General features: G+C 40.1%; 1 protein-coding gene, 1 long non-coding RNA gene and 2 other non-coding genes across 12 annotated transcripts in view; 3 read left to right on the forward strand and 1 right to left on the reverse strand.

Moving 5' to 3' along the window:
• Window positions 1-1,283, forward strand: part of LOC120585481 (uncharacterized) — a 73,007-nt gene extending 71,724 nt beyond the window's left edge. The window contains exon 4 of the long non-coding RNA XR_005648339.1: window positions 1,167-1,283. This is a non-coding gene — a long non-coding RNA (uncharacterized LOC120585481). The remainder of the gene's footprint in view (window positions 1-1,166) is intronic.
• A 1,415-nt stretch (window positions 1,284-2,698) lies between these two features.
• Window positions 2,699-147,885, reverse strand: EYA1 (EYA transcriptional coactivator and phosphatase 1). 9 transcript variants are annotated; one of them, XM_039841852.1, is made up of 18 exons: window positions 145,907-146,094; window positions 140,724-140,773; window positions 139,043-139,170; window positions 119,621-119,698; window positions 110,256-110,325; window positions 109,803-109,945; window positions 106,055-106,177; window positions 93,360-93,442; window positions 92,758-92,944; window positions 67,724-67,863; window positions 66,293-66,376; window positions 47,124-47,213; window positions 24,108-24,166; window positions 23,837-23,997; window positions 23,111-23,225; window positions 22,861-22,982; window positions 18,944-19,044; window positions 2,699-3,293 (listed from the first exon to the last, which is right to left on the reverse strand). In XM_039841852.1, exons 3-18 carry the CDS (start codon window positions 139,164-139,166, stop codon window positions 3,213-3,215), a joined length of 1,761 nt encoding a protein of 586 aa, XP_039697786.1. In that variant the 5' UTR covers window positions 139,167-139,170; window positions 140,724-140,773; window positions 145,907-146,094; the 3' UTR covers window positions 2,699-3,212. The 9 variants fall into 9 exon arrangements, with proteins under 9 accessions (XP_039697786.1, XP_039697784.1, XP_039697785.1 ...); XM_039841850.1 differs by having other exon boundaries at window positions 106,055-106,192; XM_039841851.1 differs by having other exon boundaries at window positions 109,803-109,948.
• A 39,137-nt stretch (window positions 147,886-187,022) lies between these two features.
• On the forward strand, window positions 187,023-187,141 carry LOC120585635 (5S ribosomal RNA). The gene has a single exon (XR_005648466.1). It is a non-coding gene; the product is annotated as a 5S ribosomal RNA (ribosomal RNA).
• An 8,456-nt stretch (window positions 187,142-195,597) lies between these two features.
• Window positions 195,598-195,716, forward strand: LOC120585620 (5S ribosomal RNA). The gene has a single exon (XR_005648460.1). It is a non-coding gene; the product is annotated as a 5S ribosomal RNA (ribosomal RNA).
• The last annotated feature ends 26,964 nt before the right edge of the window (window positions 195,717-222,680 follow it).

The following is a 222,680-nucleotide window of genomic DNA, read 5'->3' on the forward strand; positions in this document are numbered from 1 at the left end:
CGTAGCAGTTGGTCTCAGTTCAACATCTCGGCTCTCTCCATCCTTTCCAGGAAGCTTATGCCCTGTCACTTACCCACATCACCTGTTTGAATTTTCCATAAGGAATGTTTCTAACTCATTCATTCGGTAATTCATTTCCCGTCTGGTCTCACCTGGTCCAGTGTCAGCACAAGCCTTAGGAGCAGCGACCGGCTGCCTCAGCACCTAGGACCATGTCCCCCATGGCAGGGAACCAGTGAGTCTTTATGGAAGGGAATAAAATAATAGGAATTTCCAGTCAGACTATAGACATCGGGAGGAGGAGCTCACGGCGCGTGTCATGACGGGGAAGAATGCTCTGCGAGGGAGAAGGTGCTGGCGCGGGGCGTGGTTCGGTGGATTGAGGGGGGAGGGTCACGGCTGACAGCGGCTCAGTGCAGAGCAGAGGTGAGGCAGGGATGCTCACAGGTTGCTCGGTCCATGAAAGGGCCCGGTTAATGTGTACTGAAGGCTCGTTCAGAACAGTAGTGAGAGGGAACGTCGGAAAGAACATAGACTCACTTTGGAAGCTCCAGAATGCTGGCTAGAGACATCGGGGCTCTAACCTGCGGTTAAAGAGGCCTAAACATTCCGGCTGGGGGGTGTCATGTGAAAAGCGGTGCTTTAGAAAATTCATCTTTTGAGGGTATGCCTTCCATTTTGCCTGTTTTCCAAACTTTCTTCGCCTGAGATCTAAAAATCCCTTCAGTCTTTAAAGACTTTCCCCAAGCTTTTTTCATTCTCAGGGGGTCTGAGCATGCTTAGACACTATTACTCCAGCTTGGCCCACTGTGTGAATAAAAATGGAATATCATAGGCCTGATAGGTGGGTCAGACAACTGCATGTTAGTGTCACGTGTTTGTATGAATGTTGTGTGTCTAAAATAAAATCCCAGGAGGAAGCAAGTTGTGTCGTTTTATAGCTGGCTGCCATTAGTTGGGCCAAATTTTAGAGGTCTACATTGTGGGCATTCTTTATAGATAGAACTGCCTAACATTGCTGTCCCTCGGATACTTAAGTGGCTAAATCTATGCTCTGCCATCCAAGATACTTAATGTTGAGTTCTGTTCTATAGTAGATAAATTTGAGTGAGAATCTAGTTTATGTAGTTTCGAGGAAGAGCTTTTCCATTCGTCTGTTCTTACAGGGATCAACGAAACAGCTGTTAGGCTTCTACATTCGTCCATGAAAGATCTGAAAAGGCCATCACTGCAACTGCTTTGTGCCACTCCCTTCCGCTGAACTCAGCATTTTGATGCAACCAAGGTCCTGCTTATCAGGCAGATAGCAAAGAGGTAAGAAAATACTGACATTCGAGGAGCTTACAGTACTTCACAAATCAGTTTTATTAATTTAAACACAAAATTAATGAAGGAAAATTCTGTACACAATTGTGGACACAACACACTTTTATACAGTAAGGCCAAGATAAACTTTTCAATCTGCAGAGTACAAAAACGTAAAATGGAAAAGGCTAAAAAATCATCAACTTCTGTTTGCTTCAAGCAAAAAAAAAAAAATTGTTAAACAATTTGGAGAATTCACAACTAATTCTAGCAGCAACATGAAACTTCAGAAAAGGAATAGAGTAGCTCTTTAGCTACTTTGGATCAAAGCTGGTGTTTTTCTCCCCAATATTAAAGAGAATTCATCCAAAAAGTAATTTCATGACAGTGGAAGTCTTTATGGATAAATGAGTACCCACACTGATGACTCTCTGAGAAACTGTTTACTTCCCATATTTATGCTTGTCATGTGATACATGACATAGGTGGAGAGTGAAGTTATTTCCTTGGTGATGATGACTGAGTCATGTCCACTGCCGGCAATGAACTTCCCTGGGAGGGTGGGGGGAGAGTGTGCAGGAAAACAGCCGTGAATGTGGGGAGTCATGCAAAGTTTCGCTGATCCCAGATATGTGGCGATGTCCTCTATTTAAACAAGAAAATGCGGACACTATAATCTGAGCACATGAAAGCTTTGCTAGTCTCCAATTCATGAACCATTTTATTAATAAAATATATCATCTGCATTCTTTGTGGGAAGAAGCATTTGAATAATCATTTTTTTCCCAAGTAGTTACATATAATACATTAATGTTGAAAATGAAAAAGTGAGGATGTAAGAGGACTTTCATTTCACATGATTTAAGACACTGCTGTATTATTTCCCCGAGGCCTTTCTAACAGCATAAAAAAAAGAACTGATGTAAAAATTTCGGAAAACAAAATCCTATTAACACTTGACATCCATGCTTTTGGTCTTGACAACATTATTATCTAAAAAAAAAACAACCCCCATTATCTACATATTTATACCCAGTATACTTTGATAAGGCACTGCACCTGAGTTTGTGCACAGAATGCCTCATACTTCACTATCAAGGCATTGCTACCTTTCGATATCATTTTCTAAACAATATGTAAAAGAATCATCCATTATTACAAATTTACACCAAAAATTCTTTCTGTACACGATTGTCTCAGTGATGTACATATTATACGTTTAAATTAGTCATAAACTACTTTGCAATGTGCTAAAATTCAAAGTACTTGCTGTGTCACGAGGCAAAGGCCTTTAATCGCTTATTTCTTAACGCTATTGTCTCTTCAGTTATTTGATGCCAAAAAAAAGTCTGTTTGAATTAGATGGTACTTGGATTATACCTCAATAAAGCTGTTTTTTTTTTCTTTAAAAAAAAAAAAAAGTCTTCATAAATAAGTACAGATGTACAGATTACCCTGGGTATGAGACACCGAAAAGTAAACCTTCTTTCCAGGAGAATTCCCCCACTGGTTTTCAGGGAACACACTTCAGTCTCTGTTGTGCAATCAGGTCTGCTGTATTGGAGAAGCCGCTGACGTCACACTGACGATGCTAACAATCTGGGCGTTTGCAGGTCCTTCTTCACAGGTTTGAACCATGTAGTTAACGTGGCAAAGACACATGCTGTGCTAGAACATTCTCATGGCTTATTTTCATTGGATTCACAGTACTAGAGTCAACAGCTGTTCTGAAGGAAGAGACGTGGTCCTTCGTTTACCGCGACGGCAGAGGTGGAGGCCGACGGCAGCTGCGCGTCGAGATGTCGAGACCGGTGAGTTCGCTAGTGCGGCGCCGACACGAGCTCAGGCCTGCTGGATTTGTTCCTGGTCACCCAGCAGCTGTGCAGCTCGAAAGTGCTACGTGGCGGTCACAGGTACTCCAGTTCCAAGGCGTGATGTAGGGCCATGAGGTCCGAGTGGCTGGAGATCCTCCAGAAGGGCATGGCGTGCTGGGAGGGGCAGACACATGGTGAGGACAGAGCGAGCTCCCGGCGCCCGCCCCGGCCCCGCCTTCGAAACCCCCTGCAATGCTCATCCCTGTTCTCGGGGCTGCCAGCTAAGATCTCAGTGTCACCTCTGTTTAAAACAAAAACGCAAACTCGGTCCTCCCCTAAGAATACCAGACTGCATTGAAAAATGTAATCTGGAGTCTGTTTCTTTTAAGAAGTTGACGGATATTTCCTAAGTAGACCTACACCGGGTAGGTCTTCTACACGAAGAATGCCAATTCTAAGCTCTAGAATACAGTAGCTGTGACTGAAACTTTGTCAAAAACAGTTGCCTTTCGAAGTATGTATATCCGGTGGATTTTTAATGCCGAAAGTCTAAGCGGTTTTCCTTAGCTGGTAGTATTTTACAGCTTTCAAAACTGAAGTTGCTTCTTACATAAGGAAAAAAATTATTTTCACTTATTTCCATCAGGCGTTCTTTGTGTCAACCTTAAAATGGCTTTACTTTACCATGTGGGAGAATTTTACATGAACATCTGAGGTGTTTTGTTTTATCTAAAAGGGAACGTTTGTGAATTACCTGAATTAATCAGATACAAACAAACAAAAAAACCAGGTTGCTTCATCCATTTAGGAAGAAAACATGATTATAAACTTTAACTGCTCAAAAGCACTGCAGTAAGTACTTACGTATTAGCAAAAGCTTTTTCTTAAGTAAGATAATTATCTTTCAGAGGGAACATTCTATGTAGCGCCTAGAAAGACAGTTTTCATTTTTTGCAAACATACAATGTGAAGGCCTGAGTATAATTTGCGATTATAGTTCTAAGGAATTGTTAAAAAAATTCAGACTAATAGAATTTGATATGGAAACTGGAATTGAGTTTTGGGGGGATTCTCTGTAGGTAACGATGGAAGCTACTCACTATTTTGGTATCAGTCACACAGCTGTTACATTCTGGGAATGCAAACTTTTAAGTCCCTTATTAACCGCATCTTTGTCTCAAGTAATCCGCTAAAAGCATATATCATAGTCTGTGTCACCCTTTGATGACAGAATAGTCTAGAACCCAGTACTAGAAATCTGATTAATTTTCAAATTTTTAGGATGATTCACTTGGCCACCTATCAAAACAGACTGTCCTACTTGCATCCAGCTGTTCGAGAGGGAATCTTTTGGACCTGCAGGCATGGTGTAGAAGACGCCCTGGCCCGCCCTGTTGGCCTGTGAGTGAGTAGTAGGAATGCACACTGATGAGTGGTCACCTTTGTGCGATGGCAGGAGTGGGAGGGGCTGTTCCTGATAAGAGGTGACAGCTAGGCTGGGCATGGAAGGGTGACCCTTCAGAAAGCACTCTAGTGGTGGTGTGTGTTTGGGGGCAGAGAATACAGGAGAGATTCAGCGTTAGGATACTGGCTGTGAGAGAAATACATGGTTAGTGACATGACTGGATGCAGGACCCAAACGAGTAAGTATGAACACTATTTTACTAGAGAAAAGAAAAACAAAAAACAGAAGAAACACTCTTGAGTAACAGCTGGTAAGGAGTAAACCTAAGAGTCATAGCAGGTTGGGTCTGTATCTGAAGCCCACATGCTATGATGCCTCCTGTTCTCCGTGGCCTTTTTTATTCAGCAGTGTGAATTATCAGCTCCATAGCACAGCTTCACACACACCCTCGCTTCCATTCTCTTTGGTAAGGGGCACCGAAAGATTCGACTGTGATACACAGCTCAGTCTTGAAAAATGTTTGATCGATTACAATAAAGATTCCCTTTTAATCTAATTAGAAATCTGTGTATTATAAAATTCTTAAAATGTAGAATAGTATAAAGAAATACCAATCGCCTCTAGTATTTCACACAGTACAGGGATACTTCATTTCATTGTGCTTCACAGATGTTGCATTTTTTACAAATTGAAGGCGAGACTGTCCACCAGTAAGATCAGAATACTTGCTTTACCGCGATGGCCCAGAACCAAGCCCAGTGTCCCCATGGCACATCTGCTCACTTTACTATTACTCTCCAGCTCATTTTGACACATTTTTAAGGAAAATCGTTATTTTAAAAGTTTGCAAGTATTCAACTGTACAGTGTGTTTTTACATTTAACCATCTACTTGGTATCTATTTTAATGTTCCTTGTTTATTGCTAATTAGGTTTTTCTTAACTTTTGTATTTTCTTTAATTGGCTAGATTCGTTGCCCCTCCCCAAAGCTGTCCAGAAACTTTCAGGACAGCTATCTTCAAAAATATAAATTCTTTTGCATGCCAATTATCTGATTAAATTTAAGCATGATTCCCACGGACAATTCAAATGGAAAGCTACTGGTATACTCAGGAGTACGTATTGCAGAATGTGACGAGTGGCTGAGGAAAGGGAACTGAAAACCATCCAGCTAATTCTCTGGTACATGGTTAAGGTGTAAACTGAGCATTTAATTCCATTGTACACTCAGGATCCATGCAGTGCTCTGTGTCTTACCTTTAAGGTGTAGGAGGTGATGTCAGCCTCGCACGCATTTAATCTAAACTGCTGCCCTTTTAGACCGTACTCAAAACATGTAATAGAAGGTGAGATTATCCGAAGGTCTCTGAATGGCCTTGTTTGCTGCCACTGAAATACTGGTGACTTTAGCCTTCCTATAGAGTCTTAACAAGCAGCGCCCTGAGGTGAGTTCAAGTGACGAAATAGGCCTGTGGTACATTACAGACGACTCATCCAAATGCAGTGATGATGGGGTAATTCACTGGAGCAAAAGTGTAAAAGGCTCTACAGTGATAACTGGCAAACCTTAGGTGTCTGTGAAGGAACACAGGCAGGCCCTGGGAACACTTCCCAGACGCGAGGACAGCAGTTCCATTCTCACAAAAATTAGCGTTTCTTCTCTAAGAAATGTACATTTACTATTAGTGATTATAAGACTGAATCTAGGGGGCTCAATTTCATTAACAAATAATTAGAATTAACATTGCAAAATATTTTCTCTAACTAGGAACATACTGATGTGAAGATTTTATGGATATATAAGAGCTTCCCAGGATAATGAGAAACAAGGTAAATAGCTTTTTTCCCCCTGCATTATTGTTTAGCCTGGAACACATATTTCTCATGCGAAGTCAGAGAGCTATGGGAGGAAGAGCAGGCTCTAGAATGAGGAGACTGTTATACTCTCAAATCTGATGTTACGTGGCTTTGAGTTATGATATTGTCTCCTTGGAGCTCCAGTTTGTCTATGACATTATTAGTCTATTACCTATATAAGCAGTGTAGCTACAGAAGATGTTTAATATATAATACATACATGATACGTGCCCTCCCTGACAAGAACCAACAGGTAGGACATATCTGCTAAAACTGTTTCATTACAGTGTAAGGCAGTGTAGGATTAAGAATCAAAATGACTTAGCCAGAGCAATTGGGCAAGAAATAAAAGGCATCGTAATTGGAAAAGAAGTAAAACTGTCCATTTTCAGAGACAGGATTTTCTATGTAGAAAATCCTAATAAATTTAGTAAAGTTGGAGAATGCAAAATTGACCTACAAAAATCAGAAATATTTCTAACATTATCTGAAAAAGAAATTTACAACAGCTTCAAAGAATATAAAATACTTGGACACAAATTTAACCAAGGAAGTGAAAGATCTCTACACTGAAAACTACAAGATATTGATAAAAGAAATTAGACACAAATAAATGGAAAAGTATGTGTTTATGGATTAGAATATCATTAAAATGTTGATACTACCCAAATACATTTATAGGTTCTGTATCAATCCCTATCAAGATTCCAAGGACATTTTTTATGTAAGTAGAAAAAAAAAATCTTAAAATTTATATGGAATCACAAATGGCCAAAGTAATCCTGAGAAAGAACAAAGGCATTACATTTCCTGATTTCAAGCTATATTATAAAGCTATGGAGGTCAAAACAGTATTGTATGGGCATAAAAACAAACATATAGACCAGTGGAATAGAATTGAGTGCCCAGAAATAAACCAATGCATAGATAGTCAACTAATATTTGACAAGCGAGCCAAGAATACTCAATGGAGAAAAGACACAATAAATGGTGCCAGGAAAATTATCATTTCACATTTAGAAGAATGAAACTAGGCCCTTATCTTGCATCTTCACAAAAATTAAGTTGAAATGGATTAAAGACTGGAAACTACAGATCTCCTAGAAGAAACCATAAGAAAAAAGCTCCTTGACATGGGTCTTGGCAATGAGTTTTTGGATATGACACCTAAAGCAACAAAATAAACAAGTAGACTGCATCAAACTAAAAAGCTTCTGCAACCTGCAGAATGGAAAAACATATTTGCAAACTAATCTGATAACGGGTTAATATCTAAAATATGTAATCAACTCAATAGCAAGACAACACTGCAGTGCAATTAAAAAATGGGCAAAGAGGACACGCATCAGATGATTAGTGGCCAACACCACTAATCATCAGAGAAATGCAAATCAAAACCACCATAAGCTGTCACCTCATGCCTGTCACAAAGAGAAGTGATAAATGCTGGTGAGATCACAAACTGGTGCAGCCACCATGGAAAACAGTGCAAAAATTAAAAATAGAACTACTACCCCATGACCCAGCATTTCCACTTCTGAGTATCCAAAGGAATTGGGAACACCATAATGAAGAGAGAGTTGCACCGCCATATTCTTAGCAGCCTTATTTACAACAGCGAAGACATGGAAACGACCTACGTGTCCATTGTCAGATGAATGGATAAAGAAGTTGTGGATTATATATGCAACCTGTTGTATATGTATTCTGCTATGACATTGTAGAATATTATTCTGCCATTTGTGACAACATGGACCTTGGGGGCACTACGCTAAATAAGTCAGACACGAAAGGACAAATATTGTATGGTTCTCTTATAAGTGGAATCTAAAAAAAAAAAGACCCTCCCAAACTCAAACCAAGTATGTGGTTACCAGGTGAGGGGAACTGGGTGAAGGTGGTCAAAATATACCAGCTTCCAGCTGTAAGCTCTCTGACTACTGGGGCCACAATGTACGACGTGATGGCTGACTCAAAATCTAGTAGTAGATCCTAAGAGTTCTCATCACAAGGAAAAAAATTTTTTTTGTATCTACATGAAGTGATAGATGTTAACTTAGTGGGATAATGATTTCACAGTATACACAAGTGAAGTCGTTCTGCTGTATACCTTAAGCTTATACAGTGCTGTATGTCAGTTATATCTCAACAAGACAAAAAAATCAAAATGAAAAATCCAGAGAGAGGAGTGCTGAATTGTAAGCCAGAGGGGCTAAGTTGAGCCTGCACTGAATTTGAAGAATGGGCAAAGCTGGTTAGGTAGATGGGACTCCCAGTCAGGAGACTAGGTATGTGACAAGTCTAGCAGGTAGAACGCACAGAGCATTTAGTGTGGAGATGGTGGGGCTGGAATGGTGTGTTCATAATAAAAACTAATAAGAAAGGAAATGTTCCCAGAGAGATGCTCCTGGAATGGCTAGCTAGAAAGGAATAAGCTGTTTGGCGCGACGCTTAGGGAAGGATGGATTGGAGGAGTGGCTGGCAGCAGAGAAAGTGGGCAGGACAGTGGAAATGGAGTGGGCGTAAGGGACAGGAGACACTGTGGAGAGAGGATCCACGTGATTCAATAGTGGGTTGGAGGTAGAGAACACCAAAGCATATTTGAGTGGGTGAACGGAGTCGGGAAAGCTTAATGCATCTGCTGGTATTCAGCTGGAATGACGGGATGATACCTCACGGAGGAGACACTCCATCAGGTAGCGAGCCATGAGACTGAAAACAGAGCTCATCACAAATCGTAACAGAAGTGACAGGTGAAACTGTGATGCGCATGCATTGTTTAGGTGTACAGTGAGAGAAGTGGGTACTGAGGCCTGAATCTTGGGAAGCAGCACGTTTTGGAGTCATCGGGACAAAATGTTCCCCGAACAATGGGAAAACAGCGCCGCCTCCCTCCGCGGCTCTGGCCCGCATGGGCAGCGTCCCGATGCCACCCGTCCTTCCTCCTCGCCTGGTGTTCTGCATCAAGTCACACACAAAACCAACACCACAGAAGGCAGGGTGCATGGACACTCGGCTGTAGACTGAATTTTGCTGGATTAGTAAAATGTTCCAAAAACTTAAGAGCAAATAACTTCTGGTCCTGCTATTGCATTTCTAGGAACTTATCTCATAGATTCACTTGTCTATGAACAAACCACCTAAGTGTTCGGACCCAAGGGACTCGTTAACTTATCACACATCATGGAACGCCTGATGCAGAGCTCCACATTTTGATGGGGAACAGCTGCCAGGACATAGTGTGAAGTGGAAAACAAGGTATAGTTACCATTTATATGAAAAAAAAAAATCTGCTTTCATATGCATATATTACCTCTAAAATATTTGGATATGAAAGTACAGATACTTTCCAAATTGTAAATACAGAGATCTCAAGAGATAGATTATTCTAAGAACTAAATATGAAACTTACTGCCTAACATTGCTCTCTTATTATTTGTACACCTGCTTTGCCTCTAGGGAGAAGTGAGGTTTTTAAGCACGGAATGAAATACAGTTCAAGACCTGGCATATAGTATATGCTTCTTAAGTACTAAATGAATATAATGACCTTAGAATAATAAAATTCACTGTAGTCAGTGATAGTTTTCGCTGTGTCTCACAAACAAAAGCGAAATCTTAAGATCTATAAAGCAGCAAGAGAAAAACTATGAGCTGATTTTTCAGCAGAAACTTTGTAGACCAGAAGGGAGGGGCATGATATATTCAAAGTGATGATGGGGGAAACCTACATAAAAGAATATTCTACCTGGCAAGGTTATAATTCAGAATTGAAGAGGAGAGTGTTTCCTAGACAAGCAAAAACTGAAAGAGTTCGACAGTTTAACCAGCATAACAAGAAATGTTAAAGGGACTAAGGCCAAACGAGAAATAAGAAAATACAGTAATGGATTAAGCACTTATAAATCTAGTATGAAGGACAAAAGTAGTAAAATCATTTATCTAGCAACAATAATTAAGGGATAGACACACAAAGATAAAATGTGAGAAGGGAATAAACATGTAGTGCTTAGAATGTGTTCAAACTTAAGTGACTGTAAACTTAAAATAGACTATTACATACATAGGTTGTTAACTATAAATCTCATGGTGACCAAAAAACAAAGGAATCCACACATAACATTGAAGAAACTTATCAGATCACCAGGGAAAAGAGCAAGAGAAGAAGAAAGGAACAGAGAACTACAAAAACAACCAGAAAATGGTTAACAAAATGGAAATAACTACATACCTATCAATAATTACTTTCAATGTAAATGGACAAAATGCTCCAATCAGAAAACATAAGATGGTCGAATGGATTTAAAAAACACGACCAATACATACGCTTCCTATAAGAGACTCACTTCAAATCGAAAGACACGCACAGACTGAAAATAAAGGATTGGAAAAAATATAAATATCATGCAAATGGAAACAAAAAGCAAATTGGGATAGCAAAATTTAAAACGAAGACTAACACTTTTGTGGGCACTGCATAATGATAAAGGGATCAATCCAACAAGAGGGGATGTAACACTTGTAAACATCTCTGCACCCAGCACAAGAGCAACTAAATACATCATGCAAATACTGACATAAAGGGAGAGATTGACAGTATTACAATAATAGTAGGGGACTGTGACATCCTACTTTCATCAATGGATAGATCATCCAGATAGAAAATCGACAAGGAAACACTGGCCTTAAGTGACACAGAACATTCCATGCAAAACAACAGAATACACATTCTTTTCAAGTGAACACAGAATATTCTCCAGGATAGATCACATTAGGCCAGAAAACGAGTCTCAAACTTAAGAAGACTGAAATCATATCAAGCATTTTTTTGACCACAACAGTATGAAACTAGAAATCAACTACAGGAAGAAAACAAACATGTGGAGGCTAAATAACGTGCTACTAAACAACAGATGTTCAATGAAGAGATCGAAGAGAAAATTTTTAAAAATTACCTCAAGATAAGTAAAAATAGAAACCTAGTGTTCCTAAGCCTGAAGGTGAGAGTGACACAGGCTTACTCCAAGGATCAAGAAAAATCTCAGACAAATCTGACACCTAACGGGACTGGGAAAACGAAAGCCAAAGTTAGTAGGTGGAAAGAAAAAGATCACAGTGGAAATAAATGAAACAGAGACTTAAACAGTAAAAATATCGATGAAACTAAGAGCTGGTTCTTGGAAATGATGAAAAGAGAGGGCCCAAATAGAATCAGAAATGAAAAAGACAGCACAAAAATTCAAAGGATCATAAGGGAATACTAAAAACAATTACATGCCAACAAAGTGTACAAATTCCTAGAAACATTCAGCCTACCAAGATGAACAAATCTATTACCAGTATCGAAAATAAATCACTAATGAAAAACTTCCAACAAACAAAAGTCCAGGACCAGACGGTATCACAGGGAAATTCTACCAAATATTTAAAAAAGTTAATACCTATCCCTCTCAAACTGTTCTAAAAAATTGAAGGGGAAGGAACTCGTATAAACTCATCAATGAGGCCAGCATTACCCTGATTCCAACACCAGACATTACAAAAAAATAAAAAATAAAAAATTATAGGCCAACATCCCTGCTGAACATAGATGTAAAAATTCTCTACAAAATATTAGCAAACAAAATTCAACAGTATGTTAAAAGGATCATCTACCATGAGCAAGTGGGATTTATTTTAGGGACACAAGCATGGTTCGATATGTGCAAATCAACTGATGTGATACACATCAACAAAATGAAGGATAAAAATCCTACGATCATCTCAGATAGATGCAATGAAAAAGCATTTGACAAAATTCAACATCTATTTATGATAAAGACTCTCGACAAAGTGGGTATAGAGGGAACGTACCTCAAGGCCACACATAAGAAGTCCACGGCTAATATTCTACCCAACTGTGAAGAGCGAAACATTTCCTCTGAGATCAGGAACAAGACAAAGCGACTGCTCTTGCCACTTTTATTCAACATGTGTTGCAAGTCCTGGCCACAGCAATCACAGAAGAGAGAAAAGGCGTCCAAAGTGGAAAGAGGAAGTAAAACAGTAAAGTTACAATATACAAAATTAATATACAGAAATCTGTGGCATTCCTACACACGAAGAATGAACTATCAAAGAGAAATCAAGAAAACAATTTAATTTACAATTGCATCAGAAAATGCCTAGGAGCTGAAAGCCTGTATTCTGAAAAAAATTGAAGATGGCATAGATGGAAGGATATACTGTGCTTGTGGATCGGGAGAATTAATATCGTGAAAATGTCTGTCCTACCCAAAGCAATCTACAGATTCAGTGCAATCCCTTTCAAAATACCAATGACATTTTTCACAGAACTAAAGTCAACCTAAAATTTATATGGAACCACAAAAGACTCCAAATAGCTAAAGCCATCTTTAAAAAGAAAGTTGGAGATAACACTACCTGATTTCAAACTATACTACAAAGCCTCTAGTAATCAAAAAAATATAGTAGTGGTAGAAAAACAGACACATAAATCAGTGGAACAGAATAGAGAGCCCAGAAATTATAGAGAACCCATGTGTATGTGGTCAGTTAATCTACAACAGAAGAGGCAAGAATATACAATAAGCAAAAGGCATCTCTTCAACAAATGTTTGGAAAACTGGACAGCTACATGCAAAAATATGGAACTAGACCACTTTCTTATACCATACCAAAAAAAAAAAAAAAAAAACTCAAAATGGATTTAAGACTTAAATGTAAGACCAGAAACCTTAAAACTCCTAGAAGAAAACATACTGAAAAGCTTATGACAGCGAAGGTAACCATCAGCCAAACAAAAGGACAACCCACTGACGGGAGAAAATATTCACGAATATCTGATAAGAAGTTAGCGTCCAAAATACATAAAGAACTTACACAAACAACTCAACATCAGAAAAACCCAATCTGGTTAAGAAATGGGCAGAGGACCTGAATAGACATTTGTCCACAGTAGATACACAGATGGCCAAAAGACACATGAAAAGATGGTCAGCATCACTGATCGCCAGGGAACATGCAAATCAAAACCACAGTGAGGTTTCACTTCACACCTGTCAGATTGGCTAGTATCAAAACAGACAGACAAAAAAACAACCAAATAACAAGTGTTGGTGAGGATGTGGAGAAAAAGAGAACCCTCGTGCACTGCGGGTGGGACTGCAAACTGGTGCGGCCACTGTGGAAAACAGTATGGCGCTTCCTCAAATGACCCAGCAATCCCTCTGCTGGGTATCTACCCGAAGAAAATGAAAGCACTTATTTGAAAAGATGTGTGCACCTCTATGTTCACCACAGTGTTATTCACAACAGCCAAAATATGGAAGCAGCCTAAGTGCCCATCAGTAGGTGAACAGATAAAGAAAATGTGTGTGTACACACACACACACACACACACACACACTCTCTCTCTCTCTCTGCCCCCCACCCCGGGAATATTACTCAGCCATAAAAAAGAATGAAGTCTTGCCATTTGCATCAACATGGATAGACCTAGAGGGTATTATGCTAAAATAAGTTGGATAGAGAAAGACAAATACCATATGTTTTCACTTAGGTGTGTAATCTAAAAAAACAAAAACAAATGAATAAACAAAACAGAAACAGACGCATAGATACAAGGAACAAACTGATGGCTGCCAGAGGGGAGGAAGGGGCAGAGGGGATGGTCAGTCGTGTGGATGTAACGTACAGCATAGGGAATGAGTCAGTAGTGTGCTAGTAATTTTGTATGGCGACAGATACTAGATTTATCACAATGTGGTCACTTCACAAGGTATAGAAATGTTGAATCACTGTGTTATACACCTGAAGCTCATATAATACTGTATGTCAACTATAATTAAAAAAAGAAAAAATTAAGTCATTGCATTAAAAAAATCTTGGCATATCGTATGTGCTTATTAACTACTAAATGAATGTAATGGCTTTAGAATAAAATTCACTATAGTCAGTAATCCCCATCTCATTTAAATAAAACTAAAAGCGAAACATTGCATTAAAATGTTTGTGTGCTTTTTTGTTTGTTTGTTTGTTACAAAAGCAGCCCTTATTTTTCTCCTGAATAAGCTTAGATTTGAGCTTTAAGTCCTCAGCCTCATTGTGGATTTTTGCAGGTTTTCTAGCGCACATTTAAAATGGACATTTTTAAAATGAAACCATTGTCATTATGCAGAATAATGATTGCTTGCCACTTTCGCCCTGGTGCTATTTTAAGTCATTCTCTGACAAGTTTAGTGTGGAGTTATAAAACAAGGCCACTCACAGTCTAGAAATGAAAACCGCTTTCAGTGGGCAAGAGACTATTACGTACATTTTAATTTTTTAAAAAATCATACGTATATCTAATCGTTTTCGCTTGAGGTATGTTGTATTAGGGAAACAAAGCTGTTTATGGTCACCAAGAAGGCCTGGAAGATTTTGACAAGAAACGACATGGCAAAGAAAGTCATAGATGGCTTCCCACGGTCACTGTACGGGTCTTCCAGGAACGAAGGTGCTAGCGGCAGACCCTCGCAAGAGATTTTTATAGAATGATGTTCTTCTTTTAAATAAACGAAGGCATTTCTAACCTTTTCTTTTTGAAGGGGTGTTTTTAATTGGTAAACATTACAGAATTCGATGAAATACTGGTGAAAGCCCTGGAGCTGCACGGGCAAAGGGAACGGGATGGCAGAGCAGGCGTCAGTCGTCCCTAACAGAACAGGCGACTGGTAGGACAGTCAGTGGTTTTCATGCTGGCATTAAACGAGGAACTACATACCTATAGCAGAAGAATCATCATTTAGGGAGATGAAAGACATCTTCACAGGGAAAAGAGAGTGTCGTACTAGATTTTTTAAAGGACATAGGAAACTAAGGAAGACAAGCTCCATGGCTAAAGTCAGTTCAGAAGCAATGCAAAAATGTTTTGATTTTATAAAATGTTTTAGTGCTCAAACTAGCAGAACATCACGGGTTCACTATTTAATCATCTAAAAGCCTCATGAACTAAATTATGTATCAGAATTTATTTTTAAAATGTTAATCATGAATGTAAAATTAAGGGAAAGAAGATACCAAATGGTTATATCTAGCTCCTAAAAGGAAAGAAACAGACACTACACACTTTAATAACAATTCTTTTTTGTAAGTCGAATCATATTTAAGATATATCAATAACGTTTATAACTTGAAGGAATTTTGTCCTAAATCTCACAGACACAACTGGCTTCAAACAATAGTTTGGCCACTTTCTAGCTGTGTGAACTTGGCCAAATTATTTACCTTCCTGTGCCTCAGTTTTCTCATCTATAAATTGGGTCTGAGGACTTCTTCCTCAACAACTTATTGTGAGGCTTTAATGAGATAATGAACAAGACGTGCCTAAAAAAGGGTCTGGGACATTATAACTGATCGTAATCTTGTTCCTTTCCATTATGATTATTAATCCATCTGTAGCATGGATAACCATCTCTATTTCTTTAGCTTGAATTTTTATAATTTTTAAAATGGAATAATGATGAATTTTAGTCTTTCCCTCCAAATTAAATATTTGCCCTAAGTTAAGTACTAAATATTCTCTATTTCTGTGCAGAACTCCACTTTAAAGATTATCTATCATGAATTATTAGGCCCTTGTCTCCTATCTCATGTACAAAGTGCTGCTATTTAAATATGAACTGACCTAAAAGGACTAGACAGAATATAAGACAGAAATGGTCAGCTTGTCACTCTGGATGACAGATTAATGATATCTGAATTGTACGCGAGCTTGTTTAGGACTCTGAACCTTCTGGAAAATCTGTACACTTTACATTCACACATAAACAGTCTTTCAACTTCTGGCCACAGTTTTGTCAGAGTTCCCACACTGGTAGGTTTTCAAAGGGCAAGAAGTTGGTTCATAACAGATTCTACTGGACTCTTTATCACATACGCACGTCCCAGTAAATCAAAACAGAAAGCTGAAGCTAGGAGCACTCATGCTCAGTCAAAAAATCCACGGAGGATGTCCTTTGCAGGCAGCTGCCTAGTTTTTTTTGTTTTTGTTTTTGTTTTTGTTTTTGCTGTAGGTTGGGGTGTGTGGGTCCCAAATAAAAACTATCACATACAAAAATAAATAGTAGAAACAATTTAAAGTTTCTTCAAAGAGCACAAATACTCATCATAGTCCTATTACTACTTTCCATTCCAACATCAAACCAAGAATTCCTTTACTTTTTCCATGTTGCATTCTTCCATGGCGCACGTCTAAGAAACATACTGCTCAGACGGGTTTAGGAATGGACTTGCCCACAGAAACCTCGATGGGGCCCAAAGAATTTCACTTGTGTTCCTCACATTTTAAGTCATCACCTTCATAAGCATCCTTCTGCTTACCACAAGCTCAACGGCCACATTTTGGCAACCGTCTCCTGAAATTAAGACTTTTTTGGTAAATACGAGAGAGAGAGAAGGACCAGCCTGGAAGGCAGATTCACGCCTTCGGCACTGAGCCATTTTGGCATGAAATGCTGCTCTTCAGTTCCACGCTGCTTGGAGGTGCAAATCACTCCCATGTCCCTCCAGCCCCTAGGAGGTCCTGCCCGGGAATGGCGAAGGGGTTCCAGAAGCGTTCCCAGGAAAAAGACTTGAATCTGGACTCCCACCAAACATTCTCTAACTCTCCAGGCAGGGCTGAGTTTTGGATATTCTAAATTTAGTCAGGGAAAGACTTCATTTTATGAAGACAGCCCAAAGGGCTGACAGATGTACCTGATGACAATGGTGGTTGGCCATTGGTGAAGTTGGAATGTCAGAACTAGTGCTTAAGTGACAAATACTGCTTAGCATCAAGGTCCCCTGGAGCTGAGGTGTGTGTGGGTTCCCACCACTACTGACCACACTCGGGAGCATAGACTCCCGGGCACACTGTGTTTCTGTAGGTGTAAGTGAAATAATCTATTATTTAAAGAACTGAGGTCAGCTTCTAAGTTTTTACTGGAATTCACAGGCACTGAAGGTGAATTAGGTCATCTTTAGACTCTAAGAAGGCTGACCCTGTGTCATGCTTATGCTGCATCTACATTCTGATGACTTTATATACCATTTTTGGCATTTACTAGAATGTTCCAGAAGAACTGAGTTGTTGCATCTTTTATGGAAACGTATAGTGATTTCTATGAGTGAGTATGTGGGGAAGGGAAAATTGTCCTATTGGTCAATCTCATAAAATATTTAATGCTCTTCAATTTAAGAAATATTTAGAGTACGACTGTGCCAAGATTTAGGGCATCATAAAATATTTCAAAGACAGAGTCTCAAATGAAAAAACAAGCAAAATAAGCTCCCAACCTTTCTGCAGCTCACACTTTACTGCCGAAAACAGGCACATACACAAATAAAAACAATGGCTACCATTTCCTGCACACTTTATACGTATCAGCCTCTCTTTTATGGGTTTTACATATCTCAATTAAATCAAATCTTTAAAATATCCCAATGAACGAGGTGCTGCTATTATCCTCACTTACAGGTAAGGAAAGAGAAAGAGTTAAGTAACTTGTTCGAAGTCACAGAACTACTAAGTGGTGGAGTTATAATTCGATCCCAGCCTGTCTGGCTCAAGCATCCAAGCCCTTTACAACAACTTCTCCAATTAAAGTGTAAATAAGTGCCACTATAACTGAGCTCTTAAAAGCAGGAGAAATAGAAAAGGTGGCATATGAACTGGATTTTGAAATGTAAGTAAGATAAAAACAGTAGGACATTGGAGAAAAAGGTCATTCTCAGCAGAGGCGACCTCAGAGAAGAAGTGGCAGGCGTGGCCACAGGAAGGCAAGCGACTCGTGTGACCGACTGCAGGATGAGGAGTGGAGTGGAAAAGATTGGAAAGGCAGCTAGTTACTGGATTGCGAAGACCCAGGCTGTGGTCCCCCTCCTTCCTCCTCTCTAAACTGCAATAAAATACATCAATGAGAAAGCTTTTGCAAAGGGCAAGGACAGAATTATACTTGAAGGGATGCAGAAGAATATAAAGAAGGATGATGGGCAAACTGGGACTCAGGCCACCCATAGTTGGGTCCACTCCCTTCCCCCTTTCCCAGTGTCTCGGGGCAAGGTGGCGACCTCATGATCAAAAGAAGGCACTGTACTCTAGGGCTGCAAATAGTTTTGCAAGCCGGCTCTGACCGACTGGTAGAGCCTCCCTGAAATGATGTTTGGAAGGGTCTTAGGTTGCATCCAGGCTCACGTGACAAGGTTGCAATCACACGGCAGTGTCCACCGTGGGTGCAGAAAGGGGCGTGAGCGCAGTGCGTGTGCTGCCTGTTCTGGGGGGTGGCTCCAGCACCCGCCTTCTTTCCTGCTCCCCCACAACAGACCGAAGTCCTCATCCTACGAAGATCCGCCGATCACGACCCCTGAGCTTACGTACGCCGCCCTTCGAAAGGATCTCTTCGTGTCTCACTCTACATGGCCCCTTCTCAGGGCTTAGGGTTCTGAGCACATCCACGACCTGTCTCACAGGAACAGAGCTTGTGTGAACCATCTGGTGAGCAGGATTTCGAGGACGAGACGCGCCAGCGAGAGCTCTTACCTTTTTGGCTGCTTGCTCCTCCTCCACGCCGTCGCCTATGACCACATATACCACTTTCCTTCCGAACCTTTGAATTATCCTCTCAAAACAGCTCTCCTTTCCTGGTGAACAAAAATAAATTAGAAAAAATGTAAAGTCTTTTAAAGTCTTTGAAAAAATGTAAACTCGGTGCGGTGGCACTTGAACTTTTTATAGAAAGTGCTTTTCTTTTTCATACTTCTGACTCAACGCTCGCCTACTTGTGTGAACTAGAAAAGCACTTTTATGTGCCATTTAGGCGGCACGTGCAACAGTGCGATGATTTGAAGACTGTGAATTAATTACCCAAGTGGAGTCCCATCCCTTGGAAACTGACCATTTTAGTACTCTTTGCCCAGGGATTCACTTATCAAAAAAGCAGGTTAGTCAATCACAGTATAGCACTTGGGGGAAAAAGTGCTGTCTTGCAGTAGTACTTTTCCCCCTATAAGCTGAGATTAAACAAAGATATGCAATTCTGGCAACATATTTTAATTTGATTTTTAAAATGTTTCATGATATATCAAACTCTGAAAATAATGTCTGATTCAAAGGCTACTGAGAAGGATAAACGAAATGGAGAAATCGAACACTGGGATGAGATTATCCCTTCCTTTTTAGGTTGGGATTCTATTTGACTTAAAGACCATCAAAGCCTAATGTGTTTACCTGAAATATTCCTGTGAACCTGTTTCTGAAATCAACATCAGGTAATTTGGGGCGCTGCAGGGAGCTCACGCTTGCCTTACCCAGGCATTGAATGTTCAATAAAGTGCTTTCCTAGAGGAAAAGCGGGTAAAGGTAACAGAATCCCTTTATCTATCTATTATCTTTCCCATGTCAAGACTTGGTCTGGGCTCCCATGGTGGCTACGCTGTCAGCACATCCCTGGGTTAATGCAGCCATTGTCGCTTGGAGGAGAAGCTGGCGTTCCACGTCCTGGGCTGCCAACAGGGTCATTTTAATGGACAATGGGGCAGTTTATAGTTTTCAAATGTGAATGGCTGAGCGAGGGCTGCATCTCTTTCAAATAAGGATCAGATACACACACGAACAAATTGCTTGTTTGCTTAAACAAATGTCTGCTTTATATTTGTATTTTGCACTAAAATCTCTAGTTTGCATCTGACAGAACAAAATAGGGCCAGCCTTATTCAAAGGATGTAATTTCAATGCTTATTTAGTTGCCCACTAAACTGTGAAATATTAAAACACTTTCAGAAACAAATACAAAGTATAGTTTTCACTGCAAAAATATACAACCCCAAACTTGGATGTCATGAGACTTTTTTTTCCCTTAGAGGGAAATGTTAATGTGTTTTTGTAAGGTTTCCCTTTCATGGAAAACGGAAGGTAAACTCGATGTTTTTTTAAGGTGAAGCTGTGGTGGATAACATCTCACCTGTACACTATCTCCTATAGGCTTCATTGTAAATTTTGGGTCAAGAGACATTTTGCACAATAAAGATTAAAAACTTGAAGCTGACTTTTAGAAGCTGATTTGAAGTCTTATTTGAAGTTTTCATTTTGATAAATCCATTTTGTTGAAAGGACATCATAGCTCTGCTACATGAGATACCAGTCATTTCCTCCTACGACTCTGCCTTTTTGCCTAAAAGGAAAATTCCTAAGTTTTCTGCGTTGATCCCCAAATTATATCTCATTGTATGGCAAAATGAGCACTAAGTATAGGAGTTTAAATCTTTACTTTTCTTATTAAAAATATAGAAAAGTATCCTACCATTGGTTGTGAGATAATTTCTAACACCACATATTTTTTAATTCTAATTTTTATTCTGTGCTGAAAAAAAACTGAAGTCAAATATTACAAACAAAATGCCCATTAAAAAATACTGGATTGCTAGTGTGATTTCCTATCATCCTAATATTTTCATTTCTTTGGGATGAAAGTTCAGTGTGCATGATGTGCAATCTACTCGCTCTGTCCTTCTGGGAAGTTAGGCACTGTCCCCTCTGTCCTATGTGGTTCTTTGGAATTTGTTCTGACTCTCATGTGCCGATAAAGCTTTCCCTGAGACCCTTGTTTACAAAACAAAATGCAGCTCTCTCTATAGAGGATAAACACCTGACTCGGTGTAAACTGATAAAAATTTTCATTTTATCAGGCTGCTAGGAATTCTATTTGATACATTCCTTTTTTTTTTTTTTTTATAAGAGTTTTCCTGGATTCTGTGTTTGGCCCTTCTCAGGAGTCATCAGTCATTCTCAAACTCCAACAATTTCAACTTCACAGAGCTATCTGAACATCCCACAGGCTCTTCAAATTCAACATTGATAAGAACAAACCCTTATCTTTCCAATCAAACCTGATTTCCCCATCAGTTAATAGTGTCACCACCGACCCAGTTGCCTAAAAGAAACCTCTGTGCCAGCCTTCTTCACAATAAACAAATTCATACCTTTCATTCAACAAACCTTCCTGAGCACCTACTATGTGCTGGGCATTATAGCTACAATGATGAACGAGACAGACAGACCCAACTATCAAGGGTGTTATTGGCTGGTGGGGAAGTGAGATTGAACAAATAATTATATAAGTAGTTTTTTAGTGATGATTTAGTAAGTGCTTTGAGGAAGTATAAAAGTGTAGTCAGATGGAGAGTTAGATCTACAGGGATTCCATTTTTGCCCCTTTTTCTTCAGAGATGGGCAGCCAAAAATAGCCTTCTTCCCTGCTACCAGGATACTCCTCCCCCCGCCCACAGAACTTGCTAAAATAACATCAGGGTGACACACAAGGCCACTTATGCCAGACTCAACTCTGTCTCTCCAGCTTCAGCTTTCCGTGAGCACTGCACATTGGTAACCAGAACCACGCACAGGTCCCTCAGAAGGCAATGTTTTCTCTGTCCCTTGGCTCTCATTAGCCCGGCTGCCTAGTAAACGAGGAATGACCCTTCTATACCCAGCTCAGATGTCACCTCTTCCCTTTAGCTGTCACTGACACTTGCCCCCCACCTCCTCCCGGGTGGAAGTGAATGCTTCCTCCTTGAAGTGCATTCAGGCACTTAGTGGTAGGACACCGTAGGGTGGCTGGACCTTGGAATCAAAGAGACCTCGTTTGTACCTATTCGCTCAAACAATTAAGTCTCTAAGCTTTAGTTTCCTCATTTGGAAAATGGAAAGGTTGTGAAGATTGATCTTTAATATGTAAAATGCATAATATTATTCTAGGCATCTCATAAATATTCGATAGATGCTCACTTATACATTTATATTACAGTTATTTAGATGTCTGCTTCCCCTGCTGGAGAGTGAATTCTCTAAGAACAAGAGCTATGCCTTCTTTTTACCCCACTTTTCTTCTTTCTTAGTTTAGTTCTAACTAAATTTCACATTAGTCTCCTTTTTCCAGCTATGTTGCCTTCTTGCGAGAACTTAATTTTTTTGTATCCCCATAACAAAAATGGGAAGTTAATTGTTTATACACGTTGAATCAAAATAAAGCAAAAAAAAAAAAAAAGGCAAAAAAACAGCCCAGTTGCAGCAACAATTTAAAGAAACAGTTATTAGAGGTTTCATTTCTACTTTGTATATCTCTACACTACTATTTGTTTTGGCTTATAAGCTATTTTTGTTGAGGTTGCCTAAGAAAAAATAAGATGATCCAGAATTGATGCTAAGTTGACCACAGCTAAAATGCATAGGTCTTAATGTTAGCCGGTAAAGTGAAAATTTCCGAATAAAAATGTGGATTATGATTTCTATACCCCTTGATGTCTAAAGCCAATTTCGACACTAAAATTGGTTAAATTATTCTTCTCGTTTTCTGATATCCAGCATTCTGAAAACGAGAAAGCCTAATTTACTGCCTTTCATTTGCACCAGCCTGAAGGAGAAGAGTCAATCGCAAAACGATGGAAACAAAAGCAGCTCACCTATTTTAGTTGCACTGTAAATGTTTTCTATGGGAAATACGATTCCTAGTCCATAGAGCAGGACTTTTGCCAATGCCGGGATGAGCTGAGTAGTTGTTACTAAAATATTCACACAGTTTGTCCTAAGAGAATGGAAAGATAAAAAAAAAAAAAAAAAAAGACTGTTGAAAAATAAATCTCCAAAACGAATAAGCACGAGCAAAGCTCACTGTCCGGCAAAGGCACCGTGAAGCGACTCGGGGGCGCGTACCGCGAGTGGATGAGCGTGAGCGCCTTCAGGGCCAGCGTCAGCCAGGAGTCCGTCAGGGCTTCGATCTCGGCCCTCAGCTGCAGCCAGGCTTCCCTCTTGGCCGGACCGAGCAGGCCTGTGGGTTCAAACGCACACGAACGACTGCCTTAACAACGTGTCTGTTCCACTCTGTGAATAACAAACATGTAGTGCTACTACCACTACCCCTCTGTCGTACGCCCCGTCACTTGTCACACGTTAGCATCCGTTCGACGAATCTCTACTTAGCACTAGGAAGCGTCTATCGAGTGTGCGTTCCTAGCATCCCCTCTTCTGGTTAAAGGCAGCCCTTCGTCATCGAGCCAATACATTCCCTTCTGTGCTAAAGCCGTTTTGAACGACACTAAAGAGATCCAAACTCATACAAGCGTCCGCCTGGTAGAAGGAGCTGGACAAGCCATCTAGCCATTTGGGCCAGGGCTGTGGATCCCTTGTTACTGGACGTCAGGGAGCCCAAGAAACTTACTCCGGGTCCCGCCACTCCGGTTAGGTTACGGAGCCAGGACTAGACGAGTCTCCCCGGGGCAGCAGCTCTAGGCTAATATTTTTATCATTGAATCACAGCAGAATAATCACTGATTCAACAAAACTGTTCGAAAAAAGCTACTATGTCCAAAAAAGTGGGCGGTACTCTGAGAACTTCAGATCATCTTCATTACCCCAGGGAGATATGGGTGAGTCACTTGCCTCCGACATTGTTTTTGTAGGTATTGTAGATCTCCTTCACTCGTCTGTAGCGGAAAGCCAGCTTCCTCATCCAGTCCACACCGCCCCGCACGCCGGTTGCTAAGCATAAGTTAGCGCTGGTAGCTGCAGCTGGAAAGCCATCTGTTCCAAAGTTATACGTGCTATTTAGATGCAAGAAAAGCCCAAAGTTAACCACACAGAGTTCATCTAAATTAGTTGAGCAATTAAACTATAAAATGGAGACAGTCACTGTACACTTCTGTGTGCTCACCTTAGGTCCTGACCATTATCATCTGAAGAGACGTCATCTATATGAACTTGGTCACATTCCTAAAATGCAATTAAAATGATACACGTCAATTTTCAAAAGGCATTTACTTTTTTTTTTTTTTAAACCGCTATTTAAAAAACATGGCTATTTAAAAAACCCCGAAACTAATTGGACTGTTTTCCAACTATGCCAATCAGTAGGTGGCAGTCTTGTTAAATTGACATCTTTACCTACTTCAGGTCCTCTTTCAACGTAAGAAACCAGCAATGTCATTAAGAACTACTGTTATCCAGCTTCAGAAAACACATTTTTGTGTTTAGAAAGGAAAGTGATTGAAAACAATTAGCATATGTGTTCCATAAACCTCAGGTACCTGAAGACATGCTGCTCAAAGCTGGTTCAGTGGATGCCTACGCATAACCGAAACCAGACATTTCGGTAAATGTAACATGCTAGAAAAATTAAACCCGATGCCAACTGCCAATGAAATTATGACCTCTGATTGCTGTGAGCCACACACCAACACAGCCTGAGGCCACTGTGCTGAGCCCAGACGAAAAATCTGTTACTGGTTTGCCATTGATTTGAGAGATGTGAGTCTCTCTGTCTCTCTGTCTCTCTCTTTCGCTCATGCTGTGTGTGTGTGTGTGTGTGTGTGTGTGTCTGTGTGTAGGATGAGGAAAAAGGCATTAGAGACTTCAAAACCTAAATAAAAAAAATCAAATCATGCAGTGTTTATTATTTTTTACTTTAATTCTTTCCCTATTATTACATATTCATTTTAAGTACTGGACTTATGAATTTGTCATAGAACACTGTTATTTGAGCAGACCTGATTTTCATCAGGTGTAAACTGTTTGGAAGAGGCAGCCGTCGTTGTGGGTTAAAGCCATACTAGACCGAGTTCACGTTCATGCACCTGTTAGCCCCTGAGCACCCTGTATCTAAATGCCGTGTCCCTGGCCCCCGGCAGAGTTGTGGCACGGGCGGATCTCACAGAACTGAGTAAAGCAGAACTGAGCAGACATCTGTCGCACAACGGAAGGCACATCCACTTGGAGACAGACATGGTCGCCAGTCCAGAAACAGGAAACGCACACTTGGCATGCTTTAACATCTGTCACGACTCCTCCTTGGAGTCAGGCTCCAAAGACCCCGGAGGTCTTTCTTATACTTATTTCCATTAAAAAGTTTTAGTTAGAAAATACTATTAAAAGACATTTCCAAGTACACATCCCACATTCTAAAAGGTCCTCCTGACTAAAGCGTTGGTCGTATTTCCCGTATAGTTCATTTTATAAAATCTAGCCTCCGCCTATAGTGCTTCACGTTCAGTTTGTAGCAAAGATGACGTCCGTAAAGCACCACAGGACTAGGTGTATTTTATGTTGCCGGCTCCTTCTGAACAAATTCTTTTCTCTCCCTGGATTTGTGAGGAAGGGAGCGGGAGACTAAAGTGGAGAGAAACTCAAACCAGCTGTTGCTTAACAGAATCAAAATCCTGACCCCCTCCAACCTCTTCTCTAAAGCACGTCTATTCCAGGCGACCCTCTCCCAGCAAGCAGCGAGTTCTGAGGAGGAAAAGACTTTGACCTTGTAACCCTGCCCACTCCCCTGAGGTCCATAACCTCAGATAAGAAAAAGGGAAAAGTCAGTCCGGGAGGCCTTGCCTGTGGACTCTGCATTTCACGTTTTAAGAACAGGTCGTTCCTGGCGAGCGTGTCTGGGGATGTCTCAGTTACTCATTCAGTCGTCCTACAGAAGTTGAACGCTAGTCGAGTTTTTCCGACAACGTGCTTACTTATGTCTGGGTTTACGGAGTTACTAAATCATGAGTAGGAGTTTCTGAATTTAGTCAGAGATACAATTTTTATGTTGTTGGTAAATGATTCTTTTAGGGGGCCTGGTTAGTGTTAAAAAAAAGGTGTACCTCAAAAAACCTCCCCCAAACAATCAAAACCAAAAAGCCACAGCGTTTTTTTTGTTTGTTTGTTTGTTTTTTGCGGGGTGGGGGATGGGGCAGGGGCGGGGTGGATCTTGGGAGGAAGAACAGTTGACTAAAGGAAAAAGGGAAGTTAAAGAATTTAATCCGGAGAGTCGATCCTACCTTTATGAAGTTTACAAGGCGGGGGGGGGGGGGGGGGGGGGGGCGGCGGCGGCGTGGGAATTCTTTGGAAAAGTAGGATGTTAAGAGGCTTTTCTTAAACGAATCAGTTGTAAATGCCCGTTAAGGCTGCGGGGTCAGTTACCTAACTGATGGCCAATGGCCTTAATGACTCCATTGTTGCCGCTGTCCTCCCACATCCTGTGTTTGTTTTGTCCTGCTAGCTCCATTTGAGACTTTCTGTCCCCAGGCTGATGCCCTCACTCCAAGTCTAGTTCAGTGTCTTGCTCAGTGCTAATTAAGTGTCAACGGCTTCAAGGTTCTTTCTGCAGATACAAAACTCACTTCACAGTGATCTGATTAAAGCAAAGTCGGGTGTGGTGGCAACAAGGAAATCCTCCTCCTCTATCTGGAGAACTTCTGTAGAATGATTATAATGACAATAGGCAAAAAATCAAAAGCATTTTTAAAGGGTCTAATTAGCACCTCTGGAACTTTAAAAAAGCCATGAATATGTGTGTAAAGTGTGTTTTGGAATTGTTGCTCACTTAACAATAAAAAAAATACATACTGCACAAATTTTGAATCGATGAGATATGTGCTGAAGGTTCATTACCTATAAGTCTTTGCATGAGTTTACAAATAACGGTATAAATGTGTTGGGAAAACGTTTTTGGGAAATAAGCTGCGTGTGTTCTTAAAAATTTTTAATGAGAAACTGATATTACTGTCTTGATGCTGTCCTACTAACAATTTAATTTCTCAAAAAATGGAGACTGTGAAGATACTGAAATATTTCACAGCAGAGCTGAGTCGTGTGTGAACGTGTGCCAGGTGCATCCATTCAGATGAGAAACCGCAGGTCCTTACATTCTGACAGCCTGAAATTCTGTCTCCTCCACAGGGATGGAGGCTCCCCTCCCTGACTCTGAAGAAGGCATCTCGCTTTTTGTCTGTCTGAAAAGTCTAATTTTAGGTTTTCATTTTTGCTTTCTGGACTTGGTTGTTTTTTAGTTGCCACATTTGTTTTAAACCCAGCAAATCAGATAACTGGTCGGCGGGTGGCAGGGAGCAGAAGGGGCTTGACCCACTGGAACCACCGCCAAGCTTCAAGGAAGAATGTACAGACGCAGAAGACGAGAATGGAAGCGTCTTCATCTCTTCAGATGCCACACACAGTCCTAAAAACCCTACTTGGTGCTTGATACACAATGCAGAACATACTAAATTCCATGGGAAAATAAGTTCCGATTCCAAAGATTGACTATGCTGAAAATGTACTCTTGAAATAAACTTTCAAAAATTACATGATAGGGTTTTACGGAGTTCAAGTCATTCTAGAACCTGAGTCCGAGGACAGCACTCACACGTAAGGGCCACCACCCTCAACCAGGTAAGTGTGTTTCATGCATTAATCTGTCCTGTGGAGGCTTGAGATGCCGAAGGGACCCCTAACATGTTTGGGTGTCTGGCCTGGGGCCCCACTTGGGATAGAAGAAGTAACTCCTTTGGATTTGCTGGCAGATTTTGCACTCAACACCCATCTGAGCTAGACAATGGGTGCCTTTGCTTAGAAAGGTGGTCCTTCACGAGTCTGAATGAATTTATTTATTAAGGGGCTGCTCTGTTCTAGGTGCTTTTCTAGATGCTAAGGATACACCGTTGAACAAAGATCCTCCCCATTTTGGAACTAAGATTCTAGTGGGACAGACACCCAAACAAGAAAATATGCACAATGTACAATATGTCAGATAGTGGTAACTGCTAAGGAGAAAAAATATAGCAGGCGAGGGAAATAATCAGTGCTACGTGGGCGGTGGGCGTCTAGGGAAAGAGCCTTGCAGGCCAAGGAAAGAGCAAGTGCAAAGGCCCTGAGGCAAGCAAGCCTCACAGGTGGCAGGAGGGGGGAGGAGCAAGGAGAGGAGTCAGGAGCGGGGAGGGGGGAGTTCTGTAGGGGTGACAGGTGACAGCGAGGAGCTGGCTTTGGAGGTTGGATCAAGTTATGAGTCCTTGCCCTCAAGGTACTTAAGAGTTCAGCGGGGAAGACAGAAGTTAATAACTAAATATACAGGTGACAAATGACAGTTGTGCTAAATGCTGCAGAGCCCAAAGGGACATCATCTTGCTGAATGGCTCAACTCTATTTAGTCCAAGAGGGTAGCAGAGGTCTGAAAAACTAAAAGTACATTTTGCTAGATCAAAGAGGGACGGCAGGGCCCACCATTTATCCTGGTTGCTTTTGTGGTGCAAGCAGTCGGAGAGAACCGGCAGACGACTAGACTAGAGGTGGTTCACACTCACCGAGGCCATGGCGACAGCAGAGCTTTGTGGTCCCCGAATGCCAATCTGGACCTCTGCTCCTGATGGCTGTGGAGTCGGGGAAGGTGGCACTTACTGGGCCAGCCATCCTTCCCTCTAAAAGATACCCCGACTCCGAGCCGCAAAGGAACTCTGTGAGAGAGGTGGCTCTTGAGGACAGAGTCCTTTGCCCCTCAAATCACAGGTACGAGACCTGGGCTCGGGGCTGGATCGGGCTCAAAGGCAAGAAGAGAGTTATTTTCTGTTAACTGCCTTCCAAAGCGGATGTCAAAAATCAGCAACTTTTTTTTTTTTTTGCAAGAAGGCTCCATGCCAAGTCACTAGTAGAGGAATATACACTTAACACTGTTGTTTAAACATTTTCCCAAACACCCCCATGGCACGAACTGGCAAAGCTGCGACGGATCCCTCACTCGGAAAAATGTGTCGCTGAAGCGTTCAGCCCGCTGCTCCCATCCTGAGGTTGGGCCCTCCCTGTCCGGAAGTCTCAAAGCACCTGATACTCCACACGCACTGGCCCTTGATGTCCTCTGATGAGCACAGTCCTCCTTCTCCCAAGACATGGCGAGCCACTTCGGTCAGAGTCCTTTCTGACACACGGCTTCTCCCTCAGACAGACCCCACTTTTCTGTTAAATTATGTTACTAATTTGTGATGAAAACAAAATCATATTAAATGTTATAACCCATTTTACAGGTGAAAAATGAAGACGCAGGAAAGTTAAATAACGTAAGTACCAAGACACTGGGTCTGACCCCGATTCACTGTTTCTTTCTGGGCTCCCCCTGTTTCGCGGTGTGACAACTGCCCGCTCCGTGGGGTGGCCTCGACCTAGATCCTTCGTGGCTTTTCAGTTGACGAGCCTAGGGGACTCTGGCTGCAATGGGTGTCGGCCCCTCCACGGGCCGCAGTCCTCCCTGTGCCTGGAGTTGGGTGCGAGCCCCTCGTCCTCCAGCACGAGCCCGACCTTCGCCTCGCCACCGGCCTTATGGCCCCTTCAGGGGTGCATGGTCCGGAAGGGGAGCCCCCGTGGTAAGGGGGTCTTTGCCAGGGGTGGCAGGTACAGAGAGCCACCGCAGGTGCTGAGAGCGTAGGAATTAGCATGACTTTGTTGCAGTGGGTCCAGGTAGGAGGTTGGAGGCTCGGGAACGAGGCCTCGGCCACAGCCACAGTCGCGGCAGAGGAGCTGAAGGAGGGTGAACGGCCCCACCAGGGAGGCGCCGGCCCGAGCCCTGCGCCGCCTGCAAACCTCATTCTCCGTGACAGCCTCCTACAATCATGTTTCAGATAAACGCCACAAACCCAACGACCGGGGTTTACCCTCCCCCGCCGCACGGCCTGTTCCACGGCCTGCGCTTCACGGAGGAGCAAAGCAAAAGCATCGCGCTCCGCTGACGACCGGCCCCACCCGCAGACCGCCGAGCGCTCGCGGGGCTGGACTGGCAGATGCCCCCGCGGGTGGCTGGGCAGGACGGCCACGCGTGTCACGGCTGCAGGCCGCTCTGCTGCTGGGGGCAGGAAGAGAGCCGCACGGGCGCCTTCGCAGGCGTGCGGCCGGGCAAGCTCGCTTTCGGGACTCTGGGCGTACTGCTGTTCTGCCTTTTTGGTCCCTTCTGTCGTTATTCTTGGCACTGCCGCTCAAGCCGACCTTTGTCTGATCCATCGTCATCTCTGGCCGTCCCGGGCTGGGCCACAGACACATTCTTCTGCACCAAACGTAGGAATAACTTTGATTTCGTATAGGGGCTCATATGCAAAATATTAAGTTATGGCAGAATTTTTCTGCAAATATTTATTCTGTTTTGATATTGTAGTGGCTGTACTTTTCCCTCAAGACTTTCGCTTGTGCCATAATTATATAAAAATATACCCTAACGTTCAAGTTAGTTTAGGAAAATTAATAAAAAGAATTAAGACAGTTACAATGGGTCTTACTATCTGCGCCAAGCACAGTGACGTAACAGCCAGCATGTTGAGGCGCTGTACCTCTGAACGCGACACTAGAAATATAAACTCCAAGAAAACTGGAAGTCTTTGAGTAAACAGACTCTAAGCGGACCTCGAGGCTGGCTGCACGTTACGAGAGAGAACAATATGAAAATGTTACGAACACGCCTTGGGAGCAGTTGAGTTACCCAGGCCCACATTCTGCTGAGCGAGGCTATATTTGCTCCATTTTCCAAATTTACCACGAGAAAGTTAACACCGTACTGCCAACTAATTGTTTCAATACTTTCCTTTACAAAGTCGAAATGGAAGGAAAAAGGAGTCAGTAGAGAATGAGCTATTTTCTTTGTGTCTCTAAATCAGTGTGTCTATTGAGACCAGCTGGAGTTGGCAAGGCAGGGTTGGGTTCTGCCCGCTCCTATCTGTCATCAAGCAATTATAGGCCTTGCTCTGACCGCCCCACTGAATAATATAGATACTTGCTCGACACCTTAGACATCTACAAGTTACTGGAAAATTTTCCTCAACGACAAAAAAAAAAAAAAAATTCTTAATTATGCAGAATACAGGAGTATTTCTAGTACTGTTGAGACAAAGTCACACGGATTGTCCGGGCTGTGACAAGTGATCAGCAGTGCTTTAAAAAGAAAAAGGGGGGAAAAAAGACACCCCCTTGTGGATCTGCCCGCATTACCCTCTTTTATTCACAGAAAATCTATACTGGACAGGTGGCATTACAGAGTGACCAGTATTTGAGTGACATGTTTGAAGGGGGAGTGATTTCCATAACAGCTTTTGGAAATAACTCCTGACTCCCTAGATATTTTTATAACTTCTTTGGAAAAATAAGGTAAAATGGGTCATCCCGAGAGACCGTCTGTGATTCAGAAGTTCTGTGTAGGGGGAGATGGGGAGTCAAGAAACAAGCCATTTGATGGGAAAAGATATGAAGAATTTTGCTTCGAATTCACTGACAGATTCAATACATCAGCCTCTGTGGTTAAGAAATTCTGTCCATGAGTTAGTACATTTGCAGAAACCATATTTTTACTTGCATATTTCTCTCTGCAAAACAGAGACTGTTCCATCAACGCGCTGACTGACGTAGAATAATATCATTACAATATGCGTCCTAAAGATGCGTCTCAGCCCTCACTGCACTTGCAAGCAGACGGAGTGAGGAGCTTATGTCCTGCCCTGCCCTCCCCTCATGCCCAGCACTACGGACTGGCGGCAAGCCCGCAGCGCAGGCCCCGTGCAAAGGCCGGGGGTGCGGTTCACAGCCCCTCGACTGCGGTGCTCGGCTGGGCCGGCAGGACCGTCATGCCTACCTGGGGCACACCTTGTGACCTTCGATGGCCTCTGGCTCCCCGCCACAGTGCTTCCTCGCAGAAGAAAAGAGTGTAGAGTCTCCCCTGGCTCAGGCCCCGGAGATGAGGGCAAAAGGGAGTTTTTGAAATTAGCCTCATTCGTTCTGTTTGACAATTCGGGGCAGTTCAAGTTAACGAATTAAAACACACCTGGACCATTTCACTTTAACTTCCCACTCTAAACTACCTACTCTGCATAGCAATGGCGCTGACACGGATCATAAGTCCTTACTTGTGGACCCCTGTTTTGATAAGGATAGGATGACACAACTATAGAGGACCACAGGCAGAAAATTTTCAAATCTCGGAAACTTATAAGGGGAGTTTTAACATTTATGTTTGAGATTTGGTAATAAGATGAAACTTGTGGAGACACACACTGCTTTTAATTATTATTTTTTACTTACAAAGCAGTATTTTAATATATTTAATGTTACAATACGCTGTAGGGATCATCTAAATGAGAGAGAGATTTTACTAGAGTTATGTTTATACGGGGAAAACATTGGTACTTGTATTCAAAACCCAAGATCTGAATAACAGCAGTTTCAACAAAGGCAAGATATTAGCTATTTCAATCTGATTCTGTTTAGATGAATATTCGTAAAATCTTTAGAGAATAAAATCTTTATGAAAGTACCTGAAGATGGCCTATTCAGGCAAAAGATAGAACGAACTGCTTGAGCTATGTATTCATCTAGGCACGAAGTTACGGTAAATATTTAAAAACACTAAATAAAACTTTTATAGACTCTTAAGCTTATTACTAATAATTAAAATGGAAAACGTGTTCTAAAATTTTTAGTATTTTCTTATAATAGTAATTCCTTTTAAAATGTGCTCATCGAAAATAAGATGTCAGGATAATGCCACTTTAGCCTGTTGCTCAGATAATTCCGAAGGCATTACGTGAAGCTAGCTCCTTCTAGTGAGCGGTGCTCGGTCACTAAGTATGATGTCACGTGGACTCTGCTTGGGGAGCCTTCTTTCTCACGATGAATACCTTCTTACCACATGATTATGCTAAATATTTTTGTCTTTATCCACACTCTCAACCTTGGGGTGAAGAAAAGAAAGTCTTACTAAAGAAAGCCAGAGACAACTGAAAATAAGCTTTTAAAACAAAATGAGCTTATTCAAAATGGTTCAATGCTGTGTTTCTAACAGAAACGGGTTAATTTAATTGAAAATTATGGCCTATATTACACTAGACCTAATGATATCAACACATAATTTTCTTGCCTTTAAAAAAAAGTATACAGTGAATACCTGATATCTAATGCTACAAGATCCATCTTCTAGTAAGTTATGATTTACGCAATAACACGATCCATTTCAGTGTGTTCTCCATCCCTACCCCATGCTATTACACCCAAACGCATGGCTTCATTTATGATTCTGCTAACATAAGAAGACGTGGCCTTTTACGAATTTGTATAGGAACAAGTGAAGATGCTACACACCTTGGAATATGAATAAGGGTCAGGCATTAGTGTTTGATAACACGTCAAACTGTAGTATACAATTGAATCATAAAGATACTATGCATATTTTTAATTGTATCATGTAATTTAAAGTATTAAGATAAAATATTAAAGACCGACCTAATGATAAAATAATTCAGAACCTTAAAGAAAAAGAAAACTCAGTGCACATCAAACATGTCATTCTTCTGGATGTTGAGTGAGGACTGCTCTTAAGAAGAAGCCTTTGATTTACTGCTGAAGTGATTTGTTTGCCATGGGTTTGCTCATCACTTTGTGAACATAATTTGTCACTGACAACAGTGCTTTTTGTAACTCCTGTCACCTTTCTTTTAGATCTGTTATTCCCGCTGAGAGTATTTGCTAAGGAAGAATTTTTCATAGTGACATCAGCTTTTGTCTTGCTGTGAATAATCAGTCTCATAAAAATCATTCTTTGTATTGCAAACTTGCTTCCAGAAACCTGGAAAATACCCAAACCAGGAAAACTTTTAACCTTTTCTGCATTCACTTTCCTGTAACCCTCACTGCTACTTGAAGAAAATGAATCACATGCTAATTTATTCATGAACTGTTTAACTATAAGTTTCGATTTACACAGAATAGCCCTGTTTTGATCATATATAAAACAATGAACGAAAGCTGTAATATTGAATGGATATTTTAAGAAGTTTCTTTAAAATATATGCAACAAATGAAATTCCCAATTTATCACCATTCCGTGTCTACTGATTCTTCTTTATTTAACCACAAACCGTAGGTCGATACAATTTTCAAAGAAATATTTGAATTTACTTGGCTTTTCAACTGATTCTTTTTTCAGGGGTGGGGAGTGAAGATCAATTTATCAATCTTAGTTAACAGCCAGACGACTTTATAATGGTAAGAAATACTCCATTTTGTATAAAAGAATGTGTGGCTCAGAAGAACATCCTTAGTTAATCAATTAATAAAAATTCTCCATTTCCTCTGCCATATGATTATTACTGACTCCGGAGAGAAAAGTATGCGGAACCGGACATAGGCACTCAAAAAAAAAAGGTTCTCCGTGAGCTGCAGGAAGGTCCCATCACCACCTCCCCACCACTGTCAGACCTTCCTGGGGAGGGGAGGGCCTCTGAGGGGCACTTGGTTACTTAGAAAGTTCTCTTCTCTTCCAAGTGTCAGTGGGTCTGAAACTCCACTGCTTGAAATCATTCCTTTTGAATCTTTTTATAAGACAAAGACTTAAGGCAATGGGAAATTAGTTAAGCTCTATTACTTTGATGTGAACTGTCCCGTCTGATAAATTTCCTCCCACTGGGGGTCAGGGGAGTGTGCCCCAAACCACTGGGCGTCAACAGAGGACGGGGAGGAGTGAGTGGCTGAAAAGAAAACGAAGGGAAAGATTTTGTCCACACTTAGACTCCCTATAAAACCCACCCTTTTCTCATGATTTAATTTTTAAAGCAACAAATAATCATGTTTAGGTTATTTACATATTATTCGGAAAAATACTATATTATATGCCATTGATACAACATTACTATTATATATGTTATGTAGTAACTGTGGCAATAACTCTAGAAAACAAATAGGACATACATTCTGTATTCTTTAATGACTGACTGCCTATTTATATACCGGGCACCAAGCACACAAAAAATAAATGAGATGCAGATGCTTTATAAACGTGGGGAAGAGACGGAGAGAGAGGGTACAGGTGAGTGTCCCTATAATTTTCTCTCCGTGAAGGAACTGAAATGCTTACAAAGCTGAGACCGGAAAGTGGAATTCTTCCCGCTTCCTGTCCTTCCGACACCCCCTATGCATCGCCTTTGGGTTCATTTTTCTCAAAGTGGGTTTTGCTCTCCCAGGAAATACAGCATAAGCTTCTTGGTGGGGGGGAGGGGAGCGGGCAGATAATATATTTCACTTCTGTTTCTGTCTCTTTTAACCAGAAAGTATTCAACAGATGCTTTTGAAAAATTAGAAGCGCTTAATAGATTCCAATGCGATAGAACATTCAAGGACCTCTGTTACGAGCCTGAACCTTGCCTGTCCAATGTCACGTCTGTCTGTCTGTCCCACACATCCACTGCAGTTGGCATGCTCCTGCCAGACCAGCCGGCCCAGCCCCCGCTTTTACCATTTGTTTGTCTTTGGCTCGCTGGAGTGCCTTCTCTGTCTCCTGTCAAAGCGATGTCCTCTGCTACACTGTCATTGGTTTCTTCACTTTTTCAACCCCGGATGTTCTGTAAACCACTGTCTGATAACAGGGGCGACAATCATTGAGAGCCTACTATGTGTCAGGCACGGTGCCCCGTGTATTACATGTTATTTCCGATCCTCCCTAAAACTCTACATTTGATGGCTGAAGAAAATGAAGACATATCATGACTGCTGTATATTTCGCCAGATAATGAATTCTTTGTATGTATCTTTTTCTCCCTTTTAATTTTCTAAATAGAATTCTATTTCTGTCTATTTTCTATGTGGACCAAGTATGTAGATGATACTGAATGAAATCTTCCAGATTATCTGATGGACAGAATTATGAAAGAATTGGTGACTCAATCCGAAGTTAATTGATAATGTTGCTACATTATGTCACTGAAGTGTGAAACAGCAGTTTTGTGAAAACAAATTTATTTTGTCTGATTGTAAAATGATACATACTAATGAAGAAAATTCATGCAGAATAGAAAAGTACATAAAAGAAACTTCTATTCCCTCCCTCGGAAGTAATCACGCTTAACGTCCTTCGTCATCCTCCCTGTCCTGGGACTGAGCGACTGAATTATCCAGTTTCTCATGCCCGCACGGAGCCCATGCGTTAGCAGGGGACACACACCACAGAAGTGGGTGCACCAGACACAGTAGATTTATAGCTACTTTCCCCTCCGCTCATTATGATGTAATAAAGATCTTTTTATATCAATGAATCACCCACACTACCTGTTACGTTGCTGTATACGATTCTGTTTTATGCACGTTTCAGAGTTCATTCAACCAAGCAGTGGCTGATGGTTCCCGGTATTTTCTTGGACTGTTAACTTTAGTGGAGCGACAGCTGTCAATCTTCTCTAGGATTTTACTCTGAGCATCTAAAATAATGCTTGGAGCACACGGCACAGGCATTGTTCAACAAATACTGAAGTGAATGATCCTTGTCCTGAACCTGCCTGGACACGTCCCTGAAGCGCACTGATCCCCTGAGGCTGTATCAGACTCCCCTCACTGATACTTTTCATCCCTCAGACCATCACACACCTTCTGCTCGGAACCTTCTTCCCTAAAGCCCGCCCCACACAGCTCTGCTGATTCCTGCTGACCCTTCGATGGCCGTCTCTGTGTCCCTCGCATTCTTCTGAGGGCCCTGACTGACGCTGAGCTCACGTGATTCTAAGTTCCTCGAGGACAGGATCGTCACCTTGTTTGCCATCGTCCCTGACAACGGTTTTACAACATTCATTTGATTCTTACCTCAACTTAAACACAAAGAGTTAAATTTTCTCCAGGATCCTGAGAAAGCCCGTGCCAGTTCCCACAAGGCCTTGGCCACGTGAGGAATGGCTTCTGCTTGCGCTCATTTGAATAGGTATGTGATTATCAGTAGAATGAATTGTTCGCTTCCGTCATTTAGAATTTATATAATTCTTATATTTTAAAAAAGTAAATACTACTACTTTAAAAAGAGAAAATGTTCTTATTTCACTATAGCTCTAAATGATCTTATCACATACATGCTAACTTTTAACTTTTCAAGCTACTTATTTTTTGCTTAGTAGAAACATCTTAGCTACGAGTCCAGTGGGATTGCATGAATATGTGTTTAAAACGAAGAATTCCCACCAACTGCAAAGGATGACATCTCAGACGTGAGAGCTCCCTTTGACTTTCTGACAAGAGGCCAACACCGGAAGATAATCCCAGTCGATTATTTTCAGAGAGGCAAACAAACTTACAAAATAACGTTGATCGAAACAGCATCTTCCCCCTCCCCGGCCCGGCCCGGCCCGGCCCTCCACCTGCCTCACAAAGGAGCACCACACAATTAGCAGCACGAATCGGCAGGGTTCAGAAAGCACTTCCTCAGAAATGCAGCTAGCACACGGGACTGCACTGAGCCAGACAGAGGCCCTATTGTAGCTGCACGGAAACGGGAGAAGTCTCCAGGGACGGCGACTCAAACACATTTTGGGGAAGTCGAAGTTACCGGCTTTATCTTGCACTAGTCAATTAAAAAGAAATTCCTTTCTCTACTAAGCAAACTTCCTACGAAGGTAACTGAGTAAAATCTGGCTTTGCAAAGTAGTGACTCTCTCCCAGACTGAAGATTAGTGAGCACCTGTCAAAATCAAGAATCTAAATGAAAGGTTTGTCATATGTAACACCAACAGGTCAATTTCACGGCATTTTAAATAAACGAACGGCCATCAGCCAAGGACGTGAAAGGTGAAGTGGCATTTTCAGTCTGTTTCGTGAGGCCCGCCATGTGGCAGACACAGGGCGGGGTCTCCAGGCTCGCTGTCCCCAAGTTGCTCAGGGCCTTGTGCCGCCTCTGAAGCTGGTGAGGGTAGGCTGTGTGAAGGTCACATGCTGGTCAGAGTGAGGACTGGACTCGGCCTGCTCCAGCTCTGAAGTGTCCAGTCCGTCCTCAGAGCACACCGCCCCCCAGCAGCTTCACCCACAGAAGGGAGAGACTACGCAAAACCAGGACACGGGCCAAAGGGCAGGCAGTCGGCCATTTGTCCGGGTGACCGTGTCGGCTTTGCGTGAGTCGTTCAATTTTTTGAATCAGGAATCTTCTATGTATTCTTAGATTCTGTGTTTCCAAACGAAAATTTCAGAGAGACCCGTGCTCTGAGATCACTTTTCTTTTTCATGCAATACATTCTTCCTGGGAATCGCAACCAATTTCACGGGCGATGACTTCGAGCTCACTTCTTTCGAGCTCACTTCTCTTTTCTGAGCTCCAGACTTACACTCACAACTGCCCGCTGGAGCCCACCTGTGTATCCAGCAGACACTCAACATCTTTCTTCAAAAGCCAGCTAATTCCCCCACCCCCACTGCTGTTTACCCCCCTTACCTTACTGCTCGAGCCAGAAACTCTGCCTCTTGCTTCGCTACTCCTACGTTGAATGCATTCCCCACCCTTTCTTAATGGCTTTCCCATCTGGCCCCGCACCCTGTCCCCACAAGCAAGCCCTGCTCACCCAGATCACCGGCATCTCTGACTTCGCGAGACGGTTCGTCTCTGCGATCGTGCCAACCATTCTTTAAGGACCGCCCTTGACCTTCCGCATGAACGTCGACTTCCTCTGTCTCCTGTCAAAGCGATGTCCTCTGCTACACTGTAACTGGGTTCTTCTTTTTCAACCCCAGAGGTACGTTCTGTAAACCGCCGTCTGATAATAGTGGCGACAATTACTGAGGGCCGACTATGTGTCGGGCATGGCGCCTGGTGGGTTACACGTTGCAAAGCCTTTCACGACCCGGCTCCAGTCTCGGGTGTAGTCCCGAGCTGCTCGGTGTGCTCTGCGCGTCACAGCTGCTCAGCCCCATTCCCGAGTGTCACGCTCTCTCACACCGAAGTTCCCTTCCGTGGAAACTCACGGCTCTGCCACGTCTCCCCGCTCTGGGGCGGCCACCCCGCCTTTGCAGCACAGGCCTCGGGATCTCCATCGCCGCGGCGACCATCCTGGCTGCAAGTGCTCTGGCTCCTGCGGGGTGGGAAACGCCTTTCATCTCTCCTCCCCGACGCCTGCCAGTGTCCAGAGCGGAGCGAGCATGAGGAGACGGTACAGCACGGTCGCTTTTTCTCTGTGACGTCGGGGCCGCTAGGCTGATGTTTCCGTCTGTTCTACAACAGGTATTTAAAACAGCACGTGGGTCCTGCCTCTCTAATTTACCCACCTCCCTCCCACGTTCGGTTTGCTTGCAAAAGCCGTTGCTGGGCTCTGCCTCGCTGCCCCAGCGTGTGACCGTGTCAAGACTCATCACCAAGACGGGCGACTTTTAAATATATTTACCTCCAGTTATTTTTTTAATGTGACATGCTAAAATCGGGATCCTATTGCATGATTCATTTTGTAGATTGCTTATTATTAAACTTTAAGTTATATCAAGGTGGCTTTGAAAAAATATATGTCCCTCCGGTTTTTTTAATGTGCCACAATTTTTAAAAAGATTAATACACTTTTTTTTAGAGAAGTATTAGGTTCATAGCAAAATTGGGCAAAAGGCACAGAGGTGTGTCCACGCTCTGCCTGCACACACGCACGGTCTCCACTCCATCTCACGCGGAGCGGGCGCTGTTGTTATAACCAATGAACCCGACTGACACGTCCCCATCACCCAAAGTCCACGGTTCACATTAGTGCTGTCTCTCGGTGCTGTATATGCTATGGGTTTTGACAAACGTGTAATTACGTGTATTCACCATGCTGTACCCTACAGAGTAGCTTCACTGCCCTAGAAACCCTCTGTGCTCCACCTACTCATCCCTCCCTCCTCCCGACCCCTGGCAACCACTGTCTCCACAGTTTTACCTTTTCCAGAATGTCAAATACTTTGCATCACACAGTATGCAGCCTTTTCAGACAACGTGTCATAAATTTTAACATTAAAGTTACACTGTATCGGATAGCCTATTTTTTAAACTTGAAATGGACCATAAAATTTTCTCTCTGTTTAATAAAGTCTTAAAACATTTTTCCATGAGGATGCACTGTGGTTTATTTCATTAATTTACTTTTTGATATTTAAAATAGTTCTGTAATGTAGCGGTAAAAAAAAACTCTACGTTAGAGATATAGCATGGGGTTGAGCGGACTTACAGAAAGTGTTGGACATGAGTTAGAATCTGTCAGTCGGTAGATGTGTGACAGACAAATTTTGTTTTAACTGCTCTAAGCTTCATTTGGCTCCTCTATAAAATGGAAATCATAATGGTGTTTCTATTGTAGAAATATCAGGTTATTAAGTGGAATGATGTATGTTATATGGAGCATTAGGACAAGTATTCAATGAATGCTTATTACCACTGCATCGATTATTTATCTACGACTCTCTCAGAATATAAGCTAAAAGTAGAAGTAGGATCAGGACATAAGGTTCTGAATACGTATTACCAAACTGCTTTTCTGAAAACTTGTCTCGATTTTATCCTTGTCAGGAGTGCATACAAGTGTTCATCTTACTGTCCTGTAGACCATATTAATGATTTTAAATCTTTGCCAATTTAATGGGCAAGAAGCTCAATACTTACTCTCTGACACTTCTGAATATTAGAAATGAAATCCAACACTTCATTTTGTCATGTATCCTGGGAATTTGAATGCTTTTCTCTTGTGAACTGTCTGTTCATGTCCTTTGCTCATTTCTTCTACTGAGCTAGTTCATGTTTTCCTTAATGAGCTGTAACAATATCAATTCATTTTATTGGTGAAGATCGTTTTGTTTTTTAATATTATCTATGGCTTTTAAAAATTATATTTGTTTTCTTCCATGATTACAAAGGAAATAAGTATATGTCATAGTTTGGAACTTGCAGAAAAGTACAAAGAAAATAATAAAACCTCAAATCCCAGACAGAATTAATGTTAAAATTCTAGAATGTATCTTTCCATATATTTTTTGTTCTTCCATTTATTTATAATTCTACATGTATTTCCTGGGTGCCTTATATGGGCCAGACACTGTGCCAGAGAAACAGCAGTGAATATATTATATACAGGATATATTATTTTTTAACAGAATTGAGAGCAAACTTTATGTGTGTATACTCCTCAAAGTATTACTTTTTAAAAATTAACTTTTACTAAAACAGTACATGCTACAGCTTAATGAACTTCTACAAATAGGACACACTCATGTAACCAGCACCCAAGTTAAGAAAACAAATGATCAGAATTCCATAATTTGGAAATATTTGTTATTATAAATACTTTATCTCTGATTAGTATAAATTTCTAGATTTATAATTAGTGCAAATGGCATCATCCTTTTTTAAGGCTCCTGATCTTTATTGCCAAATGGCTATCCCAAAACTAATTTCAGTAACAACGCAATATCTCCTTTCGGTCTACCTATATTTTCTCATTGAGTTTTACTTTTTCATACTTTAACTTACCTATTTCAGCATATAAATTGAATAACCCATCCTTTCACTGTTAATTTGGTTTCATTTGACACATACGACATTTTTCTACAAGTTGAGTCTGCGTCTGAGCTATCTCTTCTGGACTGACATAACCCAATGTCAAAGTTAGGCCAAAATGTCTTCATAATATTGTAGAATTATAAAGTATTTAATATTTGGTTGAGCTGGATGTTTACTATTACTCCTCTTTGTCAAAAACTTTCTATGTATTTTTGCATATTTATCTTTTCAAATGAATTGTAGAATAATTTTTTCATATTACAAAAAAGAAACTCACTTATTCAAACCTTCCTTTATAGTTCTCAGTAAGATGCCATAGTTTTATTCATAGATTTCTTAAAACTACTTTTTATATAGGTCATCTTTTATCTTTTCTGATCGTTTTGTTTTTGTCTTGTAGTTGCTATTTTAAAATTATTATTTAATTAAAATTTCTACATGAATGGCTATATTAGAAGGCTATTAATTTTTTAATTTAATTCTGTAACCTTTCCGAAGCCTATTATAAATTCTAAGACTATCCCAGGAGATTCTCTTCAGTTTTCTATGTATGTCAAGTCTTCTACAAAGAACAGTAATTTTAATCTCTTTCATTTCATTAATTATAATTGATTACTTATTATACCGCCCCATACTCCTAGAATGACAGTGCCTACACAGGGCATTCTTACTTTGTTTCCATTCGTGTGACAATTTGCCTCTATTATTTTATTGTTAAGAACAATGGTGGCTGTTGTACTAGGTAAATACCTTTTATGTTAAACAGCTATCTGACTCAATTTTCTGATGAACATGAGAGTTAAGGAAGTCTTTGAATATATTTTTATATTTCTATATTTTACTTTAGATAAAATAAAAATAACAGAATCGTACAAAATGAAGAAATAAGAACACTTAAAATTATTAGTAATAATAAAGGATAAAATATGAGCATTGATCCTTATTGGCCATGAGTTATAATATATTTAAATTCAATACACATTTATTATGTCTAATCATCATCTGTTCCTTGAAAAATTTATTTTGTGACCTAAACTGAGGGTTTTGATATTTTTGTTAACTAAGGAAATGGACAAGGTCCGGAAACCACCTTAAAACATAAGGTGACAAAGTCGGTTCTTGCCCTCATGGGGACAGGAAACAGAAATCGCTATTCGAACAGATTAAAATTCAACCTAACGAATACTCATTTAATGGTCAACATGTGTCAGGCAATACTCTGGGTGTTACAGAGGATGCTACTGGGATTTCAAAAAATGTGATCTTTTATATTTGCTAAATTTATCAAGAGAAAATAAGTTAACAAGAGCCTGTGGACAGAGCTGAAAATGACAAGCGGCTTATACGTGTGTGTATCTATGGGTGCATTTATGTCTGGAATGTCATTATGGATGTGGCTTCCCCCCCTCACGTGGCCAGTCTTGGCTGATGGCGGGGACTGAAAGCAGAAAGCAGCACAAGCTCTTCCTGAAGGGTCTTCTCTGCCAGCATCCACGAGACCCTTCCTCAAGAAGACCCTTCCAGCAGCTGGACCCTGGGCATCAGAGTTCTTTCATGTTTATTTATAGAGACTAAAGCATTTTCTAGGCAAATTACATTTCTCAACTCAAAAACACCAACTTCTGAAGCAGTTTAAAACGTTCACACTCTGGAACGCGTCAGCGTTAGGTCAGCATGGAACACGTCACTGGGAACGGACGCTACTTAGCGGTGGTGTGACTGATATTTTAAAGAGAGATTTTTTTTTTTTTCCTGGCTAAAAATAAATTTATAAACAAGATATATTGAAATAATGAACAGATGGTAACCTAAGTTTTAGAGTAAGACAATATTATCACAAGTTTAAAGACTGAATTAAACCGAGGGGCAAACGAATGTCTTTGCTTTAGAAGAAAAGCATTCCAGCTTACTTCCTCTACGTTATGGCCTTAGAGACTGTCCTCCTTTCTTTGGCCTTTGACTTTTCAAACTCAGGCTCTACTGAGGCCAGTACCTTCTGTCTCAGGCCTTTTCTTAATAGAAACGATGAAAACAAGGAGCTGTAAGAGCAGGTGCTTAAAAAGCAGACCTGGGACAGGAGTCTACGTAAGAAAGGGCGGAGTCCTCACGCTGTAAATCCTGACGCCAAAGAATCCTCTGCTCTGTCCCAACCAACCAGCGTGCGAGGCACAACACGCTGGGAGAGTGAAGGAGAGGGTTCCCACGCAGCTTCACAGCGGGCTGGGTGAATGCGGTGCACACGGCACCTTCGTGTGCCTACGTCTCACAGAGGACAAGAGGGGTGTTCCTGCTCCTTCACGGCCCTGATCCCTACAGGAAGGAGTGTGGCCTGAGAGCAGATTCCCGAGGGCCACCATGTCAATCAAACTGGTAAAGATGGCAATCACAACGCCAGTAAAATGGCATTAACACCAGACGGAAAGAGAAAATTCAACATCAGTTTACAGTTTATTTTTATTTGGACTTAATATCCACCTCGATGAAATATTTTCCTTTAACTGTGGAAAAATCTAGCAGGAGAACTGGCCAACGGCAAGTTAAATCGAAACATTTATCGTATCCTGAAGGCCTTTCCTCACTGTTTGCAGACTGCCTTTCAATAAAAATCCAACAGCAAGAACTTTCTCCATTCGGTCAGAAAGAGTCATACTTTACTAAAGAAGCTGAAAAAAACTCCAGTTCCATACCGTCATTTACAAAAAATGATTTCTACATAAGCATCATCGCGTTGCACACAGAGACCTTTCGGGAACATGACAGGGAGGGCGTTAGGCCCAGAAAGAGAAAAGCCAGAAGTAGACTAGAGAACTAATGCCCAAGCCTTGCTCTCTACTGGGATAAAATATTCTTCCCTTTGAAAATTATGTCTCTGTCACTCATGTTCCTTAGCATGTCAAACATTATTATTGGTTCAAAAAACCCCAAGTTTCTCCCTTTTATTTTTTTTTTCTGCAGTGTTAACAAAATTAATTTAAATTGTGATTGCTTTTATTAAAAGTTGTCACTAAGGGAGATGACAAACACGATTTCTAAAACTAAAAAGTTATTTTTTTATTTATTAAAGTTTAATTAAGATATTTTAACATGAAGATCATATCCTCGATTTCCTAAAGATTATCCTGATAACCGTTTCAAGCACATACTTTGATAACACGAGAACCGGTCCTGGCAGCCCCTCGCATAGTGTGTATTTCTTTGTTTAGCATCTCTCATAAGCCGAAGCTGTGAAATACCAAATTACGCAGAGGGGCAACTGGCAAAGAAGTTAAGATTTTAAAAGAAAATGAGGCCAAATGTCAACACGAACAGTTCAGAAATCACACTTGAAGCTAACTAATAGGCTGTTAATCTCCTTGAAGTTACTTGTACCAGAGGTCTTAAAAAGCTGAAAACATGTAATTTAAATATTCGTGTTCCCTACCACAGTGCACTGCTAACTGGAGTGTGAAATCAGGCATTACCACATCGTTTCAGCCTGATGAGATAATTTTGGTTTTCTAGGAGTATTATGCCAACACATTTATTTTTGTCAGGAAATAATTTTACTTTTTATTTTGAAAGAAACAAATATTTGCGATGACCAGTCCAGGTCTGCCGAATTACAAAAATATAAAATGAAAGACTAAAATAAGTATAAAAACCAATTCGTTTTTAAAATATGCAAATTTCAAGCAAGTAAATAATTTCCAAGAACAGAGGCTAAATGAATCTTTCCTTCATACTTTTGCTGGTACCTTCATATTATTCTAAACTAAAATGACTTAAAAATCAACTTTTGTAAGGTTATAAGCTTAAATAATTTTTCCACTAAATGTGTTTTTATATTTGTTGAATTATACCTTCATTCTTTTTCCTTTACTTCTCATAATAGTCCGCATGCCAAGAACAGAATCTGATATTTCAACAACTGTGTCGACCTCTAGTTTTGTTTTGTTTTTTTTTTTAATTTGGGCTTAGAGAAAAACAATATCCCCTCCATCCCTAAACCAGAACTTTTAATATATACTTTTATTTTAGACATTCTCTAGATACAGTTTAGCATGAATAATGTCAGTAAACAAATAAAGATCTGGCTGTATTATCAAAACTGAGTTTTTCAGCTTATATTACTTTGTCTAACTTCTCACTTTTCGTCACAGATTTGGCACTCTATAGACAAGCTATGGCATTTTTTAAAAGGCAGAGTTTATAAACAATAGCAAATTACTGCTAATTTCTTCTTGATGGGTGCTATTAACACCTATTAACATCAATAAGAGGAACAAGGTTGTACTCCAGACAAAATATCAGCCTAGCCTGTATCATTAGAAACAAATGCAAACGTTGGGAGGGATTTGAACTTACTAGGAAAATATGAATTTTTTTTGTGCTTTCTCTTATAAAGTGAGTCACAACCATAAATCAGAAACAGCTTTTGAAAATAAGTATGATTATTAAGCTTTTCTAAAGGCAATTTTGAACTTGTCACTCGGAATATTTCTACCTTAAAAAGTACTAATGCCTTACATGTAATTTCCTTAAGAAAAGCAAACACTTTAAATGCAAAAATATATATATATATATATTTTACCCTAAGTGTAAAAATAAATATTTCAGTAAGGAATGGAAAAAAAATATATAAAGCACATTTAAATAATTCCATTGCACTGTAAGTCGCCAATTCGTCTGTGAGTAGTTTCATTGCAGATGAAAAGAAATCAAAACACAGGACAGATGTTGAACAAACCACATTTAAGTTCTGTCACATACTGGCATTTTTCAAATGATTTTGGCTCATCTATTAAATAAGGTGCATTTTGCTTGATTTTTAAAGGGAAACATCAGGAAATATTTAAAGGCCAATTGCTGCCAATTAACTTTGATCAGTAAAAGTTCTGTTTGAATCTTTCAGATTCTTCTCCTGTCTGAAATAACATACATTTATAAAATCTAGCAAAACAACAACTTGATGACTAATGCCTGTTAGCAGCCCTACCACAACCTTGCTTAACAGCAGGATTTAAATAAACAACTGTCTCTATTAAGAAGGGAACGAAATGTAGTCGTGTTTTCTCAGAATGGAGAGACAAAAAACAATATTCTTTATTCTTAAACTTCTGCTCACCGAGATCATGTCTGCATAACACATCTAACTAGTCATCTTACACAAGTTCCCCCACCTTGCCCAAATTATAATAAAATCATCAGCAGTTTGACATGAGAAATCCTGGTACCCAAGGAGAGGCCTGACTAAATTGTCATCCAAAAACTGGGCCGGCCGGAAAGGAAAGCAACCAACCCAATACAGTGACAGTCTGACGCGGACAGCATATGCGAGTCTCACAAATTCTGTTGGATTCTAAAGGCAATCTATCTCAACGGTGATTATGTATCTGAGAAATCCGTAGCTTCTGCTCATCAACACAGCTGAATATTTGCGATTCTTGACATCAAATTTTAATCACGTGGAATCTAACTTTGAAATACGACAGCCCAAGTAAAGCAAAGCAAACACCATGAAGGCAAAATTCACCACCACACAATCGACAATTACTTTATCTCATTGTTCCAATTACGTATTAAAAATAACATCTCATTATTATGAGACCAATCACCTATTCTCAGACACGCAACATGAAGTGTGTATAAAATAACTGAACTTACTTCTAAGTCATTGAAAAATAGATGTGTGTCTGCCAAGTTGAAAATCATTTCTTCCATGCGCAGTCCAAGGGAAACTGAAGTAGGTGGATCCTAAAATAAGAATTTTACAGGTCAAGAACATATATACCTTGGGTTACATAAAATATAGTGTCACATTAAGAGGGAGTCCGTGTCAGGAAAGGCCCAAAGCGACCCACTGGGCAGCTTGGGCTCCAGATGCTTTTGGTGTGCATGATTTATTCTGCAGCAAACTTCAGTGACTAATTTTATTTAAAAAGTGCCCCAAATGTTGTTGGTACTTTGCATAAGAAGTAACTTGCTTCTTAAAGTATTACAGAAATATAAAATCTAGAGTTATTTAGATATGTAAAATTGAGGAAATTCAGTTTTACATGTCTGTTTCAGGAGCAAAAATTTAGTGAATCAAGACAGCATTGTTTATTTTATACCACAATCCATTAAGAGTGTCTAAAACCATCGTCGCGAATATCAGAAACTAGATACATATGGATTGATTTCAGAAGGGCAGTAAGTACTAATTTTATTGCAGATGATAACTATCCTTATTTTTTATTTATTCAGACTGCCTGCCAATTTTTAGAATACTCAAAGTAGGAAGTGATGGCCATTCTGACCACCTGGCACCATGCCCAGCTCAGGGAGCTGATCTTGACATTCATGTGACACTATCCAGTCATCGAACTGCCAGTACTGTACACAGAGGGGGAGAACCAGCATTCTGAGGTGTCCAGTGACTTCTACTCAACACTTCACACAACCCACATCCTGATGACAGTTACTGGCACTGAGATGAACGTGGAGAATATGAATATATTTGCAGGGTTTTATGGTGTTACTGTATTCGTAATGTAGCAAACCAAGGAAACAACATGATTCGTGGTGGATATTCTGCATAATTAGTGAAGAAGGAAAACATTTCTGTAGAGAAAGTATTCCAGGATGTAATGCGAGTTCTTGAAAGTTTTGCTGGCATTCTAGCAACACCACCAACTTACACAGGTATGGCATTTAAAATTTCCCCAAGAACAGTACTTTCTGATACACTATTTTATTATCACAGCAAACTTCTGGAAGAAGTACACAATCTAGTGGTATCATCATTTAATTAGGAAAATAGTAACTAGAGGAATTATGCCTTCACATAGGCCCCCGCCCCCCCATCTGGCTGGGGTGTACTCTGCGTATCACCTGCTTTGAGTTTTATAGGCAAGAACATAAAACCCAGAGAAAATACGATTCTTGCTATCAAATACTGGCTGACATAAACCTCTCTATTGTTTTCATTCCGAAGCTCAAGACTTGCCTGTGTCTTACTCTCTACTCTCCATGGATCCACAGTCTATCATGCCCTTTAGTATCGACCTCAAGCGCCACCTCCACGGGCTCAGAAGTCGTGCCAGACGAGCCCATGGCCGAAGCCCAGGTTCCTCCACTTGCTCTCTCACTTCGGTGTCCTCCCTCCCTGAGCCTCGCTCTGCTCATCTAATAAACCAGATGGCTCGAGGGCAAACATGTTGTTTTCATAGAATGAACGGAATTTTAAAATTCTTTTAGGAGTACTTTTATGCCTTAATTCGGCACAAGGACGCGTCTTTGTACACCTCAGGGAACAGCGCCTGGGATGCAGCGATGGGAAGGGAGACTCAGTGTGCCTGCCACGGGCCAATCAGCTGTGGCCAGAGAGGTGCCGTCAACCCCAGCAGCCCCACCCGCACCGCTACCCCACGGACGCCCTGCCAGCATAAGCCAGGGTCTACCTTTCAAAGATGCCAGACGAGGCACAGAAGAGGGTTTGGGAAAACATGGCAGGATGGCATCGCTGGTCTTAAGTCCTCTCCCGCTTAGACCTTCTTTGCCAGCGGACCGACCGTGGAAAGGAGGCAGAGAACACGGCATTGCCGAAAGTCGGGGGTTGGGGGCGGGGAGGGGTAGGTTGGCAACAGGTTTAGCAAACACCCCAAGGTTTATAAGAGGGCAGAGAGGAAATAAAGACGCAGAGGCGAATGAGCGCGCAAGAGCCGCGCGGGACGGATGGATGAAAACACTTCCCTTAACTTGCGCGCGCGATGATTCATGTTCCTTGGCTTTGTCAAACTGTCCCTGTCCAATGCCATCTAAACTCTGTGGAACCTCACAGGGTGAGAAGAATTAAAAACAGTTTACAAATAAGTAAAGAAAAACTCATTGAATCTTGTTTTTATAGGAAATTGCTCACTCACTTGGATTCTAAACATCAGCAAGGGTGCTGGGAAAAGCAAATGCTCAAATACACTCTAGAGCAGAATGAACCAGTGCGGTGAGTTCAAACAGCTGTTTCTAAGACAAAACACCTGACTAAGGTGTTTACTCCCTCTAGTTCAGGCCCATAAAAATACACCGACTTGTCTCATAACCAGGTCAATGAATCTTTTCATGTGGCAAGGCAGAAGAGACTCATCGCATTTATTTAACTGCCAATCCTGGAATTTATGTACCGTGGAATTGTTACTTTTGAAAAAGTATTCTTTCTCCTTGATATGGTTGCTTATTTATGCCACCATCAAAAGAATTACTCCATTGTTTGTTAATATATAGCATACTTTAACTTTTCTTCATAAATTAGTGTAATGGCTTGCTAGTCGGAATACTAATAAATTTTAAAGGCTTGTTCAGTCTTGCGGTCAAATACAACACAGATGTTGGCCTTATTTACCTTTTAATGTTCTTCTCTTTTGTTATTAGCTTTCATGCCTTAACAGTTTTTATACCTGCCACTCTGCAGTATTGTCATGAAACATTTACTACACTAAAAGAGCAGTCTAAGAGTTAACTGAAATGAGAGAATTTTAGAATATGATGGGGCTCTAGTTGAGAAAGCAGTGTTTCTCAAACTTTTTCTTAACCACAACCACAGTGAAAAATACATTTTGCGTATACCTAAAATTTACTGGATTTCATTAATCAATGTCACCATAAAAAAAAATAAAAAATAAACCTTAAAAAAAATACATTGTGCACCATGATCTAGTAATACACCTACCTGCCAATCTACCCGCCCCCACTCCCCCCATACATACACACATACACACACACACAGCTAAAATAATGTAATTCTGGCAAAAGAGTTTTCTTATCATGGGGGGCATACTCTGATATTTTCCATTTCATAGCCCACTAAAGTGTCACAATCTACGGTTTAAAAAGCAGAGCTCTAGAGGACATCTACTTTTGATTTGAGAGAGAGAAACACTGAGCGTCCGTGGTGTGGTGATTTGCTTGTGATAACAAAGCTGGCAGGGTGCAAAGTCACGTCACCCTGTGTTTCACGTAAGAGGAAACCAGCGGCACAGCAGATAGATGATCGTGTCCACAGATTTGCTTACACATTCTAGCAACTGGAGTTCTCATATTGCGGTTAGATTTCATTTTTGTTATAATCTTTTAATGACTTTCACATTTTTTAAATATGTCCGATACAAGTCCAATATGATAAAAGCTAACATTGAACGGTTAATAAGTTAGTCATAGAATGATGGCTTATTTTGGCATATTTAGAAAAAGAGAGAAAAAACATTTTTTAGACCAAAACTGAGACATGAAAATCACCATGTCTTTGGTTTAATCTTACTCTTTTCTCGTGCTTTGCAGTAACGAGTTCCAGAACTGCAGTCATGAAACGGTTGCTTTTAAAACACCATGTTTTGTTGCTTTTGAAAAATTATAGAACTTTGCCTCCACTTCAAAGAAACATCTCTTTTTAAGTAAACCTTTTTGCCAGATAGCCATTCTTTTCTGACCTTGACCCCTCTGTGGCACTTGCCGCCGCTGTCTAATATCCTTTTGACATTTCTGCTTCCTTGGTGCCTATCACCTTATCAAACTTTTCTGGGCATCTTCTTAGAACGATTGCCCATCACCTGTCCCTTAAATGATATTGGTCCTTAGGACTGTTTTCAGCTACTTCTCACTCTATCGACACTGCCTCACAGACCCCAATACACCCATGACTTCACCCACCACTCCACTCCCCGCTATTAAAATCAGATCTCAACTGTATGTCCACCTATCAGTTACCTATGGGTCATATCTACTTGGATGCCCCAAGAGCACCTGGCACTCAGCGTGCTACAAGTTGGATTCATCATATTTCCCCTGGAACCCTCCCGTTTTCCTTCTTTGGAGAATGGCATCCTCCAAAAGAAGGAAACCGTGGCATTCTTCTAAACAGACTCTTTTGACCCCCACACCAAATCTAATTTATTTTTCCCTCAGCCATGCGTCTCTTGTGTAGATATCCACAACAGGCTCCCTCTCAGGCTTCCACCCAGGTACTCACCATGCTCATCCCATTGTCCTCTCTCTTTTAGGGAACATCCAGGCACTTCGACAAGAACCAAAGGCCCATAAACGTCTGACTCTTGCTTCTCTCGCTTACCTCTCAAAGGATGACCATTTTGTAAGCTTTTTAACTTTTTTTTTTTTTAATCATGAAATCTTCTTCGAAAGATGTCTAGGCAGAGGCTTAATGTAAAAGTGAAGCAGCTCTGACGGAAGTTTCCACCAAAGATCTTAAAGAAAACTAGGGCCCATGGTCAGCCTGCACTGATTGTCACATTCACATCCTGAGGTCTCTGACCAGCCCTGCACAGTGCTTTGCCCCCCGGCCCGGCATCAGCCCAGGGTCTCCGCCATGACTCTCCCCAGCCAGGCTCATCGGCTGCTGGGTACCACAGCTGTCTATACTGCTTGTCTATCCCTATATCCGCATCTCCACACGACCTTGGGACCTAGCACAAGGCCAGGTGCACGGGCTTTCCCAAAGTCAGGTGGAGGCACAAATGAATGAAAAACAATAAACAGAGTATTTCAAGTAATTCCAATGAAGAAAAAATAAAATATTAATTCTGATCTTTTATTAGTTGTTAGTGTTCAGTGTTGGGAAAAAAAAAGGCCTAGATACCTAGCTTAGGAGAAACAAACAGACATTTGAATCCTGACATCATTCTATCTATAAAATATAGTCTTAAACATGTTCATTAGTAATGCCTGATTAATTTGTGCCTGGTTAAAGAACAGTGCATTCTTAGAATAACTGCTCCCAATACCTTCCTTATCTACTTAATGAAGTGGATAATGTTAGCATAATATCAGCATACAATATTTTATTGGTTTAAACTCAACAGTGGCATGCATTACAACATTCTGCAAAATATATTCTTCTGTGCTCTGCAATTTAGGTCTCTAGTAAAAACTGAATAGTACAGTGAAGAGGCTGAAAAAAAGAAAATACAATTGCTTTGTCATTCTTCTTGCTTAATGAAGAAACAGGACGGATTTACTACAGCTCTTAGGCTCAGGGAATTCTATCAGTGGAGACCTGCTCGAGCTGCTCCTTAACCCAGACAGACCAAACAGCATCTAGCACCACACCATGCCACACACACATGAATAAAATGCAAACCCTCTCCTAAATTATTCTGACATAATACTGAATGGCAAATGTCTTCTTCAATAAAGTGAAAGAACTTGCTGCAATGCTAGGCCGCCCATGGCTGTTGTGGGTTAAGCAAAAGACTATTATTTCTACTGAGCAGAAAGCAACTCTACGGAGAAAAAAATTAAACAATGATGATGTCTGCTCAGGGAGACCCAGGCCTAAAACAATCATTTTACTTTCAATCTTTAGCAAATGATCTTTAATTCTCCCACTGCCTCAAGATCTTTTTCTCTCGCGTCTGGAACACGGACCTGCTCAGCAAGACCAAAGTTGCGACCGTCCTGTACTGATGTCGCGAGAACCGTCCTCGGCCCACTGCCATTCTTTTCATCTTTTCTGTTTTTCAGCCTTATCCCTACTATTATTCCAGAACTTCGTGTCATGAAAATGTTTAAAAAGAAATTCTAGACAAAAGCAGTGCATAGAAATGCTGAAATACCATTAAATTCAGCCTCCTATGTCCATCAGTGTTGAATTCATGTGTTGAAAATCTATAATCTGGTTTGAAGTAAATGAAAGAAAAGGGTGTCTATAAATACATGTGGGTGTCAGAACACTGGAAATATGGCCTCTTGTTGCCCTGTTTTGTTTCATAGATGACATAGGACATTCGGTAAACATTAAGGGTCAGGACAAATGCACTTTTCAGTAAGCACGGTCCACAGCAATTCAGAATGTGATTTTGCCAAGACTCGGCCACGGGATGAAGACACTGTTGCTCCTGCAGGCCTGTTCTGTTAGCTTCACACTTCAGTTTAGTGATTCCCTCAGGACGACAAGGGATGAAACTGCCTCGTACAGAGCTTGCGACGAAGCCTGCTTGCTCGTCTCTCCCCTGAACCAGGTCTAATGCTAGTCCCAACACGAGGCATTCGCGGGCCCCGCTTCTGCCACTTGGCACAGAAATTTAAAAAGTTTCTTCTAAGGTAACTGTGCTCATAACTTGCAAAGAACTCTTGCATGAGGGGCAGGACACCAAAAATGCGCACTCTCATAATGGTCATACTTCAGGCTTCACTTAGATAAATTACACTACATCTAAAAACTTCTGTGCACCAAAGGACCAAATTAATAGGGTGAAAAGGTAACCTAAGAAATGGGAGAAAACATTTACAACTCATATATTTGACAAGAGGTTAATAGGCAGGATACACAGAGAACTCTTATGACTCAACAACAACAACAGAAACCTAATTCAAAAATGGGCAAAGGACTTGAATGGATATTTTTCCAAAGAAGATATACAAATGGTAAACGAGCACCTGAGATGGTCAATATCACTAATCATTAGGAAATGCAAATCAAAATCACAGTGATACCACCTGATACCCACTACGATGGCTACTATAAAAACAAAACAAAACAAAACAAAACAGAAAATAAGTGTTGATGAAGCTATAGAGAAATGGAGCACTCTGCAGGTGAGAATGTAAAATGGTGCAGATGCTGCAGAACGCAGTATGGCTGTTCCCAGAAAACTTAGGCGTAGAATCGCTTACTACATGATGCTACGATTCTACCTCTCGGTATGTACCCTATATAAAAGCAAGGTCTCAAAGGGATATTTGTACAGCCATGTTCATAGCAGCCTTATTCACAAGAGCTAGAAGGTGGCGGCAACCCAAGTGTCCACTGACAAATGTGGCACACCCTCACAATGGAGCCTTAAAAAGGAAGGAAGCTGACACACGCCACAACGCGAACGAACCTTGAAGAGATTCTGCTAAGTGAAATCAGTTACTCTTAAAAAGACAAATACTGTGTGAGTTTTTACTTTTTACGAGGTATTTAGAGTTGTCAAAATCACAGGACGGAAAGCAGAGTGGTGGTCGCCAGGTGCTGTGGGGCGCTGTTCAATAGACTGTCAGTTTTGCCAGATGCAGAGTTCTGGGATCGGTTACACAACCATGTGAAGGTACTTAATGCTGCTGAACTGCGCACTTCAAATTTGCTAAGAAGGTAAAGTTTACATTATGTGTATTTTACCATGGCCTCGTGTGGTAAGGGTATAGATACAAGATAACCTTGGACTTGATTAAAGCTGGGAAGGGTTAATCTGGGTTTCATTATATTATCCCATCTACTTTCATATATGTTTACAAGCTTCTGTAATTAATTCTTTTTTAAATATATAAAAAATATCCACCAAGATCTTTCGGTGGTAAAACTATGAATTAAAAATACTTCTTTTGAAAATTTAAAGCACACTCAAATCATGCTCCTAAAATGCCAAATTTTTAAAGTCAAACTTGTAAAAGCCATGCAAATTTCCTCAGCATAGCACTATTTGTTGAAAAGAAGGTGTTAGGACTTGATTGGTAAACTGTACCTGGACTTAAGTGAAACTTAGAATATACACAAGAAAGTATGTCAGACACAGCTCTTTGCCTGTATGAATTCTACTGATTTTTATCATATGGACATTCTTTTCCAGAAAACCAAAAAGAACTCCTGCATTTATAACTGAAGCCGTAGGACCCACGTCTCATGCGGTTAGGAAGAGCGATGTCGCACTGCAATGTCCATCAGCTGTAAGGGAGAACAGTCCCAGCGTAACTGCTGAGGGGCAAGAACCCTAGAAGCATCTCACTTAGGGCCCCCGGCCTTTATTTTTCGGTGGTACAGCCCTTGTGGATCCTAAATTTTCACTGATCCACACTGCCAGCGTTATCATTTGATATCCTACTATGAGCTATTTCGTACTGGTTCAATGATTGTAGCTCCTAGAGAATGCTTGCTATGAATAATACAAGGAGGCTGTTTTCTTTTGAACATTGTTTTTCCTTTGGAGGTTCTGCCATTTCACCCTTGGTGGATTTACAGCGGCACTAGTTCAGAATAGTTTTGCCCCAGTAAAGGGCACTGTTGAAGATTCATTCATTCCCTACCGACAGCCTCCTGTATTAATTTATAAACCCCCTGAAGGCGGGAATTATGGCCAGGCGCCCACTACACTACCATGTATGTATTCAATAAATTATGAAAGACTGACTTTCTGAATGACTTGCTAGTGTCAGGCCGGGAAACACGGTGACTCAGGCGGGAAAGGAGTGTAAAGCCAGGCGTGTGTCTCGGGTACCACAGTCTGTATGACACGGGAGGCTGTGTGTGCAGCTTGAGAAGAGTGCTGCTCGGCGGTATGGCTTTCTGAATTCATGGATGTTTTTTCTCATCATCACTTTGACTACATGACTACATGCCAGAGGTCAAGGTACTGAGAACCATCTACTGTTTCTATCATGACAAATCCTCTTGACGGAGTCTTAAATTTGGGGTAGTCCTGACAGGGGGACCACAAGATGTTAGCATGGGACCTCACTCAACAGGGACACCGCAGTGAATTGCTCCAGGTCCCTGTTGAGAAGGAGCAGTGAGTAACTTCTCACCTGCCTTGTGCTTTATTCCAGTGGCCAGGCTGAAGTTCATGCTGTCCAGATTATTTTGCTGCCCATTTAGGATGAGAAATATTATAGTGACATCTGCATCGCTGACTCCAGTATTTGTAGATGACATTTGATCTTAACTATCTTTCAAGTAAGCACTGCAAAAACTGTTCTGAAGGACGATATACATCACTCCCAATTCTCACTTCCTGGTTTCGAATAGCAATTTAACCTAATGGTACCCACGCTCCCAATGGAGGTTGATTCAAAAATGATTTTCTTAACCCATTTTCATTTAATTTCTCAAAAATTCTACTTTGGCTCTGAGTGTTCATGGTCCTTTGAGCCTCAAAATAGAAAGTTTAAGGAAAACATGTTTATCTCTTCTAGGGTTTTTAGATCCTATAAAAATAAAATGCCTTCTCCTTTCTCTAGAAATCTTAAAGCTAACCATTCATCTAACCATAAAAATCTCTCTCCCTTTTCTGTAACTGTTTAAAAAGATATGTCCCAAGATTTTTTAGCTTTGATTGAATACCGCAAATGCCAAATATTACTTTAGATCTTGTGTAGTCCGAAAAGAACTGTAAGTCATTTCAGTTTTACTAGAAGAACAACTAAAAATAGCACCAAATGCTAACAAGGAAGCAATATCTCTTTATTGCTTAGATAAACCAGTAAAGCATTTAAGGAAAAAAATGTTCTATTTTTAATGTAGCTCTGGTTCCTATTTACACACCCTCACACGTTTTGCCCTTTCATTTTTTTTTAACTGTTTTTTCCTAAACTGAAAAGCAAAAATTTTAACAGTTAAACAAACCAAGCGAACACATCAGGCAATGTAAATTTGTCCAATTTAAATTCTTTAAGTTGAGCCTTTTAAGAAACATTTTAATATCCAAGTCATTGTTCTAATTTTTGATAGCCACGGCATTCTGAAATTGGTAACTGGGTTCCACAAAGCACCCCTGGTGTCGGGGTTTATTTTCCTGGAAGATCCCCCCAAATTAATTTTGCTTTTACATTTCTACCTATTACTATTTTCAGCTTGTAAGTATGTTTTAACTATATGATAAATGTCTTTTGCCTCTCTAGTTGAATATGTACCTCATTACATCGACGAGATCAAATCCACACAAACTCCTGGCAATCGCCCTTCGACTTTGGATCAAAGGGTAGCCTATCGTGTTTTAAAAACTGCCATTTAGAGAATTAATCTTAGGCGAGAAAGAGTTGCTAGCAGATGGTCTGACTATTCCAGAAAGTGAGACTAGTTCCTCAGGATACGAACTTACATTTTGAATTTACGGAATAAAAGGTAAGGCTTCTAAGTTCCAGCTGCACTGAACCTGCGTGGGCAGCTAAGCCTCCACTGAGCGGAGCTAAGGTGCCTGGGTGAGGTGTGACTAACGTGGAGCAGGTTTATGAGGATTTGTTGGTCAATGTGAAAATCCTGTCAAGTATGCAACAAACCTTTGGGCGGTTATCGATCAAATAAAAGGGGAAAATACCCATTTTAGACCCCTTAAACAGCTCCTTATTTAGAATGCTAATATTACAGCCACACGCAGGACCTGAACGTCCTTTTAAGTAAATTCTCCCCATTCCAGATCTTTTGTTTTGGGGAAAACAAAGCTGAAAAACAAGAATGGGCACTCTGAGTACAGGAGTGGCTTATTTTCAAGGCCCCATGCTGGCTGCTCACAAGGAAAGGATTAAAGATAAGATTAGAAAAGTAGCTCCCTTATCTGCGAGAAGAAAAAAAAAATGCTAAAATGTTATTTCTTTTAAAAAATATTACTAGAAATGTTATGGAAATGATATGTACAACCTATGAGACCCAAAGGTTCCACTGATGACCTCCCACTCGGCTAGTTATCAATGCCATCAATGAAGTATTAACTTTTGCAATCTTATAAAGCCCTGTCGCTGAACAGCTGGCATGAAATGCCAAGGTTTAGGAGCTGGGTGTAGTTCTAATGCCAATTAAGAAATAATCTGGATTACCCTGAGAGGGCGTATACAAATGAAATCTAAAACACGGTTGAACTACAGTCTGAATGATTAAAAAAATAAAATCAAACCCAAACCTGTGGTGGGGCTGATCGGGTCATTTTACTGATTAGATATGTGACACTTGACCGCTTCAATTTTCTCCTTAAGAGATTCCCTTTCCACATCGCGAAAACAATAGCCAAGTGAAGAATCAGAGAAAGAAGCTCACCATTCCAAAGATTAGTTTTGATTGTGGAAAAAACCCAATGAACCCCAAACATGGGTCGACTGCCAGGAAGCGGGGTACAAAGGAGGAGGAGGAAGAAGCAAACCTGGGCAGACCTGGCCAAACTGGTCTTCACGTGTGGGGACCCACACAGGGCCAACGAAAAGGCTAAACAGCCGAATCCCATCAAAGGGCCTACCTAGGTTTCTCTCGCAACCGCTCTCCCGCCTCTCTCCTGCCCAGGGTTACTTTACGGCCGTTTCCAGGGTTATTATTTCCTAGCGGGAGCACTACAATAATCTCCTTTGCTATCAGATTAATCTTTCAAGTTGTACACTTCCAGCGTGTCACTGTGCTGTGTTAATATTGCTCATGGCACCCCCAGGCCTGCTGCACTAAATCCTGGCACTCGGCGTTCGAGCAGCCCTCCTCTGGGGCGACAGGCCAATCAGAAAGATTAGATTCTTCCTGTGGTCAGTTAAGAGATTTGTGTCCTTGAGCTAATCACTTAATTGTTCTGAGCCATAGGTTTCTCATTGGAGAAAAAGAAGGAACTAATTGGATAATAAATGGGAGATAGTGTGAACCGTAAAAGCTGGACAAAGATGCAGTGTTTTTATTACATTTCGACACATTTTCTGCTGCTCGTCTTCTGTGAGTCTGGTCCTCTGAACATACTTTATAGACATGCAGCCTTTTTTCCCGTCATTTCTCTGCGTGGTTATTCTGTTTCGACCTCTCCCCCTCTGCTACCTGGAAAAACACAATATTTACTATTGGCCACTACCTCCTGTGAGCTCCCAAAGCAAGCCACACCAGCTTATTCAGAGCGCCTCTGAATATTCCTCCAGGTGCTTTTACATTGCTCTCCCAACAGCCCTGTGTCTTAAAGATGGGAAGACTAAGACAGGACAAGTGAGACTCAGATGTCACATGCTTCTCCCGAGGCTACAGAGCCAGGAGGGCCAGAGCCAGCGGAGACAGGCCGGTGTGGTGGCTGGGGAGCTGTGACGACTCACAGCCATTCACTACATTTCCGTTAACACGTATGCGTTGGAAAAATAAAGTTTAATCCAATAAGGCTGCAGGAACATGCATTTCAGTTACGTAGAGCAAGTCCTTGAATCACATTTTGTTACAACATTGATGAGAAAAAAGGCTGATTCCAGTAGGGGCCACTGTGTGGAGTTGCGCACTCTCCCCATGTCTGTGGCTTTTCTCCAGGTTCCTCTCACGTCCCAGAGATGGGACGGGGCGAGAATGGACGTGTCTACACTGCCCCAGTCTAAGTGTGTGTGGCTGTGAGTGACCCTGGGATGGAAAGGTGTCTAGGGTGGGTCCTGCCTGGCATCCTGGGCTGCCAGGACAGGCTCCAGACACCTGCGACCCTGAACTGGAAAAGCAGGTTGGAAAATTATCTTATTTGGCTTTTATTGACCTTTCGTAAATGTCTGTATAATTGGAATTTATTCCGAGGTTCCATGTTAGAAGTCTTTGGGTCTTTATTTAGAAGTCTGCTGATGTTTTTGTGACCAGAAATATGCTGTGGAACTTAATTCTTATTTCTATCAATTAGCCTGGGGTCAAACTGGTTTCATTACATGTTGTTTCACTGAATGTCACAGTTTCCAAGAACCTATTGATGGCATTACGTGAGGACTTACTGTGCCAGTCGGAAGGCGCGGGCAGCTAGACGGAAAGAGAGGCTAAGAGCAAAGAGAAGGTGTGAAGAAGCCGCTTCTGGCTGGAAATCCCCTGAGAGTCAACAACACTGTGTTTCTGTTTTGAGAGCTTAGACTCCATGTAATTCCGCAGATTCCAAAAGTTATACTTGGAACCGCAGATCATCTCACCATCCTGATCTAACTTGGCGTTGATATACAGAACGAGAAAACCAAACCAGGGATCTAACCTTTGGGGTTGAACTGGCGACTCATCACTCTTCATCACGCCTGTCACATAGCCTTTGGGCACTGGGATGGCCCGAGCCACGAGGAGGGCTGAAAAGCAAGCTTTGGGTCGCACTCGTTTGTCAAATAGTTCTTAACTGAGAAGTGTGGCTCCCTCTGCTACCTGTCCTCCACAGTCCATTCTGTTTCCTCCTGCGCACGTAGCAAGGTCACAGCTGCCTGCCTCCCCTGCCCTGGGCTGTGTTAGCAGAGGTGTGCGCCCCTCCTAAGCTTCCCATTCATGCCCGCCCTGCTTTCTCTCTCTGGGCTAGAAAGTGGATGACAACGATCACAGAAGCCTCAGAAGCTACATGGTGAGATGGCACAACCTCATCTGTCCAAACCTTGCAACCTGGAAGATGCACTTGAGACCATTAAATAAGAGATAAGTTTCTGTGTTTAAGCAACGGCACGTTGGGCCTATTTGTTCCAGCTGTTTCACTTACCCTAATAAATCCATGTGCTGACATGCGCTTCAGGGGGGCCCCAGATGCTGACACGTGGTGCCCGCACTGAGCTTACAGTCTAGTCGCACAATGTGGCTGTCACTGAATCGTCCTGGTGCCCTGAAGGCAGTGAAACTAATCAACACAACAGCCTGAGGCAGAGCTGGGGCAGGCAAACTTGTTCTCTAAAGGGACAGACAATATATATTTTAGGCTTTGCAGACCATATGCAATCTCTGAAATAAATTCTTCTTTTTTTTAAAATAACTATTTAAAAAAAATTTAAATAACATTCTTAGCTTGAAGGCCCTACAAAAGCAGGCCATGAACCAGATCTGGCCTACAGGATGCAGTCTGTTGATTTCTGACTTAGACCCCTAGTCTAGATTTTTAAAAACCAAAGGAAGAATAATATTTCATGGCATGAAAATTACATGAAATTCAAATTTGGGAACTATAAATAAAGTTTTATTGGGATACAGCCACATTTATTTGTTTACATATTGTCTGTGGTGGCTTTAGTTGAGTGGTTATGACAGGCAGCTGGCCACACACAGCCTGAAATATTTACTATCTGACTTTTCACAGAAGAGCCTTGCCCAGCCTGTGGTCTGGAGGTCGCACAAGACAGATCATTGTGTTTAAGTGACCAGACCCTCTACCGTCCGAGGAGGACACTGGGTGCCTGGCTGCTTTGGCGCCATGCCAAGAGTTGAGCATCTTCACTAGCCGCCGTGGAAGAAAGTCACCCCTCAAAGGATTCTGGAGTTTAGTGATGCCCCATGAAACAGGGTAAGAGCAGCGATCTTTACTGGCTAACTGGAGTGTTCAGATAAAATGGGCTGAAGGGCTTTCAAAAATGGGCTTTCAAATTTTTCTTCCATCAGTGTGCTGAATAACCACAGTATCATACTCGCTAGAGAGGTTTTGTTGATCTGAAGTCACTAAGACGATTGGGATCCTCGTAGAAGCCTGGTGCATTATAAAACAAATGCTCAGACAGCAGATACAAGGCCAACAAGTGGCGAGATCAATGTGCTGTTCTCAGTGGTGGGTTACTGCTATTAATAAGACACGGTGCTGAGCCCTAAATTCACGACACAACTTAAATCTTTCTTTTTCCCTCAGAATTAAGTTGTATCAATTAAAACTGAGATATAATTGATACAACTTAATTCTTAAGACAATTCTGCAAGTCAAGTAGCCAGTTTTATAGGTGGGGAAACTGAGGGACAGTAGGAATAAACAATTTGCCCAAGATTAAAAAAAAAACAAACAAAACCCTGAAATGTCAGAGCTTTGATTTGAGTCTAGAGCTACCTGAATTTAAATCTGATGCTGCATCACACTATAAGGTGTATCACATATTGACACTTAATTTGAAGAAACTACCACATATTACTCACTGGCCACTAAGCCAGATTCGATCTGACTGTCAACTACATTAAACTATAATTACTATCTGTTTTATGCCAGTCATGGGGCTCAGTGTTTTTCGCATTTGGTCTCTAACCTTTGCCAAGCCTCAGTTTTCCTCATCTATAAAATGGACTTAGTAGTAGCGATTTCAGAGCCTTAATGTTGAATTAAATGAATGCTGGGGGCATAGGAAATTCTTAATAAGTAGGACCTACAATGAAAAATGCTAAGCTTTATGTTGTCTTAAGTGCTCATGTTTAGGTTTTTACGTAAAATGAGGAGTGCGCTTTTCAGGCCGATTCTAGCCCAATCTGTATGAACGGCAATAACGGGAAGGTGCCGGAACAATAAAGCCGTGGGCAGAGATATCTGGGGAGGCCCCCACAAGAGGGGGGTCATGCCTGGGGTGTCAGCACAACACTTATTCAAAACACATTTGGGGTGTGTGCTTTGACATAACAACTGGATTCTACTGTTTGATTTAAAGGGAGTATTCAATGAAAATAATCGAGACTCGTTTTCTTCAGTGAAATCAGGGAATTTGGACTGAGTTTAAAAGCAACTTCTAAAAATGAATCCAAGAAAGCGGGGACAGATATCGTTAACCACCACCGAATTTTCGGTACCACTCTGGACTTTATTTTCCCGCTAGCAGGCTGTCTCTCTTCTCATCCCTAGCGAAGCCTGCACTGGACCTAGCACCCTCTTGTAGTCCCTTTCACCACTGTTACGAAACAGCTCTTCCTCCTAACGCCCCACATGCCTGCTTCCCAGAGCTAGGATTACACGGAAGGTGGGATGTTCTCAAACTCTTTTTTGTACGTACTGCTGTAACATGCCCTAATTTTGCATTATATCAACCAGATCCTGTATCCCCTTACTGAATGGCCTACTCATTGAGTTGCCTAAGCTACTGTGACTAAGCTACTTCTCAAATATCTGGTTCCCATAGAGACCGAACAGCTCTCACATTGTCAGGCATTCGCTTCTTTCGATGCCTGCAGAGTATGGCCCAGGCTTACACGCTTCCCTTGGCAACGCTCGGGAACAGCAGGAAGCCGCGCTCCCACGAAGCAGGCCTGGTCGCGAGCTGCCCACGGCTCCGCGGGCCTCGGCGGAACGAAAGGGATGCAGATGCTCTGCCCGCCCTGGTGAGCAGCACAGGCAGCAGGAATCCTCGCTGGACCACAGATTTTTATAAGGCAGGATTATCAGATTTGGGAGCAAATTCTGCCCGATGAAGAGAACATTAAGCGAGCGTTCCCGCATGCTTCAGGCTACGATTCAGTGTCCTCGGCAGTGTCTCTAGAACCTGTCTGGACAGTGAGACGACAGGCTGACCGTGAGGGTCCAGCACAAAGGAGGTGCTCCGTGAACACGAGGGAAGCACCAAGTCCAGAGGGTCTAAAGAGCCTGTTGTCTGAGCTGTGTGCCGGCGACTCTACCGGTGACATCTCCAGCCCTGACCACGGCCCCGTGTCCTGGGTTTGCCTTCTAACTGCCCCCTTGCCTAGTCCAACTACACGTCTAACAGGCATCTCAACCTCGTCACACGCCAAACTCCATTTCCCCTCCAAGTCAGCTCCTCCCACTCTCCGCATTCTCATTTCGACTATTCTCGCAGTTGCTCAAGACGAAAACCTGGGAACGACCTTTGCGTTCTTCTCTATGACGTGCTGCCCACCAGCCCAACCCGGATAATTTCCAAATCCAATTTCTCTGCTTGCAACGGAATCTAGAATCCGATCAGCTCTCTCCATTTCCACTGCTAGCACGTCGGACCACTGCTAAAACCCGCTCCCTCTTCTCCCATTCCTCCTCCTCTACTATTAATTCTCCGCGTACAGCCAAAGTTATCTAAAAATCTCAATCAGATCTTTTCCCGTCCTCCCGTGAAGTCCTTGAATGACTTCCTATGGCGTGTGGCCAACTCTCCTCCTGTGGCGGGGAGGCCCTGTGTCCCTGCCTCCCTGCCCTCACCTCTCTCGACTCGGCGTCTCCATCACTAAGCTGGGTCACACCGGCCTCTCCCCCTCAAGCACCAAGCCCTCTCCTGCTTCTGCACTTGCCGCTTCCTCTGCTTAGAACGCTCTTTCTCTTGATGATCATCACACAAACTGCCAGACTCTTCCAGTCTTTCTGACCTCAGGCTCAAAGTCTCGCTCAGGCAGACCTTCCCTAACTAGGTTTTCTGAATGTGCTTCTCCCTGACCACCACCAGCTCATAAATGAAGGGTAAGCTTACATTTCAATATCTCAAATCACCCACACTTAAAGAATCTACAAGTCTGGCTTTTGTGAATGATATGAGTTGAGACTTTTTATCACATGCTGTAGTATGAGAAAACTAAACAAATGAACAAACAAAATACCGTTTGATGAAGCCCCAAAATACTAATGGTTGACACTTTTGGTACTGGTAATGTTTTATTTAGATATTCTTGAGAATCTGAATGAAAAAATTCTAGAGAGCCAGTGGTTTCTAGGTTAGGTATGAATTCTACATGTAAATTAATAATTTATGGTCAAAGATTGACGGGAGGTCGGTAGGTCATGGGATGTTCACCTCACTCTCCGCTGGCCCCTCTCAATGGCTACAAAGGACTGATCAAGACAATACTCTCTGCATCAAGTTGGCTTTTAGTCAGCAAACTTTTAAAGACCTGAGATTTTCTGGATGGTTTTCGAATGCTGGTTTTCTAAGTGCGTGCTCTTTCCAGTGCTTTTGTGCCAGTTCCAGAGCCAGCTTTCTTTCTTACAAGTTAGTTATGGGAACATTATAATGGTTCAGTTAAGAAGATGTTCGAGATTCTTCCTATGAGCTACATGTTGATATTTGTTTTAATCTTTAATTAGTTTTTAAAGTAGTTTTTGTAAAATTAGGAACATCACTATTCCTAGTGATAAAAATATAAGTATACGATCGATATAAAATACAAAAAAAAACAACACAGCTAATATTTATTGTCCTTATTGCGCTGAACACTCAGTTGGAGACTTCCTTTGAATGACTGATTTTATGGCTTAATTTTCATAATCTGATTTTTGTTAATTGTCTTCTTCTCACAGGAAATGTGTTTAACAATAAAATGGGACATGTTGTGTTTTACAGATACCTTGTTTCTGAACAGAAATCCAAATGTTGGAATATTCTTACTCTTACGAATGCGCATTTTTGCAGCTTTTCGATTAGCCGTATCTTTATGGTTATGAGAAGGGAGCTGCACTAAGAAGCTTGACTGATAATTCCCCTACTTCCCCCTCCAGACCACACCCACGCAGCTGGCACTCGATTATGTTTATTGAAATAAATATTAAGATGAAGACTTGAATAAAATCTGTAATGACAGCATGCAATCAACTGTAAATTGCGATAAACACCTGGAGCCACCAGACATAAGAAGTTAGTTCCTAAGGCTTCAAATCAATAGCTTCAAGAACCTAAGACTTTAATATTATTTCTTTAAAGAGTAAAAAATAATGAGAAACCTATTCATGGAATAATTTCAGAACTTACCTACAACCATTTTAAATAACGTGATTTCTGTGTGGGAAAGGTTCACGAATCAAGCAATATAGCAAAAAGAATTTTCAAGGTATCGGGAAACCCAAATGTAGAACATTGAAACTGAAGGTCTACTTGTGAAAGGTGTTCTATAATATTATTTTTTATCTACGACACCACGATAAATATTTTAACAACTCAAACATAAATGCATTGGTCCCGTTGTCATCCGAGGCCCAATTTTACATATCCTTCACAAAAATAGAGCCCCACAGCAAAGGGACTTAGAAAGACATAACAGGTGCTTTGAAAATAAGATATTAACACCACTAATCACTGAAGATGATAACAAGTGAAATATTTGCTCCATTGAATCTGTTGTAAATAGAAAGAATAAAAGGTCATGGCAAATAAAATAATACAACCCAAAAGATCTTTCTATGTCATCTGTACGACTTAATATTTCATCCTAGAATAGCATCCAGTTACTTTTATTCATTGGGGTCTGAAATAAGGATGAATTTAATTGCAAAAAGTTTAATCTCATTTTTAAGGACCTAAAAAAAAAAAATCTTTTGTTCATTTACATGTTTTTGCTTAACATAGATATTTGACTATATCAATAAATCAAGTTATTTTCCTTTTTCTATTTCAAATTCCTTACTTAAAGTCACATCACATTCCCTGGACACAAAAACCAATTCTAGGCCTATTTACTGTAAGGAGAAAACACTCGCGGTGGCACTCACCCTCCCGTATCTGTTGGCGTAGGACCCGGTAAGCAAGGAGTGAAAAACGATGATGGTCTCATCCAAGTCCCAGATGAACACTCTCTGCAAAGGAAGAGCCACATCAACACATTGTTCCCTGGGTTGAGAAATCTGTTATTCAGCTAACTTCAACGTGAATAGGTGGTCTTGAAGCGGTAGATGAAAGAAAAGTCTGAATGTACTATATTTTTAAAAATAAAACTATTTTAAAGACTCTCTCCAGATATAACTTTTCTCCAGATATAACCTCAGATATGATACGAGAGAATAATTATATTAGTAACATAATCAATATAAATATAGGAAAGAAATAATATACGTCCTTTCTGCTTCTGGAGTAGATTATCAGTCTCAGATCTGAAGAAATAAAAAAATGAGCTAAAACTCATCTGCTTCTAACTTCTGAGACAGAGGAGCAATAGGTCAAAAATTATTCACTTTATCTTCTCCTTATCTCTGTTCTCTGCTCATTAAGAAGTGTTAAAATAGCTAATCTTATGGTTTATTTTTATTGAGCCAAGTATTAAACAAAACTGCACACAAAAACCGAACTTACATCCTCTATTCATCTTTTGTTACTTATCGGGCTGTTATCAAATGGATGGGTTACATGCTGTTTTCAGATTACAGACAGTTAACAGTTTAAGCAGACACGTCACACCCGCTCTTGACACACTCTTGGGTATTTGGAGTAGGATTTGAAGAACTCATTTCAAGAAGGTCTTTGAGATACCGCAGAAGGCCTCAAGCCTGCTTTTTCTTCTTCCCATCCCCACTCACACCAGTACGTGTTCATACACATAGGTTCTACTGAAATTTTTCATGTTTTCAGCCAAAATAATCATGTTTTCCACCATCGGATTTCATTTTGGTGAAAAATAAATAAATAAATAACTTAATTGCGGCGGACTCAGGGCTATGAAATCTTCCACCCTCATAGGTTTTGTTTAACCCCTCCTGCTTTTGAACTTCGCCAAAACATGTCTCATAGATGACCATCTCAGTTTAGGACATCCTGGGTTTTCCTTTCTTGACATACATAAGTGTGTTTTTAATTTTAAAGTGGGTTTTATTAAGCATTTTTAGTACGATACTTAGTTGAAATGGCAATGATTCAGAGCAGTATAATTTTGTTCAAGCAGAATTACATAATTTACTCTATTTCCTCAGGGAGAAATAAACAGATGCTTTACCATATAGTTAAACAGAAAAGAAAACAGAAATAATTACTTTACTTATAACGTGTATGGAAGAGAAAAAATAATGCTTTATTTATAGTTGATATGGAAAAGAAAGCAGTAATAGCATCTGGACACCTTGATCACTGCTGTTTATACACTGCAGGTATATAGATCACCACTTAGCTACTAAGATGCCTTGTTATTTACTCGGGTGTTGGCAATGACAAACCTCAAGATCAGAATCCGGGGGAGGTGAAGGATTATTGTTTCTTCGGCCTCGTCCACGTGACTTCCCATCTGAACCTCGACGCAATCGATCAGAGTCCGACTCTTTAATGGGTGTTGACGGGCTGTGGATGGTGCTGTACTCTGTAGAAACACAGGAAGAACTTTCATATCTCGGCTCTAGCACCGTGGTGCCACAATTCACCTTGTTTTAATTCATGGGGAAGTCTGAAGAGCAGAATACATTTCATTCTGCTCAAATTCTACATTATCTTTTACTTGCATTGGTACATAATTTATGAGCTGTTTGATGCTAAGACCTGTTTTGAAAGAATGTGTGATCAGAAATGGCTAAAATTTAATTGAAGGTGGGAGGCAACAGGCCGTGCTAAGTTGCCTAAATTTTCTCGGTGGTTTTCTAAGACTGGACAGTGCTCCCCCATCCCCACTTCTGCCGCTGTTTCTGTCTTTCCACCAGCGGTGCCTGGCCACACTGAGCAGTTCACACATTGCCTTACCAGCCACTCTCACACCTACAAAAAGGCTTCTGGTTCATGGAAAGAAATGGAAAGGAAAATCAGCCCCGGTGTAGGGAACACTGAATCACCAAATTTTTCTTTGAAAATTAAAAAAAAATCTCCATTTTTCTTCCTCATTTTATGTGAGAACAAGGGAATGGACAAGATAAAAACAACAGAGCTCTATGGGCAATACCCATACTCCGTACAGCACGCACCACAGGTTCTTTCTGTCTCAGTCTCTCTGAACCAAACAATCCCAAACCAGGCAGCACATTAAAATTACTCACCTGGGTAACTCAGAGAAACCACAGAAATGATCCTATAGAAACCACAAAATAAAGACCAAGCCCCGGCCACCTCTGAGGAATGGCCGGGCAGTGGCTGTGGAGTTGGGGGGAAGATTCTTATTCAATGTCCAGAATGAACAAAAACCCATTTACTCTCACTCCTTAGATGTATTTTTTCTTAGTCCAACCAGATCACTCATCAGACAATTTCTACCTCCCCAGAGCCCAGAGGTGCCAGTGTGCTGGCTCTCCCCAAAACTCTTTGCTAGATTTCTCTACTAGACATAGGTTGGAACTTCTCAATCTAATAGGAGGAATGATTATTTTTACTGAGACATTGTTGATGTTACATTATTTCACTAAATAGAAAACTATGGGGAACAGGTGAAGACCTAGTAGCTTCTATTACTGTACTATCAGCCCCGACCTCTGCCAACAGGCAGATTCATGTGTCAAATCACGTGGTCTCAGTATCACCTCTGTGTTTAAGCCTTAGGAGTCAGAGAGGATAGGAATGGGCTTTCACAGAGTAAATTCCATTTCTAAATTACACGAAACAGCCCTATATACCTCGTTTAACTTTAAAACCTAAATAGATACCTATCGCTTTCAGATGGGACGTTTGCATGTTCTCTGTCATAGCAAACAAGACAGCGAACTTCCTCCTCTAAATCAGTCATGTGATCCTCGTACCCAGAAACCACTTTGATGACTTAGAAGCCTATCTGTTAATTAGTGGCAGAAAGTCCCAAACAACTCCACCCAATGGGTCCGTTCGTGGAGTCGTGTGGGGTGCACTTAGCTACCGCATCTTGTAGGACTGTGAGAATGCCGTGATGGCTGGCCAAAGTCCAGCATTCTCAAAATCGACATTAGATCCTTTTTCTTGCAGAGGCAGATAACTGCAGGATCCTCTCCTTGGGTTATTCCAAACCAAGCATCTCTCCCCCATGTTCTACAGAGAATTAGGAGCTCCAAATAAATATACCTCTTAAGGAATTCAGTGGATTCAAAGTTGTGTTTTGAAGAAAAAGTCTTGACCTTTTTCTTTAAACATTCTACACGTTTTCATGGAGAACTCGGCCACCTTTTGAGACAGAACACACGCCAATCTCTTCGACAGTTTCAAAACAGAGCACGGACTTTGTAACTGGCACAGCTGGCATCTAAATTGACCTGTACTTCAGGTACTTGACTGCAAAGTCTCTCTTGAATTGTGAGCTCTCCAGCTTTTGGAGGTTCATATTTGAGAGAAGTTAAAGGACATCAGGTAATGTATATCTTATCACATTATGTCTTTTGCCTTGACTTCCAGATAGCTTAGAGTTAACTTTATCCTCAAAGTTTATTTTACCTAAGTTTTTTTTAGCCTAGATTTCCTCCTATTGTTATCTATTCCTTTATTTCTTCATGTTTACTTCTTTATCCCTGTGTTTAAAACCCAATTAAATCTTTAAAAGTATATTCCATCTCGATTTTTTTGGTAATAAAAAGAGCATAATTAAATTGATACTCATTTCTATAGCCCCAGCCCTCAAATGAATTCACTGAATAAAGTATATAGGTAGATTTTTAAATCATCTTAAGTTTTTCCAGGTGGATAAAAAAAAAATCCTAAAAGATGAACAATCTGATACTTTTAAATATTAAAGCACACAATTTACAGGCCTCAACTTCTTAGAAGATGAAATTTAAATGACGTAAGCTAGTTTTAGAAAAAGCTCTCCTTCTTTGTTCTATGAGGTGTAATTAAATATATTCATTCACTCTAACCAGCTTTCCTGACTAACTTCTTCCTCCTACTAGTGCAAAACAGCTCAACAAATAATCTTCTAATCCAGTGACATCTCACGTTTCATTAAAATCCTCTCCAAATTGTTCAGCTTTACCCCCACTGAGATAATGGATGTGAAAGCGCCCAGCAGAGCATTCATTTCATTCGATGAACACTGATTGCATGCCCACACTATTCCCGGCACCGAACTAGCAGCGTGGAGCATAATGACGGACCAGAGACATCGCTCCTACCTTCCTGGAGCTTAAAATTCAGAGGAAGGCACTGATTCGTGACAAAAATGAGGGATTACAAAACAATATGGAAAGCGTTATTACATGGGAAGGGTGGAATAAGAGGGGACCCCAGAGGAAGTCCACATAACTCAGATTTACAGGGTTCTGGAAGCTTCCTGAAGAGGGAGGACAAACTCACCAGTATAAAGGGAATCTACGTGTGCTCCAGGCAGGCACGTGAGCATAGAGGAAGGTGCAGAGAGTGAGCTGAAGAACTGGGGGAGAAAAAAAATCGATCTGACCTGAATATATAGAGGAAGAGTAGAGAGGAGGCCGGGGGGCAGGGAAAGAATTCTGCGAGGGGTGATGTAATCACATTTCTATTTAGATAGAGGACTCTGGTGCCAGTGTGGCCCGGGTACTGGGCACGAGTGAACACTGAGAAAGGGAGACCAGCCAGGAGGATAATTCAGTAATCCACGTAGGGATATCTGTGGCCCAGATGCAGGTAGTGGGGACAGGGAGAGTCACAGATTTGAAGTGTCCTGAGGAGGCAAAATCAGTAACTAATAGGATAAGGAAGGAGGAGCAAGTCAAGGATGATGCTCAGGCCAGTGGTTTGGCAACTAGGCAGATTATAATACAAATTATGGGATTTAGGGAGAAGAAAGGATTACAGGGAACAGTGCAGGTGAGGATTCGGGTTCAGCTTGAGACGTATTTGAACTTAAAGAGTCTGTAGCATTCTGGTCCAGCCAGCTGTTAGACTCTCCTGAAGCTCAGGCAAGAAATGTGGGCTTGGAGTTCTGGTTGAGACGGTGGGGTAGGTGAATGATGTGCCTGCCTCCTCTCACGACCACATCGAAATTACAACTAATCCACAGAAAAACCACCAATCAGAATTGTCCGAAATCTAGCTGAACAGAAGTCCTATCGCTCAGGCTGTAAAGACGAAGGCACGTTGAGACTGAATAAAAAACAAACAAACAAACGTGGACTTGGTTTAGGTTTGGATATTGACACCATATATTATATAATTAAAGAAATGGGTGCAATTAAAAACATGCAGCGTGTGGAGAAGGGATGGGCAGAGGAAGATGGGTGGGGAGTCAGGGCATCGCAGAGGAAAGAGCACGTCAGGAGGGACAGAGGGTGATGGATAACTTCAGCGAGAGCTAAGGCAAAATGAAGACTGAATCCCAGGGTACTTCAGAGCCAAAGAGGCCTTTGGCTCACCTAGCAAAAGCACAGACTTGAGAATTATTGGAGAGGTAGATTGGTGGGATAAAAATGAGATGGCAAAAGGTAGAAGAGAAAGCAGGGGTTTAAGCTCCTAAAATGTTACTGATGACCCTATAATGGCAACTCCCAAACAGTAGTTTTTAGCCCCCGATCATACGGGACCTCTCGGTGGCCATGACTATTTGATCCTTTAAACCGCATACACATTAGAATAGCCTGACTTTCCTTTTTTCTGCTTCTCACCCTACCACTCACACTATTTCTTCTCAGTGTCTTTGGAGGCCTCTTCCTCTGCCTGAAGCTTAACCATGAGTGTTCTCTACACGAGTGATACCACAGCGCTGACCTGAGGCGAAAGGCGTGTGCCTCCGGTGTTAACTAATGCAATGTTTCCTTCATTCAAAGTCTTGCTAAGATTAAAAGAAAAAAGTCAGCTAAACAGTGTGCCTAGTGACACAGCTGATTACATTTTGAAGCAAATCCCTTATGTTATCAGGGACCAGCAAAGAACAATTAGTGGACAGGCAGCCGGTGGCTGGACTCTGTTTTGAATATCAGTGCACTAGAGTTTTCTCTATGGTCCTCTTATCTCGCTGTAAGCTCTCAGTGGTTGGTGGTACCCGTATGAAGAATTTCAATGATAACCTTCAGGTTAATGATTCTAAAGCTTTACCTCCTGATCTCTTGACCTGAATATCCCATTGTTCGCTCCACTTCTCTCTGTGAATATCCCAGGGACAGCAAAACTAAAGTCCCAAACTGAATCCTCCTTCTCTGTTACCGGGTCTGATTAATGGGCCACATCTACCCAGCTTTCCAAGCCAGATCTAATCGAGATTAAGTTCTGTGGCTTTCATCTCCTTAGTGCTTTTGTTCTAAATTCAGGCTCTCATCATCCCTTGCCTCTATTCTTGTGCCAGGCTATTTCCAAGCTTGCTACCCACGGCCCTTCGACTACCGTCTGCATCCTGTGACACAGAGTTTACAAGCCCTTTAAAGTTCCAAACTCCCAATACGGAACAGAAAAGCCAGTCTGAATTTTAGGAAACTGAACTATGGACTCAACCGCCGCGTTTCAAATCTCGAATTCACGACTTATTAAAAGGATGGCTTTGTGCAAGTTATTTACCTTTTCTATGACTCAAGTTCATTATCTATGAAATGAGAATAAACACAATAAAACTAACATACAATACGGGTACTTAGAACTGTGCATGGCACCAGCACTCGGTGTTAGCCACCCTGAAAAAGGAAAAGTCCCACTGAGTCGCCCTCTGACCTTATCTGACTGCTGTTGCACCTTCATCGTCTGCACTTCGGATGGACACTCTTCACCCTCTCAGCTCTCTGAAAGTGCCATGCTGTTTCACGTCTACTTCCTGCTACCATTTTCTTAGAATGCCACTTTTCAACTCCTCTTCTGACCCATCTGTGACATTCCATAGAAAATCTCTGAAGATCAGAACTCAAAGGGAGTTGTATTGATGATATTAGATAGTATTAGTGTGTATTTATTAAATTGTGTGTGTTATTGTAAATGCATTATTGTTATTGTGCGTGTGTGTGTGTGCGTGTGTGTGTGTATTCTCCATTTACATCTTGGTCCCTCCTTTGTAATTACATTAATCTCTATTATACGGTTAGACAATTTTTACAATCATTTATGTCCGCAGGGAATAATATATGATATCAATTCTTTTGAGCAAATATCCACCCCTCCTTTTGGAGGGCAGAATCGCTGGTATTCACTTCCTATCTTGAGGGCACAGTAAGCAGCTAGAGCACAGTAGACATTTAAAACACATCAATGATTAAAAGGAGGGTTTCTCAAGCACAGCTCTTACTCTATTAAATCTACAAAGATTATCTAATTATTTCTGTTAGCTTGTCAAAATATTTTTCAAATGGGAAATGGCTGTAATTATTTTCAAAGCTTACTTAAAAGCTAATGTTTATATATTCAATCATAAAATATTAAAATCTACAAAATGTCATTAAAATTCTACATTTGTACATACTGCTAAAGCGTTCCATAGATCCTTCAATATTAAAAAGGAAAACAGAGAGCTGGAACTCTGGAGACTCCACTCTTGGCTCCGGATCCCCTGAGCTCAGAAGCCCTGTTTGGGCCCACGGGAGTTTACCGCCATAATTCTTGGTCCTCGGTCTCCTAGTCTGTCACGTTGAGAGCACAGCCTAGATTATTTAGCTTTCGAGTTCTATTATGGATGCACAACACTGATCAAACCTTCCTAGCTGTTCTTTTTATCTGAGTCCCCCATGGCAACAAATAGAATTTAATTATTGATGATCATGTCTCCTGCTCACTAAATTCAGATAATCTTTATAAGGACTTCCCCCAACGGCTCTGCACTTCCTTTTGTAATCAATATTGCCTCGGCAATCGGTTCAGGGGCCAGTCCGAGATAGCAGCTGCCCTGGCCTCCCCCAACGCCGCCGACCGCACACACAGGTGGTCAGAGCTTCCGCTCGGCGAGGAGTCTGGTTACTCCCTCCTGTTTCAGGGGAGGAGCCTCTCACCTCAGTCAGAAAGGGTAAAGAGCCCTACCAAAGCATGGGGCAGCGGGGAGGGAGGAGGGCCCCGCATTCAGCTTCCTTCTCAGGTGCATCCCCAAGAGAGTAAAGAGCGAGGAATAACGCCCTGCGACCCAGCCCGCAAATGCGAATGCTCGTCCCTGAGTCCCCAACCAGGGGGCTTCGTGCTGGGCAGCAGGACTGCATTACACCAGAAGCATCTGGGGAGGAAAGCGCAATTTAAGGAAACGTCAGCAAAATCTGAGGAACTATCAGACTTGGAAAAGCGTCTGCAAATCTGAAAAAGGGGTTAAAACTTTTATGTACAGTTGGCCCTTGAACCACACACGTTTGAATTGCGTGGTGCGTTTATACGTGGATTTTTCTTCCCAATAAATAGTGTTAATGTATTTTCTCTTCCTGATGATTCTCTTAAACATTTTCTTTTCTCTACTTTTATTGTGAAGAAACAGTATTATATAATATGCACAACATACAAAATATGTATTAATCTACTATTGTCAGTAAGATATCCAGTCAACCATAGGCTATTCACAGTGAAGTCTGGGGGGGTGGGGTGGGGTCAAAAGTTATAGGTGGATTTTTGACTTCATGGGAGGTCAGCACCCCGAATTCCTATGTTGTTTTAAGAATCAACTGTATTAGTAAAGGAATATCAAAAACTGGCAAAGAATTTGGCTATTTCATAGGAGAAAATATAATTTTCAAGCACAAGCACAAGATACAAGCATCTTCGAGATTTTATAATTACATTCCTTAAAGTAATTGTGTGTTTTATGGAACTCCGTGGTGACTGTGAGAGTCAAGTGAGTGACTGTCACCTGATTTGTCTGGGTGATAATCACTTCTTCAAAACTGTTACAAACATTAAACGTTAAACTTATGTGGTAAAAATAGTAAGTGAAACATGTTGCTGAACTAAATGGAGAACAAGGTCCAAAACGAAGTATTAATTCTTTCTTTGGAATTGATAATAAGTAGAAAAGGAATTCAATAAGGTACTTTTTAAAAGGTCCTATCCCCGGTGGTCAGGGAGCTGAGCCATCATGATATCAAAATGTATCTACCCTGAACATGCCGACGAGGCAAGAAAAGAATAAGATTCCGTTTTCCTCACAAACGCAGTCGCCTGACACGCAAGGTAAAGATTCTCCTCGGGTGGACCGGGCAGCAGATACGAAGGTCTTGGGAGCGATTCTGCGTGCTCATCCCTAATGGCTCGGTGCGGGCACAAAGAACGAGACTGCTGTAAGACGGGCACTGTTCCAGGTGTGTGGCCTTGGGGACACTTGTCACTGGTCTTGTAACTGACTGAATTCAGAGGGCACGATCACAAATTACACTAGCAGGTAAGCACACCAGGGACGCTGGATAATGAGCTAAGCTGTGTATCTGAGGAAAGAAACATCCAACCTCCCCCGCGGCCCAATGTCGGGTCAGGCTGGTTACTGTACAGGAAGCTTACGGAGCTGGGTGGAAAGGGTAGATGGAAAAGGGCCCCAACACTTAGATCCTCCTTGTCTTACAGGTGGTGGCCTCCGACAACTGCATGTGACAAATGTTCCTTCCAGGTGCTCCCCCACCCCAGTCCCAACAACATTTTGGAAAATGGAGTCCTCTCCTGCAAGGCAATGAGGGGGAAGGGCTGCCGGGGTCCAGCCTCTATAGCCGGAGAGCTTCAGAGTTCAAACTGAAATTCCTCTTCTCAACACTCTAAAGAATTCCAGTGGTGGCTTAAAACTCATGCTTGAATTCTCACGTGACAGAATGCAAGACCGTAGACGCCAAATGCCCACACAGAGAATGTCTGCTCACGCACATGTCAGTTCTGCTAACCTGCTTCCCGCCCCACCCCCACAAAAGGGAACCACGCTGGAAGACTTCCTTTATAAGGTCTTCTTGTAGTGTTTTTTAAAAACAATCTTTGACACGAATCAATTTAAAGCAGCTACAAAATAGGTCATTCTCTCCTTGCGCTGAATCTAATTGCTTTACTACTAGGATTTGGGGAATGAATGGGAAGGGTTTTACGTCTTTTTTTTTTTTTTAACGGTCATTAATGCCATGTCCGTACTGACGATGAACTCAGATACTGTTGAATGTCACTCTCCCCCGCTCTCTCCTTCACACCACTGCTATTTGCTGAACTGACTCAGGAGACACCATCAGTGAATTCTGTGGTCCTAAAGGTTTCCAAATAGCTCGGATACATTTTGCTCACTTTCTTAGGTCATTCCTGCACCTCCGTCTCTGTTCATCTGTGAAGATGGCAGCCTCTGTTTGGATCCAACCTTTCACTCTTATGCTTCTCACAGAGAGGTAAACATGTGATGCTTTCTTCTCAGGGAGCTGTATCTCCAGCCACTGCCCCTCCCCTGCGGACCACTGCTGAGCAGATTCAACCAGTGCCTGTGGCCAGGGCCAGCTTCATGAACATGTGACCTACGCAGCCACACAGGGCCTCGTGCTCACACGGGCCCTGCGTTTCGTCTAACGCTCTGCTGTGCTGTCTGGAAATTCTTCATGAACAAGGGGCCCATGTTTTCATCTTGCACTGGGGCCTGCCAATTATACAGCTGGTCCTGCCTGTATCATCATAAACAAACCCCCGAGCCACCGAAACATGGGCTACGTGGTAAGACAGAGCACCTACAGGGGACGGGGTGGGGGTAGGCGAAAAAAGACAGAGCACTTACTACGTGCCAGGCAATGTGCTAAAGCACCGACGACCCAGCCAAGGACAACAGTTCCTGTCCTCGTAGCAGCTCAGTGTCACCTGTATTTATTACATACCGAGGTGTCACAAGCAATAGCAGGAGACAGCTTGCCACTCTGTCAAGACCAACTCTGCTTCCCAGTCACCAGCAAGAAACCTGGCTTCTCATTCACTGAATCAACAGAAGCGCCCACTCTCCACGCACTGGGCCTGGACAACCCACTCTCCAGGACCTTTCGGGGTCAGTCTGCCTTCCCTCATTATGACGGACGGGCCTTCTGTGCTCCTAAGGCCAACCCCTCGTCCAGGCACGAGATCGGGGGCCCCTCTTCCCTCCAGCAGCCAGTGTACTATTTCTTCTGGACCAGCTGCTGTGTATACAGGTTAGATGTATTTCCTGCCTCAGACATACCCCCGACATCTCTCGTTTCTGCTCCGCTTCTCTATTACCTTGGAGTATACAGCAAAAGTAACTAAAAGAACTGTGAACGTTTGCTGCCTCAACTTCCTCTCCCTCCACTCTCTTTCGAACCCACCCCAATCATGCTATTTTCTCCCAAACTCCACCAACACTCCGTCCAGATCACCAATGCCCCCGCCACTCTGTCGAATCCCACAGTCAAACCGCGATTTCCATTTTCCTCAAACTTTCACCTGCGTTACATGCGGCCCATCACTTTCTTTCTGCAACACTTACTTGCCTTGGCCCCTGGAGGCCTCCTTCTCCGCTGCAAGGCCCCATGCTTGGTGCTCGGCCCTCCCCACTTCTGCACTGACACTTGCTGGCCTGGTCAGCTGATCCAGGCACGCCAATTTACATGGTATTTGTGATGATGCACAAATTTAGGTCCTAAACTACCCTATGAACGAACATCAGACTTATTTACTCAACAATTTACTTGCCGTCTTCCCCTTGGATTTCTAATAGGCATCTCAAATTTCACCTGTGCTAAACATGACCCTGGTGTCTTCAACATCACCTTCTCTTTCTGTTTTTCCAATATCAATAAATGGCAAACACACTTTACCAGGTGTTTGGGCCCAAAACCTTGGTGTCACCCATGATTCCTCTCTTCTTATCCCTCACACCCAATCTAATGACAAATCCCAGTAGCTTTACTTTCTCATCTCTCTCAGATTTGACCACTTTCACCCCTCGACTCCTGGCATCTGAGCCTTCCACGCCTAGCACTCCACCCCGACCGCCCAGCCCAGGTACCTGTCACCTGGACCATGGAAATCATCTTCTACGTGATCACCTAGTTCCTCTTTTGCCTGACGTAGCTTATTCTCTGCCTGACAACCAGATAGAGTCTTTTTTCAGTATAATGACATCTTGTCACTTTTCCGCTTAAACATTTCTTCCCTCACTCAAAATCAAATCCCAGGTCCTCCCCATGCCCACAGCGTGCTGGATCAGGCCTCGGTCACTCCCTTTCCTCACGCCCGGCCCTCCCCTCACCCATCCCCTCTCTCCTCCCAATGTGCTCCAACCACACGGCCTCCATGCGCTGAGTCCACCACGCAGTCCCACCTCTAGGCCTTGGTGACTGCTGTTCCCTCTCCCTGAGCACTCCTTCCCCAGACATCAAGGTGGCTCTCCCCTGACCAATTCTGGGTCTCTGCTAAAATGTCACCCTGCCAGACTGCTCTTCTGAAATAGCTTCCTCGACCCGACTCCATCCTCTCTACGCATCGTTTCATGCCTCTGGGCACTTCGACCAGCCGCATCTTACATTTACTTGTCATCTGTGTCCTCCGGGAGAAATGTAAGTTCCCTGAGGACAGGGACTTTGTTCTGTTCGCTGCAGAGTCCCCATGTCTAGAATGGTGCCTGGAACATAACAGGGCCTCAGGAAATATTGGTGGTTGAGTGAGCTAACGACCTGGCATGTGACATCCCTGCTTCGCCAAATGCGCACGATCACCGATAACTCCCTTGTAAAAATTCCATTTAACCACTCTCTTCAGGAATGTGTCACAGGAAAGTACTTATCATTGCGCCTTCGTGCCCACTCAGACAGAGGCTGACAGGAGAACACAGACACACTGCTTTCTCCTTCTACCGTCTGCATTCAGTTTACTTCATAGAGGGCAGGACGGTAGGCCTTCGCCTTCAAAGCAAGAGCAAAGTGAGGCTATGTTAGGGCTGGGACACAGAGGGGTGGAGAAAACGGGGCTTCCTCTCGGCTCTGGGGCTATTTATACCCAAGGTATGTTCAGGGACGTAGTTCTGTCCCCATTTAACAGAAGAAAAACTGAAGTTAATAAAAATGAAGGGCTCCCAGCTACCACAGACCACGGCCAGGCCTCAAGCCCAGGCCTTCTGGCTCTGAAGCCTCCCACTCCACTGCCACCTCCTGCCTCGCACACCTGACTGGGCTGGACCTAGCTCAGCGACAGCATCACCTTCTGCAGGAAGTTTGGGGCCAGAGGGAAGGGGCTGCCGAGGACCAAGCCTTAGCTGCCTGGATGGCTGAACCTGCACTGACTCCTGCAACATGACCTCCTTTCCTTTCAGTGTTTGGCTAATAATCCACCCACGGAGGGAGTGGATCTTGCAATTTGGTCCCTCTCCACACCCTCCTAACTTACAGGACATGGGAAACTGAGCTCAAATTTTATCACAGTGGACAGCACAGCCTACCAAGTTAGACAGTAGGATCTGCATATATTTCAGGATGAGCTTGTAATTTATATAGTTATCTGGACATTACCTGAACCTGAGTTTCTTCACTAGCAAAACGAAAATGGCGCCATTCTGACGATTACATAACACATGGTAACGTATTTCGTACAAACGCACAGAGTCATGTGAAATGAACTGTTTAAAGTCACCTCTCTGGGCTCAGTTACTTTATTCATAATGATCATAAAGTGATCTTCCAGCCCCAAAATGCTTTCGTCCTTTAGTGAAACTGAAATGTAGTTTAAGTGTGTTCTGATGGGATCACACCCCATCGTTAAGCCCATTTAAAAGGTCTGTTTCTCTAGCCCTGAATGAATATTCCTTCTTATCCTCTGTCTCTTACTCATGTGCGTCTTTCAATGGTGAAAATTAATTTCACCTCCTTGGTTAGTTTTTCCTCCAAACACTTTCCATAAGAAATCTCCGTTCCTGCATTCTCCCTGAGCACTTTGCTGCTGCTTCCAGCATTACATTAAAAAACGAAACAAAACAAACAAAACAAAACTCAGCTTTTATTAAATTTGGCTGTTCAAACAGTATAATGCTCCTTGAGGACAGGGAATAACGCTTTTGCTCTCTGTGTCTCCACAAAAATCAACAGTGCTTTCTAAGTGAGAGATGCTCGGCGAAGCCCTGACAAAACGTTGGCAAGTATCATCAGACCCATTTACACACAGCAGAAGAAAACGTACTTTTTGCCCTTCCTGCAGCTGGGGAACGGGGTAATGCGATTTAATAGCACAATGAAGGAATAAATCTCAAGAGATGTGTGCTTCCTCGGAAACCTCGATCAGTAGCAAACCTGAGTCAAGGGAGACAATTAGGTGACAAACGTACTGAAACAGACATTTAGGGAAAACACTGCAGGAGAAACTGGAAAATGCTCCATTAAAAGAAAGTTCTTAAAACGCTTAAAGGGAGAACATTTAAAACGCCAGGGAGGAGAAATAAGCTGCAGAAGCTGGAAACGATGTCAGTGGTAGAGAAAATGAATTCTTACACTTAGGAGGCGTTTTACAATTGCCAATGTGCTTTTTTTATTCAAATTAGCTGAACTGCAACTAATAACAAGCTTATCAATTAGGGCAGGTTTGGGACCTGGGGCAGAGAGAGGAAACTATGGAGAACTGTGTGCTTTTGGGAGCCTAGAATTATCAGAAACTTGAAGAGGTTTCTGTGCACAGATGAACCAAAATGGCAATGCTTATGAACTTGTAGTTATAATTAATTGTGATGTCATTGGAAAAATAAGTGCTTCTTGAGCATGGAGTATTTGGAAATACCTCCGCTGGACCTTATTCTTGTTGAATAAAACATCTGAATTCTTAATTTTATTGTCTGAACAATTTACATCCTGCCATTCTCCAAAAAGGGTTTGAGAGAACCCACCAACTTTCAAGAGAACCCACCAACTATATACGCAACGACTACATAGCGATCTTTTTCAAAAAATGAATGAGGACAGGAGACCTGGGGTGGGAAAGGTAAAATAAAGCTGTGGGCGGGAAAGGTCTGCACGGGCAAAGGCATCCGCAATTCTACGATGCACACGATGGGGCGTATACAGTGAGACAAAGCGAGTTCTCTGCAGAAACACAGGTGTTTCTAGTTCAGAGATAAGGAAGAAATGCCTCATGCGACTGCTGAATGCAAGGATGGCATGTGAGGCCAGGCATATAGCCTCACGGTAAATAAAACAGCAAGTTTCACCAAGTTCTTACTTCTAAGGCTGATTATAACCGACTCCATACTTATTTCAAGGGTAAAACTGAAAATAGAAGAGGAGGGCTATCTATTATGTATCCTCTGGCAGCTGATAGATGCAAATTTCTCCTTGAGTTTAAGCAGTAGTGAGGTTGGTTATAGTAACGAGTCACTTACAGAGGAGCTATATATTTGGGTGCTGGGCGGGAGACCCAGGGCTTTACTAAGTTAGCTATTCTGAGAAAAGAAATGACATTTCTTATAAAAATTAAAAGGTCCAGTCAGGGAAGATTCCCATGTGGAAAGCCACATTCCTGAGAGAAGGCCCGTGACACTCCTCAAAAAGCTACTTGGGATCCATGTAGACCTAAGAAGTAAGGGGCCATTGTGACATAGAGTATGACCACAACAATTTTAAATTGGGAGATTTAAGTGAGAGCTAACTATATTGTCAAAAAAAAGAGAGAGACCTCAGAATGGCCTTGAACAAATTATTAAATTATATTAGATTCACAGTGAATATTACCTCACCAAAAGATGACTCTTAAAAGAACTGACAACTTTATCAGCCATAATAAACCAAAGACAAATAAACTTGTTGACGAGTCTTACAGAGTTAACCAGAAGGCAGAGATGCATAAATATTAACTGAATTTCAGAGAACTGCTTTCATTTCTCTCTGAATGCCATAACTGTGACTTCTGTTCCACACAGCCAGTAACTGAAATCTCTCAGGTAAATTAATTCCTCAGTCGAGATCTAGTAACTAAATGAACAGTTTTCTCATCCCTGGAGTATGGCCATTAGCCACTCTCCAGCACTCTAGGGACAACCTCGTAGAAACTTCTATCATCCTTCTCGCACACTTCAAGCTCTGGTTTAAATCCCCATGGTCATTCCACGTGAAGGAAATTGGTGACTTCCCTTCGGGGCTTTAGAATCTTCAAGGGAGACCACACTGGCCTCCTGAGGCTGGGAATCCTGTCTTTCTTGTCACCTCTATACCCCCGGCACCAAGCACAGTGCCTGGCTCATGGTGAGCATTTATAAATATCTGCTGAACGCATGAATGGAAGAGATGAACATTTGAAGGCTGGGATGTATCAGTCACGTTGCTGGCCACTTACATAATCTGAGTCTCACATTCCTTCTATGCACAAGGGTGGTATTATCCACGTTTTATAGAAAACATACACCAAACAGCTCAGTGCCCTGCCCAGCATATATGAGAGAACCCAGGTTAGTTAGCCCAGCGCCAAGTCCCTGGCTGCCACTTCAGTTTCTCTCAGTCGTACTTTAGGGAAGGGTGGTACCCGAGAGACTTGTGTAGAGATTCTGGACATCCCTCTCCATCTTCAGGAGACAGTCATGCTCTCCAGGGCAGTGTGGGGTGGGAAAGGCCACACCACGTCATGCTGTCTCCTGAGGCTGCCGCTCCAGCAAGCCATCAAGAGATGCCATTGATGACAGCGACAGACTGGGCTGCTTTGGGAAAACCTAATCTTTCTGGATTCCTTATTTATAACTGGTAAAGCACAGGTGTTAGGCAAAAGAATTCATGAGGTCACACTCCCGTCTAAGCTTCTCCTCTTCCTAGTTGCTTCACGCTAAACTTACTCGAGTGGATTTGCAGATATAAAAGAGTTGTCAATTTATAAATCAGCTATGTTCTAAATACTTTTAAACCAGTTGTTTGAAACTCTGAGTTTTCTCACACAAACAATGGTGGAAATTATTTCCAAACTAATCCATAATTATCAAGTCCCTCGATAATCCAGGCAGATACTGTACATATGCGATGTAAAACATTAGAACATTGTACTCAAACGGTTACATAAGTGAAAAACCTTAAAACTCGTCTTGAATAGCAGTACTGAGGAAAATGCAACTTTAATTTTATGAAGAGGTACTTGGTGAAGTTTCCAAAGGGGTCATATAAATATTTTCAAAAGTGTTAGTTGACCGTACTGGATTAAGATGGCTACTTTCACTTTAAAATGAATGGCTTCCCTTTTCCTTGATACAAGAATATCATTGTCTCTACACTTAGTCATTAACTATCAACTCATCAAGTATGAGCTATAAGTGGAGAAATAAAGAAACAAACGGGAGAAAAAAAAATGCGTTGGCAAGGCAGAGAATTAATTCCTTGGTGGGGACGGGGAGGGATGTGGCAAAGAGATATTGTGGAAAACTGTTCCCTCAGCAGGCCGGTGACAGATGATGATTAAACAGGGAAAAGGAGAAGTCGGGACAAGAAAGTAGAAGATGAGAAAGTGTGCAATTGGTTACTGGATTATCCAAAACATCCACAAACTGATCTTATAATTCAGGGAATATTTCCAGTACAGATGACCTTAAATATACTACATATCACTTCTCTATAATTTCAGATCTACATTATGTTAGCAGCAAATAGAGCTCAAACATTTAACGGATATTTAACTGGATACCTCCTAGCATAGGCCTTTGCTGGGTGCTCTGAACGATTCAAGAAAATGGATGCCAGATAGCTACTACATTCTGCAACTCTGTTTACGTTTTCATTTTTCTGCTGGTTTGAAACGTCGCACACAGTCATTTCAAGAAGCAGCCTGCTTTCCTGATTAAGAACTCAAGTTCGGAGCTGAGCTTCTGGAGGTTAAATCCTGGTGCCATCACTGGCCTCCCCTCAGCTTCCCCACCTGTGAAATGGTGACAACGCTGCCTGTCTCACGGCACATAGTAAGCACTCGAAAAAATATCAGCCTCTATTTTGCTTGTATATAAAATCCACAACAAAAATACTTATTGAATTTTTCTCTACATACTGCTAAATGAAAAAAGTAAGGTAAAGAATAGTATATATGATATTCTACTTTAAAGAAAAAAATAACAAGTATACATACTTGAATGTGAAAAAAAAAAGTGGCCAGGACAGGTTCTAGGTATATGTTCATATAAGCCAAAAAACTCTGCTGAAAGAAACCAGGTACAGAAGGTCAAGGGGATTTTATTCTTCTCTGTAAACCCTATGTACTTGAATAATTTTGTCCTATGTTCATATGTTATCACCCAGTAAATTTGAAAAAAATTCCTTAAACGTATTTTGGCTCTCAAGCCATTAATTCATCAATCTTACCTTTACTTAAAAGTCGGTCCGGGGAGAGGGGAGAAGTAAGTGGGAGTTAAAAGGGTCAAATATTTGGTGACGGAAGGAAATCTGACTTTGGGTGGTGAACACACAATGCAATATATGTATGACATACTGTTGAACTGGACACTTAAAACTTATTTGATTTATTAATCAATGTTACTCCAGTAATTTTTAATAAAAAAAAAAAAGTCAATCCAAAAATCATCCTCTAAGCCATCCAATTCCAATGAAATGGGATGGAGGGGTGGCAAACACAGGTAATTTTGTTCTCTTCCCAACCATTTCCAATTAAAAAAATCGAATCAGTGAATGCTGACATCCTCCAACTTAAGGGACTTTGTTACATTGATTTCTGTTGGTTCCATGAGATGCTTAATACTTTACAGAAACAATGACTCAATTAGCTATAAAAAGAAAATAAATGTTTAGGAGGGTTAGTAAACTAGTTTAATTAGCTCAATGACATATGCTTTTTTATTTGGTTATTTATAAATAAATCATATGTTATGTATAAGAGTTACGAATCCAAGCGTATTAAATTGATGCTATAAGGCATGATTTCTGGTCAACTAACTGAAAAAAATTACTCAAACCCGTAATGAGGTACAAAATGGGTAAATGCTAAAATACTTAATTTTTACTTCTTGGAAACAGTTCAAAATTCAAATGTAAGAAAACTAATTTTTATTTAATTCCCGACAACATAAAACAAAGAGTGAACCTTATTTTCAAAGATTTTATAATCTCATTAACACTGTATATCTCCTGGAGGGGGAAAAAAAAACAGGAAGGAAAACAAATACCATCAAGACAAACCAACTTAGCCATCCCAAACAAACATCTGTTTTGTTTTCTCACATCTTAATAGCCTGGCTGGCTATTTTAGATACAAATATTTGTTTTGCTAACAAATGTTTCCAAAATGTGAGTGAAAATCGTTTCACTGAAATAGTTTATTTTTGAGCTGAACAAATTGCAAACTTCTCCAAGATTCATGAGGCAACTGTGAAAATGAGAAAATACAGCCTAAAAATTTTCAAAACTGCTCACTCGGCAAAATGCAGGACTCAAGGTACACGCTATTGCCGACCTCAAGATCATTCCTACAGGCATGCTAGGTGGTAGAGATGTGGCCCAAATTCCTTGCATTTATAGGGAAGACGGCGGCAGTTTAGTTTTTCATCCTGTCACACTAAATTCCTGTGAGAGCTCAGAGTTCTCCTGCAACTCTGCACAAGAATGTTCCCCCTGTTTTTCAGGCGCTTTGCTCTACTTTTGGGTGCCTTGGCAAGGATCAAAGAAGCAGAGGGAACAAATGGTTTCCCATGCATATTGAATTCCCTTTCTACTGCTTTTTCCTCTGTCACTTGAAATTCAATATTGGCAAGATTCCCGTACATCACCTTAACCAGTAAATCGTCTACACGCAGTCAGAGCATGAAAAGGTAGATTTTCAACATCGAGTTTTTTCTAAGAAATTCAAATGCACAAATCCTTTAAAAATTAACTTTTGTATGGCATCTGTACTAAAACTCATTCCTAATAGCTTTTGTTTCATATGAACCCGAACTGTTTTATTTGTCATTTACTTTTTTCTGTCTCTTATTGCTTTGTATTGTTTTAAAAAAATCTTATAGATGAATAGTCCTTTCATAAGAATTTGGCCTCAAAATTCTTGATTAACTTAATAATACCTAACATTTATTGACTTTTAAGAGCTATGTGCCTAGTTTTCTTCAACTGTCAAGTATAGCGAGTAGCATCTACCTCGTGGGTATGAGACTGCAAGTAATGCAACATAAAGCTCGAAAAAAATACATAGTATTTTTACTATGTATTATTATGATAGCTGTCATAATTACTATGTTCTAAGTGATTTTGGATGAAGAAATATGTTTTCTGGCCAAATTATTTAAATACAGCATACGCATTGGATTACAAATGAGCGTTCATATTTTGATTATACATACGAGTCATACGATAAAAAATATTTTTAAAAAATGGCTTAAGTACTCTTGAGAAGTGTCAATTAAAAATTCCTTCATGACAATTACTCTCAAGTGATTATTTTTATTACTTTTTGAAAAAAAATGTATTCAGTTATGTTGGTGATAAATATACCTTAAGATTTTAGGGTTCGATACAAGGAAATAACACACTCTTTACACATCAGTGGTTAAGACATACTGATGTGTGAGTTTAGATATTAGTACAAAAGGAAAACATCCTAAAATGTCTTTTTCTTTTTTTACCTTTATGTTTTTAAACATAGAAGTAAATCATTAACATTATAAAGAATTGTTTTTTGTAAATTTTTAATTTAAAAGAAATTTTTCTTTTGAAATTTGAAAGAAATTTAAAATAAAATCCATCATTTTAAAAATTAAAGTAATAATATATTTAATTTTGATAGTCTCTTAAATTTGAATACGAAGAAAGAATGGACTCTGACCAAAATTTTCTTTCACAGATAGTGGAAATTGAACGTACCATAGAACACCCTTTTCTCAGAAACGAAACACAACCTTTAATAATACGAAGCCATTTAATTGGAAATTATGAATAACACTGTGCCCACAAATTTTACAGACTTGATGATATGGACCATTCCCTGAAAGACAATCTACTAAAACTCACACAAGGAGAAATAGAGACAATCTGAATAAGCCTAATCTATTAAAGAAATTGAATCAATAATTAACTTTCCAAAACAGAAAGCACTAGACTTACATGAGTTCATTGGTGAATTCTACCAAATATTTAGAGGACAAATAATACTGATTTTGTACAATCTATTCTATGAAGTCAGCACTCCTCTAAATACTAAACCAGACAAAGACATCACAAGAAATGAAAACTACAGACCAATATACCTCATGAACATAGATGAAAAGATAAGCCTTAACACAATATTAACAAAGCTGAATCCAACAATATATAAGAATTATACACCATGACCAAATGAGATTTATTTCAAGTATGAAAAGCTGACTCAACATCTGAAAATCAATTAATGTAATCTATTACAACAACAGATTACAGAAGAAAAAGCATATGATCATATCAACAGATGCAGAAAAATCATTTCATACAATCTGACACTCATTCTTCAAACAAACTCTCAGCAAACTAGGAATAGAGGGGAACTTCCTCAAAGTGATTTCAAAAAATCTACAAAGAACCTACAGCTAATATCATGCTTAATGGTGAGAAACTAGATGTTTTCTCCCTAAGATTGGGAATAAGACAAGGATGCCCCCTCTCACCACTCCTATTCGACTCTGTCCTGGCAGTCCTAGCTAATGCAATAAGACAGGAAAGGAAACAAAAGTTATTCAGATTGGGAAGGAAAACATAAAACTCTTTGTTCACAGGTGGCATAACTATCTGTGTAAAAAATACCAAAGACTCAACAAAGAACTTCTGAAACTACTAAGTGATTATAGAAAAATTGCAGGATACAAGGCTAATATACAAAAGTCCATTGCTTTCCTATATATCCGAAATGAGTAATTGGAATTTGAGATTACAAACACAACCCAATTTACATTAGCATCAAAAAAATAAATAAATAAAAAGAGAGAGAGAGAGAAACATAAAGCTAAAAAATAAGTACAAGATCTATATAAGGAAAAACTACAAAACTGATGAGAAAAATCAAAATCTAAATTAATGGAGAGCTACTCCATGTACATGGGGAGGAAAATTCAATATTGCCAGTTCTTCCCAACTTGATCTACAAATTCAGTGCAGTTCCAGTCAAAATCCCAGTAAGTTACTCGGTGGATATTCAGAAACCGATTCTAAAGTTTATATGGAAAAGCAAAAGACCCACAAAGCCAACACAATATTGATGAAGAACAAAGTCAGATGACTGACGCCACTCAACTTAAAGACTTTAACTATAAAGCTACATAATCAAGACAGTGTGGTATTGGCAAAAGAACAAATAGATCAATAAAACAGAATAGAGAGCCCAGAAACAGACCTACACTGACATAGTCAACTGATCTTTGACAAAAGACTAAAGGCAATTCAATGGGCAAAAACGGGAGACAACCACTGGGCATCCACACACAAAAGTGAATCTAGATGCTGACCTTATACTTTTCACAAAAGTATAGAGTCCTAAATGTAAAATACAAAACTATGAAACTCCTAGATTATAATGTAAGAGAAAAGTTATGCATGACAATGAGTTTTTAGATATAAAATCAAAAGCGTGTCCCATGAAAGAAAAAATTTATGCTGGACTTCATTCAAATTAAAAACTTCTGCTCTGCAAAAGATACTGTTAAGAGAATAAAAAGACAAGCCACAGACTGGAAGAAAGTATTTGCAAAACACATATCGGATAAAGGACTTGTATCCAAATATACTAAAGACTCTTAAAACTCAACAGTAAGAAAATAAACAACCTGATTAAAAAGTGGGCAAAAGGTCTGAATAGACACCTTATTGAAGAAGATATACAGATGGCGAATAAAGATATGGAAAGACACTCATCATATTTCATTAGGGAAATGCAAATTCAAACTAGATACCACTATACACCTACTAGAATGGCCAAAATCTGAGATAATGACAACACCAACACCAAATGTTGGTAAGGATGTGGAGCAACAGCGACTCTCAGTCACCACAAAATGGTACAGCCATTTTGGAAGACAATTTGGCAATTTCTTATAAAATGAAACATACTATTACCATACAACCCAGAGATCACATGCCTAGATAATTACCCAAAAGAAGTGAAAATTTATGTCCATACAAAAACATGTACACGAATATTTACAGTAGCTTTATTTGCAATTGCCAACAATGGAAGCAACTGAAGTATCCTTCGATTGGGGAGGGGCAGGCTGGCACTGCTCCTTGAAGAGTGGCTTGATTTTCTTGAGTCAACAAATAAATTAAAATGTTGCTGGATGACAAGGCAAACCTCACTATATTTCTCAAGGTGGATGAATTCTTACATATCTCCGGATAATGCAAATTTTATTTTATTAAGATAGTCAAAATGTAACTAGCATACTCATTTTTAAAAATAAATGCAAAGGATAGAAAAGTTGCTGAGAGATCTTGTAAATTTTCATTACAAAGAGAGAATCTGTAACGTCATGCACTCGTGGATGTTAGCTAGACTTACTGTGGCGGTGTCACAGTATATGCAGACATTGAATCATGCTGAACACCTGAAACTAACATGTTAATGTAAATTATATCTCAAAAAAAATAAACAACACTGAATGCAAATGCACTGTTTTTAGTTTTTAAAATGAATTATAAATTCGAGATTAAACATTTAAACTTTCATATTCAAGTTATTTTATTTTTAATGTATTATATATGCCTATCCAGAGGAGAATGCAGCTTTTAATATTTAATTATAAACACATTAAAATTGTTTTTGAGCTTAAGAATCATAAAGAGGTCTGTGTGTATAAGTAATACTATATAATATCATACACTTAAAAGGTAGCTTTCCTTCATATAACTTTAAAAATGCTTAATAAAAAAATAAATGAGTCCCTACATGTTTTCCCTGAAAAAAATCTTACAAAGCTATCTTTATATGTTCATCATTACATAATAATTCTATGAATACAAGAACAGATAAAGTATGAGAGGAGAACCACATGTGTTGTATATTCATCTGTACTGCATAATCCCATGAAACTGAAAGGCAGAATCCTGGTCACACATAAGATCAGGTAAAGCTCAGAGTCTCATTGTCCAGCATTAGAAAATACTGACTTTAATCCCAATAAACCCAATATTAAAACCGAAAGGAAAAAAACCACCTTAAATTATTTCAACGGAAACAGATATAATTCAACTATTTTTATTTCCATCTCAAAACTGAAACATTAAGTTATATGTAATAAATAATTCCTTGATTCTTTAGTTTAATAGATTTAGGTACTTTACCAACAAAACTTCCTTTTCATCAAGGACAAGTCTATAATTTTATATATGACTAATGAGAAAGGAAGGTTAACACCAAAAAACTAGGTTGAATCCTGTCTTACTGCAAATTTAAAAACAAAACAAAAAACCCCAGACTAAATATTCCTTGAACTTTGAAAGTAATCCACATGTCTTTGTCAATGTGGAGACTCACTGAACTTCCCACCTCTCACTATGCAACATGAGAAAGGCTTATCCATTCATATTCATCGTAGGGGGGAAGGGGTGAATGCAAAAAATCTGAAAAATATTATTTGCTCCCTGGTTCAATTCATTCCTATTCTGTAGACATAAAAATACTGAAATTGAAATAAGTACCTAAATCATTAACCATTCATTCAAATAAAACCTAAAACAGATCATAAATTCTTAAAATAAAATCATGTATACCTTTTGACAATTAAGATTTTGCACCGTTTCCTGTGGCATGGCTTTGTGCCCAGTCATACCCACTTTCAATGGCATCCCTTTTATAAATAAAATTCACTTGGAATGATGTCAAATTTCAGAGACAAACTTTAACGATATGACTAAATGGTCTTTCCTAAAACTCTAATCAACCTTAAGAAACATAATTAAGTCCCTATCAGTCTTTTTTATCCTGTAGTCTGCACAACCAAAATGTCATGAATTAAAATTAGTCTATCACCTCCTTTTCTCGTTTTCTTATTCTACAGATCGTATAGCGTTTTTCTACTTCTCATTCACATAGCCATCTTCATTTTGAAACTCTTTTTAGTCCTCAAGACCTTGCATGACCAGAGGATGCATGTGAAAACTTGAGATCTCCCTAAACTTGGGACGAGCCATTATCTTTTCTCGTGATGCCTACATGCAGCTCTATGGAAGTAGGAAGGAAAATTCTATAATAACTACTACAGTAAATTCAATACCTTCTACAACAAAGTTTATCTGGAGTGAGATCATGTAGATGTGGAATCTAAAAGACAAGAGATGTGGATACTAGGTTCTATGAATGCTGTATTTACACATGTGAACTGAGTGAAGGATATTCTATCAAGTTAGATTTTCTTAAAATAAATGTAAATGGAATATGATGATCAAAGATAAAAAAGTTTAGAGTTGAGATGTGCAGCAGAAATAGTATTTGCAATCACTTGGAATATAAGTTTAGGAATGATGTAACTTCCTACTCTAGAATAAAATAGCATTTGTATGTATTTAAGAGAAAAGGTAGAACACTAAAAACTTAAAGGAGCTTTTTGGGGGATCACTTGCTGATAGTTATAGTTATACAATAAACCTATAGTCAACATTTAAATTAGCACCTATTACATAAAACTTTTCCCTCCCATGATTTAGGACAACCACCTAGAATGAACAAGCTATGATCACAACGTCGCAGAAGTAGTCTTTCAGTGTAAGACCATTTCAACCAGACTTACAATAACAACAGAGTGGGCTTTGGCTCTAGGAATAAAAGGCAAAGGAAGAAAACTCTCTGACTCTTGGAGGATAACGACTCACCTCATAATCCATGGAGACAGAGATTACATTTAAAAAACGTTAAGACAAGGATGCGAGCAGTATGGGAGAAAAATCTAAGAAATACAAGCAAAGACCAATTCAGGAAACTGTGTCTACGCCATTAAGGGTTCCAGAGACCACACATAGTAGGAAAACATCCAGAGATGGAGAGACTTTCATCAGAAAGGGCCCATCAAAGGTTTTCATTGGAAGTATGAAAAAACACCCACACTCAGACATATTGTTATGAAATTCACAGCAGGCTACGAGTGGGCAGGGGTCGGCCTGGGCAACCAGTTTTCCATGATCAGCCCTTCGATGCCATTTGCTTTTTTGAAAACCATTAAATATTAAATGATGATAAACACCAAATTCAAGGTGATGTCATTTACTTTTACATTCAACGTCAGCAAATTATAATTAAGAATTATAGCCAAATATTTAGAATTATGCATCTAAAAAGCTCTATATATCTTGAAAACTGTATATAGCTATAACGAAATACAATCTCTATTCATGTGCTTTTGAAGTTTACACACTTTACACTAAAAATTTTAAACAAAATAAAATCAATGCCACATCGCGCTGCTTGACAAAATGTAGGCCTTGCCAAAATTTGACAAAACTGTGCAACCACTGCATGAATATATGACTGTAGAAAAATGCATTTAAACCGCCAGCCATACAGCCTGCAGGACTAATAAAACGCACGTAATTACCTGCTGCGGAATCTGTAACTGCTTGGCTGGTGACGCCAGACGGTGGTTCCTGAAGCTGGTAGGTGGCGTTTGTAGACGGCGTGGTCGGGCTGGTGTTGCTGCTCGTCATATAATGGGCTGGGTAGGGTGAGCTGTTATAATACTGTGCATATTGCCCCTGGCCGAAGCTGGGGTAAGATGGGTAGTCCTGCCAGATAGAACCACACGAGAATCAACTGTCAGAACGCGGCCGCTCATTTCTTACATTGCAGAGCATAGCTGCAAATGTGATTGTGCTTCTGTGCTTTCTCTGCATTTGCATAGGAACACACAAGCACACGTTAACTGAAGTGCTTGCACTGTAAACAAATTTTATGTAAGATCAGATACACTCTTCACACTTCTTCTGTGCCATAACGCATTACTAGGTAAAATTAAACCAATCTGAAAATGAGACAACTCACCATAAAAGACTACTACAAAGACTTAAAAAAAAAAAAAAACTATTAAAAGGCTTAGGGAAGCTCCCACTTATAGTGTACTATAAACAGATTTTTTTTATAAAAGAAAATTATCTGTTGCATTTTTAAAATTTCAGAAGTTAAATTGGCTTTTAAAATTACCTGCTGTGAACTGTTAAATCCAGAGGAATTTGTGAGTGAATTATTTCCTGTATATAATCCTGATGATGTCGTAAAACTGCTACCTAAAACAGAACGAAAAGAAATATGGTTGACTAAGCCACGAAGAATAATGTGCCTATAAGAAATTACTACTTAGATAAAGCAGAGCTGGAGTTCATCGCAAATGAATTTGGTTTCTCTTTAAAACCAGAATCCACTGTCATGGCTAAAATTTCATTTTCTTAAAATAGTTGGCAATTTTAGTTTTACTATATTACAAAGAATTAAATAGTAAAGAGGTTTAAATTTCTGAGGACATGAATAACACATATAAACCACAGACAAAATTGTATATTTGTGCCAAACTATTAGACATTGAGCTTTCCACTTGAATTTGTAAAACAACAGGATTTTTTGTATTTTTATATTAAGTTTGCTTAAGATAAAATGATAGGACCAAATTGGATCATCTTTAAAGATTTGCACTGTCATTATAATGGCCCACTGACAAAGCTGATTATTTCATTTCACAGAAGAATGAATGACAGTACTTGATAAAACAAAGATCAGAGAGGAATGTGACCAATGTTTATGGATTACGTGTGCTGTCTAGGTAAAATTCTATTTGCTGAATGCTTCCATGTGTTCAACAATGAACAGCAGGCACTGTGCAGGATGCAAACCTAAGAGCAAATCTTAGTTCTACCTACTATCTCATCGTTCAATTATGCAAAGCAACACTATATTAATTTTGATAATCATATTGGCAAAGATTTTTGAAAAGACAAGATCAGGGATTGGCGAGCGTGTAAAAGATGTCATTCCCATATAGCAAAATGGGAATTTAAATAGGCACAACTTTTCTGTTGGACTATCTCATCAATGATCAGGAAATTTTCTATACCATTTAACCTAGTGATTTTACTGCCAGATATTTGCTCTAAGAAAAAAATATGGATTAATACACAGAGAGAGTTAGCGAAGACATACTTCCGTGTTGCTTTTAATAACAGAATACAGAAAGCATGCCCAGGTATGTCACGGTATTAGAAAGTGGAATGCTATGAAGCTGTCGAAACTGTATTATAATGACGTTTAATGACATGGGAACCATTTTTATGCTATTTTGTTAAAATTAAAACTAAAGCTAAAAAAAATTTTTGGCGATCTTATTGGAAATATTTTTAAAAGCATAAAAAAAAATTTTTAAAAGCACAGAAATCTCAGAAAGTTTACCTATGGAGAGGTACAATCATTGGTCATATAAAATTCATGAAGCCAATGAACATTTAAAAATTTTCTACTCAATACCTGTGTTGCTTCTATAAATAGAAAAATCATTTTTAAAAAATAAAAATTCTATGGCAAATGAGTGGTACAGGCAATAAGTGTCTCGGCAGTCTGAGGAGGAAGTCTTCAAGGCGAACTAGCTGTTCACAGATGCCGTCAGGTAGGATGCGGTAGTTAATATCCAATTTTCTACTTGCTACTGAACATTTAAGTACTGGCTTAGGAGTCAGAAAACAGCTTCTGGTTCATCACTTATGAACTGTTTGGACTTTGGACAAATCACCTAATCACTCTAAGATATGAAGTCTCTACTCCGTAGGGTTTCTTAAACAGATCAAATGAGGTAATGTTTTGTGAAGCACAAAGGACAATCTACAGTATCAGCAAATGTTCAGAACTGTTACTGTTTATGCCAGAAAACATTTCTAAAATTGTCCACTGTATTTATGTATCTTTTCTCTTTTTACTTTCTCAGACTAGATAAATATGATTTAATCTCTTTGCATATCTAAAATTATTTTTCTATTTACTTATCGAGCATCTCTGAACTTTGAAAACCTGATCCAGAGATTTGTTATTTTCATTAAGAGGAGAAAATATTTCCTAAAATTGTTTCAAATTTAGTTATCACACAGACTCATATTTGAGGTTTCTTCATTTGTATCTTTCAGGAATAGCTGCTGCTCAAAATTGCCAGAACACCTATGACAGACGAGCAGAGAGCTCTCACACTACTAACAGGTACGAGCACCAGGTTCTCATCAGACTAGACCCCGCACTCACATCCTCTTTTGTGTGGCCGCCTCCTCGTTCGTAATCATACTGAACTCTGGGCTCGTGGTGACAATCACACAGGGATAAAAGGATGACTGAGACATAGTCTTGGGCCTCCATGGACTTCACAGGATGACATCAGTTTTATTTAATTAAACACGAACCTCATGGGCATTCAACTTACTCTTTATGTGTTTATTTACATACCAGTGAACAATTAATATTGATATATATCACACATATATATATATATATACGTATATATATATATGTATATATATAGCGAACTTAGTGAGCATTTAAAAAATTCCTTGTAAAAACATTAAAATTTCTTTTGGACAAGAGTGTGAATATCAATGCTTTTTTTTTTTTCAACTTTAATCATTATATACATTTGATAGGAAAAATTACTCTGAGTTATGACTTGTTACTTTCATTTAAACTATACATTTTTAGATTATGACTTGCTACTTTCATTCATACTACATGTTTTTGAGCAATAAATGCTGACCTCAATAATCCCTATCCACCAAGAAAAATGAATAATATATAGAAAATACGTTTAAAAGATAGATGTTTTCATTCCATAAGTTATGCCCTGGAACGAAGTAGAAAAGACCATGGAAGCTATATTGGCACATATAGGCCACTGAGGTATAACTGAGTAAATCCCAGCTCAGTACTCCAAATGGTACCCAAGTGACTTCCAGGCATAATGCTACTTCCAAGCCTGCACGTTAGCTGGAATTCGACATAAGTTATGCTCATTTCCTGGCTGGCTGCAGGCCGAGGCCCTATTCCATTCAGTGTGCCGAAACAGGCATGTAATGGCGCTCCAGTGGCCCAGGAGACAATGCAGCTTCCAAAAGGCTCTCACTCACGTCGGGGAGAGGGCACACACTAGAGACTCGGGCTCAGGCGGTATCAGTTCTCTGCCACCAGAATCAGATCTGCGTGGCCTCCCCACTCGCCTTCATGTAGCACTTAGGCGAAGAGAGATGCTAGCTTTCAGCCCAGGCCGCCAGCACTGGCTTTCTACGACAGTCTCCTTTGGGGGGGTTCCTGTCCTCCCTCTTCAGGCCCCTCCAGTTCGGTCTCCACATAGACAGGACAATACTTTCTCTAATGGGCATATCTGATCTTCTCACTCCCCTGCTTAAAAAAGTAACCACAGGTGGCTCCTCATTGCCCTCAGGATAAAAGTCGAGCTCCTTACCAGGGCTTCTTCATCAGGCTTTGGGCTCTCAGTTATCTCTTGGACTTCTGTGGTCTCTTCCCAGTGACTCCAACCCACCCAAACACACGCTCCAGCCCCACACGAGTGAAGCAGCGTGCAGTTCTCTTGAGGCTGCTCCTTGTCTCTCTTGCCTCCTCCCACTGTGTCCCGGCTAACTGCTAAGGAATTTCACAATTCAGCTTGGACTAGAAACCCCTGTCCTCAGAATAAGCTCCCCTGAATTCCCATCTTCTCCTCTTTCCTCCTGAACCTGGATCACTCTCTCTCTCTTTCTCCCTCCCTCTGATATGCATAAGTTATATATATTTACATGTATATACCCATGACTTACTAATCAGTATTTTAAGCTAATTTGTACTAATAATTAACCAGTTATGCAAATTAACAGATACTAATTACATTTAAATTAATTGGTCCTTTCCTTATCGAATAAGCTAAAAAGCACCTTAGAGCTTATATAAATAATTGGATATTTAATCAACTGATAAAAACACACCCAGATCATAAGATATAATTACACTAAAAATAGATAACATCCATTGAGTGCTCACTGTATGTCAAGAGTATGTTCCTCTTTTATACATTTTATCTATACTCCACAACAACTCGAACCTGGAGGGAATAGTAGTATTTCCATTTTGCAGATAAAGAAACAGAGGGTTAGGTTAAGACGATGTAGCTTCTATGGGGTGGAAGTTCAAACGTAGCTCTGTCCGGTTCTACAGTCTACACAATGCTCTCTCATGCTCTCCTGCCCATGCGATATTGCTTTATGGGATGTGCTAAGACTCACTAAACTGCTCTTTTCTATAGGATGAAAACGATATATTGGAAGCAAAATAGAAGTGACAAGAAATATAGTACTTAAAAAGTTATTGAGTGATAACTCTGAGCCAGGCCCAAATAATAGGGGGCGGGCACTATTATAACCTATTCTACAGATGAACAAACTGCCCAAGATTATGAGCAACGGTGACAGACGTGAGATTCAGTCCTGGCCATCGGTCTCTGGAGCTGGAGCTCTTAGTCTCCACAGTCCTTTGCCTCTCAAAGTAACCAAGGGGTTTTTCATTCTTTTAATCAACATAGTAAACACATGGCTAACTGACTACCTTCCTCCTGAAAAGCCACAGGTTTACAAACACCTATAGTGCCTGATTTTTAGTACCGCTAGATGTCAGTACCAATGTCGTAGGTGTTTTAGCAACTGCTTCAAAAACACACAACCAGTGTAAGCTTTCTTTTCCCTCTGAGAAAGTAACCACACTAATCAAGCATGGACAGAGTGGAAGCTTCTCAGAGACTGTTCTGGGTGACTTGGGTCCTTAAGCAGGGCTCACGCTCAGGGCAGGGGTTGGGGGCGGGTGGCGGTGACAGTCCCACTGACAGCTGCTCTGATGCAAATGTGGTGCCAATACTAGCAGACGAATTCCACTAAAGTTTAGAACACCACAGATGACAGGCAAAAGAGCGACCATACTGCACCCAAGAAAGCTCCGGCACGGGGCTGCCGAAGCCCCTCCGGCTCTGGGGGCGCAGTAGGAGGCAGGTCCCCACAGCACGTGGCTGCCGTCCACTGGGCTCGAGCAGGGATGCCACAGGGCAGACAGGACAAGACATGACCGGGAAAAACAGACTTCCTTCTGCCACTGGCATCGATCCCAATGAGAGCTTCTGTGTGATTTACAAGAGTCTTCGCTTATCACTTTAAGCGACAGAATTAAGCTTAGTATTCAGAATTCCTTGATCAAAATCACATAGCAGTACTCGCCTTCTTAGAGACAAATGACTTTACGTGAAAAGTCACCTCTAGATAAAGAAAGGAGCAGAAATATTCTATGATGTTTTACATTTTATGTAACATGACATTACAAAAATTCCCCCAACTGGAAAGAATTCCCACTTAGAACCCACTATTTCCCAGTTTAGGAGTTGGCAGAGATTGGTTCAAGGGAAGCTCCAAGAAAACCCAGGGTTATTCTTGGTAGAGTCTCAATTAAGTTATGCTCCAAGTGGGGTGGCGGTGGAGGTACCTTCTTACTCACGAGTTAAAAGGAAAATCTTATCTATTTAAATCGTTTACTACTGTGAAAAACTATCGCCATTCTTCTGCTTTGCCGTGGAGGGGAGGCACTACCTTCCAGAACAAAATGCAGGAAAACCCTTTCCCATTAGAATACCTCTAAGAGACGACATTATTTTCCATCCCATCACCCTCTGTTTAAAGCAGAGAACTTCTGTACTCCGAGCGGACAGATCAGAGAGATCGCATTATGAAAAAAACCTTTTCAAGTGAGTTCAGTCGATAGCCTCTACGGGCAGTCTTTACAGATGCAATCATTATTCCAGAAGACGTTGTGGACCAAAAGAAGCAGGTGTCATGGGTCCGCCCCTTGGGGGAAGTTTAAACACACACTCACGAAGAAACACAAAGGAACGTCTGCTCGCAGTACCTACACGGGCACCACACATTCCGACATGGAGCTGCGCAGTGAATGAAATGCCAGCACCTGGTCAGGTCAGAAAGGAAAGCGCAACTGTACACAGGAAAAGGAAGAAACGATCCGAAGGTCACAGTAAATGGTTTACCGGGACATAGCGAGGAGACTCGAGGTAGGTGGTGAAGTCTCTTGGTCATTTGTTTAAGGAAAGAGTAACAGTTCAGGATACGAATGGCATTCCTTCACTGAAAATCCCGAGAATCTGAACGTGGAAGATATGAGCATACTGGGACTCAGGAAACGTTATGATTCTGACTCTCCTTTTAAGGACCGGAGAGGTGGGGAAAGCTGTTGTAAATGCAAGCATACGCATGTTTATGTCATCGGGTCTGGAGATGGCGCTTGGGGTGGAGAGTTGGGGATGACAGTGCAGGGACAGGAATATGCTGAGCAAGCTGTTACCTGAGGCCCCCCCTTCCGCAGTTCAGGATGGCACCGCTGTCCTAGAAACTCATCTCATTCTTGATCCTCTAAGGCTGCTATCAGTTCCCATTTCTCACCCTTCAAGGCCTGGCTCAAGTCACATCTTTCCAATATGCTTTCCTGACTCCTCCTTTCTGCACTGACCTCACCTTCTGGAACTCCAGCTTGGTCATAGCTGATACCATGTAATTTACCTCTTCACTGGAACAATACTAAACAAGCCTTCGTTAGTCTTGCTTTCCTTCTGATCATAAGTTCCTTAAATTCCTGTGTTATATCGATCCTGCTGCCTCACAGAGAGAAGGATAAACCATGTGACTCGGGCCATCGAAGGGTTTCATCTAGGGTCATGTGGGAAAGAGAACTGGCGTTTGCAGATTTTTTTTTTTTTTTTAATTTCAAGAAAGGAATTTATTGGCTTATAAATCTGGAGAGTCTAAAGTTGCATACAGCAAGGCTGGATCTAGGAATTCAAATGAATTCAAATGTCAGGTCTCTGTCTCTCTAGCTCATAATTATGTCTTTTGCTGGTTTGAGAATCTCCATCCAGTGTGGTACATGACAAAAGAATCCAGTGAGAGTATGGCTTTCACAGAGAATTGGTTATAGGAACAGGAAGAAGCCTTGCCACGACTTTTTTTTTTTTTTTTAAAGGTAGTGGGTAGTTTGGAAGGGTGACTTGAAGGCCAACAGACATCAGGAGAGAAAATGTCTCTTAACTTCCTTATTTGTTCAGTAATGGAAAAAGAGTAGGGAAAGGAAAAACAATCAAACAATAACTGAGCTTATTTCTCTGATTTTATCTAGAGGACACATACTTTGCTGTATTTTTGTTTTTTGTTTTTTTGTTTTTGGTTTGTTTGTTTAAGATAGTGTAGAAAGGCTTATCTTAAAAACTAGATTATAACCCCTACTTTAGATTTAAATTATGAGAAGAAAATTAAACGTAGGACCTAGAAGTACTTTCTGGAAGGATTTAAAATATTTCTGAATCTCCAGAAATAAAAGCCAGCAGAGTCTAAAATCAAATAAAATTTTAAATTGATTAAGCACCATGGCTTTTGGACAGTTCAAAAATTCTCACCCATCCCAGATATGAGTGCCACTGGACCCCAGAGCTGGAACAAGGAGTTCACATCCACAAACACATGGGCATCCTAACAGGACACTGACCTTATGGTCCAGGTACAGGCCTCCTAAGAGGTTACTACCTCCGTTAGCTCAGACATTGGCATATTATGGGTATATTAATGAAAATAAGAGTCTTGCTTACATATGAAAGGTTTCAAATTCAGAATGCAGTAACATCCTACATTTTTATAGTACATTTACATTTCAGTATCTCCACATCTGTTGTCTCAGGTTATTTTCAAGATCTGATGGGAGGGAGCTGGGGCAGGGATCCTCGCCATTTTCCAATAAGCAGAGATAACAGTGATTTCCTTGTCCAAGGACACTCGGTTGGGGATGACCCTTATCTCCACTCCCGGGTCACTGTTTTATACCACGCCTAACCCGCCTTCTTCTAGATTCAGTAACATTAAAAGTGAAATAGATACTATCGAAAATTGGTATTAATTTTTGGTTACACAAATATCACAGACACACAAAGGTTAGAGAAAAGAACACCTGAGCAATTCAGTAAATAAATTTAGAATCAAACTATTTCATTTCTGAAAGACTTCTTCACTGCAACTCTCTTTTTAGGCTAGTAAACAATTTTAAAAGTAAATTATATAAAGTCGCCCAAGGATAGTGTATCGCAAAGATCCTGTTTTCTTCTCGTCACTGCCAGGGGTTCCTACAAAGGGTGGTGGTCCTGTCGACCGTAACAAACAAGAAACAGTCTTGCTAGAAGACTCTGTGGGCCACCTGGTTCTATAGGTGCTAAGCAATTGTAGTTTAAAAATAAACCAACCCCTCAAAACTTTTACTAATAAATCCCTACTAGTTTTTCCACAGTTAAGAAGAATCCAGCCTGTATTGATTTATAAAATGATTTAAAATGTTAACTCAAAGTTTGGTATATGATTTAACCTGGAGAACGCTGCCCAGTTATAACTTCAAAAAACTTAAAAAAAAAAAAAAAAAAAAGGTACCATGCAGGTCAAAGGTCTACTTCACAGAGAACAAGGACTCACATTAAGGACCAGAACCCCGGCCAGCATGAGGATGCTGGAACCTGCGGGGGCCTGTCTGTGCTGGCTGTGTTTTAGAGCGTTTTCTAGCACTTACTGGACAAGCAGGATGCTATTCGTCCCTTGTGTATTTTCACAGGAGTCCATTTGCTTTCCTTCCCTGGCCTCTCTGCCACGGGCTACGTCCATCATCAGGCACGATCTATGTGGCAGAAGTTGGTGCAGCTCCCGAGGGAAAGGCCTCTGAAGGCCAGATGGGCTATGTAAAAGCAACATTTTCCCCCTTTCTCATAAGGAGGATTTTGTATGACCGAGTTTCCCTTTTTTATCCCAGTAATAGTTTTTATGTTCTAAAGAGAATTTTAACCTAGGTAATAAAGATTGAAAAGCCTTTATATTTATCTCTTAATCCATTTCTATATGTTCGAACTGAAAAACAACTCATACGGACAATAATATTGGTATTGATCATTGACTAATTATTGCTATAACTGGATTTCAAGATTTCCATACAGTATCTAACCCCTGTCACTGACATACCACGTGCTGCCAAAAGAACTGAAACGAAATATTACTTTTCAAAAATCAGTTTAAATACACATGAGAAAATTCTAGAATGCTAAAAAGCCACAAACTGAATACGAGTAGATCAGCAAAGCGATTATGGGGAAATTTCTGAATGTGAGTGCGAGCTGCAGCAGCTAATCTCCAGTCCCAGCTCCGCCATGTCATTTTGTGTCAGAAAGAGCAAACCTGAAATGCTTTATCATAGCAGATTAGGAAATGGTTTAATATATATTTTCTTCAAACTAGATATTTTGGAGTTTAGTATTTTTCGTTTTGAAAAATACCATTTCTATAGATAACGAGAGACTTCAAACAGTACATTTTGCTAAGCAGTTTCGAGGTTATAAATGACCGATAAACGGACACGCTTCAGCTAACTATTTGAAAAGCTATAGACAGGCAGCCCAGAGGAAGCGGGGGTGGTGTGTCCATCACTGGATTATTACTAGGTCACTCCCACTTCATAACGAGCCCCTATGAGCGAGCTGTGGAGAGCTGCGGAGCTGTGAGCCCTTCCACACCCCTTTAACGAGCCTCAGCCCTTAATTTACTGTCTCTCCTCCCTGGTTTGAACCCCGATCTCTTTAACAGAACAAACAACATTATAGGTAGAGAGGAAGTCAGAATTGGCGTGATTTTCGTCTCTACGTGAGAGCAATAAAGTCTAAAGGAAAACAGACAAAGCGGAGAACCAGAGCCTGCGGAGTCTCGGCCGTGTGCGTCTGGGCAGCCACCTACCACGGCGTAGCCTGATGCTTGCTGCAGAATGACAGGAATGTCCTGCACTGTCGCTGCTCTTCGGGGCAATAAAACACCCAGAAGGGCTTTCCGAATGGCCACGCAAGTCTGTGACACCTCCGACCAGCTCCATCTACCAGGACGAACACAGGGATGGCCGCTCTGAACAAGCCAGGACAAGAAACTAGCCGAGATTTCTGCTATGCCAAACTCCAAATCCGTCTCTCCAAATGAAGAGACCTAGAGTCCTTATGACTCTTAATTTCTAACTGTCACCGAGGCACAGGCCCCTCCACGTCTAACTAACAGCTGTGCGTTTTAGACGTGCTACTAGACAGTGGAGAGGAAAAGATGAGTGAAAACGGTCACTGCCTGCAACTGTCTGGAATCAACACAACGAAGTTACTACGGAAAGCTGCATTTTCTTCAAAACCGAAGCTTAACTATTAAGTGACTCAACTTAATTTTATTTTTTATTTTTCGGTGTGAATATCTTTTGTACTTCCTTACCTATACTAGATTGCTAAACGAAATTTCATTTTTCTTCATCTGACCCAGACTCAAATTGTGAACACAATTTCTTGTTTCCTGTGGTGGATGGAACTCTGAGTCTACGTCGTATAGGATGTGGGGGTAAATGGACGGTGATGCCAGCAATAGGTCTGAAACTTGCATTTAAAAATATTCTAGCTAAAAGCTTGATTTCAAGTCAGATGCCTCTTTCCATAAAAAGAGGATAAAACTTGTTTATAACAAACTGGGCAGATAGTCTGTGAAACTGGTCAGTGAATCAAAGGCTGAAGCAGTTTCTAAGTGCTTTTCTTGCCCTTAGCACATGTATGCATGCATGCACACGCATGTGTGCACGTGTGTACGTGCACATGCACGCGCGCACACACACACGCACACACACACACACACACACACACACACTCTTCCGTTCTTGCTGTCATCCTCTGATTGGTGAGCAGCATGAAAACACTATCTGCGCTACCTCACAGCTGACCTGGGCCCTCCAGGCAGCCTCGGTCAGTCCACACTCACGCATTCTGCTCTAACTTGCATAAGGTGTGTCAATGGTGTATGAAGAAAACCCTGCTCATACTACCCCCTACCTTCCAGGAGCGCGAAGGCTGACTCTGGGAGAAGGAAGATGTCAAACACGACTAGCAAGGATTTCCCTTCCTCGGGGTGAACTCTACCAGTTGTCTGAGAACAAAAACATTTTGTCTTTCTCAGTTAAACTTAATTAAGTTTCTAATCTTTTACTGGATGCACAAGAATGACGAAGCAGAAATGGAATTTTCCAGCAATTCTGCAAACAAAGGTGAAAGCAATCAGATTTCCTGAGGTTTTACTTCATGAGCGTTTAGTGTTAGAGCATTACGAGATGGATTTAAGCAAAAATCACTGTCATTAAAAATAACAGAATTTGGAGAATTTTAAAAATAATCTTGGACATTCTAGAAATGTTTATATTGAAAAGAGATGTACTGAAAAGACAAAGGTCAACAGACTTTCCAAACGGGGCACACAAAATAATTTAATAATGGCGAAAGATTTTTCGTAACACAGTATTTAAGAAACACATATTAAACAAAATCTGTTCATCCAGATTTGGCCATAAAGTATCTGTGGTATATTATATACCATTATCCATCATTATACCAGTCAGTTAACTTTCAAGTTAATAGCATATTATCTGGCTTGATATGTGGAAATCATATTATATCCAATAATCTAAAATTGAGTAAAGTGCCATTATAGTAATATCCATATGAAATAATAATGCGGTGCTAGAAATGGGTTCTAAAATCCCCCCTGGAAAGGCCATTCAACAAAAGGATGAACAAAAACAAAAAAAAATATTTTTAATGCCATAGCCAATGGGTCCAGGTGCAACGAAACCTGAGGGACGAAAAATGATGCTGCGTTTGGAGCTACGCACGTCCTTGTTTCTTTTTTAAAACAAAGAGGTTTTTCCCTCCGAATTTAATTTCTTTTCTCCTCCTTCATTTCCACCGTTCTCTCTGTTCTAACACCGCGCTCACTTATACTCTGATAGCTCGTTAGTCCTCTTAGGAATTGTTTCTGCTGCATAAGTGTTGATCTGCGAGGACAGAAAGATAAAAAGGACTCTCAAGTGCAAAATTTCTCAAATTCTCTGAGGCGCAGGATGAGTTCTTCCCCCTAATCCTTCCTGGACTGAGAATTTAGCAAAACGCAGCAGTCACGCATTACTAAAAGCATGAAATGAAAAAAGAAAGAGGGGGTACGAGTCCCATTGCTTAAAATTACGATGTGATTTTATCAGCATGAGGTTCACGATCACCCACTATAAAGGTGTCTATGAGCCTAACTCGAAATTTTCTGCCCTTAGCTCGGTTTGGACCAGTGGCCGGGAGGCCACATATAGGCACTGCGATTCCGTGTCGTCTAGTTCCCACGTTGGAACCCAAGGACCAGTGCTCGGAGGCAGTATCTGGCAGACATACTGAGTAGCTGTCAGTTCGACCTCCTGGTCTTTGGTAGGTCATTGAGTCAATGCATACTACATACTCTATTGCTAGAGCTGTGATAACAAAAGTGAATGAAACTTAGCCCTTTTAGAAAGGTTTACTGGCCACCCCAAGAGCCAGAGTTTTTAGCATATATCACACCACAACCTCTTTATATCTTGACGCGTGGGTTTATTATTATTATTATTGTTATTGTTATTATTTATTATTATTATTATTCCTTTTATAAATGACAGACGCCAAGGCAGAAAACTTCGACTTCACAAAGAATTTTAGAGCTTTTTGAAAAGAACCTTAGTGCTCATTCAGGCTAACCTCTTGATGTTATAAATGTGGAAACTTAGGCTTGGAGAGTGGGTAAGAGTCAAAGCAGAATCCGGTATTTTGCCTCTAAGCCCAGTCCACTTCCCACCATCATCTGGTGACATAAAGCAACAGATCCTACTTTAGAAAGGGCCTATCGCCCTGCAGGGGGGATGCAGAGAGCAGCGGCAGCGAGGATACAGACCTTGCATCTGGTAGCTGTACGGTGCCTGTCCAGGCTGGGGGGTACCGAAGCTCGTGCCATAGCTGAGGAATCCCGTCTGTCCCGGTGACTGAGACTGTGACAATCCGCCTTCAGTCTTGATGCCTGCCCACAATGCACCTAAATCAGTTAGTGACAGCTTATCTATCTGTTCATTTTCAAAAGCTGGTAAATACACAAAAACTCTCGTAACTTTAGTCACAAATGCTTCCCCACAGTATTTCAATAACCAAGGGTATATATGTTTAGAGAGAAGCTTCCTAAATCATAACTCGTTTAAAAAAACAAACAAACACAGGGTTATACAGATTTGAATGTCTGTTCACACTGTTGTTTCTTGTCGTTTCCTGAATTCCGTTTTCTATAAGATTTAACACCAGTGATATAATTTCTGTACCTAGTTTTGTTGTTTTATAAGAGTTTAAGATCATCTCCTCTATAGTTAAGAAATGGCCATAACTGAACTTTAAATTATTCCTAAAGTCGCTATGTCGATTAACATCACAATCCTTTTTTCTAAAATGTAGTTAGAGTGTCTAGCCTCGTAGCATGTTTTTCTTTTTTCTTCTTCTTTACTCCTCCTACTACAAAGCTGTTTCTAGTACACACTCATTTTGAAGTTAGAGGAAGCAATACTGGACATAGAACTAAGCAACACAAACGAAAACCTCCTCCCAACATTCAGATCCGACCAGGAAGTAAGCACCAAAAAAGCAGGGTATTAAGAATGAAATCCTCTAGAACACAGTGATTTTATAAACAAGTCGACTAGTAGTTCCCTTTTTGTTCCTTGTAGTTTCAATTATTTATTCAAATATAACTGTTTTAAGTGTAGCCTAAAATACACTTCCATTTTATCATATTGTAGTACAACGATAACTTATTTGTGTTCCCCCAATACTTCCTAAAGTGCCAGGCTGACACCTTAATTTGGGGGCATGGGTCTGGCAGGGCTGTTTTACAGGGCTCAGCCCTGGATCATAATTAAAGACAGTCATGCGAGTTAACAACTGTCCTTAATTCCCACAGAGGGAAGGGCGAGGAAAATTTCTTCCAAGGGAATTCACATTTTTTAATAATTTTACTTTGCACTTAAGATAAATGATATCTTTGGGATCTAGAATACACAGTAGTCTCACTGTTTATTTCCATTTTAGGGGAATTTCATCAGTAGAATGAAGTTAGGTAACTTTCCAAAGGCAGTGGAAGAATCTGACTCTTGGCCCAGAGAGCCTCCTCTAATTCCTGGAGTATCTCTAAATAACCTCCTAATGGCCTTTGCATTGAAGTCTTAACGTAATGTTAACATTTTTCAAAATGTGATTTCTCCTATGTAGGCAATGCCAAACCAATGAATAACTCAAACTTGTAAACGGTCCCAGGACAGGTGGCTTGACGGTTCTAGAACCTCTCTCTTCTCATGTTGTCTCAGTAGAGGTTTCCTCCCTTCTCTCCCCATTTGAGGATATAATGAGATGCTTCCAGTCTTTACCTATACCAACTCTTTTTAACTTTGGATAGGAATCTTTGTGATAAGAACAGGGAAGGAAAAGCAGGAGAGGTAGAAGACGGCTCGCTATAGCCGCACCTGTCTCCATGGCTTCTGCCTACAAGCTGGCCAGCTCATCTCGCTGATCGACTCCAAACAGATCCATGAGCTCTTCTCCCGCACCCATCTATTGTTCTTACTATGAAAAGATTTGCCTATCTTTTCTTACGAGGTCTAAGTAAAAAGTCAGGGGGCACGAATCCTTGGAGAAGATGTTTTAAGACCTTTGGGACCTTGACTACGTGCTCCTCCTTCGTGAAAAGGAATCGGGAGGAGGTCGCCACATTTCTCGATGCGCTGACCCCAGCACGAACAGAAAGCCCGGTCAGAAGCACTGGGGCCTCTCCTTGTATTCAATGCCAAAAAAAAAAGGGAAGAAAGAATGTGATCAGGGAAATGCTAAGGACTGAGAATGACTCCCAGACGATTTATAAACACAGAAGGCCCGGGGAGCAAAGCCCTTCAGAAGGGGACCTGACTCTCACCACCTCCCTGACCCCCACCTGTCACATTAAAGTCCCCACCCTCACTCTGCTAGTCCTGATTCCAGTCTCAGGACCTCTGCTCATCTCATCCTCCGGGAGCAACTACTTCAGACAACAGGGACTTTTGCTAATGGTTTAGAACTGGAGGAGTCCCCACCCCACAGCCCGGAAGTTGGCAGAGGGCCCTATTAGGACTGAATGAACGAGGACTGTGAGAGTGGCAACCAAGGCAGTAACCAGAATGGCACCTTCCTGCAGCAGCACGGGCAGGTCTGAGGTACCTCGGTCTTGCTGGTGCTGGAAAATACACTTAAACTTCAAATAATCAGCTTACAAATAAATTTTGAGACTCTAAATTGGGGAATCCTTAACTGACCTTACGGAACTGAAGCTACACAATACAAATCATAGACCCGCACCCCCTTTGAGCAAAAATAATAGTCTAAAAGTAAATTACAGATAAATTTGATCTGTCTCTAATATTACTTTGAGAAACCTTGAGTACAAGTTATGGAAATCAAAGAGAATTCTAGAAAGGCGATTTTATGGCTCTTTTTAAAGTCTGGTTTAGAAACAACTACCTAGATCACATTCAGTTCTGATAGTTTTGAAATAAAACTATAATGGGTGAAGTTATATGTAACTTAGATTTTTAATTTCTATGTATTTTATAAAAGGTTTATATATGGTCGATTTGGTTTGGGGTAAAGAGAAAATGAAAGAAATGAAGTTACCTTTTAATTGTTAATTATTAATGAAATGCTGAAAGAAACACATCAGTGCTTTCAACATACAGAGACTATTCGAAAACTACAATAGCAGCAGAAACATAATTAGATCACGGAATATAGTTCTTATATTCTACCGGTCCTTCCTTCCATTCATGTACTTTTTCTCGATCATTAGGCTTTACTTTTTTCCTTATGCCAATAATTCATATTTTTCTATGCACACGAGTTGCAATTTGTTTAAAATCACAACTGCGATTCACTTGAAGAAAAGGTATTTTGAAATTCCGAATTTTTTAAAAACTACGTTTGGAGCTGTGCTGGATTTATTTTTAATTTACGGGTATTGACCCTGTAACAATTGGGTTAAATTTTACCAAGATAAAGATAACCTCCAGGTGGGAAGGAACAAACGGGAGGCGAGCGTTAAACGCCTCCTGATTTGCCTCTTTAAAGTGCAGCCTAAGCCAGATATGCAGATCGCTTTTCCTAAAGGTGGATAATGCTGAAATCGGATACCACCACCACCCTCAGCTTCAGAGCATGGCTTTGTTGAATTCCACTTGTATTTCCCTAATCATAACTAGGCATCTGATAAATAGGAAATGAATCTTTACCCCAAAAGACTTTATTCACAGAAGTTTTATCGCAAATATGCACCGAAATACTTAGGATGCCAGAGCCAAGCGCTCAAATGGCAAATTAAGAGTTGAGATAGAAACGGAATAAAATGAGAGCGAGAGGGCGGACGAACCACGCGACCTATTTGTCTCCGCTCCCAAGAGAAGTAGCCACCAGTTCTCACAGCACTCATTAGAAACAGTCACTGTGAGAATGTAGACATCAAAGGGGACCACGCTTTCCAAAGTGGCCCAGGATGAGTCTTTCAGTGCCACTCCTGTGATGCTTTCACGCACCCGGGCGAGCCCTCTAGATAACCGCACCACTCAGAGAGCGGACGCACTCACCATACGACGAGATCCCGTACGGCTGTCCTGGCTGTGGGTACGTGGCGTAGGCCGTCGCTTGCTGCATCCCTGTGGTAAACGGTGTTTGCCCATATGCAGCCATAGTTTGTGAGGAAGGGGTAGGGAGAATATGTGGGTATGCTCTGCTATTTGTCAGAAATGACAGAAAATGAAAGCCCATGCATTAGATGGAAACATGCAAGGTAACTGATTCACAAGCATATCACAAACTCTAGTTACAGACGGTCTCTTACAGTCTATCTTTCAAATACAAGATACAAAGTGCTGAAATACTTCCGTGTCTAGGTGAGGCCCAAAATAAATCTGCGTAAACACATTTAAGTTTCTATGAAACGCACTTGAGTTTCAGATGTAACATGTGGGCACAAGACATGGCTTGAAATGAGGTAAAATACTCAGATAATCGACTTATTAAGAGAAAATACATCTTACTTGGAAGGGTAGATCTGTGGTGGGGAGAACTGGTGACTTGGTCTTGGGCTGAAGCTACTGCTCCCGATTGCTGGAAAGAAAACGACAACACACGCACACAATAATCAGAGCAAAGTACAAACTATGTATAAAGCAGGGATACAGTTTGAACTACAGGTTGACAATAGGAAATTACAGATATTCAACATTTGTGACATGCAGAAATGAGAATTTCACACAGTCAACCTAACGGGGAGTTGAATAGTATTAAGAAAGCTATAGGAACGGATTAAGTGGTTCTAATTTTAAATAAACTCTTAGAAAGTCTAGTCACGATCTTCTTAAATACCTGTCAGCATGCTGTGATGGATGTCAGTGGCAGAACCTGGAGAGGGCAAGGAGTCCTGGCTACTGTTTGGAAAGATGCTGACAGGGGAAGAGTCAAGTTGAACTGCAGGGCTGGGCCGGCCTGAGGGCCACCGGGCCTGCCGTCCCTGCTCAGCGGGAGAACACACCTGAGACTGTGTTCCCAAGGAACAGGGTCTAATCTCTCCGGAGCATGGAAAGAGGACAGGTCCTCATCTGCCTGGACTGATTTAGCAATGGGTTTTAGCAAAGCGCATTCCTATAACTATCTTAAATCTCTCAAGTTGCAGGCTGAGCCTGTTTTTCTCTTGTGCTGAGGAGTGTGTTTCTTCTTTGCCTTCAGTTACATGTGCTCAACTTCAGAGTCCACATAAAAAAAAATTTTTTTAAGAGGTTCTTTAAGCATTCAAGCAGAATTTCTTTTCTTTTAAATCACGTACATTTAATATGTCTCTGAAATGCACTAAACTCTCATCAAATGTTCTTTTATGTTCATACTGAACTAAAGAAGCAAAAATCCATTTTTGTTAACACCAGGCCTTAAAATGGTAGGAAAGGAGCTTTCAACTTTTTTCACGGTAAGTAAAGGCTACTATCTATGTACATATATATCTACACACATTTTAATTTACACACACAGATATGCACTTTCTCCCCCTCAAACTCTCCCCATCCTCCATCTGGCTCAGATGGATATTCTTTGGCTACGATTATTACAAGATGTAACACGTTTATTTTCTTCTTCACTATTAGTCTGTCTTCAGAGGCTCTATTAGTTATTAACAATACTCTACATTAAAATACTTCATAAAATTCAAAGTTTTATGCACTTTTCACATAGTGAATGTTACATCAGGACATTTACGCTTCTCGAATGTAATTTCTAGCTTGTGTCGGGAGAACACTGGTGGAGTTGAAACAGAATCTGAAAATCTGTGAATCCCCCTTTTCTGTCAAGCAAACAGGCCTAAACCCACGACCACAGAACAATCTGGAATGGCACCACGCTTTCGAGCTGCCAGACTCTAACCATCTGGCTGTCAGTTTGGCAGAGAGAGAGTCCACATTAAAGAGATGGCAGGCCGACTCAGCTGGTGTCCCTCTGTCTTTTGGCACGTGTTGAGTCACTACTCTGTTCCAGGCATTGAGCTGGGAGCTGTTATGTCACATGTGAGGGGGTGACACACAATAACCATGGAGGGATTGCTTAAATACTGCAGTTTATGGAAGGGACAGATTAGTGAGAGAACACATGGGACGCGAGGACAACCACCTGCCCAGGTCGTCTGTGGCTGCACCTCTTCTACTCCCCTTTTCCAAGCCTGAACGGAAGCCAAGGGCAAAGGAGATTCATCCCACAGAATTGCGGGAGAATATCGTCCCCGCACAATCATAGTTAAAAATACGTTTTGAGAAATGAAACCACAACGACAACTGAAAACCCACTGCCACCTGATGATGGGGACCACAGCAGTGCTTTTTATGCTTTTTATTGTTCCCCAGCTCCATCCCTGTGTTTTTCAAATTGTGGGTCAGGACCCACAAAAGGATCATAAACTCAATAGGTTACACTCAGCAATTTTGTTTTGCAAAGAGAATAAAAGAGATCAGGGTTATTACACAGGATCTGCTAAGTTCTCTGAAGCTTTGATCAGATTGTGTGTGTGTGTGCACATGAAGGAAGATTCGGGAGTGTGGCAATTAAGCAGATTCTGGCATCAGAATTTAATTTCAGCTCAGAGTCAAGTTCCAACTCTTCCACATGATCTTTGGCAAGTTATTGGATCCCGTTAAGCCTTGATACGTTCTTGTGTAAAACGATGACAATAATACTCCCTACAGGATTGCTGTGAAGCCTAACTGAAATAATTAACATAAAGTGCATGGTACGATATTTGTGTAATGTGTTTATTATCTCACATATGCAGATTCCCACTACCTTTGTCTGAAATTCGCCCTTTCTTCTGTATTTTTAATTCTACCCGATGGACGGCGTCACCATCTTTTCAGCAAAATGCTGTCTCTTGACACCACCCTACATGGAAACCAGAGCCTCGCAATCACCTCATTCTTTTTCTATTTCATGACTCTCCAGTCCTACCCAATCCGAATCCAGAAACTGTCTGTGGAGCTTCCATCTCTTCTCACCCTTCCGGGGTCAGGTCGTCAGTGTGCCTCCCCCGGATGACCACCTAGCGCCTGTCCCCGCATCCCACACATCACTGCGACGCTCACCACTGCCACCACAGTGACCTTTCCTACACGTCAACGTCTTCGTGATCATTCTCCAGCTTGCAATCTCTCAGCTGAGCTATTATCCCTTGGAGAAATTCCACACCCTTGGCAGAGCAAAGAGCTTCAAGCTTCCACCCCACCCCAGGTTCAGTGTTATGAAGCCTCCTGGATGTGAAGACTCCCCGTACATGCCCCCTTTTCATGTCTGTCTCGGTCGATCTTCGTACCAGACCCTCCGCCTTGTAATGATCTTCTTTCCTCTGCCTGACAAACGCCCCTTCGTTGGGACTAAAACATCCTTTTCTCTTTAGGATAATGGCTTCCGTCTCTGTACTTAAAATGTGATAAACACTGGTGACGCAGCGCTGACCACTGAGCGTTGCAGTCAGCACCTGTAGCCCATGCAGGTTAGTTTCCTCTGCTGACCATGAGCTTCTGGGACCAGGGACCGCCTGCTCCTCGTCTCAGCACCTGACAGGGCCTGGCACGGGGTAAGTGATCCTCGAACAATAGGTGTATAATAAGGATGTAAGACTTAGGTCATATGCAGAGTAGATTTTTTTTAATCACAATGGCTTGAGGAATGGTTAAATTACTTTAAGTTATTTATAAACTTATATAATAAACCTGACTGATTCAGGTCTTTGGCAATAAAAAATGGAGTAAATAGTATGCTTATGAAATAAATGTGAATAAGAACCTATGATGCCACCTGAGTGTCTCGTTGCTACTTACCTGACTACGTGCACCTAAAACTATTGCACATTTAATGCCACGTGATGACCCACACCTTTTGGGCTTTCTCTAAAGGCTAATCCTTGCACGCTCTGTGGAGTCTAGAGTCTCCCTCACACTCCTCGAGTACTTACTTCCCCGCTAACTGCCTAAAACACCTTCGACTTTTTAAACAACAATCTAGGAATTTCATGGGACCAGAATAACCTAAAGGAGAAAGAACACTCCCGGATCTTTTATCCAGGTAAGGAGAATGGTTATCTTACCATGAGTAAACTCCAGTACACATGCCAGGGCCTCGGGAAAACATGGACAACTAACACCTCTGTGTTAGCACATCTATTTCCTGTTACTATTCCATCCCTTTTCTTACTTCTTACATGGAAGTTGAAGAAGCTCCCAAATCTTGTTGTAGGAAGGGAGAGGAGAACCCAAGATAAATAACATTCACAAGCTTGAGAATCCACTGAGGTCAACAGAAACCTCAGATTAGCAAGTTCTCGGCTCCTCAGTTCACGGCTCCCCAGATGCCCATCTCAGCGTCAACGTCATCCAGCTGGACACCGGGTCGGAAGCCCCACAGTGAGTTTTGACTCTTCTCTTTCCCTCATACCTTTTTATCACGAGTCAAGTCAGCTCTCTCTTCAAAATACATTCTAAGTCCGGCAACTTCTCACTTCCTGTTGTCTACCCTCCGTTCCGATCTGTGGCCACGAGAGAATGGCAGTCGGGACACCCCCAACCTCAGCCGGTCCCCTCTCCCAGCCACCCCCTCCGCTGACGGCACCCTGGCACGTCTAACCCTGCCTCTGTGGCTCTTCCACGGAGGACACAGTCCAACACAGTACTCTCTCTTCTGAACCAGGGCAGGCTCATCTGCCCGCCTCTAGGCACCCTCTGCCACCCTCAGAGCACGTGCCACACAATGAACGGCGAACTCTTAAAAACACGAATTACACCATGTCGCCACGACCTCTCGCAACCGCCGCCCTCATTTCTAAGCCCTGTTGTCCTTCTGCTATGCTGAGGTTGAGCCAAACTCGTTCCCTCACGCCACTGAGATCGCCGCTCAGATGCCCTGTCCTCAGACGGGCCTTCCTGTAAAAGACACCTCCATTTTCGATCTGATTTCATTTTATTCATAGCGCTTTTCACTATTACACTGCCATTTACCCATTCACTCGCTCCCCCACAAGAATGGAAGCCCCAAGAGGGCAGGGACCTCGTCTACTTTTTCACTGCTATATTCCCACTGCCTAGAACACCGCCTGACATATAGTAGATGCTCCGCACATAACTGCTGAATGGATGAATCAGACTCAAACAGCTACATCTTTTTGTGAAAATTTAAGCAATCTAAAAAACCATTTGTCACATGTGGTACCTTTTTTCCCACTAAAAACATTTTTGTTTCTACTTCCAGGTTCCAAATACTACCAGACACCAACTTTGTATGATCAATATCATCTGCTAGCATTTTATTTAACAAAATAATAATAAATTTAGGCTTTATAGAAATGGCAGAAGCAGCAGGCAATGACATTTTGCAATCCTGAAAAACATTATTCGCCCCAATTGTTCTTTAAATCATTAAAACACTGTTTTTCATTGGGGATTAGCAAATGACCAGAACGTCATTATATTTTAAAAATCTAATAAACAGGCTTGCAATTTTTAATTCAGCCGCATATCTTGGAAAACCAACCCCTCCCCTCCAGTCTCCCACACCAGGGCACCGAGTGATTTTTCTGAAAGAGTAAGCCTTCTGCCTCCTTAATGCCCAAGATGCTAGGGTTCCGTGAAGGACAGAAACAGAGATAGCTATTACCAAAGTCAGAATGGCTCTGCTGCTTCTTGATCCCTGCTCTTTTCTCAAGACGCCCAGAACAGTCAGGATGTAAACTTTTAAGCCATCATGGAGAAGGAAATAGGAATGGCGACCACAGAGCGAGACCACCTCGGAGTTAATGCTTGCGGACTGCTTTCTGCAGCCTCTTTCCTCTTATAAAGAGCCTAAGCCCTGTTTACAGCCACTCCAGCATGCCATGGTTTTCACGCCTTTACTCAAGGAAGGAAGGAAGGAAATAAGGGAGAAAGGGAGGGAGGGAGAGAGAGAGGGAAAAAGGGAGGAAAGAAAGAGGAGGAAAGGTAAAGGACATGAAATGTGTCCATCCACACGGTGCTCTGAGCTTCCTATGTTTTGATCCAGTTCCCCCCGCTCAGCCGATCCTGTCCCGTGTCCAATACAGAGAATCGGTCTATGGAAAAGATCCTCCGTCTACAGCAGACTCTCCCCCGCCTTCGTCTAAGCCCTTCTCTGGGAACCCTGCTCTCTTGATATCTTTTCTAAGTAGAGGCTGCTTATTCTGATTCCAGATACCACAAAGGCCTGAAGCACATCCTCATTACTGCTTCTTCCAAACCGCTGCTTTCATGCTCTCCCCTAAAACCTTCCTTCTGAGATGCGTGACCACCTTCGAACACTTCCATGACGACCCATCTCCTAAACACCGCCCGGTATTAATCGAAAGCTTTAATATTTGACTGTGTCCCCTGGCAAGTTCCAACATTATTTTGGGTTAGGCATCCAACAGTCTCCTCATTCTATCGAGCCGTCAGTCATCAAGGTTGAGACCACATCCTGGGCCTTTTTCCCTAGTCTATAGTCTCAAACCAGAACAGCACGGACCGATTCCTTCGGTTACTTAACATCTACTGACCATCGCCCATGTGCTTGATACCATGGTGGCTGCTGGGGCTGTGTGAACAAGACAAACAGAGTCTGTTCTCATATGGCTACAGTTTAGCAGGAGGAAGGACAACGAAAATAATTTTAAAGGTAGCGACGAAGGCTGAGGGAGGGAGTACAGAGAACCAACCACCCACAGAAGCGTGTGGCGGAGGACTCATCGGGTTTTGAGATTAAGAAAGGAACATCCTCTATTTCTGGAATTTTCATTCCTCTATTCCCATCTCATCGGTTCTCCGACCTCATCAAGAGATGCAGAGCCCCTGACATGCTTCCTTTCTCTCGACTGACGATCCCTTACCTCTGCTTCCTTTCTACCTATCCTAGATCCATGAATAATTATTTTAAAGCACTCTTTTACTGATAATTCCAATTCTCTTCTCTCCATACTCCTCCATGCCCTACCTGGAAAATCTTCACCCTGGACCAAAGGAATCCTGTCTTTCTATCCAGACGGCTAAGCCCTTGTAGAGAAAATCCGCTCTACAGCAGAGGGTCCACGTTCTCGAGCTCCGCCCTCGCTGGGGCCTTCAGCCCTGCTGTCAGCCCTCCTCCACGCGTGCACGCGGCCCCCGCTTACCCGCCCCCACGGCATCCGCTGCAGCCCTCTCCACCCCTTAAGCTCACGAGCCTATCGCTACGCTCATTTCGAGTCGCTTCAGAGAAAAAAGTTGGAATTCCTTAATGTATTGCCTCCTCCTCCACTTCAAACTCATCTGCATCACTTCCCTGATGTTTCTGTGGAAAAGTTATTCCTTTTCTAGGCCGATCCACTTCCGTTTTGGATTTCAGCCCTTGCCGTCCCATCGGGGACTTTCGTCCACCAATTATCCCGGTGTTTTGCCTACACCCTAACCCCTACCTCCATGAAGTTTGTGTTGGCAGCAAAACCCCCGACCTTCTCAATACCATTCTCAACCGTGTATCCTTCTTTCTAACGTCTACCTTCTCTCTCTCCTTGTACCACCTACGTACTTGAAAGATGTTTTTCTCTTCCCTGTCCTCACTTCCTTATTGATTTCATCATCCATCCATTCAGTGAACTTTGTGAGTACACGCTACCTGCTAGGAACTCTGCTGGAGACACAGAAATGGGGCATCTGGGCCAGCAGGTGCAGCGGGGAAGAGCTCACTCACCTACAGGGAATGCTGTCGGCTAAATCCACTGATGCTTCTCATTAAAAAAAATGTTTTTCATTTTGACGAAATTTGACACTGGCAGGAAAGTAGAATAACGTCCTCCAATATCCTTCACCCAAATTCTCCAAATGCTAACATTTTATTACATTATTGCATGTGTTCACATTGTGTGTGTGTGTGTGTATTTCACGTTTTTTCGAGTTGCAGATACGATGTCCCTTTACTAATACTTCAGTGTATGTTTCTTAAAGACAAGGAATTCCTTTACCACATTATGGCTATCAATATCAGGGAAAACAGTGATATAATCCTATTATCCATATGAAAAAATAATTACCTCTTTGTTGTATGTGATCTTTACCTTGCATTAAAAGTATGTTACAAATATGCACAGTAAAAATAAAATTCTTTTAAAAAACAAAATTAAAATGATGTTCAACCATCCAGATGAAGCCATCATTAATTTTGTATGCATACAGGCACATATACATACACATAAATGCCTTTTTTTAAAAAAGAAACAAAACTGTCATTACACTGAACACACTATTCCTTATCATTTACTTTTTCACTTAATATAGTTTTCTCATGTCAATAACTTTACAAATACATTGAGAAGCTGTTTATGAATCGATCGCAGACAGCGCCTCCCCGAAATCCTCCCAATTTCCACTTCCAGCTTGACACTTCTTCCCCAGCCTCCTGTGCTCTCATCTGATGCCCCGCCTGTCTCTTACATATTGGCTTTCCTTCGATTCTGTCTTCAGCTGTTACATTCTCTGTGCGCTTTCAGAATTTCCATTCCAGATCTTTCCCTATCTCCAACATTTCAGGTGGATGCTGCCTCACGATCGATATGATCCATACTGAAGTCACCACCTCCCTTTCTCATTCACGCTCGTCCTGGATCCCATATGTGATGATGGTCATGCGACCCCCTTCTCCTGATGCGTCCCACGGCACTCAGGATAAAACACAATACCATGCAGGACCCTCACGCCTCTCTGGACTCTAGCCCCTGCCTCCATCCACCATGTCCCTCGTTGCTCACACAGTACACACCAAGAAAGGTGAACCGTGGTGGTTCCTCCAAGTTCCACGCCTCCGCGCCTTGGTCTCCTCCCATGGAATGCTCCACCTGTCCAGCTTCCCCTGCCCAGTTCCATGTGAGCTTTGCTCCTACTCATTTGTAAAGGCTGAGTGCAGGCATCACGTCCAGGAAAACTTGCCTGACCACTCCATCCCAACCCAATCTCTGCTGGGTTCTTGTGGGGCATCCCTGGGCTTCTCTCTGCCATTATCGAACTGCACTGCGTCGGTCTGGTCATTTGTTCACCCCATAAAGCCCCAAACCAGGACCATTTTCAGATGTCTTTGAGTCCATAATAACACAAAGCACATTGCCTGGTATCGTTAGTATGAATTTTATTTTATATCTCTGTATAATACCTTTTAATTGCGGTATGTATAAAATAAATGATCCTGAGAGCTAGATTACGTCAATCATAAATTTACGAAAGTATAGCATTTCTCACTGAAAAGTTCTATAAACAGCAGATAATATGAAAATGATTAAACATTTCAGAATTACTTCTGATAGAAATAATTTTTAATTGAACTAGTCCACGCTGGGTAATTTGGCAAATATATAATCACATCCTCGTAGTTACTTTATTATCACAATCACTTTCTTATCTGTAATTTCATTATCACAGATGTGACACTTGGATTTTGTTTGTTGGGGGGTGGACTTTTTTTAATGGGAAAGATTAAAATCTAACATGAGGATTTAGAGCTGATTTACCGATCTGTTTAATTTAGATCTATAATTGACATGACAGTTACTTAAGAGGATGGCTTGGCGGGTCTGTTTAGGGGTATGGAAAAATCATACGAATGAGAGAAAAAGGGAAGGAGTCGTTAACATAATAATGATAATTTAGTAGAAGAAAGGAACAATGCTCCTTTTGATTTTATCTCCTTTATAGGATGCCAACAATTTCAGCAAACTTTATCACACTAAATAAAAACATCAGAATTCTGCAAAAATGTGACTGAGACAAGTTGCTTTATATATATATAATGTACACATAATACTATACACACATACATACGTATTCGTATAGATAAACAAACTAAGAAAAATAATGTTATTCCTTACCTGAACCTGAGAAATTGTCTAAAGACCCGTCTGATGTTGTTGAAACTATTTCACTGCTGCTCATTGGCTCTGTTTTAACTATAAAAATAAACAACATATATCATACACCTAATTAATAATTATTCATAAAGGCAAGGTAGAGAAGATATAATATCCACAAGTTAAGAAAATCATTTTTCAAAATCAGTCCCTTTGTATTTGAATATATTAAGAGTCATATTCCTAACAGAAATCTTTCTAGAAACATTCACATGTTAAGTATTTTCTCCCTAAGGAAACAGTCTATTGTGACAACTTACCCTTTAAAAGAAATGCTTTAAATTAAAAGTCGTTAAATTCACTGTTGCTCTATATATTTACTGAATTGCTTAGTAATAACATCTCAAAATTTACATAATGTGGATGTGAAACAATTTCCTTGCATTTACAGCCATTTGGCCAAACGGAGTCAAATGACAGAATAAAAAGACTTGAAGAAATGAGAAATAACACCGGCAGGTTTTCATGATACTCAAGGACAGGTGCACGAGTTCACACGTGTGTGCATGCACACACACACACACATACACACACTCGCTCGGCTATCCAGCATGGCTAAAAATCTGAGTGCTCAATTTGAGGGACTGCTGTTACCACTCAGCCATATCTGGCTGCCAATTCATCAGTATCTATGGTGCACTTAGTACCGAAAACACACTAAATGTAAGTGAAGCAGAAATGTTTTCCATTTCAAAACAAAACAAACAGCAGTCAGTTTGTGGAAAACACAGATGTCTTGTGATAAAGTCCCTTCGGGCTATAAAATCAAACCATTTAGATTTATGCTACTGGCTCTCCAAAGCGACCCGCTCTACTGATATAGTGATGGTATTACTGCACCCCATCAAACAGATAAAGCCAGATCAGCTCAGAACATTTGCCATTTTCCCTCGTTTTAGGTTATTTTAAAATGAAGAGACAGCATTACTGTCTTCCCTAGAAACTACTAGTGAAGAGTTATCATTGGAATTTGCCTAACCCACTTCATAGGAGTTACACATCCCCATTAACAGGTTTTCAGAAAGAATACAATAAAATTTAGAGGCTACCTAAAAATCAATAATGAGCTTTACAACATGAAAGCCCTAACAAGAGACTATTTGAGGAGGCTCCTCCCACAAAGTAAATACATTCAGAAATGGGAAAGGGCGATGGAGAAAATGCACTTTTTCTTCTCTGAACGTGGCCAATCTCTTATAAACATCAGGCCAAGGGCTCATCCACCCTCCTGGGCCTTCGAAACTTTTACTAATGCATAATGAGTAGTTTTAAAATAGGCATTATAAATAGTTGCAGTAGATAGTCACTGTCAAAAAAAATTAATTATTTAGACTGTTTCTAAACAAAGTTGAAAAATAAAACCAGCGAGACTAACGGGAATCACTCCAACTGCTCGCTTTAATGTAGACCAAACAATAGTGCAACTGAAGTTTCCATTTTCCACCACTTGTTTTGGGTTAGAAGTCTTAGTTGACACTAATAAATTCTGACATACGCCTGTGTATCCCTTCTCTCTTCACGCCTCCAGGCAGCCTAATGATCTTGCTCGTTATAACCACTATAGAGCCACAGACGTAGGAAGGCGGCGACCCTGCTCGTGGTGCACAGATCCCGAGTGTCCCACTAGGCTGTGCGCATCCCATCTTCCCTTCTTTAGGAAGAACTCATATAATGCCCTGTACGTATAATGCCCTGTTTCGCTCTGTACTGGACTGACGACCCCTGGGATTCTGAACACAAGATCACGTACCACATGCCTAGAAAAGATGAGAATTAGGCCCACAGGGTATAAGTCGGATAAAGTGCCTACTGTGTGTCAGACTCTTTACACTTGTTATGATTAATCCTTTAAACCATTCTGCCGGTAGGTCTCAGAGCACAGCTCACAAACTCCCTAGTTACTGGCTTGTTTCACATGCAAAAAAAACTGAAACCAGAGGGGTTAGGAATCTTCCCAAAGTCACGCAGGAAGTGGCAGAAATGGGATTTAATTTTAGATGTTTTTGGTTCCAAGGCCCGAGGAAATGGTAACGAGTGGCACTTCCCCAAATTTACGGCTCCTCTGTAACAGAGCGGACGAGGACGAGGGAGGCACAGTGCCATGCAGCCCCTTCCCTCCTCGTGTCTGACACTGACAGGCTAGTGAACCGGTTCGAAGATCTTAGGCAGAAGCAGAGTCGTCTGGGAAAGACAGTGAACGATAAATTTTCCACTGTGTGGGATGTTAAGCCCGGATTACTTCTCAGTCTTTCCCAAGTATAAGGTCATCATAAAATTACTTGGTAAAAGCTTGACTGTATTAAAATTACTACTCCTGTACCGCTAACACCTACACCAGCTAGTTCCCATATGATTGGCTTAATCAAATGCAGCTTTCACTCCCAAGAGACATGTTCAATTATACTTGAAATTCCATTAAAAACAGGCAAAAAGAATGGGAAGGAAAGGAAGAGGATACTTTTTCTCTTAGGCCCCAAGTATATTGCTTTTTGCCATTGTTCAAATGTACCCATCTATACACTAAAGACTCCCTTTTCCTAATGAATCCAGTTTTTTTTTTTTTAAAAAAAGGCCCACTGTTGAAGGGGAGAGGATGTACATAGGTAACCACTGGGGTATTCACGATTTCATCGGGTAATGTAATTGAATACTTTGATCACCCGGGACCTGATGCTGAAGAGACCGCTGATTTATTGTGATGTAAAATAGTTTCTGCATGAAAGCCAAGGGAACAGAGACCACTTCTGGCTTTGTTGCCGCCACAGACACCCACCGGAAGGTTAAAAAGACAAGAATAATCCCTGGCCACCAAAACTTAATGCATCTCCACTAGTGCCCCCGTTTATAAATACGCTGTAGATGAGACAACAGAGTACCTCTCCAAGGCTTTGAATTTAAAAGCACCACACTTTTGGTTTTTTTTTTTAAGTCTTAGAGCTTTAAGCTACTGTCCTGTCTGAGAACAATTATCCCTTCTGAGCCACCTAACTGAAAAGAAAAAAAAAATCTATGAATGATCTGCTCTCCTCTAAAAGTGTAGGATTCTTCGATCTCTACCACACTTTTCGCTTCATACGTGACTTTATTCTATGAGAAAGAGCATTTTTTTATTATCTTTTGCTCCTACTCGAGTCTATTTTTTTCCTAACACTTCAAGTTTCCAATCTTCGATCTGATACTTTAAAGACATATTAATCCTCTAAAAATATTCACCTCCTTAATATTCCTGATTCCTCCCATCTCTTCCACGTGGCCATGTGCTCTAAGCCTGAGCTGTATCAGGCAACTGTGACTGTGATAGATGGAGGTTTGTGTTATCTCTGGAGATAACACAAACCTCCATCTATCAACGCCCTTGAGCTTTAGTTTTGGACTCAGAATCTAATTACCTGCTATGAGACTTTCTAAAAGTTATTTGATGTCTTCAACTTTATTTCATACACAAAACTTATGATGCCTACATTACAGGAATGCAATAGTAATTCATAAAAATTTAGGTAAAGTACCTGATATGAAAAGCTGAAATTATATTTATCATCATTATTATTAATAGCAGTATTCTATTTCTGCTACACTGAATGCTCTTCTCAGGGAACAATATTGAATAAAGAGTTTAAAGCACCAGCTCTGGAATTATCAACTGAATTTCAATCTAGCTCTGCTATTAACAGTATGAACCTAGAAAAGTTACTCAGTTTCTGCGTGTCTTGGCGTCCTCATCTGTACACAGGAATAAGATACTCATGAAAGGGTACAAAAGATAAATGTTTATAAGTCATTTAGCACTGTGCTAGGTCCAGAGGCCATACTTTCAGGGTTGTGCTATCATTATAGTGTCTCAAACTATGAGAAACCAAAGCCTTTCTTATGGGATAGAATCAGTTGTAACCTTCACATTAAAGTTAAACTTCCTCTTTAAAAGCAAATTGGAAGAATCTACAGTGACTCTGGTCGAAGATCAACTGTGAGGCCATTGCCTCAGGACAGCCAAAATCAAATCGAGGAAGCTTGGACATAACTCAAGAAATCAGGACTAAATCATAATTAAGAAAATTTATACCTTGTTCATTACAATCAGCGTATGTTTTTACTGAAGAAACAGGCTAGGAGGATGGTGTATAAGGCGATTGTGATCAAGGATTCCAGGAGAAATGTAGGCGTCTCTCTCTACCACTGTTTAGGGTTGAGTGTACTGTAGCTGGCCCATGAAGAGAGACACCTGTTTTCCTTTACCATAAATTTAAAGAGAGATCTATCAGACCATTGGAGCAGGTGACATTAGCTACCAAGACCAGCCAGCTAACCTGTTGCACCATGACCCTGTGCTCAGCAAGCAACTTCTAGTTCGACTTGGAATCTTGTTATCATATAAATAATCTCCAGGAAGATGACAGGCTGACCAGAGGTGAGAAGAATTCAGTCCATTTGATTAGTTATATTTCTCATCACGTGGAGGACAGTTAAAGCAAATTCATCCCCAAAGGACAGCTCGGCCTGCTGGGCTGGGCGCCAGCCTTAGTGTTAGGAAGAATTCACCTGGGTGAGAAGCAGATGCTCCTCAAGCAGGATCTAAGCTTATCTCAGAACTTTTCTTCTAACTGTCAGTGCAGCTTGTCTTTGTTTGGCACACGCTTGCTTGGTCTTCCTTTTTGCTTCCCACTGTAATACTCAGGACTTCAAAACCTCAGCTCACCATCCCTCTGCTACCCTTTATGATCCTGTCCATCTCTTCTATCTTCATTCCATTTTGGTTATTAAATGGTTCAGAACACCACTGGCTAGAACTGCATTACCTCCAAGAAATGTCACCTGTCACCTTTCGCATTTGCTCACTTCTGTCAGACTTATTTATCGGATCATCCTGTCTACTCAAACCACTCCAGCCTCAATAGCCCAGGCGGGAACCCAGAGCCCCCACCCTAAAATCCTATGTTGTCTCACTTTTCCAAGCATCTTTTTTGCCAAACTCTAGTGCCAGGATTGGCAATCTCCTTCTGTTCACTCTTTGTCCGCTGTTCTGGATGGCTGAGCACGGGAGAAGAGGCCACAATTGTAGGCTGACCCACTTCACGGAAATGCACGCCTTCTATACGCTCTTGAGCCATCCTGCTGCTTCGCAATCCCCCTTTTCCATTTCTTGTACCCGAAACAGTTTCCATTGAGTCTTCTCCACTTTCCTTAAGTCCCCGAATCACACCTTATTTGCCATCACCAACTGTTTTATCAAGAACGTTGACGCGGCAGTAGATCTTGCAATGACCCGCCTGCACCGTCTCCCAGTTCCCCGCTGGCTAATCTCAGCGGAGCGTTCCTGTCCTTGAGCAGGGTTAACCTTTACGCTTTCATTTTTGGTGTCACTTCCACACCTGCTTCATGACCAGAGTCCATTATTTTGTTACTTGGTCTCTCAACATCCTTGATCATTCCATCTCAAGAGGCTACTTCCCTTCCACCTACAGACAGGTCCTTCCTCATTTTTGTCTTCTCTCCACCATGATGCTTCTCCCCTTTCTTTCGTCACCAAGTTTCCTGAAAATGTGTTTCAGATTCTTATCTACTCTCTCTCTAAGCCTTTGCACTATCCCTTTATAGCTACTATTTTACTAAAAGGACTCTCCAAATTGCCCAATTCGAACTTTTCTCAATCCTGATTTTCCTTAATCCTTCTGTAGAATGGGCTTTACTCTGACACTTTTCTCGTCATTGATCAACACAGCGATATCTCTCTTTTTTTGCCTTTTATATGTCTGTTTTTCTAGATTCTCTTCCTTTGCCCATTCTGTGGTTCTATAATTTCACCTGCTCCTTACCGGTCTGAATTTGCTCTCACAATCACTTCTTTCCTTGCCATAAATTTAAAAAAATCACCTTCATGTAGCTGACTCCCAAATCTCTGTTCACACGCACATCCTTTTCCTAGAGACCAATCCCCACATCCCACTGATGCAATGCACTTGCCTGGATCAGGGTCAACCCAACCTGCCCAGACATAAAATCCTCGGCTTACCCCTCTGGAATGGTCACGCCACCTAGACTGAAACTTTTCTTCTCTCCCTGACTTCTCTCGGCTCCTCTTTCTTCACACTCTATTGCCAAATCTGTAGCATCTACCACTCCAATCTGTCAAGACCATCTTCTTTCGAACCTCCCAGCCACTATCTTAATTATCTTACAGCTCTTCTCTTGTAAAAGTTGGCAAATCTGCCTTTCAGCCACCATTCTCTCTTCATACCCCTGGGCACACTGCACTTAAAGCAGAGATATTCATCTTTCTACAGCCTAGATCTGAGTGAGTCCTGGCTCTGAGGTCTTCAGTAAGTCTGTTTTCTCCTGAATTATGTGACCATTCCTTAGTCATGTCTGTAAGGCCCTGGACACTCTAAGACCAAGCTCTCTTTTCCCTTTTTGCTTTACTTCTTAATTCTTCCACCACACACTTTATATTTGTACAACAACTAGTAACTTAAAAGAATGCGAGAATTACAAAATGCACAGTCACATGTAATTGTCCTACCTATGCTGTGTGACACTATCATCGCCATTTTACAGAAAAAGAACCGCATGTCCTTATATATAGTCAATGTTTAAACCAAACTGGCCTACCGAGATGTTCAACGCTCCCTTCATTCCACGGTATTGCTACCGCCTTTCCCTCTGGCATTAAATGCTCTACACAACTTCCATCTGACAAAATCCCACCGTTCCTTCAAGGTTTAACCAAAGTTCCACCTGCTTTGTTAAGATCTGCCTGATCTGCTACTCAGGGGTGTTTTTCTCCTTGAGCTGCTACATCAGAGTTTGTATCACCTTTGAAAAAATTTCCCATTTTACCTCATTTTCCATTTCATAGTCTTATCCATTTTAATATATTATAAGTTTCTTCATGGGAACAACATCTTTCTATATCCCTACAGATCTTAGTACAATGATTAGCACATAGTGGGAGCTCAATATCCACTGAGGGAACAGATGAAGGTAAAAATGAACGACTGACTTAGAAAACAGGTTATCACTGACTTCATACCCCGGGCACATTGCCTACGGCAATTAAAATTTGTATATGTTCGAACACAAGGTAAAGTTTTATTCCCCCCAAATTATCACTCCATCAACTTACGTGCAGGTTTTTGTAAAGCTTGTCACTTACAGGGCACTGCCTGTGATTCTGAACAAGTGTTCCTTGGACACATTAGCATAAAGTAAAATCAGTCATTGGAATTTTTGTATATTAAGAAAGGACCCTGCCTAAATGAGCAAAAAGAAGTAAATACATTACAGAGATTTAATAATAATTCATGGGGCATGACCATCCAAAGGCAAATATTAGATATTGCTGTAAAGAAGCCCTAAAAGAAATAAAAAGCTACACTGCACATGAATATGCTGTACAGATACCTAAGATAAACCTGTAAGACAAAGGAAAAGGAGAAAGCACAACCATTATAATGTTATGTTATAGTCGGGACTCAACTCACAGATTTAATGAGCACTCTTTCTCAAATCAAGAAGCAGAAGTGGATATGTCTGTTTTTAAGAACTATGCCAAATGACTCAAGAAGTGGAATCAAAAGATACCAAAGGCATATGAAGAGAATGAATCAAATTATTATATGAAGTATAAAAGTGGAAAAGAGCAATATTCCTAAATTTATATATTTTATATCTTAAAGGCATATAATTGAATATAATAGCCATTTAACTATTTCTTCTTTATCCAAGAGTGTCTATATCCCTGAAACAAATGTGTTTTTTTGTTTTGTTTTGTTTTTTGTCAATTCTCATCCAGAAAAGGAGGCATCCATTTGTTTGAATTAGCTCTATAGTCTGGCATATGATTATCTCTCCAAAGTTTTAAAGTTCGAGTCATCCTCTTTCTTAAAAGAGGGTTGAAAAATATTAGCTCTTTAAAATAGCATGCCTTGTACAACCTTATGAAAACCAAATCAACACATATAGACTAATCTTGAACCTAAGGGTATGCGTGGCCAACAAAAAATGTTAGTCAATTACAAAACTTGTTATTCACAGGAAGTGTAGCATATTGGAGTAGCATTTTGCAATGACTGATTGCAGAGATCTAGACCAATTGATTTTGTGTGTGTGTGTGTGTGTGTGTGTGTGTGTGTGTGAGAAAGTGAAAGAGAGAGAAGAGAGAGAGAGAGAGAGAGAAAGAAAATGGTGTGGCAGGACTGCTCTTTTTAAATGTACAAATGCACGCACGCAACTCTCATTCTTGCTACCTTAGCTCAGATTCCTAATACACAAAATCTGAGTAGATTCTGAGTAGATTACAGGAGGCTCCATACTGCTGCTCATCTCTCCCCCAATCCAATCTGTCCTTGAAATTGCTGCCGGATTAATACCTACAACGCTTTCATCATATTAATTCCTCGCTCAAAATATTCGGTGGCTTCTCAACTGGCTCCAGGATGAAGCCCAACCAAATGCCTTAGCCTAGTATTCTTGGGCCCTTCTCAGTTTGGCTCCAGCTGATCCTCCCACCCTTACCTACTATCACTTCCTTGTTCAGCTCTAACTGGTCTCTTCCAGTCTCCAGAACTATCCTACCTTTGTTCCTACTGCTCCTTCATTTAGAATGCATTCCATCTCTTCTCAACCTATTCAAATTCTACCCATTTCCCAACACTCAGCTCAGATTCCATGTCCTTCTTGAAGCCAGGCCAGACCTCAGGGAGCTGAAGAGCTCTTTTTTTCCTGAACTCTGAGAGCACTTTTGTTTGGATCGGTGGCTTCTAACCTTCTTGAGAATGAAACCCTCTTTCTAACACCAAAATATTTCAGAACCCAGATGATAGTCTATTTTTAATCTGTTGATTGAGAAAATGCATGATGATAAAAGCCTACTGCAAATTTTCAGACAAGAAAACCCATATGTTAAAAAAAACAGAGCATCCATATATGAAAAAAAAGTTAAATTTATATGTAGCCTATTAATTTCCTCATCCTACAAAGATTTTGCACAAAAGAATCTGCTGACCTTTGGTGCCAGCTCTGTGCCTCCTGGGGACCGCTAAGCTACAGACTGAAAGTCCTCGCCTTTGTAGTTTAAGTGACATACTATATAACCTTTTAGTTTTTGTCAAATTTTCTATAAGTCCTGTCTCCCCCAACCAGACTGTGGTCAATTCTTTGTATGCTGTAAAAACTAAACGAATGTTTCCTTCCTAGGACATGCTAAGTATTTTAGGTTCACTTTTTTTCACATTTTATTATAGAAATTTTTTATAAATACAGAAAAATTAAAATTATACAGTAAAGATCTATAAACCTACCATCTAGATTCCACGATTAGCATATTACTATATTTACTTTTCCATATCTATTCCTCATAAAATCATCTTAGTTTTCACACATTTTAAAATAAGTTAGAGACAATACACTTCCCCTAAACACTTCAGTATTCATATCATTAACTAGAGTTCATATTTGTTTATGGTTCTTTTTCTTTTATGTAAAATTCATATATAATTAAATGCACAAAACCTAATGCGCCACTGGATGACTTTTGACAGCTGCCTCCATTTAGATTCCAAAGTGGGATCTAAATTTTTCAGGTTGTTATAATCACGGAAGCAAAGCACAACGATATGAAAACATTCCTTCCATTCTAATATCCCCCCAGGTAGCAATACAAGATTCTCGATTTTTGGCATAGGCGATATTTAAGTAGAATTTTAGTATGGAAAAGTAAGAATTTTAAAAGTAGTCTATGTTTATTGAGCACCTACTACATGCCAGGCATTGTGCTAAGCTCTTTACAAGCAACAGCTGGTTTGCTCCTCACAGCAACTTTACGAGATATCACATTATCATACTTCAAAGATGAGGAAACTGCAGTTTAAAGATGTTGAAAAACTAAGGTCACAGAGCTAGTTTCAGATTTCTTTAATTATCATACCTTCTATGAAACCATGGAAAAGTCAAACGTTTTCTGATTAGGGTTTTATCATCCTTCATCATTCTTCACAAGGATATCAGAACAATCAATAAAACACACAGCAATGGGAAAGCCCCAGAATACCAGGGCATTGAATAAACATGTATCAGCTCATGTTGCAAATTAGCGGATGATAAACCAGCACACAAAGATCGGAAGCAGATGAGCTGGCTTGGACGCAGAACCTCAATCATATCAAGCTGGAAAAAATGGTGTACTTGCCTAAGATGTAATCAACCTACCAAATGTCCGTCTCGGATCACACCCTTTCCCCATCTCTTCCCATTCTTCACCAACTCACAAGAGCACCCGGACATAAACCCTACCCGCACTGTGTACTAATTGAGTGAGTACTTAATGAGGACACTAGGTATTCCGAGTACCCGCAAAGGTTATTAGGTGGGTGATGGGACGGACCTCAGAGGAGGAGGAAATATCTTCTCCTCCCATGGAGACGCCACACCAGCCAGTCCCAGTGGACATGGTCTTATAAAATATAACATTTCCTATTACTTAATAATAGCTACTAATTTTGAGCATGTAGTAGATGCTAATGACTGTGCGTAGCATTTTAGACTAACTGTCCTAACACCCTGTGATAAAGGTGCCATCTCCAATTTACAATGAGGAAGCAGAGGTTCAGAGACTGTAGATGATAATGATAACATCAAAAGCCAATGGGTATTAACTTCCCAGAAGCCACATGCTGTTCCAAGTGCTCTTCCAACTCATGCACCCATCCTCACAACCCTGTAGGTAGGTGCTACTATGACCTTACTTTTACAGACCAGGAAGCAGAGACACAGAGCGGTGAGGTGTTTATTCGGCATCACACGACTAACCGGTAAGTGGCAGAGCGGACAGCCTGGCTTCAGAGCCCTCTCTCAACTCCCTGCCCTGTTGCTTCTCAAACCCACACGTCTGTTGTATGGTGAAGCAAACAAGCTGGACTGTGATTTATCAGCCCAGGTTAGTCCGAGTGCAAAATTCACGTTCTCACCATCATGCCATACTGCTTTCCTATATTTTTAATATTATTCATTCCTCACTTTCCTGAAGGCAAGTATCAGATGTAAATTTGTGCTGAAATAATATTGCATAAATAAGAACATAATTTCAGATAAAAATACTCTCGTTCCTCACCTGGAGACTTTTCTCACCACCCACCCCTTAAATAGTTTCAAAATACCACCCAAGTGTATTTCTGAAACACAGACGCAACCACACCGCTCCCCTCTCTACAAGTCTTAGGCTGTCCAGCCCCTGCAGGACTGAATCCAAACCCCTGGACCTCATGCACAAGGCCCTTCGTCACCTGCTTTGGGTGACTTAGCCCCATCTCTGTGCACTTCGCTCAAAATACAGCCACACGCGCACACACACAGTGCCCTGGGACTGGGGCTGGGGCTGGGGCTGTCTTTGCTTCAGCCGGATAATCCGCGCTCCCTCCCTTGCTGGCTTGGCAACCAGTGTTTTCCACCTATCCCTTCAAGGCTCGGGTGAAGCGTTACCAGTGTGCCGACCCGTCCTTCATCCTCGGTCGCCTCGGTCCTAATTAAGGGCCCCTCTTCCTCTGCAGAATGTAGCCCTCATCATAAGGTACAGTGGTCACCTGACGACAGTGCAAATCACAGGAGACCATGCACGTCTCCCGGCAAGGATGGTATTGGGTAAACTTCTAGACACTATCGCAATGTTTCTTGAATGAATTAGCAACACAATGGTGGACGCGCTGTGTGATATATATTCTTACGTATCAACATATTCTTCTATATTATATATATATATTATTTTCACTGTGGTGTGCAGGTAATCTTTGCTCCTGCAATTTTTCTCCACCTTAAAGACATGCACCTCCAATCATGACTCCTTATCATCATGTAAGGATACTAACCAAAGTGTATTAACTGCCTGATCTTTATATCATTCAGTTGTTTCTTGGACTATGCGGAAGTTGCTTTGTCATTGCTAAATACTATTAAGTTCAACAGTCCAGGGCAAATGCAGGTCAGTTGCTAGAGATCAAATTCAAAATCAGCAGCAATGCTAACGGTGATGTTCTCTGCATGGATGGCCCATGACTCCTACAGGAATTGGTCTGTGAAATGATCACTGTCAAATATCTGAAAAATGGGCTTTAGAATCTGGTAATGCTTTGTCAATGAAATTCATGAGCCTCTCCTGCATTATTTGCTTAGTACTATGGGGGCATTCATTCAACAAATATTTGTTGACTGTTTAATCGCTGCCAAGCCTACTGCTACATGCTGAGGACGCAATAGGGAATAGGTCTGTCCCTGCCTTTAAGGGACCTAGAGACTCTGCCAGTTGAAACATACATATAAATAGATGTTTCCTGCATTGGATCATAATCTTAGGTAAGTAACAAAATTTTTTTCAGGCAGATAAAGTATTTCAGTAAGAACCAAGCTTTTTGGTTTTAGAGAGTAAAAAATGTGGGCTTTGAAATCAGCCTCACATGCCTTTCAATCTCATCTCCAACACAGATAATATACCATGGAAACAGACTAGTTACTTAAACTCTTTCAAATGAGATACAAGGAAGTTATCCTGACTTGAGGCTAAAATAAGGTGACAGAAAACTTTCCGTCCTACCCAAAGTAGAACTGGAAAATTTGTGATTATGTATATATTTTTATATTATATTGTATGTTTGGAGCCAAAGACAGTATGAATTACTCTTCGAACTTATTCCAAGTAAGCAAAGTGAGAAAACACACATGTGTGTGCACAAGCGTGCACGTGCACACATATACACACTGACACCACTTTATCTGTATACTGCTCACCCCAAGGCATCCTTGACCATCGTAAGAAATTACAAATTACTCAAAGCAAGGAATCCATGAGCGAAGGGATGAGACTTAGCCTAAATACTAACACTCACAACAGGTCCACAGGTGTCCCGGGAGGGAACCATAGTTTTTCCCACAGATAGGATGTTCTTAGGGAAACGTATTGCTGCTTGTACCAAAGTTCCAGCCCAGTCAGGAGAAAGACACCACAGAAGTGTGATTCCCTGAACTGTCAGGTCCTGGGAGTAGGCGAAAGCTGTCTAGCAAGTCCTTAGTTATCGAGAAGCCTGGCTCGTTAGAAACCCCAAGCCTAGTCTCAGGCAACAAGCATCAGGGTTCCCATTCTGACTGTGGAAGATCCAGTTAGCTACATACAGCAGGCTAGAGTGCCTGTGCCAATCTACCAGGGCCTGCACGCGCCGCCCTTCCAATCCTGACGTCACCTCTTACACCCCGTCATTCTCTCCCCTCCAGCCACACGGGGCCAACCTGCTGTTCCTAAAACGCACCCAGAGTGCTCCTGGCTCTCAGCTTGGGCCCCTGCTATGCTGATGGAGCCCCTAACAAGTGCAGCTTACGCTTCTTTTATTATTCTTATTCTTATTATTTAAGCCTACAGCATGTGGTCTTCCTAGGTGGTCTCCCATCTAAGTATTAACCAGGCCCGATCCTGCTTAGCTTCTGAGATCAGACACTGGGCTTGCTCAGGGTGGCATGGCCGTAGACCAGGGACCATGGCTCCACTGAGGCATGAACCCAGGGCCTTCTGCATGTAAAGCAGACGTGCTGACCTCTACACTATGGAACCACGTCCCTTTACGCTTCTTTTTGAGTTTTGCTTGGTTAATATCATCTGGTTCTCAAAGTCAAGAGAAATGTGACCGAATTTATCATACACTTAAAAATATTTTCTGAGGTAGAAAACATTTACCTGAGCAGTAGCAAAGCTGCAGCTGCGTTTTAAATTTCACAGCAACACCGCTCCGCTCCGAGTGCGCACATAGGAATGACGTATAATGAAAAGCAGAGACGACTTCCCAGCTGTTTGATCCCAGAGAGACTTAACATGGACGGACGGCTGATGGAATTATAATTAAGTCAAAAGCTTTGAAAATTGGTAGGAGACAATCCCCTAAAAGCTAACCTACTGATGCATTATGCTGCTCATGCGTGCGCCAGGAAGAAATCTCGCACACTCACACAAACAAGAACTTAAAGACCGGAGCATAACCACCCTCGGGAGTTGTCCTCATACTGAAGTCCTTTTGCCATTCGAGCCTCTGTCCTTGATCCTATCACAGCTGTTTGCTAGAGAATGGTGTTCTCCAGTCATGAAGACACCAATGGGGCAGCAAAGTCACCAGCGTTTGGTATGAAGGTATTAGAAAGGGCACTGGCAGCTGATGGGAATCACATATTCTCTCCAGAGAATAACACAGGGATTTTAAAACCCAGGCTCTGGCCTCCGAATTTGATTCAAGTACCAGGTGAGATACCAGCGGTGCCAATCATAAACCATGTGCCTTTCAACTTGGCGTTTAACTCCCTAAGGCTCAGTTTTCTTGTGTGTAAAATAGTGACTAGTGTTTACATATGGTCTAGACATTAATAGACACTTAGTAAGTTCCAAATGTCTTACGAGTTCTACTTATCCTCTCAGTAAGCCTGATTGAGTCGTGCTATTAACCCATTTTACAGATGAGGAAACTGAACCACACAAAAGCTAACTTGCCTGCCCTCACGCAGCTAGTAAATGGAGCTAGGATTCAAATCTAACCTCTTAACCATGATGTTGGCAATCTCAAAGGAATTTTCTGAAGACTGATGAAATAAATCATGGGTTACGGTCAGCGTAATGACGAATGGTAAGTTATTCATAAAAATTAGCCATTATTTTTATTTATTAGCAACAGGCAGGTGATAATTATTCCCATACACTGCACAGGCAAATATTAAATCCAAACAAATTATTTTGTTCATCCTTTCATGGATTTTGCTAAAGAATAATTTATAAAAGACATACTGTGGCAACAGACAAACTCTAAAAATGCCACTTAGAAAAACTCCTTTACTCAAAATGAAATCATGTGCAGAATGTAAACAATAAAATTAGATTACCATTTTCTATTGACAACAGAATATTTGACCACAAATATATAAATATAGCCTTTAAAATGCAGCCTCAAACCGTAATTCTATACACATTCGCTCTAGTTTACATGTTTCTCATAAGATTTCTTTAAAATACTCTAGTTGGATATAACTGTATTTTACTAAATTAAAATTACAGTGAGAAAAACAACTTCAGAGCACTTGTTAGTGTTCTAAGCTTTGTAAAAACGATAAAACAACTTTAAAATAACTTCTGATGATATGAAGTTGAATTAACCTATTATCTTAAAATACGCAATACACAAATCTTAAAATGCAGAAAATGTAGCCACCTAATTCAAGATTGTATCTCTTATCATCTGGGAAATCCGATATACCAATTCAAAATTACTATTTGAATTACCATCAGAATTCCTGAAACCCTATTTGTAGTGAAGATTCCAACGGCATCTGGTTTTATGTCACTTCAAGGCAAATTCATCTGCCTTAAGTTTAAACTTCTTCTTGAGTTTGAATCTAAATCTTCAATAGAGAAAACAGAATTAGAGCTCTTAGTTCCGCTTGCTCACACCTCTTCCTCTGCCCTTGCCCTCTCCTCACACCCAGATAACCAAAAATAAACACTCAAACTAGCAATCTATGAACTGACCGATCTCAGGCTCCCAGGGACTTAGGACAACCAGAGAAAACAAAGATGGAAAGAAACGCTGCTTTGCAAACAAGGCCTTAATGAGGTACGTAAATAAAAACCCTTTTTACTGCTCCAGCTCTCTCTCTCTCTCACACACACACAGACACACACACACAGTCAATATGCTGGTACACACACACACAAGAAGATATTAGATTTATACATACAGCCTACTGCAAAACTGAGGCTTGAACATACACTCACATGTTGGAAACCCTCTCAGATCTGATGCTTTGATATTTCTCCTCCATCCCCCGCCAAAAAAAAGCATCACCACCAAAAAGCCCGTCCTAAAAATTATGCTTTAACAATCTCTCTAATAAGACATTTCTATTCCATCCTGTCCTGGAAGCCTAACTGCTCCAAAGACAAGGAAAAACAGTTAAAAGAAAAGCCACAATTGATGTTTTCATAACCATCCATTAGTCTCCTCCAGGTCAAGCTCTAATAGTTTAATAGTCACAAATATTTATTAATTCACTTGGAAACATATCGCTTCTAATAGTGCCTTTCTGAATGCAAGTCAAGCATTCATTTATGCAACTATTTTATATTTTTACCTGTTTACGTTTTATAATTCCAAGATTTACTGGGTGGAACCAATAATTAACTGCAACCAAAACAATTCAGAGAGGTTGGACTCGAATATAAAAATATGAATAGTTGAAACTTTTGAAATATGAAACAGTCAAACAACTATTCTAAGAACATTTCATCTAGAAAATGAAAAAGCACAATATTTGAGGCTGCAGCTCAGTGTCTTTCTGTCTTTATCCCTTAGATGAACCATGAAAATAGGCGCTAGCCTGTGAGTACAGAACCTACAAACATTGAGTCTTATGATAATTTGGCAGCCGACTTAAGAAGAAACTTAATATTCTCTGCCTCGCCATTCCATTCCCTTCTTGTTTGTTCTTCAGATGAAGCTATGGTTTTTGATACAGGAGATTTTCATGTTTTCTTAGCCTCGTTATAGGGACAAGTGGTGGCAGGAAGTAAAAAAAAAAAATGGGTCTAAGACAATCTATACAAATGTGGGCAAAGCCAACAATTCTGTAAATTAAGCGGGAGCTTTGCTGACCTAATTAAGGAGATCCGCTTCAACTGGGCTGCAGTGAAGTTGCTTAATGTACATATGGCAGATAAAGCTAGAATTATTTGTTAGGGAGTTAGGGGAGGGGACTGATATTTTAAACACCTTGTGAAATAATAATAATGAATTTCTTGCTTTTCGTTTTCCTAATTCATTGGTAAACACTGCTGGTTTCAAAATACATAAGATTTTCAAAGAAAGAATAGGAAAACCGATAATGATTATATCCCAGAGAAGCTTGCCAGATATTCTGACTTCACTAATCTTAAGCTTAACTCCTCTAGTGGTGACTGAGAGGAAGGAAGCCAATGCATCACAGAACATATCAGTGTCATGATAAATTGATTCAGAATTAATAATAGCCTAGAACTTTCTGACTGTTCGCATCTAAACAGGCATGTAACATAGATTGTGAAGAAAGTTTGAGTCTGTATTTTCAAACTATATACTAAAATAAAATTGAATATCCCAGTAGATTGACTAAAAATCCATTTATTTCTTTTGGATAATTTATACTGCTACTTCCTAACTTTACTTTTTAACTACTATAACCCTTGCAAAGTACACCAAAAATGGAGCGAGATGAGTAACTTGTATTTATCTGAAATTGGTCTAAAAAATTCACTTCTAAAACATATGATAATCAAGACTGTTTTTAAGATATGGAATAATTTCTAAAGTATTTCCCAAATTGAATGGCTCAGCAGATTACACAATTGTCTAAAATATTTTATTATTTTAAACTTATTTTGGTTACACAAAAATCTTATAAAACACGTATTCCTGAATGTGAACGTGATATCAGCTATGAAATGTAACGACTTAAATATATTATCAGTCGACCTGCCCTTAGAAAACCATACATCCATCATTCACGCAAAGCCATCCGAGAAAGAAGTCCCTAACACACATTCAGTTTCAATACTGAGTGGTTCTTATTTTGTTGGAGACAATTTGCCCATAAATGATGACCCAATGAAACGTCGCACTCTCTATTTCATTTCTTCACATATAAGAACATTAACTACTGTTATTTCAAATTAACCCTACCAATATGTACAGGTATAGTCTATTAAGCAAAACGATTTAATGTACTTAGTCTTCTTCATTTTTAAGTGACTGTTTTATTTGGACTTTTCGGTGATGAGAGTGACTGTTTGCACCTCTGGCCCCCCTGACACTCTCGTGAGTGGTGCCTGCACAAGGAAACGGGGCCTGCCAGCCCAGGGACCTGCGGTGGTCTCCGTGACTGCGCCCACCCAGTCTGCACCTTGTGGTGGCCATGCTTGCACCCGAAGCCAAATCCAAGGAGAGAAGAAAGGACTGCTTGCTTTTTCACTTGCTCTATAAAACCTACTTGAGCGCTAGGACTGTTTTCCTCTAAATTTTCTTTTGATCAACTATCAAAATGGGGAGAGTTTCAGGTGAGAAGGTGCCTTATCCAGAGACTAATTTTTTGCTAAATCGGCAAAGTTTCTACTTTTGACACTGAACACTGGTAATGAAAGTATTTACTCAAACAAAAAATAGTCTATTTCCATATTAAAAACAATCACTGTTGGTATAAAAATTAAGACGTCTCATATGAAAACAGCTGATTTTATACTTTTTCTATTATCATAAATTTCATACTGTTATTAGTCTCAAAGCCTTCACTAATACATAATTGGAATACTGCAAAAACAAACAATTTTATGGCATTTAGTTTTGTTTATTTTTAAGAAATGTGATAAAGATCACCATGGTGATTGGGAAATGATGGTTAAGGGTTTTGTTTATGCATGGAATTCTAACATGGATAATTCAACTTCTAGTGAAACTTATGCTCTAAGTTCATCAAGGTCCAGAGGTTTAGTAGGGAGTAAATAAGCAAAAATATCTGTGAAGAAGTAATTTTTCAGTAGGCTAAGGTTGAAGTAAATACAATGCAACCATATCCTTATGCTAAAATCTTAAAAACATACACAGTGTCTAAATAAATGTGAATAATAGCTTATGATACATATATAGTCAGGCTTATATGTTTAGACTTAGGTATATGTAGATTAAAGCATGTATTTTTATTTACATGACATCCACAAAATGTTCATGTAGTAATTATACAAAAATAATTGTAATATTAGTATGGTTAACCTTTAAGAAAACAAATTTTGTATGTCATCCAAATGAACTTGCATATTTGTTAACAATAAGGTGTCTTTTTTTTACTTATTTATAACTTAATGGCCAAAGCCACAAGAACACTAGGCACATAAATTATTTTATTGATATTTAGAAACAATCCAATGTTATATTTAAATAAGTGTTTAAATGTAACAAATGGTTATATTTAGTAACAAAACAAAGTAAAAGAAAAGAAATCCTAAATTTCCATTATTTATAAAGCAAAACAACGCAAATGAATACTGTGCTGTGGAGAACTGTCAACAAGGAGATAAAATACAAAGGTTAAAAATGTTATGCACACACCATACGTATGGTGTGTATATTAAATATCCATGCATCTATGCAAAATAAAACCAGTCTATGTAATATTATCACAATCTAGTGACGTGAGGCTCCTAACTAATGATGAATACTGATATCACCATAAGTCACATCACCTAAAGGGAAACAGAACAGCAGGTCCATGGATTTGACAACTGAACTCATAACGAAGCGCACACTGACGAAGAAACAAGGTGCAAAGTGACCGTGAGACGTAGACACTCACCTTCGGTGCCATTGGGAGTCATGGAATTACTATTTAGGTGAGAGTTATCGAGTTTGGGGCCACTGGGGGAGTCACTACTAGCACTCAGACGGCTATGCGGGCTGGTTAGATCCTGCATTTCCATCGACCTAGAGACAAGAAGCCTTCCGTTTGACAGATGTACCAAATTCATACCACCACCACTTAATGCGCTAACGACTTGACACCTTCTTTGAAACATTTGCACAAAAGTCCCATTGTATCTACTAGACTCAAAATAGTTCATCTTACATTTTACCTTCAGTCACCCTTTCAATAACATGTAGTATTGAAAGGTGTCACCTGCCTTACCTATCCAGCCAAACATTCACCTGGAGCTTTAGAAATCTTTATTTTTTTTTTTCCTCTTATGTAGCTCAAGTCACAGGATCCAATGAGATAATTACATCTATTTTAATTTTTTTTAAAAAAGCAGTCATTCTTTTATATTTTAAAAAAAAGCTTTTTTTTTTTTTTAAGACAAATATGTGGACAGGTACAAGAGGAAAAAAAAAATCACTTTTCTATGGAATCTGTTTTATCTAGTAAATTAGCACTAGGTACTTCCTTATAATTTACCACCCAACTGTAATTTAATGGGTCTCCAAACCAAATAAAACACTCGAAGCCCATAGTCTAGTGACAGAGAATGAGATAGTCGTGATGCATGTGTTTACTCTGGCAAACTGCTTAATTGTTCCTCTGTTTCCCTTGAAACAAATGCAGCATTAAAACATTACGAAGTCGGCTCACTTGTTTGCTTTGTGGATTACATACAGCGTGCCCAATTGGAAAGGGATAAGGCCAGCATGCAATGAGTCCCCGTGAGCATTAGCACTCAGAATACCTCAACTGTCACCTACTCAGGGAACTAACACTTCTACTTCAGCTCTCTGTGCATTTTTACCACACAAAAACGGCTAGCTCACCCCTCCTCTAGGAAAGAGCTGAGTCTCCACAGTCACTCATCCTATAAAAGGTACGGAAGCCGTACTCATGTTCACAGCTGCACAACTGTCCACGCAAACTCAATGTCCCACTGGTGAAGAAGAGGGTTTAAAGTGACTACAAACAAATCGGATACCATTCTGTTTCTGAAGTTTTGGAAAATCTAAGGCCCATTCGCTTTATTTCTCATTTGTGTTTCTTAAAGGGGAGGAGCCGTTTAATATAACATATCTGCAGCTAGGAGTGTTTGTTCCTCGCCCTCTCCAGGTCAATAAAAGCTACTCATTTTAGTTTGGAGGGTGTACTTACTGAGTGTAAATGTTAGTTTTTAGAATGGCTTAATGTGAACCATTTTCCTTCTAAAGTGAGTTTTTACTTCCCCAAATCTTCTGCGTTCAAACTACGAATGGTTTAAAATTCAATTTTTTTTTCTCCTAATTCTTACTACACATTCACAGTTTTCTTAGCTCCAGAAACTGTAGCCCATAATCATTTTCAAACCCAGGCTCCTATTCCCTTCCCACATACTCAAAACGTTTGACAAGCGTGCGTGCGCGCGCGCGCGCGCACACACACACACACGCACACACTGCTAAGTAATTTCCAACAGAGGCTGTTGCTATTAATAGAAATAATTAAGAAATACGAGACAAAAATAGATATGGGTCACAGAAAGGTAATCTCCAAAAATGTCAAATATCAACAATATCCTTACCTGCAACTTGAGGAAACAGCAACATCTGAACTGGTTTGAGATGTTTGCACCTGTGATCAGGGGTAAAAAATTAGAGGCTGTTGTTACTCCGCTTCAGTGTCAGCTCTTAATTACACAGAGCACATGGCTGGGAACGACAATGCTCTCTTTAAACCAAAAGAGAAAGAGGAGGATACCGCAGCAGTGAAAGGCATATTGTCTTTAAGTTGAGGTCTCTACTGTTGTTTCCTCCTGCAGGTCTACCCCCCTCCCCGTGTCAGGGGGGGAAGGCAGCCAAATGACTGGATAGTGATTCATCACTGGCCTATGACAGCTGCAAACGGGATTACCCTTCCCCCAATCAACATGCAAAGCAGCCTTGCCCAGGCAGCTTGGAAAAGGTGCCTGGAAAATAATTGCTATTAGCAAAATGAGTGTGTTTCGCAGCAGCAGTCCGAGGAGTCATCCCCCAGCATCCTCGGAAGATCTTTCATCTTCTGCTATCGCTGGCTGAAATGCAGTTTCCCGCCCACCCCTTTAACTCCTGAGCGTTTCTTATCCTTATCACGATGTTGTTTGCCCCTATATTGACTAGTTGTCATTTAACATTCACTGCAACAGCTTCTGGGCAACTTTCCGGTCGTGCTGGATGAACTATACATGGCAAAGGCAAGTTTTCATACCCCGAGTCTCACCATTGGGCATATGCTCATTTACCCATGCAAATTTAAAATTCAGCTCATGCTGAATTCTCATCACCTGGTAAAATAGAAAAAGCAGTCAGCTTTTTACTTTTCCATCTTTTAACCCGGGAAAGAGGATGGATAGTTTAATAATCAATTCAGTGTCCCAGTCAGCCAGCATTTTGCTGTCTTTTATCTCCAGATGAATCTGTATTTCGGGACGTCTCTGCACAGCTAATGGAACAGGCTGGCAGGCTGCGCTAGTCACTGCCCTTCCTTCAGAGGCGGCGCAAACTGCCAGCAGGTGAGAAACTCAGGTGAAGGTGGGCTGCGGGCTTGCAAGCTCAGGCTAACGCCTGCCTTAACAGTAAAGGGTATTCTGCATAACGTTTGAAAGGACTCAAAATTCCAAATCTTTGATGTGCATCTTCATTCAACCTGAACCGACACCAATTAGGGTTACGAAACAAAGATGAGAACTCGAGCATCTCAAATGGCATTAAAGTTATCCAACCAACTTCCCCGGAGTCCTGTTATTTTTTAATTATGATTTATGAAATTAAGAGATACTACCTTTTGGCAAGAATGAAGCATTGTTAAAATCTGAATATCTTGGTGTAATGTTACTTGAAATGGCTAGGTATGCTTTTCTATAATATGCGAAGGATGAAAAATAACTTTCAAGAGATGCCTGAGCGTTTAATGGAAATTTAATTTTAATGCCTGTAGATATGTCATTTGGGGATAACGGGCTTCTGCAATTTTTTGTTAAAATTAATGTTCTCACACAAGAGTTTTCTAAAGTTTTCCTTTAGAAACTGCAGCAATATGCCTCAAGGATAAATTTTCTTTTTTCTTTTCCACTTTTATACCCCTGGAATATATTACAGGTGAGAACTTGGTTTTAAGAACTCTCTTGGCTTAATTATGTGAAAGAGTATGTAAAACATACTTTCTGTTAAATGTTAAAAATGTTAAAATACATTCCTATTTTAACATTAGCTAGGTAGTATGATCTTGGAAATATAATTTTAGTTTCATCGTATACTTTGAAAGTTTGATTATTTACATTTGAGGTTTAACCTACCATTTAAATTTCAAAGTCAAACTGTTAATAAAGTGAACTTCAAAATAAGAATTATTCTAACACATTTTCTCACATATTTCTTTGTATTTTCACAACATATTTCTTTTATGCTGACTTGACTGGGTCTCTACTGTACTTTCTATATACCACATTTTTGAAAGTCCACATCCATGATCTTCATTTCATTAAGTATACTTCAGATATATTCTTTTGTGTCTCAAGTATTATTTAAACCATGTGTTGTGTGTTACTGTATTTAAAAATGACTCTTTAATCAAAATAACTTTAAAACAACTAATCCTCACTTAGGCTGGTCAGCTGAATCCACATCGTGGTCCAGGAAAAATAAATCTACTCTCAAGAATGCGAATGCAGACAACAATTAGACACAGATGTGAGCAAAATTAGTTACAGTTTACAAAATGCTACACTTCACATGCTTTTAGTTTTTATGTGTAGTACAAGATTACAGTGCAGTAAGGAAACATATTCTTATAATGACTTATCTAGAAAGCACACCTATTTCTGATTGGTGCTGATTTTCTCTTAAGTCTGACAATCTCTCTGGAAGTTTCAATGTTTTCTAGGTCTAAAACCGTAATGAGTTTCAAAGGTAATTAGGCATATTTTCATTCAAAAGAGAAAAAATTATTTCATGGTTTTCAGGAAAAATGCTGTTAGGCACTCAGTAAACTTACAGTTTCTGCTTACGTCCATAAACTTAATATATTTCTTGTCTTCTCCTAACCTAGTATTTTTAATTCAAATGCTCCTTTGAGTGCAGAAATATTTCCCATAATATTATACATGGCCATCTTACATTACAATGAAGTCATTTCACTTTAATGCTTTTTAAAACTCTTTGTATAGTATACCCACAGCAGCATACTGACAGAGTTGTGAAAATAGAGAGAAAAAAAGATAACAGAACTTAGAAGTTAAATTCAAGAATCCTAAACTAGTAACTTTGACTTCTGATTAGTTAATGAGGTCTTTTAAGTTTGCCTTTTTTCTAATTAAATTTATAATTCTTCACAGATGTAACTTTTGTTGATGTTCAATTTGTCTCTCTCATTTTGTTAAACCTCTCATAGTACTTCGCCAATCCATTGAATAGCCACATTAAATCTGTTAATACCATGCTCTTCAACCCCAGAAATTATTTCCAGAAGGCAAACTTGCTTTGAGAGATCATCAAACAAGACTTAAGGTACACATTTTATCACATTTTCCCTACCACAGAGCTCAGGATGCAGAGCAAAATTCATGACTTTTGCACTGTTTATTATACTTTGCTAAATTACAAATCAAAAGCATCTGACAGAAGATCATGTATGAAGCCAAAAAGTTAATAATGTTCTGTGAAAAGTAAACTGTAAATGGAAAGGGATTCTAAATCTCAGCAGCACAGAGCAAATAAAACGTAGGTACTTGTCTAAATTATGGGTTTTCCACAGGCTTTTCTGCTTGCTAGAAGCAATTTTTATAAAATGACTATAATTTTAAACTTTCCTTTTTTCAAACTAAAAAGAAATTTTCAAAGTGAAAGTACTGAACTTATCTAAATAAATAGAGTTGGCAGCGAGCTAGTTTCGCCCAACCGCAGATCAACCCGAGCACTCCCAAATTTGAAAGACAATGGCAATGTTCTAATCAGAATGTATTTTATGGGGGAGTGTGCCTTAGGCATATTGCGTTTTAATCACACTATATTCTTACTAAGACTCTACTCAATCCATATCTCCACCTATGGTGTCAATGTTGTTATAAAAACTTGAACCTAAAATTGAAATAAACTTTTGTAACACTTATTTCCTTCCTTATCAGAGTCCGTAAAATGACTGCTTTGATACTATTTCTGATTTCTAATGTAACATGCGGTGTTATTTTTGTAGTGTGTCATTTAAAGAAAATGACGATACAGTCCCCTTGAACACAAAAACAAGTATTTGAAGGACACTGCTTCTACCTATAGTTTTAAAGGATTGTTTTCAAAATTCGTATTTAAAATGTCGAATGAAATACTTTTGACATCTAATTAAATGGGAGAAGTGGTTTTTATTCTCAATGGAAGTGTTTTTCTTCTTGCCAAAGTTTTCTTAAAAGTTTTCTTAATAAATTTCTTAAAAGTTTTCTTAATAAATTTTCAAATTCCAATAATTTTCTTTTGAGAAAATCATTGATCATGTCTGTGAATCTCATATAGCAAATGACTTCCCTTTGGCCCTCTAAAACTGAAGAGTTGGCTGAATTAGGCTTCTCTGTCAGCGCGAAGAGTTTTCATGACTAAAAATCCATGGCTGCTTGCTCATCTACTGAATACTTGGGCCTGAGGAGAACTCAAGCAGCGAGAAAGTCAAATATCAAATATTTGATAACGCAAAAGAAAAAAAAGAGCATGACTATTCATGTACACATGTTCTCAAACCCAAAAGGTGGGCAAAAACACACACAAGCCTCAAATAAAACCTACTCTGAAAGACACTGTAAAAAAAAAAAAAAAAACAAACAAACAAGCCCAAACCTATGCAACTACACTGTGTGCTTAACTATCGACTTTTTGTTACCCCTTGTCATTTTTAAAAAGTGAAACATAAAAACGCTTGTCTAAATTCAATGACAGCTCTGAATTTACTGAATTCTTGCAAATGTATGCTTAAATGTGTTCAAAAACTCCTCCCAAGACATACAAGCCCATGAGTCATTAGCAATTCATCTAGGGAGTCTGAATGACAAATATTTTACGTGGTAATTCAAAATTTAAGAACCTTGTTTCTGATTTCAAGGTCCATTAAAATCCTATAAAGTGTCGATAAGTGAAAAAATATATTAATCTGGCAAATGTTTATTATTTCACCTTTTGAAGATGAGCCTGTTTAATACGGTTGGGAAACTGGTTTATTGAAGTAAAAGGATTTCCTTCCTTAAAAAGTGGTATCTATTTTTGTTATCTCTTGTCCTTTCAAAATGTTAATTCCTTGTTTTCTCATATCGTCCTGACGTGTGTAGGAAAAGTTATCTGCCTGGTGCGATGGATGTATCTATGCGTATACACCGCTTTATTCAATATCACAAATAGTTGAGGTCTGTGCAATTCAGAAGAGATATGAAGTAATCTCCTTATAAGACTACGGCCGTGCAATATATTTGATATGGATCACGACAAAAGTAACTGTTAACAATTAATTTATAATCATCTCTTAATGATTCTAATCGCTCAGATAATGTGGGGGTTAAGAACTACACTTTCATGATGGAACCCCGTGGCTCATAACGTACTAGGTACAAAGTGTCATCATCTTCCCCATGCCCTCATGTTTTCCTTTTAAAGGAAATCAAAACAATACTAAAAGCGCTCCTGTTATCTTGAGCTTTGCCCACAGGACAGCTGTTGTCAGTCACTACAATTTTTCAAACAGTCAGCTTGTACTTACAGCGCTTACATCTGCTGCGTCCACCAGTTTAACGCGCTCCTCCGAATTTTCTGGTTTAGCAAACCTCCATTCCTGACATAGTTTTGCTCCTGGATAAGGACGCGGGAGGGCTCTTAGGAGCTGGTGGCGGAGCCCGGCGCTCCTGGGAGCGGAGCGCGTGTGGAGCGGCGAGCCGGGCCGCGGGCGCAGCCGCCTGGCCGCTGCTGCAGGCGCGGGCTGCCGGGCGACTGAGCGAAAACGCGTTCCCCAGAAGGAAAACCGCCACAGCGGCCGGCGACAGGAAGGCTGAGAGTCGGAAGTGGCACTGGAGAGTCTCTCCCTCGCCCCAGACTCGGAGCCATCAGCTCCCACCGTGCTGTGGAGAGACCGCCTTGAGCCCCGCGCTGCGGCCCCACCAAACAGCAGCAGCTGATAGCATCTGAGCGCCCTAGACAAAGGAACGGCAGAATCGCATCCCTCGGTTTGTTTGCGCAGCCTTGTAGGTCTGCCCGTGGAGCCTCGGGGCTTTTTTTTTTTTCTCTCTCTTTCTTTCTTTCTTGTTTTTGCAACGCAAACCACAGCTATTCTCTTGTCCTAACCTTATTGGTTTAAATGCAACAATTGAAGGGACACTGCTCGGTCTGACTCAACCTTGCTGCTTAAAAAAAAAAAATTTATTATGTAAATGAACGCGCCCCACGCTATCAGGATAAACAGCTGTGTCAGAAGAACTTCTCGAGACACTGTCAACACATCTCTCGCTACAGCAGCTACCAATTACGAGCTTTGGGGAGTTGTTACACGTTATCTTTTATACTTTTCCAAACTTTTTTTTTTTTCCGCCAGGCCCTGAAACTTGGGGAAGCGATACTTTTCAAAAAAAAAAAAAATTTTTTTTTCCCCGAATATAACAATTGACAGGTCTGGGGAAAATAAAAAATAGAAGTTATTTCCAGGTTAAATAAGTAAAGGGAGGGAAATAAAACAAACGTGTAGGTTGTTATCCGCCTGACAATGGAAGCCTGAATGATGAGTCTGCAATGGTTTCTAGAATGGCAACGTTTACCTGAACGACTTTTGTGGCTACGAACCAGATAAAATGTCAGTGTTACTAGTTTTAAATGATTTGGGGCAGGGGGGAGGTTTATTTTATCTGGAACTCTTTCTTTACAGTCTGTTCTTTTTAAAAAATTTCTAACTAAACTCCGTCTATGCATGATAGTCTATAACACCTAGATAATTGAGCTATTCAGATTCTGACTAAATTACAGCTCCAGTTTAAAATATTTATTTGCTATTATGTTTTAGGCAAATAAATGACTTTAGTTATGCGATTGATGACAACCATTATATTGATCTCAAATATTTAAAGAAGGCATCACTTATGTGGCTGATTACATTTTTATTTGCCAGCCTTATACCACAGTTCAAATACCAATATTTATTTTTGATACTACTCACTCATCATAACCAATTCTGTACTCTAAAGTAAAATTTTTATACCCATTGGATTTTCCTTAATATTGTTTTGTCACTACCAATAATACTATTCTATGTATTTGCTTTTTTTTTTTTTTTTTTTTAGTAATAAAAAGCATCTTTTCATTAAGGCTCTCACCTTGGTATGAAAAAAACATTTTTTAAAAATCACAGTAACTTCTTAAATGATTTTGTAAATACATTTCCAGATCAACTAATAAAACAGTAGACATAGTCTTACCTTTCCTTTGCTAATTTGTAAATAAAAGTACCATTCTGATGCAAACAAAACAAAAAGCTTCTAATGACCAAAATTCAATAAGGACTCCTCTCTTTCCCCATGAAAGGATGCCAATCTGAATTCCTCAGAAAAGGACGCTTTGTCAAACCTAAAAGACAGCTTAAACTGCAAACTCACCTAGGATTTCGTTTTGTATGGTAGCGGCAAGGAATCGGGGGCTAGTCATCCACCATATTTGGGAAGCCGGGTCACAAATCAGCTGATTGCTACTGGACCTGTTCATCTATGCAGCAGAAATAGAATTAGGTTACCACGTACAGTACTTTCTCAGACCAGGAGTGTCAGCTGTTCAGTATAATAAGGTATATATGCAGAAATAAAATTCAGCACGTAATAGAGGTTTCTAGGGCCGTGAGGAAATGTAATGTCACATTAACTCAATCTATGATATCAAATAGTAACTGCTTTTGCTGTCATATTTATTTCTAAGCTCCGTAAAATATAAAATTTGAGGTTCGGGTTGGATAATTTAACCCTATTTGAAACTTTACATTAAGCTATTGTACCCATGCTTCCCATAATTTAAAAATTATTTGAAATGTAAAAGGGTAAAATATTTTTCTTACCCATGAAAAATTATATTGGCAAATCCAGAAGACACAGACTATATGAAGTCAGAACCACGGAGATATCATGTAAAGCATTTGACTTTTATATGTAATTGCCTACATTGTAATCAAATTTATTACATTAGTTTTTATATTGAAATTCAATTATTTTTAGTTATACATCTAAACAAGATACCATTAGAGAAATGATTCATGCAATTATGAAGAAAATTATAAAAAGCTTGATGAATGTAATGTGACCACTAACTGACCTGGTATAGGTAGGGCATGCTTCGTAATTATATAATAGCTTAGTAGTCATTGATGAAAAGAAATCACCATGTGCATATTTAGCACTTTCAAATGGTATCCCTCCTAAATCAAAGTTAGATGGATTAAAAACAACCATATGCTTATCCACAAATTGGTTACTACTTTGAATATCAAATATGTAATAATTACCATACAACTTACTCAACAAACATTCTGATAAATAGCCAAAATGTAAGCCATTATTAATAAGACCCAATTTGTAGTGTACTGTTAACTTCCCATTTCTGAATTTTCACCAACTATAATTACATACTTACCCATAAACTTTAAGGATCAAGATGTTCCCTAAATAAAGTCATACATATTACAACAGAAACTAGAAATATTTGCTGAAGTTTTGCCAGAAATTTTAACACATAAGCATATGAATAGGAGTAAAAAAAATTTCTAATGTTTTCTCCTTACTGAAACAAAATTTTATATAAATTAAATAATATATATTATAAATAAATTTTCATATTACCTTTAAATGATTTTTGAATTAAGCATGCATGCTATCACCTGGCCCGGTACAAACCATCTCTCATCTCTCCGTTTCTACCATTCGGATGAGGTTATTCCTCAAGAATAATGGGATGATACATTCCAAAATATAATTAGCACTTAAAGACCAGTGCTTTTTCTTCGAGGGCAAAATCCCAAGTATTATTTCTTGCACGTTATTAAAATCAATATTATCTACAATAATTCACCATTTTTCAACTGAAACTGTTCAACGGGGAACGGCAAATAGGGCATTATAAAGCGCAGTCCTAGTCCTTCTGCCTCCAGAGAGCTCTGTTTTCGTGTAGTCCATGCCACGGTGCTACGCTCTGGCTTTTTTATGGAACCCTTGGAACAGTGTCTGGATAGCTGACATTACGATCCGTGCTGGCATCTGGAGTGGTCACTTGCATGACCTACTCTTTCCCCACTGGCACGAGACCTACAATGAGGGCCCTGCTCCCAGAAGCCTTCTGCTGAAACGCAACCAAGCAAAACATCCTCTATTTATTTTAAGAATGATATTAAATCCGCCAAACTGAATGTCTACCAGCATTTTGCTACATGTTTTCCATTCAAACTCCAACATGACTGGCTTTTAACAGTAAATTTAAGGAGGCAAATTACTAACTTATTCACTGTACCATGGAAAATTATTTTAATAAATATTGTAGTCTTCATACCAAAACACAATATGGAAATATGACCTATTTCCTGGTCCCTTAATAAGCACATCAGTTATTACATACGAATAGTAACCATTTATTTATGTAGGGCGGGAAACTTGTTATCATATGTAGTAATGACTGCCTATAGGATGTTTTTTTAAAAAATTATTATTCTTAATGAAACCTTGGGGCAGCATTTCTTGAAACTAATCATGATAACAAAGGCAGCGGTAGATTTTTAAGAAAAGAGAATGGAATGATAGAGGTACTTTAAGAAAAATATGACATATCAGGTTTTCTATTTTTAAATCGACTGATTTTTCAGAGTGGCAACAGTTGCTTTTTGTACCTTCTGCCAAAACTATGTAAATCATTGGGCTTTGAAACATATGCTTCATCTCAGCGAAATGCTATTTTGCTTTCTCACACTGTAAAATGGACTTCTATTGACATGAAGCATCCTAGAAAACCCACGTTGTGTCCTCTTCAACCTTTTTTCCCCTAAGCCATGGGCAAAACCAATCTTGTCAGCACCTCCCAATACATGTAAGAGGATCTGGAAATTTGCTGTGTGTTTTCCAGGTTTCGTGACAGCTGAGTTCACAGTTTTTAAATTCTTCAGAAACGGTGAATCTCTCATGGAAGAAAGAAGGGAATTAGCATTTATTGAGTGCTTACTACGTGCCAGGCACTGTGCTAGGCATTTTATATCCATTCCTCATTTATTTTAACAAATAATGTTCCGGTTTATCTGTATTAATCCTGTTTTTTTTTTAAACTATGTTGCCCCACCCTGCCTCTCCCACTATTTATTCTGGAATCTGCCTCATTTCTCCAGCACCATGAAAGTTATCACTACACCGTGGGTGGAGGAGCACAGGACATTAATGTGTCATGGCTGGGACACTATTTTGGAGCAAGGTGATACCCAAGGAAGTCAATAAATCCAGAAAGATATGTGATATATTGAAATGATATAGTCAATATAGAATAGACATAATCGCTATATAATATCCGATTATTCACAAACAGATCTGCAAGTTAGTGTGCAGATTCAAAAATAAAAGTAACGATAAATCATCCATAGGGAAAAATTGTGATGACTCCTTAAACTTGAAATTATTAAATCAAGAGATGCATTTTTACTCATTATTTATTTTTTAAAAAAGTGAGCTATCTTCCTGAAGTAGAAATTATAAATATTCCCAACATTTTTTTTTTCCTTAATAAAAAAAGCTAAGGGTCTGAGTTCACAACAAGCAATGATATGGACAAACTTGTTTCACGGTTCTGTTGATTTCTTCCCTTTTGTATTCCTTAATTTCAGTTGCCCAGTGTGATGTGCTTTGCTCTTAATAGCTATTACATCATAAACCCTTGGTGTGTTCACCGAGGAAATAATTATATCCAAAATGCCCTCCAAGACTCCTGCATTTGGAGGTACAGTTTAAGTGTTCTGAGTCAAGCAGCTCTATTCTTGTTATAAAGGAAATGCCAAGAAGGGGAAAAATAAAAAACCAAAATCTAATAACCTATAGAATTTTTTTCTTCCTTCAAGCAGCATTAACATTTCCCCCCTCCAGTCTCCCAATCGGAAAAAAGAGTAACCTCTGAAGCTGATTTAGACAGAAGGTCAGAATTCAAAGGATCTGTAACTTAATCCACAGTGCGCTGCAATCACACTGCTATTGGAAACACAACCAGAAGCACCATTATTCTAGATGTTTTTATTAAGCAATGTCAATAGGTATACAACCTGGAGGTCTCTCTCTACTGTAAAGATTCCTACTTGCAGGCGATCAAGTTGCCTTGGGTCCTTGAATTTTACTTTAGAAATTGGTACAATACGAAAAAACAGACTCTGCACTTAATACCAGGAAAATCAATAGCTTCAGTTTGTTCAAATACCGAGAGGCTCTTTTTATGGTCGAAATGTGAATAAAGATGGAAGATTTTTAGTCTTCAGATGCTTACCAGAATTCTTATTTTAGATGATTTGCTATTTGGAGCATTACACTCATTTTGTAAATCGGTGGCTCAAAACTGGAAGTCTGGAGGCTCCCTGCCTTTGCGGGAATTCCATTTTAACACCATTGATGGTCGGGTTCGTCTGAATTGCAGAGTAAAACAAAGTCAAGGATCTGGGGCTTTCTGAATTAGTAGATTTTAAATGTGTATGATTCTTAAAAACAGTGGCCTGGTTGGTAGGGAGTTACAGACTGGTGGCTTGTTTTTTTAATCAATACAAGGAAAAACAAATAGTTTACCAAGAGGTCAGAGAGCCGGTAGAGGGGACCTCTCCTGCAAGGTCACCTTTGACAGGCCCCGCTGAAAGATCCACAGAGCCCCCATTAGCTGGGCCTCCTGGGAGAGCAGCTCCCTCTCCTTCCTGTCCTTGCCTGGGAGGGTCTCCCTCCCCAGCAGAGAGTGGGTGAGAGGGGTGAGGAGGAGGTGAAGGAGGGACAGGACGAAAACAAAGCGGGGGGAAGAAGTCATTCAAGACGATAATCACAAAACCAGCTCCAGGACCCCAGGCCTGTCTTAAAGAACATGTGTCTACAGCCCAGAAATTCTAAAGGAAGAAGATAATGTTTTTAGATATGCAGATTGTATGTTTTGAATTGATATTTGCCATTACTAGTATACCCATCTCTTTTGAGAGGCGTCACATTTGATAACTTTAAAAAAAATAAAAAATAAAATAAAAAAAGAATGGCCTAACTCACATGAATAAATTAATTCATCATTAATTATTAAAGACTAGTTAAAAGGAGAACCCACATCTCCAAGCTCTGTATTTACAATTTCCCCAAATCATGCTTATTACCAACCAATGCATGACCCATATTTGAAAAAAGGTACTTAAAGGAGATATTTCCCATTAAGACCTTCCTGAAGAAGCATATAATATACCCCGAAATTTCCTTCTCCCATCTCTCCATACTTTTGGACTTTATGTCTATCACTGTTTAAGTTTTAAATGTTGTCCTCTCCCTTAAATGTATAGAATTATTAAAATCGGTCTAGAGTCAAGGGCGCTATTCACTGGACGGAGATGAAAGCACTAGGGATTCAAGTTCGAATTCTGGCTCCGGCATGGGTTTTCCTCTGGGTCCGCTGCTATCGTGTTACTTACACATTACTCTCAATTTATCATCTGCAAACAGGCTAACTAGAAGTAAATGCAAGAAGCTTACACACCTTACCAAAACAGCACAGGGATGAAAATGTTTACTGCTACGGTAAAGCTCTTGTGGACGGTAAAATAGTAACAGAAAACTGAATGTCAAATCGAATCAGTTAATGAGTATAGAATGAGTGCTCAGACAGGGCATGGTGAATTTCCGGTTTCAGCACAGCTGGGTACACATAATAGGTGCTTGATAAATGTTATTTAAATTAATTAATACATGCAAACGTGGTTATTTAAAGGAACTTGGCTCTGGCTTGCAAAAGAAAGAGGAAATGCCCTGAATTTCCTCTGTTTCTATGTTTTCCTTTATTATCCTTACACATTGTGGAACAAAACAGAGTCATTGAAACTGTGCTAGGAATTTGCCATCCTGACAACAGGGAATAACCAAACTCTAGGGAAATTAAGAAATTAGACGAGATCTGAAATCACTGTATTCACATGGTGTATGTGCTTGAGTGGGACAGGAAAATGGAATAAAAAGTTATGGATCTTTGAAAAAAGTTATCAACACTATATTTTAGTTATCTTCTCATATTCCTCCTCAAGGACTCTGTTGCAACAATTCATGTTTTCCTTTTAAATTCTAATGAAAAATCCAGGAAAAGAAATAAAAATTTTAAAAAGGATACACAATAGAACGAAAATATCTTTAAAGAAACCCTACATCTCCTGGCTTTTGGAAATACCTCATTGTAGATGTAGGTACAGTCCTGTCATTTCCAAATTTTGCAGCTTTTAGGCTATTCAGAAATCTAAGTAACCAAGCTAGTTAGTTGCTCTGTCAACCAATTAGTCACTCAGAAATATTTTCCATGCATCTAGTATGTTCCAGGTACTGTGAGTCCTAGGAGTAGTAAACAATTCCTGCTTATCACCTCTGCATAAAAAGAGAGGAAATAAATAAAAAGATGGTCAAGTACGCTGACATATTTATTTTTGCTTTCTCTATAAATCCCACTAGAGCAATCATAAATGGATTTTTTTGAAAAGCATAAATCCAAAGAACAAACAGGGCAGGTAATAAGAAAACCGTAACCAATGTGGGAAGTGAAAAGAACAGGCAGACCGTTCGTTAGTAACTGAGTTGGTAGATCTGAGGAAGCTGAATCCAAAGGTGGCAATGAGGAAAGTGAAAAGCGATCCAGTTAATACCAGCAAAGCACCCCGCTTCTCAGGAATTGACGGTACCAGGTACTTCTGGGAGAGGAAGTGTAAGGAAGGCCAAAAGATATGGAGGATTGGGTACAGGTCAGTACCCAAAGGAGCGAGAGTCCCTGCACCACTCTACACGGTCATTCAAACAAGCAGACTGAAGGCGAAGCCCTACAATGTGTTGAGGAAGGGGCACCGCACTCTCAAAACAGCTGGACTCCGTGTGTTGAATGCTGAACGCTGGGACAACCGCCTCCGCTCCCCTCCACCAAACCTTTTCCCCATTAGGGTTCCTGGAACACCGGCCACCACATCCAGGTTTTTCAGGCGGGAGCCTAAAAGAGCCTTTATTAAGAACTGTGACCAGCCCAGGTGGAAAGACTTAAGATACTTATACCTGGGTGTCTGTCAAGGAAAGAACCCAGCCAACTGCCCCGCAGGAAAAAGCACGATCAGTTTTAAGGTGTCCCATTTTTGCATATGAGACAGCAGTCAAGGATCATCTGTGTCTGAGGGAAACCTCCATCAAGAAATGTAGAAACCAAATGAACAGAGAAAAATAACTTGCGGGAAACAGATCAGGCAGAAGCAAGAAAAACAAAAACAAACTCTTGATATCCCCAGAGAACTCAGGTACTGCGGCCATGACACAAGATAGGAAAATAGCAATTTTTCTTTTTTGAAAAGAGGAACATCCAACAACAAAAAAGAACTCTTGAACAATAAAAAAAAAAAAAGAAATATATATTTCAGTAAGGTTTGGAAAATAAAGTTTCCCAGAGAACAGAGCGAAAGAGATAGAAAATAGGAGAAGAGAAAATATGATAAGAAAATACAAAGCTGTAAACATATATGGTGGTCCAACATCTGAATAACTGGAATTTCAGAAAAAGAGCCGAGGAAATGAAGGATAAATTTTAAATAAGTAATTAAAAAATATTTTCTAGGACATAAGTTCTCAGATTGAAAGAGCTCAATAAGCACCCAACGAAATGGATTTTAAAAAGACCCACGCCGACGAACATTGCTGAGAAATTTCCAAACACTTCGAAAAAGGGAGTTCCTACATGTTTCTAAAGAGAAAAAACAGATCAGACACAAAGCGTGAAGTTCCAGACTTCTTAACTGGAACATGTATTTCTAGAAGGTAACAGCAACGGCTTCAAACTCCTTAAGGAGAAATAATTCTCAACCTAGAATTTAGTACCTTAACAAACTTTATAACAAGCAGGAAAATTTAAGACATTTAAATTAAGTGAAGGATACTTGCAAATACAACGGGTCTCAAGAAAATGTAGTTTTCAAGTAGCCTTTCTTAGGAAGCTAACAGAGTCCTGTCAAAGTGTGAGAGCAAACCTTTATGACATGAGTAAACCTGGAGAGAGAGAAGGTGCTAATTCCTGGTGCTGCTGTGGAGCGAACGTCTAGCATGAAGGCTCGGCACGAGGCAGGGCAGTCCGGACTGGAGAAGGTTGGAAGGCACCAGCGAAGTTTCGAGATGAAAAATCTGATAGAATAGTTGATACGTCTGGACATATGGAGCTAAACTGTCAGGGGAGAACTTGAACTGTTAAACGGAATCACAGACTAGTACATGCTGCTGCTGTAAAGGACATACCTGTAGATGGTAAATTTTATAGAATCGTTTGACTTAACATTATGCAGAGATAAGAATTTTGATTAAAATAAGAGAAAAACAGACATTTCCTGTGTGTGTGTGTGTGTGTGTGCGTGTGTGTGTGTGTGTCAATTATTGACAAATAGTACAAAAATTTCAGATAAAACTTGGCAGAGAGGAACATGGGAAAAGTGGTGGGTGCTATGTTAGCTGGTCAAGGAAAGCCTTTGAGGAGGTGTCACTTGAGTTGAGACATAAACGATGAAAATGTGCAAAGACTTGTAAAATATTGGGGGAGGAGGAATGTGGTCTACATGTAAGAAACTGCAAGTTCAAAGGGAACAAGCTTGGCAAGTAGGATGGAAGAAAGACTTGTGGACAACAGTGAACGAGCAGGAAAGGACAGGGCCGGGGCTGGGCATGGCATGTGGGGCCTCATGGATTAGGTGACGAGCTGGGATTCGTGTCTAGGTATAAGAGCAAGTTACCAGGGATATTGTTTGTTTGCTGGCTTTTATTTTGTTTTTGAGCAGATAAGTGATATAATCTGGTTTACATGTAAGAAAGACCACTGTGGCTGCTATGCGTAGGACAGACAACAGGACAGCACGGATGAAGGCGGGGGCAGATTAGGGGGCTACTGCAGTGGCCCAGGTGAGAAGTGATGGTTATCTAGACTGGGGTACTAGGTGGAGATGATAACTAGTCAATTTTAGGGTCTATTTTAGAATCAGAACCAACAGGACTTGTAGATTGGTGTGGGTTTGAGGCAAAGAAAGAAACGAAGGGTGACTCCAGTCTCTCCGCATCAACAATAAACATCACTGATTTGACTTTCATCTCCATTCATTTCTTCTTTCTGCTTTCTTGCTCATACAGTGACATGACATAAACACAAAGAGCCGGAATAATTAGATTCTAAAGAGTTGAAAGTAACTGAAAGTTAGACACAAAAGTGCTAAGAAACCTGATGTACTAAGTAGAGGCCATTTGTGAAAATGAGGAAGCCACACATGGGTCATTTGAGACCGTAGGTCAGAGTGAGGACCAGGGACTTGAAGAGTAGGGGCCGGCATGATGTGGGACAGGGCCATGGGGAGCAGCCACACCCGTGCCTGACACCAGGCAGGGTTCACAGTGATCAAGCACGACCAAAACATCTCCACGCGGCCCAAGGCAACCTTTGGCACAGCACACACACCTGAAGTGCAGAGCTGGACCCGCCTTGGGGCGGGCACCCGAATGAGCTCCAGGCACTCAGATCACCCTGGGGAGCAGGGCAAGTGACGGAGGGCAGAGCGTCTAGAAAGGTCAAGGCTTACAGCCTTAAGGACCACTTTCACCTAAGAGATTCTGTCACTTTGAAATCATCAAGTTTAAAGATTTTTGTTGTTGTTGCTTTCTGTTTTGCCTCTATGTACTCGGAAGCAGGATGCCGCTGGCTGTGGAAAATAAAATTAACTTTGATTTCACATCTGAGTCGTGCATAAACTGTAACAGCGCTGTCCTCACAGGCATCTTCTGAGCTCCAAACCCAATCCGCTCACCGCAGTGCACTCACATTGCCAGGCCGCCTTTACAAAATACAGGTTGCATCAGATTTCTCATTTAAAAATCCTTCACGGATTTTAGAGTGAAGTTCAAACTCGTCAGCTGGTCACAGCACCCGGGACGATCCAGCACACGCCCCCTTCTCCAGCCTGAGGTCCTAACCCGCTGCATGTTCCCGATGCCTTGTAGCCATTCCAAGATATGGGTAGTTCCTAAACCTGACCTTCAGTTCATGCCTCTGTGCCGTTTCAGCCGTTACGTGTCTCAGAGTTCATTCAGCTCAGCGTTACCTAGGCCACACATAATCTCACCCGTCTTCAGTGTGACCAGCCAGCTTTCCCACAAGCTCTTCGAATTCAATCTCTACCAGAGTCAACTCCTATTCTGAGCCCTAAGCCTGCTTCTTTATTTCTTTATTTCATTTTGGGCACAACCTGTAACCCCAGCTGGAAATTGAAAGGCTGTCTTCCCTACATCCAAATCCAATGCCAAGCCCAGCTGATGCCATCTTTATATATCCTGCACTGAGCCTCCTCGCGTCTGGCCCTATTTCCACGGTCCAACTCAGGCAGACTCCGCTGCCTCTGGAGTTCTCATTAAGCCACGCGCAGCAAGCGTGAACTCTACGCACTGTGATTCTCGTGACATCGCTGCAGGGCTTCGAGTCATTTAGCAGCTAACACTCCCGTATCGAAGGTTAAAGATCGAATCCATACAACAGCTTGCAAGGCTCCCCATGGCTAGATGCTGGACCCCTGACCCACCTGGCCCACTGGATCACTTGCTCCAGCTTTCAATTGCCTGGAGTTACTCTGGACACACTGCTTTTTCTCAAGATTCTTGCACTCATGTTCAACCCATCACCTGAAATATCCCTGAAACTTTCCGTTAGACGCCAAATTACAAGAAAGGAAACCTGGGCCCTGGGCACCTCGAGGCAGACTTCAGTGGGCACAAACATGGAGGGAAAGGGCCTTCTGCAGCTGCCTCAGCACACCCACCAAGCCCCTGCCCTCCGTCTACGAGCCAAGGCTGCTGTGCTACGTCACACTCTCCTGGAAGCACACGAGGTCACAGGGACACTGCGAGAAAGAGGAAACCGTAAACAGGCGGGCAAATGGAGGCCTGGGATGAGGCACACGCAAACAATGACAGGAGCAACTGGACTGGCGAGGCTTTGGGTTTTTGAAAGACAGCAAGAAACTAGGATTCGTTTTTATCAAGGCTAAGTTTAAATCTGTTGTAGTGCTACAGAATGACCATCTTTTGTTCAATTTATCCTTATGCTATTCGCTCTTCAGCCAGGGTTCTATATTTGTACCCATCGTGCAGACACCTATTAGTGCCGCAGTTCCAAAATTGCTTTGAAGATTTCCTTCCTTTCTAATCCTCTTAGACTCTTAGAAGAACATAAAGATATTCCAACGTACTCCTCCCCACACTCACTCACACACACACAGCCCCCATCACGCGCAGACACCATCATAATGGTCCCCTCCATGTGCCATGTGGGGGTTTATTTGGTATTTTAGTCAACAGGTTGATTCCAGGCTCTTACAAAACAGCAAAAGCGCTCTGTATACATGGCTTGGGCACAGATCCAGTGTAATGTCTTTAAAGCCCCGGGCACTTTAAAATTTGTTTTACATCAAGCTAATCATGTTATGAATCTACATTTTCATTATACATCACAACCACCCTTATTTTTACTAATGGCATACAAGATGAGAAGGAACAGAATGCATGCATGACGGCTACCGTCTGATCTTCCATTCATTAGAGTAAAACTAGACGTTTTAATAGAACTACAGATGAATTGCATAATATTTATGAAGGGCTCTTATAATAAAAATGAAGGAATCAAAACCAGATGAAAGTAGATGAAAGCTTTATTTTCGTAATTAAAATTATATCACGCTGAATTGAAGTAATATTTATGCAGTGGTAACGAATTACTGTGTAGAAGACTGAATTACTTTGCATTACAAGTTGATAAAATATATACAAATTTGTGACTAAAAAATACCCCCAGGTTCCTTACCTTAACAGAAGTGAATTAAATTTAAAAGATCAAGTATACCAACTGTGTCCTAATGGTTAAAGTTAAACTAGAGGTAAAGTATCCACATTTTAAGTATATTAAATTTAATTTTACATTCACTTCACATGTATTCAGTACGCAGTATTATTTTATACCACGAGGATTTCTTTGAAATTCTTTAAAGTCGTAATTTATCTTCTTAAAAGTTATACATTAACAGGAAACAGATAAGCAGTATTTACGATTTAAAGGGCATGGCATTTTCTCCTTTACTAGTAAAGAATATATATGCTTATTTCCTAATTAACCACATAAAATAAAGCGGAGTTAGTGATAACATAAGGAAGCTACATAGCATGGGAGCCAAGCGAGATAAATCTAGACAAAATTTTGCTCTGGAGACTCATGAAGTCAGACTCTTTATCTCCAAGGCCACCTTAGTTACAGAATTCTATGATTTGGTGGCCGATCCTTTCTAAATTCAGTGACTCCCTGCTTCAGTCTCTATGGTAGGTCACCGTATGGAAGAAACCGACATCGCATAGAAAGTCTGTAAATTTCTAGGCTCTCAGGAAGATTCTATAGTAAAGGAATAATTTTAATTCTTAGTATTATAACAGTAGAAAATTTGCAGCAGTCCACATCTTGGAAGAATGACATAACTAAATAGCTGTGGATGTCAGACCAACAAGAATAGGAAATTGTGATTTAAAAAAATTCTAATGCTTCATGTTACCTTAAAAAAAATTCTAATGCTACTATTTTGGGAGAAGGTTGTAGTTTTGCTTAAGCAACTTTTCTTCCTTGGTACAGTTACATTAATATGTGAGTCTCAGTTATGTTGTTTTCTAAGAACACCTGTTTTATTCATAAAAATTTAAAAATATTATCTCATTTAAGAAAATGCAAATTAAAATAACATACTATTTAAAATTCTTAGCCTAGGAAGACCTGAACAGACACTTCTCCCTAGAGGACATACAAATGGCCAAAGAAATATATGACATGATGCTTAACATCACTAGCTATTAAGGAAATGCAAATCAAAACCACAATGAGATACCATCTCACACCTGTTAGAATAACTATAATCAACAGGACAAGTAATAACAAATGTTGGAGAAGATGCAGAGGAAAAAGGAACCCTCATACATTGCTGGTGGGACTGCAAATTGGCACAGCCACTACGAAAAACAGTATGGAGGTTCCTCGAAAAACTAAGAATTGATCTACCATATGATCCAGCAATCCTTCTACTGGGTATTTACCCCAAAGACTTGAAAACCCATATCCTAAAAGATATTTGCACACTGATGTTCATAGCAACATTATTCATAGTGGTCAGGACATGGAAGCAACCAAAGTATCCTACAATAGATGATGGGCTAAAGAAGCTGTGGTACATATATACAATGGAATATTACTCAGCCATAAGAAGAGATGAAATATTGCCATTTGCGACAACATGGATGGACCTCAGTGAAATATGCCTTACTGTTAAAATGTACAGCTGAAACTTGCCGAATTTCATTAACCAATGTCACCATAAAAAAAAAAAATTAATTAATTAAAAAAAAAATCCTGGACCAACCAAAACTATAAATTCTGCCAGTTCCAATTAGTAAAATTGGAATAATAGAAATTCTTATCCACTGCTATTAAGAGTATGCAAAGGTATACCAATTTTGTTTAAGACACCCTCGCATCCAGAAATTTCATTTCTATATATTTCTTAGAGAATCTCTCATATGTGAGCACAAAGAAAGGTACATAAAACCATCCACAACATTGTTTCAGATAGTTAAATAAATATTTTTTTTTAATTTTAAAAGGAAGAAACAGCTTAAATTTCCATCACCAAGAGAATCAATTTTGAAATCGTGGTATATTCTCTATTCTATGGCAGTAAAAGAAATGAACTAGAGCTCCAAACAGCGACATATATATGTACATATGTATATTTATAAAATATACTTGAAGCAATGAAGAAACTTTAAGGATGATAACAGATTATAGGATACTTTTTACTTAAGTTTTAAAATACGTGATAATATGAATTGCACATAGACACAGATTTGTAGTGAAAATACAAAGACCAGGGGTGAGGATAATGAACACACCTAACTTAGAATGGTAGTCACCTCTGGGAAGGATAGGAGGAAGGGAGGAGGGAAGGGAGGAAGAGGGGAAGGAAGGAAGGAAGGAAGGAAGGAAGGAAGGAAGGAAGGAAGGAAGGAAGGAAGGAAGGAAGGAAGGAAGGAAGGAAGAAGGAAGGAAGGAAGGAGAGTGAAAATGAAGAAAATGCACAATGGGATTCAACTGCTTCTTTAATGTGTTATTTCTTGGAAAAAAGAAAAAGACGTTTGAACAGTACAAGACGAAAATGTTACATTTTTGCTGTCTGGGTGATGGACACAGGTATTAATTATTATTTCCAGTTTTCAGTATATATAAATTATTTCTGATTTCAAAGAGCAATACAATTACCTCTTCACCCATTATGTATTACTAGAGTATTTGTTACCATGCTTACATTACTTTTAAAAATTCACTGCATCTCAGAGATTGCAACTACAATTTCAAGTGTTTTCCAAATCCACAATTGTCTCCAGATCCTTAAGAGTGTGTCTAATTTCCCACCCTCAATAAGAGAAACGCTTAGACCCCAGATGGTACACTATCTGATAAGGTAATTGGTCGTTTTCGCAAAGGTGATATTATCAGCCTGCATGCATTTTAAACTGGTGTGTCTGTTCCCCAAACATTTTTAAGAAGGTTTATGTAAAGAGCTTAACCTCCAGTACAGATTTCTTCTCTTCTAAGCACTATAAGGTCCCGAGGGAGGGCTGACTTCCCTTTCCTCGGATCCCCCTGCCTAGTTACGTGAGACTTCTCAAGTAGGGCCACCCTGGCTTCTCTGACCAACTGGGGTGGGGTTGGGGCATCTCCTCGGGAGGCTGTTCCAAGGGTTGGGGCATCTCCTCGGGAGGCTGCTCCACCTCCTCTCCTGGAGTATAAGTCTCCTGGAAGCAGCAACTACATTCTGCCTTTACCTCCTCAAGGCCTTCGCACTGTTATATGTTTACTTAATACATAGGTGCTTCCTGGATGAATAAATGTACAAAAGAAGCTGTAACATCATCAGCATCAATCTTTTCTCATCAGGATTACTCTTCAGACAGTGCTTTTCTCTCTTAGGAAGGCAAAGGACAAAATCAGCACTGAACCTTCCCCTTAGAAAATGGCAATGCTCCCTGGAGGGAGAAACACAACTTACTCTTGAATCCAAGTTTTGAGCATTCAGGAGTATAGTTTATGGTGCTTTGATCTGAAAATTAATAGTTCTCAGAATGGCATGTTCGCTGACATGGTAATCTTTCAGTTGGTACCATATACTCCTCTACCGAACTGCACAAGTAGACCCTGACAGATTTAAAATATTAACATATGATCCAAAAGATTTTCCTAACTTATTCTTAGTAATCGAGGAGTGAAGCTAATGGCTTTCCAGATAGAACGTTAGTACTTACTTGATTTCTAACATCGAAGTAAATTAAGAATTATTATTTAATCAGAATGAGCGACTAGGAACAAATTCAGGAGTAGCCCGGCAGTGGACAAACGATGGGGCGGCTGAGCTGGGGCCTTGGCGTGACAGAGTGCCCTCCAGCCCTGAAGGAATAAGGGGCGCCCTCACACTAGCCAGTGTGGAAAACAGGAACTGGGAGAACGTGGGTATAAAGGAAGAAAAGTTAAGAAAATGAGGAGAAAAAATATTGCACCTGTTGTAAGAGCTACTGACTAAAGAGCAAAATCTGGAATTTACGTATGCTTTATTTTACTTACGTAATCTCATCGAAGGCCCACGACAATCCTAGTATTAGAAAGATCAGGCAACAAACCTGTTCTACAGAGGAGGAAACTGAGGCTCAGAGAGGCTAAGGACAAAGGGATAGTGTCCTGCATTTTTTACTTTTAAACCCATGTCTTTTCAATTTATGGCACTGTAAGTTTTCCTCAATGTTCCTCCACTTAAAAAGAACGCTTTGAAGTGAATATAGTTGTAGTGAACTTTAGAAAATTTTGAAATTCTACTATAATTGAAGAATATCTCCATGAGTTAGACCCAGTGGCACCTTTTACTGCTGATTGCACAAATACTCAGAAAACACCTCGAAGGAACAGGCAAGGTGCCCAGCGGGGCAGTTCTTGTTAACACTAACAGAGATCAGGTGGGTAAATTCCCATTTAATGCTTTGAAAATCTGTTCCTGACACCTCACCATTTAGGTAGCTATAAAATACGCTCCTGCTTGTTTTTGGTTTTGTAGTAAAAAATATGCTTAACTGTATTACTCTCACACCACTTAGAAAGATGTTTCTGTTTTACAGTAATGCTGATTCTCTCAATTAGGTCATATTATTTAGCAATACTTCTTTAGTTTCTTTAACTTTATCATCTTGTGAATCTTTGAGTCTCACAGATCTAGAAACTTCCACGTATGTAAGATCAGCGCTGTCTCCAAGAGCAGAGTGAACATCTCTGATGTCGCTGGCAAACTGCAATGCCTTCAGGAGCCATACGAGTGAATGGGAAGTCGGGGGTGGGGGGCCCCGCAGTGTGGCGCCAGCTCCCGTGAGTGGGTCATCGCTGATCCACCCCAGCGGGTTCTCGTCATGCGGAAATGTGGATTCACCGGCACTGGATCTTCCGAGTTTTGGAGAGAAGCCAGAAATCCATATATATATATTTTTTTTCATAAGAAAGTTTCTGATCTTTAAATGTTGCGCTGAAAAATAATTTTCCAAAACAGCATACGGACCAACGTTGTCTAGAGCAAACGGCATTTGTGGGCCATGAGTTTACAACTGCTAATTCAGCTTCCTATTCTAACAAGCAGGACGATTAAGCCAAAGTCACCAAGCTTCGTACCCCTGGTTACAATCCAATTCCTGGGCAAATTTAGCGGGGCGGGGAAATAGGTTGCTATGAACGTAGTTCGAATGTTAGAGATCCACAGAACGAACACGGAAGAAGAAATTGCTTGCTTGTGCCAGCATAAGCGAATGTTGATGGGAAGCCAAGAATAAGGAATTTTTAAAAAGAAGAAATGTAAACCTTCTTCTATTTTATGAGAATCTGATATAAAGATTTTAAAAAATAACCGTAAACAGAACTTTTCATTCTGATGCGAAGTGATCCTTAACATGAAACTGGGCAAATAAGAATTAGCTCAATTCGTGTCAATAAGCAGCTTTTGGTCCCTCATGTGGGCCAACGGTGCCAAGTGCTGAGAATGCAGATGACTGAGATATGCTTCCTGCCCTCACAGAGCCCGTGATCTAACAGGCAGCCAGACATACGGTGAGATTATTTGGGGGCATAGAGGGAGGGGAGTGTGGTAGTCAGTGATGACTTACTGCAGGTGATGACTGAACTGAATATTGCAGAATGAGTGGAGGTCATTTAGGCAAGCCAGGAATGACAAATGAACCAGCCCCAGTGAAGGGACAGGAGGCGGAAACAACATAGTGTCCTCATCAGTGTACCAGCGAAGAGCCATTGCCGACATTTAAGAAGAGGAAGGACACTGCCATCTACTTTAGATGGATTGTGCTGTGGGCTGTGTAAAGGATACAATTCAGAGAGACAAAGAAGGAGCAGAAACACCACGTAAGAGACTATATCTAGGTCCAGTAGAGATATAAGGACCTAGGCCAGAGACAAAAATAGATAAGGGCCTTTGGGAGAAAAGGGAGAGACCTGAAAAATATTGGGAAGGTGACTAGTTGGAACAGAAAGATTTATGTGACAGGGGAGCTGCGGGAAAGCTGTGCCACCGACTCACGGCTCTCTCCCTTGGGGCCAGTGCACACAGTGGTGGTGTCCAAGGAGATGAAGAATAAAGAGGAGCAGGTTTAAGGGAAGGTGAGACATTCAGTTTGGATGCTTTAAGTGTCAAGTGCCTATGAGATATTTAGGTGGAGACTTTCAGTTGTCTAAATCTTGGGGGTCGGACGTGAGCTGGAAATAACTTTTGAGAATTCTCAGAAACCGGGTAATAGGTAAAGCATGACGGCCGTAGAAAACATTTAGGGCAAATGCGTAACGAGAAGAACAGGGTGCAACATGGAAGCCTATAGCAACAGAACAAAGACAAGGAATCGTCAGAAAAGTGGACGAGCTGATAGAATACGTGATTATGCTTCAAGAAGGAAAGAAATGGTATTGCACATCCAGTGCTCACCAGGAACTGTGCTAAACCTGTATAAACCTGTATATCATTACAGTCAAGACAACTGAACTACCCCAAAAGGTAAAGCATCTTATTCAAAGTCACCCTGGAATTAAGACACCTGCAACTCAAGTCTAGTCCTGCCACATTTCAAAGACTGTACTATTTATACTTGATCACGATGCCAGTGATTCCCCCAAAATCATACAGCAAGGTGGTCAAGTAAATTAAGGATTGAAAAGTGCCCATGGGATCTGCAATATGAAGGCCACTGGTAATCACAGCCAGGAACATTTAACTGGAAAGACAGGTGAGTCAGGAATGAAGTCAGCAAGTGTATGCAACTCCTGTAAAGAAACTTGACTATGATGATAGGAAAAAAAAAAAAAATAAAGAAAGAAAGAAAACAGAGAAGGGTGTGGGTTAGACAGTGAAGACAACCATCATTATTTGGTTGTCTAGAATTTCACAAGGGGTTCGTTATTATGATGGCTAATGTTATAATTAAACGCACAGACAGAAAGGTGGTCCAAGAATCTTTCTGGAAGTATGATGCTACTGACCATCTCTCCACCCAGCTTCAATCTCAGCTACTTAGGAATAGGAACTAGGGAGGATGATAAGACTATCCCCTCTTCTAATTCATGCCACATTAAACAGGAAAACGCAGAACTGCCATGACAATCTGTGATGCTGGAGCTCTATCATATATGTCCGGGGAGGGGAAGTGAGCAGGTCTTTCTCAGCAGAGGAGCTCAGATAGGAGGAAGCATATTTTATTAAGCACGAGAATGATGGTCAAAATCAGCTTAGGAACGAACTGAATTACATAAGTCAAGTCTTAGGCAGATGGGTTCAGGTTATCAAACATCACACTGGCAACCTCACAGCCTCCAGCTAGTTCCATGGATTCGGGAAGTCGGCCAGGTCCTACCACCCGTCCCTGTGTAGACTAAACCGTGCAGTGAGCTCCTCTTCTGTGGCCCTCCATGCCAGGATCCCTGCCAATCTGCTTTGTCTCAGGACACAGCCAAGACAAGCAGGCAACGAAACAACCACCACCAACACACGAAACCCCAAAATAATAAATAAACGAATAAACAAATAAATAAAATGAAAATGAAAAGGGAAAGAGGAAAAAAAACAATGAAGTTTCTCCCGCCTCCCTGCCCTTTTTTATGAAGGGGGGGAAAAAAAGCCATTTCTGCCAGGAACTCTCAAGACCTTTTCATTCTTTTTATTCTAACAGGATTTACGATTCAGTGTATAGGGCTAACTTGTTTATCTTTTCTTTTAGTATCTGAACATATTATAAATATTTAAAAACACAGCAAATGGTATTTAATTATATTATTAAATCTCTGCTTTAGAGCAAAAATGTCAGGACATGTGTTCTATTCTCTATTAATTATTAACAACGACAATAAAAAACAGCTCCACGTTGTGCAGGTTACGTGAGACCTGAAATGCAGTGGAAATCCCCTTTAATGAGATGTATAAACGCCCTGCATACAACCACACGCAGTCGGCGAGACTTTCAGGGAGCGAGTCGGCAAAGTACATACTGTATTACGTGAGCCGCTCTTATTAAAGAGGGTCGAGCTAGAACTTTCACGTTCTCACTAGGCTTTTTTTTTTTTCACCCTGCCCATCTTTACTGAAGTATAACTGACAAATAAAAATTTTTCTATTTAAGGCATATGACGATGTTTTTATACACCTATGCATTGTAAAATAATCACCACAATCAAGCTAATGTAAATGTCTATCATCTCAGTTACCCCTTTTGTGTGTGTGTGTGTGTGTGTGTGTGGTGAAAATGGTTAAGATCTACCCTCTTAGCAAATTTCAATTACAACATACAGTATCGTTAGCTACAGCCACACTGCTGTACATTAGGTCTCCAGAGATGATTTATCTCGAATAACTGAAACTGAATTTATAACTGAACTATGCATTTTAGGATAGTTTGTTCTATTTCTAAATGCTATTGGGATTTTGAAAGGTGTTGCACTGGATCTGTAGATCACTTTGAGTACTATAGACATTTTGACAATATTAATTATTCCAATCTATGACATGGGATGCCTTTTGATTTATCTGTATCTTCTTCAGTTTCCTTCATCAGTGTTTTATAATTTTCAGTGTACAGGTCTTTCATTTGGTTAAGTTTTTTTCCTAAGTAGTTTATTCTTTTTGTGGCTATTGTAAATGAATTGTTTTCTCAATTTTCTTTTTGGATAGTTCGTCGTTTATGTATAGAAATGGAACTGATTTTGTATCCAACTTCACTCAATTTGTTTATTAGTTCTAATAGTTTTTGGAAGAGACTTTAGGGTTTTCTCCATATAACATGTCATCCACAAACAGATGTGGTGTAAGTTAGGTTGTTTGAGATTTTTCTTCTTTTTTAACGTAGGATTTATTGCGATAAACCGACTTTAGCACTGTTTTTTTTTGCATCCACTTTTGGCATGTTGTGTTTTTGTTTTGTTTCTCTCAATATACTTTTAAAATTCCCTTTTGATATCCTCTTTGACCCACTAGTTGTTTAATTCTGTGTTGTGTAATGTCCAGGTAGGTACTTGTGAATTTTCCCCTTTGCTGTTATTGATTTCTAGTTTCATTCTGTTGTGGTCAGATAAGATACACGAAATAATTTTGATCTTGTTAAATTTGTTAAGAATTTTTTTGTGACCTAACATGTAATCAATCCTGGAGAATGTTTCTGTGTGTGCCTGACAAGAATGTGTGACCTTCTGCTGTTAGGTGGGAAGTTCTCTGTATGTCGGTTAGGTTCATTTGTTCTTAAGCGTTGTTCAAATTAGCTGTTGGGCTTGGCTTTTGAAAGTGCAAAAAATTAATATTAAAAGAAATTCCTCAAAGGCACTAACACCTGGGAAAGATTCATTCCCAAAATATCTGATGGTCCATGTCTGAGTAACAAATTCACATTAAAATCTTTTTGAAGCTGGCTTTGGTACACGATTCTAATCAATCGGTCTCCAGTCCTCATAGGACTTTTGCGCTGTCCACAAGACTCCTTTACACTGTGATGCCGATAGTTCAATTAGAAACCTTGAAGATCTCTAGGTTAATATTCAGTTCTCTGCATTCCTCAATTAATCCTTCCATTTAGTTAACTCTATTTTATACATATCTTTTTCCTAGTCGATACTAATTTTTTGTAGCATTATTGAAAACATACTTTGAATGCTGTTGAATTTACCAGATACTTTTTTTGCATTTAGTGATATATTCATAGTGTTGGGGTTTTTTTTTCAAATTTTCAATGTAATGATTTATATATTGATAGATTTCCTTATGTTAAACCATTCTTAAATTCCTGGAATAAACCTGATGTGGTAATGGTGTATTATGCTTTTAACACACTACTAGGTTTGATTTGCTAATCAAATTCCTTTAATGATTGGGAAATCTTGCATTTACAAGTGAAACTGGTCTGTTCGTACTTTATAAAATTTAGATTTGATATTAATATTAGGCTGTTTCATAAAATAAACAGGAGAAATTATTATCTTTCTGTATGATATAAAATAATTTTAAATTATAGAAATTATTCTTTCTTTAAAGATAGAGCTACCTACTCTGGTGCCTTTTCTCTTTAATTTTTTCCTGCCTCAATTTCTCTTACTTCTCCTCCTTGGACTTCAACAGATAAATGCTAGACCTTCTGAAAGCATCCCATAGATCCCTGATGCTCTGTTAAATTTTTTCTAATCTCTTTTCTTCCTATCTTTCATACTGAATTATATTGATATATTTCAAGCTCACTTATTCTTTCCTCTGTCATCTCTATTCTGCTATTGAGCCGATAATATTTTTTTAATTTCAGATACCGCATTTTTCAATTTTGAAATTTCTATTTGTTCTTTTTCTAGAGTTTCTGTTACATTGTTGAGAACTTCTATTTTTCCATTTATTTCAATAGACTTTACCTCATCTAATATAGTTGTGATAACTTCTTTAAAACTTTTTGATGATTCTAATATCTCAAAGTTGGAATTTATTGGTTGTCTTTTTGCTGGAGAACTGGTCACGTTTTCCCTATTCTTTGTATGTCAGGTAATTTTGAATTGTATCTTGGACATTTTGATTTGTGTTGTAAAACTCTGGGTCCTGGGAGAATTTTTTTTTTTTTTAATTTTAGAAGACAATGAGTCTGATTAGTTTCAGACTGCAAGTTCCAGCTTACTTTTTGTGGGTGCCAGTTTAGGTTTCAAAGTGTGGGTATTGGCAGTGGTCGATACAGCAGTGCAATTCTCGAAGCCTCTGCTATGTTCCTTCTGATCTCTCCCAGGCATGCGGAGCTCAGGTGTGAGCCCAGAATGTTTGCCAGTTCATACTCAGAATTAGTCCCCTTTTCCAACTTCCTCCTTTCTGACCTCACCACACTACTGTGCTCAGGGCTCTCTTTTATCTATCCTTTGACTGAAAACATAGTTTCTCTTAAAACTGCATCTGCGCTCTTTTGTCTGAGGCCTGCCCGTGAGTCAAAGCAGAAACATTAAAGTGAGAAAGAGACAACAGGATTTTCCCCCAACACAATTCCGAATATAGGGTCTGTTCCTCTGGAGGAAAGACAGGGTTTCTCTGAGTTTTAGAGGTCTGCACCTTCTACTTCCAAGCTACCCACCTGGGGCTGCCATCAGGAGAGGGAGGGATGAAGAAAGAGAAAAAATGCAAAATCCTAAAGATTTTACCTCTTTGGCTGGCCAGAAAGACAGTATTCTTCTCCATTCTTGCTTCCCGTATCTCTGGCCACCCTCAAGTCAAAGCCATGAGAAGAAAGAGAAAAAACAAAAGACTCGCTTCTATATGATTCACTTCTTAATTTTTGACCCTCCTTTCCAATCTTCCTGCATCTATTTACTTTTCATTGTTCTGAACAGCTGCTCTCTGTATTTGGTCCAGTATTTCCTTCATAATCATTGGGCGAGAGAGGCTATAGCAGGCTTACGCCATCTTGGTTGTCCTTGGAAGTACTGATGCCTTTTAAAATACAGACCTTTATTTATTTTTCCAATCCGCTTTATGGTTTTTGATCATTTCAGCATTTAAGTTTCTTCTTGAGTCAATATTTTTAGTTTAAATTTTGCTAAAAAAATTATTCTTCTTATAATGTATTGGTATAGGTTTACCAAAAACAAAAAAAACAAAAAAACAAAAAAAAAACACAATGTTTTCCTAGATCTATCTCTCCCACATATGTGGTTATAGCTCCTCATCATTAATGTGGCATATCTGTGTTTTTAACTCTCTTTTCAAAAAATCAGGCATGGAAAATGTTTTCCTATTTATTTGTCTTTTCAAATAAAATTGAGCACACGTCAATATTTTTCTTTTTAATTCATTAACTGTAGTCTTCATTACTTTCATCCTGATATATTTTGTTAGTTTCTCATTACTGCAACTAAAAAATTTCTTTTCATACTCTTTTAAAATCACAACGCTATAGATTGCCCTCCAAAACCTATCGGCACATGCATATGAGTATATTATACAGGTTTTGCTACGAAGTGTTCTTATGCGATGGTGGTTAAGAATGCAGGTTCTTTGAATTGTCCCTTTTTGTTTACCTCGGGCAGGTTACTAACCTCTTTAAGCTTCAGTGTCTTCATCTGTCAAACAGGGATAATGATATACATAACTCCTAAGGTTATCCTAAAGGCTGAGATCCTCTAGGTAAAATGGCTTAACTGTGCTTGGCATTGAATAAGCATTCAATAACTGCTTTTTGTTATTACTACCACCAGTGCTTTCTGAATAATTTTTACTTTCAATTTTATTTCTTCTTTGAGTTACTGGTTATTTAAACAGCGTGTTATTCTTAATTTCTAACACTTAGAGTTTTTTGGTCTTCTTTTAATGATTTCTGTCAAGTTTTATTAGATAAGGATCAGATATTACAAAATCTCGGATATTGAAAATCCTAATTATTTTACTCAAAGTTTTTTTGTGTGGCCAAATATATGATATTATTTTGTAATTATCCCATGAAAATAAAAAAGTAAAAAGGTTTATATAAATGTACATATTCTACTAATTCATGCTTGTAGACTATATAATTCACATGATCTATTTATTTGCTTACTATTTTTATTTACTAGACTTGTCAAATTCTGAAGGAATTATTAAAGTCTCCCATTTACTAAGGTTTAATAAACATCTTCTATTTCCAGAATTTTTTCCTTATATATTTGAATATTATGTCATATGAGTACTTTTGCTTTGTTAGATCTTTGAGGTATAGCAAAATTTCTAAAAATTTACCTTATAATTTCCATCTATTTTTGTCCTAGGTCATGAGATTCTTCTCCCACTTGATCTTTCAAACCATGGATTACGTATCTAGAAGTGGCCATTTTCTTTTTCAGTTTACCTATTAAAAAAAAAAAAAAAGATAATAATGGCTTTTAGTTCCAGGAAGTTTTTTCTATGCTCCAAATGCTCCTCGGATATTCTACCGCCTTTTTACTAAAGTTCTACTTCATTGGAATCCACCCGTCATAGATTTCAATTGCTGTCTTCCCTCAGGTTACCAGGCCCCTCTCAAATGGATTATAGTTTTTCTTTGTCTGCTTTGATTTTGTTTTCACTAATCATCCACATAAGCCAGACTATTAAGGTCTCTCAGGTGGAGACAAATGAGTGAACAAGGGATGTCGACGACATTTCTGTTCTTGAGGGCTGTCCAGTCATTGCCCTCCGTTAAGCACTGGGAGACAGTCTCTGTGCCCAGCTCAGCCTGCTACATGTGATGGTCTTTCCCCAGCCTTGGGATCTGAGTGTTATCCTGCCCACCAGTGTAGGGTCCCTCCAGTTCCATGGAGTTGGGAGGAGTGAGTGATCTGAAAATGAACGGAAGCAAATGGGCAGGTTACCATCTCGTGGGCTCCCTCAGGGAACCACGATTTGTGATCTACTGACCCAGACTTCAGTGAGAGGCAGTGAGCACTCTTGTTCTCTCTAGATTCAAGGAGAAGTCCAGGGTTTATTAGCAATAATGAGCTGCAAATGGGGGGTGCGAGTGATCTCAGGTTGAAATAAAAAATTTCATTCAAAAGAGCAACAAAAATGACAAGATAACCATGGAACAAATTTAACCTGAAAGATATGGGCTTTATAAAGAAAATAATGAACTATCATTTAATGTTATAGCCCCAAACGTATGAATGAATATACCATGCTCAAAGATGGGAAGGTTTAGTATTTTAAAATTATAAAAATTTTAAAGTGTTAACATATATAATAATGTGATTCAAAGCAAAGTGTCTCGATTGAGGGTGATGAACTGGGTAAAATTATTTCAGAGTTCATATGAACATTCTGAAATGTTCAAGAATATCCCTCAAAATTTTGAACTGAAGACTAAGGCAGGGCCTGATTTTCCAGATAATAAAAGTTACTATGAGATTATTCTAATTAAAACAGTAAGCTTCTGGCATAGGAATATACAGAGAAACTAGTGGAAAAGAAAGGAAATGCCAAAAATTAATCCAAGTATAAATAGATAACAATTTATGACAAAGGTGGCATTTCAATTCAGTGAAGAAAGTCGAGTCGTTTAATAAATAGTGCAAACATAACTGGCTGGGAAAAAAAGTAAAATTTTACTTGTATACTCTATATTAAAATTAATTCCAGATGGATTAACGATTCAAGCATAAAAAATTATTAGAATGAAAACCAGGGTACCATCTGTAGAAGTTTCAGGTGAGTGAGATTTTAAAAGATTAACATCAGTGAACTACTAAAGGTTTTAAATTATTGTATGGCAAAAGACAGCATAACTGAAGTCAATGATAGACTGAGAAAATGTCCCAGAAATTGGGCTAGTAATCTTAAACAAGCAAAACTCCCCACAATGATTAGAAAAAGAAAAGTAATTCAATTGAAAAGTGTTCAAAGAAAATAAACAAATGGCAGAAGAGGGACTCTAAATGGCCAAGAAACATATGAAAAGACATACGTCATTTCTGCAATCCAAAGAAATTGACCCCCACATAAGTGCTCCAGGAATGACAGTCAGAGCTGGTAGAGTTGTGACAAAATGGACACTCGCATATGATGCTGGTGGGAGTGGAAAATGCCACGATATCTTGGAAATGCAAACCGGTAGTATTCATTAACACTTTACAGAGTTTACATACGCTGTTTCGAACAGGCCCACTTTTGAGAATGGACCCTATTGAAACAGAAAAGACTCCTGTGAAGGGCTTTCACTGTGTCGTTTTGGTAATGGCAAAAATGGAACCAACTTGATCCTCCACCAGTCGAGGAATACCTGGGTACACCACGAGCACTAAACAATAGCATGCTGCTTCTATAACGAACAAGGTAGACCCGTATCTATAAACCTGGAGGGATATCCACTTTCAAATAAAAAATAAATTGCTGAGGAGTGTGCATACTGTGATGCCATTTTTGAAAACAAGAATGAAACCTTATAAGTAATATATATGTTTGGAAAAGAATGAGGAAAGTTATGAAAATACACACCCCGGGCTGTTGGCACTGGTGAAGAGAATGGGCATGGGAGGGGGTTGAGGGGAGGTCATTAACTCTTTCTTTAAACATTTACGTTGTTTCACTTCTTAAAATGCATACTTCATTTTTTTTTTTGACTTTAAAAAACACTAAAAACATTAAAAAATAATTGTGCTCGTTTGGGGGATTGATCATAAGTCAATGTGATTACGGTGCAGTGGCTGGGAAAGAAAGGGGCACCGTGAAGTCGTATGGAAAATGGTCGTGGGGTCCGGCGCGTGAAGGACTGACATCCTTCAGCCTATTCAGGCATCTTTTGTGTTTAAGAAAGAAAGTGACCTAATAAAAAACGTACATTTAAAAAGCAATAACATTTCAGAATAAGACTAGGAGATTTTGGAGGTCATCGTATCATAGAGTTATTTAAAAGTCCAACTACAATTTACAGGAAATATGGATGACAGAGAAACATATTAAAATACAGCATATGAAGGCAGTCAAAATCCAGACTGTGGCAACCTCTGCAGAACAAATGACTTGAATTCTTTTGCAACTAATAGCATTAAATGGAGAGAGCGAGAGAGAAGTAAAAAAAAAGATTTTAAAAACATTAATCTCAATTCGTGGACCTTTTTTGATTCAAACAAACTTTTAAAAAGCAATATATGAGACTGATGCAAAATTGTGGGAAAATGGCAATGACATAAATTGGCACTAACTGGATATTTGACAATATAAAGAAATTATCATTCATTGGTTAGGTACGATGATTATGATTGCAGTTATGATTATAGATTTTCAAATGGTCTTATCTTTTAATGACACAAGCTGAAATATCATAGTCCAAACCAACGTCGTAGGTGAAAGAGCCACAGTTTAATTCTACGGCATGAGAGAAAGACCAAAAGGAAGAGACGTGCCAAAGGGAGCAGTTCGGAGAGTCAGAAGTAGAAGATAATTCAAGTTGAGCAAAAACTCAGGGAGACCATCTTTCAAATGTCAATAAAAGTGTGTCCCGTCTCCATCCGAGGCATCCCTAGCACCTGTCTGGTGGCGGTGATGACAGCCCCAGGTGCTCCCACAGGCCAGCAGCTGGCATCTTCGGCAGGAGCTGCTCGGTCTCCTGCACTCACGACTCCTACTGCCCCTGGATATTCAGCAGGCATTTGAGTTCCTTCCGTATGCTCAGGATATTATTCTAGTTCTGCTTCTCATTTTACTTTATACCAATTGTTCTTAACCTTTTTTGGGGTCATGAACTCCTATGGGACTCCAGTGAAAGGCACGGACCATTTCCTAGGATAAAATGCCCATAAACACCTAGGCACAAAATTTGTTGTGCCATTTATTTTACCGCATTGGAAATTTACTAGAAATACACAGGCTATAAAACAATCTTCATGTCACGAATTAAAAAAAAAAACAGCCATTTTTGAATTTTTGATTATAAGAAAAGGAAAAATACAAATTATGTATGTAAACTAAAAAGCAACCTAATTGTGTCCAAAAGCAAACGTCGATGCTGTAGTGTAGCTTGACAGAAACGCTGTAATTGTGTGGCTCCTGACTGGCCACGTGTGCATCATCTTTGGGTACTCGGTCATGTGAATTTCTGTTTGGTTAATAACGGATGCAACAAATCTTGCTCCTAAAGGTCTGTCGCATGAAGGTATGTTGCTTTGTTCACTCTGTTGCCTGAGGGTTTCACAAGCCGGTTTCCTAGAAAGGATCAAAGCCGATTGGCACGCAGCATATTCATTAGGGAGTGCTGCAGGGTGTACCGGGGAAGGGCGGGGAAGACAGTAGGGTGGGCAGAGAAAGGGGGTGACTGCAAGGCCGCCTCCAGGAAGCCCCTTCAGTGACCCTGAGTTGGGGCTAGAAACCCAGCCCCACAGTCCCATGTCAGTCCTTGGATGCCGGCTGCCCCAGGGGAGGGTGTGCCCTCAAGCCAGGCTGTGCTTTTCAGCCAGGCTGACAGCTAAGGAGCACCTTCCGGCAGCACTGGAAGCCGAGGAGTGAGTCCTTCATTCCCAAAGAAGGGTCTCAGCAGCACACGACACTATCTACAGGAGGCTCTACCATGAAGCAGCAGAATTCCCGAAGACTCCATGAACTGAATTGTCCCAGCACTCCCTGTGTGCCCAGGTGGGTTATCATGTACTCTGCCATCGCTGACAAGGTTCGCAGTCCGTCTAATTGCGACTGCAGAGAAATGGCGAGACCTTTGTCACTGCGGTCCGCAGCCTGCGGACACGTTCCCAGCACCCAGACACTTCACGTTAAAACCCGCCGGCAGAGCCTCTCCCGGGGAGGTTGGGAAGCCCAACAGTTTTCTGTCTGTGTTGTAAGAGTTCCTTCAGGTTCTTAAATCAAAATATTTACCTCGAACATAGGTCAAAATTTCCCACAAAGAGAGCCAAGCCACGCTGGAACTCTGGCCAAATGTCGTGAGAGTAGCTTCCCTTTCTACTCAGAGAAAACGAAACGAGCATTTGATGGTCACTGGCTCTGAAGCCTTCGTCCCCGCATGCTGTGGACTTCATAAGACTTTGGAAGAACTGTAGGTATGCAGAAGAACAGAGGAAACCCTTATGCCGTTTCTCCATTTATGCACTAAACTTTTGGAAAGGATCACGATGTAAACCTGTAGCTCTAATTGAGTTTGTGACTCTCGTGCTAGATGATTATTGGGAAAATTCTCCACGAAAACAACAAAATCTGGCATGTTCCAGAGCACTGCGGATGTTCCACTTAGAACAGAAATAGGAATTATTTTTTAACGGCATTAGTATGCGCAAACAGAAGAAAATGAGAGACATTGGGTGCTCTGAGAATTGCCAACAGCTTTATCCAGTGGCATTCTATAGGGAAATAGAGAAATATCAGTAATTCTTAGCAGGTGACATCCTTGATGAAGGGACCAGTTAAGTTTTCTTCCTCTGCTTCCTCTCTGAACATTTTCACAGCACTGAAAAGTTCTCACTTATTTTTACACTTTTTCTTTGGTAACAAGGCAACCGATTTTATTCTAAGAACAGCAAAGCTGGTAATTATTGAGGGCCTTCCTTACGCCACGGATGATTCTAAGCGCTTTGCTTCTCTTAGCTTGATTCGTTCTCATGATAACCCAATGGGGTAAGTACTACTACTATTTCCACTTTACAGATTCTCATTTTTACAGGTGAGAAAACTGATACTAAATGATGTTACAGAGAGCTGGCCTAAACTTGGCCACCTCGCGAGTGGGAAGCTTAGATTCAAAAACTCACCGCAAGCTCGACTTCAGAGTCTGCCCTGTGCACCACACAGTGCTTCAAGCCCCTTTTGGAGACAAATGTTAGTTTGGGAGTCATCCCAACGTTTCAAAATTGAGCCTTGCCCTCATCAAAGAATTCCACCTGGCCTGGTATGTTTTCAGGGAGACACACACAAGCTGCTTCTTTGTCTTCGTTGGCTTCATGCTTCCATAGACAGGACGTGGCCACAAAGAAGCACTGCGGCTCCTGGGTGCATGTTCAGCAGCGAAAATAAAACCAAAGATAGCTGAGCCCTGTCTCACTTTCATGGACGTTTTTTAATTAAAGCCAGAGCCAACATAAACAAAGCCGAATTTCTGTGATCGTAATAGCAGGATCTTTTATTTAATCTCTCTTATGGGAAACTATTCTCGATATCATAATGTGGAGATCATGACAAATACACATTGCCTGAATATGTACCTTTTATACCCATTTGTAGTGCACGCTAGTGATTCTTGTGTGCCCCCTTCTCCCTCTAGCTTCCTTCTCTGTTCTTCTCCACTCTCTCTTGCTTCAGGACTCTGATTGCTTCCGATTCCATCACCCAGGCTCCCAGGGGACAGACAGGCTTTGAATGGACCCAACCGAATGGAAGCACCAGGCGGATGGTGGGGGGCTGGAAGGGAGAGAGGCAGGGGCGTTCTTCCTGACTGCCTCCCGCTTTGTGCTGTGCGTCTGCCAGAGGCTGCTCCTCCCCAGGACCACAGCTCCTCCTCAGCAGTCCTTCTCTGTGGCACCGGTGCTGTCTGCACAGCGTCGCCAGTGTCCTAGAGATTTACAATTCCTGACTGGTTTCCTCAACCTTTCCTACATCTGCGCAAACAGTTCTTTGTTAAATGCACTGGAGTTGTGTCATCTGAGTGGAATGCTGTCTTCTGCTGGGACTCTCACTGATTCCAGAGTACAAGAGGACAATGCTACCCTAATAAAACGTTTACGACGTAAGAGAAAAAGACATAATTTTTTTTTAAATAAGAGGAAGAAAAGAAAATAGTCACTTGGGAAGCCTAATTCATAACCCCCCTTAAAGCTCGCTTTTGTGAGGTGAAAACTCCTGCTCGAAACAGTCTTCCTGGGTGATCTGGATCCATCTCATGATTTCAAGTGTCACCTGTCATTTTTGGGCTAAAGTGTGATCCTTGGACTGTCAGCCTCAGCATCACCTGAGACCGTCAGGGAGGCGGCACCTCAGGTCCACTCCAGAACTACTGAATCGACTTCCGTGTTTTAAAATGTCCCCAGTTATTCATACTCACGTAACAATTTGAAAAACACTAGGCAAACATGATGAGTCTGAATTTTTTATCTTTAGTCTGGTGGTTCTCAACTGGGGGCAACTTTTGCCCCTTAGGGGGCATTTGTTAATGTTTAGAAACGCTCCTGGTTGTTCTAATTAGGAAGTGCTACTAGCACCTAGCGGGTGGATGGCAGCAATGTTGCTCATCGTCCTACGACATAGCGGGCAGCCCTCTGCAAAGGAGACCCACCCGGCCCCAGACGACAGCAACGCCGTGGTTCAGAAATCCTGCGTGGCCTCATCTCCTCGGCCCTGACCCATGATTTTGACTGCCTGAAGGACAGCTCTGTCTCGATACTGAGAGATGACTGAAGTCACGTCCTTTCTCCAATCACCATCATCATTCCTAGCCCTCGATCAGCCTCTAAGCCTCTTCCCCTGCTCTCCTAAGCTACGAAACCAGAAGCCATCCTGCATGCCTCCCTGTCTCACCCAGTTGTCCATCAAATCTTGACACTTCTCCCTCCTCTGACACCACCTGCCTGCACGCCTCCATAATTCTCACCTCACCTAATACTGTCGCCTTTTAGCTGGGTTCTCTGCCTCTGGGCTCTCACCGTGTGAGTCCACTCCCCACAGGGACACCCAACTGACCTTTGTAAAGAGAAATGTGATCCTTCTTTCTCTACCTTAAATGCTATTCTGGTCTCCAACACTCAGTGTTGATGTTGCAAAGTGGCATCCCATGGATATAATTAGTCTGGTCCATACAGTGTTTTTACAGTTGGGAAATTTCACACAAAATTCTACTTGTTCAGCTTCTCTTAAGAAATGAGAAGATAGATCGACTCTGAGCCGAGTCTCATAAATTGCTTCTGCTACTCTCTTTTGATGGGTCATGAGCTCTTCAGTTTGTCCTCAGTTCCCATCCGACCTGAACCTATTTTTTTCGCCTTGACCCCATAAACACATTGGCTAACAGAATAATATCTAAAAGCCTTACAATTGACTTGCCATGACGATAACACAAACTGGTCCTAGTTTACCTTCCTATCTCATCCTCTTCTACCCCCTCCCCCACAAAAAAAGCTAAAAAAAAAACACAAAAAAAACTACTGTTATGAATAGTCAAACATATACATTATCTCAGAAAATTGGTATTATTTTCTTTCATTTATTTGCAAATATCCATTGAATACCCTATTATTTATGCCAGGCATTGTTCTAGCATAGGGGATACAGAATAAAACAATGCAAACAAAGTCCCTTCTCTCATGAAAATCATCTTTTGGGAGGAAAGGCAAAAATAAAGAAATACCTAGGTCAGATGACGGTGAGCGCCACGAGGGAAGATGGAGCAGGGAGGAAGATAAAGCGTGAAGGTGGTGGGGGCGGGAGGTGCGGTTCACCAGGGTCGTCAGGGCAGGCCTCCCTGATCACATGTCAGACAGGTAAAGCCAGGGGGGGAAGCAGGCCACAGAGATGGCTGGGGAAGAGCAGGCGGGAGGCTCTGAGGCCTGGATGTGCCTCAGGTGTCTGAGCCTCTGCAAGGTCACTGCTGCTGGAGAGCAGTAAGCGGTGGGAGAGGCGGGGGAGGAGATCAGAGAACCCATCAGGGATTCAGATTATCTGCAGCTTTGTGGCCGTGATGGGGATTTTTAGTTTTACCCAGAGTGAAATAAAGAACCATTGCAGCGTTTTGAGCAGAATCATGGCACAATGACTCCTTTTAAAAGGGTCACCGTAGCTTCTGTGTGGAGAATAAACTCTAGCGTGACAAAGGTAGAAGCAAGGAGGCCAATTAGGGAGCTATGACAATAGTCCATTGTGTTATTAAAAATATACCTGCCATCAATCACACGTATTTTATAATTTTTAAATCATATCCTTCCTACCATCTTGACTGAAGACACAGCACAAATCATACCAGAAGAATAATTAATTATGTATTGATGAGACTTGATAGGAGAACCTACGCCATGAATTGACATCATCACAGCATTAACTAAAAATTCCACCCATCGTAAAAACCGTTCTGCCTTTGAGACGCTCAATTTTCATAAAGGTTATCAAAATGATACCATGTCTCAGACTTGCTTCAGTTGGGGTGAAAGGTAACAGGTGAAACAAGGTTGGCTGTAAGTTGGAAATGGCTGAAGATACACGACAGTGACCTGGGTCGTTCATTATATTTATTCTATTTTTGTGTATTCTGAAATTTTCCATAACAGTTTTTAAAATCAGCATTTAAGATATTACTAGTATTAACATTTTACTAAAGAATTATTCAAAAACTATATGATGTAAATACATACTTATTCCTATGTGTAAACTTTAAGCTATATTTGACATATTTGGTAAACATATAATAATAGGAAAATCCTCTGAGATAGACTATTAGGAGGATTTGCAAAAACTGAAAGTCTAGAACACTAAAATATCTGACGGCAATTCTCTCGTCTCCTTCTCAGACATAGTAATTTTAATCCTTATTACAATAGCTTTTAAGAGGGCTAAATACTTATTCCCATTAAGGTCAGCTAGATATAGTATCCCAAATGTACTTAATAAATTGCACCTTCCTTGAAAAGAAAAGGTGATGGATTGAAAAATGTTTAGCTCCATCATGCATAATTGATAGGTTCCCTAGTGCAAATAAGTGTCTAATAAATAATTAAATTTAATCTCATTATAAGAGTTTTCATAATGGGATAATTTAATTAAATGAAAGCCAAAAGGGTTTCTAAGGGTTGAAAGATGCTAATGTTGCTATATTTGGCTAATGGTCTGGGGATACTATAGTGAAGAAGGTAATTCACATGGGTGCATGCATTATTTAATGAATCCCTCTGAGATGGAAGAAAGGACAGATCAATGATAACTTGTCATTTTATCATTGCTTACAAAGCACATTTAAACAACCTAGGATACATTAAAGGTATAAACCATGCAAAAAATTAACAAGTCTTTTAAAAGACAAAGTAGCTACATTCATAATATTACACTGGAAGTTTTTGTTAAAATATACATTTTCTATACACCATTATTTCTACTCTTTACCTACTACTAAAATGAAAATAAATAAAATCTCATAAGCTGATGTACAGTCAGGTCAGATCTAGCTCTAAGTGAAAGTAATAATGGCTACAGCATGTACATCTGATACTAAAAAATTGATAGCTGAGTCATGAGGGACCCATTAACAAGCTTTTTGAGTGAGCAGAGTTTTGTGCTTCTAGTCTCCAGAAGCACTTAGCCAGACTAGAATAGTAAAATTGTAGTCTAAGTAGTTATCTGTTACAGGTGATCAGTTATGAATTAATGTGAATGGTGAAAGATATCATTCTTCTATCAGATATTATTTTTAGAAGCATCATTTTTGTGAGAGGCAAAGGTGCAAACACCACAAAATTTGAGCCAGGTGGTCCGGGCAGATTTTTTTTCCTACCAATAACATGGCAAATAACAATTGGTAGACCAGGAATATTCTTGATTTTTAAAAAAAGTTAAACAGAACTTCAATTGGTGACTATGTCCAAATTTGCATTTAGAACACCAAAGGACTAACCCGTTGGCCTCAGAGTGCTAGGCTCATATCTGGGGCAAATGGTCCATCCCCTGAAACCTGAATCATGGGGCTCTCCAACTCTTGGGAAAAAAAAAAGGCACCTTGTTTACAGGGAAACTCCTTGTTTTCATTAGGGACAAGGAGATGGATGAGCAGTGGTCCCTACTTCACTCCCCGAAGGTGATCAATCAATTCCTTTAGTGTTGGTGGTGTTGCCATGAATCCTACTGAAACTTTAAAGAATTGTTTTCTTGAATAGGAATTTATCTTAGAAATAAAGAATTGCAGAAATGAAAGTACACAGACATCTAGTCCCACTACTCCATCTCACAATGAGGAGACCGAAGGCCAAGAATGGTGACTTGCTCATGGCCATCCGGCTGTTTAATGGCAGAACTAATCCAGGTTTTCTGAGCGCTGGTCTAGGGTTTTTTTCTACAACAACTTGCCAAAAGGATTTTTTTTTTAAAGAACTATAATTCAGTGTTTCTCAAAATCGATATCCATCACTATAAGCTCAAGTGTGTGTGTGGTGGGGAGAGGCAATTTGTGAATGGAAAAGTCCTAAAAGGTCAAGGAAATAAATGATGCAGCCCTTTGAAGAGCTGTTTGATGATGGCGGCGGTCAACCATAGGTTACACAAATACAGTGAACTGGCTTTATCCAGCTCTTCCCTCGGCCTCCTCCAAACTTCCTCCCTTCCCACTAACCTTCAATTAAGACATATGGGATGTCAAAAAAGTACCTGAAACTGAACTAAGGTGCTCTCAACAGCTGCTGCTGCTGCACCTGCAAAATGAACAATGGGTTGTGTTGTCCATGTGTACACATGTGTGCAAAGGGGCGGGGAGCAAGGCTGACACAGGGCAAAGGATGTCCAAAGATTTGAAAAGCACTCGCATTAACATCCTAAGTACGTTGATGGTGTTGAGACAAGCGATTACCTATAACTATCAATGTTTAAAGGAGATAAATTTTTCTTCAGTGAGCAGATACCTCCTTTTAGATATTTTTAATCTAATGCCTGGTTTCACTTAATGTAAAGATGAGAATTCTGTATCTGCAAATTTATTATGCAATAAACATCCTTTCTTTTGAATGACTCAAAAAAGTAGTTTCTTGGTTTTGATAAGGAAACTTTTTGGTTTTATTTTCGTTTGTTTTACAGAGAAGTCAGTCGTAACCCAGGAAGCTTTTCTGGGAGAAAGCAGTAGATGATTGGGACAACTTTTCTAATCCATTCTCTTTCTGGAGGCATTAACGGTTTTATTCTCTAGAATAGCTGTCACTTCAAAAACTATTACATTGATTCTTGGTCCTTGGTAACAGACATGGTATCCAGTTGGCAGAATGTTTGCCTCAGTCTTTTCTCAGGCATAGAAAGTGCGATGCCCTGGGCAGACTCACTCCTAAGCTGGTCACGATCAGGGTTCTGTCTTTGTGCTGGTCAGTGCGTTCTCAGGGAAAGGGACTTCTACAGACACCCACCTTTACTAGAAACAACACTAAGACAAGTATGTTTAGTCTCATTTTACATGAAAACTCTTAAACTCAGAGACCTGCAGAAACACATCCAAGGTCACAAAAACAAATTGCGAAATCAGGATCTAAGTCCTTTTTCAAAAAAATGTGTTTTTCCCTTTACTATAAGATGCTATCAAATACTTCCACTCAGAAAAATATTTAGAAAACAATGTTTTCACATTGCTGTGGTTGGTGGGGCTGGGGCATCTTTGCTACCAATCCAAAGTTTACAGCTCTTATAGAACAAAACCGAGGTGACAAAAACATTCTTAAAGATGGGATTGAAATAGTGACAACGTCACACTGTCTTAAACCTCTGAAATATTTCCCCCAACAACAACAACAACAGTACAGAGAGACTGACGTTCTTTCCAGTGTCCCGAGTTAGAAGGTGGCTTTCATTGCTGTTCTTTATGTTCTCTCATCTGAATCTCATGGAATATTATTTGGTTTTGTCCTTCAAATTTGCAAGAGAAACCCATAATTAAATTGATTTTATTTCTTCAGGATATCCAAATAATAGTAATAATTTTCAATAAATGTATAACAGTTCATGACTTCCTTGTTTAGCTACCTCCATTTTATTCACGTTGCAGATGGTACCTGTGCATGCGGGATTAGTGACCCACGGCAGACGAGGTAGGAAAGGGGTCTCCTTTCCTTCGGTGATTTCATTTAATGTCATTCAAATACACAATACCTCTATTTTAAAATGTCTAATGAAATCATTTGTACCTTGTATATCCACATTGTTTTTCGTAAAATAGTTAACAAAACTATAGAAAGAACTTTCGATTCAAAGGTGCACATTTCAGAAAATGTATAAGTAAAACCCGAAAACAGCTGAGTAGAAACGAGTCTTGGATGTCAGGTCAGAACCACCTTCTAGCTGGGTGAACTGTTTGTACTTTGCTTCCTGAACTTTTGCTCATACTTCTATTTCTTAGGCTGATGTTAAACAACCGCTTCATATATATAGAAAAACTGTCTCTTACTTATAGAAGGGTGAAGCTTCCTGCTACTTTCAAATGGAAAACAAAATGGTTGATGAAAGTAACTAAAAAACACCCAGCCCTTTTACAGTGCTTCCTGAGCACCACCCATCCCTGGTCTAACGGTTTTTCAGTAACAGAATGTTGCCGAGGAAACGTACTTCTTGGGAATCACATAAGCAATCCTTGCCTACAGCTGTTATGCTCAGGTCCACAATCTCTGGTTAATACAGTCACTACTACAGCAATACTTGGGTCAGTGATTTGGACAGTAATGACGATTTACAAAGCACATACAAAAGTAGGCAAGATTGTTGGTTCTAAAATTAAAATTCTAATATTGCACTGGGAATGTCCTCAAGTGCTTTGCCCAAGAAGAATCTTGGGTTTTTATATCCATGAATATACATCATATTCCCCCAAATTCAAGACTCACTTTAATAAATGTAAAGCTCATTCAAACAAAAATTTATTAGATTTGGAATTACTCTGAGTGGAAACACTGGCCTCAGTAAGACGGTAGAACCTGTGGCTGTCATCTTATCTATGCAGCTGGAGAAGCGTAGGTTTGCTGTCCAGACACTTTTTTCTCCCTCTGCTCTGTGTGAGCGATGCTAGTTCCCCTTGAACTTTCTGTCTGCTAAGGGTTTTCATTTGTATAAGGTGAGAAGTCTCTTGTGACATTCCGGGTGTCTATCCTGACACTGGCCTGACGGATGGTTTCCTACAACCTGCCAGGTTGCCCAGGCCTTCCTAGACTCTTCACTGGGGGCAATGACGTCAGGCTTCTGGTAGAAACCATCACCAAAACTCTTAGAGAAAACCCTGTGGAATTCCAAAGAGGGAAAAAAGAGCTTCCTGAGTCATTTTTTACACTGTTCCTAGGAAAATGCATGCTTGGAAAAATTTCTTAAAGAGGGAGAGGTTGAAAAAGCAAACAAAATTTGAAACAGTAAAATATTGAAAATAAAATGTGGATGAATGCTGCAAATCTAAAATAAATTGTCCTTATTATTCAATATGCCTATGAAGTGTTCATTTTACGTTTAATTATTACATGTTCTGAAATGTGATTAAACACCTTGCCCACAACACACACGCAATGGGGAAAAAAGTAAGCGTGTGGATGTGTGTGTGCATGTGTTGGATGTGTGCGTGTGCATGTGTATGGGTGTATATGTGTGCGTGTGCGTGCATGGATGCGTGGATGCAGCATGTGTGTGTGTGCATGCATGTGGATGCGTGAGGGTGGTGTGCATGTGATGTGTGCGTAATGGTGTGCGCGCATGGATGTGTGTGCGTGCGTGCGTGCATGTGTGGATGTGTGTGCATGCGTGTGGATGCGTGTGCATGCGTGTAGATGCAGGTGAATGTACCTGTTGCTTCAGTGTCAGTATTTTAGCCCTAAACAAGCCTGCCCTCTGGAATTGGCTGAGAGAAGGACAATTTTCCAGGTAACCAGTAGACTGAGCACCACTGCGACGAGGCACTGTAAATGATGATCAAAGAACCCAGAAGGGAAGTTCTGAGACTCTCAGCTTCCGGCTGGATGGTCAAAGGCCGGGAGGGCAGAGAGAGTAAAAAGGTCCTGATGAAAGCCATACAGACCTCACGAGGATGAATTTGCTGATACAAGTTCATATTTATTTTTGCTGGGATGTCTGGTTTAGAGGAGTGAGACTAAGGAAGGAAATGTGATATCATCCTTTCTGGCTGATATTCTATAAGGGTGAATAATAATAAGAGTATGCATTTATAAGTTAATCGAACACTTCACTATGCCTTAAACTGTAGATAATTTTCTTATTTAATCCTGGTATGCGAAACGTAGATCTTAATAGTGTGCTTTTGTAAGCTGTAACAGAACTTTTCATAGTTATCTGTTCATTTACACACGGAGACGTTAACAAGAAAAGTAGAATTATCATTTACATGCGAAGCATCCTCAACTTGACCAAGGACGGGAACTACGAGTGGATGACAGGATAGTAAACGTACAAGATGTATTTGATATACAGGAACTACTCTTTGACAAAGCATCTTGTCAAGGAAGTGTCTCCGGAGTTCCGATGAGAGGAAGAGCTGGGGTTGGGGGAGATGCGGTGTGCAGGAAACCACCAGTGCAGGACGACAGAGCGATGCTCCGTCTTGCCTCCTGGCTTCTCTGACCTGGTCTAGGAGGAGGGCCGTGTCCAGGGAGCACGGGTCCTTTGCCTTACTTTGGAGAGGGTCCAGCTGACGTTCTGATTGGGTTCCCTGTCCTTTCTAGACACTCCTCCCAAAATTTAAACAACCAGGTCTGCAAAATAGAGATCTTGTTTACTCAAAAACAAAAACTTTCAAAATGTAAAAAATCAGTAATTTATCAATTTGCTTTATAAATTAAAAACATTGATTCCTGTCTATGGCCATGCCACCCTGAACGTGCCCGATCTCATCTGATCTTGGAAGCTAAGCAGGGTCGGGCCTGGTTAGTACTTGGATGGGAGACCACCTAGGAAGACCAGGTGCTATAGGCTAAAAAAAAAAAAAAAAAAAAAATTATATATATATTCCTAAATCTAACCTCCTTTAATATTGCAGTGGTTGAACTCTTAATTATTAGTTGTTGGACTTTTTCCCCCCTAAAAGAAAGAGTTGTTTTGAGAAAATGACATTTTGGGTCCCACTGAAAAATCTATCCTACTTAAAACACAGCATTTATAAAGTAACCCTGAAGATTCCAAAATGAGAAAAGAACAAAACAAAACAGAAAGAAGACTCAGAATGAGAAACTTGAAGCCATGACCTAAAATTTACGTGTGACGGGATGTAGCATAACAGGATAAATCGTGAGTATGACCTGTCAGATACACGCAGCTTCTAACGGAGTCTCAGCTGGTCTGCTGTGTCCCTTCCCGTCCTTCCTCCCGTGTGTCTGGTACAAACTCAGAAGTGGCTTTGGACCTGTGATTTTGTCCTTGGGAAACGCTGCAGTTTTTTGTTTTTTTCTCCCACCTCCCGTCGGACACTGAAGCTGGCCGTGGTGTGAGTTTCCACAGGCCGGGCCTGCCGAACGCTCAGCTCTGCGTCCTACAGCGTTTGCTGAGCTTATTCTATGGCCTGGTTGTAGTTTTGTTTTATGAATTTTCTTATTAAAGGATAAAGATTAAAAAAAAGAGAGAATAAATTTGTCAGGCATTGAAATATACACAGACATAGAGACACGGAACAACTGAAAAAGATTCGTCCATTTAGAGCAGCGGAATACCTACTGAGCTGTCTGTATTTCTCTCATTGTCTCACTGAAGGGTTCTGAATAAATCACATATTTTTCTCACCTTGTTGTAGGCCGAGATTGTGTCTCTTTTTACACCTTATACAATGCCTAGTGAAGCCGTTAACTTAAAAATTAATGATATGTTAATATACTGTTTTATCCACACCTCTATTCCCCCAATTATTTTTTTCCCGTCTTCATTTTTTCTTGCTTTCTGACCTTGTAGTTTCTGACACAGATATGACCAAACAGAATGCCAGGTGCAGTTCGATATATATCCTGGGGGAAAAAAAGAAAAAAAAAAGAACCCTGCCCCCCAAACCAGGAAAACACAGTATACCTCAAAACTTCTTAGAGCTGGAGTAGTATTATAATTTATGCTTTCAGAAAGAGTCATAAGGGATGAGTCTGCATTGGCTTGTGACCATATTTCTATTGAATGAATCAGTTGACACGGGAGAGCAAATCTTGGCATACAGGAGAAAATATCACTGATTGATAGATTAAAATGGATTGCCCAAAAAAAAACTTTCTTTAATGGGGTTTTATTTGTGTGTTTCTTTTCTTTCTTGTTTTGGAGGGAGAGGTTATGGTGAGGTGTGGATAAATATTTATTGGGGAGAGAGGGTGTTAATAAAATGTATTTAATATAACATCAGTTGCTATTCTAAAACATTGAAATCAATCTATGTTGTATGTCAATGATGCATTTTAAAAAAAAAAATGAAATGCCAGAATAAGACTGATGCAATAGTTACAAAACTAAAACTATTTCATAAATTTAAAACATACAGAACTTTATTTGTATAGGTAAAAAAAAATTACTAATGCAAAATACTACATTAAAAAATCAATCTTCAAGGCTTAAACTTTGAAATGCTCGCTTCTATCTAAATGCAGAAAAAAACTGGGAGAAATACTATGTACAAAACAACATAAAATATACAAACTTTCCTAGAACAAGATCCTGCTGTAGCCAATTCAGCCCCACTGGCTCGTCTAGTTACCTCAATCTGAATAAGAAACGCAGTTAAACTTAACAAAGAACATCTGTTTTTCATTTGAGGTACATTCAAGTGTTCATTAAAGTGTCCCAACTGCTTTTTTCTCTTTCTATTTCACAATGGCTTTCCTTTCTAATACCATTGCAAGTTCAGCATGTGACTTAAAAAGCCTCAAAGTCATTGTGGCATTTCCTTTGAAAAATGCCAGAAGAAACAAGGGAGAAAGCTGAAATCCCTAAGTTTAATAACATTTTACTACCATTCACCTTTCTATACTTCCTAGGGGTGTTTATTTTCTACAATTATTCAACTAGATTTCGCTGAACCTGAATGCCCCAGAGGTCCTCACTCTGCCTGCCGAGAGGCCCAGGAAAGCTGAGCTCCGATGTGAGTTATTGGTATTAGCTCCTTTGATGGAAGTATTTGGTCACCTTCTATAGGAGGAGAAATCAGTTCAAAATAGCTTAAATGCAATGCCTCAGATGGCTTCATTCTGCCAAATTCATTTGAATATATAATTTATCCTGAATGTCAAAGTCATCATTTTTCATATATTTCCTTTGTTTTCTTGAAAGTATTAACCCCCACCCCCACCCCTGAAATTAACAAATAAACTTGGACACTTATTTCCTTAAAGGAACAGAAAATATTTTATAGACTTACAGGGCAGATCTGTCAGATTTTCACCAATAAATTGTATCTGACTATAACCAAAACCATTTTCACTTTTGTAAATGATTAAAGATATCTGATCACCCAAGAACACATTTAAGTCGACTTGGAAAAGAAAGTTTATTTTAACCACACTTTTAAAATGTTGATAAATGCAGCTCTGAAATAAAAACCTTTGTATTTTAGATTATTTCGTTTGAATTATATTAGTATTCTATAGTAGTAAGCACCTTGTAGTAAGAGATATGTCGAATTATCTTGGGAATGAAAAGCAGCATAAACATCGGCAATCCCAGCGTGAAACAGATCTTTGTTAAAGATCGTGTACCTCATATGACGAATTGTTCTAGTCGTTATAAATGAAAAAACAAAGCCTGACTCACAGTAGGCTCTCAATAAACACTGAGCTCTCAAAAATATATATTGAAAGGAGAAGGAGACGTGATGGGCCAAGAAACTATCGTTCCATGTCACAAAAAAGGACTCGAGTATTTTCTAGTAGTATTTCTGATTTCTTGGCAATTTGTCTTTTCAGGATAAATTTTCCCAGCTTTCCTGAGGTAATAATCAACATAACATTATGGAGTTTCAGGTGGGCAATGTGATGATTTGTTACATGTGTATATATTGCGAATGGGATGTTTTGCATAGAGAGGATGGTTCTCATATGTGTACCACTGCTACTATATTATTCCTATTGGTAAAAAAGGTGAACTATAAATATAGCAACTTAATTTTTTTTTGATCATTTGGGCAAAAAAAACACATTTTAGTGCTAGTAAAAATAACTTGCAGATATACAGGAAGCAATGCTTTGATGGTATAGCCTGAGCCGCTGTATAAATTTGAAAGAAATAAAAATATTTTATTTAACATGTATTAATCCTATAGTAAAAACTTTAATTCACGAGTTTTATTTTCTCTGAGAGTCCAAAAATAACTATCTTTTATCTAACGACTTACGTGCCAGCAACTCTGCCAAATCCTTTACGTGTATTATTTCATTTGGTCCTTCCCATAAGGGAGATATCATTAAGGTCATTTTTGTCCTTATGCTATACAGCTGGAGGAGAGTGACGTTCAGAGCTTAATACACTGTCCAGAGTCACACACGACCAGTCAGTGACAGGGCTGGAAATCTGAATTTACAACCTGTGAACTATACTTGAGTGTGAAGACTATGCTGAGAATCCAGTAGGACAATGAAGTAAGTAATTAGGTAAATGAACACTGAGAAACCTATATTAAAATCTCAAAAAGAAAGGAGATAAGAATGAGATGGCAGTCATGAATCAATGCTGTTGGACTCTTGCCCTGTGTCATCACCCTGATTTGGGCTAAGAACACCCAGCTGAGTCATGCCTAGAAATAACCCGTGGTAAATAATTCATTCCCGCAGGGGAGGCTGGAGCCGGCCCATCTGGGATGCTGGCCAAGGCGTTGTTATCCCTGAAACCAACTGTGCTGGGGCTGTAAAGGTTTCTGAAGCAGCCAGACATGGAGAAGTCAGACCGCAAGAACACAGTCTTTGTACAGTACGGAGTCAAAAGTTACCTAAGTCACTTTAAGATCAAGCCGAAAAGGTGAAGTGGGAGGAGATAAGGAACAACCAAAAGACAGATAATTAGGAATAAACTGGAAGAGATAGGAAGCAGAAGCGAATCCCACAGAGCCTACGAACAGAGGACAAGAGAGCTTGGGTTTCACTAAGTGGAGAAAGCTTTCACAGAGTCAAGGCAGACACCTACAGACGCCTAGGACATAACAGAATTTTTATTCTAGCTTTGACAGTTACGGATAGCTTAGAATGTAACGTCTGAATAGTCCTCTCGCTAGTATTAACTCAGATGCTAGACGAGAAGTCTATGCCTGCCTATATGTTGTGTATGGATCATGCTCTCAGTCATCCATTAAGTGCAGAGGAAAGGAGAACGGGAAAGAGACACAGTCCTTGTTCCTCTGGTTTACGTTCTCGGTTAGAGAGGGGAGAATAAGCCCCCTGCTCTCCCTTCTTCCAAACTTTATAATCACTCGGTGAGCATCTCCCTCGCTTGACGTAGGGAGATATCACGTCTTCCTTTGAAATATCTCTTGAATCCAATACTTTCTTCGGTCTGGGCCTGCAGGCCTAGACTAGTGATTCCTAATGCTGCTCTTCTGTGGATCACTAGCTCCATGAGGTATTTAGGGTGTCACTCTGCCAACTTCAAAAAACAAAGTTCCCAGGGTCAGAAAGTGTAGGAAGCATGGGGTTAAACATAATTAAACAGGTGTCTTTACTGAGGAACTGCTAAAGGCCTTTAAAATATGCTGATTTGCACTGTGTTTCCCCAAGAACACACACTACCGTCCCTGCTTTGGGAAGCATGAGCCCATACCGCCGACACAGATTCCAAAGGACGCTCTGCTCAGGCCTCTCTCCTCAATCATGCCACATGTTTCTACCATGTTGGTTTCTCAATCGTATTGTTTTGCATCGATCATCCACCTAATCACAACTTTCAGGGGCTTTTCTGCAACTACTTTGTGAAGTCTAAATTTGGCAGCCTGGCGAGGTAGGACCCTCTCATTCAACTATCCGATCTGCTCGTATTTCTTAGATCGCCCCAGTCTCCACATACTTGTATGCTACTTATACTGCATGCAATACATTTCTGACTACTCCACTAGTCTCAGTTTTCAATAAAACAGACACAAATCCTCTCCCATGGAGCTTACCTTCACATAAGAAGAGAGGCACAAAAGAAACAAGGGAAATACCTAAAACATGGCATGGTGATTAGTGCAATAGAAACGACAGTGGCCCACTGCAACTTACAAGGCTGAAATTTAAATGGGGGCAGGGGCAAGTAAAGTTGCACCCAGAAAGTGCCATGAAGCTGAAGAGGGGACAAGCCATGGGGAGAAAGAATATGCTAGAAAATGGCAATAGCAAATGCAAAGGCCCTGAGTGGGTGTAAGCCTGGTGGGTCCGGGGAACAACAGTGAGGACGACCCGGCTGAAGTAGAGTAGTAAGGGGAGAAGGGTAGGAGGTGACGCGGGTGAGGTGCACAGGGGCCAGATCATTCGATGCCTCGAATGCCACTGGCTATGAGTCTGAGGGAGTGAAAAGCCATGGATTCCTCCGAGCAGAATCACAACACTGGACTTGCATTTTGGTAGGGGGACACTTCTTGCAGTAGAGAATAGACTAGAGCAGACGGAGCAGAGAGTTCAAAGGTTCTTTCAATAACCCACCGGGGGAATGGTGGTGGCTTGCACCAGAGTCATAGCAGTGGAGCTGGTGAGAAGTGGGCAGTTCTTAATATATTTTCTAGGGAGACCCAACTGGTTTTGCTAACAGACAAGATATGGGGTATGATGGAAAAAGCAGAATTAAAGATAACTCCAAGATATGGGGACCTAAGCAACTGAAGGATAGAGTTGTCACTGAATGTATATTTAGATATTTATATGACTATTACTCCTAATAAAATAATTTTTCAGATATTATTTTAGTTGCAAGTTGAAACCTTGAGAAATGACATCCTTTAGCACCTAGCATATAATTTCACACACGTAAGTACTCCAATTTTTCCTTAATAAATACAAGAATGAAATATGTGTAAGTAATAAAGCAGTCCAGATTTCTGTAAACCTGTTTTTCAAAGGCTATCCTTTATACATTACCTCAGTGATAAGAGGATTTCTGCAGAAGGAAAAGTTTTATACAATTAGATAAGTTATGGCATTAATTCAACCTGAAAAGCTATTCACATATGGTTCTCTTGGTGAAAGATAGTGGAAAAACACAGACTTTTTACAAAAAGAAAAATCAGAGTTTACTTAGAAGGTCGAAGAAGGTTGCCAAGGAAATGAAATCCTTCAGAAGTATGACTACGATGCCTCAACATGAACGTCATACATTTTAACTGTGAAGTTGTTTAGTTTCTAACTAAATACAGGTAGATGTGAGATGTTATTGATAGTGCAGCCATAAGACAGGAAAAACAGGTGATCAAAAGTTTTAACTAAATCGGCATAATAAAACGAAAGAGTTTAGTGTAATTTCTAAAAAGTATATGTGCAATTAAAAGCCAAAATAAACTTAAAGAAGCAATCCAGTTTTCTTAAAGCAATTTTACCATAGTAAGCACCACTTAAGTAAAAGTGTGTATATATACATATATACACATATTTACTACATATTTACTCTGTAGTAAATATGTATATATACATGTTTACATATATGTATATATATGTGTATATGTGTGTACACACACACATAGACACACACTACACATCCCCATACAGCTTCTCTTTTATAGGCTTATGAATGCCTTCACAGTTCTGAAAATGTGGCAAATGCATCTCTTCCAAGTAAGCAAATTTCTCCAGATGTGTGCTTTTCATGTATCCAATTCCTGTCTCTCATTCAAGGCTCTGGGAAGCCTTCTTCAATTCTCCTGGACCCACAGTGGTTCTTCTGTGAACTCAGTGTACTCACATAATTCCACTCACATGATCCATGATCACAGCTGCCCATGGCATCTCCTGTATTGCAATACTATACTTGTAACCTGCTTTTATGGTTTGTCATTTTGGTGGTTAACCTGTGCTATCCAAATGAATTGTGAACTTCTTGAGGGCAAAGTAGATGTGGTTTATTCTTTAGTAGCTAATTGTGGTATAGGGGCATTGTGCTGCTTTATAGAATATATAAATCGATTTATAAATAATTGGTAATATATTTATTTTCTTCCTTTTAACAATTAAAATAATTTATTAGAACATAAGCTTAATAAAAATTAAGCCTAAAAATAAAGGTTTATCCAATAATAATAAATGATCCAATTACTTAAAGAAGAACACTACTAGAAAAAATAAGCAAAATACAGTAAAGTTTCTGGACACAAAAATCAATGTTCAAAAATCCACAGTGTTCCTATACTCTAATAATGAATTGTCAGAAAAAGTGGAAAAAATAATTTCTTTTGCAATTGCAACAAAAAGAATAAAGTACCTAGGAAAAATTTAATAAAACATGTGAAGGACCTATACAACGAAAACTATAAGACCTTATTAAAAGAAATTGAAGATACAAAGAAATAGAAAGATATTATGTATTCTTGGATTGGAAGAATCAACATAGTTAAAATGACCTTATTACCTAAAGAATTATCTAATTTAATGCAATCCCCATCAAAATCTCATCAATTTTTTTGAAGAAATAGAACAAAAAATCATCAGATTTGTATGGAAGCGCAAAAGACCCCGAATTGCAAGAGCCATCCTAAGAAAAAAGAACGAGGCTGAAGGACCACCCTGCCCAACTTCAAATTACACTACAAAGTGACAATAATCAAAACGGCATGGTTTGGCAGAAAAACAGACACACAGACCAATGGAACAAAACTGAGAGTCTAGAAGTAAACCCATGTTTTACTGGGCAAATAATTTTCAAGAAAAGAGCCAAAAACATACAGTAGAGAAAGGAAAGCCTCCTCAATAAATGGTGTTGAGAAAACTGGAAAGCCACCTGCAAAGGAATGAAACTAGACTGTTGTCTATCACCACACACCAAAATTAACTCAAAATGGATTAAGGACCTGAATATAAGACCTGAAACAATAAAATTCATAGAAGAAAACATAGGGACTAAAGTCATGGACCTTAGACTTAAAGAGGATTTTATAAATTTGACCTCAAAACAAGGGAGATAAAAGCAAAAATAAATGAATGGGACTACATCAAACTAAAAAGCTTCTGCACAACAAAAGAAACCATCAACAAAGTAAAGAGACAATCACCCAAATGGGAAAACATATTTGCAAGCAACACCTCCAATAAGGGCCTAATATCCAAAATATACAAAGAACTCATACAACTCAATAACAACAACAAAGCAAATGATCCAGTCAAAAAATGGGCAGAGAACCTGAAAAGACACTTTTCCCTAGAGGACATACAAATCGCCAACAAACACTGCTGGTGAGCCTGCAAATTGGTTCAGCCACTCTGGAAAATAGTATGGAGGTTCCTCAAAAAAACTAAGAATTAGTCTACGGCCATGCTACCCTGAACAAGCCCGATCCCGTCCGATCTCGGAAGCTAAGCAGGGTCAGGCCTGGTTAGTATTTGGGTGGGAGACCACCTAGGAAGACCAGGTATTGTAGGCATAAAAAATAAAAACAAACAAACAAACAAACAAAAACGAAGAATTGATCTACCATGTGGTATAGCAATCCCTCTACTGGGTATTTGTCCCAAAGATTTGAAAACTCATATCCGAAAAGATATTTGCACATCTATGTTCATAGCAGCATTATTCATGGTGGCCAGGACATGGAAGCAACTGAAGTGTCCTATGATAGATGATGGGCTAAAGAAGCTGTGGTACATATATACAACAGAATATTACTCAGCCATAAGAAGAATTGAAATACTGCCATTTGCGACAACATGGGTGGACCTTGAGATAATCATGCTAAGCAAAATAAGCCAGACAAGCCAGACAAGCCAGACAGAAAAAGTGGAAAACCACATGATATCAGTTATATTCGGGATATAAACCTAAAAGCAACAAACAAACAGGACAAACAGAGACTCGTGGACATGGACAACAGACTAGTGGTTACCAGAGGGTAGAGGGTGGGGGGAGAGGGGAAAAGGGGAGGTAGACGGAGTAAAAGGGGTCAAATATGTGGTGACAGAAAGAAATCTAACTATGGGAGGTGAACACACAATGCAATATATATATGCCTTACTGTTGAATTGTACACCTGAAACTTAAAAGAGCTATTACACTAAACCAAAAGGCTTTAGACTTGTCTACTTTTTCCTTACTATGTCCATGTTGCTTAAGTCTCAAATATATATAATGATATATAACCATAATTTGAAAGAATGTATTTAGTGCTATCCTGTAAAGGGGATCTTACCAATTCTATGGAGACAGTCTATAGTCATTGCCTTTACTATCAGCCCCTAAGAAAATCTGAGCCAAGGCCTTCTCTCAGCAATATTAGACCCACTTCGACAGTGAATGGATTCCATCACACCAAGAGTCTAAAGAAGGCGGTCTGTGATGCCCGTTTGGGTACTGTATCTCCACTCCGCCGTTAGAAGTAACTGCTAAAATTCAACCTGGTGGATTTTCAAGTATTTAAATATCTAAATGTATCTCTCCCATGTCACCAAGATTGTTTAAACTTTAGTCCTCTATATCTTTTGCTATGTATTGTCAAAAGTATTGATACTTGAATTTAAAAGCATTTTTAAATTGCAGTACAATAAATCTATAGGAATCTTTTGATAAAACACTGGAAACACCTGAATATTCCAGTCTTGACAGTAGAACTTAAGCATCTTAACATGATGTGAGATAATGTTCGTGAGGATAGCTTATAAACTCCAGGGAAAGTCAAGATCAGATGACACGGCCCACAGACAACCCACTGCATGATTTACATTTCATTTATGCCTATTTACAGTAAGTAAAACATGTATGTATGTATGTATGTATGTATGTTTTAAATAACCCATTGCAAGGAACATACCCTAAGAGAGAGCCGTTGTTTATTTGCCTGACGTATACATGGTACACTTAGACCATGCCATTGCCTTTCCCCGAATTGTACCATTTAGTACAAACAGGGAAATAATTTGTTTAGCTATATAATCAGAAGAGACTGCGCACAATAAAAGAAAGCATTCTGGTTTTTAAATGAATAAAAATTGATTGTGTCCCTATAAAAACTGAATTGGCAGAGTGTTAACTGCGTTTCACATGAGCATCTGTAGCCGGCTGTGCCTCTCCACTGCGCTGTAATGCAACACGGGACACTTAGGGATAAATGCGCCCTCCAGATGGGTTCAAAAAGACTTGCTAAAAGCGCCTGATGAGATCGAAAAGATCGGATCAGTCGGGACTGCTAATGACACTTAAAGGGAAATCTTTAAACAAAATTATTTTGCACTTCGCTCTTGATAAATTATATGCAAATTAGCGTTGATTGAAAAATGTTTGCCTTGAAGGCAAATTCACACTAATAAAGAAGAGGTCATCTTCCCCAAACACAGTGCCTCTCATCAGGGGGACTTTAACTACATTATTTCGTTTTTATAAACTGTTTCAGTAAACATATAATGATGTGAGAGACATTTATATTCTATCTTTAGTGCATTCCTGAGTTTTATAATTACGATACACATAATTTTGCATTATGCTTAGTTCCAAGTGTGTGTAATATGTGTGTATATTTAGTGCGTATACACTTTATACATAGTCTATATATATATACATCTATATATGCGTATTCACACTACACATTTAAAATACAAATATGTATGTATACTTTAAACGTTTAAAGCTATAAAAGTTTTCCTTTTTTTTTTCAGTCCATTAGTATGAAGAAAAGCTGTTGTTTCAGTCAATTTCTTTTGGCGGGGAGATAGTTTTATTCTTGGTATAATTTTTTAGAAAACCTGTCCTGGTAGTTCCAGTAAATATTTTTGTGTCATTTATCCTCTCTACTAAAATATCAGTGTACTGAGTTAGTAAGAGCAGAGTTCAAATTCTAGCTCTCCAGCTTTAAAAACAGGAACAGATGTATGAAGGAACAGCTTTACAACCAGAAACCAGAGGTTGATCCTTGAAGCCTCAGTTTCCCCATCTCTAAAATATGTAAAATAATGCACAGCTCTTTAAAATGTGTAAGATGATGCATAGCTCATAACCAACTAACTTGATCACAATCAAATGGTCTTTAGTGAATTAAATAGATTTAGATAATATGTTTATGTATAATAAATAATCTACATAAATAAAGTACATTCGAACGTTTACTACCGTACACATAACATTGTGCTGTGCACTGAAGAATGCCATAGACATATGTCACAACTCTTGTCCCCAAGGATCATAAGATCTCATGGAAGAACTGCAGACCTTCAGAATATTTAACAAGATTAAAATGAATGACGTAGGCAGGAAGTGCTGTCAGAGTTGATCGGCACAGACGGAATGATGGGTGATGACTATATGAAGGGTGCCAGGATTGCTACAGCAAGGCCCGGGATGTGGGGAGTGTGCATGCGTGGACAGCAGGGAGGGAGTAACCCAGGGATGGCCCAGGAGAAGCTGGAGTAAGCACGGCACATACAGGGAAGTGGCTGACCCTGGCTTACTCAGAGTGAGAGCTCTGAGCAGAAGAACATCAAAAGACAGATCTCTGGCTGCAGCTTATGTGACAACATGGCAGAACTTGCAAGGAAGGGCCAAATCTGTGTACTGAGATTTTGGAGAATATCTTCATGGATCTTACAGATCAGAGCAGTTAATAAACCTAGAGTATGGGAGGAAAACCTTGAGAAGTGAGGACTGGCCAGAATAGGCAATGAGTCAGACTCCAACAGCCACGCTACACTGGATCAGTCAGATTTCAAAGAGCCAGCCAAGCTGGGACCAAAAGACAAGGTGAGATTTTTGATAAGGGGCCCTGTGTAGTCCCTGAATCGGCGAAGCCAGTGGAGGCCTAGATAACTCTGTGAAGCTGAATCTCAGAAAGGTCAACACCCTTCTCCATGCTCACTATCCGAGGTGGCACCAAAGCTGGGAGTAGAATCTGTGAATCTTAACCACCTTCTCATAGCTCTTTCTCGAGCACCACCTCTCATGTTCCCTGCTCCCCTGCAAGTAGCTGCTTTAATCTTTGGGCTTGTTTGGCTTCCATTGAATGGGAAGGATGTGACCACATAGTTACCTCAGCTTCTGAATGTCAGAGAAGGGGATATAAACTTAGGAGTGGCTGTTCCAAGCTGAAGTTTGACAGACAGTTGTGTATTAGTTGGGATGCTGGTCATCCAGCTGGTGTTCCAGGACACACCTGGAATACTGTTAAACGTCATTCCATTTGACCATGATTCTGGGACCTGTACTTCAGGGTAGATTCATGTTTTACAATTAATTCATTCAATAAATACTCATTGGACTCCTCCATCATTTCTTGCCTTCATGGAATTATGCGGTTTGCCATTCGTTCTGATGTTAGGGGTGTGAAAGTAGACTTGCAAAGCTGAATGGGCCACGTCAGTCCTTCCCATAGCAAATATTAACTCAGTTGCAAGAATATTTGTTAACTTATTTATTGTGCAAATATTCACTAAGCACTTACAGGTACTAAAGGAAGAATAGCAAGAATGTTATGCCAAATGAGCAGACAGATCTCAGCTCCTCCTCTAAACTAACTGTCTGCCTTCGCTCTAATTATGAATACACTCACCTCACAGGGAAATTACGAGGACTAAATGGGTTCAGACATGTAGAATGCCTAGAACATGGCCTGGCACATAATAACTCATGAAAAAATGTCTATTATTATGATTATTTTTAGAGTTGGGGTTAGTCGAATCAAAGATATCTTCCAGAGGTGCAGACAGTTGTGCAGAACTTTGAAGTGTTAGCAGGCATTTTCTGTTTAGAAGAAATAGTAGAAGGTCATTGGAGGCAGATTAAAATAGCCTGTGAAAATAATGGAGGTCTAGGGTGACAAGATAGAGACTCCTCGTTCAGGCTGGAGCCTGAAGATTTAGAAGTAGGAACCAAATCACAAAACGCCTATATGCTAAGAGAAGTTTTGGAAGAAGTCTTTATATGACTTGATAACTAATTAGACGTGGGAAATGGGTGAGAAAAAAGCACAGGAAGACAAAAGTTCTAAGTCCTGGGCAACTGTGTCAAGAACAGGCCACTTTTTTGAGACGGAGAAGACTAAACATGCAACAGGCTTAGGGGTGGGGATGAGAACTTTAGGTTCAGATCTGCTGAGTCTAAGACGTGGGATGTGTTGTAGGCATCTGGATAGAACTTGGAGCTCATACATCAAGCTCCTATTGGTCACATTTACCTGGATGTCACTAGACATACAAGTTTTTGCGTTATTGTTAAGTTAAACTATAGTTAACAACATGAAGATGGGTAAAGTTGCCAAGAAGAGCATATAGAAAATAAAGGAACGTAATACTAAGAGAGAAAGAAAAAAGAAACGAGTCCATGTCATACAAACTCCTTGGAAGTCCCTACAGGTGGAGAGAAAGAATTCAGAGCCCCTCCTGAAGACACGCACATGCCTAGGAGAAGTCCACTTAAACCCACACGGGACCATGTTACAGGGCAGGTTCACTGATTACGAAAGTTAGACTCTTTCCTGCCCCATCAAAACCACAGATAAGTCCAAAAACAGACCCAAGTATATATGCACAAAGGAGAGAAAAGAAATAAAGGAACTTCTAAGACTTGGGGCCTGAATGACATGAGAAATTTTAATATCACAGTCATAAACAGTTTACGTGCAACAGAGTGAGTAGTGAAGTTAGAGATACACCTGTCATCTGCTTTGGAGCCACCTACATAGAGAAGACAGTTAAAATCATTCAAATCAGATTGGAAGGTTAATTTCTAGGTGTCCCCCGCTGGAACAGCAACAGGGCAAGTCTAGTGCTCAAACAGCCCCACCCCTGCTTTCTATCTATGGACTTGAATCAACATAGTATGGTGCATATACATAGAATGAGAAAGAATACTGGCTTCTAAGTTAGGCCTTTCCAGATTCAAAATCCAGCTCCTCCACTTACTATGTGATTATGGACAAGTTAATAAATCGGCCTCTGTATTATCTTTCTAATATTTAATTAAATATAATAATATAGCCCATTTACAGCTTGTTGTGAATGAGGATAAAGTTAGATAAATTATTATAGCTCATATTTATTTCTTAGTACGAGCATGGTAACGTGCTAAGCTCTTTGTATGTACTGTCTTTTTAATTCTCTCGATAGCTGTCTGAGGGAATGGACTAAACAATTAATCAATGGGTCTCATAGGAAAAAGACATTTTCTTTTGAAGACATTTGAATCCTGAGGCAAATGAACTGCTTTCTAGATAACAAGATTCTGAGATAATGAAATCTTATTTTCATGTTTGCATAAACTACCAAACATGGGCATGTGACCTTCTCTAAGTTTAACTAGAAAAGCAATCGAGATATAAGCCGCTATCTGAGAAACTCATAAGAAATATGCAACTTTAGGTTCTGCGTCTTTACCTGGGGTCAGTTGTAATACTATGTGGGCCATTCTCCAGAGCTATTTGTACTGATTATGAAAGTCAAACTTTTTCCGGTCTTCACTAAAACTTCTGAAATGATAGAGTCCTAATTTATGCCTATTGAGCACTAACTCAGGTGTTATGGCAGGTGCTGTGTTATCTGTGCCGTATACATGAACTCAGTTTATCTTTACAATACCACCAGATGGTCGATAGTGTTATCATGATTTTACAAATAAACACAATGAGATGCTTGAGGTTACCTGATACATAGAGTAGGGATACGTGTACATGTCCTGGCCAACATTGATGTCATAATACTTTCTCTCTGAAACATTTTTCCTTATGTGTATGACAGTTTACTTTTTATTCTCTCATGATTTACACTCACAACCAAACGAGAGCCAGTACGGGGCACTGGACTTTGTACCCTCAACCAGTGAGAATGAATGCCCTAAACAGAAAAGACTGTCAACCAATGAGCTATCTACTATACTATTCTAAATGGCCTACTTACACTACAATTTGCCACAAAGAAATAAAAGAAAGAACTATCATGCTAGGTATTAAAGCACAAGTTCAGGAAAACGGTCCCATAGAGAGAGAGAATAATGAACAAGCCCTCTGACATCATGTAGCCTGGGGTAACCGATCAGTAATGCTAAAATTGTTAGTGGCAAAAAAAATCTATGACCAGAGACAAGTTAGAGATTTGAAAAAAAATGAAAGAATTATTTTTACTGTATAATCTGCATCTACGAGAGAGCTGTGCTATAGTGATCACACCCAAACGTACACAGTGCTGATTCAAGAACACTGCCGCCATGGCCACCCTCCAAACTGAACGGACCGGGCACATTTGTGCTTGTCCTGACATATCACTGAGTGCCACTGCTCTACCTCCCATGGGACCTACCTTTAAACTCTAACGGTTTTGAGACCCCTTAGTAAAAGATAGCTTAACATTTCATTTAAGATGTGTCCTTATACAAAACAGAATTTTTAAAAACATTAGGAATATTAACGTTTTAGAGAGCAAGTGGACAGTTTTCTATAGCATTTCTACAAACATCAATAAGACTATTTGTTCTCTCTAGGAAGATGAGATACACAACCTCATAATTTGATTCCAAAAGCCTCTATAACCTGCGTTCCTACACACGTGATTAAACAATATTTTCAATAAATATTGACTTGACTAAATGAATGGTTTGCTACAGGTATGAATATACAAGGAGAAGAATAAATAGTAGCTGTGTTTATTCCAGCCATGTTATGCTCAGGTGACCTCTGTGACAACTTAGGTGACCCGTGCTCATAAAATGAGTCCTCTTCAAATCACAGAATAAAAGCCCAATGCTCCTTTCTAACAAAGAAGAAGTGGGTTGTGAACTGGATAAATCAGAATGGGAGTAGACGTAGACTTCCAGGACTGGACCTGAACACGAGCTCACTAAGGAAAGACATGTGGAGACACAGATTCAGAAGAGAGAGCAGCAGGAGGAGAGATTAATTCAAGGGCAGGACGCACAATCAGAAATGAAGAGCCATTTGCCAAGAACAGAAACACATGATCTCAGATCAGAAAGAAGCAGAGAGATGTTGGTACTAAGGGCACAGAACACAGTATTGAGAATTTACTCGATGAAGAGTAAGATGCAAGCAAGTAAGGAGAGGAGGTGTTGCCTCTGGGACTGTCTGGTGGGGACCGACTGGTACCAAGAAGGCAAGAGGGGAGCTGACTTGGTGCTGAGGAAATGAGCATCCTGATGGGCCTCTGGCTCACAGCACTAAATCTGCACAGAAGAGCGAGGGATGTAGGAGGCAGAACTGTACGTCTGAATTTATCCCTTTAGACAGGACTATACTCTTAACCACTGGGGCTGGATTTAAACTGTCTGCCGCATCGACTAGATTTCACGTCGTGGGAGGTAGTGATAGTAAAACTACCTTTAGAAAAATATTCCTCAAGATGGCTGTTACCAATTTATTTGTGGAAAATATGTAGTTTTAAGTGCAATTTTAAAATGTAATATTTTTTCCAAGAGCTAGAGATGTTAATTCGAACCATGTGTGAAATCGGAGAGAAATGGAACTCAAATCAGACCCTATCAAAAAAAAAGTCTATGAATTTTCACAAGATAATTAACCCAATGTTTTAACATTGCCACTAGTAGGATAGCTTTTGTTCGGTTTTATTTTAGTTTAGTTTTGTTTGTGTGTGTGTGTGTGTGTGTGTGTGTGTGTGTGTGTGTGTGTGTGTGTGTTGAGAAGTTTTGAATGTGCTTCCAGAATCTAGCAGAGTTTAGCAGTTAAAAATCCATCTTTATCATTCATTCCTTTTCTTTTTAAAACTCCCTCTTCCATATTGCCCTCTTTTACTGTTTGTTACTGTACTGAATGATTTGTTCTTGGGAAAGAGACTGGATTTTAAACTTTGTTTAGTGATTTAATAGAAGTTGAAATTGGTAGCTGAAATGGAGACTTCGTGTTAACGGAAAATCAAAGACTTGCCAGTCAATGAAACGCTTTTTAGAAAAACTATCAGTTAAGTCAAATGCAAAATTATACTTACTCTTAGTACACGCTGAAGACAAAATGATATTTTTGTCTGGCTTGAAATGACAGTAAGAATGTAAGTATTAGGAACTATTTTTTTTTTAAGTAACATTACTTAATATTAATTTAGGCTTGCATTTTGTAGATGTGTATTTTGCTTTAAAATTTTGTCATCACGAATCATTTTAAACTTTTCAGAAATTAACAAACATTTGAGTCCTATAAGCCTTCATTTCGCAGCATAACCTCCTTTCTACTTTTTCACTCATTTCCTCTCTAGAACTATACTTAAGGAGAACATAATTGATTGAAACAAGCGACCAGTCTCAGACATGGGAACTTGGTAAATACATTTGTCTTAGAAAGTATTTGGCTTTACTTCTGAAAAGGCTTCAGAATTCTATGAAACATTTAAATCACTATTTTGCAATTTTATTCATTCGACATCCACATGCCCTTGAGTTCAAATAATTTTTAAAAAATATCCCCTACCTCAAGAAAAGCCCATATAGAAACACATGATAAAATTTAGGTCTGTCCCTGCTATTATGTTGCAACTGTAGATAAGAAAACAGGTGACCGGCAATTCTTCACACTCACTATAAATGGTAAAAACCACCCTTTGCATTATGATGACAGCTGCTATTTGTAGGACTGAGATGTATCTCTGACTATCCTGCTGCATCTTCCATCTGCCCGATGTTTGCTCCGGGTCAGCCATCACCATTCTGATTGCTGGTAGCAGGACTCTTTGCCCTAGACTATCAGAAGTTGAAAGCGATGCTAACATATTTCACATTGTACTTTGGTGGGGGGAGGGGAGTCTTTATAAAATGTCCCTGCCCACGCCACCTGCAACTTGAGATCTCTTCTCAGTTGGCAGGCACTGAGTGTAAGTCCTCCAACAGTCAATGAAGCCAACTTGCAGCCACCTGGCTCCGCACGTGGCAGAGTGGGCACACTCTGAAGCCTTGTGACGAGTAATTCTGTCTGATTACATACATTACACAGAGTGGCATGATGAAGGGCCCACATTTTGAGCTTCCTCCACCTCAAAACGCAGTCACACTCTTTACCTTCTGTCACTCCGTCAACACTAGGCCCTCCACCTCTTTGGGGTCTTCAGCTTCCCCAGCTTGCAATCCATCTAAATATATTTTGCTTTAAACGGTTGCTAAATGGCTACCTGTCGTCATTCCCATCCATTCTTTAAAAAGTCTGAAATATAAGCAACTGTAACGTCTGAAAAGGCCAAAAGTACCTCTTCAAACGCCCTTTCCATGTGTGCTCTGTGAATTGCATGACACGTCGCTAGGCTATTTCACAGTGACTGACATTAGCGAATAATAGAAGAGGATTTTTTCTCAACTACCCCTCATTGTTTGTACTTCTGGACTATTTAGATTAACCTTTTACAGAAAAAGTTCACATTTATAGAAAAAGTTATATCTAACTACATTGAATTAAATTGCGGTAATTCATACCCACTAGCTGTGAACATACACAAAGGGACCTAGAAAGATGCCCACAGAGGACTCACCAGGATAGAAACTACAGTCGCTGATTATTGGATTCACTATAAAATTATAACCATAAATGTATAAATTAAAATAGAATTACAGTTCTGTAATGCTTTTTTAACTTCTTTAAAATGATTTCACAAGTAAGCAAAGATCATGAACTAAAAATATGTAAAAAGCCAATAAACAGAAAAACGTTCATTTGCATTAATCATCAGAGACGTGCACACTACTATTATCACCCATTCAATTGGGAAGAATTTAAACCATATTTTTGATGTGATAAAGGTACAGTGACATTATAGATATTTTTGTTCACTAATATGGGAATATAAATTGATAAATTATTCTGGAAAATGATGTGGCACTCTGTTTTAATAGCTTTAAAAGGGTACATGAATTTTGGATCCAGTAATTACATATCTGGAATAATTCCTTATGTTCATCATAGTATTAAGTATAACAACACAAATACAAAGCAACCAAAATATCCAAAAACTAGAAAAATGTCTTAGAAAATTTGGTATAAATGGATTAAATATTATGCTGTCATTTAAAATTACATCTTCAGAGAGTACTTAACTACATGGGAAAACACTTTAATGTAAAGAATAAGAGTATAAAATGAAAGTATATCTGAGACAAATCCGTAAATCGTGTATGCATATGCGCACACAGACAACACCAGAAAGAAATACGTGAAACATCAAACTTCTGGTTATGGGTTTATGAAGAAGAGTTTTTGTTTATTTTTCCAAATTTCCTTTTCATTTCTCACTCTAATAATCAGGATTCTCCTTAAAATTGTTTGTATTAAATAAATAAATAAAATAGTTCATACGTATCTTTACCTTTTAATAGAGAAGATAATGATTATGTAGTTCCTCATTTGCAAAGTTATCGGTTGGTAAAGTGAACACATCTTTATTAACTCCCTTTTCTGATTTATGAAGGTTTTAATCTTCAAGTCACGCGAGGTCAGTTCAGCAATAATCAGCATATGTACCAAGGATACTTTATGTTAGGTCATGGACTTGAGTTCAACTCACTTCACCTCTTAATTCCAGGCTTTTATTCTGTTAAAGCTGAATCCAGTCTGGGAACAGTGACCCCTGAGTGTCTAAATGGGGGCACGTTGCCCTGCTCAGGGTAGGGTGTAAATATTTGCCTGGCTCTAGCTGAATATAGTGATATTTTACTTTTAAAAATACAAGTGTGCTGAGAGGATATGAACAAAACGTTGTTTTAAAACACAGGAAATATAGGGAAGTTTTAAAAACGTTTATCAGTGGCGTTCAACCTTGGTTACACGTTCAAGTCACTTGGGAACTTTAAAAAAACTACTGATGGTCAGGTGAAAACTCTGCGGGTAATATGAGGTGCTGGCAGAGTCCCTCGTGAGCTCAGCACCAAAACTGTTTTCATTACTCTTTAAACAATATGGATATATTTTATGTATATTTTTGCATAAATGATCTTTTTCACAATAAAAATCCCTTTAAAAATGAAATGCATGGATAATCGCCCATGATCTCAGCTCGCGTTCGCTTTGTCAACATGCGTGATGGAGCGGGTGGGTCATTATGAGGCTGTGAAGGAGCGTAGTAATGTCGGTCACCCATTTCCGGTGGGTGAGCGTCACAGAACCCGGCCCACAACACGTCCGTCCACCCGCTTCTTTCGTAAGATCTCCCCAGGCCCGAGATGCTACTTGTCCCTGTGTCCCTGGCCTCAGTAGCATAATCTTGGGAACTTTTCTTCCTAAATGTCAGCCATGCATTCTTCACTCTTGTAAATCGGAACACTTATTCTGAAGAATATGCGATTACATTTCCACTTTCCACCTAAAATTTTGATTTTGCGTGTGTTGTCCCATATTACGTTTAGTTTCACTGATGCCATCTGCCGCATTGTGTTAAGATGCTCAGAAGTCCTTAAACCGTGAGAAAAAGAAAATCTTATTCGCCATCATTCAGTTTCCTTAGAGAAGGTAGGTGTTCCCTATTTGAGGCTCTGCAACTTGCATCACTATTAGAAAAGTAATATTCACCTACTTGATATTTCCCCAAATCTCCTGGAGATTACAGATACTACTTACAAAGTAAAAAATATTTATGAGAAGTATTTCAAAGTCAGAAAAGTCAAGGCAAAATTATTCATAAAGTTAAATATAATTGTCTTATTTCTTATTTATTCATCCATTTATACAAATATTTATTGATCACCTATTACCTCCAAAGTGACAGGACACAAATTCTACAAAACGAGACAAAACATCATGTTCATATTTCATAGAAGAAAATAAAGATTTACAGATGAGTTAATGGTCTACCAAAAACATCCTGTTCTAGATGGGTAGCTGAAGTCTTTTGCTCTGAAAAATATGCTCTTTTGCAGTACATTTTTTAAAAATTTTATTTAAAAGCGAATAAAAGCCTCTAGAATAGAGCAGGTAATATTTCTAAATTGATGTGGAGATTAGCACTGAAAAGCCTCAGTGGCCTCAGGATGACCATGAATTAGCCAAGCAACAATTTCTTGGTGACATGGTATTTCTGTCAAAGCACACATGGAAGAGTAAAGTTTTTGTGCACATACAGACAAGCTCAAAACACACCAAAAGCAATGTCTGTTCAGTGGAATGCTGCTGAAACACTGGCATTAGGAGAAGAGGCCAGAACTTTATAAAATTCACATTTTGCACTGAGTGATGTAATGTGCGATACTGTATATACATACAGTGACCTAACTCAATTATATTCAAATCCAAAGTCTTCGAGGGGGAATGACAGTAACATGCAGCGACTGTGAAATATCAGCAGGAACCCACGCCATTTCATGTCAGCAGGTGTGGAGATGCAATTCTTCATCGATATTCAGCACAGCCTGCACACATTATAAATTTATGACCACAGACTTATACTTCTTGACAAAATGTTTCCCAGTGGAGCGCCTCAAAAGTGGTTTTCTCAATTAAATACGTCATTTTCTCATTAAGAGGGAATAAAATTAATAGAGCAAGGAGAAGACGTTTATGTATATTTACAGGTGAGATCTCTGGAGGAAAAAGAGAACCTCCAGAAGGTGAGGTATGGGAAGGAGAGTCTCCTGTGTCTCCTCTTTCCCACTGGGGTTTGGGTAAGAGCCGTCCAGACTCATGGGTTTGCAAATGCCTTTTGGTTTAAACTTTGGTGTTTACTAACGATGGGATTCCTATATGTGCCTTACAGCACTGATTTACATGATCAGATGAAACACCATTTGGGAATAAATAGGTACGCAGACAAATTCTAAAGCATTTCAGGCTTTTAGATTAATAAAGTTGTAAAGTTATTTCATTCTGTATATTGGAGCCCAGCTCTTCTCTCAAAGTAATAATTAGATAAATATAGGAGACGGAATTATACTTGCATTAAAAATACATTTACATGATTTTAAAAATAAACAATTTTAAATATATGTGTTAAACATTTGTTGTTTAAGCATACACGAAATTAATGTGCTTTCCAGAGTCCAATATATTTTAATATCCCTTGCATTTAAGACTGTCTAATCAATTAGGCATTAGAGTCATCTTTGCTGTTTACCAACTAGGTTCTCACTGCAGAGTATTAAATGTTTTATAAGTCGATATCCTTCCTTTGTGGCACATTTCCTTCTGAGAAGAAACAAAAAATTACTGGTATCTAGGAAAAGAAAGTGAATTTATTTTTGTTGTATGTTTCTGTTGTTTATGCATTTTGTTTATCATGATAAACAAGTTATAAGCTACTTCCTGCTTCCAAGGAAGTCTGGCACCTTTGGAATCATAAATTATCTTGTGTCCCTAGGGTGCCATCTAAAACTCACTATTTTGTAATTAATTTTGAGAGTTTCTTAAATGGTTCTAAGTGCCTAAGGGCCTCTTCCCACTGGAGTCATTGAGTAGAACGAAAGCATATCAAAATACAGAGCATCGGAAGCGGTCATGGGTTGGTATGGGTGCCGGCAGAAACGACACATTATATTAAGCATGAGCATCCATGCAGTTATCTGAAATATTAATAGTGTGATAACTACCATGATTTTTATACAATAGAACGTGTACAGCATGAATGTCACTAATTTTTCTGTAATACTTCACTGCATTCAGTTAAGTCTTGAACAATTTGAGTTTTCCTCCTATTGTTAGATGACTTACTAAACCTCAGTAGCCCGAGGCCATGCTGAATTGCACATTGGTAGGAAAGGCATCCGTAGCTCTGACTTTGAGATCTGAGTTGCTGACAGGCAAAGTCTTGGTGGCATAACTGATCCAAGAGCCGTGCACAATGAGCTAGGCTGCTACTTCGCCCTCTGCGTCTAGTACCAAGACCAAATTACTCCCCATTTTCAGAGGAGCACGGATAAAACATTTGAACTCATGAGATTTACTATTGGGAAGTGATCTCGAGAGGTATATGTGACTGATCTAAGTTCATCCCACTGGGCAATAGAATATGCCTGTTAATAGCAGGGCTATTGTTCTAACTCTGGGCTCCAGCCTTCCTATCCGGCATCATCTAATACAGTTCATCGTATATCCTTCGACTTCGTGTTTGTACATACGCCAGTCTTGCAATTCCAGATCTGTGAAAACCATATTGCAATTTTTCATAAATAAGCTGAGGGTGCAGGGATCAGGGGAAACTGTGGAATATAGTCAAAATGTATATGAGTCAAAAAAGGATTTCCAGCAGGCAACTGTTTAGATCTTGTCAGATCATTGTTTTCCCAAAATATCACAAATATACATCAGGAATGTACATACCACCAAGTTATATACTTTAAAATGGTGAAAATGGTACATTTTAAGTTATGTATATTTTACAAAAAGAATTTTAATGCCACAAAACTTTCTTGACGCCATGCTGCTGTCAGTACTATTTTCTACCTAACGTGTCCCTTCGGCTGTTCAGTGGGTTCAGTGCCCCTGCCGAGTTCCACGTTCCCCACGACAATTCCCCTTTGCCCATGCTCCTCTGAGCTCCTATGGTATTTAGTAGTACCACAAATTTAATACCTATCAAATAGTTCTATTTATTTTTATGCATTTTATCACTGAATAATTGTAAGTCCTCTGAGGGGAGCAATATGTTATATTTCTTTGAATATCCATACACTCTCAAATTGTCTGTCCTAAAGTCAGTAAGAGCTAAATAAATGATTCTTGAGGTCAATATGTCATCTAGCAATAGCTTTAGCTAATTCTACTGTGAGAACTATCAGCTTTGAATTTGTACCTGATTGGGTCAAATGCTCCCTCGTATATTCAAACTAATTACAGCCCCTGGCATGTATCAGGTACTCTGCTAGGTGCTAAACATAGACTTAAATAAGACGGTCTGTCCTCGAGCTGCTCAAACCTTAGGAGGAGAGAAACGCTGTAAATAAATAGCTATTTTTCGATGTGGCGAGTATGAGATGTAATTTTTTAGTTGGAGAAATTGCGGGCTCTGGAGTCAAAGCTGGATACGAATATTCCTACCACTTTGCTAACTGTGATTTGGAGACGCATGACCTCCCAAACATGTAGCTTTCTCCCCTGCACAATGGGCATGAAACAGCATCCATCTCACAGTGTCATCATCAGGATCAAATAAATGATGCATGTGTCATACTTAGCACTATGCCTAGCACTCTGTAAACACACAAAAATATTATCCCCTTTGCTTGCCTTAGAATATAACTCTGAACCAAAACCAGGCTCTCTTTTCTGAGATCTAGAATCAGGCATGCACGTGTGTGTGTATGCATGAATGCACGCAGACACAAGAATATATATTTATATATGCACACATATATAAATATATATATATCACACAGTCGATTGTTTTTACTTTATCTATTAGATCATTGAAGGCTTAGTAGATACCACAAGTTGGATGCATCTCCAGCTCACGGGGGTTCCTCTTTTGCTGGGATAGCCAGATATGCAAGTATGGACTTCGAGTATACATCACAGTGCCCTTGACCTTCCTCTTGGCCATGCTAACCAACGTGAGGACAGATGCATGATCCAAGCTGGATCACATTTTTTCTCTGGAGTATTTGATCATTGAAACAAAGACGCAAAGAATTGGAAGTTCATGGGAGCTGAGAATCCTCAATGGTAAAACTTTGGAGTGACGGTCCCTGAATCACCCCAGGTACGACCCTTCTGGAAGTCTGGTTGTTCAGAAGTCCTTTGATTTTGTGAGCTGTAACAGCACCCTTCGAATACCCCTCTGCACCTCTGTCGCCAGCATCAGTAGCGTTTCTTGCAAACAAGCGAAGCACCGAGAACTTGGTGCTGGGAGGGGCTGCTTCTTCTGTTAGGACCAGCCAGATGGTTCCTCTCTCCACGGGAACCCGTGGGAGCGTCCCCAAGTATGGCTGAACCCGGTGGACCATGTAACTGCTCTCAAACAAGATTTTTGAGAAAACAGGGAAAATTGCATAGGTGGCTTCAAATGATTTGAAACCCAGTATGTAATTTCTACTGTGGCTTTACTTTACCATCTGAAACCTAGGGGCAGCCACTGCTCTTTCTCTTTCTTTTCTCCTTCAGTCAATGGAGATGATAAAATTCCTCTAACTCATAACCCATACAGGAATTTCAGGGAAAAAGGAAACCGACTGAATTTACAGGTCAGGCGCCTGGAGTAGCCAGGCGCTAGGGGCCTTCGGCGGCTGTGTATTAATTGATCCTGTCACACGGATCAAAAGAAGAGGATAAAAGAAATATTAATAAGATGTAGAAAAGATTAATCACATAGGAAACACAAAGACATTTCATTTTTTAAAAATGTCCTAAATATTCAAGAATGAAGGAGGAAAATATCTATGTAATGATACAGACTTAATACCAAATAATTTAAAGATGAATGTAGCACATTTTTAAAAAGCCATATCAACTTAATATTACATGATGAAAAAATGTCTGATTTACCTTTAATTTCTGTCTGGAGCTGTCGCTGTGGTTGCTCCAAATGTCGTGACCCATTAGAGAGCAGTGCCAGTGAGCTTTTCAAAAAGGGAGAACCTTCCTCTTCAGACGTTAGGTTTACACGCCCACATCTTTCAAGTTTCCTACTCTTACTTAACTCGTCTTGAGATATTAGTAGTTTCCAAACTGTGTGTGGTTCAGAGTTTTATATTTGGTGGTCCTAGTCAAGCCCCAGAGAGCAGCAATCCCTATAATAAAACTGATATTTCATCAGATTCACAGGACTCAATTAACAGAGTCGGAATTGCCTCTCTGGGGAAAGGGTCAGAATTCAGATTATTTAGATAATGTGAACACACTGAAAACAATTGTTGTACAATTGGGATTGTTAATTAATTTCAGGAGTGACAGATGCATATAATCCTTATATTCTGAAAGTAAGAAGAGTTATCATAAATTCTGTACTAAGCAAACTATAACACAATAAGCTGATAGATACTGACATATGTATGACATATGACATAATTTTAACATTGTATATGTGTACATAAGGATTATATATGTATAAGTGTTTGTGTTTACATATGTATATAAATTAAACCTGGCACAATAACTGTTTTCTCATAAATAAGACATAAAAATTATTATCTAGCACTGTTTCTGGATCACTTTTGTCCTAGTTATATTTTCACCCCAGAGTAATATATTAAGAAATTCTGAAATTGTTTCAAAGTTTTTGAACATGGGCGCAGCCCCCATAGTATAGTTTCCAACCTCCCAACATATAAAAGTGATTCTGTTTCACTTTGCCATGCTATGGTTGGCTGGATGATGGGGAGGGATGAGAGAAGAAGACGTTATCATACAACAGAAATTAAGTTTCTGCAATTGTTGCAGTCTCATGGTTATCGAACATCCAAACTTTACCTTTGATTTCAAATCATGGAAATGCCTTTTGCAGTCTGTTATTTCTCCACTATAAACTGGTGACTTAAACTGGCAAACGCAAAATCAGCCTCTGGATGCTTATGACAAGGCTGGCGAGCCTCCTACAAATAATGTGTGCAGTTCCGAAGGAGGAGCCACTGCCATTCCCTAGGAGCCAAGAATCATATTCGTACCAGGAGAATTAACAGAAACAAAGATCATTTGGAGCTTAACACACATCTTATATTCAACCAGAAACGTTTCCCTGGTTTGCAACTGCTTTTCTCTCTTCTTTGAAATCCTCCTATGAGCCTGTGCTAGTCTGGCGTTTACAGCTTGCATTCTTTTTTCACTTTAAAACAAGGCAGTCGGCCAACTTTAAACGCCAATTGTTCTTTTCTCTCTGTTAAGATTTTTGTTAAAGGAGAAGCACATGACTAAACGCAATGCTTCCTACACCTTTCAAAAGAAACCGTGAGCCTCACTCCAGTCGCGTAGCAGAGAAATTCTCCTGAGGTGCCGGTGCTTCAAGGTCATCATTGTGGGTCATTTCCTGGGATGGTGCCCGAGAAGTCCGAATTTCCTTACTATATTTTTGGTTGCTGATTTAACCATGTAAGCAGTTTTGAATTAAAAATAGGTCAAGGCCATGACTATTTATTCATTAATTATTACATATGAGAGTTATTAAATTCTCAAAAACAGCCATTATTATTATGCCAGGCACTTGCTAAATCCCTTACAATGCATTATCTCATTAATCCTCACAAAAATCCACTCAGAGTAATACCATTAATTTTCTTTTACAATAAAGAAATTGAGGCTCAGAGAGACTAAGTATCTCGCATAAGGTAACTGCCAGCCATTGAGTGGTATCATCTCCAAAATAAAACTCAGGCTACCAAAGTCGTGTACTTAAACAGTACACCACGCATGTATTAAGTACATGTATTTTAGATGTAGCTTTGAAAATCCATATGTATGTATATGTGTAGATACGCATGTATCTGTATATATACATATATTCATGCATGTATGTATCTGTGCATATATTTTATATATATTTATAAATATACATATTTATATTTGCCAGTTTACTATCTAGACAGCAAAAGAGTAAAACACTGTATGATGGAGGGAGCACATAATTGTCAAATTAATCCTATAAAGCGATGGTTCTCAAATATTTCTCCAGCAAGCAATATATGCTAAACAAACTCTCAGCAGACATTCTATGATATAGATAAATATGAGCCCATATAGTGTTTAATTCCAGCTTGGTGACTTTAAATCCATCCCTTTCTTTCCCACTTAAGAAAACACAAAGGAGAGCATATACAAAATAATGGGATTATGAAAACTATAAGACTCTATTAAAAGAAATCGAAGAAGATACAAAAACTGGAAAGATACTCCATGTTCTTGGATTGGAAGAATCAACATAGTTAAAGTGACCATATTACCTAAAGCATTATACAGATCTAATGCAATCCCCATTAAAATCCCATCGGCATTTTTTTAAAAGAAATAGTACAGAAAATCATCAGATTTGTATGGAAACACAAAAGACCCAGAATTGCCAAAGCCATCCTGAGAAAAAAGAATGAGGCTGGAGGCATCACTCTGCCCAACTTCAAATTATACTACAACGTGACAGTAATCAAAATTGGCAGAAAAACAGACACACGGACCAGTGGAACAGAATCAAGAGTCCAGAAGTAAACCCATATTTATATGGGTAAATAATTTTTGACAAAAAAGCCAAAACATACAGTGGAGAAAGGAAAGCCTCTTCAATAAATGGTGCTGGGAAAACTGGAAAGCTACCTGCGAAAGAACGAAACTAGATCGTTGTCTGTCTCCACACACCAAAATTAACTTAAAATGGATTAAGGACCTGAATATAAGACCTGAAACAATAAAATGCATAGAAGAAAACACAGGAACTAAGCTCATGAACTTTGTACTTAAAGAGAATTTTATAAATTTGACCTTAAAAGCAAGGGAAGTAAAAGCAAAAATAAATGAATGGGACTACATCAAACTAAAAAGCTTCTGCACAGCAAAAGAAACCATCAACAAAGTAAAGAGACAATCATCCAAATGGGAAAATATATTTGCAAGCAACGCCTGCAATAAGGGCCTAATATCCAAAATATACAAAGAACTCATACAACTCAATAACAACAAAAAAAGCAAATGATCCAATCAAAATATGGGCCAAGGACCTGAACAGACACTTCTCCCTAGAGGACATACAAATGGCCAACAAACATATGAAAGGATGCTCAACATCACTAGCTATTAGGGAAATGCAAATCAAAAGCACAATAAGGTACCATCTCACAGCTGTTAGAATAGCTAGAATCAACAAGACAAGTAATAACAAATATTGGAGAGGATGTGGAGAAAAAGAAACCCTTATACACTGCTGGTGGGACTGCAAATTGGTACAACCACTATGGAAAACAGTATGGAGGTTCCTCAAAAAATTAAGAATTGATCTACCATATGATCCAGCAATCTCTCTACTGGGTATTTACCCCAAAGACTTGAAAACCCATATCCAAAAAGATATTTGCACACTGAAGTTCATAGCAGTATTATTCATAGTGGTCAGGACATGGAAGCAACCAAAGTGTCCTACGATAGGTGATTGGCTAAAGAAGCTGCAGTACATATATACAATGGAATATTACTCAGCCATAAGAAGAGATGAAATACTGTCATTTGTGACAACATGGATGGACCTCAAGATACTCATGCTAAGTGAAACAAGCCAGACAGGAAAAGATGAAAATCACATGATATCATTTGTATGTGGGATATAAACCTAAAAGCAACAAATGAACAGGACAAACAGAGACTCATGGACATGGACTATAGACTAGTGCTTACCAGAAGGTGGGGGATGGGGGGAGGGAAGAGCGATGGGGTAAAAGGGTAATATGTGGTGACAGAAAGAAATCTAACTATGGGAGATGAACACACAGTGTAAATATATATATATGTGTGTTATGATATATACACATATATATATGTCTTACTGTTAAAGTGTACAGCTGAAACTTATTGGATTTCATTAACCAATGTCACCATAAAAAAGAAATAAATTTAAAAAAATAAAATAAAAATTATGGCATTATAATGTAAATTGATTAATGCAAATCAAAAGCACAATAAGGTACCATCTTACACCTTTACCTACTCAACAAATATTTATTGAAAAAAATAATGATTTAAAAAAAAGTCAAGGCCCTTATTTTCACAGAGCTTACAGTCTAGTGGAAGAGACAGACATTAATCAATGACTCCCACATGTAAAATTCCAGCCACAGTTAGTGCTATAAAGAAAGTTGTATGGAGACATAAAGTAGAGGCATTCGTCAGACTGTCAGTCAAGTTTCGTTGATGTAGCAGTACTTTTGACTATAGATCTGAAAGATGAGGAGGCAAGAAGGAGATGGAATCGTGCTCCAGACAGAGAGGACAGGCTGTTCAAAGGCTCTGACGGCAAGGAGCAAAGCCAATGAGATGCAGAGATCCACGTGGCCGAGAGTGGGCAGGGTCGTGTGGGACACTGTGAGGTTCAGTGGTGCAGAGCACAGGATGAGATAAGGCAAGAAACAGATGGAAGTAGCTACCGATTTGTTCTAATCCATGAAAATATCAATAAAAGTCACTAGAAGTAGCAAATTGCATGCAACCAGCACATAACTGACCCTATCACAACATGCAAGTTGAGAACTGCTGGCATGTGTAATGATTTCACCAGAATGCAGAGAGGGCACCAAGGGTCTCGGTAGGAGGGGGCCTTTTCAGAAGAGGACGAGACTTGACTTGCCTTGAAAGAATGGGTCTCCGTTAGATACCTAAAGAAAAGAAGTGAAGTGGGGAGCCAAAAATGTTGCAAGACGTGGAAGCAGTCATTTACAGAATGGAATCCTGACGAGCATTGGAACGGGCCAGAGCCTCTCATTCTAGCAAACGCCTATCAGAAGGCTGTTGAAAACCTAGTCTGTAGCTCCTTTTGTACATGCTTGGTCTTTTGGACAACTTGCTCCAACTTGTCATATTGAGTTCTAGACAAAGTCCTGGCTGCTGACTCCACCTAGTAAGCAGGTCCAGCAGAGTGAGTGAGTGAGTGAGTGAGTGAGTGAGTGAGTGTGTGTGTGTGTGTTGGGGGACAGGGGTTAGGAAAATAAGAGCTCTGATTCAAGTAGACCTTCGCTACTGCTTCTCAGATGAGTGCATAACACTCCAGGGCTCTGGGAGTGAGGCTGAACAGAACGTACAAACGAAAGCAGCAACAGACTACATATCTTAAGCCACTCTGATCAACAACTGTGCCATGAAGACATCTAGCCATGTTGTTTGATAGTATGACAGAATAAAACGTCTACATAGAGAATTATACACGGCTATCATATACACTCATTCTCAGCTCTACAAATTGTTTTCAGTTCTACCCACAATCAACCTTCAGAACCACCTATTAAATAATGACATACATAAAATTATGAAAATGATAATGGACATAAAATACTTCACTCTAGAAGGCACAGGATAATTTTTGTAGCCAATTAAAAGACAGACAATATTTTTTACTTCTCTCTCCTACATCAAAGATATATGGAGTTCACTGTAATTAAAAAGAAAAGAAAATCTACATACTTAGCAATAGGGGACTGGTTAAATAAGTTACAGTCCATTCACACAATGGAATACTATGCAATGGCTAGAAAAGAATGAAGTAGCTATACACGTGTTGACAAGGAGTTAGCAAGGATAGATTTGATTTTAAAAAATCAAAGTACATAAGAGTATGTGGAGTTTGGGTAAAACCAGGCTAGGTAAATTATGTGCATGAAAATGTTCTGAAAAGGTGAATAAAAAATAGTTGAAGGGCTATGTCTGCGGAATGAGACTAGAGGTCAAGAACAAGAGAAAGATTTTTCACTGATCTATTGTCCCCCTTTTACAAACCTTGTTCGTATGCTTTTTTCATGACAATAAAAAGAAACTAAGCTTGATTCCAAATGTTAACTAGTTGCTCTAAAGATATAGGCAAAAACAAAACAAAACAAAAAACCATAAAGCCAAAAAGAAGGTCGGCAGTAAATCACATTGAACTTTCCTTTATTACATTATTGCTTCCTTTTCTCATCTGTCCCAAAGTCTAACTCCATGGACCCAAAATAAGCACGATGATGTAACTGTTGGCAGGCAAAGACAAAACTTTGGTGCCTCCTCCAACTCCTTTTCATGGCCATTAAACTCTTCCTCTCTGGTTTGCATAGCTGGGCAAATAGTTCAAGATTGGAGATTTTTTAAACAAAAATTCTTGCTGGCTATAACCTTCACTTGTTTATTTTATTACTCAGTCCCTCCTGAAATAGAAACCTCAAATTATGACCCACTTTGTTGTTGATATAACTAAAGCAAAATTGAAACTAATAACATATAAATTCTTGAAGACCTTTTTTAGTCCTCACTAGAAGAGCTTCTAAGAGCTTCATAGAATATTTTGACATTTGGTTTCTCTTTCCAAGTTGGGAATTCATCTGAAACTCTCATCTGCAACTTCATGGTGAGTGAACTGATAGGGGCTTGGCTGATCTTACTAAGAACTTTGAATGAAAAATATCTGAGTTTCTGGTCCCCTCTTCCTACCTCAACCTTCTATTCCATGTTGACAAATTAGGAAACTTACTACTATTAAGATGGCAGAACTCCCCGATTTGATCTTCAGACTCAGTACATTCCCTATCAGAGTTCTAACTGTCTTTTTTTTTAAGAGAAATTACAGGTGATCCTAAAATAATATTGAAGGGCAAGGGACTCAGAGTAGCCAAAACAATCTTGAAAGAGAATAAAGTTAGAGAGTCACACTTCCTGGTTTCAAAACTTTCTACAAGCTACGGTGATTGGAACAATGTGGTACTGGCGAAAGAATAGGAATACAGATCGATGCAAAAAAACTGAGAGCCCAGACATAAACCCATACATATATGGGTCAATCGATTTTCATCAAGAGTGTCGAGACCATTCATTGAGGAAAGAACAGTGTTTTCCACAAATAGTGCTGATACCACTGAATATCCACCTACAAAAAAATGAATCTCGAACCCTATCACATATCATAACTGAAAATTAACTCAAAATGAATCAAAGACCTAAACGTAAGAGCTAAAATTATAAAACTCATAGGGAAAAACATAAGAGTAAATCTTTGTACCCTTGGGTTAGCCAAAAGAGTTCTTAGATACAATATCAAAAGCATGAGCAAGAACAGATGAAATAAACTGGACTTCATTGAATTAAAAGCTTTTTGATTTAAAGTGCATCATCAAAAAAGTGAAAAGACAACCCACAGAATAGGAGAAAATATTTGCAAATCATATATCTGATAAGGGACTTGCATCTCGACCGTATAAGAAACTATTCTGCTGTAACAATAAAAAGACAAATAAACCGATTCAAAAAGGGGTATGAATCTGACACCTCTCTAAGAAAATGTGCAAATGGCCAATAAACACATGAAAATGCTCAACATCAGTAGTTAGTTATTAGAGAAATATAAATCGAAACTATGATGGGATACCACTTCATTTGTATGCAGATGGCTATAATTAAAAAATAAAATAAAAAGAGGAAAAGAATAAATGTTGATGAGGATGTAGAGAAACTGGAACCCTCACATATTGCTGGGGGGAATACGGGACAGTGCAGCCACTGTGAAAAATAGTGTGGTCTTTCCTCAAAAAGTTAAACATAAAAATAAAAATAGAAGCATATCCTGGGAGTATTTCTACTCCTAGGTACATACATACCTAAAACAAATGAAAACACATGTTCACACAAAAACTTGTAAAACGATGTTCAGAGCAGTATTATTTAAATTAGCCAAAAAAGTAGAAAAAATCTAAATGCCCAGCAACTGATGAATGAATAAATAACAGGTGATTCAGCCATATAATGGAGTAGTATTAGGCCATAAAAAGGAATAAAGTGCTAATACATGTTACGACATGGATGAACCTTGAAGATCTCTGGCTAAATGAAAGAAGTTATTCCCAAGAGGTCACAAATTGTCTAGTTGCATTTATATGAAATTTTCAGAATAGGCAAATCCATAGATACTGAAAAGCAGCTTAGCAGTTGCCAGGGGCTAGAAGAAGAGAGGAACCATGTGACTGTTACTGGTTATGGAGTCCTTTTTCAGGTGATTGTAACGTTTTAGAATTACATAACGGTGATGATTGCACGCATTGCGAATATACTAATAAACACTGAACTGTACACTTTAACATGTTGAAATGGTGGGAAAAACGATTCGTGCGTCTCATTCTATGTAAATTATACCTCGATAAACTTCACAGGGGGAGAATAAAGTCAACGACAAGTATTACTGTCAAGAACTTGTGAAAGGCCGGTAAGGTGAAGGAAGAGTAGAAAAAGATCAGCTCCAATATTATGAACAGAGGCATCCGCAGACATTATTTGGTACAGATCTATCACCGATGCTGTATAAGACAACACGGTGACAGTCCAGTAGAGCCATGTATCTAACCAGAGGTGACCAACCGCAAGGAAGTAGTATGTTCGTACTTTTGACAACAGCCACTTCGAGAAACGCTGTCCTTGGTAAATCGATGGCTGTTCTGAAAAGGTTGGAGGTGAATGAAAGGGCGTGGTAAGATTATGGTCTTGGTTCACGACCTCTGCCTGTGAACAGCCGCTCAGCCAAGGAAGGAGCTAGCAAGGGAAATGCTGCCTACGCGCTGCAGACCCAAGCCAGGTAAAGAAAGGCAGCAGGGCCTCTGAAGACGCTTCTCAAATTATTGTGCTCTGACTTATAGAAACAGCTGCCAAACTCTTCCTGTGCTCACGGTGGGGTGAGAGGAGGCCCGTGAGGCCCTCCACGGAGAACCTGTGGCGTAATCAGTCATAGATCTTGAGCAGAGAAAACTCAGTAATCCCACAAGGAGGCCCTTTATCACAGGACTAATCAAAAACCTGTGCACGGGTGTGTCGCTATTTTCATTCGTCCATTCGACAAATATTTACCGAGCATCTACCAGGCACCAGATACTGCGGGGATCCAAGAGAATAGTTATTTTTGTATAACATTCTTTTGTGGGTATCGAGAAGAATGCATAATGACAGGATCTTCTGCTTACAAGCCTGCAATGACTCCCCATTTTTCTGAGAACAACAGCCGGAGTCCCTACAACGGCCTGTGAGGCTCTGTAAGGTGTGGGCCCCACTCCCCACGCCACCCCTGCCCCCTCCCCGACCTCCCCTCCAGCTCTCCTCGCTGCCCGCTCCCCTCCACATCGCAGTCACCGCCCTCTCCGCCGTCTTCCAGCATGCTCCCTCTTCCCGGCTTCCACTACGCGTCCCATCCACCTCCTTACCCCGCTCTCATCGTCTTTCCCTTTCCATGTTCCACGTTCCATTTCAACACGCGAGGTAATGCCTTTATTCGTTGTATTTGTTGTTATTCCCTCCCCCGCCGTAACCGCCTTGGAGGCGGGGATTTGCTGCCGACTGCTGTCTCTCCAGCACCGACAACAGTGCATGCTCCATAAACGTCTGTCACAGAACAGAAGTCATCAATTCCAACCCCTTTAGAGCATACGAGAACGTCCCCTGGGACTGACTCTTTGGGGATACCATTTCAGAGCATCTGAAATCACAGCTGTAATCCTGGGGCACCAGTAGCTACATGCAGCCTCTGAGATGTGATGGTGAAGACACCCTATCATTCAACAGGAGGTAGCACGTCCTAAGATACCTGAGCGCCATCCGGCTGTGCCCTCCCACCTGCCCTTCCAGGAACCGCTGTCAGTGAGCTATGTGGGTGGATGAAAATTACTTCTACGGAAAGTGTTTATTAGGGAATAGTCTGCATTTCCACAAACAGTCCCAAAACGACCAGAAACAACAAACTGGAAGAGTTCTTTTTACTCTATTATTTCTGTCTTCTCTGATTCTTTATAATCCCTGGTATCTCAAGCAATACATGCAATTACTTAAATTTTTCATTTAATCTTGTTCTTCTCTCTTTCATCCTCAAAA

Source organism: Pteropus medius, unplaced genomic scaffold (genome assembly GCF_902729225.1).
Source record: "Pteropus medius unplaced genomic scaffold, Ma_sr-lr_union100, whole genome shotgun sequence".
Lineage (NCBI taxonomy): Eukaryota > Metazoa > Chordata > Mammalia > Chiroptera > Pteropodidae > Pteropus > Pteropus medius.

What these genes read in the sequence shown, in the direction of transcription:
- EYA1 (XM_039841849.1), bottom strand. Translation starts at nt 139,166, where the DNA reads ATGGAAATGCAGGATCTAACCAGCCCGCATAGCCGTCTGAGTGCTAGT. An exon ending in AGACAATTTCTCAGGTTCAG is followed by an intron (nt 110,326 to 119,620) that starts GTAAGGAATAAC and finishes TTTTCTTTCCAG; the next exon opens with CAATCGGGAGCAGTAGCTTC. An exon ending in AGGAGCAAGCAGCCAAAAAG is followed by an intron (nt 3,294 to 18,943) that starts GTAAGAGCTCTC and finishes TGCCCCTCCCAG; the next exon opens with CACGCCATGCCCTTCTGGAG.